The 237558-nt window shown below is 47.5% G+C and overlaps 6 protein-coding genes and 1 pseudogene across 19 annotated transcripts; 3 read left to right on the forward strand and 4 right to left on the reverse strand.

The window, feature by feature from the left end:
- Window positions 1-10235: 10235 nt before the first annotated feature.
- On the reverse strand, window positions 10236-12585 carry LOC113251738 (chymotrypsinogen B2-like; annotated as a pseudogene).
- A 12521-nt stretch (window positions 12586-25106) lies between these two features.
- LOC113252497 (chymotrypsinogen 2) lies at window positions 25107-28415 on the forward strand. Of its 2 annotated transcripts, XM_026495241.4 has the most exons (7): window positions 25107-25158; window positions 26169-26272; window positions 26387-26466; window positions 26807-26885; window positions 27205-27385; window positions 27463-27596; window positions 28190-28415. In XM_026495241.4, the coding sequence occupies exons 1-7, from the start codon at window positions 25107-25109 to the stop codon at window positions 28349-28351; spliced, it is 792 nt and encodes a 263-aa protein (XP_026351026.3). In that variant the 3' UTR covers window positions 28352-28415. The 2 variants fall into 2 exon arrangements, with proteins under 2 accessions (XP_026351026.3, XP_026351027.3); XM_026495242.4 differs by lacking the exon at window positions 27463-27596.
- A 468-nt stretch (window positions 28416-28883) lies between these two features.
- LOC113251739 (chymotrypsinogen B-like) lies at window positions 28884-32422 on the forward strand. Its single transcript, XM_057314212.1, has 8 exons — window positions 28884-28935; window positions 29151-29284; window positions 29683-29919; window positions 30007-30086; window positions 30470-30548; window positions 30978-31158; window positions 31640-31773; window positions 32210-32422. Exons 1-8 carry the CDS (start codon window positions 28884-28886, stop codon window positions 32369-32371), a joined length of 1059 nt encoding a protein of 352 aa, XP_057170195.1. The 3' UTR covers window positions 32372-32422.
- Window positions 32423-33279: 857 nt separating this feature from the next.
- Window positions 33280-84646, reverse strand: BCAR1 (BCAR1 scaffold protein, Cas family member). 6 transcript variants are annotated; one of them, XM_048224017.2, is made up of 9 exons: window positions 83514-84643; window positions 73293-73432; window positions 70211-70392; window positions 46188-46799; window positions 40330-40491; window positions 40043-40159; window positions 38125-39222; window positions 37170-37259; window positions 33280-34243 (listed from the first exon to the last, which is right to left on the reverse strand). In XM_048224017.2, the coding sequence occupies exons 3-9, from the start codon at window positions 70229-70231 to the stop codon at window positions 33731-33733; spliced, it is 2613 nt and encodes an 870-aa protein (XP_048079974.2). In that variant the 5' UTR covers window positions 70232-70392; window positions 73293-73432; window positions 83514-84643; the 3' UTR covers window positions 33280-33730. The 6 variants fall into 6 exon arrangements, with proteins under 6 accessions (XP_048079974.2, XP_048079975.2, XP_048079976.2 ...); XM_048224018.2 differs by lacking the exon at window positions 73293-73432 and adding an exon at window positions 73433-73520; XM_048224019.2 differs by lacking the exon at window positions 37170-37259 and having other exon boundaries at window positions 73293-73520; window positions 83514-84646.
- Window positions 84647-87830: 3184 nt separating this feature from the next.
- On the reverse strand, window positions 87831-212551 carry CFDP1 (craniofacial development protein 1). 3 transcript variants are annotated; one of them, XM_026495244.4, is made up of 7 exons: window positions 212319-212551; window positions 203399-203516; window positions 201713-201932; window positions 201264-201391; window positions 189873-189992; window positions 99772-99930; window positions 87831-90385 (listed from the first exon to the last, which is right to left on the reverse strand). In XM_026495244.4, the coding sequence occupies exons 1-7, from the start codon at window positions 212380-212382 to the stop codon at window positions 90295-90297; spliced, it is 900 nt and encodes a 299-aa protein (XP_026351029.1). In that variant the 5' UTR covers window positions 212383-212551; the 3' UTR covers window positions 87831-90294. The 3 variants fall into 3 exon arrangements, with proteins under 3 accessions (XP_026351029.1, XP_057170234.1, XP_057170233.1); XM_057314251.1 differs by lacking the exon at window positions 99772-99930 and having other exon boundaries at window positions 212319-212523; XM_057314250.1 differs by lacking the exons at window positions 87831-90385; window positions 99772-99930 and adding an exon at window positions 143073-143246 and having other exon boundaries at window positions 212319-212524.
- Window positions 212552-212960: 409 nt separating this feature from the next.
- On the forward strand, window positions 212961-214790 carry LOC113251740 (tigger transposable element-derived protein 1). The gene has a single exon (XM_026493712.3). The coding sequence runs from the start codon at window positions 212961-212963 to the stop codon at window positions 214788-214790; it is 1830 nt and encodes a 609-aa protein (XP_026349497.3).
- A 3496-nt stretch (window positions 214791-218286) lies between these two features.
- TMEM170A (transmembrane protein 170A) lies at window positions 218287-236694 on the reverse strand. Of its 6 annotated transcripts, XM_057314253.1 has the most exons (4): window positions 232660-236019; window positions 229883-230008; window positions 224328-224498; window positions 218287-221775 (listed from the first exon to the last, which is right to left on the reverse strand). In XM_057314253.1, exons 3-4 carry the CDS (start codon window positions 224494-224496, stop codon window positions 221645-221647), a joined length of 300 nt encoding a protein of 99 aa, XP_057170236.1. In that variant the 5' UTR covers window positions 224497-224498; window positions 229883-230008; window positions 232660-236019; the 3' UTR covers window positions 218287-221644. The 6 variants fall into 6 exon arrangements, with proteins under 6 accessions (XP_057170236.1, XP_026351031.1, XP_026351032.1 ...); XM_026495246.4 differs by lacking the exons at window positions 229883-230008; window positions 232660-236019 and adding an exon at window positions 236390-236694; XM_026495247.4 differs by lacking the exons at window positions 229883-230008; window positions 232660-236019 and adding an exon at window positions 236390-236676 and having other exon boundaries at window positions 224397-224498.
- Window positions 236695-237558: the final 864 nt, after the last annotated feature.

Here is a 237558-nt window from a genome sequence, read left to right on the forward strand (position 1 = left end):
GGGCGGCTTTCCCGCAGAGGGCAAGCCCATCGGGTCACCCACATGGGCAGAGGCCCCGGTGCCCATCACCGTTCGTGACACACACGCACCACTCCTCCTAAGGCCACGCTCGGCAATACCTCGGACCCCCCTCTCTGGCCAGCACCCACCCTTCCCGGCTGCTCGCGAAAGGGCCGCACAAGCTCAGGTGGCAGGGGATTTGTGCCCGAAGAACCCGGGCTCAGGCGAGGGACTCCCCCTCCCCACAGCGGCAGCCAAGCTTGGCACAGACTAGGGCATTCTCTGCTCCCCAACCAGACCCTGGACACTATCGGGCTGAGGACACAGCCCCGGGAGACCCACCACACTCCCGCTGGCAGACTGACTTCCGTGGCCCCTGCCGCCCTCTGCTGGGGCCTCCGGATAGGCCAGCGCAACCCCCGATGCCCCCCGGGACCCCTCTCAGGGAACCCTGCCCAGAGCCCCTCCTCAAAGCAGGCCATCTCCTTCCTTGTCAGCCCTGTGCCCTTGGACCACCTGACAGGACAGACTCTGACAGGCTGTCCACGCTGCCTGTCTGGAGACTGAGCAGTGGACTCTCCCAGCACAGTGCTCCTTGCAACTCCTACGCGGGCTCCTTCTGGAGACCCTCTTCAGGCTCCTTTGAGGCAAGTGATCCCTGAGGCGGATCCAAGTCTTGCCCAGACTGTCCTCTTGCTTCTTGCCCCCTGGGCCTTCACACCCCATGTACCCCACACACCAAATGTTATAGCCCCCCACCCCGAGTTCCACTTTTCGTCATCTCTGGCGATCCTCAAGCTTCCACCCCTGGACAGTGTCCTTTTTTACTTTGTCCTGATTCCACCCCTCCCTTCTGGAGGATTTTCCCAGCAGTTCACCGTCCACTTCATACTGGTGAGCTCATTGAGGCCGGCAGCCCAGGGTGAGGCCCCCATCCCTGAATCTCCCCCACCCCCAGTGCTCCAGGGTCAAGTGCCCATGGAGTTCGTGGGAGATCACTTCCTGGGGAGTCCTGACGAGTGAGCCACCTCCCTGCCAGCCGCTCTCCCCACATATGGTGACCATGAGGGCTGGCTCATGAAGCTAAACTCCCTGCTAGTTCCCAGGCAGCAGGAACCCTCTCCCGGGGACCCACCAGAGACATGGTTTGGGTATCCACGAGAGGGAGAGAGAGGCTCTGCCTGGGAGCCACGAGCCACACTCAGGAGTGAGGGCACGGCGTGAAAGCTGCAAGGCATGGCCATCCCCGCTAGAGGAGCTAACGCAGCAGTCAGTCCTCGAACAGGGGCCCGGGAACTGACAGGGCTCACTGAATGCTGCCGCGCTGTGCTCTGGCTGATCTTGGGCTGTGTGTGGCCTGGGGGCAGGGTGACCGGCAGACCCCCGGGCTTCACCATCACGCAGACACAGTGCTGGAGCGGTACCGCTCCGGCTCGAGATTGCACCACAGAATGGAAAAGCCGGGAACGTCTGTGTCCCCCCCCCCCCCCGCCAGTTTCTGCACCGCACATGTGGCTGCGAGCTTACTGGCCCTATGACTGTGTGTCCGAGACCTTGTTGATGGCCCCCGATGTGAAGATAGTCCACAATACTGCCTAAATCTCCGCAGCCATTCCCAGGGCCGCGGAGATCGCCAAGCTACTCTCCTGGCTGGACTGGCAGTTTGGGGCCGTGGCTACGCACTGGGTTTCAGACTCGTGCCTGTGTGATTCTCACAGGACTTGCTACTATAATCTTAATGTGAGCGTACTTTCTCGGTTAAACGTGCTCTGGCTCCCGATGCTGCTCGCGTCCGCTGCAGGGCCTCCCGGGGGCTGAGCGCGGGTTTGCGGTAGGCCAGCGTCTGACGGCTTCTGATCGCCCAGCCGCTTCCAGAACGGTGATCTCAGATAACCCCCCGCCAGCCTCTCTGGATGAGGAGCCAGGCTGCCCCCCACCCCCGACCCCCGGTCTCCTTGGTTTTAGAGATCTCTGGTGGACTTGGAGAGCGGACCCTTCGACCTCACTTCTCCCTTCTGAGGCTTTCCCTCCCGCACTTGTTTTAAATTCACTGATAAAGAGGGAGTCCTTGAAACCCCGGGCCCTGGCGTCACCAGTTCCCCTGGGATGTGGCTGCTGCAGGGGTGAGCTCCCCGCTCTGCGAAGCCAGCCCTGCTCACAGAGGAACAACTGTTGCCCCACCAAGCCCACGATCCAGATGCAACAGGAGAGACCAGTGTGGGACAAGTGCTAACTGCAGGCCATCCCAGGTGCCCCTGGGAGCGCGGAGCAGGGGGCGCACCTGACCCTGCTTGAGGCAAAGGAGGCCTGCTACAAATCTGAGATGCCCAGACGCCAGACTGGGGAGGTGACGTAGCCTGCTGGTCACCGTCCTTGGTTTCTTTTGACTGTACAGACTGAGCAGGGCCCCTGGTAGCGGTCCCTCTATCCCGCCCCGGGGCTGCCAGCTGAAAGAAATGCCCTCCACATGAACGCAGGGCGGGGCAGGACCCCGGAGGCCCCTCCTTATGGTAAGTGCATCCACGTGGCCTGGTCCCTCGGGTCCCAGCAAGTGGCCATCGGCAGCTCAGGTCTGTAGCGGCGCCTGCCACCCCCCACCCTGGCCTGGCACGGGGAGCCCAGGTGAACCTCCGAGCCCTGCTGCGGCCCCTCTCACCGGCACCTGCTCTCCTGCTTTGCTAGGAGGGTGCACCTCCCGAGCCCCTGGGCCTGCTGCCTTCGGTGGTGCATCCCCTCTCCGTGCATTCCCTCTCCCAGGCCCACTTCTGCACCTTCTAACCCTTCCCCCACCCCTCCCCCCCTTGCCTCACCCCTCCCTCACCCCCATGGGCAACTCTGGCGTTTCTGCCTCATGCACTGTGGTGCTGCTTTCCGTGCTTCTGGAACCATCCTGGCAGCAGGGAGGGGCACCATCCCCGGGGGCCTGGCCAGAAGCCTAAATCTGGACCCCGGAAAAACGCTCCCCAATCAGTGAAATCTCCCTCCTCCAGGGCGAGGTTCTGCCCCTCTTGCCCCAGCACCCTACCCCCACCCCCCCACCTGGCGTCCAGCCCCTATCACGTCCACAGGGCCATGCAGCACTAACCCAGCCAGTCCGTCGCGCCTCTGGGGTACAGCTTCCTTCCTCTCTTACCAGTCCGGGCACGGCATCACAGCCAGAAGTGGACGTGGGGCCGAGGCTGGGGGGCCTGCTGTCCTGCAGGGCCTTGACCTCCTGGCAGGCCTGTGTTGGCTGAGGTCAACCTTGCAACCGGGCTGTTCTGTGATTCAGTCCTGGACCCAGCCCTCGGTGTTCTTTGTCAGGCTGATACAGGAGGGGAGCGCCTCTTCCCGAGCTCCCAACAAGGCACGACGGCTTTCACAGTGAGCTTTTAATTGCCTGAGAATCACTCTCAGCCTTTTCTTTTCCCAGAAACTTAATTGGGCTTAGCAACAGCCACGCCATTTCACAGTTCTTAGGGTTTCTGCCTCCCTCCAGGTTTTTCAAACTCCTGATACATGGAACCGCCTGGTGAATTCTCTTCCACCAGAATACCACCCCAACTCATCAGTGGTGAACATTTTAACTTCCTTGTTACCTTGTGCTGGGGCGCAGAGGCCAGGGGTCCGCCCTGCCAGCCAGCAGCCCCTGGTCCAGCTCCAGAACCCCATCCTGCTTCTGCTTCCCGGGGCCCACTCCTAGCTGAGGCTCCACATAAAGAAAGCTTATCAGAGGCCGCTCCCTACCTGGTTCAGGAAGGACTGGACGCAGCACTGGGCAGAGGGAGAAGCTGGGTGAAGAGACTGGGCCTTTACAAACCCGCTGACCAATCAGCGGTGTGGGCTGCCTAGAAAGGAGGCATGGCCTTGCTCTCCATGATTCTCTTCAGCTGAGGAAATCCCCAGAGAGGACTGACCGCTGAGGGCTGCCTGCTGGCAACACTCCCAGCACCTGGGGTGTCCATCATCCCGTTGTAAACCGCCCCAGGCTCCAGCAGGCTATGGGTGCCGATGCTGGCTGATAGGTGGCCAGTGACTAGTGTGACATTGTCCCGATGTGAATGACAACATTCTTGTCTGATCAATTCAGATGTTTCAGTTAGGTAACCTAGGAAGCAAGTTCACCTGTGTCCGGACAGACAGAGGGTGGGGAGCATGCCTTATGTCAAACACGCCTACCTTGGAACAAGAACACGGGGCAGCGATCCCGTCCCCCAGAGGGTCTGCTTGCAGACGGGGACAGACTCCCAGTTCAATATGGAGTGTTTGCTTGACTGCACCTAACTGCAAAATGTATTTTTGGAACGTGGATATGTAAATCAGCCTTTTCAACCGTAATTTTAATGAAACTTAAATGCGGATCAAGTATTCCTTTCGAACATTTAGCATCTTACTTGGGATGCGCTGTAAGTGCAAGTTACACACTGGATTTCAGAGACCACATATGAGAAAAAGAACGTGAAGTTTACCATTAATAATTTTAAAACACTGATTACATGTTGAAATGATAATATGTGCATATACTGGGTTAAATAAAATAGCGTAATAAAAGTAAATCGCCTATTTCTTTTTACTTGTTTAGTAAAGCTTCCAGGTAATACAGAAGCTCTTATTTGGCTTACCTTCTATTTTGCACCCACCGAGTTAGAATGAAGTCAGAGGCAGCCATGCGGTTCTCACACTGGCCACTAGGTGGCAACCTTAACCCAGGACTGCGATTTTCAGACTCCAGGAGGCAGCCTCCCCCAAGATCAATCTTCAGGGAAACCTAGAGGAAAATATGGAGATAGGGAGAAAAATGGGAGAGAGACCAGGGAAGGGAAAGGACACTCTGAACCGCGGGCAGTGTGTGGCCATGGCTGTGACCAATGGTAGGAGGCTGTGGGCTCAGCTCTGGGAGAATAAAATAGAAGTGCATTGTCAGAATTCTGTCTGCTCCTTCCCCAACTCCAGTGCTTTGGGGCAATGGGTACCTGCCCCAGGCCCACCTAGGACAGCTAGTGTAGATGTTCTTGGATAAATGGATCGTGCAGAAACTCTGTGCTGGTAAGGAGCCAAGGAGGACAGAAAGACCACCTCCATGGCCCCACCCCACCTCTTCCAGCCCCCTCTGGGTGCTGCTTCTCCCTGGGGACTGAGCCCCAATGTAGCCCAGAGCAGTCTCCTGGTGGGTTGTGTGCCCGGGGCTCACCCACTGCTTCTGGGTCCTGAGCTCAAAGGCCTGACATCCATCAGGGGCTTTGGCCTCTCTCCGTGTGTTGCTGGACCCAGTACTCCATGCCCCATGGGAATACACATTCCTACACCGAAATAATGAGAATTCTGAGGACCTCAGCTCCTTCAAAAGACATCCACAAACGGGAATAACAGATTCCACTGGAAACAGTTATGAGGGGAGAAAAAATGGACCGAGACTTAAAATAGGCATAAAAACCATACTAAACAAGATAAGATCATTTGCCAGCAATATCAAATTAGAATGAGAAATGAGAAAAAGAAGAGCCAAGTAGAAATGATAGGCAATGAAAACCACAGTGATTGAAGTAAAGAACATAATAGAAGCCTCAACAGTAGAAGTAAGACAGTTGAGAAATTGTGGGGCTCCTGGGTGGCTCAGTCAGTGAAGCACCTGACTCCCGATTTTGGCTCAGGACCTGATCTCAGGGTCAGGAGAGCGAGCTCTGCGTCAGGCTCCTCGCTGGGCATGGAGCCTGCTTAAGATTCTCCCTCTCCCTCTGCCCTTGGCCCCTCCCCCACTGCCTTCCCCCCTTCCTTGCACTCTCTAAATAAATAAAATCTTAATTAAAAAAAAGAAATTCGATGGGTTAGAAGGTAGCTTAAGAAACTCTCAGAAGGAGCCGGAAATGGAAGGAAATAGGGAAGGATAAAAGGGGAAATGCCAGTGCCTAGAAAAAAGGGTCCCAGAAAACGAGAGGAAGAAAAAGCAGAAAAGGATACAACTCTCTGGGAGAAGAAATTATGGAGATAGATTCCTCAGGTCGAAGGAAAGATTAAAAAAAAAAAAACAAAAAACTTAGATTGGAAAAACTCAAGGGTGCAACCGTATGATTCCATTTGTATGAAGTTCCCAAAGGGCAGAGCCAACCCAGTGACTCCGCAGGGGCTGAGGAAGCCCCACACTGGAGGGGGGCTTCGGGGACTCGGTGCTGTTCCCGGCTCTGGGTGCTATGGGAATGTGTGCTCATAAAAACTCATCGAACTGGAGCGCCTTGCTGGCTCAGTCGGAGGAGTGCATGACTTGATCGTGGAGTCACGAGTTTGAGCCCCACGTTGAGGGGTAGATTGTACTTAAAATTTTTTAAAAAGTTCATAAACTATACACGATTTGCGCTTTTCCTTGTATTGTGTCATTTTTCGATAAAAAGCTCACTGGAGCAAGAGAGAACACACTGCCACATAACTCATGAGTTGAAGAAATCATAATGGAAACAGAAAAACTTAGAAGGATATATTATATATCAATATTTATGGGCTGCAATGAAAGCAGTACTTTGAGGAATATTTAAAGTCTGAAATATTTATATTAGGAAAGAGGAAAGGCAGAAAACGAATGAGCCGCGGAGCCAAACTAAGATGTTAGAAAATCACAAATAATAAACGCAAAGAAATTAGGAGGCTAGTGTTAACACTGATACCAAAGCCACATGAAACATTACAAAAAAAGAAAATTGTAGACCAGGATCTCTCATGAGTATAGAAGCAAAAGTCCTCCATAAAATACTAGCAAACCAAATCCACCGGTGTACTAAAAAGATTACACACCGTGGGCAAGTGGGATTTATCCGAAGCTCACACGGGTGGTTGAACGTAAGAACTGGATCAGTAGAATACACCATGTTAACAGAATGCATAAAACCCATACAATGATCTCAACTGATGCAGAAAAAGCCTTTGACCAACATCCTTTCATGATAAATTCAACATCCTTTCATGATAAAAAGCACACAAAACTAAGACTACAAAAGAACTTTCTGGATGCCAAGGGGCATTTATGAAAAACACACACAGGTAACGTTGTATCCAATGGTGAAGGATCGAAAGCTTTCCTCCTAAGATCAGGAGCAAGACAAAGACGCCTGCTTTCACAACTGCTAACAAATATTGTACTGGAAATTATGGCCAGGACAATTTAGACGAGAAAAAAAATTTAATAAAAGTCATTGAACTTGGAAAGGAAAAAGCACATGACATGATCTTACATATAGAAAATCCCGAAGAATCGACAAGCGAGCAATTCAAGCTGGTAACTTCAGGAAAGCTGCAAGGTGCAAGAGCAACAGGCAAACATCAGTTGAGGTTCTGTCTACCTGTACCTGTAATAAACATTCTGAAGAGGAAATTAAGAAAGCTATTCCAGGGGCGCCTGGGTGGCTCAGTCAGTTAAGCAGCCGACTCTTGGTTTTGGCTCAGGTCATGATCTCGGGGGCAGCCCTGCATGGGGCTCACGCTCAGTGTGGGGTCTCCTTGAGAGTCTCTCTCTCCCTCTCCTTCTGCCTCTTACCCTGCTCTTTCTGTCTCAAGTAAATAAATACATTTTTTTAAAAAAAGAAAGCTATCCATTAACAGTAGCATCGAATTAAAGAAATAGTACATATTCAAAGCAATTGCTAGCAAAATAGGGTAAGGGCTTATCATTTTTTTTTTTAAAGGGAAAGTAACTACAGCTGGCAAGGATGGGGAGAAATTGGAACCCTCGTGCATCACTGGTGTGAAAGCAAACGGAGCATCTGGTGTAGAACACGGGCCAGCGTAGCCGGTGTCCATGTGTGGAGAGCTGCAGAAGAGAGACCTCACCTGGAGGACAGGTGTGCGGAGGGCAGGAGCCCAGAGTGCCTGGTGTCCATGCTGGGAGGACTGTGGAGGGTGGTGTGAGGTCGCTGAGGGACCTCCCACATTGGGGGAGCGGCTGGGACAGAGCCCTGTGGACACCCTCACACACACCCCGTACCGACCGATCCTCTAACTTCAGGAACCTTCTTCCAGCAGTGTCCCTCCAGAACCTTCTATGAGCACACATAACATTGTGTTTATTGTGCAACACACATGCTTTCAGGAATTCCATCCACTACGGCAGAGTGGGTGTCCAAGGGCAAATTTAGAGCCGAGAGGCGATAAATCGCTAGCTGAGGGCACAAACCGCCCCGGCCAGGCACGATCTCAGAGACCTTGGATCCCGTGAGCCTTTCCTAATAGGACACCTACTGGAGGACGAGCTTCCCTCACCAGACAGGTTACAAAGACGTGGCCAGAGGGCAGGCGCTGAGCCCCAAACACACAGTCCCTTGAGGCTGAAAGAGGTGACAGCAGGGAAGGGCTCCCTGGAGATATCCAACGACTATTTAAAGCCGGGGACAGCAAAACTCAATTGAACTGTTTTCACTCATTGTATTGTTCTCCTGCAACTGCTGTGTGTGATAGGAGATGGAGCAAAGACGTAATTTTGGAAAATTCTAATTCCATCATGCCCTGTGTCCTTGAGAACGAGGCTTCTTGCCATAGAATAAAAAACATGCCATGTACTCTGTTTACAGGTAAGGAAAAAACCCTCTTGTCTTGAATTTGAAATACCGCTATGTGAACTCATGAGGCATTTCATCTTTCAAAGGATTTACCTTTAAATATTTATCATTAAATATTAATCCTTATAATTATTTTTAAATTATATATATTTAATTATAATAATTAAACATTCTTGCTCTGTCCACTGGAAAGGCCTAGAAATAATACAATACTTTGAGCATTCCCTGCACCCAGACTGTGGTCTTGAAATTCCTTTTCCAACTAAAAGAAACCAGGGAGGTTTTAGACAAAACGCTGACTCCAGGCCCAGGGCATCTTGTCACACCAGACAGTGAGAAGCTCTCAAACCCTACTTGGCATGTCAGTGGGTCCCCAAGCCAAGGGGAGAAGCTCCCACCGGTCACAGAGACACAGTCTCATCTTCAATAGGGACAATAATTACGATGGAGCGAAACCCTCGTATACATTTAAATGCTTATTTATTTTATCTTTTTATTTTTTAGAGGGGCTGGGGAGGTGCAGAGGGGGCGGGAGAATTTTAAGCAGGCGCCGTGTCAGCTCGGTGCCCAACATGGGCCTCGATCCCACGACCCTGAGATCATGACCTGAGCTGAAATCAAGAGTCGGACGCTTAACCGTCTGAGCCACCCTGGCACCCCGACCCTTGTATACATTTACATGCACAGGAATGACCTAATAATTCTAAAACACAAAAACATAATGGACTGGGTCACCTTTGGAGGATGATTGAGAACAAATTCATTATCCTGAAAATCAGTGAAAGAAAATATGTTAAAAATTCTGTAAAGGAGGGGCACCTGGGTGGTGCAGTCGGCGGGGCAACCGACTCTTGATTCGGCTCAGGTCGTGATCTGAGGGTCGTGAGATCAAGCCCGCATCAGGCCCGGGGTCGGCTCCTTGCTCAGTGCGGAGTGTGCTTGGAGTCTCTCCCTCCCTTTCCCCACGTCCCTCCCCAATGAGCGCACTCTCTCACTCTCTCAAATAAATACATAACTCTTTCTTTTTTAAAATCTGCAAAGGAAAAGTTGGTGAACATTTCCCTCCGTGTTCTATAGGACAGCACCGCTGGGCAACTGACTGATAGATTGGGGCATCTCTCTGGAACGATTCCAGATAATACAGGGGAAATAAATGTTAAAATTAAGCTGCCACCATTGTACGAGCCCCAGGAGAACCAGTGAGTCCAGGTGGCAAGCATCAGATTAGCTCACCTCACAAAAAGAGAGGCAGCCAGTCCCCACACTTCCGATGAGGGAAGCCGGCTCCCACCTACAGCCGGGCCAACAGCATCGAACCGGAGTCTGATGGGGCCTCTAGATTCAACTGCTGAATCCCAGAAATTCAGAGGACAAGGAGGGAGCCGAAAGGACAGCAGCGCTAAGCTCTGGTGCTGGAATGGCTCTCCCGAGCTACGCAGGCGTACTGTGTGTCCAGCCTGTGCGGCACTGGCATCCCACGCGGGGAAGGGCAGGGGGCACTGGGTACGGCAGGAGCTAAAGGCAGGTGACGGTGCCTGCAGCCCACAGTGGTGGGAGTAGTCTTGGTGGGTAGGCTATCTTGGTCCCAGTGCCCACCCTTCAGGGCTATGGACTGCAAAGCCTGGCCAAGGACCGCTGCCTTCCGGAAAATTCCTTGGGTAAAGCTAGGTCCAGTAGCAGAACCTCAGTTCTACCGCATGGTGGAGTCCTGAGCAGGGAGGATGAGAAATAGATACAGCTTCCCCAGGAAGGCGGGAATGCCTAAAGAGGGGATGATAACGGCACCCCATGCCGGTGATGGAGATACCTCAGCGCCCCCCACCCCAGTCTCCTAGGACACCCAGACACACAGGTGAACTCGGCGCTTCCCTTTGTATGCTTTTATTGGAAACACACAGGGTTGGGATAGTGGGGGCTATGGGCTCAGTTGGCAGCAAGTGTTTCCTGAACCCAAGGAATGAGCTCGCTGACGCGGGCGTACACGGCAGGAACAGAGGAGGAGCAGATGCTGCTGCCCCAGGACACGATGCCCACCAGGGTCCAGGCTCCATCCTTCTGGCAGACCAGGGTCCACCAGAGTCGCCCTGCAGGAGCAGAAAGGACTTGTTTCCAAGCCTGAAGCGGGGTGCCGGGGCCCCCGTGTGCCCTGACCTGCCCCAACCCGGGTTCTGTGTAAGCAATGACAAGGGTGGGCACAGTCACTGAGCAGGAGACCCTTCGATGCAGGGCCTGGGGCAGGTGGCCGACCCTCTGCCCTGGCCAGTGTCTGTACAATGGGCTGGAAACCTCCGGCTCTCGGGGGCTGGGGTGAGGACGCCATGGCCCCCAGGGGCCCCCAGCACGCCCCGGCCAGAGTGAGCCCTCGGTCAGAGGCACCTGCTTGTGCGGGTCCGGGCCTTGGCTGAGGCAGCTGGCGTGAGCGAGGTGGAGGAGACCCGGCAGAAAGGAGCCACCCTCCCGGCCTGAGCAGGGGCAGGGTGAGGTCGGTGAGGGCGGGCAGGGGTGGCAGAGCTGGGCCATACCATGCAGGAGGAGACGCCATTGGCGCCCGCACAGACCATCACGTCGGTGATCTTGCTGCCCCAGAACTGCTTGCACTCGGCGTTGGACAGGAGGGGCAGGGCCGCCTACTGCAGCTTGTCGCTGGTTTTGTGGGCTGGAGGGACACAGCAGGCCAGGAGGGGTCAGGGAGCCTTCCCCCCGCAGAAGCGCTTAGGACACGGGAGGAGGGGCCGCCGCGGAGGGAGCAGCTGGGGAAGGAGAGACCAGGCCGGACCCCGGGGCCCTGAACCACACCTGGACATCGGACTCCCAGCCCAGACCCCATGGCCCGCTGACCACGCCACCGGCCTCAAGTCTGGAAAGAAAATCTGGCCTGGAAATGGGGCAACGTGACCCGGGTGCAAGCGAGTGAGGCGGCCGCTTACTGGTGCTTTCGTGTTTCTCGGCTCATTAGTCTTCAAGTATAGAGTGCTTATGCTCACATTTTTTTTTTTTTAAAGATTTTATCTATTTGAGAGAGAGAGAACACAAGCAGGGGGAGGGGCAGAGGCAGAAGCAGACTCCCCACTGAGCAGAAAGCCCCATGCAGGACTGGATCCCTAGGACCCCGGGATCCTGACCTGAGCCAAAGGCAGACGTCCAACCGACTGAGCCACCCAGGCATCCCCGAGTTCCTCTCTATTCGTATTTGGTAGGTTTTTCATTAAGAGGGTTTTAAACAAAGAAATGGAAAGATTTATGGCTCTGTTGCAATTTAGACAAGAAAAGAAGGAAAAGCCATAGCGGTGCCCCCTGGCGACTCGTGCTGCTCAGGCCGCTCCGAGCACAGACACATCTCCTGGGTACAAACGTCGGGTCGTGCTCACCATTGTACTTGGTCCTCCCCCAGCCGGTGGTGGCACACACCAAACCAGGGGGGAATTCGTCTGTCGTCTTGGGCAGGCACACGGGGGACACGGTCTGGGAGAAGCGGGCGGGCGTGGCCAACTTCAGCAGGGCGATGTCATTGCGGACGGTCACCATGTTGAACTTGGGGTTCTTGAAAACCTGCAGGGCAAAGCCGGAACAACAGAATTAGGCCCTCGGATTCGTCAGCAATCTGCAGGTTGCAAGGAGGTAAGTTCTTTCTCTAGCAGCCCCGTGTAAGAAACGGACCCACAGGAGCCCTGAACGAGAATTCAGAGGCCAGCCCCATCCACCCTGGGCTCCTGTGTCTCCAGCAGCCTGAGGGTCTTGTCCTTCCTGCTCCTGCCCCCAGCCCCTCGGCTGAGCCTCCCAGGCCAGTTGGACAGGGCTCGGGCGTACCTTGGCAATCTTCAGGACCTGGATGTTCTCCTCATCTGAGCGTTGGTTAAATTCCCCAGCCACGACCAGGTGAGATGTGTTAGAGGAATCACATGGAAGTTAAGGACTGGGGTGGGCCCTGCTCCCTCCTCAGTCCCAAATGTAGCTCTAAGCAGAGTCCTGAGCCTGCCCAGGCCTCACCTGATCCCGCAGTGGGCGGCAGTGACCACCCAGTCCTTGCTGATGAGGGAGCCCCCGCAGAAGTGGAAGCCGGTGTTGTCCTGGAGGAAGATGGGAAGGGTCAGTGCTGGTGGACACCAGCAGCCCCCAGCCTGGCTAAGACCCCAGTGTGTCCCCCACTCACCTGCAGGGACACCTGCCAGGGCCAGGAGCCCGGGACAGCGTCCTCCCCATTGACAATCCTGGACAGGCCATTCAGCACAGGCTCGATGGCAGGGACCCCGCAGTCTGCGGGGGGTGGGGGAGGAGGAGGGGGAAGAAGGCTGAGGCCCAGGGTCAATCTGCAGGACTCCTGGTTTCTTCCAGGCCCACGCAGGACCCCACACCACACTCCTCCACCCCCAAGCAACTTCTGCTGCACTCCTCAACGCTTAGGCACCAGGATCCCCACATGCAGCTTGCTAACCCCACTCATGCTGCCGTGCCCGGGGCCTTCCTAAGGAGCAGAAAACAGGCTGAGAAATCAGTAGGGCTGGACTCCCGGCCTTCTTGCTGTGAGCCCTCAGCATGTCACTGACTCTCCCCTGCTCATTTTCCTCAGTAAACTGGGGAGCAAACAAGGCTCCCCTCTCCAGTCAAAACTCACCTGTTGGCTGGGGGGAGGGAAATTAAAATTGGCTAACCCCAAGTCCACGGGGAATCTGGACCTCGGACGCCTTGCTGAGGCGGGTAGGAAATGGTACAGCCCACCCTGCTGTGCCCACATTGAATGTTCTTTCCCAGAGATTTTAGGAACTATTCATGTATAAAGTTTACGTTTCTCAATTATTTAATAAAACAGCACTTTGGTTCTGCCCTATACAAGGACACGCGGGGAAAACAAAACGAGGGCTTGAATTGTCCCAGACGCTGAGAACGGACACATGTACTTAGTATGTCTGTGAGGACCCGGAGAATTCTCAGCACCTGTCCAAGCGAAGTTAGGCTCGCGCGGCCCCCACTGCCAGGCAGCCCTCGCCCCCGCGGTAACACAGGCCAGCGCCTGCCCTGCTGCCCCCAGGGAACCCAACACAGAGCGCTCTTGCCAAAACACGTCGGCACACTAACCGCTTTCTCCGTAACAGCAAAAACCTTAGAACTCACCCGGGAGGAATTTACACAGCTGACCACTTTAGGGTGATTACAGTGGGGGGCCTCCGCACCAACGGGGATAAATCCAAAACATTACCTGGGCGGGAAGAGGCACTTTACTTATTTATTTTTTAAGTAAGCTCTATGCCCAGCATGGGCTTGAACTCTCCACCCTGAGATCAAGAGTCGCACGCTCCACTGACTGCACCAGCCAGGTGCCCGGGCACGTTTTCAAATTGATGTAGCGTGTGACACTGTTTGTGGAAGTTTGTACACATTTCGTATGGTGTCCATGGATTTCTAAATGTGTAGTAAATTGGTAAAAACCTGCCTGGAAAGGAGGCACGCCGAGCTCGGAATCGGGCTCACATTCCACGAGGGGAGGAGGGGGAGGGCGGCTTGAGCTGAATGTAGTTTATGTTTTAAAAAGAAATCTCTAAAGTCAGTCTGCAAAAAAAGTAATATTTGCAAACCCCTGATGGTAGGTATGTGATTGTCATATTATTTCCTGTATTTTTTACCGCTTCTTCCTTTTTAATGGAAAAGGAAGGACTCCATAAGTGCCTGGGACAATAAATAAAAATCCGAGGAGGGGCACTGAGAGTCTCCTGCGACCACAGCCCTCCTCTGCTCACAGCACCCCTGCCTGAGGCACGCCTGGGGCTACAGGACTCAGCGGGGCCCAGACTGGTTTCTGGCACCCTCCTGCAGGGCTCAGAGTGGAAGCGCTCAGAGAGCCCCAGAAGGACCCCTTGCTCCCCACAGCCTCAGCTTGCCAGTCTGGGAAGAGGCCCCCGGGTGCAGGGAAGGCGGCTCCAAACTCCCTCTTGGCGAGGCCCCAGGGCTCACTCTGGACAGAGCCCGTCGTGCTCCTTCAGTGGGGCTGGCGGCAGGGCCACCTGCTCCAGGCCTGGCAGGCCCACCCCTGGGGTCCCGACACTCACGACCAAAGGCAGCCCCCACAAGGGCGAAGCAGGAGAGAAGCCAGAGAAAGGCCATGTTGCTGCCGTCAGGAAGGTATGGGTCAACCATGCTGGGGGCCCTTTTAAGTCTCCTGGGCCACCCCAAGCCCTGCCCAGCCCCTCTGGCCCTGCCCAGCCAGAGAAGCCTGAGAGCCACCCTCCCTGTTATCCAAGGACCTTGAGCGATAAGTGGGGGTCAAGCCCTTGCACAGACCTGGCTCTCAGCCCAGGACGCCCCAACCCCTGGGAAGAGGGCAGCTGCTGTGATGCACCGTTACCCCTAAGACTTGGCAACGCCTGGCATCCCAAAGGCTCTGTGGGCCGTGCCAGCACTGCAGCCGGGAGCTCAGGCCCTGCAGAGCCCAGCTCTGTGCAGCCTTCAGCCAGTCCCAGACGCAGGGACTCAGCCACTGCCAGGGCAACGGGAAGGAATCCCAGCTCCTAATTATAGGCAATGCCATCACGGGGTTCAAAGAACCCCAGCTATTGTCACTGGGAGGCCTCCGGTACAGGGAACATAGAAGGCAAGTGCTCAGCAAAGCGCATTTTCAGGGCAATCCCATCCCCAAGCATTCTACAGATGTTCGGGGTTATCCAGAGGGGCAGCTTCTGAGTGGGGGTGAGGGCATCGCCCCCACGGAGGCCACTAGCAGGTTCTAGGTAGGCAAACGCGCTGACGGGCTGTCCTGCTTCTAGCCCTGGGCTCAACTCAATCTGTCTGTGGTAACTCACTGCGTAAGGGACTAGTCACTGTGGATAGCTCCGTGTCCTATAAAATGGGGCGTTGGTTCCTTGCCCTTAAATGACACACAGGGAAACAGAACAGAAACGATGCTGATGGTCCCAGAACACCGAGGAAGGGAAGGTGTGGGTAATAGGATGGTGATGCATTTACCAGAAGTCGGGGCCTAGTGGCCTTTCAGCGGACCCTGGTGTAGACACTGGGCGCTCACATGCCCACGGTGCGAGGCACCCCTGTCCTCGTGAGCCTAGTGACAGAGACAGACACTGAAGGGACAGGAATACGATGTCATGAGTCCCATAGTCCAGGCAGGGAAAGGAGAGCACCGAGGTTCCAGAAAGTGCTCTGGGCTTCAGCCCTGAGCCGGTTTGTCGAGGAAGGTGGGGTGGCCAGAGAGTCTCCTCCCGAGGCCTCCGGGCGCTGTGCTCCCCAGGGCCCGCCACGCAGGAGAGACTGGCCAGAGTGAGCGGCACAGGGTCACTGCTCCCGATCGGACCTCCACTGGAGGTTTGGTCTTGATCTGTGTGTGCTCAGCATGGGTTTGTTCAAAATGCTTCCGGGGGGGAGGGGGCGGTGAGCAGGGGCTCTGACCAGTGGGGACAGTGGCCACGGGTGAGGCAGGGTCCCGGAGGAACCCCATATCTCCGGGGCAGGGCTGAGACAGCCACATTTCCAGGGACGCAGAGAGCCAGCGGCCGGGTGCTGACCGGGTTTGGAGCTTTTTGGAATCTCTGGCTGAGTGGCAGCCCCCGGGGGTCCCGGCTGAGTGTCAGCCCAGGCTGTGAGTGCGAGGAGTCCATAGTTAAGGTCCAGGTCAGGGTCAGTTATTGAAACATTTACATTTGCTTGGGTTTTCTTCTCTTTTTTTTCCTTCACTCATTCCAAGCAGGTAGCCAAGCCACTTATATTTTCCTTGCCTCAGGGACTTTTCCAGAGCAGAAAGCAGAAGCAGCCCGAAGTCTCTGGCTCTCCAGGTCTGTTGTGAAAGTAAACTCCTGGTCCACTGGAGCGTAGGAGGAATCTTCTGGAAAGGCAGGGAGAGCATCCCCAGTTGCAGAGGTGAGTGCCGTGAGGTCGTGGGGTGCCTATCCGCTGCTGCGTTTCCTACCTTGTCAACCAGACCCCGAGGTGAGCCCTCCCCAGGAGCAGCGTGGCCTCCGGGTTACCAGCACTGCCGGCCACGGCTGCCGGCCTGAGCCGGTCCCTGCTCTCGTCCACACAGAGGGCTCCCGCGGAGGCTCACCCCCAGCTCTCAGCAGTCGGGGGCAAAGAGGGGTGAGGCGAAGGCGCTTGGGCGCTCTCGTGTGCATGTGGGGCTGGCACCTGGGCCCCCCGCCCGAGACCCTGGTCGGGCTGCGGCCTCCCTGAGCTGCCCGGCACAAGCTGCGGTCGCAAGCTCCGTGTCTCTGCGTGTGTGCCCTCCTGTGAGAGAGCGAACCGCTGTGGCCGAGCCACTGTCTGCCATTGTTTAATGACAAGAAGCATCTGGAGTGATACACAGCAACTATAAGAATGTGCTACGTGCCTTCCATTTTCCCCTCCTCATGCACCTTGCTGGCCTCCAGCTTGCTGACCCTCAGGCACGGGAGCGGGGCCCCGAGATGGGGGGAGAGACCAAAGTCTGGTATTTATTTTTTGGGTTGCCTCCCTGAAGAGCTGCTGTGGGCTGGCTGCCTCCCTCAGGAGGCCCCGTCGGCTCGATTACCCTTTCTGGGTTCCATAACTGCTCCTCCCGGGTCTCCTCAGCTCTAGGTATGGCCTTTGCACCTCCCTAGCCTTTTTTATTTTCCCTAACTCCTGCCCACACCTTTGTAAAGTTCCCTTTATTTAAATTCACCTTAATAGGGACGCCTGGGAGGCTCAGTCGGTTAAGCGCCTGCCTTCTACTCAGGTCGTGATCCCGGGGTCCTGGGATCGAGTCCCGCATCAGGCTCCCTGCTCAGTGGGGACCCTGCTTCTCCCTCTGCCTGCAGCTTCCCCTGCTTGTGCACGGGCTCTCACTCTCTCTCTCTCTCTGACAAATAAATAAATAAAATCTTAAAAAAATAAATTCACCTCAATAACCCAATTTTGAGTGTGCCGCCTGTTTTCCAGCAAGACCGTGACTGATATAGAGGCTGTGTCCCCAGGCCCACTGAGCATGGGATTCTGGGAAAGCAATGCTCAGGGACTGGAGAAGTCCACGGATACCCTTTCTGTCAGGGAAGAGGAGACCCCAGTGGCCCATGGGGTGATCTTGTGGCATCACCAATTAACACTGGCAGGGGCAAAGGCAGACGGGCAGGTGGAAACAGGCCCTGGAGGGCAGGTGGCTGTGGCACCGAGTTCCTACAGGGTCCGCGGGGATCATAAATATTGGGGAGTTGGACCAATGATCCAGGAGTACACGAGAAGATGATGAAAACCACCCGTCATTAGGGAGATGCACATCGAAACCACAGTGAGATACAGCTCATACCCATCAGGAGGACAAACAGAAGCCAAAACCAAAAAAACAGAAAATAAGAATGAGAAAGGATGTGGAGAAATGGGATCCCTTGCACACTGGCAGGTCCTCAAAAACTGAGACAGATTTACCCCACGATCTCATAATTCCACTTCTGCAGGGACACCCAGAATTAAAAGCAGATTCCCAAAGAAGTATTTGTACACCCATGTCTGTAGCAACATTAGTTACAGTATCTAAGACATGGGAGCAACCCACATGTCTATCAATAGATGAACGCAGACAAGTGTGGTCTACGCATAGAAGGGAATATTATTCAGCCTTAAAAAGGAAGGAAATCCCAACACAAGCTACTGCATGGACAGACCTGGAGGACATCATGCCCAGTGACAGAAGCCAGTCACAAAAAGGCAAATACTGTATGATCCCATTTATAGGAGGTCATTAGACAGCAGGTAGAACGATGGTTGCATGGGGCTGGCAGGGGCAGACAACCGAGGGTTATAGTTTCATGGGTGCAGAGTTTCAGTGTAGCAAGATGAAGAGAGTTCTGGACATGTTGGTGGTGGGTGTATAACAATGTGGATGAATTTAAGACCCTAGCTGTACACTCGAAAATGGTTCAGATGGTAGATTTTATGCTATTTGCATTTTACCACAACTTGAAAATTAAGAAAAAACACACACAATGAGATACCGCTTCACACCTACGATGATGGCTATAATTTTTTAAAAGGGAAGTAACAGGTTTTGGCAAGGATGTGGAGAAACTGGAATCCTCGTACATTGCTGGACGGGATGGAAAATGGTGTAGTCTCTGCAGAAAACAGTACGACAGGTCCTCAGAGAGCTAAACATCGAATTATCGCATGACCCAGCAATTCCACTCCCAGGTACATAATCCCCAAAATGTGAGAGCGGGGGTTCGACCAGATACTCGTATACCAGTGTTCACAGCAGCATTATTCACAACAGCTGAAAGGTGGAAACAACCCAAATGTCCATCCGTGGACGAATGGATAAACAAACAGTGGCGCATCCACATGATGGAATATTATTCAGCCACGAAAAAGAAGGTAGTACCGCTATGTCCTACAACACGGATCAACCTTGAAAAGACCACGCTCAAAGACAGAAGCCAGTCACAGTGGCCTGCCTACTGCACGATTCCATTTCCATGAAACATCGGGAACAGGCAAACCCACAGAGACGGATATTAAATTTGAGGTTACCAGGGCTGGGGGAGAGCAAAAGCAGAGTCATCGCTCAACAGACACCGAGTTCCTGCTTGAAGTGATGAAAACGTTTTGGGAATAGTGGGCATGGTTGTGCAACGTCGGGAATGTAATTAATGCCACCCAACTGTACACTTAAAAATGGTGAAAATGGCCAATTTCATGTTATATATATTTTACCACAATTTTTAAAAATTAATGTAATGAACTAAAAGCCATTGATTCACCCACTTTAAACGGGTGAATCGTACGGTACGTGATTTACACCATACGGCCACGGACGAGCCTGGAGCCTGACTCAGGGCTTGGAAACTTCCAGAACCTGACCAACACTCCACCCCACCAGGTAAGGAGCTGGTGGGGAGGGAGTGGGGTACTTTAGGCAGACAGAGCAAGGCTAGAGAACTCTGAACCCCCAAATCTCCATGAACGACCCCACTCCCCCGCCAACACAGGTGCTCCCGTCCCCCGTCGGAGGGAGCCAGTCTCGCTCTGTGTAACAGCTCTGTGCCGAGCTGGGGCTGCCGCCTTCAGAGGCAAAGCCGCTTCTCCGCAGAGCCTACCCGCCAATCCACACCAGCCCCTGGCCCATAGCAAGGTCGATCCTTCCCATTCCCGTGTCCCCACACCTTTCACTCTTAAGCTTTATGTGGAAGGTGAGAGACTGAAGATACAAACGGACAAGAGCCAGACCGTACAGAAGAACGACCTCTGACCCTCCTTCTGCAGCAACCAGCCCAGCAAGCCGGCAGCCGCCGGCCACACAGCCAGGACTAATAACTGACGGCCTCCTTCCTCTTCGCCCCGACTCCCAGCTTGGGACCAGCCAAAGAAAGCAAGTACGCACCCCCAGCCATTCACCTGGGGTGCTCCCCACCCCGTGCCAACAGCCTGCGATCAGGGCACACCTCAAGCCTGCCCTTTCTCCGCGACGCAGCTTTCCCTCGCCCCTGCCGGCCTACGAGCGTGTGCCTGAGGCCAGGGATGCTGCCCGGCCGCCTTGCCCTGGACAGCAAGCTCTGAATGGACAGCCTCCGCCTGTTCCCCTTCGGGCGGTTCACCGTCTTCCCCGAAGGCCACGCTCTGAGGGCAGCCTCCCCGCATGGGACCCTCCAGGGTGCAGCTAACGCCCGCGGGCGTCTCCCCGCTGCTGGGAGCTGGGAGCCCGGCCTCTCCCGCTGGGTCCCCGGGAGCTCGGCCTCTCCCGCTGGGTCCCCGAAGCCACGCCCATACCTCCACGAGCTGCCCTGTTGGGGGGGGGGGTATTTGCTTCCCGCAGGGGTCCCTGCAGATACAGTCAGCCAAAAACGCCATGTAGTCTCAGCCGCACATGCCTGTTCCAAATACAGCTAAAAAGGAGGACATGCTGCCAGGGAAACTACGAACGAATGCTTTCTTATCACTTCAAATTTTCAGTTTCGCTTTATTGAAAAAGGCCTTTTTACATATCAGACACAGACTTTTCACCGCCCGTGGCTGCGGACCACGCGGAACCAAGTGCAAGGAGGGTAAAGGCAGGTGATCCTACGACAGAGTCCCGCTTAGAAGCTGGTTCCTCCAAGGCCTCTCTGTCTGAAAGTCGCCTCTGCTCGTGGTGCTCCACGGGCATCGCTGAGGCCGCGCCTCTCGCCGTGGGGCCTGGCAGGTTTTTCCAAATCGCCAGCATCCATCGTGTGCGGCCGCTCCCTGGGCCTTACACGAGGGGGCCCGCAGGACGCTCAGTGATCGGCTTCCTCTTCCTCGAATGGTCCTCAAGGGGCCTGTGGTTTGAAGGCCGAGAGAGGCCGGATCTGCCTAGCGCGGCTGTCGGGACTAACAACCAGGTCTGTAGAGGCCCTGCTGCTGCCTTGCCCGTAACTGAAAGTGGCCACCACTTATAAGACGATTCCCATTTTCGGAGAAGTTAAAATGTGAACATAATTTGTCTTAGAAATGATCAAATATGTTCAATCAGACGGCCACGTGTTGGGTGAGCCAAAGGAGTGAGTGAGTGGGTGCCGGTCCCTGTCCAGGCCCCCCGCATCAAGCCCCTTGGCTACGTTTGGGGGTTGCCCACCTTGTGGGCTGTCAGCTTGGTGTGGAGTTGGCGCCTGACTGCCGAGCCCCCAGCCCGGTTTTTCAGTTTCCCGTCCTGACAACACTGTGAGCCTCTTAAGAAACTCATTCTCGCCTTAAGTCCACAGAGTCCTCTGTTTTGCTGGTCACCGAGAATCCTGACTTGCACGAAAAGCCAGGGCTTTTGAATCGTGGGACGCCAGGCCATTCCATTTCAAATGCCTAAATCTCGAAGGAGTCAGGCGTAAGATTTGTGTCATTAAAGAAAAGGAAAAAGATGTAAGAATCAGTTTCCATTTTTCCAATCTCAGTTTAGCTGGTGTGGCGGTCAGTGCTGGTAGCTTATCAAAACTTCATCCTCCATTCTTCCAAATTTTGTTTGAGGTAGAGAAGTCTCAGCTAACATGCTTCCTTTCCTGACCCCCTGCAGCTAGAGGTGGCCTGGAGACATGGCTCTGCTGATGAGATGTAAGTACATGTCACTGGATGGGGACTAACCAGAAGATTTTTTTAAAATGGAACAGAGTCTAGTGGTATTGCTTTTTTCCCTTTTCTCTCCCCCTTCTTTTCCTGCCTGAATGCAGCTGTGATGCACGGAGGTTCAGCAGCCATATTGGAGCCATGAGGAAGATGCCACAGGCTTTGAGTTGCCACATCAGCCTTGGACTATCTTCCTTTAGAATTCATGTTAAATGAGGAAAATAAATGTCTACTTTGCTTCAGCTATACTTTTTCAGGTCTCTATATTTCGTAGCTGAACACAATGCCAACATGTACCAGGGCAGTTTGAAATATTTGATAATTTTTCCCCAAAACGATATTAACTTACAGCACCCTGAGAGGAGAAAGGAGTTTTTGGTGTACATCCCTGACAACGGGCTTAAGATCCTGTCCATAGACATCTCCTGTTCCCTACTCTGCCATGGTTTGGGGAAAAGTAGTAGGAAAAAAAGGGAGTTTACGGAGGGTCTTTGTCTGGGGGAGGAGCAACAGCCCAAATGTCCCAGTGGGAGAGTGGTACCTAAATTGTGGTGTGTGTATGAAGTACACCACTCCTGACACAGCCAAGAACACAAGTGAATCACAAAACCATCTGGCTGAGTGAAAGAACAGGCAAACCTAATCTGTGGTGAAAGAAATAGGAACAGCGGTGGCTGGTTACCTCAGAGGAGGGGTAGCTGGAAAGAGGCACGCGGGGACCTTCTGGGGTGATAGCTTGGTTGTGGTGTTTGTTACACTACGGTGGATGTGTGTGTATCTATTCACCCCTCTGTTCACTTTACATTGTCCATCTCATCACGTGTAAATTATGCTTCAATACATCTTAGTTTTAATAAAAAAGGGGATTGGGATTTGACCTCCTGAGATAGGACTTCAGGAAGAGAGGCCTGTTCACTTAAGCAAACTGACATTTGCGTGCCGGCCTCGAGCAATACCAGTCTTAGACTTGCCAGTGGTGGACCCACGCTCTCCCTCCATGCCGGGCAGGACCTGGATCCCCCGACCCCACAACCCCCACCAGAGGCCAAATCCCAGGAAGCAGCTGGGCAGGGACTGGCTCGGGGCCTCCTGTCCCCAGCAAAGCTCTTCCCCCAAACACAGACTGCCTGGGAAGCAGCTGTCCCATGCTGTCTGTTCCCAGTGTGCGCACGGAGCGGGTCACCCTGAGCGACCCCTTTTCCTGGAATCGCTTCAGCACTGCCCGCTAAACATACTAGATGCTACACACCTGCAACGAGGTTGGATTTTCTGAGCTGGCACACAACCCGCACGCAAACAAGGCCATACCTTCTCCCTGGGAGCGTGCAAGAGTAGAGATGGGTGCGCTCCAGGAGCTCAGGAGGCAGGGTTCCAAACCCGACGGTGGGAAGTTAGAAGCTATCAGCGAAAAATGGAAGCCAGGAAAATACTGGATATTGTCAACTTGATTGGCTGAACAATTGGGTCCAGAGATCGGTGGGCTCATCCTGGGACCCCGAGGACTGGCTGCTTGGCCGATGCCTAATCACGCGGGAGCAGAGGAGCCCGGCGTCCTCAAGGAAGGGAAGGGCGCGGGCCAAAGGGTCCTTCCTCTGGGTCAGGGTTCGTGGTGGGGTGGGCTGGAGGGCCCCGGCCCGGCAGGAGTGGGTGCACGTGCGGCCCGCCCCCACCTGCAGCTGCGCGCGTTCCCAGACCTCCGCAGCCCGCGCGCCAGGGGCGCGGGGCGGGCGGGCGGCGCGCTGCCAGCTCCAAGGCCAAGGCCTCCGCCCCGCCCCCACCTGCCCCGCCCCTCCCACCTGGAGTCCCGCCAGCCCTGCGGCCGCTGCCACCTGGCCGCCCGGGGCTGCCACTGCGGCTTCACCGGTGGAACGACGCGCCCGGGGGCCTCAGCGTCAGGGCAGCCGCTCCCGACCGTGTCTCCACCAGGGCCCTCTTCGGTCGCTCCCCTTGGCCTCTCTGCGCTGGCCTCCTGCCTTCTGGGCTCACCAGTGCCCTCTGCCTCCTCCGGGCTGCCTCCTGAGCGTCGCGATTTGCCCTTGCTAATGCCCCGGCCTGGACACAGTCCCGGAGATGTGCTTGGCGCACTCCGCCTGCTCCCCTAACTTAAATGTCCCCTTCTGGGTGAGGCCCTCCTGCCTCGGTGTTAATCACGATAACTCCTTAGCTGGTCCGGTACATTTTACTTTTTTTTTTTTTTTTTTTACTCTTTTCACTAAATTCTCCCACTCCTTTCCCCATGCACGCAGCTTGCTAAAGCAGGAGAAATCTGCGTTTCTTTTCTTTTGTTCCGGCCCGCTATGGGCCTGGTAAGCTGGGCTGGAAAGGATGAATGGGCTTGCAGGGCTAGCATGGTCTCACAGAGGGGGCCACCCTCTGCCTCTTGTTTTGTGTCCTTCGTTCCCACGTGATACAGTGTGGCCACCCCTCACTGTCATTGGACAGGCTTCTAGAATGTGGAAAGGGCACCGATAGGAAATTCAGGAAGGAGTACAGAGAACCAACCAGGACGCATTGTGTGTGAGGCCTGGTCCTTGCTCGGGATGGGTCATGCCTTTTCATAATGTGGGATCTATACTACGAGCAACCCCATTTTACACACTTAGAAACAAAACCAGAGAGGGCGCATAACCCGCCCGAGTCTGCACAGCTGTTTTGTGTGGAGACCTGTACTGGGGAGCATGCTACCATCGTCAGCGTGATGGAAATTAAAAGCAGCCATGAGATACCATTTTCCTTGTGTGTTTTGTGGGGCTCACACTGTGTCTAGCAGGCTCACCCTCAAATATCTCCTTCCCCGGTTTCTCAAGTGCTGAGAAATGGCCCCACTGCCCACCCTGTCGCCCAAGCCAGAAGCAGGCCTTCTTGCCTGCCCCCTCAACCCCATTTCCTGCTTGATCCAGCCTCCACCGGCTCTCACTGGGGCTATGGCCCCAGGAGGCCACATGCTTGATTCCAGCGGCCCATGGCGTCTGGGTGAAGAGACCCAGCGTCGTGTGAACAGGCGGTGGGCACTTGCCCCTCTGAGCCACGCTGCACATAGCCCAAGTGACCACCCTAGATACTGGACGGAACCTTCAGGGAGACTTCTTGGCCATCCCCAAGACGGGGGGTGTACCCCTCAGACCCCTGGCCACCCATGCCTTGGTCCCCACACCTCCTCCCTCCTTGACCACACCGCCCAAGGGTTTCAAATAACAGACTGCCTAAATTACTTGTCCAAAGTTCTCCAGCCCATGAGAGAATAGGCTGGGGCTCAAACCTTGCCCAGGCCTGGCTGCTGTCCAGAAGTCCCTTCCTGGAAGAGGAAGCCCGAGTTTTCTGAGCCCTTCCCCGAGGCCACCTTGTTTGGCCCCACCTTCGCCCTTGACCCAGACCGAAGCTCGACCACGGGCCACAGCTGCTGCCATCCCACGCCGCGATGCCAGCCCTGCTCTGGCACATTCTACCTACTCAGGCACATGCCCAGGAAAGGGACTGTCACCTCAAGGTTTGTAGATTACAGCTTGGTGCACAGGTATATAACGGGGAGCTCCCCAGGCAGACGCCTTACACCTCCCTGACCGCAGCACCATGGCCTTCCTCTGGCTCCTCTCCTGCTGCGCCTTCCTGGGCACAGCCTTCGGTGAGTTCGGGGCAAGCAGAGGCCAGGAGGGATGTCTCTGCTCCCCTTCCACCCCCGGGGGCCAGAAGGGGCAACAGGGTCCAGGGTCCCTGCTCCCTGTTTAGCTGCGCACGGTGGTGTGAGCCTGAGTCAGTCTCCCCCTCTGAGCCTCACCAGCTCCATTGGCACAATGGGGATGCGGGGAGGACTGGACCAGACCAGCCAGTGTGAGGCCTCCAGGAGGGGACGGGCCTTCCTGGGGCGGACTGAGGCCTCACACGCGGTGCAAGGGACAGAGAGGCCAAGTCCAGAGGGAGCGAAAATTCCCTGAACAGCTAGTGGCTCCCAGAACGGCTCAGATGGCAAGCAGGCCGGAGTGGCTTGGCCACCACTAGCCCTTCGGGACCTTGGGCCCGACACTTTCAGACTTGTGTTCACGGAGCGCTTGCTCTGGGCCGGGAACAGAGCAAGTTCCTGCTTCGCCTGCTTGGCCTTCTTGCATCCTTTTGTTTTTTTCTTTTTAAGGATTTATTTATTTATTTACTTGAGAGAGGGAGAGAGAGAGAGAGAGAGAGAGAGGGAGAGTTCGAGCCAGGGGAGGGGCAGAGGGAGAGAGAGAGAGAAGCAGACTACTCTGAGCGTGGGGCCAGACACGGGGCCGATCTCAAGACCTCGAGATCATGACCTGAGCCGAAATCAAGAGTCAGGCATTGAACCGACTGGGCCACCAGGCGCCCCGTCTTCTTGTACCCTTATCCCAACTCTGTGAGGTTAGCAGCTTCATGAGCCCCTCTTTGCAGATGGGAAGACTCTCAGAATGCTAAGGCTAGGCAGTGAGGGGGCTGGGTTCACACCCCCAGAGCCCTGCCTCCAGCCCCTGCTTGGGCCGGCCACCACCTCACAGCCAACCTGTCGGGCTTGTCTGGCCCGAAGCACACGTCAGACTGAGTTGTCCGTGGGGGTTCCTGGACAGAGGGACCTGAGTGGGGAGCCCTTGGCCTCCATCCCTTACCTCATACTCCCACCCCCAGGCTGCGGGGTTCCCACCATCCATCCCGTGCTGTCTGGCCTGTCCAGGATCGTCAATGGGGAGGATGCTGTCCCGGGCTCCTGGCCCTGGCAGGTGTCCCTGCAGGTGAGAGGGGAATTCTGCCCCTGAGTGGGGGACACACTGGAGTATTGGCCCAGCTGGGGCCAGGCTGGGGGCTGCTGGTGTCCAGCCAGCACTGACCTCTCCGTCTTCCTTCAGGACAGCACTGGCTTCCACTTCTGCGGGGGCTCCCTGATCAGCGAGGACTGGGTGGTCACTGCCGCCCACTGTGGGGTCAGGTGAGGACCCAGGGTCCCCAAGAAACCTCTTGGTGGAGGGGGAAACTCTCAGCACTGAGGGCTGGGCTTTTAACTCCTTGTGCCTCAGTTTCTTTGTTTGGGAATGTGTAGAAAACCCAAGTCATGCGGGTCTCCCAAGGGTCAGGGAGAAGGAAGCACTCAGAGGGCTGTAGGTGCAGGTGTTTCGGGGGCGATTACGATATTTTGAGCTCCCTTCTCTGGATCAGCGACTCTGAGCACATGCACAAAGGTACACACGCACATACACAGACCCTGTACCCCCCACACGGCTCCACTGCCTCACAGCAGGATTCCCCCTTCTTTCTCGGGCCCTCTCCAGAACCACCCACCGGGTCGTGGCCGGGGAGTTTGACCAGGGCTCAGATGCTGAGGACATCCAGGTGCTGAAGATTGCCAAGGTATGGTGGCCCTGGAGTCTAGGTGTGACCCTGGGGTGGGGGGGACAGGCCCTCAGGAGTGTCCCGCCCTGGCTAAGACCCGAACACCCCCAGCTGCTCCTGACCACCCCGGCACTCCATCGTGATGGGGCAAAGCAGAAAGCAGGGTGTTCAAGGTCTGCACCTTGGTCCTGGGCCCGGCCTCGGGCTCCTGGTGCCAAGTCGAACAGGCCATTGTGCAGACAGGAGCACTGAGGTGATCTGGGGTGGCCCGGTGCCCTGGTTCAGCCCCGCGTTGGCCTCCTCCCAGACCCCAACTGCAGTCCGCCCCACCCTGCAGGTTTTCAAGAACCCCAAGTTCAACATATTCACCATCAACAACGACATCACGCTGCTGAAGCTGGCCACGCCCGCCCGCTTCTCCCAGACCGTGTCCGCTGTGTGCCTGCCAAATGAGAATGACGACTTCCCTGCCGGGACCCTGTGCGCCACCACCGGCTGGGGCCTGACCAAACACACCAGTGAGTGCCCTCCAGGTGGGTGGGTGGGACGTGGGGGGCCAGACCGTGGCTGCTGACCGCCCACCCTGCCCTTCCAGATGCCAATACCCCCGACAGGCTGCAGCAGGCTGCCCTGCCTCTCCTGTCCAATGCCGAGTGCAAGAAGTTCTGGGGCAACAAGATCACCAATCTCATGGTCTGTGCCGGGGCCAGTGGCGTGTCCTCCTGCATGGTATGGCCCCCTGGACTCAGCCAGCGCCCCTTCCCTCCCAGCCTGGGGTGGGTTCCGGCCAAAGCCCAGGGAAGGGCTTGGCCAGAGACAGGAGCTGGAAGTAACACGCGGGCCTCTTTGGAGGGCCTGACACTCTCTCCCTGCAATTCCTGCTGGAGCAGTTGTAAAAATGCTTAGTTCTCCCGGCCGATCACCAGTGACCTCAATAGAGGCATGTCAGGGCAAGTGGCTGTGGTCTTGAAACGGCCATATTGCAAAATTCCATTGAAATCAGTGCCTGAACGAATGGTGCCCCCCTGCCCCCGGAGCAGTGCAGGATGCAGCTGGGTAATGGACCATGGTGCCCAGAGGGCTCCAGAAGGGCTCGGGCTCCACGGCCGGGCCAGCACCACTCGTGCTTCCTTCCTGTCAATCAAACCTGCTGTATTAGGCCTCTATCATAGGGCCCCAAGTGACGGCCCGGCCTCTCAGGGACACAAACCACACAAGGAGATGCTGAAGCTTCTTTCATAATCCCTCCAATATGCGCGTGCTGGGTGTGGGCTGCCAGGCCACCAGGCTGCAGATCCAAGCCCCCCTCTCTCTCCCTGCAGGGCGACTCTGGTGGCCCCCTGGTCTGCCAGAAGGACGGGGCCTGGACCCTGGTGGGCATCGTGTCCTGGGGCAGCAGCACCTGCTCCACGTCCAGTCCTGGTGTGTACGCCCGCGTCACCGAGCTCATCCCCTGGGTACGGCAGATCCTGGAAGCCAACTGAGTCCCCAGCCCTACCCTGCCGTCCGCCCCTGCTGACCTGCTCCCACAATGCCTCAATAAACCAACAAAAGACACACTGATGATGTGCTTTCCTGTGTTGGGGCCCCTGAGACCTCATTCTGCTCCTGAGCTTGTGGCTTCACTGGGACAAATGGCATCTTGCTCCCAAGAGATGAAGTGGGACCTCGGCCCCCACCCCTGACTCCATGCTCCCACCCCGGGAGGCAGCAGGGTCCCGGGCATCCATGCCCTGCTCAGGGTGCTCAGGGCCCCACCCCAGGGAGTGGACAGGGAGCGGGCAGCGGGGGGGATGAGCCAGCTGCTGGCCGCACACACCTGTGGTTCCAAGGAACCTTCCCAGGAGCAGCCCCCCAGGTTTGCGTCTTTCCCAGGACTGCACAGGGGGCAGGTGCTTCCCAGCCCAAGGACTCAAGATAAGGAAGGGATGGCGAGGCAGGCTGTAATTGGTGGGCTGGGGGAATATAACGGGGGTCCTTCGGGCAGACCCCATCCCACCTCCTGAGCCACACGCCATGGCCTTTCTCTGGGTTGTCCTTGGCTTTCTCCTCTTTGGCAGCAGCTCCGGTAAGCTCAAGGTTCAGGCAGGCCTGGCAGCCCCAGACCAAGCCTCTCCCACCCCTGGCCCCCGCACCCCCAGACCAAGCCTCTCCCACCCCCACCCAAGAAGCTGGGAGGTGGCGGGTCCAATCCTCGCACCTCTCATTACCCGCCCCGGGCTGAGCCCTGCCGCCCGCTGGCTCCCCCTTAGCCTCTCTGGGTGCCTCTCCTGGGCTCCCCAGTCCTCCCCCGCCTAGAGGTCCCTCGGGCCCCTCAGATTCCACTGATCACGCTGGACCTGCCTCGTCTTGGCCTCCTCCTTACGCTCGGACGTGGGGTCGGAAGCGGGGGTCGTCCGGGCTCCTGCAGCACCCATGTCTGTGGTCTGTCGAACCACAGGAATTCCGCCTCCGGCGTCTCCCGTGCTGTCTTTTTTGCCCCGCCCCTTCCGTCCTCCTGACTTGGGCAGCCTCCTGGGTCTGTGCTGCTGGGGGGGGGGGGCGGCGGGGGAGGAACACTCTGACCCTGACCTGCTGCTACTGCAGACTCGGGGGCTCGGAGAGCACCGGGGCCTCAGGCAGGACATCCCGGCACCACGACTCAGGACCCTGGGTTCTGAGCGGGATGGAGGCTCTTCTCGGGGCACACAGTGGGTTAAGGAGCTGGCTACATAGGGAGTCTCTGGGCCCAGTCTTCTAGCTCTGGGCCCCAATTCCAGGTGCCCCCAGCCTCCAGCCTCCACAAGGGCACTGGGGCAGCTGGCGGCTGGGTTAGGAGGGGCTGAATGCCCTGCAGTGGCCAAAGCTCTGGGTGCTAGGTGGCCACAGAGGCCTGGAAGTGCCGGGTCTTCCCCCTTGGCCCCTCGGGGCCCCATCCACTGACCAGCTACCCTGGCCCTGGCCCCCAGGCTGCGGGGTCCCTGCCATCCACCCCAAGCTGAGTGGCCTGTCCCGGATCATCAATGGAGAGGACGCTGTCCCCAGCTCCTGGCCCTGGCAGGTGTCCCTGCAGGTGAGGGGGAAGCTGAGGAGGGGTGGGTGAGACCGGGAGGGGCCAGGCAGGAGAGGGGGGCTGACTATGCCTCACCTCTCTCTCCAGACTGGCTCCGGCCTCCACTTCTGCGGGGGCTCGCTCATCAGCCAGCACTGGGTGGTCACTGCTGCCCACTGCAGGGTCAGGTGAGGCCCGGGCTTGGGCAGTAGGGGCCCCCTGGGTGTCAGGGAACAACCCTCACTCCCTCTCCAACCACACCCCTGGGCACTGCACCTGGCAGGAAGGGTGTGAGGCAGAAGGCAGGTGGGGAAGAGGCTGCTCCTTCCCTCTATCTACAGGCAGAGCAGGAGAAAATCCCCACCCTTGCGCCCCCCACCGCCTCAGAGCCCGGCGTGGTCAGGAGAGCGGCTCTAGTCCTGTGCCTTCACCGTACAGATGGGGAACCAGGCCCCAAGGTCACTGCGGGAGTGAGCGGCTCAGCCAGGGCTCCCCTCACTGGCATGGTTCCTGGGCGCCCCTCGGAGGTGGCCGGAGCCTGAGCACGCTCTGCTACCTCCTGTCTCTCCAGGAAGGGCCACCGTGTGGTGGCCGGGGTGTCTGATCATGGCTCTGATGACGAGGCTGTCCAGGTGCTGAGGATCGAGGAGGTACCCCCAGGCGGGCAGGCTGAGGCGGGTGGGCTGGCGTGGCCGCAGCAGGGCTGCCCCCGCTCCCCGGTGCCGGGGACGAGAGAGCAGCAAGGTGGGCAGGGTGTGTGGACAGACGACCCTGGCCGACCTGCTCGGGCCTCACCCGCTGCACTTGAGTCCAGAGCCTTCTTGCCCAAGGAATAAAGCTCCTTTACAAATACGGAAGGTTTTTTCTGATGATAAAGTTTTGCTCATTGTAGAAAAGCACAAAAATATAAAAACTAAGTATCACCAATGTGTCAAATGCCAGTTTCCAGAGATTTTGTCTGTGCGGCTCCATCTGTGCTTTCTCAACGACCCTCTTCGTCTCCAGGCCTCTATCCCCCCCACTTCAGCCCCCCGAGTCCTCCCTCTGAGCGCTGCCCAGCCCCCACCACGTCTCCCCAGGTTTTCGAACACCCGCTGTGGGACAGGGCTGCAGACACCAACGACATCGCCCTGCTGAAGCTGGCCACACCTGCCCTGCTCTCCACTACCGTGTCCCCCGTGTGCCTGCCCAGCGGCAACGCCAGCTTCCCCGCGGGCTCCATCTGCGCCACCACGGGCTGGGGCAGGACCCAGTACAACTGTGAGTGTCCTTGCAGGGCCTTTTCAAAGGGAGACTCATTCTGGTTTTGGTCTAAATCCCAAAAACATAAATTGCAAGCCATAAATCTTTCTATTTCTTTATTTAAAACCCTTTTAATGATAAAACCTACCAAACATGAATAGAGATGAGCGTAAGCACTCTATACTTGAAGACTAACGAGCCGAGAAACACGAAAGCACCAGCAAGCGTCCGCCTCACTCGCTTGCACCCGGGTCACGTTGCCCCATTTCCAGGCCGGATTTTCTCTCCAGACTTGAGGCCAGTGGCGTGGTCAGCAGGCCATGGGGTCCGGGCTGGGAGTCTGACATCCAGGTGTGGTTCAGGGCCCCGGGGTCCGGCCTGGTCTCTCCTTCCCCAGCTGCTCCCTCCGCGGCGGCCCCACCTCCCATGTCCTAAGTGCTTCTGCGGGGGGGGGGGGGGAAGGGTCCCTGACCCCTCCCGGTCTGCTGTGTCCCTCCAGCCCACAAGACCCCCGACAAGCTGCAGCAGGCGGCCCTGCCCCTCCTGTCCAACGCCGAGTGCAAGCAGTTCTGGGGCAGCAAGATCACCGACGTGATGGTCTGTGCGGGTGCCAACGGCGTCTCCTCCTGCATGGTATGACCCTGCTCTGCCACCCCTGCCCGCCCTCACCGACCTCACCCTGCCCCTGCTCAGGCCGGGAGGGTGGCTCCTTTCTGCCAGGTCTCCACCTCGTTCACGCCAGCTGCCCCAGCCAAGGCCCGGACCCGCACGAGCCGGTGCCTCCGACCAAGGGCTCGCTCTGGCTGGGGCGTGCTGGGGGGGCTCCCGGGGGCCATGGCGTCCTCACCCCAGCCCCCGAGAGCCCAAGGTTTCCGGCCCATTGTAGACACTGGCCGGGGCAGAGGGTCGGCCACCTGCCCCAGGCCCTGCATCGAAGGGTCTCCTGCTCAGTCACTGTGCCAACCCTTGTCATTGCTCTGCACAGAACCCGGGTTGGGGCAGGTCAGAGCACACGGGGGCCCCGGCACCCCGCTTCAGGCTTAGAAACAAGTCCTTTCTCCTCCTGCAGGGCGACTCTGGTGGCCCCCTGGTCTGCCAGAAGGATGGAGCCTGGACCCTGGTGGGCATTGTGTCCTGGGGCAGCAGCCAGTGCAACCCATTCTCACCAGGGGTGTATGCCCGCGTCACCAAGTTCATTCCCTGGCTTCTCGAGGTTCTGGAGGCCAACTGAACCGCTGCCCCACCCCCCACTTTTGCAAAACCCAAATAAACTCCTGCCAGCAACCACACGCCTGTTTACTTCTATGTCCTGGACAGGGTGCTGAAGGTTGGGAGGATGGCTGCCTTCACTGGGGTCCCTGCTGTGGAGCTCAGAGCCGAGCAGGCTGACAGGTCCTGCCCTTTCTTCACAGAGGTAGGGAGACCGAGGCCCAAGTTCACATGCAGAACAGTCACAGCCAGGAGCAGCACTTCCTGAATCCCAGGGCTCTTGCCTCCCCTGGGGTGCTGGACATACCCCAGAGTCTGAGGAGGACACACACTGACTCAGGGCAAGGGCCTCTGGGTCCCCAAACCCCAACTTGGAGGCCAAGTCTCTGTGTAATTCAAAAAGACGCTCTGGAAGAAGTCCCACAAGCTGAAAGTATGAGCTTCTCAGAGCAAAGTTCTGGGTGAGGTCTGCAAAAACAAGTCTGTGTGGTGCCGTCAGCAGGTTCTCTGCCTTGAACGTAGGCCCCAGGAGAGCCCAGTGCGCTTGGAGCTGGGGCTGCTTCGGTCCGTGCTGGCTTGCCGCCGACCTCGCCGCGGGCTGCACCCGTCCCAGCCATGGTGTTCGGGCCCTGCTGTTTGAGGACCGCTCATCTTCTCCCAGCAGCCTTGGCTCCCAAGGTCTTGGGGCCATTGGCAGACCTGCCCCCACCTTGCAGAAGATCCCTGGCCTCAGGTCCCTGGCTTGGCCCTGTGTCCCAGGGCCTCGGTTTTCTCCTGAAGGGATCCACTTTTTCTTCACCCTCCCGAGAAGCCGCCCACAGCCTCACCACAAATCCCCTCAATCCGTGGCTCCTACCCCATGGCTTTTGAGTGAACATCCTGCCCACATCCATGAGCCCTCCTGGCTCTCACACCTCTCACACCAGAGGCTTTTCATTTTTAAAATTTTATTTAAATGTAGACTATTAGTCAAATGATTGGAAAATCAATAATGAAAAATAGTGTTTTAGAGTTTTTCTCCTGGTACAGTGGCGCTTGCGCTGTGGGGGGGGCGAGGAACATGGCACCCATAGGGGGCTAGGATCAGCTCAAGGGGTCCTCTGAGGTCATGGGGGTCGAGCGGGCTCGGGGCCCCAGCCCCTCAGTGTACACAGGGAAGACCACCAGCCCACTTCTCAGCCTTGGCTCCCGGGGGCCCAGCTCCTCTGAGGAGGCACTGTCCCAGATCCTGCCCCATCATAAATTATGTACAAATCCCTGGACAGTCTGGGGCACCAGGCCCGGGCAGAGCTGGGGTGCCTGTCCCCATGCCCGCAACATGGCGACTCTCTTGGGGCAGGCGCCCTCCTCCCCTGACCGCCATCCCTCCGGTCACCTGCTCTCAGGCAGCTGCCAGCTGGCCCAGGACCCGGCGGAACTGCTGGGTGCTGTGGCCCAGCTCCTTGACCCTGTCCACCATGTCCTGGGCAGCGGCGGGCGACGGGTACTGCAGGGCAGCGGCCTTGGTGGTGGCCACGATGCCACGCAGGAGGTCACACAGCAGGTTGCTGTAGTGGGTCACCTGGCTGCGCACGTCGGCCGCCTTGGCCTGCCGCGACAGCGTGTCCCCAATGAACACCAGCTTGTGGGCGCTGAGGATGACGAACTTGCTGTGTGCCACGAAGATCTTGGGTGGCTGGTTGGTGGCCACGGCGGTGAAGAAGGCATCCACCGCGTTGGTCAGGGTGGTCAGGTTGGCCTCACACTGCTCCAGGTAGAAGAGCAGCAGCTGCCGGTCCGAGGGCCCCAGGCCGCCCGTCCGCCCCGGGGCCAGCGGCTGCGCCGGCGTCCAGTTGGCCAGGTCGTGGTCTATGGGCCGGGACACCTCCTGCTCCAGGCGCTCGAACTGCTTCAGCTACGGCAGAAGGAAAGCAGAGTGAAAACCGCAGCCACACTGCACAAAGGGAGAGGAAGGGATGGCTCCCAGCGGCTGCGTGGGACACAAGCCATCCCCAGGCCACAGGCAGAGCACGCGGCCTCCGCGGCCGGTAATTTCTGCCGCGCCAATCTCAGAAGGTAGCATTCCATTTCTATAACATTTTTTGAAATCACAAAATGGTAGAAACGTAGAACAAATGAGCAGCCACGTGGTTCGGGACGCCAGTCTCTGCTTGCTTAGGATGCAATCACTGTGGGAAACTGGGTGAAGGGTACACGGGACTGTTTCCTACTCTCTCTGCAACTTCCTATGAACCTATGCATACTTCAAAATGAATTAAAAAAAACCAACAACACATTTTGTCTTTAACATATACGTTGCAAAAAGATTCAAACAGGGGTGCCTGGGTGGCTCAGTTAAGCATCCGACTCTTGATTTCAGCTCAGGCCATGATCTCAGGGTTGTGGGGTTGAGCCCCAACTAGAGCTCTGAGCTCAGCATGGAGTTGCCCTGGGATTCTCTCTGTCTCTCTGCCCCTCCCCCAACTCGTTCTCTCAATTAATTAATTAATTCTTAAATTTTTTTTTTTTTCAAATACACCAAGCAGAAAACAAGACCACTATCAGCTGGCATCCTAGGTACCCAGAAGTAATCTCTGATGGAACACAATCCTGGTCAATTATCTCTCAGAACCAAACACTGAAGTATTTGCAGATGAAATGATATAACATCTCCAGAATGATCTGTGGGGCAAAGGTGCCAGATAACAGGATTAGCAGTTGTGCTAAGAGGGGTGGAGGGTGGCTGAATGGTACCCAGGGAACTGCCTTCTTTCGTTTTATAACGGTAGTCCATTCCCCATACTAAAAACTTTCAACAAAAGAAACGTAGCGGGGCATGCGTGGCTGGCTTCAGTGGTGGAGCGTGTGACTCTTTATCTTGGAGCTGTGAGTCTGAGTCCCATACTGGGTATAGAGATTACTTAAAATAAAACCTTAAAAAAAAATAAAAAAGAAGAAGAAAGGTCATGGTATTTGTAAAACCCATTACATGTACTAAGTGCTTTCTTACAATACATAATTTTTTCAGTAGTTCTAGGCTACGTGGTTCACCTGCAAGTTTTTTCCAACTGTCTTCGTCTCCAAAATAGTTTTCCAATATATTTATTGGGGAAAAACAAACAAACAAACAGGTGTAAGTGGATCCATGCAGTTCAAACCCGTGTTATTCAAGGGGCAACTGTTTTACAGCTACCCCAGCCCCTAACGATGGGTCACGTGCTTCTCATCAGCCAGTCTGTAAGCTCAGGGGGAGAGGGGAGTCACTACAGGCAGCCCCTGCCTCGGGACTCACGCGTGTGGACTGATGTGTCCTTCCCCAGAGCTGCTTCCCACCAGGGGCCCGAGGGGCTGTGCCCAGCTATGCCCAAGCTCAGGGACAGAGAAGTTCTGCTGTACCCAAGATTCTACGCCTTCATTTAATTAGCAAACCCAACATGGAACTGCCCCCTCCTAACCCCTGAAACGCCTAGACTTTCCTCCCTAGGCAGCAACCTGGGGAGACTCACCATTGGGCTCTCTTATCCAGGGGGAGAGCACGTTTACCTTTAGTCTGAACTCTGGGGGTCGTTTCCATTCTCTGACAATTCTTAATACCTACCTAATATTCTACTGTATTAATGTTTATATTTCATTTATTCAACCAGTATTCTAACAGTAGACACCTGGAGCCGGGGGAGGGGGCGTGTTCCAGATTTTTCACTCGTGTGGAAACGAAGCAACCAACACGCTTGTGCTGGCGCCTCATGTCCCCGGTGAAGAATGCTAGATCTTGACAGAGATTTCGTGTATGTTCCTATCTCTTCTTCCAGCTTCCAGGAATTTATCTAAGTGATCAAGCAGTTATGTGGAGAGATTTATATTCAGTTCAGCAGTGTTTACAGAAGTAATTCTGGGAATAACTGAAAATGCCCCACCAACAGGGGACAGAGAAGATAAAGAGGATAAAGCACATGTCCATTTCTTAAATCAGTGGGGATTCCCCACGTTACAGACGGGACGGATGGATGGAGACACCTCTCGTTACTAACCTTTACCCCTTTACTGAGCATGGTCTGGGGCCAGACACCTCCTCAGTATTACACATTCTTTACTCACTTCATTCTCACAGTGACCCTGACATGGACACAACTATGACCCCTACCTTACTCTGTGAGTGTCATGGAAGAGCCAGAAAGCTCTCCTCACCTCTGCCCTCCTTCCCCCTTCCCTGGGAGGGTGGGGGGAGGCGGAAACCTGACAGGTGATATTTCTGTGCTGATTTTGTGCTAGTCTGTATTTTAATTTTTTTATTACTTCCATAATCAGAATAAAACTACCTCATTTCTTTTAAAAAAAAAAAAAATCCCTTTCCAACCCTCAGGAAATGATCCAAAGTATGAAGAAAATTCTACATCTGCAGATAAGCACAGCAGTACCATTATAATCGGGAAACTGGGTACAGTGTAAACATTCAACAATAAGAGATGTCATGTGGCCTTTAAAAACAATTTAGGAGGAATGTTTAATGCCATAGAACCATCTGGAGATAAAAGCAGATGTAACTACACACAAAGTACCATCTCAAACACATGGAGAGAGACCACTCCGGAGGCAGGAGCAGGGCACCCCCACTACCTCCAGGGCCTTGTTTCCTGCCTTCTTACACTTTTCTCTATGGGTTCCCCAAAATGTCTACCATGATCACTCTGATAGTAACTCACAGAGAAATCCAAGAAACACATGGACACAGGCCTGCGGTTGAGCAGGGAGGGCTGTGGGAGGCCCGGCTCTGGAGGGGTGGCTGGGCTCACCAGCACACCAGTGGCCCACATCCAGAGAGCCGGCGAACCGGGGCATCTCACCTGCTGCAGCTCCAGCTGGCCCTTCCCCTGCCGCATGATGTTGCCCTTTTCCAGCAGCTCCTTCTGGGTCTTCTCAAACTCTTCCTTCCCCTGGAGGCAAGGCACAAGGACTGGGCTGAGCCAGGAGCCTCCGTTGGCCTGGGGGAGCTCAGGGCCTCACAGGCAGCCACCAGGTGGCACTGCAGGCCAAGCCCAGGCTCGCACTGCAGGCACCAGGCCCACAGCCGGGACAGCTTCGGGACAGCTTCCGGGAGGTGACAGCTTCCGAGGCCCCTTTCACCAACTGCCAGCCCAGGGAAGGGCTGGGCACACTCCAGGTGGCCAGGCCATCCTCTCTGCTCCAGTTCCCACAACGGAATCACATTCAAACCCTTCCCCTTGGCATACAGGGCCTGTTCACCCATCCCTGACCACTGGGCCTTGGCACCTGCTGACTCTCAACCTGGAATGCTCCTTACTGGGGCCCTCGGCTGGCACCCGGGTCTCTGCACTCAGAGGCACCCCACCTCCCCATCTGCTGGTTTTATTCCCTTCCCCATGCCTGGAACAATCTTTGTCTTTGCTTATACTTCAAAATCCCTTTGCCCACACAGGAGAAAGCTGCTTCTGCCCTGGTCACGGGAGCAGCCCAGTCCCTGCAGGTGAGGCTCAGGAGCCATCCCTGGCTGGCACTGTAAGACCCCTGATGACACGGCCACATCAGCCCGAAGGCCTGAGTGAGGGGGGTAGAGGAAGGAGTTTGGGCAGGGGGTGCATCTGGCCTGGAAGGTCAGAGAGTGGGCACAGGGCCTCACTGCAGCCTACTGGGGCCCAAATTCTCTTTTGACCATAAGACAGCTCAGTGTGGAGGGGATCAAGGTCCCCAGCACATGGGGTAGCAAAATTAGAGACCTGGGAAGGCCAGCAGGCTTCCCCGGGAGTTCTGCTGGGGAGCCAGGACAAGGCACCCACTTACCTGTAGGTGGACATAGTCGTAATCCTCCATCCAGCCCCCCTCACTGTTCTCGTACTGCCCGTCTGGGGAGTCCTGGGAGGTGAACTTAGGGGGTGAGGGCAGGGGCCGGGACTGGATGCTGCTGGCCTTGTCGATGGGGTTGGGGTGCAGGGGGCCGCCCCCCTCCGGCCCCGGCACGGGGACCTTGGTCCGTCTGAAGAGCAGCGAGGCATTGCCATGTAAGAAGGAGGCCAGCTGCTTGGCGTCCTCGGGCACAGCCCGTGAGCAGGCCACCAGGCGGTCCAGGTCTTCAGGAGTGGCCCCTGGGCCTCCCCGGCCACCGTCGAGGGCCTGACCATGGGCCACCAGCGTCTGGTACACATCCTCCATCTTCTGCAGCTGCCGGCTAAGCTTAGCATGCAGAGTGCGGTCAGAAGTGTGCGCGGCGTTGCCGATGGCGCCACGGGCGAACTCCAGCAGCTCGTGGACGGCGCCCTGGACGGCTGCCACGGCGGCCCGCAAGTCCTGCACCAGGGGTTCCTGAGGCTCGACAGCGCCACGCCAGCCCCCACCCCCGCCGGCGCTGCCCGCCAGGTCCAGGAGCTGGGCTACGGTGGCACTCACGCCCTGCTGCAGCCGTGCCAGGGCCTCCACCGCCACCTCCAGCTCCAGGGGCTCGCGGCCTGGCACCGCGGCCTCCAGGGACGAGGCCGACTGGCTGCTGCGCGTGCTGCCTGTACTGGAGGCCGACAGCCGCTTGGCCTCGGTCGGGGCCTCTCGCTCTGCAGGGGGTGGCACTGCGTACACGTTGTCGTCGGCCACACTGCCGTCGGCCGCCTCAGGAGGAAGAACCCGCTCGCGGGGCACGTCATAGAGGGTGCCAGGGCCGGGCCGTCTCAAGCCAGGGGGCACATCATAGAGGTCAGGCGCAGGGGGAGGCACGTCATACACATCCTCGGCTGGAAGGGAGTCCGGAGGGGGCGCAGCAAGGACCAGCGGGTGGCGGGTCGGGTCAAAGGGCTTGGCCTTGGCAAAGGCGGGGGGCACGTCATAGGTCTCCTCACGCAGCAGCGGGCCATCAGGCACGTCCTTGCTCACTGACGGAGGAACATCATATACCTGGGGGGCAGAGGGAACGGTCAAGGCTGCCTATGCACCCACCCGCGCAAAGCTTCCGGGCAGGACCTGGTCACAAAGACACAGGACAGCCACACACATTTGTCCCAGTTCTTATCCACACAGGTTACAGTTAAGAGCCCAACTCTGGAGCCAGCCCTGAGTTCAAAATCCTGGCTCCACTGCTTATTAGCTGTGTGACTTAAGGCAGGTGACTCAACCTCTCTGTGCCTGTTTGCTCAGCTCTAAGACAGGAGAACTCTCTCAGATTTGTGGTGAGGATTACATGAGTTCATTCACTGTGTAACTACAAACACTTGGTGAGAGGACAGCTGTCATACCACAGCCACCCCACCATCGCCGCTGCTGTCCCCACCCCCATCACCCCTTGTGTATTCCCTACCCGGTGGCAGGAACTTGGCTGATTTGTGTGTTAGATTTAGGGTGAAAACACCCTGGTTCACCCAGGACAGTCCTGGTTTGTGCCTGATGCCCCCTGATAATTACTAGTCCCCTTTCACTCTTACACGCGTCCTGATTTGAAAGATAGAGTCTGTGGTTGCCTTGCTAATATCCTGTGTGATCCTCTCAAGAACCTGCTAAAGGCCCACGAGGGGCCCTTATATAGACAAGAAAGCTGAGGCTCGGAGGAGCACTCGGTTTCCCCTTCTGTAACAGAGTGAGTCGGGGCAGAGCTGGCGCCTGTGGTCAGGTCTCTCTTGCTGCCCCCAGGATGCAGATGTGGGTCCCCACCCGCCACACACACCCCATCACACCCCAACCCTGTATCTCCATCAGGTCCCAGCATCCCCCAGCTGCTCACCGCGTGGTGGTTGGACAACGGCAGGCCCTTCTCCACACTGGGGGGCACGTCATACACATCCAGTGATGGATCCCGGCCATTAGGACCCTTGACAGCCATGGGTGGCGTGTCATAGACCTGAGGCAGAAGAGATGCAGTGACACAGGTGCCAGGGCCACCGGAGGGGATGGGAAGAGCAGAAACCCCACAGCACTGACCCCAGGACAGCCCTGGTCCCGGCAGAGGAAGCTCAGCTCCCTGAGCGGGGTTGGGCCAAGGTCCCCCCAACTCCTAGACCCAGTACCTACCTCTTGGCCATACTGGCTGGGAAGCAGCCCCCGAACAGGGGGCACGTCATAGATGTCCTGGGGCCCCGGGGCTAGCAGGTGGCGTGGGATGTCGTACTCATCCTGCTCCGGCTGGGAGGCCTCGAACACATAGCCTTGGCCCACGCGGGTGGGAACCACCACCTGGAGGCAGAAGGCCAACTGTCACCAACCTGTCACCACCAGCCTGGAAACCAACTTCCAGGACCCACCCTGAGGTCCCCAGGGAGATTCTATACAAGGGGGTTGGTCCCCAAGGGTGGGCTTGGAGGCCAGTGAGAGGCAAGGGTATTCTCATCCCTCTGTGTTCTTCCCCCTTTCCTCAATGGGATACGTGTCTGGGGAGCACGTTCTACCCCAGGGTTTGTTTGGAGCCGTCTGGTTCTGGCCAGGAAATGGCAGTGGTCTACAGCTGGATGACCTGGAAAGTCCCAGAGGAGGGTCCCATGGGACGAAGAGGGTCTGCCCTCGAGTGGGATGGCCCTGCCTTGTCCCTCCTAGCTGTACCCTCCTCAGAAAGGCTGCCCAATAGGGGCTGCCCCAACCGCAAGAGCCAGCAGCCACCTCCCGCCTTTGGGACAGAGATGACAGTGCCAGGCTGTGCCCACCTAGAGGTGGCCTGCAGGAGGTCTCAACAGTTGGGGCCTGGGGCCTCCAGAAGGTGGTGCCTCTGCCCTCCTCCTCCACTGAGCACATCCTGGGGAGACTCCCGAAGGCAGGGCCACCAAAGACTCCCACTCAGGGCCAGGTTCTTGGGCTATGCTGGAAAGTTGGGTGTGGGTGTGAGGGAGTGGCCAAAACTAGAGCCAAGACCCCGCACTCCCCAGTATACCACACCCACAGGGCCGCCGAGACCACCACTAACCCGAAAGGGATAAGACCTTAGTCAGGGGACACCGGCCCAGAGAAGGGACCAATACATTGCCCTCTCTGGTGCCCTTCCCTGGCCTGGCGTGCAGGATAGCAAGCTGCTGAGAGCCCTTCACATCAGCCTCTTCTTTCCGTGGCCCCGAGCGAGGCCCAGCGGGAGGGGCTGGCAGGATCTAACCCAGCTCGGGGCACGCCTCCCCCACAAGGCTCCCTGATCAGCTGATCAGCGCTCTGGGACAGAAAGGCCTTTTGTTCCCTAGTCAAAGGGGATGTCTGGAACAGAGTTGACTCAGGCCCTCCCCACAAACATCCCCAGGGCAGCAGGGCCGGCCCTCAGGCTTGATGTGCCTCGGACCCTGCCTCGGACCCTGCATCCCGGCCTGCGCCGGTCCCCGGGGCACTGACAGCCGGCTCTGCACACCGGTGCGTCCTGTGTATCTGCAGGCGCTGGGTGCTCCAGCCTCTGCCGCTGTCTCCTCTGCCCACCTCCCAGGCAGCACAGCAGACACGGGGCCTCCTCCATGGGGTATTCCCCGCCCAGCACCCCCCACCCCCAGCGTGTCTGGGAGTGGAGCTGGCGGCCCTCCCCAGACTCATCTCCCTCCTTGAGCCCCAGACTTGAGTCTCCTCCAGAGCTATTTTTAGATGCTAGAACCTGCCAACAGGACAGGCGGGGCAGGCGGGGGCTGGCGGGACGTGGCAGGTTGGCAGGGCTTTGAGGCGAGACCCGAGGCGCCTCCAGGCCCTGCGCACTCCAGAAGGCAGGTGGGGAGCCTGCCCCACGAAGAGGGGTGGGGACCCGCTCACTGCGAGCCCCCACAGCGCCTCCCGAAGACAGACTGAGCAGGGAGCAGAGGCGGAAGGGCTCTAGGGCCGGAGCCCAGGCCCAGGCCATCGGCAGCCTGCCACTCCTGCAGCTGAGACGGTGACAGGAAGCCGCTGCACTGGCCAGCAAACGCTCCCCAGTAGAAAGAAACTGTAGGGCCGCCACCAGTGAGGAAATGCTTGTCAGGGAAACCTACTCTCCAGAGAGCTGCTGAGCCCGCTAATCACAGGCTGCCCTGCTCTGCACCTGAGCCCCCTTAGCAGGCCCCCAAGGCCCCGGGGGGTGGGTGACATAGCCAGAGCCTGGGAGGAGACACAGAACCCCTGACCCAAGACCCACATGCTCCTACACATACGCATGTCAACCGTGCAGAGAACACACAATACCACACAGAGACACACAACAGACCCAGGCAGGGCCGGGCCCCAGCAGGGGTGAGCCCAGAGACCCCACTGGGAAAGGCCACCCCCTGCCGCATTCTGCCTGGGCCTGCAGTCACCCTCCAGGCAGTTCAGCTACTGGTCTCCCCCTTCTGCAAAATGGACGTCACCCCATGGGACCCAGACTGGTTCCTTCTCTGGCATGCCCCACGGCCATCGAGAAGCCTTGGCTTCTGTCTCTGGAGCACCGCTGGAGTGCTGTGGGACCAAGGAGGTGGCAATCTGACATCTCACTCAGAGTGAGGGGCATACAGGACACGGGTCCCCTTCCCAGGGCCTAGGCTCCCAGGAGGAACAGGACTGAGCTCAGCTGTGTCTGCCCAGGCGCCTGACCCAGCACCACAGCTGTCTCCTTAGCACAGCTGCGGCCCTGACCCAGAGGCACTCCCTCACAAAAACACCTCCCTCTCTGGGGGCCCCACCTGCTTCTGCCACCAGCGTCCTGCAGCCCCGCCCCAGCCCAGAGGGTGCTAAGGCTGTGGTGCAGCCCTGACCTCTCCCCAGCCATGCAGGCTCCTGGCATCTGACCCTTTCCCTCCTGGCCAGTGGCCTCACCACTCGCCTCTGGCTTCCTGGATAGCAGGGTCCCCCACCCCACCCACAGTCCCGGCAGGGTCCCTCCTCGTTCTACCTGACCTCTCCCCCAAACTAAGAGCCTCCGTTTCCCAGACTTCTGGGGGGGAGCACACGGTTTACGAAAGCGCAACCTTGAAACGTGGGCAAAGAAGCCTGTCTCGAGACGTTTACTACCTCACTGTTTGTAATCCAGACCCGTGCAATCAGAGACCACCTGGAGCCCGCCCCAAGGGTAGGGGGCGACACAACAAAATCTGGGGCACCCATCACAATCACCTTAGGGACCCAAGAAAATGCTTTTGACATCCGTGGGACTTAGTCTCAAAATGCAAAAGTCTGCATACAAATCTGTGCAAGACAGAAGAATACGCGACAGATAAAATGTGCCCAAGTTCCTGGAGATCACTTCCTCTCCAGGCTTTTTCTTTTCATTTTTTTTTTTTTAAGACTTTATTTATTGATTTGAGAGAGAGAAAGAACTAGACAGCAAGCAGAGGGGAGGGGAGAGGGAGAAACAGACTCCTTGCTGAGCAGGGAGCCCATAGTGGGGCTCGATCCCAGGACCCCAGGATCATGACCTGAGCCAAAGGCAGATGCTTAAGCAACTGAGCCACCCAGGTGCCCGTCTCCAGGCTTTTTCACACGTTGTGTTTTCTATGACAAATGAGCACTGCTTTCATAATCACAACATAAAAGCAGGTGCTCCCGAGGCTGCCCAGGCCAGGAGCAAAGAGGCTTCTCAGGGGAGGGCAACTCAGCCCCAGGACACAGGGCCACCCGCCAGGCCAGGGTCCTCAAGGACACAGACTCTGAGCAGCCCTAGCATGGGGCCCAGCCAGTTGAGCTCAGATGTCACCTGAGAGCCAGTCCCTCACCTGGGAGGGACACAGAACCCACAGCCAAAATGTGGGCTCAAGTCCAAAGCCCAGCATGTGGGTCTCGCTGCGGCTTCCTGGCCCATGGGCTTGGAAGGACAAGGGCACCAGGACAAGCTTTTCGGTTAAGATTCAGGGAGGGAAGCAGGAAGGGGAAAGGACATGCCTCCCCGGGCTGTGTGCAAAGTGCCGCTTCTGTGTGTGCGTGTGACTGAGCGTACGGTGGGGGATGGACCATGACTCGTCCCGAGGCTCACCAGCCAGGCACTGCTCCCTGCCACCTCCCCAAGGGCAGGTGCTTCCCCGGCAGGGCTCTGCTGCTCTCCCTAAAGCCACCTTGGGAGAGGCCCATCCGGGCTCCAGTCCAGCTTGGCGTGCTTCTGGCACCGGCTGGGCTCTGGCCTGGCAGCTGAAGGAGCAGGTTGGGCAGGAAGCAGGAGCTTGTGACCCTGGTGGCCAGTGTCCATGGTGCCTCAGCCTCAGCCAGCCTGACCTCTGGCCAGGGCCAAGCCGCACCCGTGGGCAGGGGTGGGGCGACATTAGCGCCTGCTGACTACCGCCCAGCTGGAAGAGGGAAGGACCCCCCCTCAGCGCTGGACAGACCCTGGGGACAGAGGCTCAGGGCCATGGGGGGTTGCCCACTCAGCCACTGTCTCTCTAGACACGGGCAGCTCTAGAGGAGGCACAACACAAGCACAAGGCCTGGCCTGGGTCGCAGGGAACTGATCGCGAGCTCAGCAGCTTCTCCCATGGGCCGCTCCCACCAGGGCTTCAGGGGCATGCTGCCTGCTGTGGTCTCCCCTCTGCAGAGGGGTGAGCTGGGCAGCTGGGGCTGGGCTGGCTTTGAGGGCCCTCCCTGCTGGCATGGGCTGGGTTTCTCAAGGTCCTCCTGGGCAAGCGTAATGGAAGAACAGCCATGCAGGAGACAGGGAGAGCCGGGTGTGGCAACTCTGTCCTCAAAAGTTTGTGGGACACCCCCTCTGCTTCCAGGCTTCCGGAACTCCACTGCCCGAATCTTCAAGGGACTTGGGCATTGAAACACAGGCCAAAGGTGAAAAGAGGCTGCTCTCGACTTGGCCCAGACAGGGTCTCCCTTTTCAGTTTGCCTCCATCCCACAGGCAGATGAACTTGGGGGTATGACACACAGGCAGGCCTGTGGGGAGCTGAGGGTGCCGCCCTCGGGCCCCTGTCCCCCAGCCCAGCATCCCCTGGCAACAGCCCACACACATGGTGACCTCTGAGAAGCGCTCCTCTGGCAATCCCACAGGCAGCATCCTCCCCAGGGTCTAGGCGTCACAAACAGGTCACTCCGCCGGCCCACTCACATGCCCCAGGAGAGAAGGGCTGGGTGTCTGCAGAGCCAGGAATGGCCAGAAGATGTGCTCTGTGGCCATCCAAGGAGCTGACACATACGGGACTCACGGGAGCCCCTGGGCACGAGGTGGCCGGCCTCTCCCCTCTGTGCTCCTCCTCTCCCTGCTAGCCGGGGCGCTGACGTGCTGGCTGGAGCTCACGCAGCAGCCGCCCCGACCCAGGAGATGCAAGCCCCGTGTTAAGGGTGGTGGAGTTCAAAAGACAGACTGAGGTATGGCCCCTGATACTCCATCCCTACACTGCTCATACACAAACCATGACACGTGAGAAAGAGAAGTCTCTTATTCCATCTACTCCTGTGGATTTTCGGCCATTCTTACCTAACTGCTATACTGAGCTCCCTCCTTCCAGCGCTGCCCCCAATGACCCCTCCCTCTCCTGGGTGCCTTGCCCCCCACCCTGCACTCCATGGGCAGAATGACTTCACTAGAACATGGACGGGGCAAGTCACTTCTACTCAAATCCCTCCACCTTCAGCAGGCGTCTGGTCCTTCGGGAGCGCCAGGTCCCCCGATGGGGTTGGTCCCCAGCCTGCTGCCTAGGCGTCAGTTGCCAAGTCCTGCCTGCCCACCCCCTCCAGACTTCCAGGCCTTTGACAGAGACTGCATCCTTTGCTGGGGACACCCTCCCACTGGGGTTTGTCTGCTGAAGGCCACCTCAGGGTCCAAGGCCAGCCTGGATATCTGCTCTGTGGGCTGTCTGTCCATCTTCAGTAGCTGGATAACACCACCCCAAACACCTCCCGCTTGGCCCAGAACAAACATGTGGCTGCTGCTGGAGCCCTGGAGACCCCAAGGGTGCCCGGCTGGGTCCAGAAACCAGCGCCTGGGAAAAACTCCCAGGGGATGGACTGCCCGGTCATGCCAGGGCAGCCTTACCTTTGCCGGTGTCTTCGTCCCCTCCCAGCTGCGTGCGTCCATAGATGGGGGCACCTGGTAGATGTCATGCCCTATTCCAGCAGCAGGTGGCACCTGGTAAATGTCCTGGGCGGGGCTGCCAGGCCCTGGGGGCACCTGGTAAAGGTCTGGGGCTGGGCTGGAAAAAGGGTGATGGGGCATCTGCTTCGAGAATGTAGATGTCTGCTTCGCTGGGGGAGACTGGAACTGTGGGCTGGGCCCAGGGGCTTGGTAGAGGCCTTGCTGAGTCTTGCTGGGGGTGGGCACTAGGTAGACGCTATCAGGCTGGGGCTGGTATGTGGCAGGAAGCATGGGCGTGTACTGGGCAGCCGGGGCGTGCAGGCCAGGCTGGGGCTGGGCCGAGGTGGTGGGTGGGCCGGGTCCAGGTCCTGCTGGCTTCTTGTCGTGCATGCCCACCAGGATCTTAAGGCGGTTCCCAGGCACAATGCCTTGGCGCCCATGCAGTGAGCAGAGCCACCAGCCATCCAGGCCCTGTGTGTCCCGCTCCAGCACAGTCATGATGTCGCCCTTGCGGAAGGAGAGCTCATCCGGAGACTCGGCCACGTTGTCATAGAGGGCTTTGGCCAGCACGTTCTGGGGAGAGAGGACACAGGTGGGCATGAGGATGGGTGTCAGGGGCTTGGCGGGCTGCCCAGCTGCCACCCAAGGCAACTCATCCTGGCCCTGAGAAAGGAAAGGTCTGAGGACATCCTGGGGCCTCTGCCCCTACTCCTTCCGGCAGAGAGGCCCAGCTGATCCTGGCATTTTTCAAATAAGCCTAGACAGTTCCTCAAAATCCTCCCGACCGCAGCCACCACCTACACTCCAGGGATGGCACTCAACATCCTCTTGGAAACCACGCCAAAGTCACACTACAACCCAGACCAACACTGGGGAGGACAGCAATAATGACGAGGATGTCCAGCACGTTCTGGAAGAACATAGGATGCACACCCTCCCTGCTCCGACTCAACGGCCCTGCGGCCCTGCCAACCGAGAGGAAAAAACGAGCGCGTGGGGGGGCCTGCAGGGACAAAGTGGCCACCATCTGCAGACCGCGTGATCGTCTACGGAACAACTCCAACAAACCAGAACCAGCAACTGATGAGAAAGAAACACAGAGAAGCCCAAGCAACAACAAGAAGCTACTGGTTACCCAGGAATTAATCGAGCAAAGACAGCAGGAGACCTCAGAGCAAAAAATGTGTACGTTCTGCCAAAAGGCTCAGGGAAGAACCCGAATAAAAGAGAGCACACCAAGGTCGCGGCGGGATGACGAAGCACTATATAAAAGGCCAATCTGCCCAAGCTTACTTAATAAGTTACCATTATTAACAAAAATGCCAGCAGTTTGTTCATTTAAAGGAATTTGACCAAGGAAAAAGAATCCTTCCAGAACAAATGCAGAAATAGAGGTCCACGAGTAAGCAGGTCAGTTCAATGAAGTGCAAAGGGGCATGCTCTTTTCGGGCTTCGAGGATGATCTAGGACTGTGGACTGGCGAGCGCGCCCAGGACCAGTGCCCCGGGACAGGGCTGGCGGACAGCCCTGCGGCAGGAGCCCCGCGGGCGACATCACGGCAGCCCCCCAGGGCAGTGGGGAAGGCCAGCGCGGCTTCCCCGGTGGTGTGAGGGAACTCCCTCACCGTAGGAAGAAAAATCACTTCGCACGCTCACCTCACATTATATACACAGGACAACTAAAGACCCAAGTGTGAAAGATAAACTCTAGCTCCAACAAAAGAAAAAACTGGGGAGAATATCTTTGTGATCTCAAAGTGGGAAAAATTTATGAAATACAAGTCTAAAAACAAAGACTGCAAAAGCACAAAACATAAGGCTAACACAAGGACAGAGATAAACTCAACCGCACCGAAGTGGAAGGGCTGCCACTGGAGAGGGGGTACCACAAAGAGGACAGAGTAACGGGTCACCAAGTGACAGGGATGAATCTACAATCTGGAGCATTCTACAAATCAGCAGAGCAAAGACGAGACACTAACAGAAAACCAACCCAACACGAATAGTGTGAGGGGAGAACAGTCTGGAGGGGAGAAAGACTGGCCAAGAGCACTACGAAGGCTGCTCAGGGTTCCAGCCAGCACGTGAGGACGCTGTGCGGCCCTGCTCCGTGCCCCAGCAGGTGTCCAGGTATCTGCTGCTCAGGGTTCCAGCCAGCACGTGAGGACGCTGTGCGGCCCTGCTCTGTGCCCCAGCAGGTGTCCAGGTATCTGGTGAGGAAGGCCGGCCACACCCTCCTCAGTTAGAATAACAGGCAGGACGTCTCCTACCCAGAACCCTTCATGTAAACATTATAAATGTCACGAAACAATTCTATGTATTTTCCAGACATCCAAAGACAAACTCTACACACATGACAGTAGCAGGGGTGCTTCTGGAAAAGGGAGGCAGCAGGAATCAACGAGGAAAATACAGCAAAACAAGAAAGGGGTCTCACGCGGACAGTGGACTGCCCAAGAGGAGCAGTAGCCTCCCCCAGCCCCACGTTCTACCCCGTCATTGTCCTGGTAATTCTCCCAGCCACCCAAGAAGCAGGCACTGCTAAGGGGCTCTATTACTCAGCAAACCCTCCCGGAGAGGGACATGAGCTCCACGTGGCCCTGGCATGGAGAGGCCATGCTGCTAAGCACCCTGTGTGCGACCTGGGGAGGGCCTTGGGGGAGACTGGGCTAGAGGCAGGAGGACCCAAGCACTGGCAGACACCAAGCCAGCAGGCCCAGAACCTCGCTGGCCCCTGTGTTCTCAGTCCTCAGTCTCTGCCTGCTGCTTCCCTCGAGCAGCTGCCAGGATCAGGCTGGACCCACAGATATCAGAGAGGGTCCGCAGGAGAGGGCAGGAGCGAAGGAGGTACCTGCTGTGGTCCCCAGGGAGCAGAGGAATGAGGGGGTCCATTTCTCCAGAGCCAATCAGAGCCTCCAGACCCAGAAAGAGTCAGACACTGGGAAGCTGGGAAGTTGGGAAGCAACAGGGGCCAGGTGGGCGGAGAGAAGCCAGCCCAGGCGGGCAGCTCCCAGAGAGCACAGAAGGCAGGTTCACCCCGTACCACCGCGAGCCCTCGGAACTGCTGGCTGCCACAACCCTGCCTACGTCACAACTACGATGCTTATATTCCACCGAGCTTTCATCCTGCATCAAACATAACTTGAACTTAAAAAAAAAAATGGTGAAAGGGTAAGAACAACAGTGTGAATGTTTGGGACAATGGGGGATGCTTTCTCTTCCTGTTTTTCAGAATTTCTCAGTTTGTATTTAATGAGCATTTCTTGGCCTGGGGTTTGAAAAAATACACATCCTGAAAAAGAACAGTGGACTACCTCCTAGGCTTCAAGGCAGGATGGGACAGAGGAGGCTGAAGCAGGTCCAGAGGTCATAGCCCCAGGAGGAGCAGGCAGGGACAGGAGCTGTCCTGCAGCCCATGGGGGCCCATGGGCCCCATCCCCAGGCTGCCTGCAAGAAAAGCAAGTTTCCCAAATATGGTCTGCAGCCTGCCTCAGGGAATCACATCCCGTCAGGAGGCGGGACACCCGGCCTACCCTCCCCCTGTGACCCCAGAACACAGAGCCACCCCACTGGGTCCCCCCAGCCCCTGCCCTGGTGACCACAGGAAGTGCCAGCAGAGTGAGTCACAGGAAAATTCCCCTCCAGCCCAGTCAGAGGGGGCGGGTTGCAGACAGAGGGGACTGCCCCTCAGAGGCCCCTCACCTCTCAGGAGGACAGCCCAGGGAAGGCTGGCAGAGGGGCCTCGGCCAGGCCCTGCCAGCCAGTGCCGGGTGCTCAAGAAAGCTGGGAGGCTCTGCAGAGGGCAAGGTCGGCTGGGGAAGAAGGAAGGCGGGGGAGGGTCTGCCCAGGCCCAGGAGAGCTACTGGGGCCTCCCGCACCCAGGGTGGCCAGCCCCCACCCCCTTGGCGTGTGCTCACTGAGCAGTCAAGGCCAACAACGGCTGCAACTGTATAGTCTGGGGCGGCTGGAGCCAGGCTGGGAAGCACCTCTCGGGCTGGGCATGTGGCACAGAGTGCCTGGCACCAGGAGCTCCCCCATCTGCATCAGCTGGTGCCCCCACCCAGAGCCCCAGAGGCAGCCTCTCCACCGCCCAGCGCCCGAATCCTGGGCACTGCTGGTGCCCAAGTACTCCAGCTGGCCGAGCATCCCAGCTTTGGGCCTCCAAGCCTCCCCAGCTGTTCCTGAGATGCATTCCTCCTTGCTCCTCCTTCCTTCTGAGTCGCTCAGCAGCAGCTAAAACCAGACCTGGGTCTCCCTCCACTGCTGGGGGACTCGGGGCAAGTCCCCGAGCCTCTTTGAATATCCAGATCCCCTGTGCTAAGGCAACAGTCCTGGCTTCATAGGATTGTTCTTTTGTTCCACGAAAGATTTGCCCGGCTCCTGCTCTCTGCCAGGTGCTGGGCCAGGTTCTGCAAGACAGTGCGGGCCTAGCTTGTCCAGACCCCTGTCTGCATGGGGCTTACGTTCCAGGGGAGCAAAGAGCAAACAATTTGTTAGGGCAGGGGGGAAAACTGCGGCACCTAAAATAATGTGGGACAGGACCACTGCACACAGGGTGGTCAGAGATGACCTCCCCAACCAAGGAGGTGACATTTCAGATGACTCCTGAAGAATGGAAACCAGGCACCACGACACCAGCTAGGGAAGAGCACACAGGCAGAGGATGGGCATGAGCCGAGGCCGCCGCGGAGGAAGAGGCTGGAGGGAGACAAGGTTGTGGCCCTGGAGCGGCAGGCAGGCCGGAGCCAGTCACACTGGAGGAGGCTCTGGGACAGTGCATGAGAGCTCAGTAAATGTCATCAAATGGTGGCGCCCCGTGGCAGGTAAGCCCAACCAGGGCAAAGCCTCCATAGAGCACCTGCGCTTTTCTGCTCTGGACACATTCCCCAGGACCTGCTGTCTCGCCCCAACATGCACGAAGGGCCAGCCCCCCAGAGCCTGAGCCAATTAGGTGCTTCCCCCCACCTCATAAGGGGGCACAGCTGTGACCTCTAGAGGAGCGCACCGTCAGTGTGCCATCATGGTCTGGGCAGATGCTGCCAGCCGTCTGTGTCCAAGGGACCACAGAGAGCGCTGCCTGACTTACCCCACGGCTCTGGCCAACCTCATTCCTGCCTCAGGAAACCTTCCACCGTGCCCTGCTTCTCCAGAACATGATCACTCCTCCAGGCACATTCCCAAGCCCCTCCTTGGGCACGTACTCCCCGTTGCCCCCAACTCAAAATCCTGACCAAAACGTCTTGTTACTGCCTTCTTCATGCCCTCTGATGCAGGTGCCCAGGATGGGGGTGGGGGCTGTGTCCAGCATGGACCCCTCAGGTACCCAAGCATGGAGCCTGGCCCTCAATGGGTGGCTTCGGCAGAAGTCCCCTTGCAGAAGACAGTATCCTAGCCTCCCTGGGAGCAGCCAGGAAGGGGGCTCACTCACCCCAGAAGGAGGGGGAGAAGAGAACCCCCAGCCCGATGCCAACACTCCTGAGGCAGCAGCCTGCCAGCCAGGCCTGCTCAGAACAACACCATGGGTGTTGCACACGGGAGCCAACACGGCTGCCCCACAGGCCCTGCCTGGCTCTTAGAATGGCCCTCATTGTGTCCTCGGGTCCTGTGGGCACCAGACCCACCCGGGCTGGGTGGGCTCTCAGAAATGGAGTCTCTGGGCCTCGGCCACAGGTGGGCACAGGTCTGGAGGACCGCCCCAGCCATCTGACGGCTTTGCGGGTCTCTTCCTTGGCTTCGCCAGCTGCTCTGGGGAGCGCTGGATATGCTCTTGGTACCCCCAAACTCTGACTCTGTGGGAAGGCAGGACCTGGCAACTGGGACTGGCGAGGAGACATGAGTGACAGGTTCACAGTAACAGCAATGATGACAGGCTCTGTCGGGAGCAGGCTCTTCTGCGTACTTCAGTCATCCCTTCTAGCCTTATGAGACGCTCCGATTACTTCCCCCTAACAGATAGGGAAACTGAGGTGCAGAGCAGTTACTCAACTCGCTAGGGACACAATCAGGAAGCAGCAGAGGCAGACCTGTGCCCTATGATAACACAGAGCTAGATGGCTCCCGTGGTGATGCTTATGTTTCTGGAAGCCAGGAGTGGAAATCTGACAGGCCTTTTCCTCTCCCCCTGTCCCTCAGCCCCAACACACACACACACACACACACACACACACACAGCCCCAAGCATAGAGCTTCACACACAGTAGTCACTCTGGAAACACTAGTTCCCTTCATACCCAGAACCATCTCACACTTGGGCCAAGATTATTTCTGGGGTATTCTGTTTGCTTGTCCCAAGGAGCCCCCAGTGGCTAATGGATACAGGCCCAATGCATGTGTGTCTGAATGGCAGTCTGCGTCCACAATCCCTACTGTCTGGTGCCCTGGGAAACCCCCTGGAAAGGCAGCAGCCAGGGGCCCACTGGTCAGGGTCCCAACCATCCCCTCCCACTCTGAGGACAGTCTCTTCCCTTCCCAGACGTCCCCACACCCTTGTCCTTGGTGAACTCCGTCCCAGCCAGCCTTATCATCACTCCCCTAATACACCTAGGAGCAACTGAGTAGCCAGGGTTTGGGCTCGAGCCCTCAGTGCTCGACTGTCAAGGAGCAAAACCGTGGGCAGGCCTCTACTTCAGAGCCTTCCCAAGGCGAGCATGGCTCCTGCCCTAGCCACCTCAGGAGTGCCTGTGGCTCACAGGACAGAGCTGGGATGTGCAGGTCCTCAGCCCTCTGACACTCAGCCCCTCGAGGACTAAAAACCCACGTGTACTGGCCACCGCCAGCAGTTCCCTCACACAAACACGGGTCATGGCTGAGCCTTGGCTACAGCGGCAACAGCAGATGCTTCCGTGTCCCGGGCCAGCTCTGGGCTGGAAGCAGGACCCTGCCCCACCCTTGCCAGGGCATCCCAGACACTGTCCCTGGGAGGCTGAGCAGAGAAGGAAAGGCGGCATGGGCAGGGCCCTCCTGCTGGAGGACACAGCATCTGCAGCCCCTGACGCACCAGAGAGGGTGACAACAAGCAAGCTGGAGTCGGAGCACCAAGATGGCAGGGTGGCAGAGCCCTGTACCCTGCAGCCCATTCCAACTGCTAGCAGCTTGGGAACAGTCTCCAACCCCTTTAGAACCCTCACCACTGCCACCCAGCCCAGGGAAGTGAGCCAGACCGGCAGAACCCAGACCTGCGCACTTGACTACCCATTACTCTCCTTCTCTGCTCCTGGGGCCCTGGGGGGAAGACTCAGGATTCTTGAGTGGCTGGCTGGTTCACTACTGGGATTTAGTCTCTCGGAGAGGGCTCGGCATGAGGCAGACCTTTACTTCAGGGAAAACCCCAGCCCCAGGTATGTCATCATGGAGGGGAAGAGGCAGAAGGAATGGCCCTAGCGGAGACAGGAGAGACCACATTCCTTCTAAGACCCCAGTTTCTCTACCTTGACATCTAAAGCCCCCTGCAGCTCTGCCACTCTCCAGTCCTAAATGGTAACTTAATTTGCAGCAACCCTTAAAGCTGCACCAACCACTTCAGCAGGAATAGAGGGGGGCACAATGGTACAAAACTGGGGTTCTCACTCAAATAAAAGTACCAAATCCCTGATTTCTGGGATGCACAGTAGAGATGAGGGTCTGAGACAGGGCCCTGGCACTCCAGGCCAGTACCTCCCTCCTTACTTAGAAGTGGAAGGAATCAGGGCAGCAAGACAGTAGAGTCAGGGGGGCAGAGGGCCCAGCCCCACCCCCTTCCTTGAAGGGAGACCACCCTTCAGCCCCTTATTTGGGGGCCCTGAGGGCCCAGAGAGAGAGAAGCTTGCCCAGTGTCTTTGCTGGAGAATGATCCCTATCACCCCAGCCCTACACCTTGCTCTCCAAGTGCGACTCCAACACTGTCGCTCACCCCTCCGGAAAGCCTCCCAGGGTGCGCACCGGGCCTCTGGTTCTGGCTGCCCCAATTGGCTGTGGGATCCTGAGAGGTGGGGGAGGGAGTTTTCCAGGTCCACCAGAAAAGGGCGATGGGAACTCCTAGAACAATGGATGCCAGGAGGGGACCACAAAAGCGCAGCCCTGGACCAAGAAGGACCCCACCAAGCTGGCAGCCAGTAGAGCACGGCAGCACCCCAAGGCCCAGAGCACTCCCAACCCAGGGGTGGGGGTGGCAGAAGACACGTGAGGCAGAGCAAGGGTCTGTACTGGGAGACTAAGGTCTGAATCCAATCCCCCGAGAACAAGTACCTTCCCTCTCTGTGCCTCAGTCTCCCCATCTGTAGGACAACAGGGAGAGCAGCTGTCTCAGGGGCCTTTCCGGCTCAGGATGCCCTAGTGGTGCTGACCTTACCTCAATCCCCTGTCCAGGCCTGAGGAGATGGTCCTAGCAGCCCACAGCCCTCACACCCTGGCTCAGCACAAACTATAACAGCCAAAGGCTCCAGATCTCCTCCTGGAACCAAGGATGACTGTCCTGGCAGAACCTGGGGCTGCCCTGCCTCCACCCAGTTCCCACGGGGCTCCTTCCTTGCCCAGGGCAAGCATGTAGTGGGTGCTGCTGCCAGAAGGGCATGCCAGCAGCTCCTCCCACACCTAGCCCACACCCGCTCTTGTAGGCCCATCAGTCCTGCCACCCCAGGACCCCACATCATCAGCTCTCCACCCAGGAAAGGAAATGGGGACAGGAAGACATGTCTCTCAGAAAGATGAGGAACATGTCCCAGCCTGGCTGAATATGCAGAAGAATCACGGCAAACCAGGAGAGTGCCTCCAGCCTAGACCCTCATGGTAGGGTAAGAAAAGAGAAGCTCCATGTCCTCAAGACTGACAAGTGAGCTGCTACCCCCAGTGTGGGATCCAAGACCCCAAAATCTTCCCAGGCAATAACTGGCCCATGGACCCCAAGCACCCCAGTCCTCAGCAAGTCTCAACTTCTCTGACTCCTTCAATACTGCTCTGACCTGTGCCTTGCAGCAGTGAGGGGCTGGGCGCTCTGGGGGACGCCGGAGTGTGGCGGCCAGCTCTTCCCCCAGCTCCACGGTGCAGCCCTAGACTCCTGCCGCCAGGACCCGGCTTCAACCTCAGTATTTGCAACCCGGGTAGGTAAAGGCGGAAAAGTGCCTGCCCCCAGGCCTGGAATCCCGCGCAGACAGGCCGGGGATGAATCATTAACAGACCCAGGATAGGCTCTCCAGCAGCACCAACACCTCCTCGCACTTGTTTGCTCAACCCCTAGCCTGGGGGCGGGGAGGGGCAGCTCCTCACTCCAAAACACACAGATGGACCAAGGATGGACCACCAGCCCCCGTCCTGGAAATCCACGCCTCCTGGAAGTTCATGGTCCAAGGAATCTCGGACTTGTCCCTGTAGCTGAGGAAACTGAGGCTCGGAGATGGGTCTCACAGGCCCAAGGTCACCCAACAGGCAGCGGCCGGCAGGGGGAGAGCGGGACTCCGGCCAGCAACTTTCCCGGATCCAGGAACTTTCCTGCCGGCCAGCGGCCCGAGTCCCGCCCTTCTAAACGCCCCGTGGGCACACAGGCTCTGGGATCCTCCGTAGTCCTCGCCTCCGGGCGCCCCGCCACGGCGGGAGAGGGGTTCCAGAACCTCGGACCCCTGCCTGGTCGCGGCCCCGCGGAGGCGCCAGCGGCCAGCGGTTCCCAGGACCCGCAGGTCCGGCAGGAAATGCCACTCATTTAACTCTTTCTCGCTAGGGACCGCCCCGGGCGCGGACTGGGCGGTCACCTCGAAGCCGGTACGCGGACGCCGGTCGGCGCTCGCAGAAGCACGGACCCCGCCCCGCGCTCCCGGACCCGGGCCGCGTCGCCCGGACTCACCAGGTAGTTCATCGTGTCGGGCCGGTCTGGGGCCCCGCCTCCCCGCAGGGGCGCACACCAAGCTGCCCGCCCCGCGCGCTCTCGGGGCCCCGAGAAGGCCGCAGCCGCCCGGGTCCCGGTCTGGCTCCGACCGCTTCAGCCACCACGCTTGCTGCCGCCACCACCGCCCAGAGAAGGTCCCACCTCGCTCCGCCCGCCGCCGCAGCCGTCGCCGCGGCCCGGCCGGCCCAGCCCGGCTCCCAGCATGCCCGGCCGCGCGCGCCCATTGGCCACTGTGGCTCCCCATGCAAATGAGCCGCCGGCCGGCCCTGGGGGCGCGGGCGCGCGCTGCCCAGCGGGACCGCCCCTAACCCCCCCCTCACAGGGCACCCGCCCCACGGCACCCGCCTGCTACCAGGCTTCGAGGCTGACACGGGGGATATCACCTTTTCTCCAAATGCACGTCCCCCCGCCCTCCTTCAAGGGCGAGAACGCGTCCCTCCTCAAGGACTAAGCAAACCCCCCCTCTTCTGGGAAGACTGCCGGGATTACCCCTCCAACATGCGCCGCTGCAGCCCCCATAACGCTAGCCTCAAGTCGACTTCTGCCTTCACCACCCACCAAACCCTGGGGATTCCGCACGTGCCCATGGGGCCCTCCGACTCAGATATGAATCTAGAAATAACACGGAAGGGGCATACCGCAGCTGGCAGAAAAGTAATAAGGACCACCTCACCAACTCTGGTCAGGACTACCCTGAAAGCCCCATGAAATGAAGACTCAAGGCAGGGAAGCTGGGAACTCCAACAGGTCCCATAATCCAAGAGGCACAGAGCCACAGGGCTCATCCTGTTCTACCAGACATGCCTGAGGCTCCAGCCTACCCAGGGTCAAGTGACTCACCATCTCCCACCTTCTCCACTGAATTGAATGGAGCGATAGTGAAGCTTCCCCCCATGGTCTCAGTTCTGCCCTAGGAGCTCTGCTCCCACCCCAATCCCTCAGTCAGTCCTGTCCAGGCCTAACACCATGCCCAACAACATGGGGGGTGGGAGGTTGGCAGGAATGAGAGGGAAGGAAGAACCACCACAGGGAAACTGAGTGGAGAGTGCCTTGGTTCTAGGGAGCCCCCGTCCCCCGGCTGCAGGTCAGCTACCGTCCCCCCACACAGCCAGAGTGTGCCAGAATCCAGGGTTGCACAATGGTCCGCAGCAATGTCTAGGATAGAATCAGCTCCAGACCCAGACAGTACAGGGCCTTATCTCCAGGCTCCTGAGCCGGTTTCCTAGACCACCTGCCGATCTCACCAACCTGTCAGGCAGCTCACAATGCCAGGGAAGCAGTGGGTCCAACCTGTCTTTGCCCTGCAGGGAACCCTCAGGCATGGCCTATAAAATACATACAAGCCCAAGGTGGACCCACAGCTGCCCCTACACCTGAACACATACCTGACACCCAGGGCTCAGCAGACTCAGCCCCTGGGCAGGTAGGCCACCTCAGCCCTCTCCCATCTGTAAAATGAAGGGGTTGGGCTAGGGGCCCCGGGACAGCTTGTTAAAAATGACATTCCTTGGGGCACCTGGCTGGCTCAGTTGGTAGAGCATGCAACTCGATCTCGGGGTTGAGTTTGATCCCCACATTGTGTGTAGAGATTACTTAAAAATAAAATCTTTAAAAAAAAATCAGATTCCTAGTTCTCCTCTCTTCAGAAAAACTGGGTGTGCAGGGACCTAGACATCTGCATTTCCTCAAAACTTCACAGGGACCCACTAGACAGAACTCATGGCCTGGGGGGGAGGGGGAAGTAAGGAGCAGTGGGATTTGTGACCCAGAGTCCTCAAGAAGGAATGGGGCAACTAGCTGCCACCCTATGCCCTCCCCAAGACTGGCCCCCTTATCTGGAATTGCCCACTTACCCACAAGAGGAGCCGGCTGTCAGGGAAACACTACCTAGGGCATCCCCTCCCACCGTTCTCAATGTCTCTGCCCCAAAGTCAGGCATGGAGCTGTGGGCTCAGCCCCTCCTAAACCCTGACCCTGTCCTCAGCCCAGCTAGCACCAGAGGTTCCAAGGAAGCAGATGCGAACCAGCTGGGCCATGCGTGAGAATTTGTGCTGGATGCAGGGGGTCCTTAGGTTTTCCAGGGTCTCCACTCCTGTGGGGAGAGGAGGGGAGACCAGGCCTCACAGCCAGGCAGAACCTTCCAGGCAGGTCTCTGCAGGGGTGGGCGGGGACACAAAAGGCCTGGCCCTCAACGGGCTGGCCCTACTCCATCCTAGCTGGCCTTGGGAGAGAGAAGGCGGCTGGCTGGGACCAAGGGAACAGGAGACCTTCCTGACTCTGGCTCTGGATTAAAGCAGCCCTGGAGGCGGGGTTGCTGGTGTGGGCCGGCAGGCGGGGGAGGGGAACCCCGCTCAGGCGGAGGCATTTCAAAAATTTGCTCCTTTTTCACTTAAACTCCCTCCCACTCCCCAAGCCTGTGCCTCCCAGAATGGCATTTCCGCTTTGTAATCAAGGCCCTAGGATCTGTGCCCTACTGTGATGGAAGAGTGGTAACTGGAAGGGGAGAGAACTGCCCCCTCCCAGGCCTGCAGGTAGATGGCTGGGGGAGGGGCACCCACTGGGCAGGCTCTGGCCGGGGTGTATGGGGAAGCAGACCCTCAGTGCCAAGAAGCTCTGACAGTGATCACAGCCCCCAGGACAGCCTCCACGCTGGCCCTGGACCAAGGGCTCTATGACTATGTGCTCATTTCAGGCCCACAGCAATCCTGCAAAACAGGTTTCATGATTAGCCCCACTTTCCTGATGAAGAGGTTGAGACCCCGTTTACCTCCCCTTGCCCCACCCTACAGGGTCCCACCACAAAAGGATCAGAGCTGGTGGCCAGGGAAGGCACCACGGGGCTGCTAGACAGGCGGGGCTCCGGGACAGGACAGGATGGGAACGAAGGGGCAGGGGCACTAGGGCTCAGAGACCCCAAAGGACAAGCAGCTGAGACGCAAGCACTCCCCCCAAACACAAATGCGTTCAGAAGTTCAGAACCGGGGCCCAGTACCACCTCTCCAACATGGAGTGCAGGGCAGTGGGGGGCCATGAGGATGAGCCTGGAGAAGGGAGAGAAGGTGTTACTGGCTGGAGGCAGCCTGGGATCTCCTGCCTGGAGGCTGGAGGGGGGATATCACCAACCCCTCCCCTGGGGCCCAGAGTAGCGGTCTCTGTAGGCAACATGGTGGGACCAGCGCATGGGGACAACGGTTCCCACCTGTCCATTAAAGTGTCCACTGGGGTGAGTGGGGAGAAGATCTCGGGACCCAGCTCCCACTCTCTGGGCTTTTTGGGTCATCTTCTTCGGGTCAGACCCAGCGCACAAAGAACTGTTCTTGCTTTAGGCCCAACAATGTCTGCTGTAGCACGTGAACAGCAAACAAAGGGGGGGCCTAACTGAAAGGCCCACCTGTAGGGGACTGGCTAGACCACAATGGCCTCTCCATGGAATACTGTGCAGCTCTTAAGGTGGCTACTTTCAAAGGCCGAAATCATGCAAGAAAACGCTTGTGACAATGGGAAGTGACAAGAGCAGGCTACAATGGCTTGCACAGTGTGACTGCAGGCAGCCCCTTTCCCAGCAGCACGAGAGGGTGGCTGCATGGGTCAGCTGATGGCCAGCTCTGGGAGCGGCAGCAGGGAAGGATTTCCTGAGGCCGGAGGTGAGTGCTGCCAGCCCTGGGGACAGGAAGAAATGATGTATCTGGAGGGCCGCGGGGTGTTGACGCCTTCCCCCTGGGCTGGCCACTCACATTGGCAAGCTCAAAACCAGCCTGTGAGCTGAAGCCAGCCTGCGGGTGGCCCAGTAAAGATGTGAGTCCGGCTGCGTCCAGAACCACTGCCACACACAGGCAGACACCCCTGCACCCCGGCTGTCAGAACCAACACTCCCCAGGGGCCCCGAGAGGGGACATGCTGCGCCCAGATCACACCACCAGGAACTGAGCTACAACTGTAGCCTGCCCACCCAATGACCCAGGTGTGTCCCCACGGAAAAGCACCCCAGGTGACCCCAAACGGTGCAGAGCATGTACTCTTAGGGTGATGTTGCAGCTGTCGGACATAAAGAGCTTTCCCATTTTCCTCTGCTCTCTGAGGATGGAGGGACCAGTGACCAATGGGGCAGTTTATCTGTCCGTGATGAGTCTGAATGTGGGAAGCTGGGGGACTCACCAGCCTAGAGCCAAATCTCAACCTGCCATCCTCTTCCACCTCCTCCCAGGCTAGTGCCTGGAGACCTGGGTCCCATGGTGAGGGTGCGGGTGGAACTGCCAGGTGCAGGGACACTGCCAGTGAGGGCAGATGGCTGACTAGCCTCCCAGATCCAGGCCTGGGTCCCAGCGATTGCCATGCCCCCACCTTCTCACAGCTCCCTCCCCTATCTGCCTGCTCCGGCTCTTTCAAGGACTGGGAATTGGAAGGATCTGAATACTCTTCTAATTCTTTTTTCCTCATTTTCTAATTTGAAAATCAAAGAGCAGGAGAGGCACCTGCGGGGGAGATGCCTGCTTCAGAGAGGAGCTCTGCTCACTGCAGGCCCTAGGTTGGCTCACAGCAGGCCCTAGGCTGGAGCTGGTGAACAGTCACTGGGCCCTGGAGCACTTCCCAGAGGCCCTCTGCCACACCCCAGGGCACAGACTCCCGGTGGCCCAAGTCCCTTTCTCCTTTGCACCCCTTCTTCCCCATCTCCTTCTGAGACCACCTCTCCCGATGGGATCCCCCTGGGTGCTGGCAGGTGAGTGGAGGCTGGGACCAACAACCAGGTCCCCCCGTGTGTGTAAGGAAAAGGTTAGGGCCTACGGCCCTACGTGCTGTCTCTGCTGGTGCTGGAACTCCCTGCATCCTCACACACACCCCCAACACTACCTGGGGGTGGAATGCAGAAGAGGCTGCAGAAGAAATGGGGGCAGGGGAAGAGAGGAGCAAGATCCTGGCTGGAGGTGGGGAATGAAAACAAGTCCCTGTGCCCAGAGAAAACGGTTAGCTGCTGGTGGCTGCCCAGCCCTGGCTGACAGCCTGGGCCGGCAGGGACAAGGGTGCGGTCAAGAAGCCACCCCAGCTAGCCATCTGCTCTCGCCTCTCCCCATAGCAACCAGCCCCAGCATATCAGGGCAGTTGGAGGGGGGTGACTTCAAATGCCATCTGCCACCCCCCCAAGCCTACTTCCGCAGGAACACAGGTGCCCACACCCACAGAGACCCAGGAGGGGCAGAACAATGTGGCCTGGCCACTTGGCTGGGGTAGGAGGGCAGGGGGAGGCATGAAGGGGCAGTGGAGTCACAGGAGGGGACCCTGGGGCTCTGGGGGCAACAGGGTGAGAGCACAGGAAGGCGCAACAATACAGAGAAAGCAGAGCTCCGGCAGGCAGTCACCCACTGGGAAGGCACTGCTGGGGCATCCCACCTGCCCCGCTCCAGCCCACAGAGAAAGGCTGCATGGGCCCCAGGACACCCAGACCCCAGTCCTCACCCAGCTGGAACCTACAAGGACAGGGCCACAGACTGTTAATGACTCCAGCTGGCATGGGACCCTCAGCCATCAGAGCCTTGGCTGGCGTGTCTGCTCAGTGTAACAACACCAGCAGTCCTGCCCATCACCAGGCCACGAGACTGCGGTGGACAAAGGCACCCTGGTGTCAGCAGGACACCCATGCACCTGCTGATCACACACCAGCCCCACCCAGCCTGGCACCCCACTAAGCCCTCCCAACTCTCCAAGCCCCTGCTCAGGTGCCCTGAGTTTCCCTGAGCCCCTGATGCACAAGAGGTGTCCTGTGACACCCTTGGGCAAAATCTTTCTGTGAAGCCCTGCTGCCCCTGTATCTACCACCCAAGGCTGGGGGCGCCGGTCGTGCGGGGTCTCTCACTACCCACATTACAGTGTGATGGTCATTTCTTCAGTACCTATCATTACTAGGATATAGCTGCCAGGAAAATGGGTCCGTGTCCTGGGGGGTGAGGGGCACAAACACAAACACAGGAACGTCTGTAGGGACAAGAGCTCTGGAGCAGAATGCAGAGACAGCAGGTGATGGCAGGGGCTATTTTATACAGGGTGCTGGAGGGGCGGGGGTCCTCTCTGAAAAGGTGGCATTTAAGCAGATGTGTGAATCTTCTACCAGGCTCATTATGTAGAAACAAATAACAGTAAAGATTAGTAAAAATAGCACAGGCTCGCCACCCCTCCGTGCGAAGAGCAGAGCAGGACGTGTGCAGTGCCCTGGATGCAGGGAGTGGTTCTCCAGCAACCCCGCCCCCATTCCTTGAGTGGGGGGATGTCCACCAGGCTGGGGCTCCCCAGAGTTAAAGCGGAGCAGCCCCCCCCCCCCCCCCCCGCCAGTGTCTGCCCAGTGGGGTGTCTTGGGACAAAGAGGAGTGAGCCCAGGAATCTGTCCAGACCTGCGAGGGTGGAGGGATGGGGGAGCTCTTAGGTAAGGCACACCCTCTCCTACCTCCTGCTCTCCTGGAGGCATCTCCCTGCCAGGACCTCTGGAATGGACTGGATACACACAGGTGACTCCAAAACCTAAGACACTTCACCTCTTGGGCAACTGAGAAAGAGGAAACACAGGGCGTCTGGGGGGGCTCAGGCATTAAGTGTCTGCCTTTGGCTCAGGTCATGATCCCAGTGTCCTGGGATCGAGCCCTGCATCGGGCTTCCTGCTCCGCTAGGAGCCTGCTTCTTCCTCTCCCACTCCCCCTGCTTGTGTTCCCTCTCTCGCTGGCTGTCTCTCTCTCTGTCAAACAAAGAAATAAAATCTTAAAAAAAAAAAAAAAGAGAGACAGAAAGAGGGAACACAAACCCCAGATCCCCGGGGAGGGCTGAACAGAAAGGTGTATGGTCACCCCACTTCCTGAACAAGCTGTAAATCTGGGGGACCCAGGATCTGGAAGCACAGACTACTCTCGGGTGCCTCAAGGCACACGTGCTTGGATATCGGGTTTTATAAAATATTGAAATGCAGCATTACACCAGCAACAATGCCAGTGTTCCAGTACCTGAAAACACACAGTGTACAAAAACCAGAGACAGATATCCATCAGCAAGAAAAGGGCTAAGTACATAATTTCATGTTCATAAATGGAACATGACTCAACGTAACAGTGAAGAAAGAGCTCTTGATACACAGTGCATGGACGAAAATCTCAAAACTGTTAGGCTGAATGAAAGATGCCAGACCTCGAAGAGCACATCACTACATGCCTCCACTTACAGAAATTCGCTCAAGCACAGGGGCGCCTGGGTGGCTCCGTTGGCAGAGCGTCCGACTCTTGGTTTTCAGTTCAGGTCATGATTTCAGGGTTGCGAGGCCTCTGTGCTCAGCAGAGGGTCTGCTTGGGATTCTCTCTCTCCCTCTGCCCCTCCCCCAACATGCTCGCACTACTGCGTTCTAAGATAAACAAATAAATCTTTCTAAAAAAAGAAAGAAAAAAGAAAGCTCAAGAACAGGCTACACTAAGCCATGATGAAGGAAATCAGAATGCTGGCCACCTTACAGAGGGTTGGAGACAGGTGACTGCAAAGGGGCCACTTTCAAACTTTCTGAGATGATGGAGATGTTAATTATCTTGATTTGATTGATGGTTATATGGGGTCTGCATTAGTCAAAACTCATCTAACATCTGTCCATTTCAATATATGTAAAATATTCTTTAATAAAAAGAGTCTCAACCGGTAAAAATAAAACAAAGCACAGAGGGAAAAAAATACATGGGAATTAGGAATACCAAAAATAGGTACTGCAATCCTAAACCCACTGTGTTACCCTTTTTGCCCTGGCTGTTAGGGAGCTTAAAGTTATGTATGCCTACCTTCCCCATACATTACATAGTTCTGGATCTTTTGACGCTCCCAGACTATTTGGGTTTTTCACTAGAATTTGCTTCAAATCCTTCTTGGAACTTAGAGGGATTTAAATAATAAATTTAGATTAATGAAAAGCCCCCTGCCTCTAATCCCCTTTAGAGAAGGGATTAATTTTAGCGCTGCAACTTGTGACCATCCATCCTGCCAGAGCAGGCGTCCAATGCCACCTCTACCACAGCCCCCACCCTGTTCCCAGACATTTTTCTTTTTCTTGAAGAGAGGGAGAAAATGGCCCGGCAAACAGTAACTAAGACTAAAGCAAAGAAACAATGGGGTTGGACCAGGATGCAATCAAAGCAGGCAGCCATGACAAAGCCTGAGGAGTCAAAGCCTGGGGAGGTGAAGGTGACCCAGTGGGGAAGGTGACCCAGTGACATGGGGAGGGGAGGGGCAGGAGCCCAGGCACCGGTGACCTAGGGAACCTCCAGCCTCATGCCTGGAGGTGGGAAGTGGCGGCTCAGTGGGGGCTGCCCTTGTGGCCCACTTGCCTCACTCATGGGCTTGAGCCCCCCCAAAAGTGCCTCCTTCTTGCAAAGTGGCTATTCCCTTACTGAGTAGGCTGCTGCAGATGAGACCTGAGGACTGACTGCAGGGTCCCAGGGCTTCCACTGCCTGCAGCTCTGTACCCACCCCCGGGGGCACTTAGTGCAGGGCGTGTCCACCTGGCCTGGAGCACGGTGGGCCAGCTGGTGGCCCTCCTGGAGGCCACTGTATGTCGGTGGAGAAAGAACAAGTACCTGCCCACCCAAAGCTCAAGAGGCAGGGGTCCTGTAGGCAAGGTGGGGCAGGCGAGGGTCAAGTGTCATCCCACGCTAAGGCCTTAGCAGGAAACACACCAAGCATCAAGAAAGGGCCCCTGGCGGAAGACTGGGCAGGCCGCGGAGAGCTGATCACCCCTCCCCAAGGGTGATCACTTGGTGCCACTGCACCAGCCAGTGGCAGAGGATAAAGATCATAACCTCAAGCAAGGGAGCTGCTATGACTTCTTAGCCTCTTACTAAGAGCTTTCTGCAACCCTTGCCACGTTCTCACACAACTCCACGAGTGCTGTTATCCTCCTCGTAATACAGATGGGGAGACAGGCTCAGCTTCAGTAACCGCTCAAGGTGTAGACAAGCCAGCACAATTCATTCTAGAGCCCTTGCCCTCAACCCACCAAAAGTCCTCCAGGTCCCGAAGCAGCCTCTCTGGGAACCCCCACTCAGCCCCCAACCCGCCTGCCAGGACAGCAGCTGAGGCGCAGGGCTCTCCGCAGGGGGACCCGGCTGCCTGTCCGAGGGGGCTCCTCTGCACTCCCCATGCCACATCCTCAGCAGACAGCCAGGGCAAGCTAGGGCAATGAGGCAGAGCCAGAGGAGCCAAGCAGGCCTGAGACCTACCCCGAGGAAGCCTTGCCGCCTGGTGAAGGAGCCTGACAGCAACCAAATAGCCCCAATAATTAACACACTATCACAGATGCGAGTCCCAGAGGTCTGCTTTGCAGAAGGGTGCCCTCTGCCTGAGCACTTGAGGGTGAGCAGGAGTGAGCAGGAGGGACCTGGTGAGCAAGGCAGTGGCTGGAGATCCCTTCCTGCAGAGGGAGGGCCAGGCAGAACCAAGGCCAGGTGGGAGGAGGGGCAAGGGAGGTGCTTTGGAGACTGACCAGGGGACTTTGGACGAGGACCGTGCCTCCTCCCACTGTCCTGTTTTGAGCCCGTTCCACCAGGCCTCAGCTGTCCATAGCCTGAAGCAGTGAGCCCAGCAGTGAGCCCAGGGCAGAGTCTCCTGGCTTCCTGGCCAGCTCTCCCATCACAGCGCCAGCTGGCATAGAACCAGCCACCCCTGGTTCCTGGGATCACTAGTGGAGGTTCAACCAGGTGCCACACCTGGTCCACTGTTCTCCACCAACCACAGCTGGGGCCTCACAGGGCTAGACCCACCCTACCGCACAGCCCGGGGCAAGCTGCCCGACCTCGGAGTCCCAGCTGCCTTATCTCCCCAGGGTGCCGAAGGGGTTACACAAACTCATACTTGAAAAGCCACAAGCCGAGGGTCAGGCTCTCAGCAGCCTGGGCCTCTGTGGACAGCTCAACAGGCCGCAGCCCCCACAATTAGAGAGGCCACGCAGGATGACGCTCACTTTCCGGCTCTGCACCCTGCCAGACCGGGCTTCCGCCCCGACTTCGTCTCTCAGTGGCCATGCAACCCTGGCAAGACACAGGTCCTCTGTGAGCCCGTGAAGCCCAGAGCCCTGCTCCTGGCACACACATCAGCACCTTCACTCCTTGAAAGGACCCATCGTCAATCAGTAAAAGAGCAGAGGGAAAGATAGTAATAATTTTAAAAAGGAAAATAAAAAAAAAATTAAATTAAAACGAATAAATAAAATAAATAAATAAAAAGGAGCAGAGAGGCTAGAATGATAGCATCCATTTCACAGACAGGAAACGAGTGGCAGGAACAGTGATCAGGGGACTTCTCCCCAAGCTGGAAGCTGGCCTCTTGCCTGACAGTGCCAGGGGGCAGCCAGCATCTTGTCGCTCCTAAATATGAATCATGCCAATGCCCACCAGGGGTCTCAGGTGGGTGGCACGGCAGTTTTCCTTTCAAATGCTTCCTGCCTGACCAGAGGGAAGAGACAGGCCTGGGGTGCCAGATGGCCATGCCTAAGACGAAGGCCACTGTCAGGGAACAGCCAGGAAGGAAATCTCCAGGTGCTACGTGAGCACTTCCCTCAGCTCAGGGAAGAGGAAGGAGCAACTCAGCAGGGACTCAGGATGACCCTGTGTGCCCTCCTGTCTCTGGGCCCCCGAGCCCATGTGGGTCAAATATCAGAGTGAGACCAGCTAATCCGTGCACAGGCCCCTGCTCTAAGAGTAAGTCGCTCCCGGCTCAACCTCTTCCCATCCCATCCCAACCTCTTCTCTCCCTGCCACCACCTCCCATTCCATTCTGAAGCATCTTGTAATTTCTATGGGCCAAAGTGCCTGCGTCAGCCCCATCCAGGAAAAGACTGCCCAAATGAACGGGTGTGCTTAAAACCCAAACACATCCCTGAGTACCACATGGGCAATCACCATTCTGGGTTCCAAGAGCAGGGCTTAAGGAGGCAGCTCAGCCTGGAAGCCTCAGAGGGGCCTCACCAGTCACAAGCACATGAAATGAACCTCTCCTCCCAGCCCCACCAGCTCATACACTGCCCAAGGACCCAGAAGGGAGCCAGGGTACTCTGACAGCCCAGCCACTAGGGGCAGATGGTGAGACCCTTGCCCACCCCCTCCAGAACCCCCAAGGGCTGTGGCTCTAGGCAGGAGTGCGGGGAGTGACTTGGAGCTGACAGGAGTGTGGACGGACTGGGCAGACCCTGGCTTCAGGTCTTTATAGCAGGTGCCCACAGCAGTGCCTGTCTAAGTCAGACCCACCCCCCTGCCATACCTCTCTCATGACAGATGGGGCCACTGAGGTACAGAGCCCAGGAAGGCTGCCCAAAGTCCCGTAAGGCAAGGGGTCTGGCTGCCACCCTAGATTCTATGTCCAGACCTCTCTTATCACTGTGGACAACCAAACCAAATCAAGTGCAGACCTCCCAAACTGAGACCCATCCAGGCTGTGATGTGGCCTGAGTTACATTCCCCGTTCACTATTGCCCTAAAGCCCCAGGCCCTCAAGCAGGCTCAGACGGTCCACTTCCCCTCCAGCTAGTGCCCACAGGGTCAGGGCAGGTCCCTTGATGCCCTGAGCCAGAAAAGATCCAGGACAGCAGAGCAGGAGGGAAGAAGGGCTTGACAAGCATTTTCTGTCTTCTTTCATTCTAAAGATGAGGCAATTATGTTCTGAACCAGAACGGGGGTGGGGGGGGTGGGGGGGTGGAGTTCACCTCAGCACAGTCTGGAAGCCTTACTTTTTTCATCTGTAACTGCATTACCGCTCTGGAGGCGGCAGGAGCTGGGGTCTCTAGTTCCCTAATAACAATGCTTTGCACTTACACAGCACCTCCCGTAATCTCCACACACCCCATGGTGGTTCCTTAAGAGGCCACTGGCCTGCCAGGAAGCCCCTACTGTCTGCTTCACCCTGAGAAAGGGGTTAAGAGTGAGGAGCAGTGCCAGGAAGGCGGCCAGGTGGGCTGGCACTCTGGCCTACTGCCCCTTCCTGTCAGACGGAAAAGACCCTAAGTCAGCAAAGAAACAATGGCTGAAAGCCACAGCTTTCCAGCCTCCAGAGGGCGTCCCCTCCAGGCAGGACGCAGGCTGTGGGCCCCTACCTCAGTCTGTCCATCTGTAAAGCGGGCTGGGCCTGCACCTGAGGCCTGGTGACTGGGGGTGGCCAGGATCACTTGCCACCCTCAGGAGGCCGCCCGATGCCTCCAGATGCAGGCCTAAGTGTGGAGCCATGATGGCCTGGGAGCTGGCCAAGCCTGCCTGCTGGGCCAGGAAGAGGGGGTGACAGGCGAGAAGAGAAGCCCCCATAGCTAGGACGGAGGAAAAGGCCGGTCCCGGCACCCAGAGGAAAACTTCCCGGGAAAGTGAGTGCATCAGTCTCTCCGAGGGCAGACACAGATCCGCACTCTGCCAAGCAGTCCTGGGGTGGGCTGTCCGGGAGAGATACACACCCGGCCCCAGGCCTGGCCATCCCGGGGCCGTCCCTGGAGCGCAACAGGGCAGCTATCCCAGGTGGTTTCCTGGGGGCAGCACACACCTCCCCCCTTCACCCGGCCCAACCATCCTGGAGCGGGGCTCCCGGCGAGCGACACAGACCTCTCCCCACTAGGCCTGGCCATCCCGGTGGGGGAGGGGGTTCTGCGGGACAGCACGGACTCCTGCCTGGCCCAGCCGTCCCAGGGGTTTCCCGGGGCCAACAAAGGCCCCCGTCAAGCCAGCCGTCCTGGGGGGCTCCCGGAGGGGACAGCACGGAACCCAGACCGAGCCGGTTCCTGGGAGAGGATGCAAAGAAAGGCAGGGGCATAGAGGCCGGCTTGGGGGAGACGCCCCCACGCTAACCCCCACGCCCGGCCCGGGAAGGCCCAGATGGGGTGACCCCCGCCCCCAGCCTGGAGCCCCCGCGGCATTAGGCCTGCAGCAGGCGGCTTCAGGTCTCAGGCCCGGCCGGGGGCAACAGACCCGGGGTCCCGGCCGGCTGTCGGTACTTACCGGAACGGACATCTTGGCCGCCGCTCCCGGGCCCCGGGCGGGCAGCGGCGCCGGCACGCTGGGGGCTCCGGTCCGCCGCGCCGCTCAGAGCCCCCCGCGCCGGGTCCCGGTGCTCTCGGGGTTCCCCGCGGGCTCCTGCGCGCTCCCGGCGGCCGGACTGTCCGGCGGCTCCAGCCCGCGCCGCGCATGCGCCGCCCCGCGCCGCCCCTCCCCCTCCCGTCTCCTCCCCGGGGGCCGCGTTAAAGGCGAGGACCCCGGACCGCGTCATTTTTCTGTCGGCCCAACGCGGTGAGGAGGCTCGGTCTCCACCCCTTATCCAACCTTCAAAGGCCACTTCGAGTCGCACCATCTCCTGTTCTCCCACCCGGTTCTGGAGACCAGACCCCACCCCCCACCCCGCACGTTGCCCAGCCCAGGATGCTGGGCGCCTGCCTTGTGGTCTGGCGGGGCTCCCAGTCCCTGTGTCTGAAGGCGATTGCAGGTCAGCCTCGCAGGGCTCCTAGAAACCCTCCCCGCTCCTCCCGCTGAAAGCCCAGAGACCCGGCACCCCCACGCTGCGCTGCCCAGACCTCCTCCGCCTGCTCTGCCCTTCCCCTCTGCCCATCCCTCAATGGTGGGGAGCTCCCGACTGCCTGGGAACAGCCTAGCGCATCGTCGGGTCATCGGACAGATAGAGCTGACAGATAAAGCTGAACTGGCTTTTAGGGAGGATCCTGTCTCCCGGTAACCCCCATTCAAGGGCCACCCACAGCCAGGCCACCCAGCGCCAAGAGCCAGCCCTCAGACGCTGGAAGAGGGGCCTTCGAGGCCCCAGCCTTTCTTTTCCAAGGTTAAACATCCCCAATTTCTTCAGCTGTTTCACATCTGCCGTGGTGTCCACAGATAGCGGGCCCCTACATGTGCGCCCTAATTTCCCACCCACTGCCAGATGGGCCTTGCTAAACTGAGGCTCTGAGATCCCTCCGTTACCAGAAGGCAGAACCAGGAGTCTGACCACTCTGGGCTGCCATTCATCAGACACAGCCTGTCCCTGCTCCCTTGGGGACCCTTCCTGGGCAAAGCTGAACCCAGAGAAAGGGCTGCTAGGGCCCAGGAGGGATGAGTGAGCACCTAGACTAAGGTTACAGGGCCAGGTCAGTCCAGGGAGATCAGTACCACTGCCCCTGGTCCCTCCATGGAGGAAAAGGTAGAGCTGGTTCCATGAGGCTGGACGGCAGCAGATGTGGCTCATGGCAGGACTTGGGCGACAGAGAGCTCCAGCCCTCTAAGACATTGGTGGGGGCAAGTGCCCAGGGCCACAGGCTCTTTTGTCCGCTCGGTGTGCAGTGCCAGGAGTCCTAAGGTCATTGAACAGAGGGAGGAAGTACAGGTGAGGTGAGTTTCCTCGGAGACTCAGATCTGGCCCCAGCTCCCCAGGCCTCAAAACTCCCCCTTGGCAGGTCATCCATTGGGGTTTAGGAGGATCTCCAGCCTTCTTCTCCAAGAGGTGGGGCTGCCTTGGTCTTTCTCTAGGATGCTCCTGGGGAGAGTCCTAACAGTGGTCCTCAGCAATGGGAGGGGCACTAGATGTGCAAGAAAGGGGGGAAATCCAGGTCTGCTATGAGGCCCAAGTACTGATTCTAGCACTGATGAGCTGGGGTCCCTTCCTGCTCCACCTAAGCAGGGTTGCCCACCCCCTTGAATGGGCATTGTCAATTATGCACCTCAGTTTCCCCAGCCCCAGTGCTTGGTAAGGCATTGTTGGAGGGAGCAGGCAGGGCCACAGCAAACAGAGGGGGTTCTGGGCCGACAGCTGCCACCTCCTCAAAGGGTGCTCTGTGTGTGTGTCTGGCAGGCGGCCCTGCCCGTGCCCACCCGCCCGCGTCCAGCTGGCACTGCCTCTCCTGAGCTGGGAGCAGCAGCTCAGCCTGGCGCCTGGGCTCCCAGCCACATGCGCCCGCTGTCTCAGAGGCCCCCGCTGCCACCCTGGCCCCTCCCTCACTGAGTCCAGGCTCCTCCTCCTTCCTCCTCTCCTACTTTGGCTGGATTCTTTTCACCCACTGTTTCTGTGCCCTCTCCCATCAGCCCCTTCTCTAGGTGCACAGGCCAGAATGGGGCTAGCAGTGGCGAAAGACCCTCCTCCACACCCCTGGGTATAGGGAAATGGAAACCCAGGGAGGGATGCAGCTGGGGTCATGACCTCCAAACTCTGGTCCTTGCCTCCATCTGGCCCCCAACAATGGCTTACAACTGTTTATTCGGGGCTGGGGTCACTAACTCATCTCTTAGCACAGGAAGAAGGATCCCTGGCCAGAGCCTCACTTACTCCAAGGCAGGGGTTCAGCACCTTGGGTAGGGGGTTGTGCCCCCCATTCCCCAGCAGGCAAATGATCCCAGGATGACTCAGTCCTGCAGAGACAGGCTCTGGGGGCCTCACGACTAGCAGTTCACAGCAGAAGCAACAGCTGGGGTGCTTGAGCAGTTGCCAGCACCCCGAGAGGATCCTTGAGGGCTGACCAGGGCCCCAGGGAGACAATGGTTACTGTTGTTCCTGGCACTGGGAGGGAAGGGAGTTTGGACCCGGCCACAGAGTAAATCTGGGCAGAGACAAGCTCCATACTCAGGTCTCTGGATACCCAGGCCTCTGTCCCCTGGGCCTTGCCATGTCTAGAAGGCCGAGGCCTGGAAGGTGGCCCCTTCTCCCCACCCCCACCCAGGGTAACCAGGGACCTCTCCAACAGAGGGACTCCTGGCCCAGGAGAGCGCAGTGAGCCTTTGCAGGCACTTTGTGGGCACCTTGTGATAATCCTACATTAGCATTGTGCTTTTGTCACCTTTGATGGACTGATATTGATACATTCTCATTAGCTAATGTTCACACTCTCTTCAGACTGCCTTAGTTTTCCCCTTACTGTCCTTGTCCTTTTTTGTTCCAAGATCCCATGGAGAATCCCACATTACATTTAGCTGTCATGTCTCCTTAGGCTCTGCTGGGCTGTGACCACTTCTCAGACTTTCCCTGCTTTTGATGACCCTGACAGTTTTGATGAGTACTGGTCAGGGATTTTGTGGAATGTGCCTCAACTGGGATTTGCCTGGTGTTTTTCTCATGGTTAGACTAGGGTTATGGATGTTTAGGAAGACCTCCAAGGTAAAATGTCATTCTCACCACATCATACCAAGGATAGATGCTGTCAACAGGACAACTTATTACTGTTATATTGACCTTGATCACATGGCTGATAACAGTGTCTGTCAGGTTTTCTCTCTGTTTTCTATTCTTTACTCTTTGGAAGGAATGAGGACTTATGCTCCATCTCCTGAGAGCAGAATATCTACATAAAGACATTTGGAATTCTGTGGGAAATTTCTCTCTTCTTCATTTATTTATATCGGTATGAATTTATGGATATTCATTTTATGCCTTGGAATACAATCTAACACCACTTCACTTCCTTGCATGTATTGACCTTGCTTTGCAGTAGGCAGTTCTTTCAGGTGGTACATCAGATTTTTTCAAGAGAATCTAGAAATCCAGATTGTTTTTATAAAATCGCTGGCTTTTGAAACGTTGACTGAGTGAGCCGAACCAAATGCTTCCACGGGCCAACCCCAAGCAGCTCTTGGCTCCAGAGTCAGATTACCTGGTCTGAGTCCTTCTCTGCTTCTTGCACCTGGATCATCTTGTGCATGTGCACAAGTTAATCTGTCTGGGGCTTTGTTTCCTCATCTGTGAAATGGGAGGATAATACTTCCTGGGTGATTGAAAGGATTCGATTGAATGACTCAGGGAAGGTTCGGGGCCCTGGACCTGGCACAGAACCCGTGCTTTGTAAACAGCAGGGACCATCACTGCCACACACGAGCCAGGCATTTAGGTTAAGCAGCTCCCTACGGAGAGCAAGATCTGAGCTTCTTTGAAGGAGACCTAGAAGGAGATTTTAGGGTTGGGGGTGGCCAATGGGATCCTGTGAGCTCTGGAGTGGATGAGAACAGGAACTACCACTCCAAGCCTGGTTTTCAACTTAAGAGTTGAGCTCTACTACTCTGTAGTAACCCCTCATTGACGGGTGGGGGAGGACCCAGACTAGAGGCCCTGTCTTACTCTAAAGCGTGAATGACTGCCTCTCCCAGGGACGCAAGTCAGACTGGCACAGAAAGAGATGCTCAGCTTGGTGAAGTGGATGGGGAACCCACTGACCCACCAGGCGAGACCTTGGGGTTCAGTTTTGGCATCACTTCAGACTTATCCTCTGACCTTACAACAAGTCCAGGTTCCAGTATCCTTGAGGGTAATCCCACAGTCTCATCGAGGGTGGGCCCTAGGGGCTAGGGCAGGGCACTTCCTTGTCTCTCCCCCATTCACAGAACCTTCGGTATGCTCTGCGTGGGAAGCACCTGGTTAGGAGAGGGGGTCATGTTCAGGTCATCAGGCAACTGCGTACAGAGGCAGACCATCATGCCCTAGACAAGGCAGCTTCAGTACCTGGTGGCAGGAGGGAGATAGATGTATTAGTTTCTTATTGACACTGTAACAAATTCCTACACATTTCATGGTTTACAACAATATGAACTTATTATCCTACAGTTTTGGAGGCCAGAAGTCCAAAATGGGCTGTCAGGGCTACATTCTTCTGGAGGCTCTAGGGGATGATAGATTCCCTTGCCTTTTTCAGCTTCTAGAGACTTCCTGCATCCCTTGGCTTGGGCCCCGCATCACTCTGACCTCTGCTTCTGTCATCCCACCTTCTCTGACTCCAGCCCTCCTGAGTCCCTCTTATAAGAACCTTGTGACTACCATGGGTCCATTCAGGTAGCCCAGGGCAACCTTTCCATCTCCAGATCCTTAATTTAATCAGAGCTGCAGAGCTCGTTTTGCCTTGTAATGTAATCTAATCGTAGATTCCAGGGGTTCAGATGTGTACGGAAGGACCCCTGGCCCCCCAAACTGCTCTGGGCCCCATGGCCTGAATACTGGTGATGGCTGAGTTTGGCCAGGGCAGGAATCCTCTTACTCAGCTCAAGTGGCATCACTTGCTGTTTGTGGGAATAACTTTCATAAATAATGTATGGCTCCCGCATACCATCTGGCAAGACAAGGCAAAAAACCCCAACAGGCAGGGACGCTTTGACCCTGAAATTCCAGGAATTCATCTTTAAAAATGCACTCATGAGTAGCCAAAGCTATACATGTCAAGGCCGTCGCTTGCAGCTCTCCTTATTAGCAGGAAAACGTGGGAACAACTTACATATTCAATAACGGGCTCCACTTAAACAAATCGTGGAATATTTACATGATAGAATCCCATCCTGGGCGTCACCACCAATGACAGAGTGACATGGAAATATGTTCACAATCTACTGTTAAGTGAAGAAAAATAGGCTTTGAAATAAGTATGGCCAGATCCTATTTTCATAAAAATTATTGTATTTATATTTATGTCACATATTTGCATTGGGAAAAATGTGGAAGGATAGATAGCACAGTATCAGCTGTGGTTATCTTGGGGTGCGGGCGAGATTTTGTTCACCATGTGTAATATTTAGAGAGGGCCTATTGGGAGGGCGGACTATGCTGGTTAGTAAGTAGGGTTTTATCTGTCTTCGTGGATTAGAATTTCACAGGAGACTGTTTTTGGAGGAGAGAATGGGGTTTTGGTATAACTAAAATTATTTTCTCTATTTTCCAATGTTTTTCAAATGGACATCATTACTTGTGCATTTTTTAACAGTATACACTTTTTTAAAATGGTGGTAAGACATACATAACATGAAGCTTATCTTTTAACTGTTGGGTTTTTTTTAAGTTTATCTATTTAAGTAATCTCTACACCCAACGTGGGGCTCGGACTCACGACCGACCCTGAGATCAAGAGCCACACTCTTTTCCGACTGAGCCAGCCAGGTGCCCCCCATTTTAACTATTGTTAAGTGTACAGTTCAGTGGCGTGAAGTTCATGCAGTGTTGTACAACCATCACTGTTATCCCTGTCTAGAACTTTCTCATCATCCCAAACAGAAACTATGTCTCCATTAAACCATAGCTCCCCTTCTCCTCCTTCCCCAGCCGCTGGCAACCACCATTCTACCTTCTGTCTCTGAGAGTTTGCCTGTTCTCGGGTAATTTTTTTTTAAAGAACAGTGTGTGCGGGGGAAAATGTAATTACCGAGTCCTAGGAAATGCAAGCCACCGTGGATGGGTTCCCACACACATGCTGGGGCCTGACACGCAGGAGATGCAAGCAAACAGCCAGCAGAGTAAGGCCTTGCAGCCAGTCCCACACGGATCCTGCCGCCTAGTAGCTGCCCCCCTTCCCCGCCCCCAGCAGGCAGGAGGCAGAGGGGAAGGGACTTGCCAAGGGCTCCCAGAACGGGACAGCTGAGCTGGGCGGAACCACAGGCTCCCACCTCGGCTAGCTCCGAGGGCCCTGGCTGCTGGCCTCCTGGTCTTCTAGGATGTTTGTAAACACCCAGAGACCAGAGCCCCTTCCAGGAACAGGCCTGTGTTCTCAGTGACCGAGACAAGTGGAATTTCACTGTCCACTGGAAACAATCCCCAGGGCATTGTGTTTCTGAACCCAGGGATGAAGCCGCTCGCCTGAATAGTATACATTCTCTAAATTAGTAAAGAGCCCGAAAGAGCTATTGCCACACTGAGGTCACCAGTGTGAGTCCCCAGAGCAGCGGGTTTGGTTCTCAGAGAGGCAGGGATGCCTGCCGTCCCCCTCCCCCATCAGCTGCTCTGCTGCCTAGAGGCCAAGGGTCTGCCCCAGGGGCGCTGGGAAAGTCTCTCTGTTCCCCGGGACTGAGACTTGCCCTGTGGAAACAGGAAGGGACTCACGGGTAGGGAGTGAGATCTGCCCTTTGGCAAGAACCCCGCCTCCCTGCCACCTTTGGCCTCCAGGGGCAGAGCAGGACAGGGCCTGGGTTCTGGTCCTGCCTTGTGAGCTTCAGCATGGTATTTATACTCAAAGCATGTTTTCATCCCCTCTGTCAAATGGGGCTTAATAAAGCAGCAAACCAGCCCCCAGCTCCAGGGAGCCCCCTCCCTATTTCATTCTTTGTGGAAGCCACACTCCCCCACCTCCCCTGCCGAGAATTGTGCGGTACTGTGGCCCTGGCTCCCACAGTCCTGGAAGGACTGGGATCTATGGCATATAAGGGCCGCTGTGGCACCCAACGCGGAAGCAGCCGTTAAATGCTGCTGTCAGAATCGCTGACTTGTCTCTCCACTCACCAGCTTGCCTTTCCGGGCGCACAGCCTTCTACGTCTCCTGCTCCCCTGCGGCAGGAGCGGCCCCGCCCGTCCTGATGGGGCTGAGAGGAAGGGAGGCTAATACAGATGCTGGAGGCTGGCCCAAGTTTTGGCCTCGAGGGTAACCCCTGGCAAGTTCTTTACACAAGGCCCTTGGGCTCAGCATTTGATGGGAGCAATGTCTGGCAGAAGGTTCTAGAAATACAAGGCTGCATATCACCCGGATGACAGACCTTCTGCGTTGGACGAAGTGATGCTTACTGAGAGGCATTCCTCCAATGCCAGGCTAAGACCTGGAGACAGGGCGACAGACCCAGATGAAGTGGAATTGGGCTCCGCCCTCCTGGCCTGCCTGCAGTGGCAGGGGCTTCCTGAAGGAGGCAGCGCTCAAACAGGAGCTTGTAGGATGAGTAAGAGTTCAGGGGGCCTGTGTGGGCAGCAAAGCCAGTGTGGAGAAGGGCTCCCCTCCAGGGTCCAGCAGCCTGAGACCCACCTATTCCTGGGGAGAGACAAACCAAGGTTTCTGAAAACAGACCCTCAGTGGGGAGGCCTGCATTCAAACCCCGGCTCTGCCATGCTCTAATGCCCCACCTGGGCCAGTCACCCCTCTGGAGATCTCAGTGTCTTCTTCTGGGCAATGGGGCAATTGCATAGGGGGCTCAGAGAGGGTGTTGGGGACACATGGGTCCACCCATTTGGGGAAGTCCACTTCTGTTTCCTTAGAGGGCTGTGTCTTCCTCCCTTGTTTAACGATCTCTCGATCTCTCAGGGTATTGTAAGGCATCAGGCCCAGACTCCTGCTGGGCCCCTGCATCCTGATGGAAACCCGGGGCAGTGGGGGTGGGGGGGTAATGGGGGGGTCCTGGGTGATAGCCACCTATGCAAAAATATTGTGTACCTGATCTGTGCAAGACATCATAGCGGTTGTCATTTCCTAGAAGCAGAGCCTGAGACAGGGATTCTTTGAAAGTAGCTTCTTGAGAAAACGGGAAGGTCCCACTTCAGCCTGGCCCCCGGGGAGCTCTGGAGTGACTTGCACCTCAGAACTGGCCCCACCTCGGGTAGGGGGCCAGCCCGTTAGGCTCCTGGTCAGCTACACACTGACCACTGCCTGGCGCGGTGTGGGGAGTAATTCGGGCCATGAGGTCCCATTTTGCCCGTTAGGCTCCTGGTCAGCTACACACTGACCACTGCCTGGCGCGGTGTGGGGAGTAATTCGGGCCATGAGGTCCCATTTTGCCAAGGATACTTTTCCAAAGACACAGCCACTTCTGCCCGCAGCTGGGGGTCTGGGCCGTTCCACAGAGGACAATGGGTCAACCAGTCTGCAGTCCTACAGGTTCTTTTGTCCTTAAGGAGCCACTAGCTATTGACTTTCCTGTCCTCACCAGCCCGGGCATATTCCGGGAGTTGCTTGCAGAAAGGCCTGAAGTATAAGAAACAGGTGGGGATAGGATTTCCAGGCAACCCTTCCGGTTGTTCTCTCCCCTCACATCCCAGCAGCACCCCACACAGTGTCCCCTTTAGCGTCCCTGGACACTCTGGGGAGGGAAAGGCTCAGCCCCAAACCATGCCCTGACAGGAAGGAGCCCCCAGGAAGAGGAAGGGGCTGCGTCAAAGCACCATGGAGTTGGGGCTAGGACCCAGGTTTGCTGACTTCTAGTTCTTTCCCTGCCAGGGAGAAAGCCCATGTAAGGAGGAGCAGAGTCTCCCTTTTGTGAGGATGAGAGGGGAAAGCTCTCCTAGTGAGCTGAAGCAGGACCTCTTCTTACTCTCTGGCCTCTGGGCACACTGCGTTAGGCTGCTGAATATCCCAGGCCACAGTGACACTAGGGAACAAGGACACAGCAACCCCTGGGCCAGCCGGCAGCCTGAGGGAGACTCATTGCCATGACTCAGCTTGGAAAGAGGCCAGGACAGCTGCCAGAGAGCTCTGTGCATTGTGGGGTATTGTTCTTGCTGCCAGCATCTCAGGCTCTTGAAAGCACTGTGCCTTTGGGTTGATTTAATTTAACTTAATTAATTTGAGAGAGAGAGTGCAGGGTGAGGGGCAGAGGAAGAGGGAGAGAGAGAATCTCAAGCAGACTCCCTGTGGAGCAGGGAGCCCGACTCGGGGCTGGATTCTATGTCTCTGAGATCAGGACCTGAGCCAAAACCAAGAGTGAGATGCCCAAAGGACTGAACCACCCAGGCAACCCTTGGGTTGGTTTTAAATGGTTTAGCCATCTCCAAGGAAGGAGCTTTCAGCACCCCTGAGGCCTGGGGTAGCCTAAGCCCAGCTCATCCTGGGGGGCCTGGGGTCTTCTGCAGTTGGCAGCAAACCAGTTTGCCATCTGCATGCACAGAAGCCCAGGCCAGCTCCGGCTTTCCTGGTGCCCCAGCCTCACTGGCTCCCTCTTGTCCAAGGACGCACTGAACAAGGCAGTTGCCACAGGCCCAGTCTGTGCCGCATCGGAAATGTTGAGGCACCCCCATCTTACAGAGAGCAAAAGTGAGGCTGCCAGAAGTGAGCCCAGCCAAAATTAAAAAAGAAACAATGGTGCCAGAACTGATGCTTGGGGCCCGGTCCCAGGTCAGAGTCAAGGTGGTAGACCTGGAGAACACACAAGGGTGCTGAGAAGAGAAAGGGGGCCAGCAAGCCATTGAAAGGAGGGGGAGGGGCACCTGGCTGGCTCTCTCGGTAGAGCACCGGACTCTTGATCTTGGGTTTGTGTGTTCGAGCCCCACTTTGGGTAGAGATTACTTAAAAATAAAATATATAAAAAAAAAAAAAAAAGGAGAGGAAGCCTTAGTTTGGGAAGATAAAGACAGAGAGGGAGTGAGATTGGAGGCCAAGCAGCTGGGAGTAATAGTTTAAGGCAAATTTGGACTTGTTCACCAGACCTCAGAACTGCTGGGCAAGTGTGAAAGAAGGGTAGTGAAGCCCCACCTCTTATTTTTTTTTAATTAAAAAAAATTTTTTTTAAGCAAGCTCTACACCCAACATGGGACTTTTTTTTTTTTTTTTTTTAAGGTTTTATTTATTTATTTTACAGAGAGAGAGACAGCCAGCGAGAGAGGGAACACAAGCAGGGGGAGTGGGAGAGGAAGGAGCAGGCTCCCAGCGGAGGAGCCTGATGCGCGGCTGGATCCCAGAACCCTGGGATCACGCCCTGAGCCAAAGGCAGACGCTTAATGACTGAGCCACCCAGGAGCCCCAAACTCTACACCCAACATGGGACTTGAAATCCTGACCCTGAGATCCGGAGGCACACGTTCTACTGACTGAGCCATCCAGGCACCCCTTGAAGGCCCATTTCTTAACTGCACAAAAGTCATCTGCCCTGAAAGGTAAGGCTAACTGGATTCAAAAAATGTTTAGAGCAACTCACAGATGAACATGCCACAAAACTAGGTTTGTGATGAATCAGGTTCTGGGACATAGTCCTGCTGCCTTTGGCGGGTTCTGCAGAGAAGCAGAAGCAGTAGGAGACAGGCTGCCAAGTCCCATGGTCAGCCGGCCGTGGGCTGCAGACCCCGTGTGGGAGCTGACGGTGTATGTCCAGCCTAAGTCCGGAGGCTCCCAGAGCCAGGAGCACTGATGGGTGGGAGAAGGATGTCTGTCTGAGCCCAAGGATAGAGCAAAGTTCCCTTCCCCCACCTTTTGTTCTATCCAGGCCCTCAATGGATTGGATGATGTCCACCCACACTGGTGACAAGGATCTTTACTCAGTCTACCTATTCAAATGCTAACCTCTTCCAGAAAAACCCTTACAGACACGTTCTACCAGCAATCTTGGCATCTCTTAGCCCAGTCAAGGTGACATATAAAATTAACCATCGTGCCTGCCTTGTTCAAATGCTCCTTCCAGAGACAGAGCTGGGCTGGGCTGGTACCAAAGAAGGTTTGGCACTTAGGCAGGATCTGGTCCGGTCTTCTCCATGGATGGCCATTCTCCTCCTAATTCCAGCCACATCTCACCCAAAGCACTGGGCTCCATGCTCAGAGACAGGCAAGCAGGGCTACTTTGCTGAATCTTGTCTTCTCAGAGGGTTCAAGTAGGAAGAGAGGCACACAACCACTTTGTTGGAGAGAGGGAGACCTTTCTGGGAGGTAACTGGGCATTATATTTCAAGGCCTTGACGATGTGTGCCTTCCCTGATATGACACCTCCACTTGTAGAAGTGATCTAGAAATAACCAGTGATGCAGATCAAAATCTAAGGAGAAGGCAGTTCATCGAGGCATTATTTATAACAACAGAAAGTGGGTAACCTCAGTGACCAACAGTGGAAGGCAATATAATAAATTATGGTACAACCACGTAATGGCATATTCTACAGCTGTTAAAATTATTTTCTCAAAGAATGTTTGAGGGGTGCCTGGGTGGCTCAGTCGGTTGAGCGCCTGCCTTTGGCTCAGGTCATGACCCCAGGGTCCTGAGATCGAGCCCCACCTCAGGCTCCCGGCTCAGAGGGGGGGAGCCTGCTTCTCCCTCTCTCTGCCCCTCCCCCCTCCTGTCCTTTCTCTCGATCTCTCTCTGGTACATAAATCTTTAAAAATAAATAAAGAAATAGCCATACGTGGTCAGCAGCTTCTGTGTTGAGCTGCACAAATACAAGTATAATTCCAACTGCCTTAAGAAAATTCCGTAAAAACACAGGGAAAAGCCTGAAAGAATCCCGAAATGTAGCAGTTTTCTCTGTTAGTAAGCTGATAAGAGATTTAAATTCTGTTTGATTTTTCTGCTTCCACATTTTCCAACAATGAACAGTTTCCTTCTCTAACGAGAGGAAGGGAGAAGACAGAAGAGAAGCCTGGAGCAGGCAAAGCCCGCCTTGGCAGCAAGGCCCCGGCGCGGGCTGGGCTGGCGGGAGCTGAGGAATCTGCCTCGCACGGGGCTTGTTTTGACAAGAGTGTTGTGCCTCTGGTGGCTTGGGGCTTCTCCAAGCTGCAGGGCAACCTAGCTGACACACTACAAACTCCGTGTAGCGGGTGTGAGCACGTGTGCGTGTGCACACGTGGGGCCGCCATCTGTTGCCAACCTGGCAGCTCGGTGTTGCCTCTTCGGCTGTGTTTGCTGGGACTTGGGTGGATTTTGTCGTCTGAATTTCTTGCTTGCTTCCCCGGGCCTTACTTCAGCTGCTTTTCCCACTGACTGCTAACTTGAAGGGCCTTCCTGCTAAGCTCTCTACTGGGCCTGCAAAGACTTTCAAAGTAGGAGAAAGTTCCTGCAGGTGGGTCTCCGCAGACAGCAGGGAAGGAACCCGGGTGTACTCATTACGGTTTGCTGATGCGTCAGGAATTTAGGAGTTTGAATTATTTGAAGTGGCAAGAATAAAGGAAGATGGAATGTTCCTAAGTACATAGCTGGAGGCTTTTTCATTTTTAATAAGCAGGGAGGCGATGGGCAGTAGTTCTCAGACTTCAGAGTGTGTCAGCATCACCTAGCTGCTTGTGAGAAATGAGATTCCTAGCATTCACTGTCCCCCCACCTCCGGGATTATTTAATCCTTCCCCTTTGCTTTACAGATACAGAAATGGGGGGAAGGGGAGGCAAGGGGCCAAGCCACATGCCCAAGCAGGTCAGTCTGCAGTGAGGGTGTCTCACTAGACCACGCTGCCTCTCGGTCACCTGTGGCAGATGTTTGGTGTTAAGGGAATACGCAAAAGTGGGATCCAACAAATTCTCTGATACCACCCGGAAGTCCAGCAATTCAATTCTGTCACCAAGTACCCAGAGTCAGTGCAGACCCCCAACAGCTGAGAGGCCAGTCCCACAAGACTGCCCCCACTTCACACGCCAGCCGCAAATGGGGTGCTCGGACTGCCCACACTTCTGCTCAGTCCATGACCACCCCCAACAGCTTTGGTAATTTGCTAGAACTCATGGACCCAGGAAAGTGCTCTACTTACGATTACTGTTTGTTATAAAGGATACAAATGAACAGCCAGATGAGGATGGGTCCAGAAGGGTACCCGTGCAAGTCTCTGTGCCTGTGGAATTGGGGTGTGCTACCCTTCTGGCACGTGGATGTGCTCCCCAACTCAGAAGCTCCCCAAACTTTGTTGGTGAGGAGTTTTTATCAAGATCTCATTACACAGGCACAGTTGATGAAATCATTGGCCTGACTGGACTCCATCTCCACCCTCTCCTCCCTCCCAAGGTCCAGGGATGGGACTGAAAGTTTAAACCCTCTAGCTACAGGGGCAGTGTTGCTGGTGACCAGGCCCCATCCTGAAGCGCACAAATCCCAAGGGTTTTAGGAACCCAGAACTGCACAAAAATAAACAAAAACAAAAAAATTTATACCACATAGGCTATTTGCAGTTTTGTGGAAAATGCCACTTGCATTGCAAAGATAAAAGAGGCCTCTGCAACGATTTCCAGCTCCAGTTGTCTGCAGCAGTCTCGCGGGCACACACAGGTCACACCAGACACCGTTCGTGCAGGAGGGCTGGGGGGCGGGTGATTGGGAATGGGCAGGATCCCCTCCCTGTGTCTTGGACCCCAACCTCAAATTCAAAGGTCCCATAATGGAGCTCAGTGCCAGAGTGTAACAGAACTGTGGGGTCTGGCTTGAGACAACAGTAAAGACGGGGCAATCTTGAGGAGGCGACCGGGACACAGAGGGTCGACCCTGCCCCAGATGGCGTTCTCTGGGCCCCAGAGAGCTTCCAGACTTAAAAATGTCAGTCCCGGTGCCTCAAATACAGATGGGCTTAGGTTATAATGCAAAGATGTTAGGGTGGAAGAGGGAAGGCCGAAGAGAGCAGAGCAGCTGGCAGCAACCCTCCACACCCTGAGGACTCTGGCCACCGCTCGCTCTGAGGGCACCCACAGTAGCCCCATGTCACACTGTGGCCCAAGAGCCCTGGGGTCAGCTCGGGCCGCTAGGCATAGTTTGAAGATGGGCAGCTCCATAACTTCCACTAGAAAACCCACACGTTGTAATTCATCTTGGTGTCTTCAAATTTGAAGCTCGTTTATTTGGGTCAGGGACCATTTATTCGCACCTAACAAGTCGAGGCTTGCCACAGCATCTTTCCAACATATGTCCTGTTTGTGTCCTGTCCCTGTGCATCTGTCAAGGCCATGTGGGCAAGGGCAAGGCTGACTCAGCGGTGCTGGAACCACTGGCTGTGCTGGGAGGAGGCACCTGGCCTAGCACAGACCCCTCAGCTTCCCAGCCACTCAACCTGCTTTTCAGAGAAAGGGAAGTTGGGGGGCACCTGGTAGTTTACCTGAGCGAGTCCCTCATCTCCTGGTGAAATGTTCCAGGAGCCGTTTGGGAAGATCATTCTGGAATGCCTGCTAGCTCAGGATGGGATGCAGTGAAGGCTCCCTGAGACCCAGCAAGCTCATCACCATGGCAACCCTGCGCTGCCCATCCCTTGAACATCTCTCTGTAAGACAGACAGGGGAAGTCTAAATGTGAGCTTGTCTTTCTTTTTAAAAAAATTATCTTGAAATACTTTAGAAAATAAAAGCATAATGAATCATGTAAGAAATATCTGTGTCCTCACTTTCCACTTTAAGATATAAAACCACATCTGTAAACGAAGCTCCTTTCTCTGATCATAGAACCTTCCCTATCCCATGAGAGGTTACTGTTATGCTGAGTTGTGTCTATCACCCATTCATTATATATAATCATACACCCTTCCTATATTCTGAACCAAGGTATAATATCTTTTGCAAGTTAAAACATTTTTTCTGAGGTGAGTCTCATAACATAAAACCTACCACCTTCAAGTGTAAAATGCAGTGGCATTTAGCGCATTTGGTGTTGGCCAACCATCACCTCCGTGTTCATGTTTTCGAACTTGTGTAACTGGGATCATACGTTAGGACTTTCGCTGCTTGCTTTATGCATCAACGCTGCTTACGAGGCTCATCAGTGCTGATGCACGCAGCCCTCCTCATCCAGCTCGCCGCTGTCCCGTATGGCACTGTGGGACTACCTCACAATCGGTCCTCTCTCCTGATGGGTACTGGGTGGATTCCAGGTTTTTATGATCACCAATAAGCCTGCCTCCTTGTGCTGCTTCTCCAGGATGTCAGCCCAGGAGTAAAGTTGCTGTGTCATGGGCCGAGAGCAGTTCCAGATTACACATCACCAAGGTGTTCCTCAAAGTTCTAATTTATATTCACGTAAGCCTGGTTGTCTTGGGGAGCTGGGGGCCAGGTGCACAATTTAATTATAGTAACCTAACACTTGGATAGTGTGCCTCATTTAATAAAACGCAGTGAGGCAGGCGGAGCAGGATTGCTAACCATTCTCAGCAACCTTCTGAACAAGGTATCTGAGACTCGGAGGGACTCCAACTGGATCACAGCGGTGTTAGGATTGAAGGTTAGAGGCAAGACCACCCGTGCATCAGACTAGGATGGTGCTCTCCTTAGGCAATGTTAATTTCTCCCCCGCCCCCTCCCCACCCCCTTGTACCTTACTTAAGCATGGGTCACAGTTTACCCCATCAGCTTTCTGAGGTGACAACACAATGAACACTGGCTGGCAGACCATGAAGAGGAGACCCTGAATGAGGGTCTCTGTGGTTTGGGTCATTCCAGGCTGCAGGGAAGCAGGGCAGAAACTTCTGGACTTGCACATTCCATTTTCCTTGCGGTGGTCGACGTGCCTGTGCACAAAGATCACGTCTGATAGTATTTTGGGATCTAAGTTGCCCTAGGACGGCATGAAAAAAAGAAAAGGCTTTACAGCAAAGTCGAGGGAGGAATTGTGAACACACCCAGGGAAGGAGGTACGCTGGGAGAGGCATTTATGAGACCTCAACTCTCCAAGGAACTATCAACCGGGCTCCTGGTCCCTCCTCCCTGCACTCCCTGAAACCAGGTGGCATCCCAAAAGAGGGCGACCCTGTGCACCTTGCTTAGCACAGAAACTTGCTTCTGGAGCAGAGCTTATGCCTGTCTAAACAAGGCCTGGGGGTGTCTCGAGGAGGCACTGCACGCTGCAGAGAACAGCTGGGCTGCTGCCCCAGGGTGCGGACAGAGTTGGAAGCCAAAGGCGTGGGCCCACACCTCTGGTGTCCTTCTGCCACAAAATTTTGGCACTGGGAGCGCCAGCTGCCACTCTTCAACTGCAAGCATCTCCCCACCTTTGGTTCTTCTGTCCCCCCGCACTCATGTCTGTGCATCGGGATCCAGAAGGGGGTGAAAGGCAGTTTAGTTTTGCCTTCCCCGCCCCCATCCGACCCTCCAGTCACAAGATATAGGTGTGATCCCTGGTGGTTTCGCAGTCTGACCTCAGGCAAGTTTCCTCTTGTGAAAAATGAGGAGGATCTGACAGATGGCCCTCGAGGAAGCAGCTGGCTGTGGGACCTCTCCACCACTTGCCTGCCAGGGCTCCCATCCCAGGTCCTCTGCATCGGCTCCCACAGTGCACAGCTCACTCAAGATTTAGTTCACCATGCTGTCCCTTCTTCCCTAGAGACCTTATGCTGAGCTCCTAATTAGAGCACCGTGTTCCTCAGGAAATAGGTGAGCAGAATCACATCAAGGAAGCTTGTTTTATTCTTCGACCTTATGCTGTTTGGGGGCAGTTTTTTCAGCATTGGGAAGATATCAGATGCCCTGAAAATCCGACACACCCATCTGGGACAAGGGGAAGACAAAGACTGATTGCAAAGCAGGGGCAGGGAACAACTTTCAGGGATTCTCTGCCCATGGCCCAGCCAGGTGTCCTTGGGCATCCCACTGTCACTCACGCCAGGCCATGGCCCCAAGGCCCACGATACCCTGCCCAATTGCCTCTTATGCTGACTCAGTTTCTCCACTTCCCCACTCCAGGATAAAGGGAAATCATCTCCTCTGGAGTTGGGCTGAAGAGTTTTCACTTAATGTGGATATGAAGAGCTAGATAAACTACTATCCACTTGTTCTTAAAAACTGTGGGCTAAATGGTGTCTGCCATGGTTCAAACAGGATGGATGGAAAAGGGGATTCTGGATTGAACATGGTAACACCTCTGTTGGCCCCACCACCCCGCCTGGCCTCCGCGGGCCCACCAGGAAAGGCCAGGGATTCCCTGAGGCAGCTCTCAGGCCTTTGAGAACGAGGTGGTAGAGGTGCGGAGAGGTGGCCACGCTGGCTGGGAAGGCAGATCCCACCAAGGGCGTGCGGGGCTTAGGCAGGAGCACAGCCAACCAAGAGGAAGGCCCGACGATGGTCACAGGAGACCTGAGGCCCACTCCACTCGGCAGCCACAGCGCCCAGCATGCTGCTCAAGGTCAGGCAGGGCTGGGAAGACTCCTGTTTCCTGGGGCCTGGTTTACGCTTACGAGAAATAGCCATTCATGCCCCAGCCCCAGCACCGGTCTTGATGGTGGGTTCCTGTCCCTGGGAACTGAGCCACAACAGTAAGCCAACAGAGGGGGCAGAGGTGTCCAGGAGAGGCGAAAACAGGCAATCTGCAAAGACTGGGCTCCAAGTTGTTAAAACCAGCACAGGATCTGGGGGGGGGGGGGGCAGCGGGGGAGCGTCCCTGCCACTACCCACTACATTCCTGGCCGCTGTCAGACCAGCAGGGTGGGGGTGGGGCTCTGGGAGGCCGCCCATCCTGTCCTGAGCAGCCGGCGCACTTCTTAGTCCTTTCCTATACACAGCTCCGTTCTGGCTCTCTGGCACAATGGGAAAAAAAAAACCAGTTCATTATTAAAAACTCAAATTCAAATAGAAGTAGAGAGAATACTGTGAAGGACCTGCTGTCTTCCTACTCAGATTCAACAATTATCAACACATGGCCAATCTCTTCTCATCTCTGAGCCCACCCACTCCTTGGTGACAATTTTAAGGACCAAACGGAGAAAATTACAAAGAATTTTGTGTTCCGGGTACCACTGTTTGGCTGACCTATCACCTATTCCTAATTCCACCCCCACCCCCCCTTTTCATGACAGGTTTTTCCAGCCTCCCCTCCAGCTGGGGGCAGTCAGATGATCCAGCAATGGCCAGTGAGACGTACATGAAAGCCAGCTTTGAAGCTGTTCTTAAAAGTCTCATTGCAGGGGCGCCTGGGTGGCACAGCGGTTAAGCGTCTGCCTTCGGCTCAGGGCGTGATCCCGGAGTTCTGGGATCGAGCCCCACGTCAGGCTCTTCCGCTATGAGCCTGCTTCTTCCTCTCCCACTCCCCCTGCTTGTGTTCCCTCTCTCGCTGGCTGTCTCTCTCTCTGTGTCGAATAAATAAATAAAATCTTTAAAAAAAATAAAAATAAAAAAAAATAAAAGTCTCATTGCAGGATGATACACGTGCGCACATAGACACACCTGCACGTGTATTAGCCAGAGGAGGCGACTTCATCGATTCACGATGAACTCAGTTCAATATGAGTGATTTTTTACGGTGCCTGGGTGGCTCAGTTGGTTAAGTGGCTGCCTTCAGCTCAGGTCATGATTCCAGGCTCCTGGGATCAAGCCCTGCATTGGGCTCCCTACTCAGCGGGGAGCCTGCTTCTCCCTCTCCCCCTACCTGCTGCTTTGCCTACTTGTGCTCTCTCTCAAATAAATAAATAAACAAAATCTTTTAAAAAAATGAGTGATTTTTTTCCTTAAGATTTTTTATTTTCAGTAATCTCTACATCCAACCTGAGGCTCAAACTTAGAACCCCAGATCAAGAGTCATATACTCTATCGACTGAGCCAGCCAGACACCCCAATGCAGGTGGCTTTTAAAGAGGTTCTATGAAGGTGAAGAGCGAGGCAGCTGAAGTCGAGGCAAATGAAACTGTTTTCACTGTGAAAGTCTGGGACCACTGAAGCAAGGACGCACGAGGCTGGGAGGAAAGGCATCTGTAACAAGAACGGTGTAAGAGGCTGTGCATTCCTGGACAAGTGGCCGGATTCTGCCACAAGGGGCTAGGCTTGAGGGGCTTTTTGTTTCACTGGCTGCTTGGAGTTTATTTTCCACTTGGTGCAAGGTGCACGGTTCCAGGGTGTCAGGAAGGCTTGCGTGTGGCTTGGATAGTAAAGAGTGGGGTTCTCTCAACTTCTTTTTTGGTGTTTTGCTATAAAAGAACCCCACTGCTTCTGTCTCTAGCAGTCTGCCTAGTCTACAGGGAGGGGATGGTGGGGCGCTGATGAGCCTGGTGGCCAGTGGTGGCCATGCAGGACTGGGGCCCGGGGCTGGCTTTGCCAGGCTGGCCACCAGGCCGCTTCCTGGGGGCTTTCTAAAAGAGGCAGGCATGTGTAAAAAGTCACTGAGTGGAGCTCAGATGTGTGCAGCAAACCCGCTGGGAAAAGACCCACTGAGTTGAGACAGCAGAAAGGAACCAACATGGTGCAGCTGTAAATTTAATCTAATGCAAGGCCCAGCAGAAAAGCCTGTGGGAGGGCTGGGTGGGGAACAGAAACCGAAGGGCAAATGTGCTATGGTGCTCAATGACTCGTCCGACTTCTCTCCCCACACACTGGAGCAAAGTGAGCAGAGCGAAGCCCCCTGAGAACCCAGCATGCTCTTGCAGCTACTGTCCTAATCTCGGAGACTTCAAAGGTTTGAAGATTTGCTGAAGAAGAAAAACCCTAACTTGCGATGTCCTGCAGGATTATAGATCGTTTCTCACCCCACAGGAGGCGCTGGCTCACGCATCACCGCCACTATACCGGCACGGCGGCGGAGACGAAGCACTGTGTGAGGGAGCGCGTGCTGGAGGCCCGCAGGACTCACAAGGCGAGGGCAGTGAACAGAGGATGAGGCCTAGAGGATGCCCTGCGGCAGGACTGGCACCTCAGTCTCAGCTGTGGCTCCTGCGGGTCTGGATGTCCTTGCCCTAACCAAAGCACTGCCTTGTCTCACCCTACAGGACTTTCCTGTTACTCCTGTATCCCTGTGCAGGACCATTACTGAGGCCTCACAGCCACCTGTCCTGATGCTGGCCTGAAGGGCTCTCTTACCCCTTTTAAAATCCCTTCTCAGAGTGGATGTGAACAACGTGTTCCAATGTAGCCAGTAAACTACCTTTCTGAGTAACAAGGTTCCTGATCCCATAGCCATGTAGTGTTGAGGATCAGGCCTTGGTTGCCATGAGCTTCTGACCACGTATTCAAAAACTAGATGGGGGACCCCAGGTGTGTCAGTAGCTCATCTCAACCCTACGAGGTGGTGGTGTTCCTCATACCATTTACAGACCAGAAAACTGAGGCTCAGAAAGCCCAGCTGTGGTCAAGGCCACAGGGCTGGTACATGTCCAGGCAGAGAGCGGCTCCCAGTCTTCGGAACCCTACCTTCCCCTAAACCTGTCCACGTTCCTCAGGACACCCGGACACACACACCCCAAAAGCAAACTGTGGGGTTTACTGCTTTATTACTATGAAGTTTGGAATTTAAATTTTCCTAAGGGTAAAAAAAGAGTCTTTCAGAGTCTTCCCTGACAGACAAAAAGAATTGAGGTGGGAGCACATCTTAAACTGACTTGAACTCTGGGAAGAGGAAAAAGGCTGAAGGAAAAAAAATCCCTAATTCAGCAATAATACATGCTTATTTTCAGCCTGACCTTATACCAGTAAATAGGAGTCCCGTTCAGGAGAGAGGAGGAGAGCAGGAGAGAAGCACCATCGGAACAAGAACAAATCTGCCAGGGACTTGGCGTTCCACCCACACTTGTGAGCCTCCCTCCCTCAGTCTCTGGGGCAAGGCAGACTTCAGACTGGGCCCCAGAAATTCACCGCCAGGCTGGTCGGCTCTCTTCCCTGGGGCCAGCACGGGCAGGCCGGGACGTGTGGGTCTCGCTGGTGGCCCTCGCAGCAGAATAAAGGGAAGGCCAGTGGTGTCCTCACCTTCACCAGCCTCTCGTAGGACCAACTTTTATTTTTATTTTTTCAAGGACAAACTTTTAAAAGTAAAACGGATGAAACCACGTGAGGTCAAGATACAAAGACAGAAATTCAATGTAGAAAAAAGACCTTGCTGGGAAACATTTGATGAGAAACACCGGAAACATTTCACAGACGCACCAGAAGCTCACATTGTAAACAGGATTAAGCTGCTATTGATTTCCCGCCATAACATCAGGGTTTCATTTTGCTCAGCCTGAGATCTCGCTCGATTTCAAACTGCCTGTGGTCCACCCGGTCTAGGAAAGCCTTCCGTTCAATGTACCTAGAAGAAAATATAAAATGTTTGTCAGCAGACTTATATAGGAGAAAAACACCTCCCCTGCACTGTCCCACCTCCCAGGTGTGACCCAGCGGGGTCCCTGGGTTACAGCAAATACAGAATACCACAGCTGGTGCCCAGAGTGACCACCCACGACTTGCCCAGTAACATCCAAACTACTCGCATTGGGTCTAAACAAGGATGCGTCTGGTTCAGAGGTCACTGAAAGTAAAATGAGAAAGAGAAAGCAACCACTTATCTATCCGGGGCTTGGTGGAAGGAAAACGTGGTTTTGTAATAAGGTTTTAGGGACAGAAGAACACAGGCTGAGTCAAGCACAGGTTCAGTGGGTACCCGTTACACATGAGCTGGGCCACACTGGTCAAGTCAGACTGAGCCACTCTGAGCCTCATTTTTCTCAACAGTGGTGGGCTGAGCTGGTGGGGGAGAGAAAGGTATGCATACTGCCTATCTACAGTGCATCAAACTGGGAAAAAAGGTGCATGTGAAAATGGAAGAAAGAGGATCTTTGTAGAAACTACTTCCTGGGGCTGCCGTGAAGCTCAAGTAGGCACATGAAGTGCTCACTTTAAACGGATTCCACTTCCTTCAGCACCCTCCTCCCCTGCCCTGCTCCTCTCCGGTGTCCTCTGCCCACCTGGGTCCAGAAGAGGCCTCCCTGAAGTTTCTCTAAGGGAATGAGAATAAGAGCAGCCGCCCGCAGTCCACATACAGGGGCCCCTTAAAAGGTTGGTGCTCGGCGCCCTAACGGGGGCCAGGTTCAGCAGACATGGCTTCCCCAGGTCCTCCCAGGTGGGATGGGGAGGAGGCGCAGGGCAGAAGCAGGCAGAGAAGGAGGAGCGGCTGGCAGCTTAATGAGACACAGCTGCATTTTACTGCACCTTCTTGCCAGAAAGTGGGCCAAGGCTCGCCCGGGGGAGGGGATCTCTGCTGCTAATTAATCTACTGAGAGAGCAGAACTGTCATTGAAGATAGGAGACATAATTGAATCTCTGCACTAATTTTTCTTTTGTTGCACCGTGTAAAATGTGCATCTGTCATTACAAGGTCATTATGTTTATGGCGAGAATGTTAGCAGGTTCAGGGGCCTGTATTTCTTTGCTGAGTTCAGGCCCGCTTGCCCTCCTGTGGCACCCTGCGAGCTGCAGCTCAGCCCATCTGCTTGCCAGCCCCAGGCTGTGGGCCCTCGTGCCACGCCTTCCTGCAGAGGCGGAGGGGGCTCTGAGTTCAAACCCTGCCGGCCACTTGCTACCTGTGTGACTCTGGATAAAACACGGAACTTTGCCAATTCTGTTTCCTAATCTGCCAAGAGAAAAAAGAAAAATGGATGATCTTCCCTACTCTGGAGGGCTGCGGTGTGGACTGAATGAAACTGTCCACAAAACGCCTAGCAGAGCAGGTGTGCAAGAAAACGGCAGCTAATGCTGTCACCATCGTTTTGGGAGGCCAGCTTCTGCCAGGGTACCGAGGACAATGGATCCAAGAGGAGAGCAATTAGGTCTCTTGATAGGTATTATCAGTGACTAGGTCAGGGATCAGGAACTAAGCTGCTGCATCTACACCAACCGGAGGCCAGAATGGCTGGAAACAAACAGTAGGGACTGCTCCTAGGTTTGACATAAGCCCTCTGAGTCAGGCCATCAGATTGAGCAAGTGAAACATAGCACGCCTGGCTAAATGTGAATTTCAGATTCCCTGGAAGACAGGAAAGTTACACACACCGTGGACCCCCTTCTGATAAAGAGAGAAGACAAGGCGGATTGTGGTGGGGAAGCAGACACGCGACAGAACACACTCGCCTTCCACCTACCACCAAGGGGCCCGTGATTCTCCGGAGGGGGCCGCTAACCAAAATTGACCAAAGGGCTCTGCCACACTACAGCCACCGTCCTCCCCCACCTTAGTTCACCAGCCCTGGGGGAAAGTCGGGATGGGAAATCAGTATTCTGATAGCCCTAACTGTCCCTTGAAGTTCAGCCGGGAAAAAAGGGGTGCACCCTGCCTAGAGACGTGTTTCAAGAGCCGTGTTTAGGACATGTTTCAAGAGAGCCATTACCCAGTGCTGTCAGAGAGTGTGTGGAGGGAAGGAAGCGAAAGTATGTGGCTTTGAGCATTTGTGGTCTTTCTTCTCGATTTTCCTTTAAAGAGGAAGTGATACTTAAATTAGGATGCTCACCGAGCACGAATGATGGCCTTGCAGGTTCCTAGAAGCGGTGCGGGGTCCAGCTGACTTTGAGACTCTCAAGAGTGAAGCCAGGCTGGGCGCTACACAGGCAGGTGCAGGCAGAGCTCAGGTTAAGGGAAGGGTTCAGGCAGCCAAGAGCAGCGAATGTGCAGAACGCAACTGAATTCTTGAGGGCAACCCAGACAAAGGCCATCCAGGCAGGCCCGGAGACTTCATTCCCCCATTCACAGCCATCTGCAGCTGCCAACAGGATCCAGCCAAGAGCTGGCCAGGAACAAAACTACTGGACATGGACTACCCCCTCCCTGGCGCCCCCAAAGACAGGAAAGGTGCTGAGGATGAGAGTGGCTCTGATATTTACTATTTGTTTGACTTTGGGCAAGATACTTAATTTCCGTGCCTTATTTTTCTTCTCTATAAAATAGGAATAAAAATTACAGTACCCCTCTGACAATGGAGTGAGCCTGTGAGAAGTGCTCTGTAAACAAGGAAACAAAGAACAGCTGAGCATTGAGGGGTTCTTGCTTCCCATTTCTCTGTAGTGACTGTATTACTACAAAGCCTCAGATGTCGGGACAGCTGCAACAGGGGCCAAGAGACCAAATGCTCCAGGAGGAGCGAGGGTTTGTGGGGAAGGCCACCTCCTCCAAGGTGGCCCAGGTAGATGGCCTATTTAAACCGAGCTTCAGGAAGTTTTCAGGCACCTTAAGTGGGTTACAGTCCCAGAACACAACCACCAGCTGACAAGTGCAATGGTGCATTTCTGGCCTGTGCCCAGCATTCCTGGGGACCCAGACTGATCAGGCCCAATCCGCTGGGAAGCTTGGGGGTATGGGGGGGGGCATCATTCCTTCCTGCTACTATTACTCTATGTGGCCCATTTACGAGGAAGCAGCTCTTTACTTTCATTAATAAAACATACTAATAGCATCAAAACCTAAGGGATTTTCTAGCTTTTCCTCTCAGAACCAGGTTAGATACAACAGGTTCTGGCATCTTTTTGATCTTTCAACCCAAATTACTTTTCTGGTACCAAGCGTTTGAGACTCAGGCCAACAAGGAGGGAGGGCAAAATGGAAGAGAAGAGAAGGGTAGAAAATACTTCTAGGGGATATGTTGGTACCTACTCCATAGGTACCCATGCTGCAAATGAAGGATGGCCATCCACCCCCCAAAAAGTCAGAGGTCTTTGAGGGTGGGAGGGCCCAACGGGTGGGCCTGTCCTGGTAATCCACCCACGAGAAGGCCTCCTGCCCTCTGGTCAGGGAAGGAGCACAGGGAGGTGTAGGGACATGTGATGCAGGTACACAACTGAGGACATTTCCAGCTGCGTTATTACTTTGTTCCAAGAGAGCCAGCGTTCAGTTCCCCAAGCAAGCACGCAGGGCCGCACAAACGTGGCAGGGAACGTGGGTCAGCTGCGTGCCCAGCACCAGGAGGCCCCGGGCCGTGGAGGCCATCTGAAGATAGAGCCCTGTGATGGATGTAGTAAGGTAGGCCCTTTTCTGCCCGAGAGAAGCAAGCTGCCCAGTGTCGCACAAGCCTCCCCCGCCACCCATGGAAGAGTATGCGACTTGTCAACCTCTTGAGGCCCAGAGGAAAAGAATGGTGACTTTAATGAAGCTTCTTCCCTGCTTTCCTCCCATCTCACCAGGTTGTGCTGGGGGTCACGGAGGTAGACTGTTTGGAGAAAAAATGATTTTCTCTGGGCTCTCCTTCATGCCTCCCTGCATCACAAACACACCTGGTTTCCAATCATCGCGCTCCCTGACCTTCAATTTGATGGCGACCTGCAGCCAAGCCCAGGCCTGCAGTCCCCCAGGCACTGTGCCCCGATCCCTTCCCCAGGCCTGCTGGCCTCCGCCTCAGTGGACACTGCACGCTATCTCTGTTTCTCTCTCAAATAAATAAATAAAATCTTAAAAAAAAAAGTCCTTTTAGCTACTGTGGGGGAGAATGGAGGGAAGGGGACGGACAGACAGAAGCAGGGAGCATGAAAGATGTCGTGTGGCTTGTACTGGAGTGGCGGCAGTGGGGCTGGGCAGAGGGCATGGACTGAGGTATTTTACAACAGAACTGTCTACTGGACTTTCAGTATGTGAATTGAAAGAGGAAAGGAAGTATGACTCCTAGGTTTTTCTTTTAACAGCTGGGTGGATGGTGATGGTGTCATTTTTCTGATAAGTCTAAGGAAGGAAACTTCATGGAAAGAAAGGCAAGTATTTGGTTTTGCAGGTTAAGTTTTGATGTGTGTTGGACATGTAAATGGAGATGTCAACCCAACAGCTGATATGGGAGTCTGGAGCTCAGTGGAATGGTCGGGCAAGGGAGAGCTTTTCTGGGAGTCATCAGCAGAACGTGGTACCTAAGCCGTGGAACTAGTGAGCTCTCCTGGGTGGCGGTGGGGGCGGGGGGTGGTCTGCAGGGAATGTGAGGACAAACAGTTGCCCAGAGCTCAGCCCTGGGACTTCCCAAGTTTAAAAGCCAGGGGGAAGGCAGAGAGACTAGCCAGGGAGGCTGGGAGGACATGCCCCCAAGCTGTATACGCCACCTTTGTGGAAAGCATTCCTGAAGGGTTGGCAGGAAGGCACCAGGAGGGAATTCAAAGGAATAAGGCACCCAGGTTTCCATTTGCCGTAACGCCCCTGACGGTGTGGTCAGTAATGGGAGATGGGAGAAAGAAGAGTGAACAGAGGACTCACTATATTTATAAACACACCAGACACCTCCTCTACTTATTGAATTCTCATCATAAACAGTACAGTATACTGAAGAGTTTCTACTTTATAGATGAAGACATGGGTTAGAACACATGGCAGGTTGGTAGCAGAGCCAGGATTTAAATTCAACTTCAATTCAGTTTTTTTTTTTTAAAGATTAATTTGAGAGAGAGCACTCGAGCTCGTGGGGGTGGGGAAGGGCAGAGGCGGAGAGAGAATCTCTAGCAGACTCCCCACTGAGCGCAGAGCCCGACACGGGGCTCGATCTCACAACCCCGAGATCGTGACCTGAGCCGAAATCAAGAGTCGGACATCTAACCAAGTGCACCGCCCAGCGCCCCAGTTTCAGTTCGGTTTTGTCATACAATGTAACACACACACAGATTACAGTGTATAAAACGGGCAAGGCAAACGCCTTGTTGTAAGGCAAGGGCTCACATGCCATTGCCAGATCAAGAAGCGGAATGCTGGCAGCCCAGAGGGGCCCCTGCATAACCCTTACGCCAACGCCAGCCCAGCCAGGTGCAAGCTTGCTTGCCTCTGAAGTTTCTGTGCCCTCGACATTATGATCTAGTTGTGCCTAATTTTGAACTTGACATAAATAGACTTATATTGTGAATTCTTCTGTGACTCGCTTCTTTCACAAAATGACTCCACGGATGCACTGCTTTTGCCCCTTTTTGACCTTTATGTAAATGGGATCGTACTGTGTGAATCTCCTTGCATTGCTATGTTATTGAAATTTATCCATGTTCATTCCAATTGCTAAAGAGTACCCCAGTCTGTAAACTGTTAAAAAGAAAACCTGAGGCCCAAAATGGTGTCACTTAGGTTAAAGCCCCAAGTCAGTCAACCCAGACTTAATACCTAATCTCACTGCAGTTACAACCCTCTAGGAATGTAACCTTTAACCGGTCAGTCAGGAATTTTCTGGTCAGCAGCAATAAGGTTATATGTCACATGGGCATTCTTCATCCTCCAAAGGAAGATGAGGTAATCCACTACTAAAACCCTTTTGTCCCCAAATGGAGGTGACCTCACCTGAAATAATCCTTCTTTCTATTTATGACTTCCTTGTCCTGCATTTAAAAACCTTTCCCTTTCTGTAGCCCTCTGGAGCTCCCATCTACTTGGTAGATGGGATGCTGCCTGATTCACGAACCATTTAATAAAGCCAATTCGATCTTCACACTTTGCCTATTGCATTACTGATAGATACTTCGAGTTGTTTCCAGTTTGGGGAGATTATGAAAGGCACTATCACTGAAATCCTCACACCTGTCTTTGGGGAACACGCAACTGAATTTCTGCTGGAAACGCAGCTAGGGTGGGAGTCACAGGGAACAAGTGTGGTCCGGTGGTTAATGCCAAGGGTGACATCAGAGTGTGAGCTGTTTTATCTCCTGGATGCACTGGGTGTTTCCATCATTATGAGGCAACCGCCGCTTCATTTCAGGTCATGCTTTTGTCTAATATCAGCTTTCTTCTGGTTCGTAGCTGCATGTTATCCTGTCGCCCATCTTTTTTATTTTCACCAATTCTGCATCCCGCTGTTTTGATGTGTCTCTTTTAACCGGTATATAGCTGGTTTTTGTTTTCTAATTCAGTGTATCAATCTCTGTCCCTTCACTGGAGCGTTTAGTTTATTGACATTTAATGAAAGTTCTGGTAAATTTTCTGCAAAAAATGCAGACAACGAAGTATCAGATACAGATTTTAGAACAGATCTGGTCCTCTGCCTACGGTTTCTCCAGATACCTCGTCTCCTTATGTGCATATTTTATAAGATGGCAAAATTGCTTTTAAAATAACTGGATAATAATAACCCCATGTTGACCAATCTGGTTCAAATTCTATCAAATCTTTACAAGGGGAAAGATGTGTTAGCATTTATTGAACTGGAGTTACTATCAAAACATAAAAAGCCTGACATAAGCTTTTAATCTCAATCCAATCTTATTTTAATCAGGACTGTGTAACAGGAATATTTTTACCACCATTTATGACTTGAATTCTTATATAAGAGGTCAATTTAAATTTGGTACTTGCGAAAAGGTCTTATATACGGCAGAGGTCAACCAGTACTAACAGGGAGCTCTTCTGAGATGTTATCAAATATGACTTTCCCCTCTTCTTGGTTTCAGCAAAGATCACTTCTATTCCAGGGGGATGCGCCTCAGGATTCTCCACATACTCCCTCAGAGTATCCCCCACCGGATGATGCCTTTGTTGTCGCTGGCATCTGTGTAAGAGGATTTGGGGGCCTGACGTGCTGCTGCCCAAACAGACCTCACAGGTTTGGCTCTTGTGCTTCCTTCCCTCAACACTGTGGCACTGGGCACGCGTCTCAGAAGAAGTCTTCTTGCCCTTCTCCACATTCCTGGTTTTGAACGTGGCTCTCTAGTTGTGTATGTGTTGGAAAGGCTCAGCCAGTGGCTGGCTGTCCTGCTCTGGTCTCTACAGTTCTGATGCTATAGTCTAGTGATTCTCAACCCTGGCTGTGCATCAGAAGCACCCGAGGAGTGAATGAAAGATACAAATGTCCCTGACTCTTGATTCAGCAGCTCTGTATAGGAGTGGCCTTGTCACCTCAACTCTGAACCCCTCCACCCCAGGCGATTCTCACGCTTAGCCACGGTAAGAACCAGAGCTACAGCCTGGCGCCTTTAATCTGCCTGCAAGAGCTAGGAAAGGCAAGTGAGTGGAAGTGTGGGGGCAGGCACAAGAGAGGGAAGGTGAGAAGAGCCAGAGGCAGAGCAAGGAAGTCATCAGATCTGCACTGGAAAAACACAATCAGATCGGTGGAATCATCTGGTCGGGGGAAGAGTCTCAGAGAAGGAGGGGAAAGCAGAACGCTTAAAAGCTGCACGCTATTAGTAGTTCCTGAACCTAGTTACGTGATTTTCCATGGCCTGAAAAGTCCTCGTGGGGCAGATGTCCTAGTCTTGTTTTCTATTCCAGTCTACATTTTATTAGCTCTGCCTTATCTTCAACAGCACCACTCCCTGCTTTTATAAGACCTCTATTAACTTGGGCAGAAGGAACACTGTCCAGCCCATATAATCAAGACTCAGAGGACCTACGGAGTGTCGCACAGACCGGCAGGTACCCTGCTGCCTTAGATCCCCAGGCAAACGTGGGGGAGAGCAATGAGCTATGAGCAACCAGAGCGGAGTCAAAGATGGGGAGTTTGGGGCAAGGGTCAGAGGCCTTGTCTAGATAACGCGACTCCTGCCTGTGCTCTATCCCGCGCCTTCCTCAGAGGACTCTGGCGCTTCCGCCTCTGTCCTGTGGCATTTCCATCTTTCACAGGCCGATTTAGACGTCTGATCGTTAACCAAGTTCATAAAGTCATTTAACAAAATTTTTTTTAAACATACTGATCAGCTTCTAGGTTCATTCAAATAATCTTGAAGCCAAATTTAGAAATGTGACCCAGAAAATAACCCCCTCACCTGTCTGTATTCTAACTTCACTTATATAGAACCTGAATGACTACCACTGAATGTACACTTTTACGTGACAAGTGCTCTGCAAAGCGCTTTATGTACTCCACGCATCCTATGTATGTGTCATACACGTGTCACATGCATTATCTCATGAGATCCTCACACTCACCCCCAGTGTGGTATCATTACCCCAATTCACAGGCAAAGGAGCTGAGCTTCAGAAATGCTCTACGTGCTGCGGGGAGAGCCCTTCCTGGTGAGGGGCAGGGGCGGGGAGGACCCAGACTGTCTGACAGCCACACGACACTTCTTTCACCATTAGGGTTGGGGAGTGATGACCTTGAGCCATGGATCCTGTTCTGCAGTAACTCTGCTTCTTAGCTCCTTCTGAGGTTCCTAAGTACTCACTGAACACTGTCTTTCTTGATATTCTTGAATACAGAGCCTACAGACATCCTCTTCATATTCCAAAGTGAAGAGGAGGGGTGCAAATGACAGCCAGGACTCTGTGTGAGCACTGGCATGTCATACAGGTTGAAGCCCCAGCCTGGGCCACAACGACACGGACAGAAACCATCCACAATTAGGCGACAACATCTAGGCACTCTGTTGGCTCTGCTATGGAAGCACTGGGCTGGCCTGGCTTCTCAGAAGGCCAAATCATTCTGATCAGGCCAAGGCTGACAGAGTGAGCCAGATCTGACCATGTGACGAAATAAGGTGACATACTTTCACGGGAGCTGTCTGTCATTCAGCCAGCTGGGCTTGGCAGAGGTGACTGGCCCTGAGAACAAGGCAGCTCGCATACCGCCCCGCCCCCCCCCCCCACCCCCGGGTCAGCCGCAGGGTTCTTCTCGCCCAGAGGACCGGCTCCACATTAGAACAGAGCTTCACCGACAAGAGGACAAAGTGCGTTTCACCATGAAAAGTGCCTATTTAAGCTGGGCGGCCTGTCTACAATAAGCTATTTCAGTTTTTAGAATTTTCAGAGGAATAGAATCTACTGCTTCTTACCCCTCCTTCCCTCGATTATGGGTGGCTAGTTCTTCACCAATGCCCTCCTCCTCCTTGAAGCTCTCCCAGTCCAATCTGGACTTCTCTAGGGTGCTCATCTTCTGCTTCTTGGCTCCAATTTTCCCCAAAAGGCTGCTCATGCCACTTGATCTTTTTAACCTAGAGAAAGTGAAAAAATGAAACATGTAACATGTAAAAACTATCAACTCTTGAGTCATGCTTTTTATGACTGGCAAGGGGCTCCCTAGATTGGAGCTCTTTATCTTAATGGAAACCATTTTTGTATCTAGGGTACTTGCTGTCTTCTGTGGAGAACACTTTAAGGAGACCAGAATTTGAATGCGCTTTTCCTGCCTAACATGTCTGACTGCTCTAAGGACCTAGGAAAAGGAAATCCTAAAGCCCTCCGTATGCTCTGTAGGCCAGGTCTCTGCTTGCAGACAGGGAGAAACGCAGCATGATTCAGACACGGCTTTGGAATCACATGCCTACGTTCATATTCCAGCTCTAACTGTGTGGCTTTAGGCTACTTAACCACATCTGCCCCGGCTGCCTATCGTCTACCAAGTGAATAGTGACTCAGGGGGCTGCAGTGCATCTTCTATGTAAAGTGCTTTACGATAGCACCTGGCATAGAGTAAAGGTATAATAAATGTCAGCCACACTGAGTCAGTCATCATTTGTGCCCTAAAACCCCAGGGAATGCTTGTTAAGGGAAAGAGAAACAGATCCCAACACGGATGAGCAAGAAGTCACAGTATCTTAAAAGGACTCTAAGATCGGTTTCCTTTTCGACTCCTGTGAGTCAGGACCCTGGATTTTCCCAGGAGGTGGAGAACATTCCTCACCCTGAAAGGAGGGAATATACGGCCTGTGATCTCCTTGCCGGTGACACAATCATGGACTGTGGGAGAAACCCGACATGCCGAAGTTCAAGTCTTGGCAGGTCACATGTTTCCAGTCATTGTTAAGTGCAGGAGAAAAAATCAGGAAAACAGGAGGCAGCTAGTAAGTAAGAAGAAGGTGCGTTAGGGGAAAGAACTACGGAAGGGACATGGCCTTTGGTCTCTTTCTGAAACTAAAATACGTTGTATACCACCATGCAGGAGACTGGAAGTTACTTCCTGTTTTACTGGGAAATGTAAGAGAGTCAAACGTGTACAACTTCTGTGAGCTAACGTCACAAGGCCTCCTGATAACATCAACAGTAATATCTTTCACTTGCCTACAATGCTAATTCTCCAGGTGCTTTACTCACTATTTTCTCATCTTCCTCTCACAGTGGCCTGTGAAGGAGGACCACTGAGTCTCCGAATGGGGCAAGAGCCTTCGAGAGGATCTAGTGTCACACTAACCCTTCTGAAACCCACCTCCCTGCAGCACAGAGCCAGTGAAGGACACTCCGTTCCTGCCCCAGAGCAAGCAGAGAGGCCCATGTCCACACTGAACACAGGACTCCCGGGGCTGAACCATGACCCTCCACACCCTTGTCCTACTCTTGTTGGTTGGGAGGATGTTAGCTTCCCTGTCGCGGTCATTTCCCACCACATGCTGTTTGCTTAACATCAAGTCAGAATAGGCTGGGCAGGCATCATCGTCCTCATTTTGAGTTGGACAAATAAACAGAGTTGAGAGAGGTTAAATGACACAACAAAGGTCAAGCCAATAGAAAATGCAGAACCAGGACAAAGCAAGGTCTTTCTGACTCCCAGATCAGTGTCCTTAAGAATTTTCCACACAGCTCTCTATGAGCTTTCAACTCACATCTAAACATTCTTTTCTAGATAACTCACTCCCTACAACAATCTCTCATCAAAATACACACACACACACACACACACACACACACACACACACACTCAGGCTGTATCTACCAGGAGCAGAGCATGAGTGAGGATATGGAAGCTTAGTATGTGGTCCCAGTTCTCCCCATCACATCCCCCAACCTGGAGAATGGCAGTCTCTTCCCTGGTCTCCCTGCCTTCTGCTCTGTCCCCCTTCACTCACCTGCTCCACCCTGGCATCTATTCCACAAACTGTCATTAGGGTGAATCTTCTAGAACAGAAAGTTCATCATGTCTTTCTGCTTAAATGTCTCTTCCCTGACCCCTTATTGCTCTCATAATGAAGACTATGCTTCTTACACCTTGCAAAGTCCTTCCTGATCCTCCCTCACCACATCTACCCTCGCCACCTAAGCTCCAAACATACAGTCCTGAACCTACAGTTCATCTCCCATTCATCTGGTCTTGTCTCAGCTCAGAGGTCACTTCTTCCAGGAAGCCTTCTCGGACCCTGCCCCAGTCTCTGGACAAGATGCCTCCTGGTGGTGTTTTTAGTGCACCCAGTCCTCCCCTTACAGCATCAATCCTTCCCATTGCAGACACTCAAGGACTCTGATTCCAGCTGCCACCATACTGGTCAATTCTGAGCAAGCTGGCAGTCAGTGCCAACAACATCCACCAAAAACACACACCTCAAGGCTTTCCTTGGCTGCCTGTAGGAGCTCCTCTGACCCTGCCTACATGTCAGAAGCACTGCCTGGCCAGCTGATGGGAGTTCATGCCACTGGGGCCACCCTCATGGAGGACGGGGGCTGTGGCTACACAGCTCAGGCACCTGTCCTCACACAGGCAATTCTAGGAGGTCCTCTGAATGCTTCTCAGAAGTTTTGGTGGCGAGGAAACACCAGAGTCCTGGAAACACACTCTCGTACTGGCTTTCCCTCCTTCCCCATCTCATTTCCTCTACCTCCTCACTCCTACTTCCCGAGGACAGCTTCCCAATGAATATCCTACACTAACAGACTTATCGAAGTTTCTGCTTTGAAGGGAATCTAACGAAGATGCTTAGGAGCAACACAATCTTCCTGTGCGTGCTCTATTTCTCTGACGGTACGGAGCTCCGGGTCCCCAAATCTCTCTATGCCACATGGACTGAGTTCGACAAACAGTAGGCACTCAATAAATGTCACCTGGATCACAGAAACAACTGGAGAGAATCAGATCTCTGTAGCTTAAATGAAGGGTGTTCGAACACTTTTAAATTGGGGGATTCTAAGGGGTGTAATTTCTATTTGCATTCATTTACCAATCAGCTCTTAACAACCCAGAATTTCTGCTTTTACCTGGGCAGCCCTCTAGGCTCTGTACACCATCTCCCACTCTCAGCCTATAGCTCTGATGGTATTCCCAAATTGTACCACCTTTCTAACAAATCACTTTGAGAAGCCTGAGAAAATGATCTTTTGCTGCATAGCAGTGAAGAGAGTTCCAGAAAAGTAAAAAGCCACAATCCCCCTTTGCCTTATTCACTGCTAAACATCAGCAAAATGTCACCAGTGCTAAGATGCTTAAAGGAAAGCTTCCAGGTCTGCCTTCATTGTATCATGAATGTGGTTTCTTTCTTTTTTTTTTTTTTTTTAAAGATTTTATTTATTTATTCGACAGAGATAGAGACAGCCAGCGAGAGAGGGAACACAAGCAGGGGGAGTGGGAGAGGAAGAAGCAGGCTCATAGCGGAGGAGCCCGATGTGGGGCTCGATCCCGTAACGCCGGGATCATGCCCTGAGCCGAAGGCAGACGCTTAACCGCTGTGCCACCCAGGCGCCCCATGAATGTGGTTTCTGACTTCCTAATCTGACAGTCTCAAAAGCAAACTTACCTGTCTTGTATCTGAGGCTAAATCAAAGTGAATGACACATTTAGAGTAGCAGCCAAAACACGCAGAGGCTCATCGTGACTGAGAGCCCTTTCCTCCTGAAACCTGGCACGTGGGGCCCTGCGGTCTTTCAAGTGCTCACACTCACCACCCCCGGCACAATCCTGGCATCACTCCATCACAGCTTTCTGGAGAGCACATTTACCATGACCTTGGCCCTATCTCTGCCATGAAGGTTCATCAATCAGGCAGGCAGGAAAGCCTCAGCTTCTGGGCGCGGGTTGCTGGCTCTCTCTGCTGGGAAAGAGCACTGCTGAGAGCGCCGCAGTGGGGCCAAGAGCTGCCAGTGAGGAGGGACGACATCAGCACTGGCCTCCCGCAGGAGGCCACAGCTGTGGAAAGGAGGAGGTCAAAATTCTCATGGAGGCCACTCTGCTGTCAGCAGGAACTGGCACACGCTCAGGCGTCACATCCACCGCACCACGGATTTCTCTGTTTCCCGGATCCTAAGCCATAAGGAGAAGGTGCTACCAGAGAGCTGGCTTTGATAGACCCCCCCTCCCCCGGCCACGGATCTTCCGGTCTTAGGTCTAAAGTTTGGTGAGCTGTGTCACGAAAGACCTGAGTATTTCATTCAAGAGACTCTTCGTCCACCTGTTACAATGCAAAGTCCAAAGAAACACACCATTCACTTGCCCACTGGCAGATTACGTCCACAATGTTATACGCAGACATGTCCAGCATGCTGCTGCCTAGATGTTTCCAACGTAACAATGGCATTTCAACCACCTCTTCCTGAATGTCGCAGTTCTTTCCGACCTAACTACCGTAAGTTCAATGTAAAGACTAAGCCTGTCCAAGTGGCATGGGTTCTTCTCACCTCTGCTCTAAGCAGCAGGCTTTCACGCCATAAAACAGCATGGCTGAGGACAGTGGGCATGCTGGTGAAAGAGGCTTCTACCAAGCCTTTCTTTCTTTTTCTTTCTTTCTTTGCTTGCTACCTTCCTTCCTTCTTTTTTTTTTTTTAAAGATTTTATTTATTTATTTGACAGAGAGAGAGAGAGAGAGAACACACAAGTAGGGGGAGCAGAGGGAGAGGGAGAAGGAGGCTCCCCGCTGAGCAGGGAGCCCAATGCGGGGCTTGATCCCAGGACCCCGGGATCATGACCTGAGCCGAAGGCAGACACTTAACCAACTGAGCCACCCAGGCACCCCCATGCCTTTCTTTCTTACACATTCTGTCTAGTCGTCCCTCAATAAGCAATTATCTTCAATTCCCTTTCCAAGGCACCCAGCCCAATGTCCTATGCTGACACTAGACACCAGTGAAGACCTCACACACAAAGATTCAGAAACTCAGAAAAGTAAAAGGGACAAAAAAGACAAAATGAAAGCTGTCTTTTTCCTTTCTGATTTCAAAGTTTATGATGGTAATTTGCTAAAACTTCTTCTGCTTCTCTTTAGCACCAGAAATCTAACAAAATTCACTGCAACTAAGTGATAAACTCTATCCTGTGGAGTCTGTCAGAAAGATACTATAGTAACTTGTTTTCTTTGTTCCAGCCCCATAAGCATGGACTTCAGAGTCGCCCAACCAATTCCTTTTGTAGCCACCATCAAGACACTCTGGATCCTGCTATTTACAAGAGGTGCTAGAAAGGAGCTGGGAAAAGAACTTAAGTGGAAAGAGAGAGGATGACAGACACCACAACTGGCTGTGAAGGAAAAGTGGGCACATCTTTCCCCATGATCTTTGAAAATTGGCCTCAGGCACCCAGCTGGCTCACAGAATAGAATTTCAGGATTGGGAGTGCATTTAGAGTCAGTCATTCATTGTACTCCTCCAACAGTTTACTGAGAAATTACTGTATTCCAGACATTGTGCTTGGAAGTAGGGACATACACACACATAAGGAATAATTTTTGGCTTCAAGGAGACAATGTAACAGAGAAGATCATCATACAGGCAAATTATAACTGCAGACTGTAAGGGCACAAGAGAGGGACCATTTGAGAGGCTGTTTAATTCAACCTCCTTATTTTAGAGATGAGTTAACTAAAATCCAAGAACATTAAGAAACCTGCCCAAGTTCCCAGGGGGAGACGTGGGACTAGTACTACTCAGTGCTTCTGACCTTCAGCCTGTCTTTTCCACTTGGCTGAATCTGGAGCTGGGGACAGACAGACTTTGGGGATCGCCTCCATACTTCAACTTCTATCATTGCTAATTTGGCGGGGGGGGGGGGGGGGTTGCATTCTTACTTTCCCTGTTGTCCTGGAGCTCCCTATACACGGGGCCCATGTCTTACTCATTCTTGCTTCACTCACAGTGTGGCACAAAGGCTCACTATACTACATGTTTAATGAACTAAGTCGCCGTGATTTGACAATGGGCTTATCCAAATGATTTTTTTTCTCGTAACAAAGAGAGTTGACACTGCACTTGAACTGACAGGCCAGAAAAGGTAGCTGCAAAAGTAGACCAGCAAGGATAGGTCAACACATGTACAAGGAAGCACTACTGACCTTTACTTAGAACTTCAACACACAGCGCCTGGCTCCACTACGCCTTCCGTCTCGTAACTTGCATAACCACTAAAATGCAAATTATTTGGAACAAAGATTCTTTGGCACAGATACGCAGTTTCCTTAGTATTTGTCATCTGTTTACAAGGCAGGAGTGGATTTTTTTGTAGCTCACACATGGACTATTTTCCAGAGCCATACAAGGGTCTGGAACTGGCATGGTACTCCCTGAGAAATGGGAAGAAAGTTTACGTTGATAATTCTTCGGTGAGAGTTGTCTGCTTGGAACCACTGTTCTCTTTCAGACCTTCTTTGGATTTAGCTTAAGTCTGTAAGAGTGAAAAGTAAAAGCCCCAATCCCTGGGCCAGTTTCACTCCTCACCTGTGCAAATCTCTAAGCAATCTCCCCAAAGCCCAAGACCAGACCACGCAGGGAAACGGCCTGGAGGCCAGCAGTACATTAGGGAGACAGTTTAAATTGTGCTCACTTCCCAACGTTGTGCTGGCAGTATTCTCTGGGACTCAGGAAAGTGGAAAATCAGAATTCACACAAGAAGTTCCAAATGATCTTAAACATTCTGTGGCTGAAAAACCGTCAGTACTCGTGAATCTATTATCATTGATGCAGTGCCAACGCGCTCCCCCCTCAGTAGTATCTCTCAGCAAAAGGTGACATAAAGGGCAGCAAATGGTAGCAGCTTCAGTGTTTATGCAAATAGCAAAGGATCTGCCACTCAATCCTATTGCTCTTACACCAATCCAAGAATGAACTACACTTAAGTCTGTCTGATTTTTAAAAAAATATTTTATTTATTTATTTATAGAGCGAGCAAGGGGAGGGGCAGAGGGAGAGGGAGAGAGAGAATCTTAAGTAGGCTCCATGTCCAGTATGGAGCCTGACTCAGGACTCAATCCCACGACCCTGAGATCATGACCTGAGCCGAAATCAAGAGTCAGATGCTTAACTGACTGAGCCTCCCAGGTGCCCCAAGTCTGTCTGATTTGATTTCAGCTGTGCTACATCTTTGAAACATGTCTCTGAAACAAACCTGATTATTCTGGTGGCAAAGTTCTGGATTTGCAACTCTTCTGAAAAAAATATATTACAGAAAGCCCTTTCCAGCTCTTGCTTCCTTGTCTGTGAAGCACAGAGGTGGCTTGTGCCCTGCTCTGGCCTCTCGGCTGATTCTGGAAGCCCAATCACTCTAGCTGACTTGGTTCTAATGAACGGACAGCTCTTCCTGGAGAGGATGCACATCCATTCACAGTTAAGCCCCGAACTGTTCTCCCAAAGCAGGGCACGACCTCCACCTGCACCGCCTCCTGGCTCTTGTAATCAAGACGACTCATCTTGAGATAAGTAACTGAGGTTAGGCGCTCTACAGTGACAATGAAAAGGACTTTTTTTCTGGGACAAGCTCTTTTTCTGGGATCTGCTGGGCAGTGTTTATTAGCATCACACTCCAAGAGAAAGTTAATGTCCCTTTTCTCTGCGAAGAACAGTCCTCTACTGGTCTATTGTGCTGCTGAAACCAGCCAGCTGAGTGGGCTTGGGAGTCTTGCCACAAAGGGCCCTTGTTTGTTTTTATTAATCTGCCTAGTTCAGACCTTTCAAGGAAGGTCAAAGGTAGATAAGTGTTGGGGAGGAACAGGTCCTTCTCCCCCACCCGTCCTTGGTGCCCGGAGGCATCTACAGTGCTTGGTTCACACGGACAATGCGGAGAGAAACCTGCGGGGGAAATGCACGAGGCCTTGTACTGCCAGCTGGGCGAGCGTGAGCTTGAACGTGAGCGTTCATTCCACTACGGTTTCTGAGGGGTGGGCTATGGCAGCACTGGCACAAGAACTCCGGTGTGGTCTGGCAGAAATTTTCAACTTTCTAGCCTGAAAAATGACACGCTGACAGAAAACTTGAAACAGAGAACAACTATTATCCAAATGCCCTTTGCTTAGATTCACTCATTATTAACATTTTGCCACATTTGCTTTCTCTCTCTCCCCCCCTTGTTTCTCTATTTAAATGTTCTTTTTTGGAGGTGTGAAATCGCTTTTAAGTAAAGTTGCAGACATCCTGCCACTTCACCTCTAAGTACTTGGGCATGTGAGTCCTAATGGCATCCTCCTACTTCAACATGACACCTCACAGTGCACCCGAGAACTGTAACATTGATACAATGGTGTCATCGAAAGTCCCTGTTCACATTCCCCTCACTGCCTCTCCAGATGGCCTTGACAGTCATCCCACGTCTTCCTTCCAGGCACTACATCTGACGTTTCCTTAGCCTCCTTTACTTTTTAATTTAGCACAGTCTCCTGCCTTTTCTTTTGTTTGTCTGAATTTTGGTCTTTGATGCCATTGCCAATTTTTGGGAGTCCAGGTTGGTGGTCTTACGGAATATTGCTTGTTTACGGTTTGTCTGTTTCTTATGCCAAGTAGGCAGGTAGGTGAGGCTGGGTACTGCTTACTACACCACCACACAGTGATGGGCGGAGTGTCGGGTCCGCCCGGGACTCTGACGCTCAGTGTGGTCTGTTGGGGAAGGTGGGGGGACTGCCAGAGCTCTCACTTGTAAAGGTATACCCTCCCCTCTGCAACAAATTTGTAATTAATGTGTAATACGTAGGATAATACTCTCAGGACGTTCAATAAGTTCTGACTCTTACTTATTTCTGGTACCTCACTCTATAAACGCCCTGGCAATGTCTCAGGACAGACTGAGGTGGACGAAGTGAAGGATCCTATCTGAAGGACAAATATGTAGGCAATCTCAAAGCGATCATGAAGCTCTGGCCGTAAGAAAGTCTCTAAAAAGTGAAAGAGCAGTAAATAGAGAAAAGGCCAAGGGTTACAGGATCGTCAGCAGAGTCCTAGATCGGATAGGCCAATGGTGAGTACAGAGGTCTCTGGCCAACAGGGAAGCATTCACTTAGATAACCAGATACTCTCTCAAGGGCCTGGGGGCCTGCTATGCCTAAGGGTTAAGTGACAGAATCAGTGGCAAAAAACTCCCCTTCTGGCCGGCCCACCAGACCTCTAGGAAATGATAGTCCTGAATTTCCCTTCTCCTTTGTTCCACTCCCCTGTGGTTTCATCTCACTCCTTGTGAAGGAGATAATGCCACATCCCTTCCTGCCTCTGCTCCAGCAATTTCCTTCCTTACACTGTTCCCATAATGGGGATCATGGCAGAGCAGGGAAGGGCCTCCATCATTTTAGAGCAGTTGGGGAGTAAAGAAGACCTGGCTCTCCAAAGTGGAAACCTTTAGTTTACTGGGAATGGGGACCATGCTGGGGAGGGGGATGCTTCCCCCTGAGGTGCTGTTGCTTTCATTTGTATGATCGGGCACAGCTGGGAAGAATAATTTATTGCCCAACACAAATAGACCATTTACAGTTCGGAGACAAAATTTTAAAGGAATTATTAAATGCAGCTTCTAATGGAGCCCATAATGACGTTTTTCTTTGTGCAGTTGAGCCTAGGAGCTCAATTGAGGAGGGCACATCTTATTTTCCAGATACTGGTTCCACATGGGTTTCCCCAACCAATTGCAGCCACAGAGGCAAAGAAGAGAAGAGGCAGAATCAGGACCTAGCTGCTAACAGTCAATGCCCTCTCTAAAGGAGAGCCTTGTCGGCTTTCTCCTGTGACGATGCTAAGCCAGTGTGGGTCTGCGGGCCACCTGCCTGGTCTGAGGGCGGGAGCCACACTCACCCGGATCACTCCCACCAGGAAACATAGTTCAGCAAACAGCACATCTCTCAAACCAGCCGCTGTGAGAAGCAAAGCACAGGGCACAGAAGATAAATGTACTTCAATTATGGCTTGTTTGGCTAATTGCTGATTAGGGACTTGGCATGCTTTCTCAAACCGCAGCATTCTGCTGTTTTCTTTGACTTTCAGCTTTCTTTTTCTCCCAGGCAGGTCTCTATCTCCTCAAGAAAATGTCAGGATGTCAATATAAAATAAATGTTAAATTCCTGGGCACCTCCCAGGTTGAGATCAGGTTAAAGTTCCAGGATGTGGGGGTGTCCTCAGACCAGAAATATTCCTTTCGTTTTACATCATGGAGACTTCATGGAATGAGTCACGCCTACGCTCCTTTCTAGACATGGCTAGGCACACGAACCACATGGTTTTAAATGAAACTCATATGCACTGGCTACCATACATCTTACAAAATGACTCTCTCACCGCTCCTAAAGAAGCATGCTACATTCCAAATGAGAGGATATAGAAGTGGGACACAGCTGGGATTCCTGACACCTCAAAGTTCTGTCTGGAGGGGAGCGTGCTTTATGGTCCTTTCACTCAATGAGGCTGAAGTGGTACGAAAGGTCATTTCTCAGCACTTGGCACTCCTGCTTGGGGCCCTGACTTCAAATCTCTCTCACAGTGGTGTCTCACAGTGGTATCTGCATCGCTCACTCACTCTGTAGCCAGGGTATCTTCTGGAGCCTCCTAGAAGCTGCCTGTGATCCTGCTAACCTCAATGGGCACTTCAAAGAGGCTTAGATTCCAACCTCCCCACATCCCCGGGGCTGCTCCCACCTGTCCTCAAAAAGCTGGGGCACACCAGCATCAGCATCAGTGGCTTCCCTGTCACGGCACCCTCCCAATCCAGCATTTAGGAGCCCTTGGGAAGCAATTATCTGCACAGCGCAATCAAAAGAAGGGGGCTGTTCCAGCCTGAGCCCAGGATGTCACTTGGCTAAGGCAGAGCAGTGGATTTCAACAAAGAGAAACGTCCGTTCCCACGGAGTTTGGTAGAGAAAGCAGAAAACTTTCTTTTTACTCACGCAGGAAATGGTTTTCATAGACGCTAACCACAGCTGGGCAATCTGTACAACCACAACATAGTTTCTCTTTAATAAATGGAAGATTTTTACCCATTGCATCACTAACCACCAAAAAGAATTCCCACCCTCCATCTCTAAGGCAAGAGAAAGCGTAAGTCAAATCTCTTTCCTTTATCTGCCAGCCAAGGGGTGCTAAAGCAGCTTTTTCATTCAGAAATGAGGCCTGTTCTACAAGGTTCCTATCACCCAACCTTACAGTGAGTGATATACAAACCCTGAACAAATTCAGTTTCTTCGTGTTCTGGGGTTCCCTCACAGCATGTGCCTTTATGACCACAATCCACCATGGGTCATGGCTAAAAGGTCTGAAAAAGGTGCTTTAGCAACTGCTGGCTAAGAGATGAGGGTCTGCTGAAACAGGACTGGCCAACCCTGCCATTAAGAGATGGTTTGAGGGAATTAAAACAAGACTGCAGCTCTGACCCGTAGCTCCTTGCCCCCAAGCCAGCAGAGCAGCCTGTGAGAGTCTGTGCCCCTCTCCCAGGACGGGGGGTGGGGGGAGTGTGGAGACGGACAGTGGCTTCATGACGCCCTTCCTGTCCCTGTGAGGCTCAGCTGGTCATCAGCAGACTGTGTGAGCGCGTTCAGATGAAGGAAGGAGGCTCAGAGCTGCGAAACACTGACGTTCTCATTTGAATGCTGCAGCTCACACGAAAACAAGGAAGCACAACAAAACAGAACCCCAAAACTACCCAGCTGTACTGGGGAACAGGTTTCCTCAAAGAGGGAAGATAATGTTGACAATAACTCAAATACAGAAGCTACTAAATTTACTTGGATTTTGAAAGAGTGCTAGAAAATCTAATGACCAATCACTTGTTCTCAGCTAATACTTTTTGAGAAACCACTTTACTGAGATATAATTCACATACTAAAGAATTCACCCATTTAAAGTATGCAAGTCAGTGATGCTTAGTATATTCAGTTGTGCAGCCATTACCACAATCTAATTTTAGAACATTCTGTCACGCCCTTATATCCATCAGCAGTCATCCCCATGTCCCCAGCCTTAGGCAACCACGAATCTACTTTCTCTATCGATTTGCCTATTCTTTTAACTACTACTTTTTTTAAAAAGATTTATTCATTTATTTATTCGAGGGGGGAGGGGCAGAGGGAGAGGAAGAGAGCGAATCTCAAGCAGACTCTGAGCTGAGTGTGGAGCCTGACGTGGGGCTCGATCTCACAACCCTGAGATCACCACCTGAGCCAAAACCAAGAATCAGATGCTCAACCGACTGCGCTACCCAGGTGCCCCTCAACTATTACTTTTAAGTCCTAGGTTTAAGACTATCTTAAAGCATTCAGAAGCAACATGTCTTTGAGTTCGTACCTATTACATCTTCCTATAGGAAATGCACTGAAACTCCCAATCTGTCCCCTCTCCTGATGGTCACACAGAAATTTCGTGAGCGGCAGGAAAATCAGAAATCTAGACTTGAGACAAGAACACTGAGATATCTGAGCACTGCTTGGACACCCAAGTCCCGCACATCACCAGTGCTGGTTTGGATCTGTGTATGTAAAACGGTGGGGCACGGTGGCTCGGGACTCAGTGCAGAAACCTGCCCTTACCACTTCATTTTTGTTATTTTTAAATCCCAGGCAAGTCAATTTCTCTGAGCTGCAAGTAACCAATTAGTAAAATGAGGATAATAATAACTGTCTTGAAGGATGATGATTAAATGAGATATTCATCAAGTCAGCCCTTATTTGCTGAGTGCCTCCAGTGTGCCAGACTCTGCTGGCCACTGGAGATACACAGGTTTCTTATCCTCATGTGATTCATTCATGCAAGACAGATACGCAAACAAGTAATTACATTAGGAGAAAACTGCTGCTTAGTGCACTAGGAGCGGGAAGGCTGCGGGGGGGGGGGTGTCTGAAGTCTGAAGGACAAGAAGGAATTTGCTAGGAGGACAAGCTGGGACAGAGAAGTCCAGAAGGAGATTAATAACGCCTGCAGAATACGTGAAAGCACTTAGCACAACGCCTGGCACAGAGCAGATAATCAGGATTTCCTGCCGTCCCCACTCTTCTTCTCAAAAGTCCTTGAAAAGATGCTCTAGAATCCAGAAAGAAATTAAAATCTTGCTGCTGCTAGAGAAAAAAAATTCGTTCTTGAGGACTTGTTTGTTCCATCTTTTTCTGAGGCTAATTCATCTGTGGCAGCAAAGTAGATTTTAAATTTTGACTTCTCCCCCCACACCCAAACTTTTCATTCTGAAAAATTTCAAACCAAGAAAAGCTGATCTCTTTAATTTAGAATAGCCCCCTGTCTGCAGAACAGCCCCCAGTTTGGATCTGTCTGATTGTTAACATCAGCTTCTTTGAAGGCATCAGGGAGTTCTCCGGCACCGATCCCCGGACGGCTCTTCTCCATCGACACTCGCTTCCTGAGTGTCCTCATCCAGGCCCAAGGCTTACAGACCAGTTCTAAGCCTCTACCCACTGTGTCTGTCTTATCCTTGCCCCAGCCCTCTGTCCCTAACTCCGGCCTTCTATACCCACCCACGCAGTGGACCTTGCCTGTGGCAGCTTGCCACACCTTAGCAGAGGGCGACGACACCTGGCCATGCTTACCTCTCAGATCACCTCTCCCAAGACTACCCCCATCATCCTGCCACCTCAGGCATGCACCCACCCTGTGGGACCCTCAAGCCCCTCTGTTTACCCTCAATACCCTCTTCCCTGACAGTGTCTTGGTTCACTTCCTCACCGTTGTCAAGTCTTGGCGCAAGGCTCAATTTCCTAGTGAGCCTTACCCCTGACTGTTCTATTCAATACTTCACCATCACCCCACACTCCTGATCCCCTGCCCTCCTCGGACTTTCCTTCCCTCCATAACACTTAGCATTTTCTGACACACTGTGTAGTTTGTCATGTTTTCTGTCTAGCTCCATGCTGGAACGGAGACTTCACAAAGCTGGAACCAATGTCTGTTTTGTTCACTGATATAACCCAAGCACCTGGCACAGTGCCAAGCACATGGTAGGCACCCAATAAATATTTGTTAAAAGAACGTATGAATATTAAGAAAACATATCAACTTCACACATTATAAATAGATTCCAACAATGATACCTACTAAAGTAACAATTCTCTGTGCTGGCTAAGCTCATAGCTGCTGCCCGCCCTTGGCTCGGTGTTCTATGGAACTAAGTACTTCAGAGCAGGCACAGGAAAAGCATTTGTTCACTGCACCAGATGGCAGACCCCCTTGAATGGCTGTCAGTAGCCTGGAATTTGTCCTAGGCTGGCCTCAGCACCACCCCGAGAGCCTGCAGAATGTTCCATGATCTTGTCATAAATTGCAATCTGGGCTAGCAGGGGCTAAGATACCTTCATTTTTTAAAAAAGATTTTATTAATTTATTTGATAGAGAAAGAGACTGAACAGGAGGAGAGGTGGAGAGAGAGGGAGAAGCAGGGTCCCCACTGAACAGAGCCCGACACAGGGCTCCATCCTAGGCCTCTGAGATCATGACCTGAGCCTAGGGCAGACGCTTAACCAACTGAGCCACCCAGGCGCCCCTAAGATACCTTAATTGAGGGGCGCCCGGGTGGCTCAGTCGTTAAGCGTCTGCCTTCAGCTCAAGGCGTGATCCCAGTGTCCTGGGATCGAGGCCTGCATCAGGCTCCTCTACTGGGAGCCTGCTTCTTCCTCTCCCACTCCCCCTGCTGTGTTCCCTCTCTCTATGGCTGTCTCTCTCTCTGTCAAATAAATAAATAAAATCTTAAAAAAAAAAAAGATACCTTAACTGAAACACAAATAAGGGGCAGAATTGAGGGGAATGCTGAACAAATCTTCTGCCCACCCCCCTTTTTGGATCTCCGTGATAACAGAATTTGCAAACAAAACAAAACAACAACAAAAGTGGTATTTGGATTTATTTTATGCGAAAATGCAGCTCTGGAACAGTTAATCAGGTCAGGACACCTCATCTGCTGTGTGTGGCAAGTGAGTTTTTTTCCCTTGCCACTGGCTACTTTATGCAGGGCTGCTTTTGTTTGCTTGATTTTAGGAGACTAGTTTTAAAAGTCATTTACAGTAGTACGTAATGAGCCAGAAGCAATGCCCGAGTCCAGCTTTGAAGCTAAAACTGACACTGAATAGATGTAATTGGAGCAATTAGCTAACTCAATACTCAGCCAACTGCACAACTTCTTGTCAGAATCTGCCAGAAAGAATTATCCAGGTGTACAGAGCTGCTACAGGCAACAAATTGAGTTGCAGGAAAGATGAGCACTCCCTCCAGTTGTCCCGCCAACCACGTCACAGTGGGAGAATTATGCAGATACTTTCTCTTTTGTTCAGTGAGAATCTGAGCTGGTATACACAATGGAAGAGATAAGATGGTGACAAGAAGCTAGAAAAAGATGCAAAAATGAACTGGTTCCTCTCACTGTGAGATGTCTTGGTACTTGGCCAGAATCCCAGGGATAAAGAGAAGACTCTAAAAACTTCCAAAAGGATGGGAGGGGGGATGAGGTCATATACAAATATTCAAGAAGTCCAAATGGCTTCAGACTTCTAGAAGCCCAATGGAGCAATGTCCTCACAATTTTAAAGACGAATAATTTTCCACCTGCAACATTATAACCAGGAAAACCAGTAATAAAATGTGAAGTTAGAACAAAGTCATTTTCAGAAATGCAAAGTCTCAAAAATATATCCCCATAAACCATTTCCTCAGGATGTTACTGGAGGATGAGTTCTACCAAAATGGGAGAATAAACCTGGAAAGAAGAAGACAAGGGATCCAAGAAACAGAGCAGCTACACAAAGAGGGATAAAACAGCTCAAGAGAAAGCCAAGAGAACAAAGAGCCCCAACTTCAGCAGGAGGGTGGAGGGGTCCAGAAGGGAGGGGCGAGGGGGAGAGGGATGGAAATGACAGATTTTCTGACATAGTCAAGAACAGTACTGAGAGGGATTTTACAGCCCCTTTGAAAGAGTTTGGGTAAAATTTGTGATAGGGACATAGAAAACCAAGCAACTAACAAATATGCAAATATATACATGAGAATATAATGTTAGTCCACATCCTGGCTCTATAGTGAACAACACTACAGTGACGACAGTGTCATTAAACTGGGAGACTGGAAGGAGGACTTGGGATGTTGAGGGGTGGGTGGTACAAGAGGTTATTCTTCCAAAACAGAAGCTGGTGCATCTTAAAAACGGGTTAACAGGAAGTTAATAAAATAATGTCTAAAACTGATAAACCAAGAAATAATGGTACACTAAACACATTTGTTTAAAATATGAACCAAAAAATACCCGAACTAGCTAAAAAGAATTTAAAGCAGTTGCCTCTGGAAAGCAGGACCCAGGACTGAGTCAGGAGACTAAACAGCACATTTGACTTTGCAAACTGTGCACGTGTATGACTTTGACTGGATACCCAATCTCGGTTAATACATCTTAATGCTCCTTGAGCAGAAAAGAAGAGAAAGGGATTTTTCTGTGCAGCCACCGGTATGGCAGTATTAGGCTCTTGGCCCTCCTGAGAGGCAATGTGTCCTCTTTGACCTCTGCTGCTCTTCTCATTTAACACATTGCTTACTGTTTATCCTTAATAAAGATTTTCTACATGTACCTTCCTTCCTGTAACACTGACATACCTGAATTGAGCTGTATTTGAGTGTTCTCTGTATGGGTCACTTGTTCTTTTAAGTAACGTATTTACTCATTCAAAATGTCTTAACACTCCTGCCATATGCTAGGCCGCCATGCTGATGCCAGCAATACAAAGAGAAGGACAGCCTCATTAGGGTTCTGGGGGAGCTACAGCCCCTGGGGACACCTGACAACTTCCAGGGATGAAATCCTCTCCCTGCTCCTCCCTCAAACACCCGGCAGAACATTTTTCAGTGCTTCTCAGTACCGTCCGAGAATCCCCTGTGGTTAATAAAAAGGCGAACTCCAGGGTCCATCCTGCCTCCTGAATCACAACCTCTGGGCACAGGGCCCTGGGAGCTGTACTGTACAAGGAGCATACGACAATTTGAGGGCCATTATTTTAGAGAAAGTTCCTGATGCCTCCCACTGAAGCACATTACCATTTAAGTAATTATCCAAAGTTTATAGTTTGAAGAGAAACCGAATGGGCTGTTTAAACATTTGGGTATGGCTGTGGACTCCATTTGGGTCAGCCGGACCACGTCACTGAGGAGTCACAAAGCTAGTTTTCAAAAATAATGATGGGTATATATAGATTGAGGATTTTTTTATTTCTATTTTTTAAATTTTATTTATTTATTCGACAGAGAGAGAGACAGTAAGAGAGGGAACACAAACAGAGGGAGTGGGCGAGGGAGAAGCAGGCTTCCTGCTGAGCAGGGAACTCGATGTGGGGCTCGATCCCAGGACCCCGGGATCACGACCCGAGCCAAAGGCAGACGCCTAACAACTGAGCCACCCAGGCACCCCAGATTGAGGATTTTTTAAAAAAAGATTTTTATTAATTTGAAAGAGAGAGCGCGTACAAGCTGGGGGAGGAGCAGAGGGCGAGGGAAAGGCAGAGAATCCCAAGCACACTCCGAGCTCAGCCTGATATGGGGCTCAATCCCGCAACCCCAAGATCATGACCCGAACTGAAACCAAGAGTTGGACACGTGACCAACTGAGCCACCCAGGTGCCTGCCCCTCAACTGAGAATTAAGGTGAGGCCAGGAAGAGGGTGGTTCCATCTTCTATACCTGGTTGTGAACTCGCTGGGCAGAATCATGCCACTGGCAAAGCTGGAGAAACAACGTGTTCCCCAGGGAGAGCCAGGGAGTGCACTGCCGAAATGATGAAAGAGATGAAAGCTAGAACATTCTTCCAATGCTTAATATAAAAGGTTTTCCAGAATCACATTTATTTCTCAGTAGATTCTGCATGCTGTTAACTAGCATATGAGGAGCACAAAACTGTTTAGAATTCTCATGAGAATGCCCCTCATTTTATTAACAGTCAAGCTTCACTGTCCATCCCCAAGTACACTGAGTCCAAGTAGCACAATTTTGCTATTATTCTGAAGACTGCTTCTCAGGCAGACAAGCCAGCCCTTATGATGACAAAATGAAGCACATTCCAGTTATTGAAAGCTGAGAAAAACACAAAGTGGGCCTTATTCACCAGGGCTACTTCCAGGGGCAATGGCACTCATTCCACAGCTTCTCGGGATGGGCCTCCTCTGCCGTCAGGCACTGCTCCACCTGCTGTGTGAGCCATCAGGCCCTGAGGGCCACCGACTTAGAAGAAAAAATCAAATTCCACCGTGCCTCAAACTTGCCCCCTGCAAAGGCAGCCAAATGCAGTCAGTCCCCCCACGTCGGCCCCCATGCTGTGCTCAAACATTCCTGCACGGACAGCAGAGCACAAGGAAGAGCGGCCTCTCAGGCTGTCACTTCTGTCTTTTCCAGCAGCACCCACCTGCCCCATTTCTTGGCACTGAAATTTACATAGAGTGAACCACACAGGTTAAGGTTACACTTTATCTGCCAGTTTAGTAAATGCAGACCTCTGTGTAACTCGTGCTCCCAGTCCAAATACAGACTACTTCTATGATCCCAGAAAGCTCCTTCTCAGTCAATTCCTACTCCCTGTTCTGACTTCTATCATCGATGAGTTTTGCCTTGTTCTGAACTTATTCTTTATTTATTCTTTTGCAGCTGGCTCATTCAGATAGCCTGCTTCTAAGGGCCATGCCCGCTGCGGGTATCAGTCCATGCTGTGGGTACCAGTGGTCTGTTCTTGGTTTGCCCCACTTGGTTTAGTCATTCTCCTGTCAAGAGGCCCCCGGGCTGTTTCTAGTTTTGTGCTACTGTGAATAAAACATTCTCGTACAGGTTTTTTTTGTAGACATGACATGTTTTAATTTCTTTTGGATGAAAGCCTAAAAGTAGAACAGTGTGTCACAGAGTAGGTATACATGAAACCTAACAAAATGTGAAACACAGAGCCAAAATTATTAAGCCTCACGGTTTAGGTTCCCACCAGCAACGCATCACCAGTTCCGGCTGCTCCATGTCCTCACCAACACACAGTGGTCTCAGTCTTTTTCATTTCAGCCCTTTCAGGGGGTCTGAGCAGAGATCTACTGTGGTCTGAATTCGCATTCACCTGATGGCTAATGCTGAACACTTTTTTTCATGTGCTTATATCTGTGATCTTTTGTGAAATGTCTGTTGATTTTTTTCCCATTAAAAAACTGGTTGTCTTTTTATTGTCACAGTTACTTTAAGTATATATATCAGATACATATTTTGCAAATATTTTCCTTCAGTCTGTGACTTGCCCATTCACTTAATGGTATCTCTAGATGAGCAGGAGGCGGGCTCCTGAGTCAACATAAAAGGGAAAAAAGTAGTGACATCACAGATTTAAAGAAACAAGTGGATCAGCATTTCTTCTTTAGCAAATGCAGACTCATAATTATTCCACTGTCTAAAAGCAAGCTAAATTTTAGAAGAGACAATCTTTGACGGCCGCCCTTCCGAAAGATGCTGTGCTGCAGAGCCGAGGTAAGTCACAGGAAATGAGTTAAGAGGGAACATGCCTCTACCAAATGAGAACCAGAGAGGGAAGTCCTGAAATGCCACCAACATTGTCATCAAACCAGAAAGCTTTTGTTTTTGTTTTAAAAAGGGGGAGGGAAGTGAAAAAGGCAAGGCGAGGAAGTCTTTAAAGCCTTCATACCACATTCTGGTTATTATATGGCCCATTTCTTTTTTCGCTCTCTCCACAAGCTGATTAAAAAATAAGGAAGGAAGTTATGGTGGTGAGAGCAAGGCGTTAAAACCGTGCGGCTTCTGGACTGCACTCTAATTCATCTGCCGTGTGGGCTGCCCCCACCCTGGAGCAGTCACTCCTTCACAATTTCTACTTCAGTGGCTGAGACACAGAGAGACCAATTTAACTGCGAGAGGCCGTGAGCATTATGAATCATTAATGCTCTGCAAGAGGCTCCATTGCACACAGCTACTGCAGTATTAGTTATCCTGATCCTGTGCAAAGGCCAACAATCACCACCACCCCGCCCCCATTGCCTCCCACTGATCCCTGACCTGCGGCCTCCTTAGGGCACCTGACCTACCTGCAGATGTGGCAAAGTTTGCTTTTTTTTCACTCTCCTGTAATTAATTAATCCGAACAAAACCCTTTAAAACGACAGAAACAGGTGAAAGGGAACAAGAGAAAGGATAAGAATCAGGATAAACTGTTGCAACAATCCCACCTGTCCAGACCATCCTGCCAGCCTGGAATGCTCTGGAGAACATCCGCACTTCTCCTGAGAAAACAGCTGCGGGTCAGCAGCCCTGTCTGGTGCTGCAGAAGCCAAGAGCTGGAGGCGGTGCTGGGGATGGAGGCGGTTTCCATCAGAAGGGAGGGAGAAGGGAAAAAAGGTGGAATCTTTGACTATGCGTGTCAAAACAAGGCTACAAAGGAAATGAAAGGTGGGACACTCCCAGCACAATGTAAACCCTATCAAATTGAAACAAGTCTGGAGACCAAAAAAAAAGCCTCTTCACCAGGTCAATGGATGGGCTGAGAGTACACAAACGGGGGCTGAGAAATGGCTCAGGTGTCCCTAAAATCAGTCTCCCGGTGGGGACAGTCCCTGGATTCAACTAATTCAGTGATGCTTCTGAAGCCGGCCATCTACTTCGTGCCAGCCTTGCCATCTTATAAATGCTCTAATCTGCCCTCCGGTCAGCTTTCAAAAACCCTAGATCTCTTGATTTACAATGAAATGTTGGAGCTATCAGAAAATGAAGTTTGTATCTGCCAGAAGTCTTGACAGTGACTCTCTGCCATTGGTGGGGAGGAGGGTAGACTTAAACCTTTACCTGGATTATGCAACTGGTCAAAATCCAAAATGATCAGAAAGGGACCCAGCGAAAATAACATCTTGCCAGTCCCCTAGTCATCAATTCTTCTTTTTCTGAGGCAACCTCTGCGACTAGATTCTCGTGTCCTTCAGAGTTATTCACTGCATAAGCGAACATTGACAATTCACAGACCACCCCTCAGTAGCTGATTCCCCAGCTTTGTACGTAGAATTTACTTCCTACCTGACCTTTGTGGCAAATCTCCATATATTTTGTTTCGGAGTCCAGAAATAAAGCTCTGCAAATCAATTTTTTAAAATCATGTTTCCTCCTTCCAGAGCCATTTCACGCTTTTCCAAACAATGCATATAGTTGTATATATTCTCTCACTTCTTAATATAAATGATCAGATGCTCCCTACACTATTCCACTCCTTGCTTTTTTCACTTATTTATACATTTCAGAGATTATGACCACTGCGTACATAAAGCATATCCTCATTCCTCTGTTCTATTGTATGGAAGTACCATAATTTATCCGGCAGTCACTCCTGATGAACAAATGATGATCTTTTGCCAGTACAAACACAGAGAGCCAAATGTCTTTGTGAAAACAGACTTCCCCATTAAGGTGGGTGGTAGTTTTTTTAAAGATTTATTTATTTAGAGAGAGAGCACTCCAGGCTTTACTGCTCTTTGTCCCTCCTTACTGGTAACACCTACTAACTTGTCTGGCTACTTCCCTATCACTGACTCTCGGCTTCAGCCCCCTTGCTCGGCGTGTCCTCCCTGTGTCAGGTGACTTCAATATCCACAGATGATCCAAACTTGGCCTCTCAATTTTTTACTTTCTCAGCGCCAAGTAACTTTTTTCTTTTTCTTTGAGAATGATTTATTTATTTTGGGGGAAGGGGCAAAGGGAGAGGGAGAAATAAAATCTCAAGCAGACACCCCACTGTGCAAGGAGCCTGACATGGGGCTCAATCCCACAACCCTGAGGCCATGACCCGAGCCAAAACCAAGAGTCAGACGCTCAACCAACTGAGCCACCCAGGCGCCCCCAAGTAACTTTTCTTTAGCCCAACTCAGCCACCTATCCCCATGGGCATTCTCTGATACCTACAAACCTCCACAACCTTATTTCAAAGGTTCTACTCTGATCATTTCCTCTCACCCTTTGTGGCTTGAATACATTAGTACTTCCACTAACCTCAATGGCAAATCCAGGAAGGAGGAGGAAAGAGAATTTGGGAGCAGTGACAGGGTATGTGGAAGACATTAACTTCACCTTCAGGTCTTGGGAAATGTGAAGCACAGGAGATAAAAACCAGCTTCTGCCTGAGGCTACTCTGTAGGACCACTGCGCCCGGTTTCCCATGAAGGCAGGTCAGGGGTCATTCAGCAAGGAAGCTGAAGCTGTACAGGTTCAGAGTTTGCAACCCCAAAATATGCCACTTTGGCATTGATTATTTTGAATTCAAGGTCCTTGAGAAACGGCCAGTGCCAGAAAGACACCTGGACCCTTCTCCATCCTCCTAAAAGCAGAGGATAAATTTCCCATGTGAAAGGTACCTTCACTGTGCCGGAAGGGTAGAGGGCATCCTTATCACCAGAGATGGGAGAATCAGGGCTAAGAAGGTCACTAACTTACCACCCCCAGCCTTACCCCCTTTGTCTTGTCAACTCCTCACAAATTTGTCTTTTTGCTTAAAGTGTATAAAAGCTTCCTGCTTTGGTCACTTTGTTGAGTCTCGTATTTTTATGGGGCTCCCAAACATACAAAATTAAAATTCTCTCCTGTTAATCTGCTTTATGTCAATTTAATTATTTGATCAGTTGAGGAACCTAGAAGGGAAGAAGGGAAAAAATTTTCCACTCCTACAAAACTAAAGAGACATCACTCAGTCCCAAAGTGCACGTGGGTATCAGAATATAGGGAGAGGAGGGATGGGGACCATTATCTTACAGATGAGTGTAATCTGGAGGCCTGGGCTTCTGGTGACAACCACAGTGGATGTCAGAGCACATGACGGGAGGGGACCTCTGGTCCTCTGGTGTCGGCTTTTGCCTGTGTCTACAGATGCCACTGCTGTCAGGAGTATATAGCTGCTCAAGTTCTAGATTACTGACCTAATCTGTTTCTGGCGTTTTCTCCCCCTCATCAAAGCTTCTTTTGTTGCCTTTTCATTTTTCTGGATAACATCTCTCCCGCAATTCTATAAAATAGGCATCACAAGTGGGAAACTGAGTTTCTAGGGTGCCTGGGTGGCTCAGTCGGTGAGGTGTCTGCCTTCAGCTCAGGTCATGATTGTGGGGTCCTGGGATTGAGCCTCATGTCTGGCTCCCTGCTCAGTAAGGACTGTGCTTCTTCTGCTCTCTCCGCTGCTCCCCCTGCTTGTGCTGTCAAATAAATAAAATCTTCAAAAAAAAAACCAAAAAAAAGAAACTGAGTTTCTGTACACCTGAAAAAGTTCATTTGCCTGTGATACCCAAGGAATAGCTTTCCTGGGTATGGACCTAATCTTAGGCTCTACATTATTTTCTCTCAGGACCATGAATATGTTGTGTGTTTTTTTTTTTTTTTAAGAAAATTTTTTTTTAAAGATTTATTTATTTATTTTAGAGAGAGCGAGAGAGACAGTGAGCAAGTTGGGGGAGGAGCAGAGAGAAGAGAGAGAGAGAGAGAAGCAGACTCCCTGCTGAGCCCAGAGCCCGATGTCGGACCCGATCCCATGACCCTGAGATCATGACTGGAGCCAAAACCAACAGCTAAATACTTAACTGACGGAGTCACTCAGGTGGCCCAGAACCATGAATATGTTTGTCGGGTCATCATCTTCTTGCCATAAGAAGATGCCAATAAGACTCTGATGCCAACCTGATTCTTGCTTCTCTATAGGCTGGACTGTCTGCTCTCTCTGGAAGCTTCTGGGATTTTTCCTTATCTTTCATGTTCTGAGACTTTTGTTATATGTGTTTTTAAAAAACAAAATCCAACAGAGTAAATTTTAAAGATCTAATTGGTTTTATTAATCAATTCATGAATCAGGCAGCAACCATTCTAGCAAGTAGAGGGGAGCTCCTAGGAGATGTACAAGATGGAACATATTTATGAGGAAGTGGGGCAAAAAGTGATTGGCAAAAGAAAAGAAAGGACCCTTTGGGGCTGAGGTTTTATGCAGATTACCTTATCTTCCTTTGAGGGATGGAGAGCGAGAACATGCAGACTACTTCATAGGTACCAACCAGAAATTCCAGATTAACTGTGGTAAAATTCCACTCCAAGTGAGGCTGAATCTGCACTTCGGTCCGCAGGGGCCTGCCTTGGGCCTGGAGTTCTCTTTTTAACAGTGTAAAATGTCCGTCTTCTCATACTGATAAATTCACAGTGGTATTCTGCCGAACCCTGTCACTCTAAGGATTCTTGCTTTTCTTCTGTTTGGGAAATTCTTTTCATCATTTCTTTGGGTGTGTTTCCCTCCATTTTCTCTTCTCTCAGAACTCACTGGATAGACCCCGAACTTCTGAAATGACCCATTATTGTATTCGCTTTTCTGTCACTCTACCTTTTTGTTATTTTATTTCCTAGGAGAATTCTTTGGCTCTTTCCTCCTGCTAATTCCCTTTAGTTGTACCCATTATACTCGGTAGCCCCTATAAAGACGTTCTAGCTAAAGAACCATGTTTTGTTTCCAAGATCTAGGAAATTAACTTCATTCTTTCCCATAAGAGCTTCCTCTTGTTTCATGAATGCAATATTCTCTTTTTTATCCTTTTCAGGGTATAAACATACTTCCTTTAAAGTCTCCTTCTTTATGCAGTGCCTGGGTGGCTCAGTTGGTTAAGCACTGACTCCTGGTTTCAGCTCAGGTCATGATTTCAGGGTCGTGAGATCGAGCCGAGTCAGGCTGCACACTCAGTGAGGAGTCTGCTTGAGATTCTCTGCCTCTCTCTCTCCAGCTGCTCTTCCCCTGCTCTCTCTCTCAAATACATAATTTTTTTAAAAGTCTCCTTCTTTATGTTCTATTTACTTGAACTCTCCCCTGTTATCTTTTCAATTTCTTGAATTTGGAGCTTCTCTTCTGTGACTGACGTTGGTTTTCCTCTGATGTTTGGTGACTCTGAGCTATGTGCTTGCTCTGATGTTTCAGACCCCCAGTATGTAAATCTATTCACCAGAGCCCATATCCAGTAATCACAGGAAGGGACGGGACACACCGGGCTTTTAGACTCTGATTTCTCTTTTAAGAGAATTCCATCTGCCTTCTATACTTCAGGAATTTTTCAAATTTCTAGACTACTCACGACATTTTTTTTTTCACCATTGTTAAAGACATATTTTTCTGCTGTATTTAGGGATTTGGGGCATATGTGTGGTGACATGTGTTCAATTTACCATCTTAAGACATTTTAGCAGTGGCCATATAGCACTGACCAGGTAGAGAGTGTTCTAAGTATGAGCCACTAACACCAAGCACCTGATACATGTCTTAAGAGTAGAGTAAGATTCCTTCCTAGTCTCAAAATGGGCATATATATGAGGTATCTTTAAGATGATGGATCCTTTTTTTTTCTTGCTTACCAAACAAAGCCTCCTGTTACTTTTTATGATTTTCCAGGTGTTGGTTTTAAGATGCCTTAATAGACAAACTCTTTTGATTAGTGAAACAGTAATTGTAAGTTAATAAACATTTTCTTTTTTTCCTTCTATTTTTTAAATAAACGGTTTCTTTTTTTTCCTTTTTAAATATTTTATTTATTTATTTGTCAGAGAGAGAGAGAGAAGGAGAGAAAGGGTACAAGCCAGGGGAACAGCAGGCAGAGGGAGAAGCAGCCCTCCCCCCCTACCCAGGGGGCCTGATGTGGGACTCGATCCCAGGACCCTGGGATCATGACCTGAGCGGAAGCCAGGCACTAAGCAACTGAGCCACCCAGGCATCCCTTAAATAAACATTTTCTAAACCAAATGTAACACTAGCTTTAGGAGTATGGCTGTCATGAATCATTTCACCAGTATCTAATCAACTGATAAGATCACATTTCTCGAATTGCAAAGCTGAGAAATAACCCTGCGACAGAGGTATGCACAACAACCCGAGGGCCCCCTGGGGCCCCCTCTGAATCATGAATATCACCAACAACCAATCACTAAAAGAAAAAATAATTTGGGAGAAGAAAGTATTTCTAAGACTTGTCCAAGATAACCCGATTTGAAGGAGACTGTTTTTTGTCTAGTAAACTGGAGAGGATATGCCTCCTGAAATAAACGCCAGGTTAATAACATACACATAATTAATCACAGAAGTTAAAATTTCTCTTTCCTATCCTGAAATACTCACATAAAACTCAAATACCTATCTCGCTCAATTCAAAGCTGTTTCTTGTCAGAGTAATGGGCAGGGAAATTCTTCAATAAAATGTCATTGCCTTGGGGTAAAAAGCAACATAACACATAGAAGATCAGTTTTATTAAGGTTCTGCAATAAGAAGAAAATATTTTTAAAATTAGATTCCTGCGTGCAAGCGAAGTTGATACTGAAATAAAGAAATGCAGCAACGGAAGCCATCAGTAGGCTCCCCGCTTCTCTGTCACTCGGGTTCTTTACTCCCCAACTGTTTCTCATTTGCTAAGTAAGAAAGAGTTAACTCATAAATTAGATGAATGTTGTTTCAGCTCCACAGCAAGCTTTTAAGAATAGGGTCAACGTAAGGACTAGATTCTTCATTAACTCATTAACAAGACAGGTCACCGTGGCCTCAGGGTTCATTTATCAGCAGGAAAACCTCAGCTGGTAATGGCTGGTTGTTTCCTGCACATCTCAAAATTCAGAATGGAGAAGCAGACTCCATTGTGAGTCCGCTTCCTGGCTTGGAAGGAAAGAAAATATTTTCACGATGACTATTCTTTTCTCAGGCTGCTGTTACACTTGGCCCAAAGGCCCAATGGGCAAACATGGGGCTTCTACTCCCAGAGACGTTCTAATGCTTTTTGTTCCTAGTTAATTACGGTCTAATGATGTTATGTGTAACCTCATTGGGTTTTACGGACAAGGCACTATTTTTAAGCAATTTTTGACGTAAATGTTAATAGCTGTAAATGAGGCAAGTTTCAGCAGTGATTGCCCAACCACGTACCAGCAGCTACCATTCTCCTTGGTGGCTCCTGTTCTGTGACCTACTGTTCACAGTCCAAAATAGATTCAAAGCTATCAATAACCCTATGGAAACCCAACTGGTTTTGTTATAATGCTCAGAAAGTCTTTCTTTTGTAGTGTTGAGCCTGGCATCTACCTAGGGGAGGAAAACCACGAAAGATGGTGCAATCATCGCACTGTCAAAAGACAGGCAATTTCTCTTCAAAATAAGCGACTGGTTGGATTAGCAGAGAGCTTAAAGCAAAACTCCAAAGTAAAACCTCTCAGTGGGGGAATTCTAAGTCACGCTCCTGTGTATTTGGCATTGCTCTGACAATTAAGCCTTGGGAAGGCTTCTCTGGCCTTACTGCAAATAGCAGGTTTCAGCAGCGTATGAGGAAAAAAGACCTGACCCCGCCACCCCCCTTCCCAGCCCTGAACCAGCAGTGCTGACAGAGCTTGCACCTCGCCAAGAAAAGGAAAGGCGGCCACAGCATCTCTGAGGAGGTAGAGGGGTTGTGTTTCCTTCCCACTTCTTGCTTTCGTGACTGTTTCTAAGACTCCTCTTCTGTGCTCAATGTATTGCTCTTCCCCAGCAGCCAGCTGAGGAGCCAGGGAGCTAAAGTGAAAAGAGCTGGCCGCGGGGATGGAGGGGCCTGTCTTTGGACTCTGGTCCTTAGCCTCTCTATGCTCCTTTCCCGTGGTCTCTTTCACTTCTAAAACCCTAGTGGCACTGTCTTAATTCCAAATACTTGTATAGAGGGTGTTTTCCAGGCTAAGCACTTCAAATATGCACCTTAGGTGCCTGAATATCATAGGCCACACCAAGGAAGGATGTTCCCAGTTTCTAGCACACTCCCATGACCAACTTGAGGAGCTGGCCATGCTATAGGGGTTTTCTAATCCTCTGATGATATCATAGCTTACTTTTTACTGTAAGATGTAGGGACCAGGGATACTTTCTTATTACTATTGTTGGGGAAAATCTCCGATTTACTGTTTTGAAAAACTGCCACTCACAAATCCATGTTGACGCTTATATTTTCGCTGGTACCCTCCCCCCGCTCCAGGAAGAACGAGTCAGTAGTGCAACAAGCACTTACGAGTACAAAACATTGCTGTCTCCGCCTCACAATAGCTTTGGCAAAAGAAGAGTATTTTCTTTACCAGCTGACTCATGAACAGAAAGACCACAAAAATGTGCTTAATTAGAAGAAGAAGGGCAGGTACTAAGGAGGTCACACTGCTGGCTCATCACTTCCCATCCCCAGCTGATGCCAAAGCCAAATCCAGGTATAGTTCAGACGGACTCTTACACAGCAGCATACTCGCTGTCTACCTGCACACAAAAGCCGATTAAGAATCCTTTCTCTAGGCTCTTACTTGGGAGAAAAAAAAACCCAAAAAACATTTTGAGGTCAGTGGCTGGGTTAAGAGTCAGGAACCCTCATCTTGCCTTCGTGACAAAGCTTAGGTCAGTAATTCTCAATCTTGGGAGATTTTGTCCCCAGGAACATCTGGCAACCTCTGGAGGCATTTCTGGTTATCCCAACTTGGAGAAGGAAGAGGTATGATGGGCACCCAGGGGACAGAAGCTAGGGCTGCTGCTAACATACTGTAATGCACAGGACAGCTCTCCACAAGAAAGAAGTATCCAGCCCAAAAGTCAGGGGTGCGGAGGTTGAGAGGCCCTGCCTTCGGTGAAATGGCACTCCCTGTGTCCAATGGAGGCCACTCTGCAGAGCTGCTAAAATGAATACAGCAGTCTCCTTGATTTAGCACTCTGAGCTCCTTGGAAGAAAACCAGATTGAAGGTCAGGCCCATCAGTGAACATGCTCCTTGAGTGCGAACTTCTGGTTGTTCTTGGGGAAGATGGAGATGAGCCTGGCTCTTGGGAAAATGGAAAAAAAAAAATCTCTGGGCTAAATGTAAAGATTCTATTGCATGACACTAAGCATTTCTAAATACCATCAGTAAAAATCCTTTCACGTTTCATCTGGTTAGAGAATAAAATGCTGGCGGCACGAGACAGCCAGTTTTCTCTGCACGCACATGTTCTTCTCTCCGGTTTATGGCAGCTCCTTTGTTGAGGAATCCACCTCTGAGCAGCCCTCAAGTGGCCTGGGAAAAGCCTGGTTAGGACTCCCTCACATTAATGTGCTGACTCCATTTTTCTCCAGCAAAAAAGATGCTGGTCTACACAACGTTGATGAGAAACGATCGCTAATGGAATTGTTCCAACATGGGAAGGAATTTGAGAGAAAATATATGTCCATGACAAAACAGCTGGGGCAATTCCCACAGTCTTAAGGGGAGCATGAGGCCCCAGAGCATGTGAAGGAAGCCTGGGAGGGATTTCATGACCCCATCACTAGCCCAACTATTTTAAAAGCTTCAAATAGAAACCAAGCGCTAAGCTTTGGAACTACCTCAGCTAGTAAACTAAGTAGAAAGAACCCTCAAAGGTGGCCTGATGAGCTAAAAGTGATCAATCGCCTAATATTGACTAATCCTATTCTTTCTTGCCATGCCACTGTAAATCAGTCAATCAATGCAAGATCAGCTCATGTAAGGTTGATTTCCTAAGGAGGCAAAGGAAAGGGAGTAATTCAGCAGACGACTGGATAGCTGAGTAGACTGGGTAATGAGTACGCAACATTTTTATGCAGAATTTTTTAAAATTATGAGGACATTTTAAGAATCTCTAGTAAGAAACACTTGTTTCTTACTAGATGTGGGGCATTTGTTTAATTATGAGGACGTTTTAAGAATCTCCAGTAAGAAACAGTTTCCTCCTTATCCCCAAATTAAACCAGCATGAATGATTTTAGAGCTCTTATTTGGTGCAATTATGGTAAGACAATGGGCTTTAATAAACTACAGTTACTTAAAACCCAATGGATCAACTGCTTGGCTGTTGGATGAAACTAACCAACCTCTATCAGTAGTGTACAAATTCTGAAGCAAATGATAAGCTTGCCCTGTCAGCATATACAAAGCTTTGGGGGCCTATACATATTTTTTTCATTTCTATACACAAACATAAAAAAGAATCAGGGTAATGACTGCACAACAGTATGAATGTACTAAATATCACTGAACTATATGCTTTAAATTAATTTTATGTTTTGTGGATCTCACCTCAGTAAGAAAACAAAGGAATCAGGAGTTGAATCAGTTTAATTGCTTTAGAGAACAAAATCATTGGGGCACCTGGTTTGCTCAGTTGGTTAACGTTTGCCTTTGGCTCAGTCAAGCCTTCGGCCTAGGTCATGATCTCAGGGTTCTAGGACTGAGCCCTCAACTGGACTCCCTGTTCAGCAGGGGGTCTGCTTCTCCCCCTCCCTCTCCCTCCTCCCCCCTGCTCATGCTCCGTCTCGCTCTCTCTCAAATAAAATAAGTAAATAAATAAATAAAATCTTTAAAAAAAAACTTGTTTTAAAAAAGAACAAAAAACAAAATCATGAGAAGTAGGCCTTCTCGACAAGTATCTATAAAATAATGGTACAATTCATGACCAAACAACTCTATTACAATAGCTCATGCTCAGATGTTTTATAGAAGTGTATTCACATGGTGCCTGGGTGGCTCAGTCTGTTAAGCATCTGCCTTTGGCTGAGGTCATGATCCCAGGGTCCCAGGATTCCTGCTCAGTGGGGGGTCTGCTTCTCCCTTTGCCTCCTCCCCCTACTGCTTGTGCTCTCTCTCTCTCAAATAAATAAATTAAAAAAAAAAAGTATATTCACATAAGAATAAAAAAAGGAAAGCTGAATGAAGACTACTCAAAATAAATTTTTAGAATGAGAATAATAATCTTTAAGAACAACACAGAAGCAATACCTTTTAGGAAAAATGTCCCCTGAACATGTGAGAGAATGTGGTGAATAGGAGTTTAAGATCATTTGTTTTCCTGTCATGATTGGTTTGAGGTAGGCCAATGTGGAAGCTGGAATATAAGGAATGCAAGTGAACCTTAAGATCTTGAGACGTGTTGATCTTTCTTTCTTCTTTAAAGATTTTTAAAATTAATTAGTTAATTAATTTAGAGAGCCACACAAACAGGGGGAAGGGCAAGAGGGAGACGGAGAGAGAGAATCTCAAGTAGACTCTGCGTTGAGGGCAGAGACTGATGTGGGGCTTGATCTCACGACCCTGAGATCATGACCTGAAATCAAGAGTTGGACGCTTAACCGACTGAGCCCTCTGGGTGCCCCGAGAAATGCTGATTTTTCTGAGACACATGTTATTTGGTCCTAAGTTAGTCCCAGCTGCCACAAGGCCTGCCTGGTCTTGTGGTAGTGACTGTATTCTCAGGCTACACTAGGGAATAATCAAGGTCTTCTTCAGATGAAGTCTGGAAGCTTCCAGGTCTCTAACCAAGGAGAAATCTGCATGTCCATTAAGAGAAAATAAAAGAGGGGCGCCTGGGTGGCTCAGTCAATTAAGCGTCTGCCTTCAGCCTGGATCGTGATAACCAGGTCCAGGGATTGAGCCCCGCTATTGCACTCCTTGCTCAGCGGGGAGCCTGCTTCCCTTCTCCTGGCACCCTGCTCACGCTCTCTGTCAAATGAATAAGTAAAATCTTTTAAAAAATAAAATAAAATAAAATAAAAATAAAATAAAATAAAATAAAATAAAATAAAATAAAATAAAATAAAATAAGGGGCGCCTGGGTGGTGCAGTCGTTGAGCGTCTGCCTTTGGCTCAGGGCGTGATCCCAGCGTTCTGGGATCGAGCCCCACATCGGGCTCCTCCGCTGGGAGCCTGTTTCTTCCTCTCCCACTCCCCCTGCTTGTGTTCCCTCTCTCACTGGCTGTCTCTATCTCTGTCAAATAAATAAATAAAAAATAAAATCTTTAAAAATAAAATAAAATAAAACAAAACAAAACTGGATGGTAGTGTGAACAGCATGAAGTAATGATGGTTCAAATGTAAATGTTCAGTGTTCAAATACAATGCCCACGAGGACTCTCCTCACTTACACTCTGTGTGACACATTCTGTGCTTACTTGTCTAGTGTGAACAGAAAGGAGGTAAGATTATGTCCTAGATTCCCACATAAAAGCTTCTGGTGAAATGTAAATGAAATAGCCCAAGGACCAGGAATGTTAATTTGCCAAAGTTCTTTGGGAGTAACTGCTCTATTGCACATAGTACCGGAAGGACAGGGAGAGTGAAAGAAGCAAGAATAAACTACTACATTTCTAGATATTCTACACCAGGCATACTTTGATTTTCCAAAATAGCTCTAAAAACTTCTACTCAGGAAAAAAACCAAAAGTCAACACCCCCTGCAAAAAAGATTAGAATGCCATCCAAACTCTGGAAATAACCATGCTCCATTCGTCTCCTCTGAGGTAGTATTTTGCTGCTTAACAAAGATTTGGATATCCAGTCAATCGGCAGGACTTCCCTGCCCTGCCCCTGAAAAGTGATTGCGCTTTCCTTGGGAAAATGCAGACGTTCTCATCTAGCCTCTCCCCACAAAATAGCAAGTACGCAAGTACTCGATGCCACAACACACTCTGGGAGCTCAAGCTCAGTAACTAGAGTCAGTGTTCCTTTTTTTTTTTTTTAAAGACTTTATTTATTTGACAGAGTGAGCACAAGCAGGGGGAGCGGCAGGCGGAGGGAGAGGGAGAAGCAGACTCCCCGCTGAGCAAGGAGCCCCATAGGGAGCTCAATCCCAGGACCCTGGGATCTCGACCAGAGCTGAAGGCAGACACTTAACCGACTGAGCCACCCAGCCGCCCTGTGTTCCTTTATTAATATCAAGAAAACACTGACCTAAAGTACCCTGAAAAAATGGAAAAACAGCAATAAAAATTTTCAATTTAAAGGGAAAAACAGTAACTTTATGGTGGAAAAACAGTAACTTTATGGTGGAGAAACCTGGCAGACTCCACCTTAAACAAATAATCAAGGTTAACATCACCACTAATGATGTCGGTCTCGTGTGCAATCTAAAGAACATGACAGCTCTCCGGCAGTCTTCACAAACATCCAAAACCAGTCTTATCACGAGATATCACGAAGCAAACTCAAACGGAGGGACATTTATAAAGCTCCTGACAAGTACTCATCAAAAGTATCAAAGTCATGAAATATCAAGACTGAGAAACGGTCAGATTAGAGGCGACTATGGCGACTTGACAACTAACTGCAAGGTAGAATCCGAGTTTGGATCCTGAACACAAAAAGGACATTAGTAAGAAAACTGGTGAAATGTAAATATAAAGTCTGCAGTTTAGTTAGCAGCATTGCAGCAATATTAATTTCTTAGTTTTGATAAACGTACCAGGGTTATGTAAGACGTTTTAACATTAGAGGAAGATGGATGAAGCGCTCACGGGAACTCTTTGTACTATCTTTACAACTCTTCAGTAAATCCAAAATTATTTCAAAATAAATTAAAAAGTAAGAACAAAAATGAATAAATTTAAGCCCAAAGCCTAAAATTTCTTGGCTTCTGCATTGATGGTCATTGTCTTGTCTTCAATGGGAAAGAAATGTTGATTTAACATGAAAAACTGGAAAACCCCAGTAAAGTGCAAGTTGTTTTTTTCTTTTTGCTTTCCGTTAAACCAAACTAATGAGGTAGTAATTTATTGCAAGCTCTTTTTTCGATAGAGACATATCTGTGCGTCATAAAATGGACTCTTATTTTATTTTATTTTATTTATTTTTTTTAAGATTTTATTTATTTATTTGACAGAGACAGCCAGCGAGAGAGGGAACACAGGAGGGGAGTGGGAGAGGAAGAAGCAGGCTCCTAGCAGAGGAGCCTGATGTGGGGCTCGATCCCAGAACGCTGGGATCACGCCCTGAGCCGAAGGCAGACACTTAACGACTGCGCCGCCCAGGCGCCCCGGACTCTATTTCAAACTGCGCATTTCAGTGGTTATTAGTATAGTCACGAACTTGTATATCCATCACTAGAACATTTCCATTCGCCTTCCTCTTGCCAAAAAAACCCTATGACCAGCCAGCCGCCCCTGTTCCTTACCTTCTCAGCCCCTGACAATTATTAATCTACTTTCTCCATATGGATTTGCTTACTATGGATATTTCATATAAATGGAATCATAATATCTGTGGTCTTCTGGCTTCTTTTACTTAGCATAAGGTTTCCGAGGTTTATCTATGTTGTAGTATGAAATCCGTACCTCATTTTTTGTGGCCAAATAATATTCCATCATATGGATTTTATACATTTTATTTATCCATTTACCAGCTGACAGACATCTGATTGTTTCCACCCTTTGGCTATTATGAATAATGCTACTATGAACATTGTTTGTGTGGACAAGAGATACCCACTTGTCCCAGTACTGTCTGTTGAAAGGACTACACCATACCAACTCCATTTAATTGTCTTGGCATCATGGTCAAAAAATAACTGACCAGGGGTACCTGGGTGGCTTAGTTGGTTAAGCGTCTGCTTTCAGCTCAGGTCATGATCCCAGGGTCCTGGGATTGAGCCCCACGCCAGGCTCTCTGCTCAGTGGGGAGGCTGTTTCTCCCTCTCCCTCCGCCTGCTGCTCCCCCTACTTATGCTCTTTCTGTCAAATAAATAAATAAAATCTTAAAAAAAAAAATTAACTGACCGTAGGGGCACCTGGGTGGCTCAGTTGGTTGAGCATCAGATTCTTGGTTTCGGCTCACGTTATGATCTCAGGGTTGTGAGACAGAGCCCTGCCTCAGGCTCCATGCTCGGCAGGGAGTCTGCCTGAGATTCTCTCTCCTTCCTTTGTTCCAACCCCCACTCGTGTTCTCTCTCTCAAATAAATCATCTTTTAAAAAAAAATTAGAAAAAATCAACTGACCATAGATGTGAGGGTGTACAGTAGCCCCCCCTTATGCACTGAGGGTGCCTGAAACCAAGGATAGTACAGAACCCTATATATATTATATTTTTGCCTATACCTGTATACCTATGATAAAGTTTAATTTATAAATTAGGCACAGTTAAGAGATAACAATAACTAATAATAGTCATATAAGTATGGTGTCTCTATCTCAAAATATCTTATTGTCCTGTATTTACTCTTCTTGTAATGATGTGAGATGATAAAATGCCTACGTGATGGGAGGAAGTGAGGTGAACGATATAAGCACTGTGACTCGGCGTTACACTACCACTGACCTTCTGACCATCCATCAGGAGGATCATCTACTTCCGGACCATGACTGACCACAGGTAACTGAAAGCCTGGAAAACGAAACCACGAATACAAGGGACTACCGTATCTCTGAACTCTCCACTCCACTGCTCTGTGTGTGTTTTCGCCGCCGCACCACACTGTCTTCATTATTGTAGCTCTGCAGTAAGTTCTACAGCAAGCTTTGTAGTAACTCCGGAAATGGGACTCCTCCAACTTTGTTCTTCTTTTTCAAAACTGTTTTGGCTATTCTGAGTTCCTTAAGTTTCCATATGATTTTATTTTAAGATTTTATTTATTTGTCACAGAGAGAGAGAGCACGCACAAGCAGGAGGGGGGGCAGGCAGAAGGAGAAGCAGGCTCCCCACTGAGCAAGGACCCAATCCCAGGACCCTGGGATCATGACCTGAGCCGAACGCAGATGCTTAAATGACCAAGCCACCCAGGCGCCCTTGATTTTATTTTTGAAGTATGTAAGTATGTAATCTCTATACCCAACGTGGGGCTCAAACTCACAACCCTGAGATCAACACTCACATATTTCCAACTGAGCCAGCCAGGAGGCCCTCCATATGATGTTAGAATTAGCTTATCAATTTCTACAAAGAAGCCACCTGGGATTCTGATAGGTACTGCACTGAATCTGTACATCAATTTTGGGAGTACTGACATTTAACCATATTAAGTCTTCCAACCCATGAACATAGATGTCTTTCCATTTATTTAGATTTCTAACATCTTTTGCAGTATTTTAGAGATTTCAATGTAAAAGTGTTAAAGATCTTCTATTAAATTTATTCCCAAGTATATTATTCTTAATGTTTTTGAAGCAGAATTATCTTAACATCATCTTTGGATTGTTCATGACTAGTTTATCAAAACATAATTGATTTTTGCACAATTGATGTGGAGAAAAAAGGCAAAAGAAATGTAGAAAAAAATTAAATCTCCTTACAACTTCCAGCCCACTGACAAGTTCTGAGACAGGCAGGGTGACCTTCCTCCAAAAGCTTAACTGCCTCAATGTTAATACTTTGTTAGAGGCGAAGAGCAACCTTAGCTTGACATTAGCCCGACCTCCAGGATCCTGTTAACTCTTCTTTAACATCTAAAAATCCCTTTGGAAATTTCCTTTATCTCTTCCCTCCACCCCAAGATATATGTTAGCAATCATCCTTCAAACATATGGCCCAGTGATATCCATCTGAAAGGTCTCATGAACCACTTTTTTTTTTTTAAAGATTTGATTTATTTGACAGAGAGAGACACAGCGAGAGAAGGAACACAAGCAGAGGGAGAGGGAGAAGCAGGCTTCCCACTGAGCAGAGAGCCTGACATAGGGCTGGATCCCCACCCTGGGATCGTGACCTGAGCCGAAACCAGACGCTTAACGACTGAGCCACCCAGGCGCCCCTCATGGACCAACCTTAACAACAGCTACTAAGGTCCTGAAAGCCTTGCTTCCAAATTCCATAGAGACTTAATTCCATAGAGACTTCCAAATTCCATAGAGACTCTCTAATTCCCTCACAACCTAAAAGTATATAATCAGTCAGTCATTCCTCACAATCCCAGCACAGCTCTTTCTGCCCACAGGTCCTGTCCCTGTGCTTTAATAAAACCACCTTTTTTTTTTTTTTAACTGAAAACTTCTCAAGAATTCTTTCTTGACCATTTGCTGCCGGACCCCAACATTCCACATCATAATGATCTTGTATCCCCCCTTACTGAACTTGTTTATTAATTCTCATAGTTTTTAGGAGGATCGCTTAGACATTTCTATATGTAAGATCATGTCATCTGTGAATATAGTTTAACTTCTCCCTTTCCAATTTGGAAATTACTTGTGTAATTGCTGTGACCAAAACCTCTAGCACAGTGCTGAAGACAAAGGCATGAGGGGACATCCTTGCCTTGTTCCTATCTTGGGAAAGCATCTAGTGTTTCATGATTTAGTAAGATGCTAGCTGTGAGCTGATTTTTCACAAACTGACCTTAATCAGTTTGAGGAAGTTCTCTTTTATTCCTAGCATGCTGAGTGTACTTCTTTCCTTTTTTTTTTTTTTAACAACTGAATAATATTCTACACTTCTAGTATATGGATGTGGTATAATGAGAAATATATTTGGTCTTTGTCCTCAGTTCCTGGGACCGAGCTCTTAAAACCCTCAGAATTTCCTGCGCATAGGAATGTCTTTTGTTCTTCATACTAAGAGCCCCTTCTGATCACACAGGGAGTTTAATGCTAATGAGGTGACTTAAGGTGGAGCCCCTAGATAGAGCCTCAGGATGGAGGCGGGCCCCAGAAAGACCAAAAATTACAGTGTTGAAACTTTTAGTCTACCCATTGACCTCAGGAAAGGGGAATGGGAGCTGAGATTAGGCTCTATAAAAACCTTAAGACTGAGGGCACCTAGGTGGCTCAGTCAGTTAAGCGTCTGCCTTTAGCTCACATCATGATCTCAGGGTCCTGGGATCAAGTCCTCCATCAGACTCCCTGTTCAATGAGGAGTCTGCTTCTCCCTCTCCCTCTGCTTCTTCCCCTGCTTGTGCTCTTTCAAATAAATAAATAAAATCTTTAAAAAAAAATCTGAAGAATGAGATGTGATGCACTTCTAGGTTAGTAAACACATCCAGGTGCTGGGAGGGTGGTGTACCTGAAGATAGCCTGAAAGCTTGGTACGCACCCTCTGCAACACCTATGCTTGTCTTCCATCTGGCTGTTCCGGGGTTGTATTCTTTATAATGAACTAGTAAACTTACATAAAGTGCCTTCCTGAGTTCTGTTAGCCATACTAGACAATTATAAAATCTTAGGAGGGGACTGTGATTGTAATTTACAGATAATTGGTCAAACGTATGGATGGCCCAGGACTTGTGACTGGTGTCTGAAGTGGGGAACAGTCTTATGGGACTAAGTCCTTGTAGACTTAGTGGGTACATGCTAACTCCAAGTAGTTAGTATCAGAATTGAATTGTTGAACCCCCAGTTGATGTCTGGAGAATCAGAGAAATGGCTATTGGTATTAGAAAACCTTCCAGAATAAATGGACATTTTGTTTATCCGTTCTTCAATTGACAGACATTGGGTTGCTTTAGATTTTTGTTTTTTTAAAGATTTTATTTACTTATTTGAGACAGAGAGAGAGATAGCGAGAGAGAGACAGAGAGCGCACAAGCAGGGGGAGCGGCAGGCAGAGGGAGAAAGAGAGGGAGAAGCTCCCCGCTGAGCAAGGAGCCCGATGTGGGGCTCGAACCCAGGACCGTGGGATCATGACCTGAGCTGAAGACAGACGCTTAACTCACTGAGCCACCCAGGCACACGGGTTGTTTTTAGTTTTTGACTACTATGAATAATGTTTTTATGAACACTTGTGTAAAAGATTTTGTGTGGACATGTGTTTCATTTTTCTTAGGTATATACCTAGGAGTAGAATTTTTGGGTCATATGGTAAATCTGTATTTAATTATTTGAGGAACTGCCAAATTCTTTTCTAAAGCAGTGACACTATTTAACAACCAACCAGCAATATATGAGGGTTTCAATTTTTCTATGCCCTCATCAACACTTGCTATTTTCATCTTTTTATTTTCCTATTTTTAATTTTTTTTTTAAGTAGGCTTCATGCCCAGCATGGAACCCAAGGGGGGCCTGAACCCACAACACTGAGATCAAGACCTGAGATGAGATCAAGAGTTGGGCGCTTAACCAACTGAGCTACCCAGGCGTCCCAGCATCTTTTTGATTATAGTCTTCCTAGTAGGCGTAAAGTGGTACCTCACTGTGGCTTGATTTGCATTTCCCTAATGAATAATTATATATTGCAATCCCTTTTTAATTACATGTTATTTAAAATTATTGCAGACATTTAATTGGACACAGCCTAAGTAAGGATAGCTTTAAATCACATTGAAATTCTGGCCAGAAACCACAAAAACACATAGGCATAAAATTATTCATTTCAGGACTCTTTATAATAATGAAAGACTAGAAACAACCCAAATGTTTATCAAAGAAAGCTAACTGAATAAACTCTGGTACACTTACACAATGAAATAGTTTGCATGTTAAAAGAAATGAATAAGGAATCTCTGAGTATTACTATCAAGTGATCTCCAGAATATATTATTAGGTAGAAAAAACAAGGCAGAGAAAACTATATATAGCATACTATTGTTAAGTCTAAGTCGGGGAGATAAATGTAACTTTTTTTTTTTTAATGGAAGGATAAACCATTAAAAAAAGGTCGCTTATGGTACATAGAGAGAATAGGTAGAAGGAACACAGAAAGAAGCTAAACTTACTTGAAAATGTTTTTATAAATTTTGCATAAGTACAAAATAAAATTTAAGTAGAAACAAAAGCAATCCTTAATAAAAAATAAAGCAAATGAGGGCGCCTAGGTAGTTCAGTCAGTTAAGAGTCCGCCTCTTGGTTTTGGCTCAGATCATGATCTCAAGGTTGTGAGACTGAGCCCCACGAGGGCTCTGTGCTCGGTGTGGAGTCTGCTTGGGATTCTCTCTCCTTCTGCCTCTCTCCCACTTAAAAAAATAAAAACAAAACAAATGAACCTAATGCGTATCCAGCTGGTGGCATTACTATAAAAAGAAAAACTATTAGAAGAGACTTTAACATTTGACCCTACATTTCTAGTGAAATATACCCTGAGGACAAAAAGAACTAAAAAACAAACAATCCAATTTAAGCCATTTATTCTAATCACACTTGGTGACGGTAGTGTTGGTACTGTCATTCTGAGACTTTCATTGTATATTGTGAAATAAAGCAAATGGGTATTTATGTGCTATTCTATCATTCCTTTTGTTTAATCTCAGTTTAGGAAGGTAGAAGCTTCAGGTGTAAGATAACTCAAGAGTCCTAAATTTAACCACCATACTGTTTTCCAGAATTGCTGAGTCACTATACTGTACATCTGAAACTAATATAACACTGTACATTAATTATACCGGAATAAAAAGAAAAAGAGTCCTAAATTTGATTTGGAAGTAGCAGTATTGTCTTTAGAGTAAGGAAATCAAAACAAAATTCTTTGCTCTGTGTACTGAAAAATCCTTGTGACAGTGACCTCCTCAGTGGCAACTAGCAACTCTTCATTCCTAGTGTGTTGAAATAATGGTTCCTACTAAAAGGCCCCAGGATTCCTATGTTAGAGAGAGGATATCAGGTCTGGCGCAGGACAGGTAAAAAATGGGCCTGGGATACTCTGTCATACCAGATAGCATAGAAGCGAGGGTCACTATCAAAAGGACTTATGAACTTACTGAAGAAGTACTTATTGACCAAATACAACAATTTGGGAATTAATAATAAGGACTGCAATGGAATGAAACAGCATCAAATGTTTAACTTCGTAAGTTCATAATAAGAAACACTAATTGGCTACTACTGAAGCATGTTAGTGAACCAATTCATTTTGAAAGCATTTAAATTAAAATTTAAATTAAATTAAAATTTAAATTTAAATTAAAATGAAGAATCAAGCATTTATCCTGTCTTTCCTATATGAACTGGGAACCAAACAGACATAAGAAAATACTTATGGAAGTATTACAGCTATTAAATGAGGAAGGAATGACAGAACTAGACTGTCAATGCTACAGACCGAATGCTCGTGTCTCCCCAAAATTCATGTTGAAATCTAATCACAATGTGATAGTATCTGGAAGTAGGGCCTTTGGGTGGTGTATAGGATATGAGGGTGGAATCCTCATAAATGGGATTAGTATGCTTAAAAAAGAAATCTTAGAAAACTCCCTTGCCTCTTCTGCCATATAAGGACAATGACAGGCCAAGAACCAAGAAGCAGGTTCTCACCAGACATCAATCTTCATCCTGGGCTTTCTAGCATCCAGAACTGTGAGAAATAAATCTCTGTTGTTTAGAAACCACCCAGTCTCTGGTAATCTATTACATCGCTTGAAAAGACTAAGATTGTCACCATTTTGCAACCACAAATGGATCTAGGATCACTAGCTACTAACATTACAAAAAGAGAAAATTAGGAATTACGGCCCCTATATAGCACTCTGATGTAGTTAGGAAAATAAAAATTATACATATAATTGGAACGCAATCAAACCTTTAGATACACATACCAACTTGCAGAAAAAGGACAGGCCAAAGGAACATGTTAAATTCTATTATGGGGATGTAAACAGCAAAATCTAGGATGTGGAGACTCTACAGGACAAACAACCTCGTTTCTCCATCAAATATATTTCAAGTAAAAATAAAAGAGGTGGAATGGAAATTTTAAGATTAAAAGGAACTAAGATATATCAACCAACTGCCAAGCCTGGGCCTTATTGAATCCTGATTCAAACAAACTATAGAAAAATAACCAAATGTGAGACAAATCAGACAATGACTGTATATTTGGCAATATTATGAAAATAATTTTTTTCAGGCATGATATGGTAACTCTGATTATGTTTATTATAAAGAAGAAACACATACTAAAATATTTATAGGTAAATATTTTTCTCTTGGAGATACGTATTAAAATATTTATGAGTAAAATTGTATTCTGGGATCTGCCTCAAAATAATATGGTGGGGTTAGGTGTAAGTATAGATGAAATAGGGGCGCCTGAGTGACTCAGTCGTTAAGCATCTGCCTTCGGCTCAGGGTGTGATCCCAGAGTTCTGGGATCAAGCCCCACGTCAGGCTCTTCTGCTGGGAGCCTGCTTCTTTCTCTCCCACTTCCCCTGCTTGTGTTCTCTCACGCTGGCTGTCTCCCTGTTAAATAAATAAATAAAATCTTAAAAAAAAAAAAGTATAGATGAAATAAGACTGGGCACTAATGCTTAATTATTGGTGGGCAAAGAAAGAAAAAAATAAATGGACGATGATAATAGAGAAGATTAATTAAAAAATTCTTTATCAAAGTTTTTTAACTGCTTTTTTTCAATTTTAAAGCTTTTAATTATTTTACTGAATCTCTGTTCCATGCCCCTCTCTGGGAACAGAAGAAACTATCTGTAATTGAAGCAGAATGCTTATGTTCTCTGCTATAATTACTTTTTGTGTTTAAAAGAAGAATTTCCACAGAAACTACCATAAACATCCATTCTAAGAATCTTAACTATACAATCATGTCTCCAATGAAATAGTTGTTTACCTGATACCAATATTATAAAAGATTTTTTTGCTGCAACATAAAGGAAAAGTTAACAGAAAAATACACTTGCTTGCTTTAATGAACCAAGTGGTTTTCACTGAGAGTATACTTAAATACAAGAAAAGTTAAATGTGAATCACAACCTTTATGTAATTCCTGTTTCTCAAGGAATATTTAAAGTCCAGACAGCATGAAAGCCATTCATTTAGAAAACTGACGGGGTAAATATCCAAAGGGAAAATTACCACTTATATCAGGAATGGCAGATATCTAGCAACCATGTTTTTGCTTCCTGGCTTCCTTTTCCTTGGAAAAGTATCATAAGGAACGCCTGGGTGGCTCAGATGGCTAAACATCTGACTTTTGATTTCAGCTCAGGTCATGATCTCAGGATCCTGAGATTGAGTCCTGCATCAGGCGCTGCATTGGGTGTGAAGCTTGCTTAGGGTTCTCTCTCTCTGAAAGAAGGAAGGAAGGAAGGAAGGAAGGAAGGAAGGAAGGAAGGAAGGAAGGAAGGAAAGAAAGAAAAGAAAGAAAGAAAGAAAGAAAGAAAGAAAGAAAGAAAGAAAGAAAGAAAGAAAGAAAGAAAGAGGGGCGCCTGGGTGGCACAGCGGTTAAGCGTCTGCCTTCGGCTCAGGGCGTGATCCCGGCGTTCTGGGATCGAGCCCCACATCAGGCTCCTCTGCAATGAGCCTGCTTCTTCCTCTCCCACTCCCCCTGCTTGTGTTCCCTCTCTCGCTGGCTGTCTCTGTCAAATAAATAAATAAAATCTTTAAAAAAAAAAAAAAAGAAAGGAAAGAAAGAAAGAAAGAAAGAAAGAAAGAAAGAAAGAAAGGGCATCATAAGAGAGTGGAAGGGCTTTGAGGTTTGTAGTCACAAACCTGGGTGTGAATCTGGATTCTGTCTCTTATTACTTTGAGCAAATTAACAAATGTAGCTAAACCTGTTTATCCGTAAAATTAAATAACTATTACCATCATTCTCTCCTGAGACTTGTTGAAGGAACAGAGTGCCAAGCCATTACTGCTGCCACTACTCAAAGGGTAGCAGAATATCCAGCAGAGTTGTGGGAAAGAAGATACTGGCCCACGAAGAAATACTGGAGTACCTGCCTTCAAGATCCGTGCCTCTGTGAGAAGTAGCATGTGGAAGCCCTGCAGTGAACTGTGGTGATCTGTGAGGAAAGAGCACACAGGGATGTACACAAGCCAAATGATTCTTCTTCTTTTTTTAAATGAGCTTTCTATTTTATTTTTATTATTCTTTTTTTAAGTTAGCTTTACACCCAATGTGGGGCTTGAACTCACAACCCTGAGATCAAGACTCGTGTGCTCTACTGACTTAGCCAGCCACGCACCTCTAGTCAAAAGACTTTTTTTTTTTTTTTTAGATTTTATTAATTTATTTGAGAGAGCGAGAGCATGAGCAAGTGAGCACAAGAAGGGGAGCGGCAGAAGAAGAGAGAGAAGGAGACACGGACCTTGATCCTAAGACCCTGGGATCATGACCTGAGCTGAAGGCAGACACAACCAATGGAGCCGCCAAGGTGCCCCAAGATTCTTTTTTTTTTTTTTTTATATTCACTTATTTGAGAGCACGCATGCGGGGAGCACGTGGCAGGGAGGGGCCAAGGGAGAGCAGGAGTCCTCAAGCAAACTCCTCACTGAGCACAGAGTCCGGACCTGGATCCTGATGTGGGACTCAATCCCAGGACTCTGAGCCGAAATCAAGAGTTGGACCCTAACCAACTGAGCCACCCAGGTGTCCCCAAATGACTCTTTATGTGGGCTAGAGATGACTGCTTCAGATCAACAATTAAGAATGACTTGTTTTAAAGTAAGCTGTAGATATTTCCCTTTCCCACTAGCATTTGAGTCCTTTGAGGACAGAGACTTTTTTCTTTCTTCTCTATATCCCTACACAACACTTTGCCAAAAGTATTCTTCACTGCCAGGCAAAGGAAGAGGGGAGAGAAGGAGGGAGGGAGGAAGGAAGACAACCTCACTTAAGAGCAAAGCAGCAGTTTGCTGGGCACCAGCCCCCAGCACTGCATTTGCCCATCTGGGAGGAGGAAGCTGAGGCTGAGGAAGGTCACACAGAAGGACACAGCTGGGTGGGATGCAAAGCCCTGGTCTGCTGGACTGCAGAGCTCACAGATACGAAGATGCTGAAAAATCTATGACACACCTCGAGGGGAGGTGTCCTCATGAGGATATAAAATCATGGTGGCCTCACAGGTCTCTTAGTTCGGACAAATGCACTGTGGTTAGGCAAGACATTCACATCAAGGGAAGCTGGGTGAAGGGTACATGGCACTCTGTTTTATCTTTGCAACTCTTCTATAAATCTAAAATTTATTTATGTTCTTAAATATGGTAGGGCAAAAAATTAGCTGCCTAGGGCGCCTGTATCGCTCATTCGGTTAAGCGTCTGCCTTAGGCTCAGGTCATGATCCCAGGGTCCCGCATCGGGCTCCCTGCTCAGCAGAGAGCCTGTTTCTCCCTCTCCCTCACTTGTGTTCTCTATCTCTCTCTGCCAAATAAATAAATAAAATATTAAAAAATAAATTAATAAAAGTTAGAGGCCTAAATGCAATGAGGTATTCTGGATTGGATCCTGGAACAGCAAAAGGTCATTTGCAGGAAAACTGAAATAAAGTCTAGAGTTTGGTTAATGGTTCTGTCCCACTGTTTATCTCTTAATTTTGCCAAATGTCCCTTGGTTATAAAAAATGTTAACTTGAGGAGAAGCTGGGTGAAAAGTATATGGGAACTCCACATCATTTTAGTGACTTTTCTGAAATAACAATCTATTCAGATTATTCAATAAAAAAATTATTCTAAAATAACTTCTTTCTTTTTCACAGTAAGCTGTATGCCCAATGTGGGGCTTGAACTCATGACCCTGAGATCAAGAGTCACATGCTCTACCAAATGAGCCAGTCAGGCGCTCCTAAAATAACTTTATTTTTATAAAAAAAGACCAAAGAGTAAAAATTAAGTAAAATAAATATTTTATATACCATATTTAAAATATAATTGTATTTGTAATTAAATAAATACAATTTTATTAAAAATGGGGTTAATTTATTAAATCTTAATTCCTAAATGGGTATCTTTTTAATACTGTTTTACAAAATGGGAAGTAAGCCACTCTTCTGCCTAGTGTGGTAATCTCCAGGAAAAGCATTTGCGCGATTGAGTTGCAAGCTAAATAACCTGCTTTTTCCAGATAAACTACGGTTATTGATACTTAGGTATTTGGCACGCGTTTTCTCATTTCTGAAAAATGAACGAAGCCTGTCACTTCAAGGAGAACAACGACAGTATTTGCTGCCAATGATAAATTTTGAGCTTTCAAATTTTGGAAAACTTCTATCTACCACTGTGAGCTGGACAGCTTCCCAGTACTTAAAGACCTGATGAGACTGGCAGTATATTAATGAATGTGGCTTGTTAATGAAATTAGCCAACATTAGATCCATATAACCCAGGAAGCTAGTATTTTCCAAATGACTAATACACGGTGTTATAAATCCTTCATACTGATAAAAAAAAAATGCATTCTAAGTAAAAGTGAAACCAAAGATTTTGATGTAATAGTACAAAAGTTTATTGATGTGGTTCCAGATCCTATTTTGCAACCAAACTTTAAGAAACTACCACCAATAGGAACACATGGTGGCACAGATGGTTAAGCATCCTGACTCTTGGTTTTGGCTCAGGTTGTGATCTCAGGATTGTGAGATCAAGCCCTGCACTGGGCTCCACACTCAGTGTGGGGTAGGCTTGAGATTCTCTGCCCTACCCCACCACCCACACGTGCTCTCTCAAACAAAAAAAGTAATCTTAAAAAAAAAAAAAAAACTACTACTACTACTACCATTCATATTTTGGTGTAGTATCACAGAGTGATGTCCAAAATTATCTAAACAACTATTAGAATATTCCTTCCAGGGCGCCTGGGTGGCACAGCGGTTAAGCGTCTGCCTTCGGCTCAGGGCGTGATCCCGGTGTTATGGGATCGAGCCCCACATCAGGCTCCTCCGCTATGAGCCTGCTTCTTCCTCTCCCACTCCCCCTGCTTGTGTTCCCTCTCTCGCTGGCTGTCTCTATCTCTGTCGAATAAATAAAATCTTAAAAAAAAAAAAAAGAATATTCCTTCCTTTCCAACTATATACCTGTATAAGGCTAGATTTTTTTCATATAATTCAACCAAAAGAACGTATCAAAATAGACTGAATAGAGAAGCAGATCAGAGATCCATCTATCTTAAGCTTGACACTAAAAAGATAAAATCACAATATGGCAGCCCCTCTGAACCAGTTTTGCTTTCCATGGTTTCAGTTACCCGCAGCCAATCACAGTCCAACAGCAGATTACCCTCCTCCTGCCCCACAGCGAGGTCAATAGCAGCCTGACACTACATCACAACGCCTACATCATTCCGCTCACCTCCTCTCATCACATAGGCATTTTATCATCTCACATCATCACAAGAAGAGGGGAGGAACAGTACAATAAAATATTCTGGGAGAGAAACCACATTCACATAACTTTCATTACGGTATATTGTTATAATTGTTCTATTACTAGTTACTGTTGTTAATCTCTTACTGTGCCTCATTTATAAACTAAACTTTATCGAAGGTATACATGTACAGGAAAAAACACAGTATGTAGAGGGTTTGGTACTATTATCTGGGGTTTCAGGTACCGCTGGGTGTCTTGGAATGTAACCCCCATGGATAAATGGGACTACGGTCTTACTCTCCTCACTAATTTTTCTGGGGAAAATATAGTTATTTATATTATGTTAACATGTAATAGGTTTATTATTATTATTTCAAAATGAATTAATAAATATTATAAACTGCTCTCAGTTTTAGACCCTACCTCATCTGTTTTGACTCTTTTCTTGTTGCAGTTTAAGTGAAAGATTCTGTTTAGTTTCTAGATTCTACCTCGCAGTAATTACATCTTTGTTAACTAAAAACAAAACAAAGCAACAAAAGTTCTCGGTTTTAATTTCTTATGCTATAAATGATAGTTATAACCCACTCAATAATTTTATAGAGTTGCAAAGAGGTCCTGATAACAAAAAGTTTGAGAACAGTTGATGTAGGGTCATGTGCACACAAGCTACTTTTCTGCAGTCAGGGAAAAAAAGGTCAGATTCTTACCAACAGAATAATTCACACCATTGGCTCCAAAATAGCAAAGCTCTGCAGAGGCTGACATGAAGTGAAGTGGATTAAGTTCTGATTTTCAGTTAGTTTGTACACTGATCTTTTTACTCTTAGAGAGAGAGAGAAAAAAAAAAAGAAGACAACAACAAAACCACCAAAATCTTATTCCTTGGGTTTGGCAAACCATTAAGGCAATCTTTCCTAAGCCTCTGTGCCTGTGTGGCCTATAAGCAGCTTCCCGGACTATCGCCACCCCCACCAGGCACTAACCAAGTGCTCATTTTCTATCTGATTTTCCTATCTCCTTCTCCAGGGGTAAGAGCCCAAAGCAAATTTGGAGACATAGTCAGGACCATTAAAAATAATTGGTTTTGGAGGCACTTGGCTGGCTCAGTCAGTGGAGCATGCGACTCTTGATCTCAGGGTCCTGAGTTCAAGCCCCGCACTGGGCATGGAGCCTACTTAAAAACAAAAACAAAAAACTGGTTTGAATTCAGAACAAAAGGATAACCACCTCTGGCCCAAAAGGGATGTGCTTTGCTGTCTACCCGACCAAAGCCACTTCCTGAGCGCCAGTGTTTTTTAAGTACCATCTAAAGTTTTCAATGTTTTGTTTCTTGTGCTATCAAACAAACCTCACATTTGCATTGCTAATGGCTACTCTCCAAAGAAAACTGAAAACAATCTCCTGAGAGACAACTAGTTTCTAGTTGGCTAAATCTTGTATACTTTCTACCTTTTCAAACGTTCATCTCCCAAAAGAGCTTGGAATACCTGTTTTGTGATTTACCCACACATACTTCTTATCACATCAGATAAAAGATGGCTTCTGGAAGGACGTTGTTTCAGAAACTAAATACACAGCTTCATTTCACAGACTTGGGGACTTTGGGGTGGAAGGCAGGGAAGAGCTAGAGGCGTCTCCAAAGAGAATAATGCACGTAATCAGTCTCAACCCCTGACTGGGAGTTGAGTCAGACAGCTGGGTAGTGAATGAAGTTCCTTGCAGCCAAAGTAGTGGGATAAATTCTAAATCCTGGCATTAGATGAATAACAGAAGCCCGAGGGGAAACAGAGCTGAAAAAATTTCTATGGTACTGGCAGATAAAGAAAGCATAAACCATTTTTCTTTTAAGATCAATTTACACATGTAGAATTATACCCACCTACTAACTCTACCAGTAACATGAACAAATTAGGTTGTGTGTAAGTGGAGTCCATGTAATTCTTATCAGTTACCGAGGTGTCACCAAGGCCTCAAGGCTACTGGATTATCCTGTCTATTAACGTTTAAATGAAATTGGTTTGATCTATCATCTTGTATCTAGGGAAAACATGAATCCTCCCAATCTCTTCTGGATATTCTTAGGATCTTTCATTTATTTAGTTGCTTTTCTTTCGATTCTTTTGGTTGTGTGGAATTCATAATCTCCACTCTGTCACTCACCTTTAGCACACACTGTCTATACACACAAAATTCTATCTGTTGGGGCCCCATGATGGATACCAACTTAATTCTGCCACCAATGCAAAGCTGTAGGCCATTTCAAACCTTTACAGAAGGTTTCAGGATGGGGAAGTACAGGAGAGTCTGGGTGTGGAGGAGGGGAGAAATCTCAACCAAGCACAGTAAATGACTTTTGTAATAGATAATTAAAACAAATAAAATAAATAATAAATAAATAAATAATAAATAAATAAAATAAAAAACAAATTGCCATAATCTTCTTTTTTTTTTTTTAGAAGATTTTATTTTTAAGTAATCTCTCCACCAACCGTGGGCCTCAAACATTTACTCAAAGATCAAGAGTTGCATGCTCTACCAACTGAGCCAGCCAGGTGCCCCCAAATCACCACAACCTTCTTAGGTTAACATTTAAACATATTCTGTTCCCAGCAAACTCATTCTTAGAGCAATTTTTCAAACTGATTTTTGTATCCCAATGGATCACTAATCAATTTAGTGGGTCACAACCAGTATTTTATTTTAATGAAAGAGAACAGAATAGAACGGTATATTTTTACCTTGCTACAAGCAAGTACTGCATTTTCCCTTATTACACATTAGTAAAATTTTTGTTTCAGTAGCGTGTACATGTGCACTGGGGTCATAATGAAAATGATTTCTTCATATGTGCTCATGGTTAACAACACTTCCCAGAACAGTGACCTGGGCAAGCTCTAACGCGTGTACACAAAGAAACATGTATGGGAATGTTTACAACAATGTTTTTCCAAAAGCAAAAACCCGGAAACAATGTAAAAAAAATAAAAGAATTGTGGCATATTCATAAAATGGAACATAATAAAGCAGTGAATATGAATGAACTAAAGCTACTGCATCAACACGATCTCAAAATAATGTTAAGTGAAAAAAGTGATACATAATACACATATCATAAGACAGAATTTATTTCAAGTTTAAAGACACGGAAAACTAAGTAATGACTGTTTAGGGGCACTCATACAAGTGTTAAAAACTATAAAGAAAAGTAGGAGAATAACAAAAACAAAAATTAAGGTGGTGGTTACTCACCTCTCCGGGATGGAAAGGGGAAGCAACACGGAGTCACAGTCTTTAGTTCAGTAACGGACTCTTTGTTAAGCTGGGTAGTGAGCGTAAAGGTGTGTGTTCTGTGTGTATCTCTTATATGCACTTTACACATATATTTTTTGTAAGACGGGAAGTATCTTGTAATGAACAGGAAAACAAAGCTGTCACTAAAATTAGTTTAATGGCAACAGCTTTCAAGCACTTTTGCTGGTCACCAACACTCATGAGCTCCCTTGAGTCCAGATTTGACCTCTAATATTATTCCCCACTAAAAGGAATCAGGACTCCTGGGATGGGAGGTGACTCCAGGTCTTGTGGCAAGAAAACAATCAAGACTATTCTGGCACCTTCTAGCACTGCCAGAAAGCAAGAATACCTAAGTCCGTCTGAGTTGTACGGGAAGGACAAAGGGGTCGGCTTAAAGACAAAGCCATTAGTCAGACTGCGACAGCTACAGCATCAAAAAGAAAATAACCATGGCTAACTGAAACAAATTTTGTAAAAATAATTTAGCATCACAAATGGGATGTCCAGAGGGTCTAAAATGGGTTTCTGTATATGGCAAGAAAATAGGAGCTCTCTTGCTCCAAAAGGGAGCACAAGATAAAGACAAAAACAGCAGATATGACAATAACTTTTCTACAGCACATTAAAATCCCCTCCCTCCTACTTTTCTATTAGCTGCAAAAAATCAAGATGATTGGAAATTAGCACCAGTTTACCCCCAAGCCAGATAATAATAAGTTGTATATTTTATGTTAAGTTGCTTAGCGTTTAAAAGAAGCCACATTAAATTTTAATTAATGTTTAATATTTAAACATTAATTTTCAGTAAACAAATTAAATATTAAACAAACCACAGAAAAGATAAAAGGTGTATCTACGCGGGTGCCTGGGTGGCTCAGTCAGTTAGGCATCTGACTCTTGATTTCCAGCTCAGGTCTTGATCTCAGGGTCGTGAGACTGGGGCCCTTTGGTGGGTTCCACGTTCAGTGGGGAGTATGCTTGGGATTCTCTCTCTCCCTTTGCCTCTCCCACCACTCATGCGCAATCTCTCTCTCTCAAATAAATAAATCTTTAAAAAAAAAGGTGTATATAAAACTTCTTTTCTTAAAAGCAATAATAAATAGCAGTTCGTTGTCTACATGGTCTCTAGTATTCATACAACTTCTTGAATGTTAAGATATATTTCTGGCTATCTTTCAAACATACCACCCATTCCCCAATTTTCTTCCTATAACCAACCATTTGTTAATTCAACAACTATTTATTGAGTGCCTATTTTTAACATAAACTGTTCTAAGTGCTGCAGACACAGAGGTAAGTAAACAAAGCAGTCTGGCTTCCAAAGCCCTGGGGTTTATGTCCTCATCATATAAATACGGCCCTGGACACATTAACACTACCCAACCACAGCAATGGGAACTTCTGTATGAAATTGTGGGTTTAAGTCACAGATTCAAGTCCCCATAAATGCCTCCTAGAATGATAACGGCTATCAGTGTTACAGAATTTGCTGCTTTGGGACAAGAGGTCCAGCAGGAACTATAATTCTCATTTCAAAATACAATCTTAGGTCTGATATAACAAAAAACTTAGAAAGGAATAATGATATGAAAAGCTCATAGAATGAAAAACCGTTCACAATACACAGTAGAACTGCCAAGGCACCTGTACCCTCCATAAATATACTATAGAAAATAACTGAACACACGGCCACGTTCTCTACTTGTCTGGTTTCTTTCTGAATTTCTCATGCTTGTTTCCTTTTCGGTTCCCTTGGTTTCCTTGTATTTGTTTTCAGAACTTTTGTTATTTCTTTGCTCTCTTCCTTCTCCTATTCTGCAGTGTGTAGCTACGGCAGGGGCTGGAAGTGTGGCCTAAGAAAAACAAGTCAAAGAGCCTGTCTTGACCAATAATTCCCATACCTTCAGGAAGTTATTTGTGTAAGACGAAGAAAGCTCAGAAAAACCAAAGTATTCAAGGAAGTTCTTCTTTCCCAGAGGTGCTTTTACTAGCACTGAAGACTCGCATGTTCCTACAGTGTATGACCTACATAGATTGGGTGAGGAGAGTCACACAGGACAGTCCTGGGTCACTACTGGCTTGTCCTGTTGTCCCTGCAGGCTTCAAGGCAAAAGTGTCCTTCACACCAGAAACCACATCTGCATGCAGACCCATGGTTTGGCCTACAGTCCAAGGGGCAGCACCCTAGTTTGGTGGAGAGGCAGGGCCAGGGTGCAGCTCTAGGAGTGCTGATGTCAACACTGTGTAGTAAGACCAGCAAAGTAGAAATTAAAATACAGCACACTGCTATTTTAAAGAGTCAAACTCTTGTCTTCCTTCCAGACAAGGCAACCCTATCTGCTGGATTCTCCTAGACAGTCTCAACTTTTTAACTTTATACTCTTTAATGTATTAACTTATTTAACATTAACATTTATTAACATTTAACTTGTTTGTTATACCACTGTAATTCCTTTCTGGTATATAAATCTGCTAATAAAAAAAACCCACGGGATCCAGTAATGAAGCTGATCTCAACCTACAACACACGTTGTGAGCTGCAGGACCTTCCATAAGCGTACTCTCTGCTCTTCATTGCTACACTTACAAACAAACTACAGTTCTGCTTACAAGAAGGAAAAGAATTACTTCACTGTGAAACTGCAGTTCACTGTGGGCCCTACTAATGACTATAAACCTTCTGCTCCAAGGGTTGTCTTAAAGAGAATAGACACGAGGGGCGCCTGGGTGGCTCACTGGTTAAGCGTCTGCCTTCGGCTCAGGGCGTGATCCTGGCATTCTGGGATCAAGCCCCACATCAGGCTCCTCCGCTAGGAGCCTGCTTCTTCCTCTCCCACTCCCTCTGCTTGTGTTCCCTCTCTCACTGGATGTCTCTCTCTCTGACAAATAAATAAATAAAATCTTTAAAAAAAAAAAAAAAAAGAGAGAGAGAATAGACACGAAATCTTTTTTTTAAGCCCTGCTGTTACCTGGAGCCAGAGGCCAGGGCAGACCGCGACGAGCTGCCGCGCACGTCTGCTGCTACGGCAGCCACATCTTCGCAGCAGGAAGGGTCTTGGATCCATACAAGCAAACCGCGGGCTCCAAGATCCAGCTGTTTGCCTCTTTGCCTAATGACCCAGCGGTGAATGAGCTGAGAATACTGAACGAACAAACCACCACAAGGAAACAGATGAAACATTTGGCTAACTTCATTCAGACCCAAAATGTTGCTGTTTTTTAAGTTGGTTCCACACCTACTTAGCACAATGTGGGGTTTTGAACTCACGACCCTGAGATCAAGACCTGAGCTGAAATCAAGAGCTGGGCGCTTAACCAACTAAGACACCCCCGGGCACAAAATATTTTGGTGTAATACTCTACCCTGGCACTAGAGTCAGGTTTGGTACAAATCCAAATGGGGTCTTTTTTTTCCTTTTAAAGTTTATTTAGAGAAAGATAACAAAAGAATGAGAAGGAAATCTTTTAAAATAGCAAGATGACTTCATGTATGAGAGTCTGAACACAAAAGAACTATTTTGTGGCCCCCTCTTTTGACACATGCCTTGCCTTATAAACTGCTTATTAACACTCACTGTTCATCTCAGGCAACTGGGGAACTGGAACCAATGCAGGAAGCCTTTCACCCACGCAAAAATGGCGTTTGGGCAGGATATCTGTCTTCTGGCAACTGCCCATAACTGCTCAGCATGGACAAATGGGGAACTGATGTGAGCTCCCCAAAGATTCTCACTCATTGATTTAATGACTATGTCCTGACAAGCTATTATGAACCAAGTGCTAGACTGAGAACGGTATGCAAATGCCCTCAGGGAACTAACAGTCTCATGGGGGAGAACAGAGGTGAAAAAATAAAAAATACATGACAATCCCTGGAATTGAACGTTGACCTAAGTGCCACAGAAGAATCGACAGGAGCTCTGAGAGAGGATGACAGCTGCAACCAAGCAGACTGGAGAGCTTATCTCCTGAGGCTCTTCTCCCCTCTGACTGTACGTACCTAAAGGTAATTTTAAAAATCTACTACTTTAAGCACCTTCCTGCCAGAAGGAACATATGAGCATTACTTAATAATTCACCTTTAAAAACGGTAAATAATGTACAAGACAAATTCCAAAAGGTATTTGAAAATAAGCTCCCTGCTCTCCTCTGTCTTCCAGCTACCAAATTCCCCCTTCCCTGAGACAAATACTGTTCTTACTCACTTGAGTATCTTTCTGGAGATGCACTAAAACTGCAGGTCCCAAAATGTGGCCCAGGGATGCCTGTGATTTTACAGGCAGTTGAAAGGGTTAGAAGTAATTTCATGGCATCACTAAGATATTACTTGCCTTTTTCTCTTGCATTCTTTCACAGCATCCACTGGAGTTGTCCAGAGGTTACATGATAGGCAATGGTATCAGCACTGACAGCTAATGGAACGTATGAAGCAGGTATGAAAATGTGGCTATCTTCTATTAAGACATATTAAAGAAATTTGTAAAAATGTAAAACAATGCCACCCTTCTCAGTGAATTCCTTTTTGTTTTGGAAAATATATTTATATTTCACAAAATGCCATTTATACTAATATGTGATGAATTTATTATTACTATTTGCAGTAAGTATTTTCAATTTCTTAGTTTTAATTTCTAATACAGTAAATTCCAATAGATACCAAAAGCTCTTTGAGGTCCTCAATTATCTGTATGAACGTAGAAAAGTCCTAAACCAAATAGCTTGAGAACCATTCATGTAAACATTTATAAATGCTTGTCAGTCGTTCATTTTTAACCCTCGAAAACACTGGTCATCTTTTGCATCATTCCAGTGGATGTCTTGAGTGTGTTTTAAGCGGTCAGGTGTTGAAAAGGCAACCAATTACTTCTCTGTGTCTGTAATGTATTTTTGGTTATTTGTCCCCCAACACTACACAAATTTCACCATGGTGAAAGGCTAATTGTTTTTCCACATCATTTTAAATACCTGGTGTATTAATTTGCAGAGTTACTCTAAGCCCATAAAGAGCTTACAAACTAGAAAGTAATTATAAAGTACATGTGATATCTGATGTTGAATGGCAAGGTTAAATGCATACCTGTGGTGGAAGAGTAGAGAAAGAAGCTTTTTTTTTTTTTAACTAAAGATTTTATTTATTTATTTGACACAGAGACAGCCAGTGAGAGAGGTAGCCAGTGAGAGAGAGAGAGACAAGCAGGGGAGTGGGAGAGGAAGAAGCAGGCTCATAGCGGAGGAGCCTGATGTGGGGCTCGATCCCAGAACGCTGGGATCACGCCCTGAGCCGAAGGCAGACGCTTAACCAGTGAGCCACCCAGGCGCCCCAAGAAGCTATTTTTATATGGAATAACACAGTAATGGTGGAGCAGCTTTTCTGGACTAACCCTCCCACAGACAGATAACAATTAAAAACTCTGAACAAAACATAAAAACAGTTACGTGAAGGACTAGAGAGCAACCAATACCAGACAAGAAGAAGAAGGGAACCAACTGTGAGAACTAAGTGACAGCGTGCCGCCTGTAGGCACTCGCCCGTCCCTGTGACATGGCGCGGGGATGTAGCAGAGTGCAGTCAAAGGGAGAACAACTTGGCAACTTCTTTAAACAGACTGAGCATACCACCCAGCAATTACACTCCTCGGTATCAACCCAAGAGATATGACAACACATGTCCACACAAAGACTTGTAACACGAATGTTAACTGGAGCCTAATAGCCAAAAAGTGAAAATGATCCAAATGAAGAAAAACAAAATGTTTATACATATAAAAGAATGTTATTTAGCTATAAAAAGAATGAACTACTGCTATATCCTATACCATGGATGAACCTCAAAAACATACTAAGTAAAAGAAGGCAGACATTAAAAACTACATTAAAGACATGAAAAATTGACTCTAGTACAGGAAATTTCTAGAAAAGGCAAATCTACAGGGACAGAGAGCTGACCAGTGTTGCCTGGGACTAAGGCTGGAGCAGGAACCAACTATAAACGGGCAGGAGGGAGCTTTTCAGGAGATGAACCTGTCCTAATACTGAATCATGCACGATGAAGGTTACAATTTTTAAAAGTTTACTAAAAATCATTGTAGGGGTGTCTGGGTGGCACAGTAAAGCATCCAATTCTTGGTTTCGGCTCACGTCGTGATCTCAGGGTTGTGAGATCCAGCCCCACTTTGGGCTCTGCACTCAGTGTGTGGAGTCTGCCTGGGTTTCTATCTCCCTCTGCTCCACCCCCTCCCCCATGCTGGCTTGCTCTCTCTCTAAAATAAATAAGTCTTTTAAAAAATCATTAAACTGTATACTTACACTGAGTGAATTTTATGGTACAATAAAAAAAGCTGTTTAAAAAAAACAGAAAAAATTGCTAGGAAACAGGGGGAGGGTAGAGGAGGTCAAATGAGACTTCGAAGACTCATCAGTTAAATTTAATATGTGGACCTGTTTGCACCCTGATTAGAGCAAATCAGCTGTTAAAAATAGAACCCTTATGACACAACTAAGGAAATATGAACACTAAATGAATACTCGAAGATGTCAAGGAACTGGTTTTAATTTTCAGATGTAATAATGGTAATTATGTCTAAAAGAATACTTTTTTTTTTTAATATCTTATTTATTTATTTGACAGAGACAGCCAGCGAGAAAGGGAACACAAGCAGGGCGAGTAGGAGAGGAAGAAGCAGGCTCCTAGCGGAGGAGCCTGATGTGGGGCGTGACCCCGCCGGGATCACGCCCTGAGCCGAAGGCAGACGCTCAACGACTGCGCCACCCAGGCACCCCAAGAATACTTCCTTTTTAGAGATACAAAATGAAGTCTTTATAGATAAAAAGACATAATGTTAAAGTTTTGCTTCAAAACATTCAGTGGGTTTTTGGTGGAATGGGTGGGGTGATCTCAGGTGAAACAGATGAGACCTCTGCTGGTAAGTGTGGAAGCTGGGTGATGTGTCTATCAAGATTCATACACTATTTTCTCCATGGTCTGGATTTTTCCATAGTAATAAATAAACAAACAAACAAACAAACAAACATCTACCTCACAGATATCTGAATATTCAATTTGATAATATATATGAAGGGCTGAACATAAAACATGATTGGCAAAATGTTGGTAACTGCTGAAGTCTGATGATGGGTATAGGGTTTCATTATACTTTCCTCTCTACTTCTGTATATATTTGAAGTTTTCCATAAAAAAGATTTCTTTTTTAAAGGAGTCTGAGATCTAGATGTTTCACTGGCATCAGCACTTCCATTTTTTAATAATTTAAACAAAGTAAGAGTAAAATGCCATAAAATATTCCAATACTTGCACTATCATGTCTTGCTTTACAAAGACCAAGCGACTTATGTGGCCAATCAGCTAATGTATCAAATTTAAGGTTTAAGGTTTGGATAAAATAGGTAGATCAGAAACAGAAGTTAAATATATCTGTATCTATATATACATATATATATGATGTAAATAAATATGAGTTGCTCAAAAGTCAAAAGTAAATATAGTTCTTTATAGTTTTAAAAGTAAAAATGAGGCTGATTTCATTAGGCATAGAGAAATTTATTTTAATTGGGTAAATAATAGTAACAATAATAAAAGAAGCTTAAGGCACGTGTTGCTATGTAGAAGGTTAGCTGGATGTGGGCTTCTGTTTTAACACTCTATACATTTAGACTCACAGCTTTGCAGTGAGTGAGTAGCCTATTATTCTGCAATAATCTAAACACAGACTATTGCTAGAGACATATGTCCCCATACTTGTTTCCTCTGAGGAAATTGGAAAAACAATGATTGCAAACTGTCCACCAGACACAAAGAGGATTAGGAAGGGGAAATAGAACCAGTCTGTTCTCTACGCTAAGGTAATCTATTCTCTATATTCAGAGTCTCAAGAAATGGTTAAGGAGCCAGATCAGAGTTTCGAGACTGGCCTGCTTTTGTTTCACCCACACGTTTTTTTAAAAACAGGAAAAAAATTCACAAACTCACATAAAATGCAGATCCCTAACATCTCTCGAAAAACTGTAAGATCTGGTAACACTGCATGAGGCAACAACTAACTAGTGGATACTGGAGTTTGAGACTCCAGTCCTAGACTGACACAAAGACAGAAACAAGACATGATGTTCCCTGTCCTTGTGTCAACCAGGTAGAATTAATGCAACTGTAATGAATGTGGTGGTGGGGTGTGTGTGTGTCAGAAGTTCCTCTTAAAATTTTATTGTTATTTAAAAAATTTTAAGGACAATCTACTCCCTAATGTGGGGCTCAAACTCACGACCCCCAGTTGAAGAGTCACATGCTTTACTGACTGAGCCAGCCAGCTGTCCCCCCTTAAAAGTTCTGAAACTCTCTTTTTAATGCTATATATTCTGGCATTCAGACATGGCCATCTTATATTTTGGGAGGTTTCATATATTATATGTATCTTTAAATATAAGGGTTATATCAAACACTTCATTTATGTTCCTTAGGAGCCTTTAATTGGCATTAGGCTCAAAAGAAACAGTCCATAAATCTTACTGGACAACATTAAACATCAATTGGTAGAAATCAACTCATTTGCAAAAGGATCTGCCCACAACAAAATTCAAGACAGGACCTGCCTTAGTTTGTTTATTTATTTATCAAATATGTCCTATATATGAGCAGATACTGTGCCAGGTACAGAAAAAGGCACATTTTAGAACTGTAAAAACCAACAGCTAAATATTCACATATGCCTTGCTGTAGTCCTACACAAGGTTTTTCACCCTGGGCACTGATATCTCAAACTGGACAATTCTTTCTTGGCGGGGGGGGGGGGGGGGGGTCCTGTATAACACTGCAGAAGTTTAGCAGCATTCCCGGCTTCTAACCCTTGGACGCCAGTACTACCCTTGCCTCCCCTGCACCCAGCCCAGCTTAAGACAGCCACAAATATTTGCAGATCCTGCCAACTATTCCCTGGGACATGCTACAGATCAAAACATTTTAAATAGTGTCACTAGAAATATATGCAACTTCCTAGTTAGTGACCCCTCTCACTCTGTGTGTATGTGTAAAATGATCAAATATCGGCTAATTAATGATATCCTAAGTAAATGAAACTGAGGACTTAAAAAAATAGTGATACCAAAGCAAACTAAGAAACTTAAAGATTTCTAGAAACTCGAATTTCTTAAAGGCTAATATCTTCATAAATCCTATGGTTAAGTTTCCTCTGTAGCTGAGAAGTTCTTATTCTGCCAACTCAGGCTCTTTTCTGGATACACGTTTATATATTCCAATACACACAAACATTAATATAGCCTAACAGTCACAAGAAGAACCGATTTCTGAGTCTCCCCCCTCAGGTATTTCTTTATACATTGGGATAAGCAGAGGAAAGAACAGTCAGTGAAATTTCAGCCAGAGAGCGTTCTCCTCTAATTCAAAGACTTCACTAGAAGGAAGAGAATGTTAATACTGGTTAAACCTACACAGGTTTTTCATCAGGTTTAAGGTGCATCTATTTGTTAACTCTGTCTCCTATATTTCCTGATCATTTTATAATTTCCTTGTCCAAATATTAACTAGTAAGTGAAGATCAACCTTTTTACTTAAGAAGGGGTAAAAGGGATCAAGAACTAATTTTTATTGAGCCCTTCTGTGCCAGCAACTGTATCAAGATACTTTATCTCATTTCATTCTCAAAACGGCTCTATAAGGTAGGAATTATGATCCCTATTTTATAGCTTAAAGAATTATGTGGCAGGACTGTCCAAGTCAAAAGCACATATAATTATACTCTACCTACTTCCAAAGAAGGAACCAAGAGTAACATTAGTGACAGCATTCTCTTCCCTTTACTGTAAAATACCAGAGGCTCAAAATAATAGTTACAATAAGAAGGGCTTTAATCTGAAGAGCCTGACAAAGAGCTAAGAATCTCTAAATAAATAAAAATAATGTATAAGGTTTTTGTATCTGTTCGCAAATAACAACACTGGGCAGCAGGAACACACCCACGATTTCAAGACTCCAGCTGGGAGTGCTGAGTCAATAAAATGTCAACTTTTGCCAAAAGATCCAGATCAGTGAAACTTTCCAGTTCTCCAGGAAGCAATACATAGTTGCCTGCAAAAATGGTTCTAAAACCCAGTCAGAACTAGAAATGTTTAAAAACTCAAGACCAGGCACACAGCACCAATATCTTCTTCATGAAAAAATCAACAGAAAACCTAAGACGGGTACGCTAGTTATGCCTTAACCCAGGGTTAAAGTCTAGAGGTCAGTCTACTTTTTCAACAGCTCTTGAAGTTCATTCAACTTTTTCTTCCAGGTTTTGTTTCATGAGGAAAAATAAAGCCACTACTTTTCTTTCTTTTTACATGAGAGAGTGCTAACTTCTCATCCTGCCACCAGTCTCCCACATATTTAAAAGAACACACACACACACACACACACACACACACATGCATGCACGCACACATCCACATGTAGGCTTCCAATTCCTGGTTGAATCCTAAATAAATCAGAACACACGTGTCAGGAGAGGAAAATAAAAGCCTCACCAAGGAAACACTATAGTTCCAAAATTCTAAAGGCAAATTGCTAACTATAAAGGGAAATTAATTTTATCAACTGTAAGATAAAGAAAAAAGTTCCTGACCTCGTTGTTTTAAAGGAATTCACAGGCATGAAATCAGATCACAGACTTAATTCCCAGTTTAGGAACGGAAACCACTCTGGTCTGGGGGTAAAACAGCGACTATGTGCTTGACACACCTCTGCTGGAGCAGCTGCTTCCAGCTGTCCACTCTCCTCCCTTCCTTGAACACTGCTTCAACGTCTGGATTTATCAGTTCCATGTGCTAACTGAAAAGAAGGCATATCTCCCAGGCCAACTAATTTATGGAAATTAGATGATGACCCATTTCAGCACTCACAAACAGATGTTAAATGGGCCTAAGTATATTTAAATCATCTCATCTCACTCATTCTTGCTAATGCTTACAGATTTGTTCTTTTCTGGGTCTTTCTTCCCACAAAACGACTGTTCACACAAAGTTTTATAAATATTAGGAAGGTTGCTTTACTCTGGGGGGGGGGGAAGAAGTGGAAAAGAAGGAAGCTTTTCAAAAGAATTTTCACAGGGCAAACACTAAAACTCCCCTAACGGGGTGCCCTGGTGGCTCAGTCTGTTGAGTGTCCAACTCTTGGTTTTAGCTTAGGTCATGGTCTCATGGGTAGGAGGATGGAACTCCGCACTCAGTGGGGAGACTACTTGAGATTCTCTCCCTCTGTCACTCCCCAACCCATTCTTTTTTTTTTTTTTTTAAGATTTTATTTATTTATTCGACAGAGATAGAGACAGCCAGCGAGAGAGGGAACACAAGCAGGGGGAGTGGGAGAGGAAGAAGCAGGCTCATAGCAGAGGAGCCTGGTGTGGGGCTCGATCCCATAACGCCGGGATCACTCCCTGAGCCGAAGGCAGATGCTTAACCTCTGTGCCACCCAGGCGCCCCTCCCCAACCCATTCTTGAACTCCCTCTCTCTCTAGAATAAATCTTAAAAAAAAAAAAAAAAAAAACCAAAAAACAAAAAAAAACTCCCCTAAGCTGTTGGTTGAACGTCCACTCTTGGTTTCTGCTCAAATCATGATCTCAGGATCAAGAAATTGAGCCCCATGCTGGGCTCTGCGCTTAGCATGAAGTCAGCTTGGGATTCTCTCTCTCTCTCTCTCTCCCTGTCCCTCCTGCTTGTGCTCTCTAAAATAAATAAATAAATCTTTTAAAAAACAAAACACAAACCCTCCCCCACAAAATCCCGAAAGCTGAGACACAGAACGCTGGGTTCTTTTCCTTTGTGACCCTCTATCCTGCCTAAACTCACTGAACAAGAGAGGCACAGTCTGAACTCCAGCAGGACAAATACACTACATTGTATTTTCTCCCTTAAGATTGTTCTGATTTTAGCTAGGAAGCTATTCTGTCCTTTACAAGGGAAGCCTTGACCTCCTCTATACAATTTACCCATCCTAGCAGCAGGAATAACCATTTCTATTTGAGAAGAAAATTCTAATGAGTTTTTTTGCCTTTCTAAATATGAAACCGTCTCTACAAACACATTGTTTATCAGAGAGCAAAACAGTAAATAATCTAAATGTCTTTATAGGGAAATGGCTTTAAAAGTTACAGAACATTTAAAACAGAACACTATGCAGCCATTAATAAGAATATCAGATAAATCTACACGCGCTAACATGAAATATATTAGTGTATGTATATATTTTGTATTTTTAAGCAAAAATGACAAGTTTTGGGAAAATAGGCTTAGATGATACTATTTATATAAATAAAAACAATTTTATATGTGGGGGGAAAATCCCATACATAGATATATATACACAGATACTAAATGCTTAGGGAAAGCTATAGAACACAGCTGTCCAACTGAAATATACTGAAAACCACAAATGGGAACCACATATAGAATTTAAAACTTTACACAAAGCACATTAAAGAATGTAAAGGTAAAATGAATTTTAATCATTGCTTCTATTTAAGCAACATGTTACCACTTCAATAGAGAAACTGACATAAAAATTACTGAGATAGTTTGCTAATGCTTTTCTTACTAAGTCTTTAAAACTTAGTGTGTATTTTACACCAACCATGCAGCTGAAGCTGGACTGCCCACGTTTCAGGGGCTCAACAGCTACGTGCGGCTATGGCCTCTGTACTGGACAAAGGAGGCCGAGAAAGAGAAATGCCAAACTATTAACTTTCATTCCATCTTCTTCATCTTTTAGCATAATTTGAATTTCTTAAATAGCCAGCTAATACGTTTACGACACTTCTAAAAAAAACCTAAAATGTGTCCATATATAAAAATTAACGCAGTATAGCACAAATCTAAATTTTAGCCATGAACCATAAGGTTTCTAAAAAAAAAGAGAGAGACAGAGAGAAATCTTCTCAGTCTTAAGACAGGCAGATTTCTTAGGACACAAAAAGCACTAACCATAAAAGGAAAAAAACGGATAAACTGAACTTCATCAAAATTTTAAATTTCTGCTCATCAAAAAGAAAAAGGTGAACAGGCAAAACAAAGACTGGGAAAAATACTCAGTAACATTTATATCTGACAATGTACCCATATCCAGAATATATAAAGAACTTCTACAAATCAACAAGAGACTGATGAACAACCCAATACAAAATGAGCCTGGAAGAGACACTTCACAAAAGAGATGCAAATAGCCAATAAGCACACAAAAAGATGTCATCATTATTGGTCTTCAGAACAATGCAATTTAAAACCGCAAGAGATAGCATTTCACACCCACTAAAATAAAAAAGACTGACAACACCAAATGAGGGCGAGGAAATGGACCAAGCGGAACCCTCATACACTGGTGGCAGGGACATACAATAGTACAATCATTCAGGAGAATTGTCTGGCAGTTTGTTATAATATTAAACACACATCTACCTGTGCCCTAGAAATCCCATTTGTAGGTATCTGCTTACCTAAGAGAAATAAAAACATAGGTCTTTAAAAAAAAAAAAAAAAAAAAACCTGGAAACAACCCAAATGTCCATCACTAGGATGGATGGATAAACTGGTATATTCTTACACACTGGAAATAAAAATGACTGAACTACTGGCAGACACAGCAACACGGACGAGTCCCAGAATCACTATGCTGAGTGAACGAAGGCAGGCACAGAAGAGTTACACAACAGATGATATGATTTATATGAAGTTCTGGTACAGGCAAACCTAATCCATCATAAAAAAAAAAGAGCGGCTGCCTGAGGCAGAGGGTGTTGAGGGGGTGGGAAAAGAGAACCAACTGGAAGGCACACGAGGGAACTTTCTGGGGTGATGGAATCATACCAGATCTTATTTTGGGTGGTGGCTACATGGATGTGTACAACTGTCGAAACTCTGAACTGAATACTGAAGGCTCCTTTGAAAACTAAGCTGTCTCCTGCCATGAGGGTCGAATGCTATGGGGAACTCAAAGGCACTATTTAATGGACACCATCTAATACATCTTTAGAACAGACGAAGATTGAGAAAATAATGAAGCTGGGGATACGGAGAATTGTCACTAAAATGCTCTCTATCACCTTTTCCATTACACTGATGTGAGTCATCACAAATCTCTTCAATGTACTTTCTATAGGTTTGTAATTTATAAATGAGTTGAAGGAATACTAATCACAACTAAAATGATCTTTATCTCTCTGAAATTTTGATTTATATCTCACCCCTTTCTTGAATATTTTCAATGAACGTCCATTTAACAAAGCATCTAGATGAAATTACAACAACAAAGAAAGAGAGAGGCGGGAGGAGGGGAGGAGGAGGAGAAAGAAGAAAGAAAGAAACAAGAAAGAAGGAAGAAGAGGAAGAAAAAGAAGGAAGAAGAAAGAAGAAAGAGAGAAGGAAGGAAGAAGAAAGAGGGAGGGAAGGAAGGAAGGAGGAAGGGAAGGAAGGAAGGAAGGAAGGAAGGAAGGAAGGAAGGAAGGAAGGAAGGAAAATGGTGGCAAAAAAGATAAGAAACCAAGTATGAGAGAAGATCTAGAAAGAACTTCCCATGTTCAAGAGCAATCTAGTCAATTTAGTTTCAAAGGAGGAAAAACGTGAAGCCACTAACCATGTTCATAAATTAAAGTTAGGGAAGTCACTCAAAAAATCCAACAGTTTATTTCCCCACGGCCCCTCCCCACAGGTTTACTCAGTTCTATTTTTTCTTGCAGTAAAAGCCATAAGAAAATCCCCCAAAGCAACAAAGAGGCAGTCACTCCAAAGTTCCCTAGCAATAAAAAGGATAACATGCCAAGTGGCAGAATATTGAGCTCACATCCCCGTCATGTCTCCTACATCTATCCCATCTATTCCACACAGCAATTTTACCAGTAGCCACCGGTCACAGCCTGAACACTTTAATAATGGGACACCTTCTAGTTCAGAATCCCTCAGACACATTTTAACCTGGTACCTATGCTAAATGGGAGAAAACAACTGAAAAGGTTATCCGTAAGGAAACCCAAAGTTAAGTGCAGGAAAGTCTGAGGGAATGCCACGTGCTTCCTGACTGGGAAACAAGGCTTCCAGGCACGCATCAAAGCTTTTGCTCACTCTGACAAGAATGTGCACTGTGAAATGCACTGCTGTGGCAACAACAGTTCTACAAGAGGACAAGTCAACCTGAAATAAAGGAAACAGTAGGAGTTGTAAAATAAGTCTTGTGGAATGAGTAAGGAACTTCCCACATGTCTATGCTTGAACTATGGTATGATTAAGCTGAAATAAAATGTCATTCCAAACATAAAATAGATATTACAGTCTGTTTCCGGGGTCAGTTACTTGCTGAACACAGCTGTGGAACCAAAAGCACTCTACTTTCAAGATGAAGACTGATAGAATAGACAGAACCAAAAAAGATAAGGATGAAATCTCCATAGATCAAAGTCTACCCAAGGCTTTTAAAAAATGTTGATCATTAATAACAGCTATTCATTCATTCATTCATTCATTCATTCATTCATTCAACAAAGACCTATAAATTATTTACTGTGTATCAGACTGGACATACAAAAAAAGATACAAGGTTTATGCCCTCAAGCTCACAGTGCAGTGGTAGAGACAAATACGTAAACTGAGTGAGTACAGTAGGTGCTAAAATAAAGGCTATTAACAAATGCAGCCTGAGAGGGGTACTGAGATTTTTAGATGAGGACAAAGACACTGACTCTGGCTAATTTAGACAGAAAAGGAATTTATTTAAAAGATATTAAGATATTGAGAGGGGGGTACCTGGGTGGTGCAGTCAGTTGAGCATATGACTCCTGGTTTTGGCTCAGGTCATGATCTCAGAGTCATGAGATCAAGCCCCACGTTGGGGTCTGCGCTCAGTGCCAAGTCTCTCCCTCTCCTTTCCTACCTCCCGCTAAATAATAAATAAAAGTTAAAAAAAAAAAAAGATATTGAGAGAAAAAAAGGAATATTGGGCTTTGCAAGTATCCCCAAAATATATACCAAGACAGACCATAAAACTAATGGCAACAAATTTAGAAGTCAGTGATCATAAAGAGAACGCTCTCCAACAACAATGCAAATGCAATATGTAAAGCAAGCAGAAGTAAGGAAATAATAATAAGCGGAAGTCAATGAAATCAGAGAAAAACCAATGAAACAAAAAGCTAGTTCTTTGAAAGTAATCAATAAAACTGAAAATTTTCTAGCAAGACTGACATAAAAAGAGAAGACACAAATTACGGTATCAGGAATGAAATGAGTTATCACTACAAACCTCACAGACATCAAAAGGATCATAAGAGAATGCTACAGAATCCTACTTACATAAACAATTCAGATAAAATGGGCCAATTCCTCAAAAAACACAAACTACCATAACACATCTACTATGAAATAATCTGATGAGTCCTGTAACTAATAAGGAAAGAGAATTTATAACTTAAAAACTATCAAAAAGGAAATCTCCAGGCCCAGATGGTTTCACTGGAGAATCTATCAATTTTGTATAATTTCTTCCAGAAAACAGAAGAGGAGGGGACACTGTCTGATACCAAAACCAGACAAAGACAATACAAAAACAAAACAAGACAAAATAAAGAAAAAAAAAAACTAATACCGACATCTCTCATAAAAACATACATAATCCTTAAAATACTAGAATTTTAACAATAACAATTCAACAATAATAAAAAGAATTAAACAACATGACCAAGTGAGTTTTATTCCAGAGATGAAAGGCTGGTTCAGTATTTGAAAATTAATCAATGTTTACTGGCATAAAGATAGACATAGAGATCAAAGGATAGAGCTGAGAGTCAAAAAATAAACCTAATTAAAGTCAACTGACTCTTGGGGCGCCTAGGTGGCTCATTCGTTAAGCGTTTGCCTTCGGCTCAGGTCATGACCCTGGCGTTCTGGGATCGAGCCCCACATTGGGCTCCCTGCTCAGCAGGGAGTCTGCTTCTCCCTCTGCCTGCCGCTCCCCCTGCTTGTGCTCTCCTTCTATCAAATAAATAAATAAAATCTTAAAAAAAAAAAAAGTCAACTGACTTTTAACGAAGGTATCAAATTCAATGGGGAAATAATATATTTTTTTCAAAAATGGTACTGGGACAACTGGATAGCCACATGCAAAAGAAGGAAGCTGGACTCCTATATCACACTACATACAAAAATTAACTCAAAATGATTAAGAACTAAATGCAAGCACTTAAACTACAAAATTCTTGGAAGAAAACATAAAGGTTAATATGATCATAGGTTAGGCAATAATCTCTTAGATATGCCACCAAAATCACAAGTGACCAAAAAAAAAAAAAAAAGATTCATTGGATTTCATCAAAATAAAAAAATTTGTGCTGCAAGGGACACGATGAAGTGAAAAGATAACCCACATGAGAAGTATTTACAAATCATCTACCTGATAAGAACTTGCATTTAGAATATATAAAGAACTCTTACGACTCAGTAATAAAAAGACAAATAACCCAATCAAAAATGGAGAAAGGATGTGAAAATAGATAATTCTCCAAAGAAGATATACAAATGGCTAATAAGCACATGAAAAGATCAACATCATAAGCCACCAGGAATATGCAAATCAAAACTACAATAAGATAGCACTTCACACCCCCTAGGATGGCTATGATCAAAAAGAGGGATAATGACAAGTGTTGATGAGAATGCAGAGAAACTAGAACCCTAATACATTGCTTGTAGGAATGTAAAACAGTGCAGCCACTGTCTGCCACAGTCTGGCATTTCCTCAGTTGAACAGCAATCCTCCCATCCGAAAAAATGAAAAAGGTATCCAAAGTAAAACTTACATAAAAATGTTCATAGCATTATCTATAATAGCCAAAAAGTGGAAACAATATGAATGCTCATCAAATGAAAAATGGTTATCCATACGATGGACTATTATTTGACAATAAAAAGAAATAAGGTACGGGGGCACCTGGGTGGTACAGTAGGTTAAGCATCTGACTTTTGGTTTCAGCTCAGGTTATGATCTCAGGGTCATGAGACTGAGCCCTGCACTGGGTTCTGTGCTCAGTGGGGAGTCCATTTGAGATTCTCTCTCCCTCTACCCCTCCCCTCCACGCACGTGCTCTGTCTCTCTCTAAAATAAATCAATCTTAAAAAAAAAAGAAATAAAGTACTGAAATATACTACAACATGGATGAGCCTTGTAAACATTATGCTAATTGAGAAAAGTGACACACAAAGCCACGTATTGTATAGTCCATTTACATGAAACATCCAGAATAGAAAGAAGGCCATATAAAGAGAAAGACTAGTGGTTGCCAAGGCTGGGAGTAGGAAGAATGGGAAGAAATGGAAGACAGACAGCTAAATGGGGGAGTGACAGCTAATAGGTGCAGGATTTCTTTTTAGGGTGATGAAAATGGTCTGAAATTAACTACGGTGATATTTGCAAAACTCTGGAAATATATAAAAACCAATGAAATGTACATTTTAAATGGGTGAATTGCAGTGTATGTAAATTACACCTTCAACAAAGCTGTTATAAAAAAAAATCAGCCAATATAATTCACCACATTAACAGGCTAATGAAAAAAAATCACATGACTTTATTTATACAGAAAAAACACTTGACAAAATTTAACACCCATTCATGATAAGAACTCTGAAATTAAGAATAGAGGGGAACTTACTCAACTTAATTAAAAAGCACCTACGAAAAACCTAAAGCTAACCGAAAAACTGAATGCTTCGCCCTAAGTTGGGAACACGCAAGGATGTTGGCTCTCACTGTTTTTATTCAACACAGCGCCAGAATTCTGAGGCAGTGCAATAGCGGACAAAAAGGAAAAAGCAATAGTGATTACCTATGCAGAAAATCCCGAGGAGTGTACTAAAAACTCCTAGTACTAATATGTAAGTTCAGCAAGGTTGCAGGATATAAGATAAACATACAAAAATCTATTATATTTCCACATACCAGCAGTAAACCACCAGCCACTGAAATTTTAAATATAGTACTATTTATAATCACTGAAAAGAAAAATATTATGTAGAAGTCTACCAAAACTTGTACAGGACTTGTAGGTTGAAAACCACAAGATGTTGATAAAAGAAATGAAAGATCGGCAGTGGAGGAGATAATGCTAAGTGAAATAAGTCAAGCAGAGAAAGACAATTATCATATGATTTCTCTCATCTATGGAACATAAGAACTAGGATGATCGGTAGGAGAAGAAAGGGATAAAGAAGGGGGGTAATCAAAAGGGGGAATGAAGCATGAGAGACTATGGACTCAGAAACAAACTGAGGGCTTTAGAGGAGAGGGAGGTGGGGGAATGGGATAGGCTGGTGATGGGTAGTAAGGAGGGCATGTATTGCATGGTACACTGGGTGTTATACGCAACTAATGAATCATCAAACTTTACGTCAAAAACCAGGGATGTACTGTATGGTGACTAACATACTATAATAAAAAAATACTAAAAAAAATGTTATTCCAGAATGTGAAAAGGCATAGTAAAAAAATAAAACCGAATAGATATGGAAAAAAAAAAAAAGAAATGAAAGATAATCTAAATGAATGGAAGGACATGGACATACCATGTTTATGGGCTCGAAGACTCAGCATAGTAAAGATAATCAATTCCCTTCAGATTGATATATAGGTCTGTATAGTCTGCTTGGGCTGCCATGACAGAGTACCATATACTAGGTGGCTTAAATAACAGAAATTTATTTTCTCACAGTTCTGAAGGCTGGAAGTCCAAGATCAAGGTATCTGGTGAGACCTCTCTTTCTGGCTTACAGATAGCTGTCTTCTTGTGTCTTCACATAGCCTCTTCTCTACATGTGCTCGGAGAGAGAGATCTCTGATGTCTCTTCCTCTTTTTTTTTTTTTTTTAAAGATTTTATTATTTATTTGAGAGAGAGAGATAATGAGCAGGAGCGGCAAAAGAAAAGGGAGAATCTCAAGCTGACTCCACACCAAGCTCAGAGCCTGACGCAGGGCTTGATCTCACAACCCTGAGGATCACAACCTGAGACAAAACCAAGAGTCAGACACTTAACCAATTGTGCCACCCAGGTCTCCCCTTCCTCTTTTTATTCAGACACCAGTCCTAATAAATTAAGACCTTACCCTTATGACCTCATTTAACACTAAATACCTCCTTAAGGCTCTGTCTCAAAATATACTCACATTGGGGTTAAGGCTTCAACCCATGAATTTGGGGAAGGGACAGACAATTCAGTCCCTAACAAAGTTTAATGCAATTCCTACCAAATTTCCAGGATTTGTGAAGATAGAGATAAAATATTTCTAAAATATATATGAAAAGGCAGGGGCGACAGGTGGCTCAGTCAGCTGAGCAGCCAACTCTTGGTTTCGGCTTAGGTCATGATCTTGGGGTTATGGGATGAGGCCCCACAACAGGTTCTGTGCTCAAGGCAGAGTCTACTTGTCCCTCTCCCCCCTCCCCACTTGGGTGCGCACACACATGCTCTCTCAAATAAATAAAATCTTGAAAAAAAATTTAAAATATATATGAAAAGGCAAAGGAAATAGAACAGTTAATTTTGAAAAGAATAGAGTGGGAGGACTCAATCTACCACATTTTAAGACTTATTATATAGGTTAGTAATCATGATTGCACTGGCAGAACGATAGATACATGTAAATGGAAAGAACAAGAGTACAGAAATAGAGGCACATAAATATGCCCGGCTAATTTTTTTTACAACAGTACGAAAACAATTTAATGACAAAGGTGCAAAACCAATTCAAAGATGGTCTTTTCAACAAATGATGCCGGGAAATGGACAGACAGCATAGGCAAAAAGATTAACCTTGACCTAAACCTCCTAACTTATATAAAAATTAACTCAAAAATGCATCATGGGTTTAAATGTTAAACATAAAATTATAAAACTTTTTAAAAAAGCAAAGGAGAAAATCTGGGATCTAGGACTAGGCAAAGAATTCTTAGACTTGACACCAAAAGTGCAATCCATAAAAGGAAAAACTGGTAAACTGGACCTTCATCAAAATTAAAAACATTTGCTCTGTAAAAGATCCTCTTAAAAGGAAGAGAAGACAAGCTACATACTGGAAGGAAGTACTTGCAAGCCACATATATCTAATAAAGGACTGATATCTAGAATATATAAAGAACTCTTAAAACCCAACAGTAAAAACCTAAACAATCCAATTAGAAAATGGGCAAAAGACGTGAAGAGACATTTCACCAAAGATATCTAGGTGGCGACAGTACCTGAAAACATGTTTAACACCATTAGCCATTAGGGAAATGTAAATTAAAATCAAAACGAAACATTACTACATACCCATCAGAATGGCTAAAATGAAAAATGGTCACAACACTACATGTTGATGAGTATGTGGAGAAACTGGATCTCTTATACACTGCTGGTGGAAATGTAAAATGGTACAGCCTTTCTGGAAAGGTTTGGCAGTTTCTTATAAAAACTAAACATGCAGTGCGCCTGGCTGGCTCAGTCAGCAGAGCATGCAACTCTTGGTCCTTGGGTTTGAGTTCAAGCCCCACATGTGGAGTTTACTTAAAATTTAAAATTAAAAAAAAAAAAAAAACCACAAAAACCTAAACATGCAACCACCATATGACCCAGCAACTGCACCACTCTCAGAGCATTTATCTCTGAGAAATGAAATTTTAAAAGGGCTACCATAAATGTCCACACCCTTTCCCCTCTACCGGCAAAATCTGTGAATCAGTTACCATATACAGCAAAAGGGATGTGATTAAGAGTATGGACCTTGGGTTGGGGGAGATTTATCCTAGGTTATCTGTGTGAGCCCAATTTAATCAGTGGAGTCCTTTCCCAACTGGGTCAGAGAGATGAGACGGATGGAAGCAGGAGTCAAGATTCACAGCTCGAGAGGGAAATCAACCAAATTGTTGCTGGCTTTGAAAACAGAAGAAGGGGGCCATGAACCAAGAATGGGGATGGTCTCCAGCAGGTGGGAATGGGTCATAGCTGACAAGACCCCAGAGAAAATGAGAACCTAAGTCCTACATTCATAAGAAACACAAACCTGCTTTGAATTTAGTACACTGAGACTCATCTTAGACTTCTGTCTACAAAATTAAAGGAGATTGAACTTCTGCTGTGTAAGCAGCTAAATTTGTGGTAATTTGTCAGAGTAGCAATAGGAAATTCATGTTAACAAAAAAACCTGTGCATGAATATTTACAGCACTTTATCTATAATAGCCCGAAACTGGAAAAACCCAGATATCCTTCAGTGGAAGAACATGAAACAACCAACCACAGCACAGAATCCTAGTCAACAATAAAAGCAAATGAACTACTGATGTACACCACAACCTGAATGCATCTGCAGAGTGAAAAAGGCCAGTTTCAAAGCTTTTATACTATATGCTTTCATTCCTGAAATGACAAAATTATAGAAATGGAGAACAAATTAGCAGTTGCCAGAGGGGGCAGCAGGAAATTGGGTGTGGTTATAACCAACTGAGCCACCCAGGCACCCCGACAATGTTTTCTATCTTGACTGTATCAACGTCATTATTCTGGTTGTGACATTATAAGATGCTACCATAAGGGGAAACGGAGTCAATTGTTCAAGGAATCTTCCTGTATTATTTTGACAACTGTATATAAATCTACAATCTCTTGAAATACAAGGTTTAATAACAACAATAATAAAAAGGTATTGGGTTACTCACAAAATCCAGGAGGACTCAAAAACCACATTCAGAGGCCAGAAACAATGCCCCCAAATCACACGACAGTCTACACTGGTGAAGACACAGCTGTCATAGCTGCTACGCAGCTGGTACCCCTGCAAGAGGGCCTGGATTTGCAGTGCTCCTTGCCTCTCGGCCTCACCAGCCCTGGATTCATACCTTGGGCAGATGTCTGATTCATGAAGCCAAAGTTCCTAACTAAAAACTAGAAGCAAAGGAGGGTGGGAAATCAAGGGTTTTGAACTTTCAGCTTCCTGCCTCCCACAAAGGGTGGCATCTACAAGTCTGAGGGGGTCACACACTCCACAGACAAAAAGAAGGTCCACAGTGATGAAGGATAATGATTTTCAAAACAGTAAGATGCGGCTGAAAGGGGGGTTACAAATACAAAATACAAACTGATAAGGATATAAGAGACTTTCACACAAGAAAATTCATGGATGTTTTAGAGATTATTACAGAAAGTAATCCCAGATATTTAGTTTCTAAAAATAAGGAAACCCAACAAACAGAACAATTCAAATAGCTCAACAGAGAAAAAAGGCTTGAACATTTAAGAGCTACAGTATTTTAATGATGAAAATGAACAGGTCTTGGGTAGGAGAAGCAGCAACTCATAACTAATATGAAATTCAAGACACCATATGTATTTTAAAAGGTATTGGCTATTTTTCTTTATGCTCAGAATAGTCCAAATGTTTCCTTTAAGTCATTTCAAATTCATCAAATGGAAAGGACGACTTTGTACTAGTTGCAGGGAAATGTGAAAACAAGCACTGTAGGGTATTAGCCCTTAAACAGCTCACAACAAACTTCTTAATTCAGGCAAAATGGACGCTTAATATAACCCAAACGTTTCCAGATAAAGACCTAGAAATGCCAGATAAAAGATACCCCAAATTATTTTAAATGTATAGCTAAACTGACAAGTGAGAAAGGGAAACCCCGGAGCGCCAGGATCAAAGCAGGAAATGCAAACCACAGCAGTAGCACATCAGCAGACAGTGGCTACAGGCCAGCACCCGGGGAGGGGGTGAAGTTTCAATAACTTCCACTGGGTTTTGTTATACCCACATAACGGGACTGGTCTTGGGCTTACAGAAGGTGGAGAATTAGAACTAAAAATCCTAAATAGAGTGGAAACTCTATGCATGCTCAGGGAAAGGACAGATCAGGAAAAAATCCCCTATCAGCCTGGGGAGCCGACAAAAAAGCCTCTCAGCCTGGCGGTAGGGCATAGGGAGAAAGGATTTTTTTTTTTTTTTTTAAAGGTATGTAACTCCTTTCTTATCTTTTTTTTTTTTAAGATTTTAGTTATTTACTTGACAGAGAGACAGCCAGCTAGAGAGGGAACACAAGCAGAGGGAGTGGGAGAGGAAGAAGCAGGCTCCCAGAGGAGGAGCCCGATGTGGGGCTCGATCCCAGAATGCCGGGATCACGCCCTGAGCCGAAGGCAGATGCTCAACGACTGTGCCACCCAGGCACCCCGAGAAAGAATTTTCTGAGAACTGAAAACCTGGGCCTGGAGTCATATGGATTTGAGGGGCACAATTCTAATTTCAATTATAATGTCCGAATGTTCCAGGAGCTGGGGAGCAAGAAATTAACATAAAAATTAGCCCAAGCCAGGGCACAGAAGAAACAAATTCACCCCTACTTTTGAGAAATACAACTTCATCCCAGGCCATATGCTATCACCTCATAGACAAAACCTTGCTAAAGATGAATAAAAAATACTAAACACTAAAGAAAATAATCCATGGTAAAAGGGCCAACAAATAAAGATAACTCTAGAATTCTAAGAACTTCTCATAAAAAACCTATCACACAGGAACTATAAATAAGTATACACTTAAAATGATTACAAATATAAAAGCCTCAAAATCAAGATCCTATGGAAAAAGAACAGCAGATTTGAAAACAAACCAAACAGGGGCACCTGGGTGGCTCAGTCGGTTGGGCATCTGCCTTTGGCTCAGGTCATGATCCCAGAGTCCTGGGATAGTGCCCCATGCTGGGCTCCCTGCTCAGCGGAGAGTCTGCTTCTCCCTCTGCCCCTCACTCCATTCTCTCACTCTCTCTGTCTCTCTCTCAAATAAATAAAATATTTTTAAAAAATTAAAAATGTTTTTCAAAAAATAAAGTGCTCAGCCACTGAAATTAAACCCAATGGACAAATTAAAAGAGATGAGTGAGACACAGGTGAAGAAAAAGCAAACCACTGGAAAACAGGAAGTAACTGGAAGGCCACTCAGACAAATAATGAGATTAAAAACACCAAAGAGAAATGAAATAACATGGAGACTGCAAAGATCTGACATACACGTAAGAGAAGTTGTAGAAGGAAACAGTAGAATGCAAAAGAGGCAATATTCAAAGAGACAATGCTTGAGAATTTTTCAGAATTTTCAAAAGCCATGAATCCACATTGTATTAAAACTGCAGAAACCCAAAGTCAAAGAGAAGAGCTTAAAAGAGCCTTTACTCTTTGTAGGGCACAAATAAGAAAGAATGAAAGAACTATACTTCATGGTCAAACATTTAAGGGGCCATTAGTGGAACAGGACTACAAGGAGGGCGTGTATCAGGGAAGAGTGTGGGAAGGCAGAGATGGGGCTTGAAAAACAGGCAGGATTCCAACTGATGGGGGGAGATGAGGGCACCTAGGGGAGAGGAGAGAACCTCTGAACAAAGCTGAGGGGGGAGAAGATGGGCAAAGGGAAGGACTCCTTTATGGCTGTGAAACAGTAATTCACAGAACAAGGTATGGTTGGCTACAGCTACAGTACGGCGTTTGCTAACATCAGGCCACTAAAGAATGTGAACTTAACTACAGATGAGTATCAAGTTTTTGAGCAAGTGTCATAATCTAAACTGAATCTCTGCCAAACTATTCCAGCAGTGGCATGCAGGAAAGATGCAGGAAGAGGGACTGCAGGCTTTAAGTAAACTCAGGAAACGATTACAATAGTCCAAACCTTTAGAAAATATTCCAATGACACAGAGCTAGATGCTTAAGACCCAGAAAAAAGGCAAGTGGGAATGCAGATGAAATACAAAGAGAAAGAGGGGAGAGGAGGGAGCAAAAGAATAGGAATGAGCATTTACAGACATTGTGAAAGTAGAATTAAAAGCACTGAATGGATTGATTGGGCAGTTGGGGAGGCAAGGAAAAGAAAGGGAAATAATTGAACACACCATGAGTGACTGGGGGAACAACGGTGGCACATTTTTTCCTCCAGAGACAGAAAGGCAGCTTGGCCCCGCAGATGACCACGCAGGACTGGAAAGAAGCCTTCAATTCTAGTCCAGGCCCTCTCTCCTGGACAAGCTACTAACTTCACATGCTCCATCTCTTCAGCTCTGTAAAACGGGAGGACTCAGAGAAAAGAAAACGAGTTGAATGTTGGACCAGTGTGGTGTCAAGGAAATTCAGAAAAAATTTCTAGCAAGCAGTAAGAAATATGTTCCTGGAGCTAAGGAGAAAGGCAGTACTGGAAATGCAGAGCAGAGAATCACCAACATTAAAGAGATGGGTAAAGCTTTAGAGTAGACAAATGGATTATTAAGTGCACAAGAGAAGAGGCCTGTGAATCTTGAGAAAACCTTAAACAAATATGGCAAAGGTGGCAGTAGCAAGCCAGAGGCGTACCAGTCTTATCAGGAAGGAGTGGCCTGAGACAGTGTATCATAGGGAGAAAGGCGTTGTGTTTCATTTTCCATTGCCAACCAATTTCGTCAGCAACTGATAAAATATAAGGAAAACAAACATCTTTATCACAGACTCTCCCTACCATGCCTAAAAAACATCAATGCTTTGCTTTCATCATGGTGTTAACCAAAGTCCTACTTCAAAGGAGTTTAAAATAAAATATAACTCAAATTTCATAAAGACAGATACTTTAAAATCTAACCCTTCATGCAGCTGGAATTCCGCCTGGCAACTTCTTATACGATACTGTCAAATACACAGCTGACCTAAGTTAAGTTAGCCCAATAGGAAAGCTGGCTTCACCACATCAAAACTGAGAAATTGAGGTTCAGACTGGTCCAACAAAAGCTAAATCGGAATGACTTTCTGAAATGGTATAAAAAACTTGGAATTACTTCACCCACAGTACAACACAGAAACATGGCTGGGAAACAGACATGATGCTTGTGGTCACTGTTCTAAAGGAAACTCCTCCTCAAATCTTTTTTTAAAGCTCGCTACATTAGACAAGAGACCAAGATCAAGAGTGCTCTGCACATGGTTATCCTTGGATCTGATTCTCATTTCTGGTCCCAACAAGTCACACTCCCTCTGACTGTAGAGATGGTTTCTCCCTCTTACAGCTCACCATCTATCTCACAAGCAACTGGGCTAAAAGATCCCAGTTTAAAGCAGAAGCAAACACATGGGTTTTTCCTGTCCATTCTCACACCAGCAGCTACTGAAACTGTACCACATTTCAAATTCAAGAAGATGCTAATAATCAAAAGGCTGTGACTTTTTTATTGTCTAATGCACCCAGAATTACTAGATCTAAAGATTAATGCTTGTTCAGAAACTTCCATTTTCTCAGTGATACAGAAATATTAGCCTAGTTGAGAAGTTTTAAGTGATTTCAGCTTATACTTATCATAGGGTTCCCTTGGGTAACAGTTTTGGCAAGAATCCAGGGCTAAACAACTGAATATAGTAAGTGCTAGACTTCAGATCAGACTGATTTTCAACCCCTGACCAAAATAATTAGAACACAGCTGCCCGGCCTCTCCCATAAGAAAAATTCCCTGATCCAAATTAAAATATTTACCTAGTATGAATCTTTCTGTGTAATCATAATCTTCCATGAAATGGCAGCAAGATGCCTTTTATCAAAACCTGATCAGAAAACATGAATCACTGATTGCTATGCTTAGGAGAAGTAACATTCTTCACTGACTTTAAACATTCACTTAACTTCCAACATTAAGAACCTAAAAAAGAAACAGCACAGAGCACTTCAATGGACCTATAAAATATAATTCCTAAATTGGCTCACAATTTCTCTCAGTGTTTATAAAACTCAGATTTTTACCTGAACTCTTAGATGACTGAGAATTAGCCAAAAAGGTTTTCAGAGAGGAAACACAAATGAAATCAGCAGGTTAAGAAAATCCAGTTAATGCCACAGCTATGGAGAAAACGCTGCCAGAAAGGAGCAATGGTGTGCGGAAAGGGCCCTCTCACTTAACACCAGACACACTCCAAATTGGAATTGCCTATTCGGCCGCATCTGTTAGGATTTAAGGATTATATATCTGATGACCCAGCAATGCCATTTCTAAGAATCTGTTCCCCAGAAATAACAGTGTGAGAACATAAAAATGCCTGCGCAAGGATCATTATAGAATTATTCATAACTGCAAAATTTGGAAACTAAATGCTCATCAGTAAGGGAATGGTTACTCAAACTATAGAATATTTATGCAATGAAGTACAATGTAGGTATAAAAAATATATACAGGTTTATACTGAACCTGAAAAGATGCCCACAATAGACTAAGTAAAAATACACACTGCAGCTCACGAGTCCATTTTTGTTTTAATGGGTTTGAACTGCAGAGGTTCACTTATACGTGTTTTTGTTGTTGTTTTGTTTTGTTTTTAAGTAGGCTCCACGCCCAGAGTGAAGCCCAGTGTGGGGCCTGAACTCACAACCTTGAGATCAAGAGCTGCAATCAAGAGTCAGATGCTTAACTGACTGAGCGACCCAGGCACCCCATACTAGGTTTGGTTTTGTTTTTTTTTTACAGTACAGTACTATAAATGCATTTTCTTTCTCTTATGATTTTCTTGTCTCTAGCTTATTTTATTGTAAGAATGTAGTATCTAATACATGTAACATTTTAAATACGTGTTAAACAACTGTTTATGTTATCAGTAAGGCTTCTGGTCAACAAGAGGCTATTAGTGGTTAAGTTTCTGGGGAGTCAAAAGTTATACACAGATTTTTGACTGCTTGGGGAGAGGGGATCAGCAACCATAAACCCATGTTGTTTAAAGGTCAACTGTATTAGCCTCTGGGGTTGGGAATGAAGAACAGGCAGGTGGCAAGGAAATTTCACTGTTCTTTTCTGAAAAAATTTAAGTGGTGGAACTATGGGTCATATTTACTTTCTTATTTGTAATAAAAAAGCAAACAACAATGAAAGCTTTTGCATCTCCAAGAAAAAAATGAGAGAAGAAAAACCATCTTTCACTTTCTAAGCACAACAGTAGAGCTGAAAACAAATTTTAATTAAAGAAAAATGTAGAAACAGTATAGCACACAGAAATCTCATGCCAAGAGACGAATCTAATTAGGCAAAGAAAAATGTATAGCGCTCCTGTACCAAATGTAGGAAAGCTCCAAGTTCCTCGTATCCTGCCAGAGAAGTATCTTCGGGGGGGATTCTGCCCTCTAGCGTACCACGAAAGAAGCTAAAGCACATCAGACAATCAACTTAGCAAATCAGCACGTTATTAGTTAACCAAAATAGTTTCACTTCATTCCTAGAGCATCACAATTCTCTCCTTAAAGGAAGGTTCCACAACCTTGTTTCCAAGTCCGTTTCCTACGATCATACTAAGTAAACTCTGTGAACGTCATAATTTCAGCTATCTTTCTATTCTTCCCTACAGTCCCAGCAAAGCACCCAAAGCACTTTCCTGACTCGAATTTCACACCAAGAGAAATCTGGCACAACCAAGGGTAGAGTATTATAGCAAAATAAAGTTTTAAAAGTTTATAACACATATAGCCACCCAGCTGTTAAACTCATAGATTTTTGAAACTTGTTCAAACTATAACTCAATGATAAGAGCAAAAGGAAGAAGGCTGTTCTGTGTAATAAAGTTCAAATCCCCTAAGGATTTTCTAAGAACACTAGAATTTGTTCCACTCTGGGCAACCTTGAAAACCACTAGGGACACTTCCTAGGTTTATAGTATTTGTTGTGGGTATTCAATGCAAACTGACAGAGGTTACCCCATCCTGGTGACCACAAATGAAAAATGTTCTTGCTCTGAAAGCTTTTCTATGTTTGAGACCTCATTTAGATGCTCACATTGGCTGGCACTTCACTACTTGACCCAAATGGTCAAATTTTCTACCAAATTTTCTTTCCTAGCTTAGCCTGGAACAATCTCTTCAAATCAAGAATGTGAATGAGATAACCTTTAATAAATTCAAAATATTTCAACTATCCATGGGGAAATCTTTAGAGAATTAATTTTAATTTCAAACTCATTTACTCTGTACCTGCAATACCTACAGAAGTATATTTAAAAAGCAAGTTAAGAATAAGTTAAAACTGGGGAGCCTGGGTGGCTCAGTCGGTTAAGCGTCTGCCTTCAGCTCAGGTCATGATCCCAGGGTCCTGGGATTGAGCCTGCATCGGACTCCCTGCTCAGTGGGGAGCCTGCTTCTCCCTCTCCCACTCCCCCGCTGGTGTTCCCTCTCTCGCTATGTCTCTCTCTGTCAAATAAATAAATAAAATCTTTTTTAAAATTTTTTAATAATATTTTTTATAATGATTTTTTATTATATTATGTTAGTCACCATACAGTACATCCCTAGTTTTTGATGTAAATAAATAAAATCTTAAAAAAAAAAAGTTACACCTGAATGAAGCTGAATATTTAACATCCACTGAAGAACATGAAGGTGAAAGTCCAGTACAGAGTTTACAAAACACATCATCCTGGAGCTGACAAGTAAAATAATGGCAGGACCACCAACACTGCCAGAACCAATCATTTCCATTGTCATAGTAGGTCCTTGAAAAATGATCTTGGGGCACCTGGGTGGCACAGTCAGTTAAGCATCAGACTTGGTTTTGGCTCAAGTCATGATCTCAGGGTCCTGAGATCGAGCCCCGTGTTGGGCTCTGCACTTAGCAGGGAGTCTGCTTGAGATTCTCTCTCTCCCCCACTCTGTCCCTCCCGCTCATGCTTGCTCGCTTTCTCTCAATAAAGAAACCTTAAAAAAAAAAAAAGGTAATTATCTTCTTAAAAGCTATTTCTAGCTAGTCCTACCCTGGAACAAATGACTGCCAGAAGAAACGCACTAAACGCAACTGGGCAAGGATTATCTCCTACCTGGCTCTCCTGGCAACACCCTCACACAAGCTGCCTACAACGTAGGACTCAGACCTCAGTAGGAGCCAATTACCAGACAGAAGCAGGAGTAACATCACTGCTCTTACCCCCAGTTGACTGATTACATGTTGTGCACAGTTTCATTACTGACTGCTGACAGATTATCAATGTACAAACACACCTGGAACTCATTTTTTAAAATGTGCTACCTCTTCAATTTCATGAGAGAGTAATGGGACTGATATCCAGTACAGGAAACCTGGATTAGCTGTGGTTAATGGGGAAAAAGCCTACAAAGGAAAAGGGAGGGAACGTTCATCTCATTTCCCTAAAAAAACAAAAAAATTCAAAATAGCTTTCAAAGAGTTCCTCATCAGTTATAAAGCTAAAGAGATACTTCTTACCCAAAAAAGGCCAATTAGGTGGGTAAGAAAGAACGGTGTAGGACATAGTGGCTGAGAGTTCAGCCTCTGGTCTCAAACGGATCTGGACTGGAATCCTGCCTCCACCATCAACCACAGAATCTTGACCAGTTAACGGCACCTCCCTGAACCTCAGATTCCTGGTCTGTGCAATGGGTACAAAGTTAGCACCTACCTCTTAAAGTATTTAGTAGATTTAAAAAAATAATACATGTGAAACACCTAGCACTGTGCCTTAAATTTGGCAATCTGTCAATAGGACCTATTTTTCCCTTTGAAAAAGGTAAAGAACACTTAACATGCAGTATGACAAGATGATATGTCTGATATTTAAAGGACAAACTGGTCCCAAATGAAACTGACCTGGTCATTGAAGGGAAACATGTCATCCCAGTGTTAAAAACACCTGACTACGGGAACCCAGCAGGTAACAGAAGGAGGGAAGCAGCTGAGTTGGGGCCAGGAAAGGGCAAGCCCCATCTACTCTGCTCCAGCTCACCACTGCTCTAAGGAAAGACAGAGGGCAACGGCACAACTTGTCGTTTCTAAAGAAAAGCCAGTAAACCAGACTTTTATGTCAACCCTCCTGATTTTTAAATACTGGCCAAATAAAAACATCTAAGGACAGGCTTGTCCATGAACTGCCAGTTTGTGAAAGCCTGCCCTAGAGTACAGTCTCAAACCAGAAACTGAAGAAAAGCCCAGTGGTTATATAACTGAGGGACTCCAGCTCCCTAAAACTGTGCTCTAAGGGGATTTTGGAAAAGAAAATTCTTCTCTGTACAAACTGTCCTAAGCAATGCAGATATTTAGTATGCCTGAACTCCACCCACTAAGTACCAGTGGTCTCCTCAAGTCTTGTGATGACCAAAATATCTCACCACACATTTCTGAACACCTCCTACTGACAGTACCACAACCACTAAGAATAACAAAGTTAAATCCAAAAGTTAGTGGGAAGGTCAAGAACATCTATTTACAAACAGCAGTAAAATAAGAACAGGGCCAGCCCTGAGTCAACTAAACTAAAATCCCAAATTATCATCAAACAGGAAATCTCACTAAGTAGAAAGCTAAAAACTGGTTGTGGGAACAAATCAAAAGACTTAAATCCCTCTCCATACTTCTAGAATTAATTAAGATGGAAGGAAACTGCCTTATCTTTTTTCTAGCCATTGCTTTAATAGTGTTACTGAACACCATAGTTTTCCACCCCTCTTTTTTCCTACAGCCGGAGCTTACATACAGAACTGTACATGCTTCAGAGAAATCACAGTGGAAACAAATCTAGGCACCCAAGGCACCCACCCTTTGTAACGTTCCTGGATTTTTCTCTTATGGCTCATTCTCCTATTCAAGAGCATGTCCAGGTTACCAAACGACCGAGCAATTCCACACCCAGGTACATACCCAAGTGAAATGAAAACACATGTTCACATAAAAACCTGCACATGAATGTTCACAAACATATTATCGGTAATAGCCAAGAAGTGGAAACAATTCTATGTCTATTGACTAATGAATGAATAAACACATGTGGTATATTCATACAGTGGAGTACTATGTGGCCATAAAAAGGAATGCAGTACAGAAACACAAATGAATCTTGAAAACATTATGCTAAGTCAAAGAAGCCAGACAGAAAAGGATAAATATTGTATGATGCCAATTACGTAAAATGTCCAAAGAGGCAAACCTAGACACAAAAGTTCGATTAGTGGTTGCCTGAGAGTGTGCGAGATAGGTAGCGATGGAGAAGGACTGCATTTCTTTTTTGGGGTGATGGAAATTATTGTGGTTCATAGCTTTATGAACACACAACGCTGCAAATATGCTAAAAACCAATGAACTGTGTAATTTAAATTGGTGAATAAATAAAAACAGCTTAATAAAGCTGTTTCTAAAAAGAAAAAAAACATATCCAATTTTAAATCATTAAATCTGGGATACCTGGGTGGCTCAGTCAGTTAAGCGTCTGCCTTCAGCTCAGCTCATGATCCCAGGGCCTCGGGATGGAGTCCCACATCGGGCTCCTTGCTCAGCAGGGAGCCTGCCTCTCTCTGCCTCCTACTCTCCCTGCTTGTGCTCTCTCTCTGACAAATAAATAAATTCTCTAAAAAAACATTTTTAAAAAATCATTAAATTGACCAATACCATTTGTTCTCTTAAAGACTATATGACAGGTCATAACTGCTGGAACACCCACTTTCTTCCAATCATCTTAGTTATTATAATAATTACCAATAAGCCCTTGATCATGATATTTACTCTTAAAACAAGCTGATTTTCCGCTTCTTGGAGTGGCCAATCTCGAGGCATTAAAAGTAACCTCACTGTGTCTCTTCACCAGGAACAGGGGCACACGCCAACTGACCAGGCATTTCGCAAGGGCATCACCAGGAGAAAAAAGTCTGATTTCTGGGGTAGCCTGTCTTTTTTGTTGTTGATATGAATACATTTATTGTGGATAACATGGAGGTCCTTTCTTCTCTGTTAGTAAAGATACTTGAAATATAATTAGATCTAGTTTTTTTAAGGATTGATTAGGATAGGGATATAAGGAACATAATAATATGTCATATTTACGAAGAGAATATCAGATTTTCTAATGAGTTGTTTTTAAGTTCATCTATTGATTTCTTCTTGGAAACAATGCATTCTCCCATGGAAAAAATGTTTAGGTTTTTTCTGTTTTGTTTTAAGATTTTATCTATTTATTTGAGAGCGAGACAGAGCACAAACAGGGGGAGGGGCAGAGGGAGAGAGAAGCAGTGACCAGGGAGCTCGACGTGAGGCTCAATCTCAGGACCCTAGGATTATGACCTGAGTTGAAGGCAGATGCTTAATTGACTGAGCCACCCAGGCACCCCTAGATCTAGCTTTTAAATGTTCTTCTCAACGAAAAGCAACTCCTTGAAAAGGGCTTAAAAAAAGATCAACATAGATCAGAGCTCTGACTGATCATCATAACAAGAGATCCTGATAAAAAATTAGAAACGTTTCCACCTAATATTGCGGCTATGCCTAATTCTTGTTTTAAGTGAAATGTTCAATGCTCTCTATCAGAAGACTGTATATTGAAATATGTAAAATCTTAAAAGCCAATAAGGTCTTGTTAACACCTGTCCAAGGAGGGTGAGAGGGATGAGGTTACCTGCTCAGGCACAAAGAATGTTCCATAGATAAAAGGCTCCTAGGGGCCCACTGGTCAAACACACTGAGCACAGACAAAGCATAGCAACAGTTGGGGGCTGGGAGGAGGGAGGGCGCCTGGGTGGCTCAGTTTAAGCATCTGCCTTCAGCTCAGGTCATGATCCCAGGGTCCTGGGATCAAGCCCCGCATCAGGCTCCCTGCTCAGCGGGAAGCCTGCTTCTCCCTCTTCCACTTCCCTTGCTTGTGTTGTGTCTCTCTCTGTCAAATAAATAAAATCTTTTAAAAAAATTAAAATTAAAAAAAAAAAAGAAATAGTCGGGGGCTACTGTCTTCGCAGGTCTTTAGTCTGGGTCTTCCACCTTCAGCAGGACACTGTGGAATTCTGACTTTTCTATCTGGGAAGCAAACATTGCTAACCTGACACCACCCACGACATTGTGTTGAGACTCAACAATAAGGTCTTTGTTTTTTTCTGTCTCTTCTCTCAGTAGACCAAGAAGACAAGACAAAACCACATGGGAAAATGATGTTTTTCACTTAATCTTAAATTTTATTGCTTCAGGTCATTCCCAGTCTCTAAGGAGGCAACTAAATAGTAAGCCCTTAGTTTAACAAGTTGATGCCTGCAGCTAGGATTATAAATTTCACCAAGTTTAATAGTAGCCTACTGCTGGAACAGGTGAGTAATAAATGGGGGGGTGAAAGCTGACCTAGTCAAATACCCGCGAAAGCTGGATTCAAATGGCCACTGGTGTTGGAGTGAGGACTGGGGCAGAGGACTGACAGGGCAGCAGGAGGGATGGAGGGCAGGAAATGGATCAATGGATCAATAGATTAGAGCAACAGAACTGCAGGAATTCAGACACATCAAGTGAGTACTGTACTTTCTATCGTCTGTGATTCCTGCCTCTAATTAAAATTGGGTGTTTGGTTTACTTCATTCCCAAAGCATAAACTTTGGCTTTTTATAGCCCAAGCAGTGTGCTATTTTAAACATGAAGAGGAAATGCATTTTCAATTACAAACATTTGCTCCTGTGAATCTGTTCTTATTTGCTAGCAAAGGATGTGGGACAGGATGTTTTACCCTCCTGCTCTGGTTTTCCTGTATTGCTTAAATCTGTTTAGAGAGAAGGAAAATAAACAAATAAAGTGTTTCTGCTGGACAATTTCTGTAAACTGAACCAACTCCAAAAATGAAAATGAAAAACATCTGTGGAAAAGTATTACAATAAGTTTATTTTAATAAATTGGATTATTCCTATAGATTCTTCCCCCGAAAAGACTTCCCATGCCAGGCACATGCAGCCTGCAGCAGATACTAACATTCGCAATAAAATGTGCCCATTTGGACACCCTAGATCAGACGCATTCCTCTTGACCCTGTCTTTTCCCTCAATTGGAGAAGCTGAGACGCATTTCAGAAAAATGATCTTGCCAACATTGAAGGTCACCTTCTGGATTTACTCAGAAATTTTCATGTACAACTCTGAGCGCTTTTTTTACTCAGGCAGACATATCCTTAAGATCTGTTACATTCTGTTACATCTGTTACAATACTACTGCATTTTAGAAGAAATTGGGGTGCCTGGGTGGCTCAGTCGGTTAAGCATCCGACTCTTGGTTTCAGCTCACTCAGATCATGATCTGAGAGTCATGAGATCAAGCTCCGTGTTGGGATCCATGCTAGGATAGAGCCTGCTTAAGATTCTCTCCCTGTCCCCCTCCCAAGCACTATATATAAATAAATAAATAAATAAATAAATAAATAAATAAATAAATAAACAAACAAATAAATAAATAAATAAATAAAATCTTTAGACAAAACTGATTTTAATCAAGAAATTGATTTTAATCAAATTTTCCTTGACCTTTTTATAAGGGAGTCAGTGGTCCATCCATCTACTGAAAGGTATTTTACCAGTTGGCCCCTGCAGATTCCATCTGTCCTTCTGCTCTCTGTCCCAGGTGCGGTCCTGCATGAACAGCCTGAGAAAGACACTCTTCTTCATCAAACTTTAGTCCAGCTCCTTTGAGCCCTCTTCTCAGCTAGGCCTCAATCTTGGCCTCCATCCTTGCTGGGCATGCATTTTAGCAATTTAGCCCAATTTTAGCAAGAATCTTCCTAGGTCAGTTTTAAGAGAATCCTCCACTCTTGATATCTGATTAAGTTCCTCATTCCCCACCCTTGATGTGTAAGCAAGTACTTAGCCTTCCTTCAGCAAGAATCCTATTAAGTCTGTGTTTAGCAAGACTCTCCCTACCCCTGGTGTCTCTGAGCAATGTTCCATCCTCAGACACCCTCCCGGCTGCCCTAGATCTGCTCCTTGGCCGTAAATCCTCAGCTGTCTATGCTGTACTGAGAGTTGAGCCCAATCTCTCACCCTTACTGTGATAGTCTTGCCACCTACTGCAATAATCCCAAATAAGTCCTCCTTACCATTTTAGTAAGCGTCAGAATGGAGTGTCCTGGCAAGAGATGGGAGAAGAGGAAGAAGGGGAAATCTGGGTATTCATGTCCCTGGCTTCCCCCTGGAGAGCCCACTGTTCAAGTGAAGGTCTCAGCTCCTGTCAGGAAGTCCTCCCTGTCTTCCATGCCAAAACGGTTCCCCCTCTTGCCCCTTCAGGTCTAGGGGAGGTAATGCGGCCTCCTATTACTAGCCCCGAGCACATCACAATATTCTATCTCTGTGGTTTTTCATTACTTTGTGAGTTATCAAACTCTCCTCAAAGTATCCTAATTTTGAGGATGCCATCTGTTGCCTGCTGGGTCTCCCTAATACAGATATCATGTCAGCAATTTACCCTTGAGAGCTATTCATTCTTTCTAAGAAAGGAAGGCACGGATCCAGAACACAGTGAGGCTTCCACGAGTTACTCAGTGACTGAAGCAAGCTGACCTTGTCAAGCTGCCACCTCTCCCTCCTCTAGTTATCTCCATCAGTATAGCAACACAATGTTTTCTGAAACACACATGGTTTCCGAGTAGAATCTCTAAGCATCAATAGGGGATTATTTCAAGAAATACCCAAGGAGACTAGAAGTAAAAACTGTGCTAGCTGAAATGAACTATGCTTGAACCCTAAGGTACAAGAAACTTTGCCTTTATTTCTATCTGGTACTTAATCCAGAGTTAATTTTTACAGTAAGACTTTGAATAGATGTAAGAGACACTCTGTAATAATACCACATATATGCCTATGTGGTAACCCAAGTAAAACCTGCAGAAGACGATTTGTCAAATTCAGATTGTAGTAGATTACGAAATCAATTCAGTGGCCCATGACCTTTTTTTAAATGACACATACTACACACAACCATGTAAAACAGAAAATCAGAAGTCATCGTACGTACTAAAGGTAAATATTTCACCAAATTTTACTTCACTTTTTACATTCCTCTATGGGCGTACTAGGGCATACTATAAAATGCATTCCTTACTGTGAGTCAATCAAGTCTGAAAGCTACTGGTCTGAAGAGAATCCCTTTCAAACAATTTAACAATTATAAGGCTAAAAACATGCTGCTTCAGCCTACAACCTCATATTTTTTAATCTCAACCCTCACTAAAAATAGGTTATTTTGTCACTCAGTATAAAAATTTTATGAAATAATACTTACCATATAGTATAGTATGCTATTTTTTAAAAGATTTTATTTATTTATTTGTTTGACACAGACAGAGAGCGTGCACACAAGCAGGCAGAGTGTCAGGCAGGCAGAGGGAGAAGCAGGCTCCCCGCTAAGCAGAGAGCCCAACATGGCGCTCGATCCCAGGATCCTGGGATCATGACCTGAGCTGAAGGCAGACACTTAACCGACTGAGCCACCCAGCCACCCCTAGGTATGCTATTGTTTTTATTCCATTTTATTTCTTTTCTTTATTTATTTTTAAAGATTTTATTTATTTGAGAGAGAGAGAATGAGCATGGGCAGGGGCAGAGGGAGAGAGAGAGAAAAGCAGACACCCCACTGAGCACGGAGCCCAACGCAGAGCTCAATCCCAGGCCCTGGAGATCATGACCTGAGCTGAAGGCAGACACTTAACTGGCTGAGAAACCCAGGCACCCCCGATTTTATTTCTTTTAAATGATGATTATAAATCACAGCTTGAAAACTACTGGCCCAAAATACGAACAGGGCCAGTGCAGAGAGCCCTGTTCACATTACTCTGTTCCTCCCACGGCTGTCCTCTTTGGTGTTTACATCGTTTCCCCTGTGGTAGCAAGCTCTCAAATCCTTTTCCTTCTTATGTCTCTATTTAACTGCTCCGTGACTTCTGCCACCTGCTCACTCCGGTGGGAGCGAAAGCCTTGGGGTAAGGAGTAATGAAGAGTATGAGGCAGATGTGGACATGGCCCGGCCTTGCCTTGCACTCACCAGCACGGCACACGCGCGAGTGCGGCCTCTTACCGCAAGCACCTGCCGCTCACAGCCTGAGGACTGAGGGCATATGGGAGCGGTCCTGAGCCAGTGACAGATGGGAACTGGAGGAGAACTATTCCAGTGTCCTTGCCCTCGCCGTGTTCTTCACCACCTCTCTGAGATACCTAGCAGAACCGAGTGAGCACCAGCCGCCACTGGCAGTAAACTGCCAGAATCCACTTCCTACCTGGGCTTCCTTCCCAGCCTTTTCCACTTCCCTGCTGGGGCTTCCTGGAATCACCTCCCACACTAATGACTTGAACTCAAATCTCTGTCTCAGGGTTGCTTCTGGGTAAACACAACCTAGATGAGCACACAAACTTACACAGCCTTGTTTGGAGCCAGGGCTACAAAGATGAGAAAGGTCTGCTCATAATCTGATAGGAAAACCAATGATTTATTTTTATTTTTTCATGTAAAAGGCAAAACAGAATTTTACTGCTCGTAGCAACAAGAGGGAAGGAAGAAGTGACAAGCTATGTGAGTGAAGGGTCAGAGAAGCCCGTGGAGGTGACCTGTTCCACCCCAAACCGTCTAGGATGCAGCCCTCCCCACAGGAGTCAGCGGCTGATGGGTGCTGCTGATGGGCCGTGGTCCACGTCCCGGCAGGCTAGCGCCCTGGCTTCTCATATTTACTGTGATGCTTTACAACACAGGTTATAAAGAACGGAATTTTTATTTTCCCCAAAGGAAAGCTATCTAGTCTTCAGCTAAAAATAACTCAAGTAATATGGAAAATACGAAGAGAGAAAACTATGAAGTCCCCGAGCAATGTGTTAACAGAATTACTTGTAAATCAGCTCTAACCTTCCAAGGCTCCTTTGAGGTCCTTGGGGGATGGGACTGAGTGCTCAACCTAATCTCCACTATAAGTTCTAATAAACTGTTGACATTTTCATTCAAAAATTATTTTTAAGTGTAAAATCTCCTACACGCTCGGCTCTGTGGTCAACATTGTAAATCAGCACTTTCTTTAGGCTGGAACCGAATAAGAAAGCTAAGGCTCATTTTCTTTGCACCTTCCATTTTGGTTAATATTTCAGCAAAGGCAAAGCAGCAGCATAATTCCTGCTCTCAGAAAACAAGTCACGCCAGCTACAGTGAAGTAGGTGCTTGTACTGAAAACAGCTTCTCCAACGTGCCAGGCATACCGGAGCCTGAGCCCAGAACACTCACCCAGAGCCAGCAGGCAGCGACGGCAGAGCGGCAGGGACAGCAGCCTGTGGCTTTTCCTTCTCGTTTTGCTTGAAGAAAGATTTGGCTTCTTTAGATGTAGCATCCACTTCCTTAGTCACCCTGTGCCAAGGAGGGAAACATCAAATTTGTAAGAAGAACAAAAAGAGAGAAATAAAATCTAAGAAAAGGGAGTAAGTGACAACAAGGAAAACACCCAATGGGCTTCCAGTGAGTTCTGGCTGCTGGGGTTTCTGATTCAGGTCCACTACCACAGCTCTGAATCAAGGCATCTTCCCTTACCAAAGGAACAACAGCGTATGTACCTGATCTCCCTAAAATCACCTCCATTACTTGTGTCAGCTTGCCACACACACCAGTGGTCACTGCTGAGCCACAGCCCGTGAGCTGCCGGTGGCAAGGCTGAGAAGGCTCTCCCACCGCACCTCACACATAGATGAGGACTCCCAGTTAAAGGTCTGGGGAGGAATGGGGAGATGGAATATTTGGGAGAAAAACACTAACATTATTTCGAGAAGAAGAGCAACAGTAAAAACAACTGGAAATATTTTACAGAATGCTCCTGTTTCACAGCTAAAATAACCCAAAGATGAAACAAAATGCCTTCAAACTGGCTAAACAACACTCATTTGGGAGTGGAAAAAAAAACTACAGGATTGAGAATCCTGTCCAATTTCAAATCTGGAAAAATGGTCCTCAATAAAACTGAGTCCTAAAGGATCAAATAAGGTTACTTCGAGTGTCTGAGATTTCAGCTAAAGAGAGGACAAGTGTTTAATGCCTGCTTAGTCTTGCCAAGTCAACAAAAACATAGAGGAATTTTGTTTAAATTCCAATCTATCCGTAGGAGGATGCAAGATTAAGGTCATTGTACTGTGAGCGTTCGGCCAGGTCCTCCCAAATAAACTGGGCAAGAACAATGGCAGGTGAATCGGATAAATTCCACCTTTGCAGGGATGTAAGCCTCTGTCTCTTCTCTCCTTCCAACTAGGCTTCTGGGGAGCAGAAGCAAGTTTTCTTATTGAAAGCCATCTCACTCCTGCACTGTGTCACCTACTCAGGGGGCACAGAATAAGAGTTTGCGAGTTCTGTATTGAGAATCTTCACTAGGAAACACTGGCAAGTTAATCTTGAGGGGTGACTTAAAACAACACCACATTCTGTTACTCCCCTGTCCATGGTCTTGGAATGGCTGGTATTACTCAGAGGATCAAACGGAAATTGTGGAACCTCTAAAACCTGGTCCTACTCTTCACTAGGCTTAACTTGTGTGTCTCTCCACTCTCCCCAGTGAACTTCTGAGTAATGAGCCAAGAGTAGAAACTAAGAGGGAGAATTTATACCACAGATTAGACCATCACTCAGCAAATATACATTCCTTGTCTAATCCACTGATGCTGAGCTTGGGTGCATGCTTCGATGGTCAAGGAGATGTTAGCTGATCTGACAGGAAAAGCAGCTTCAAGGTTGGTGCTGTTTCACTTGCCCCTTGAGTTCTACCCCTTTGCCCCGTAAGAAGAATACGCCTCAAGTACCAGCTAGTCCCAGATGGCTGAAGGACACACACTGAGATCTGAATCCAGCAAGCAGCTTGGAGCCCAACCCAGACTGGCTGAACCCCAGCCACATGGAAACACATGGGCAACAAACAAATGCTTACTGTTGTATACCACTGAGGTTTGGAATGGCTTGTCACATAGCATTTCTGTAGCAACGGCTGACACATCCATGTTTCATGAACAAAAAATCAGAAATCTAAGTTACTTTGCCAAGACTATGCAGAGATTTAGTAGCAATGCTAGAGAGAACCCCGTAGTAGACTCAATTTCCAAAGATGGTTGCCACAACCCATTCTACATGCTCTTCCAAAACCTGACATCATCCCAGTGAGAGGGGAGGTATATGTCATCACCCACCACTCCCCGCCCCGCTTAAAACCGGGTGGGCCTTTGTGGCTGCCAATCCCCAGAGTTTAGTGGGAGTGGCACTACATGACTTCTGAGGCCAGTGATAAAAGGTAACGGAGCTCTCTCCTGCTGCTCCCTCAAGAATGCAACTGTGAAACCTCAAGTTACCATACACGAAGCCTGGCTACTCTGGACCCACCGTGCTACGCAGAACACCCGGCAAGACCACAGGGAGAGATGCCTGAGGAGCCTGTTCCAGTCCAGGCCCGAGACATGGGAGCAAGGAAGCCTTCGAGATGGCTCCACACCCAGCCGCTAACTCCAACTGCATGAGAGACCCTGAGTAAGAGCTGCTGGAGCCCAGCTACCCTCCACAACTATGGGAATGACAAGAACACGACTGTTTTAAGCCACTCAACTTTGGAGTAATTCCTTACACTGCTATACAGACGACCAAAATAAACCCACATCCAAACCTAAAGCTTAATGCAGAGTCCCAGGGTACTGGACTAGAAAGAGGTGCTTTCAATCTCCTTGCCCTGGGTAGAATCTGGGGCAGATCTTAGATGGCTCATGAAAAACAAGTAGACACTTGCACTTAGAAATGACAGTTTGAACACAGGTTTTATTCTCCACTCCCTACCAAAACCCTACTAAATAGTGGTAAATAAATTTACAAAGGCAAAACTACATAAGGATATGGAGAAGAGATATAACAGAGAAAAGATGCCAATCCAGTTTTCTGAAGGTAGAAAGTAAATAGACAAGCAGAACTTGGCTCTGGTTTTTGTTTTCTCTGATCTAAGCCTCTAGACGTAAAGAATGGCCAATAAAAAGTCAATCTATACTACGGTATTTTACAAAGGCTCAGTAAATTGAGATACCAGGAACCTCTGAAGGGAGAGGACAGGAGTAGGGCTAAAATCAGTTTATCTTAGGAGCAACTAGGTCCAGATCCCCTTCTCGAACCTCATACCATAGGCTACTGTCCCCCACCCAACCCACCAAAACCCATTACTCCTTGGAGAAATAAAAACCACAGAAGTTCCGAACTCAAAGGGCAGGGCTGAAGTCTCATTCTGAAAACAAGGTAATTAAATGACAGTCTATTTATTCGCTCTTCCTTTTCCACAACAACCTGGAAAGCTATGTGTTCCAGATGGCTGAGTTAGTTACAAGATGGAGTGCTGCCCAACCTGTGTAGGACTTTGCATCAATAAGAAATAAATACGTAGAGTTGACCCTTGAACAATGCAGGGGTTAGGGGCACCGACTCTCCACACAGCTGAAAATCCGCATATAAGTTCTGACTTCCCAAAAACTTAACTACTAACAGCCTTTAGCGCACCAACTCCCTACACGGTTGAAAACCCGCATATAAGTTTTGACTTCCCCAAAACTTAACTACTAACAGCCTACTATTGACAGAAAACCTTACCAGTAACATAGACAAATGATTTAACACATATTGTGCATATGTATTATGTACTATTCTTACAGTAAAGTTAAAAAAAATGTGAGAAAATCATACAAGAGAAAATACATTTACAGTACTGCAAAAAAATCCACATATAAGTGGACCCATGCAGTTCAAACCCATGCTGTTCAAGGGTCAACTGTACTGTATTATGCTACTGAGTTTCTGGATTTTTTACCACAGCATGGCCTATCATAACTTTACTATTACATCTATTTAATAGGAATTTCAGAAAAAGAGAAAATATGGAAGAGGTTGTCCACAAAAAAGAAAATTCCCTAGAAGGATGATTTTTCACAAGAAGAGCCACAGAGTACCTGATGTGGCAAGTTTTAAGATCCACCATAATATCATTGTAAAATCTTAGAATGTTTGTGATAAAAGATGAAGATGAAGTGGTTCAAGGTATAGGGAAAGTAAAAGAAGCCTTTATGCAAGGCACGTTTTATTTTGTTTACCTGTTTTACCACAGGACTGACAAAGCTCCTGTAGCAGCCACCTAATGCAATTTGGTGAACATTTTCTGAAAAGCACCCTACATCCAGGCACTGTGTTAGATGTGGAACTTACAAATAAAAATATATGCATGGTCCCTGCCCTTCTGGGGCTCACAGTCCATCAGGACAGCTAACCATGAAATAAGTTATGACAACACATAATATACAGTAAGTACCACAAAGAAAGCATGAAATGAGTATAGCTACGAGAGTATCTCTGTTAACTTATTAACGCCAAAGTCCTATCCACAGTCACAAAAAAATGACATCCATAAACTGTTGTTTCTCTCGGGGACTTTGGGAATCAATACAAAGCAACATAAGCAGACTTTTACTCTTCATTAATAGTATGTCTGGAAGAACTCGATTTTTAACAAGCAATAAGAAGAGATTCAGCTCTCAAAATATCTTCAAGGAGGGGAATAGTTCAATTATAGACCAATTTTAATATATAAGAGGGAACTCTGATTGGAAAGGCCCACTATTAGCAATAGTCAATTCAAGTGTTATCAGCAGAAATGTCATTTTAACTTCATTTCACTTACTTAGAACTTCCTGAAAAGTCTTTATTTAGGCAGAAACTTTCCATGACTGGCTTTTTCCAAAAGGTGAATCACTCAGGAAAGTCTGAGCTAACTGGCTCAGCTGGTTATGTGATACAGAGGGTAAAAAATACTATTTTTCCTCATTCCTGAAGGTTAACAAGCTACATATTTTTCAAGGGGGAAGAAAACAAAACAAAAAGATAAAAATCCAAAGCTTAACAATTAAAACATAATTAGAAAAAACTAAAAGACTAACTTGGTGCTAACACTACCTTATGCTTATACTTACAAATTCTTCCCAGTCATCACTAGCTCTTTCTCACATTTCTTAAAGATGTAGTAATGCTCTTAACTTGATACAAAGGAAAAAAGAAAAAGCAGAATAATGACATCAAGAGATTAAAAGATATACTCAAATCCATATATCAAGTTTGCATCTGGCTGTCAATTAAAATTCAGGCCTCCCAAGTTCCTATGTGAGGGTTCCTAATAACACCTAAATTTTAAGTATAAGCAATTTAAGTTAAAAAAAAAAAATTCTGCCAATATGCCAATCAACAGGGTTTTATTTTCTTTAGGAGGAAGGAGTTCTAGAGAACATTTGCTTACCATGTTATTTATCTCAGCAATGAACGTTTTTATAAGTAATAAGCTTGTATTTCTTTTGAATAGAAAATATATATGTGTGAGAATGTGTATAAAGGTGCTTCCCTAAGCATATTTCTTTGGTTTTTTTTTTTAATAGACATGGTGCTGCCCCCTCATGACAAATGACGGAAATAGCAGGCTCCCAAATACCCATCCAGTACTTAAAATTACCATCCATTTGCTTTATAAAATGAAATAGGAAATTTGTGTCATTAATATAAATATTAATACATCCAAAAAATTTATCTGATCAGGAAATTTGATGATTTCTCATAACAGTTATTCACCAGCTTTTCTTACTCTCTGTCACGCCGATGGTAACATTATAATAGATCTTTCTTGGATATCCTATATGACACATGGGAAGTAATACAAGCCAAGAAAGATTTCTAAAAACTTTTAAATATATATTCCTAATGGCATATCACACACTTTCTGCATTACTTTGTAGGATTTCCAAACTATTAAAGGCTTTCTGTCAGTGTTCTGCTACCCTCTACTGGACAACTCAATAGTTCCAGTGTGATTTCTGGCAGCAAAATAACTACTAATCCACAACATCAAGAATTACCTAATGGATCCCCAAAATGACTGATTATCAAGGAAATGGGTGTCTTTACAATGGAGAATTCTGACAGGTATTGCCTAAGTGGTCTAACTTATCACCACCAATACTGAGTGCTATTGATGTGATGTACTGGGGAAGATAAAACATCGCCAACATAGCATATTTGTCTAGGTGACTAATCTGAAGTTAATCATGAGGAAACTATGCAAAATTCCAAACTGAGGACCATCCTACAAAACAAATGACTCTAAAAAACATATACCTGACCCTTGAAAAAGCAGCAGTTAGGGGCGCTGCCACCCATGCACCCCACAGCCGAAAATCCACGTGTAACTTTGACTCTCCCAAAACTTAACTACTAATAGCCTACTGTTACCGATAACATAGACAGTCAATTAACACATGTACCACATGCTATGTTCTTATAATAAAGTGAGCTATATTAAAAGAAAATGTGATTAAGAAAGTTATAAGAAAAATACATTTTTTCAATACAGTACTGTATTGAAAAAACTCTACGTATAAGTGGACTTGTGCAGTTCAAACGGGTGTTGGTCAAGGGTTAACTGTATATGTCAGTGTCATAAAAGGCTTTAAAAAAGGAACTTAACAAGAAAAGACTAAAAAGACTAAATGCAGAGTGTAACCTTGGACTGGATGTTGGACTGAACAAGAAATACAGCTACACAAGGAATATTACTGGTATAACTATTTAAAAATTTAAGTGGAATCATACCTAAAGCTACTTAAAATATGGGCTACAAAACTACCTGTTATTGGTCCAGAACAAGATGGGTACAGAAAATGTAAGTAAGTATTCAGAAGTTTGTTTAGCAATTTGACAATGTCACAATAGTCAAGACATGACAGGTGGGCTCACTGTATTAACCAGAATATAGACCAATTCAGGTACTATGATAAAATGTAAGCATTTATTTTTATAAATTATTTTTACAATCATTTTAATTGTTAACCAAATGTGACTTTTTAAATTCATATTAACTGTTAACCAAGTGTGACTTTTTAAAATTTATAGTTTAAATTTAAGTTAAGAAAGTAAAATTGGTATTATTTTCTTAAACCTAATTTACAGATGGCAAAACGAGCCTCACTGTATATTTCTGTAAAGAAAGCACATCTTTTTCTGAATGAGGCAGTAGTAGCAAACCACATGATAATGGAAGTGATTCCAAAGAAGCAAAGGCCAACTGAGGTCAAATTGCTTTTACTTCATGAGCCACGGAGTTTGGATGCTGATCATGCAGCTAAAATCATAGTGAGTTAACAAGTTCCTTGCAAATGTTTTGGCTAATGAAGTAGCGAATTCATCAAAACTTCAGTGGCGCTTATATATAAAACATAAAGAGGGGCGCCTGGGTGGCACAGCGGTTAAGCGTCTGCCTTCGGCTCAGGGCGTGATCCCAGCGTTGTGGGATCGAGCCCCACGTCAGGCTCCTCCACTATGAGCCTGCTTCTTCCTCTCCCACTCCCCCTGCTTGTGTTCCCTCTCTCGCTGGCTGTCTCTATCCTGTCGAATAAATAAATAAAATCTTTAAAAAAAAAAATAGGGGCGCCTAGGTGGCGCAGTCGTTAAGCGTCTGCCTTCGGCTCAGGGCGTGATCCCGGCATTATGGGATCGAGCCCCACATCAGGCTCCTCCGCTATGAGCCTGCTTCTTCCTCTCCCACTCCCCCTGCTGTGTTCCCTCTCTCGCTGGCTGTCTCTCTCTCTGTCAAATAAATAAATATAAAAATAAAATAAAATAAAATAAAAATAAAAATAAAAATAAATAAAAAATAAAAAAAAAAATAAAGAAAGAAAGAAATTCAAAATCAAAAGAATTCTTTGAAGGAAAGCGTACTGATTTAAAAAGCCCAACAGAAAGAGAAACAAAATTCCATACATTAACATTAGTGCATTGCAGTCTTCTGAGAAAGAAGCACTTTTGGTTGCTAACTAAAAAGAGTAAACCACTGCCAAGATATTAGTAAAAGACTGTATCAAAGATGTCTGCTTGGAAAGCTTGGTGAATCTGTGACAAAGAAGGTGATTCAAGTCAACGTTCCAGTGACAACATAGTTTGAAGTCCCCAGAATCTGGCTTATGATAGTGAGAATGATAATCAAATTAGCAAAATGTTTTCTAAATGCAATTTGAAGAACGCCAGATTATTACTAACATAAAAACTATCATGATATATGTGTGATTTATTTATTTTTTAAAAGTTTTTTTTTTAATTTATTTGACAGAGAGAGAAACAGCCAGAGAGAGAGGGAACACAAGCAGGGGGAGTGGGAGAGGAAGAAGCAGGCTCCCAGTGGAGGAGCCCGATGCGGGGCTCGATCCCATAATGCTGGGATCACGCCCTGAGCCGAAGGCAGACGCTTAATGACTGAGCCACCCAGGCGCCCCTATATATGTGATTAAAACATGACGGTGATACGAAGGATTCTTTTATCAGTTTCTGGCTGACAAACATAACTGACACTGATCTGTAAAATAAAACTAGAATTACATTGTCAACAAATGGGATTTGAAGTTTAAGTGTATGCAAGAGTATGTTCTAACAGCACAGGTGCAAGACAAGAAATCAGATTAGATTAAGGAGCTGGTGCTACGCGGCGCCTGGGTGGCTCAGTCGTTAAGCGTCTGCCTTCAGCTCAGGAGCTGGTGCTAGAACATAAAATTAACACACTACTTCCTTATCAAGAAAAATCTTGCTACCAAAACAAACAACCCCACTACTACTATTCTTAGTACAGTAGTAAAAACTGTAAATTATATAAGACTAATGCATTACATTTTTCAATGACTGTCATTACATGTGATAAGCTGAAAGCTGACCATAAATGTGCACACGTTACATTGCTCGCCGAGGTACCATGGCTACACAAGGGAAAAATGCTGTTAAGAATGATGAGCTTTGGAATAAACTTAGTGTCCTTAAAAGAAAAGGGTCACCAATTTTGAAGGTCTTAATTAGACAGTAAAATTTGGCTTATTCGTCTGATCTTTGGTATTTTTAATACTCTTAGAGTACCTGCATGCAAGGAAATGATTCAACATGTTTTTCAGTAGCAAATAAATTACCAGGGTAAAAATGAAAGCTCGAAGCCTGGAGGAACAGAGTTTCTACAGATTAACATGTTTCACTGAATGCTTTGAATTCCGTTTCCTATTAAAAGAATATCCCCACACAGGGAATTCATGCACGCAGAATTCCTTGTTTCCACTGAAATAGAACTTAACTACAAATTGACAGGATAAATTGTTGGACCTGGCTACTGATGAAGCACTGAAAACGAACTATGAAAATACGGTATACTGGCTTCATTTTGTATAAAAGTAAAAATAAAAATCTTGAACTTCCTGAAACAGCTTTAAAATCTTTATTTCCATCCTCACGAAAATACCTCTTGAGATGGGTTTATGATAAATGTTATTTAAAAAAAACAACAAAAACAAAACCAACACAGAAATAATTTACACGTACATCACCCTCCAGCAGTGCTGTATCTAACATAGATGCAATAAGTGAACAAGGAAGAAATGAGTTGTTTTGTCACATTAAAAACGAAAACTAACATACACAGATTTATTTGAAGTGTGCATCTAGATGTTAAAGTACTGAGAATTGATATTTTACTCTTAGTTTGTTTCAATTATAGAATGTAAAGGTATAAATATAACACTGATTTCCTATACTAATTATCTATACGCACACTCAATAAACAGCATGTATAGCTACACAAATCTTTCCTATTCCTATTTGATGTTCATTTTGACTGTATTTATTGAAAAGTAAGTTTATGTCTGTTGAATCTCATTAAAAATTTGGGCTTGTATTTTCTACATCCTTTAAATTTATTTTTCTAGAAATTCCTTTTTATTGTGTCTTTTTTTTTTTAAGATTTTATTTATTTATTCATGAGAGACAGAGAGAGAGAGAGGCAGGGGCAGAGGGAGAAGCAGGGTCCCCGCGGAGCAGGGAGCCCAATGTGGGGCTCGATCCCAGGAACCTGGGATCATGACCTGAGCCAAAGGCAGACGCTTAATCGACTGAGCCACCCAGGCGCTTTTTATTGTGTCTTACAGAAGTACTGGTCTGCAACAGGTTGAAATTTTAAAATAAGCACCCTTGGGGCGCCTGGGTGGCTCAATTGTTAAGCGTCTGCCTTTGGCTCATGATGTGATCCTGGCGTTATGGGATCGAGCCCCACATCAGGCTCCTCCGCTGGGAGCCTGCTTCTTCCTCTCCCACTCCCCCTGCTGTGTTCCCTCTCTCTCTGGCTGTTTCTCTCTCTGTCAAATAAATAAATAAAATCTTTAAAAAAATAAAATAAAATAAGCATCCTTCAGCACAGATGTACATAATAATCTACATTAATGTGAAATTTACTGGATGTGACAACTGCACTGTATCATGAAGGAGAATGCCCTCTGTTCTTAGGAAACTGCTGAAGTATTTAAGAGTGAGGTGTCATGATGTCTACAAGCAATTCTCAAATGGTTCAGGCAAGACAAAAAGAGAAATACAGATCTAAATGGTGGAGAGAGAGGCAAAACATTAACCACCAGTGAACGTGTGTAATAAATACATGGGTGTTCACTGTAAAACTAACTCTGGCAACATTTCTGGGTGAAGTCTTTCAGAAGAAAAGGTTGGGGAGAAAAATTTTTTAAAAAATAAAAAGTTTTGCTCCACACCCTTTATAAAACTAATAATGCGAAATTCTTTATTTCAACAGCTATTTTTATTAGATGAAATAACTGAAATTGGAAACTAGACACTATTTTTAAAAATATAAATTTGGGGGCAAATTATATTTTCAGAGAGCATGCAGGTCTACTTAATTACTGCCAAGGAAAATAAATGTGACCATTTATAAAATTATTGACTGGCACCTTATCTGCTCCTATTTAGCTCTAAATTATAGATCTGCTGTTTCCAAGTAATAAAATAAAAAAATGGGGAAGAGGAAATTCTAGGCATGTGGCTCTTACCTAGAACAGCCAGGAGGTTATTAAGCCCCTACTGTTTTTTAAAAATGATAACGAACCTATCAATCAATTAAAAAAATAATACTAAGATCAGGAAATAATATAGGAACCAAATTTCTCTCCTAGTACTTTCAATTTTTACCTGATTTCAGGGGCCTCAGTGGGACTCAGACTTCACAGCTAAGAAAAGTAATAAAGGGGGGCGCCTGGGTGGCTCAGTAGTCAAGCATCTGCCTTCGGCTCAGGTCACGATCCCAGCGTTCTGGGATCGAGCCCCACACCGGGCTCCCTGCTCAGTGGGAAGCCTGCTTCTCCCTCTCCCACTCCCCCTGCTTGTGTTCTCTTTGTCGCTGCCTCTCTCTCTGTCAAATAAATAAATAAAATCTTAAAAAAAAAAAAAAAAGAAGAAGAAGAGCAATAAAGGAAGAAATGACTCAGCCAAAGTCACAAAGCATGACAACAAGCAGAAGTGAATACTTAACTCTTCCATTTTCTTGTTTCTGTTCAGCCAAACACTTCATGATACCCACAACTACATCACTGTATATGAAAGCACCTCTCCTCCCATGTTCCCTGATAATTCATGGAGCCACCGTTTCCCTGAGTAAAAAAGAGAACTCTTCCAAAATACTATGATGATAGGGTGGAATGAGGACAGATGTCCAAAACCATTTAGAAAGATGCTCATTTTTAAAAGAATTAGTTTTGAAGTTTGTAAAGGTCACCTTACCTGACTTCTTCACCAGCAAAATCAAACACCTTGGTGATTTTAACTTTTTCAGTTTCTTTCGGTTTCTCAAGCTCTTCTGCTCTGATGAACAATTTACTCGAACTCATCTCTTCAGTTTTCTCTCCTCTCTATGAAATAGGTAAGAAATGCAATCAGTTTCACACAAGAATGAAACCTAAGAGAACCATCCCAACATTCTGTTTACGGCTATTCTTAGATGTTTCATCTCTAAACAATTAAACACCTATCAGAAATTTATTTGATTAGAAAGGCTTACGTCTCCTACCATAGGAAATGCTTTGCTTTTCACTTGAAAGAGTTATTATTAAAAGGCATCTAGTTTGATTTCTGCTATAAACATCAAATCTCATTTTGGAAACAAAAATGTCTATCTGGGGAACTTAGGGTATTTCTGGGGAAGCCTACATCTCATTTGGCTATCAACTTACGTTAACTTGCGTCTTTGGGGGCACTTTTGGTTTTGGTCCTACATCATTGAGGAAGCTGGCCCACAGCTCATCCTCCTTCTTCTTCCTTGCATCCTCTGCCCCGACGCCTTTTTCCTGCTCTGCAGCTGCATCTTCCTCCGCGCTGCTACTTCCCTCGGATTCCTCAGTGGCATCCTCCTCCTCCTCTTCTTCTAATGAGAGGCCACCTTGTTTTCTCTTCCTAATCACCAACAGTCACAAGAAAAAGGAGAGACAAGACAGATAATGCAAAATGATTTCAGCTATCCCTTCCTCAATTCCGAACACAATGTTGCAAACCTGAGAGAACTTTAAAATCCGGGGACTACTGATTAACACCCACCCTAGGGGGCAGCAGGGGAGGTAAGCTGAGATTCTGTGGAAGAAAACAAGAACTGAGCTCTTACAGTTAGCAATTTCCCCCAAACACTTAGAATCAAAATATAGTGTTCTACTTCTAAGTCAGGACCAGCTATTTTCACCAAGAAAACACCCAAAAATCACCTCGCAGAATCAATCTATCCAAAAGTGTGTTCCAAGAATATACATTCCAATCAGAGAACATGTTCCATTGAGGAGAGCCTCAAATTTATTTGCACTGTTTCTTCCTAGAGTTCTCAGGTGAGTGGGGGGAATCCATGTTTTATCCCCACTTTCTGAAAATTTGAAAGCTGGAATACAGAAAAACTCAAGGACAAAAGAACTGGGCCCATGACCTAAGAGAAAATTGTTTCTTAGTCTATTTGGACTTCGTGTGAATCATCTAATACCTAAAATTCTTTTTTCCCTTTTTATAAACTATAACCTGCTTTTTTGCTTCAATGCCCAAAAAGACAGAAACACCAATCAGAGAGAGTTTATAAAAGACCTCTATGGAAGCTTTCCTTATCTGAGCTAAATAACCTGTCAGAATTTTCATAATTTGGGGGGGTGGGGGCGGGAGTGTAATTCAGTACCAGGTCTATGGAAGGTAATTTGCTAATATTTATGAAAAATTTTTTTACTGCAGATAACTCTGGATCAAACAATTCTACTTCTATAATCTGATTTACAGATATACTTGTACCTGTATACAAAGGCATAACAAAGAATATTCACTGCAATCTTGTTTGTGGTAGTAAAGACAGGTATAATCTAAATGTCCCTCAATACGGGAATACTTAAATAATGCAAGGTGTAACCATATAATGTAACATTATGCAGTCACTGAAGAGAGTAAGGTATAGCTAAATGTACTGTCATGGTACACATCTCCAAGGTGTGAAACAATGAAAATGAGAAACTATAAGCCTAGAATGCCACTCTTTGTTTTGGGGGGAGTCTGTTTGTTTTTTTAAAGAGTAGGAAATATATACCTACATACATACACCAACTATCTCTGGCAACATAGTTCTTCTGAACAAAGCTACAAGGGATATCGAGAGTACACATTTTTGCTGTAACTGAGTTTTTAATTTTTACCAAGTGTACATGATACCTATTAATTTTTTTTTAATTAAAGCTCAAAAACTTTTAAAGCTTGCCCAAGACTGAGAATTTAATCCTAAAACGTCACCAAATGTTTCCCTTGAATAGACAAAGGTAGGAAGAACTCATGAGACCAATCCCAGCCATCTGGATACTATGACAATAGCCCCTGACTTCTAAGGGCCGTGAGGGCAGCATCACCTGGCCGGAATGCTCTGAGCCTTTCTTTTTTTCCCTTTGGTTTTCTGTGTCTGCTCTTCACCATCCACTTCATCTTCCTTCACTAATTCATTTACATCATCTTCACTATACTCTCCACCTGAAATCACATAATAGAGTGATCAGACATACAGGAATAAAGGTTTTCACATCAAGACAATACATTTTCATTAAAAATAAAGTCTAGTACTTTCCTCTATTCTTTGTCTGACTAAAATATCATTTCCTTAGGGAAGTCTCCCCATCCCTGAAGATTAGGCTAAGTTCCCCTATTCTAGGCTTCCATGACAGTCCTTATTTCCTCCTATAAATGTACCCACTTATATTTAATGTTTGCAATTTCCTTTTTTTTTTAAGATTTTATTTATTTATTAGAGAGAGAGAGAATAAGCTGGGGGAAGAGGCAGAGGCAGAGGGAGAACAGGCTCCCCGCTGAGCAAGGAGCCCGATGCGGGACTCGATCCCAGGACCCCAGGATCATGACCTGAGCCGAAGGCAGTCACTTAACTGACTGAGCCACCCAGGCATCCCATAATGTTTGCAATTTCTGCTATGCTGTACATATCATGAGGACATAGATCTTGTTTGTTAAGTATGTGCTGAATGAATGAATGAATGAATGAAAAGAAATTCTAATTCCACTACTATACTGTTCAAAGAAGAAATTAATGTTGCCATTGTATCTTGGGTATCTTTCAAAAGTAATCAAAAGAGACCTTAACAAAAAAGAGACCTAGAGACTTCCAGTTAGACACAGCAAAAAGAACAAACATGTCTAGCTCTCATCTTCAGACACTAACATTCAGAGGTCCCCAACAAGAGGGTGTTACCTGGACGCCCAGGATAACTACACTCTGTGGGCACCAGTCAATAAATCCTGTGTACATGGAGATTCAACTAGCTTTTTTCTTTTTTACTTCATGTAAACTTTTATTTGAAGTATAACACACACTGAAGAACACACAAGTCTACCATACAGCTCAATGATATTACACAAAGTGAACACACTTCTATAATCGGGCCCAGCTGAAGAGCTAGAACATGAACCAGCATCCCAGAAGGCCCCTCATGCCCCATTCCAGGCATCAGCCACCACCCCCATCCAAGAGCCATCCTGACTCCAAATACTAAAGATGAGGTTTGCTTCTCTTTGGCCCTTAAACAAACAGAAGCCTACAATATGCACTCTCAAGTGTCTGGCTTTTTTCACTCAACATTCTGTGTTGGTCACCCAGACTGTTCACTGTAGCTCTAGGTTACTCACTCTCATTCCGAAATAGTGTTTCATTGCGTGACTGTACCACAATGTATTTATCCATTCTTCTGCTGATGAACATTTAGGTTGTTTCCAGTTCAGAGCTATTACAAATAGTACTGTTCTGAATATTCTTGTACATCCAATCAGCTTCTAAATATTTCACTCACAATGAACCAAGGGCCACCAAACACTTGAGGAAAGCCTCCAATACAAAAGGTAAGACTGGAAACAAGAAAGGAATTCAGAGGAAACAGAATTTAAAAAAAAAAACAACAAAACCCTTTAAAATTAATATCCTCAAAGAGATAAGAGAAGGTATGGTATTCGTGAAACAGTGACTTAAACACTTTTCAAAAAACTTTAAAATTTTTCTAAAAACTCTTGAAAACTACAAATATGATGGCAGAGATTAAAAAAAGAACAAAGCCGATGAGAAGGAGCCAGTCATATGAAAATATGCAGAATACACATTGAAGGCTGAATACCACACACCAAGTGATAAGTGTTTCCGGAACAAAAGACTGAGTTCCAGGCTAAGAGAGCAGTCTGAAGACACAAATGTCATTTTGCTTCCCCTGAAACCCCAGTAAAATCACTACAGCAAAGACTTTTAAAAAACACAAACCTACAAGCTAAGTAGGCATGTAGTTGCGTTGTATTTGTTTATATTTGCAAAAAGCAACACTGGAAGGATAAACAAAATCCTAATGAAAATAGGCACCTTATCAGGGTCAGAGTAGAACAGAGTGGGATAGTCAGGGGTAGAAGCAAGAATTCTGTTTATCTTTCTGAAGACTTTTGAAAAGCCCTTAAATTAAGAACAGTTTGAATAAACAAATACTTGTTTGAATAATTAACTGCATACCCAAACAATAACAAAACTCACAAAGAAAGGATTTATTCCAAGGACTTCAGAAACAGTATTTTGACTATATACCCTTCACAAGACCCACTATAAAAACAAAAAAAAAAAACAAAAAACAAACAAGAAACAACTCTATTCTGTGTAGTAATGTTGGTATTTTGAAATATATTTCCTTTATATAATAGGTTTTTTTGTTTTTTTTTTAAGATTTTATTTATTTATTTATTTGAGAGAAAGAGAGCAAGAGCGAGAGCACAGCAGGAGGAGCAGCAGAGGGAGAGGGAGAAGCAGGCTCCCCGCTGAGCAGGGAGTCCGAGGCAAGCCTCAATCCCAGGACTCTGGTATCAGAAACTGAGCCAAAGGGGCGCCTGGGTGGCACAGCGGTTAAGCGTCTGCCTTCGGCTCAGGGCGTGATCCCAGCGTTATGGGATCGAGCCCCACATCAGGCTCCTCTGCTATGAGCCTGCTTCTTCCTCTCCCACTCCCCCTGCTTGTGTTCCCTCTCTCGCTGGCTGTCTCTGTCCTGTCGAATAAATAAATTAAATCTTAAAAAAAAAAAAAAAAACTGAGCCAAATGCAGCCGCTTAACCAACTGAGCCACCCAGTTGCCCCTATATAATAGGTTAAAGCAAGCAAGTAAGTATGTTAATCATGGCAGGAATCCAGATCTTCAGAGTAAGAGAAATAACACACGATTATGAAAATCAAAGAAATTAGATGAAAATTCAAATGTTAAAACTGAACTAAAAGTATCAATATGAGGGGCGCCTGACTGGCTCAGTAGGGAGAGCATGCAACTCCTGACCTTAGGGTTTTAAATTCCAGCCCCATGTTGGATGTAAACATTACTTAAAAATCAAATCTCAAAAAAAAAAAAAAAAAAAGTATCAATATGAACGCTTTTTTTAAGATAAATATTTTCTAGTTCTGTTCACTGAAATGGTACAGAAACAATGCCACTTTGGTAGCAATGAGCATCTCTTCAGAGTCCAGCTTATATGCTTTGATATGATTGCTCATGAAAAGGGCTCCCAGCTAATTTCAGGTCTAAGGGAAGGAAAGCACCAGGTGAAAATGGGACATCTTGCTGTGTCAGAAAGCAGGAAAGTTATTTAAGAATAATGGGCCACATTAAAAGGATGTAAGATCCAGCCTGAAAGAACTCCTAGTGGCCAAAAGTGACGACTTGAGAATTAAAAGGAGTAACTGTTGGTTGACTAAGACACATTGCATCAATAAAAATCTGTAAGCCCTTTATGAGGTTTTAAAAACAGACAAAAAATAATTTGTACTGGGGCATCTGGCTGGCTCAGTTGGTTGAGCGTCTGCCTTCTGCTCAGGTCATGATCCCAGGGTCCCAGGATTGAGCCCTGCCTCTGGCTCCATGCTGAACGGTGAGTCTGCTTCTCCCTCTCCCTCTGCTGCTCCCCCTGCTTGTGGTCTCTCTCTCTAACAAATAAATAAATAATAAAAAAAATCTTTTAGAAAATAATAATTTATATTCCTTAAAGCTACTATTAAAATTATTCCCTATTTTGAAAGTTAATAATTAAAGAAAATGAGTCAAACATTTATCCTGTCCCAATTGATGAAGGAAGGCAATATTTTACAGAAGAACATCAACTAATAAATTAGAAAAATATCACTTTCACACTATTAGTAATTTAGGCAAGGATTATCAAGTAATGTTTTCAAAAAATGAAGCTTTAACCATTAAGTATATTACAACACAGAATACTTCAGTCCCAAGGGAAGAAACAATTACACAACAGAGGGATCAGACTCATCCCCTGAATCCAGTAGGCACAACTATGGGAACCAACCCAGGATTGTGTGTCTTTTGATGTGATGCATTATGAAATACACAGTCATCTATAAGGTATTCTAGCCAAAAAGATTTCATCTGAACCCATCAAGCATTTAGATCTAACTTTCAGAAATTTCAGAACTTCAGAATTCCAGTAATTTCAGAATTCCAGAAAATTCAAAGGACAAAGGAACAACCTAAAATACCGGGAGGGAGCGATCAGACAAATCCAGAAGGTGAGACACTCTGTAGGATTTACTGCCTGATCTCTTAAGCAAATCACTGTCATTACAGATCATGCTAGATCAAAACAAATTTACAGGATGGGACAACTAGATGATACGGGCAGTCCTGAACCTAACTGTGATTTGAATAAACAATCTATAGTCTATTCTGGGTCAAGTGGGAAAATCTGAATAAGGTCTGTATATAAGACGAGTCCAAAGTTTACTGAAATGAACAGGGAGAGACTGTTCACTGAAAAGAGAAAGTTACAAAGTAACATGAAAAAGTATGATTTCAGATTGGGGTTAAAATACAAATATCTATACCTGGGTGCAGAAAAAGATCAGAGTTCACTAAAGGATTAATACTGATAATCTATGGGTGGTGGCAATGATTCTATTTTTTATGCTTAACTGTCTGAATTTTCTAATTTTCTACAAAGCTCACACACTACTTTTGTAGTAATGTAAGGTTATTTTTTATCATAAAAAATGGGTAAATGTTGCAAACAGTTCAGACAAGGAGAAAAATATGGCTCTGGATCTTACATAAATAAAAAATGCTCAAGTCCATTGATAAGAGATAAGCAAATTTTAAATTATACATATGCACAAAATGATCAAATTCCATGCAATTACTATGACAAAAAAAGAGTAAGAAGAATAACATCCCTGTAGATAACAACGAACAAAATGAACATATCTTGTCCGAAGACTCAGAGCTTCCAATCACCTTTTTAGTCCCCATGCTTAAAAATGAGCCAAACAACTAAGAATCACTTAAAATGTGAGAAAGTATCTAATAAAACCAAAATACACAGGGTGAATAAAAATCACCTTAGAGAAATGTTTCCTCATACTATGAGGCTAAGATTATCTGATATTAAAACAAGACAAGGAAATTACAAGACAACTACAGACCAACATCCTTCATAAACATGTAAAAACTCTTAACAAAATACTAGCAAACAAAATTCAGAAATGTATAAAAAAAATTTATTTATTTATTTTTTGGGGGGGGAGAGCGGGCAAGCAGTGGAAGGAGCAGAGAGGGAGGGAGAAGAAGGGGGAGGGGGAAAGAATCTCAAGCAGACTCCATGCTGACTGTGGAGCCCAATGCGGGGCTGGATCTCACAACCCTGAGATCATGACCTGTGCAGAGATCGTGACCTGAGCCGAAATCAAGAGTTGGACACTTAAACAATTAAGCCACCCAGGCACCCCAGCAGTGTATAAAAAGAATAATACATCATGACCAAATGAGTTTAACCCAAAAATAAAAGGCTGTTCAAAATTCAAAAATCAGTGTTTAATTTATCAAAATTTAAAAATCCTAATCACTATAATTCACCATATTAACAGGAAGAAAAATCACACATAATCCTATCAATAGACGGAGGAAAAGCATTTGACAAAATTTGCCTCTCAACTAATCAGGAGTAGAGGGAACTTCTTTAATCTGATAAAATGCATCAGTGAGGAGGAGTATACGCAGACTGCCAGGGTTCAAATCCCAGCTCAGCTACACTGTAGCTAAATGACTTTGTGTAATTTGCTTAAATTCTCTGTGCCTCAATTTTCTTGTCTACAAAATGGGGAGAACAGCACATACACGGTAGTGTTACGTGAGTGAGCTAGTAACGTGTTAGTCAATGTAAAGGACTTAAAACATGCACACACAGAATGCATCTGTAACCCACAGCTAACATACTAAATAGTGAAACACTGATAATTTCCTCTTAAAATTGGGAATAAGGCAAGGATGTCCGCTCTCACCACTCCTATTCAACATCATACTAGAAGTCTTATAATCAAGAGCCGTAAAGTGAGCAAAAGAAACAAAAGGCATACAAAAAAGAAGAAATAAAACTGTTTCTATTCAGACATCATGGTGTATATTTTATTTGGGGGGGTGGCCTTGGAACTGTCAGTTTTGGTGATGGTCACTAAGCATTTATCAAAACTGATAGAACAGTACACTGTAAAGAATAAATTTTACTGTGCATAAGTTAAACATTAAAAATTTAAATTAGTATTAATATTCATAGAGCAATAAGATACTTCACTATGAAATGAGAACATGATGCTATAAAAATGACGAGGGAACAAAAAAGTTACTCAAATTTAAAAACATGAAAGGAGGAAAAGACACAAGTGTTTAAGATATTGAGAATTTTCCACTGAGTGGAAAAAAGTCAAGAATTAGAAAATAGAAGGATAAAATTAGAGGGTCAGTCAAGAAGATCTAACACAAGATTCAACATCTGAATAATGAGATTTCCAGAAAAATAACAGAAAATGAAGAAAGGAAATTACCTCTCCCCAAAAAATTCCAGAAGCCCAGCACAATGGATGAAAACAGACTCATACCACAGTATATCATTGTGAAATATCAGAAAAATCAGGCATAAAGAGAAGATTCTATCAGCTTCCAAAGACAAGCAGATCTTATATAACTGAACAGAAATCAGCAAAACAGACTTCTTAATAGAAACACTGGAAGCTAGCAAGTAATAAAACAACACCCTTACCATTCTGATGGAAAGCTATCATTACCATTACCGTATCATTATAACGCCTAGAATTATTACAAAACACAGAATTCTATACCAGACAAAATATCAATTATGCTCTGGGGTCACGCACTTTTAGAAATACTGTTTTGAGAGGCGCCTGGGTGGCTCAGTCGTTAAGCGTCTGCCTTCAGCTCAGGGCCTGATACCAGGGTCCTGGGATCGAGCCCCACATCAGGCTCCCTGTTCCACTGGGAGCCAGCTTCTTCCTCTCCCACTCCCCCTGCTTGTGTTCCCTCTCTCGCTGGCTGTCTCTCTCTGTGAAATAAATAAGTAAAATCTTAAAAAAAAAAAGAAATACTGTTTTGACACCTTGAATGTCCATTATACATCATCTGTCCTCAAGTAGTTGAGAATTTATTCTCATTTTGGTGGAACACGCCAAGAAAAAAAGATAACACAGGACCCAAGAAATGGAATCCAACAGAAAAAGGAGATAAATGGAACACCCAGAGTGGTGATGGTGATGGTGACAAAAGATCCTAGATTTAGAAGTAATAAAATCAAGGAAAACAGGTCAGAAGGCAAAGACGGACTTCAACATGAAACTAAACGATTCTTTAATGAATCTGATTGCCTTGGGAGATGACTTACACAATTCTGAGAGTTTAGGGTCAAATTAATAGTAAGGACTAGACAACTAAGCAACGACAAAATGGCAACTATTAATTCCACACAAAACAAGTAGTGTAGGAAAACAATCACAGTATATACCACATGGTTCAGACCTGAATGTCTGATGTGTTCACCGTCATTACAAAAAGGTAAACATGGAATACTGATCTAACCAAAATTGGACATAGTAACAATGGCAGGCTGGGAAGTTGGGGAGGGCCTGAGGGTGAAAGGGTGTGTGTGTTGGGAATGATCAGGATGACCTAAGAGGGTATTAAAATGAGACTACCGAGCATGAGTTTAGTCAACATAAAAGGAAAACACCAAATTAAAAGGTGGAAAGCAGTTTCTCCTGGGGAGGAATGAACAGGGATACAGGGTGATGGGAACTGGGGTTTTCAAAACAAGGCTTTTAGAAATATTTGACTTTTTAAAAAATATTCATTTTAGAGATGGAGGGAGCGGCAGAATCATAAGCAGGCTCCACCCCTAGCAAGGAGCCCAACGCTGGCTCAATCTCACCACCGTGAGATCACGACCTGAGCCAAAACCGAGTCCCACTCTTAACGGACTGAGTCACCGAGGCGCCCCTATATTTAAGTATGCGTACGCACAACTTTGATTAAAATGAAAACCAGTTTTCAAATAACCACTCTGGCCATTACCATAAGACCAATGTTGGTGGACATGAATGGAAACGGAATCAGGGAAACCAGTTGGGAAGCTATGGCTAATCCTAGTGAAGAATAACGGCAGTTCAGTAACAAAGATTGGCGAGGAAGCGGTCAGAAACCAGTTTCCCGCGTAGACACAACAGAACTTACTGACTGCTTGAACCAAAAGAGAGAAAAAAAGGATGAATGATTCCAAGAGTTGTTTTTTTTTTTTCCCCCGAGCGACTGTATGGATAAGATACTTCAAATGAGATGGGAAGTCTGGGGAAGGCGCAGGATAGGGAAGGAGTACGTTTGAGTGATAAGATTTATTTTGGCCCCCTCTAGTTTGAGAAGCCTATACCAAAGAGAGAGAGAGAGAGCCTGAAAAAAGAGAAAGAGGTATACATCGCAAAGAGACAAAATGCATCATCAGATGAACTTTCTAATAACCATTGGAGGGCATACAGTGGCTAGATTTATCTTGGACGTGGTGCTAGCTAGCAAGTCCCTCGGGACAGAAGGTCAGACGATAACGTCCAACGCTCACACTGCCTTTCAGAAGACTTGAGCGCTGGTGCGGTGGGTTCGGGCACCGACCGACCCGCCGGCATCCCCAGAGCAGGGAGGTGTTCACGTGCGGGTTCCCGCGCTCCGAGAGGGGGCGGCGGCCCGAGCCAGGCCGCGGGCGTCGGCTGCGCGAGATTCCCCAGCGCACAGGTCCGGCCCGGGGCGCCGCGCGAACGGAGCAGGCGGGCGAGAAACCCGGGCTTGCGCAGCGTGGTCGCTCGAGACCCGCGCCCCCGGGGCCACCGGGGGCACTGGGCCACGCACGCCGGGCCAAGCGCGCCTCACGTGAAGCACGGGGCGGGGCAAGCCTCCTCTCGCCTCAGGCCGAATCGCTCACCCGACGGCACGTAGTCTTCGTCCTCCTCCGAAGTGGAGAAGTCTTCAGAGTCGAATTCCTCCATGTCGCTGCCGCGCGGGGCGGGCGGAGCCACAGGACCTCAGCAGCTGCCCCAAACGGCAAAGCTCTAGGGAGAGACCATAGAGCTGCAGCGGGGGCGGTGGCGGCTGGGGCGGGCCCCCCCCCGCCGCAAGATGTGCGCATGCGCAGAGAGGGCTACGTCGTCTAAACGCGACTCTTCCGGGCCAATGTCCCGCGCCTGACGGTACTGTAGTGGTTGAGAGCACGGGCTCCGCGCTGCAACGGTGCATGCTGGAACTTGTAGTCTTCAGCGCTGTCTGGTCGCTCTGATTTAATAAATGTGCTTAAACAGAATTCCAAGTCATTGGGGATACAGTTGGCCTTCGTTATTCACAGGTTGGTATTTTCGAATTCGCTTACTTGTTTAAACTTACTGTAACCCCAAAAATCAATATTCGCGGTGCTTTCTGGGGTTATTCGCGGACATGCGCAGAGGGTGAAACTTGAGTCAACCAGTGGTGTGGTGTAATTACTGAGGTTGAACAAGGCAGACACAATGGGCTTTCTTGCTTCATCTCTCATGCTCTAAATAATTGTCCTTCTCGCAGTTTATTTAGGGGCATGTTTTTTGCATTTTTGCGCTTTTTGGTGGTGATTTCGCTGTTTAAAATGACCCCCAAGCGTAGCGGTGAAGTGTTGCCTAGTGCTCCTAAGCGCAAGAAGGCTGTGATGTGCCTTATGGAGAAAATACGTGTGTTAGACAAACTTCGTTCAGGCATGAGTTGTAGTGCTGTTGGCCGTGAGTTCAATGTTAATGAATCAACAATCCGGTACATCAAAAAAAAGGAAAAGGAAATTCGCCGATCTGTACGTGAGGCTGCTCCGGAAAGTGCTAAAGTAACGTCTATAGTGCGTGAGGAAGCAATGGAAAAGATGGAAAAGCGGCTGAATTTATGGATTCATGAGATGACCACCGATAAAAAAGGTGTGGTGGACAGCATTGTCGTGAGGCTGAAAGCCAAAGAAATTTATGGTCATGTTACCCAGGGCCAGAAATATGTTAAACCTTTCTCCGCTAGCGCTGGCTGGCTTGCACGTTTCAAAAGGCGGTATGGTGTGAACAATGTTAAACTTGCGGGTGAGGCAAATTCTGCAGATCAGGACGCTGCGGAAGGATTTAAAAAATACTTGCTGAATGTTATACAGGAGAAAGGATATGTGGAAGAGCAGGTTTTCAACGCTGATGAGACTGGCTTATTTTACAAGGACGTTGGCAAAAGAACCTATATAACGCGAATGGCCTGCAAAGCCCCTGGCTTTAAATCATTCCAAGACTATGCAACCTTGCTATTGTGTACCAATGCCAAGGGCGACTTCAAGTGCAAACCCCTAATGGTATACAGAGCCCAGAATCCACCAGCACTTACAGGGAAAAGCGTGAACCATATGCCGGTCCATTGGAGGTGGAACAAAAAAGCGTGGATGACATCCGATTGGTTCCACAACTGCTTCATACCGGAAGTCGAGTGCTACCTCCAGGGCAGAAACCTTGCCTTCAAGGTTTTATTAATTTTGGATAATGCCCCAGTCCATTGCTGTGAAGAACTCAAAAATGGCCACCCCAACGTAGAAGTTCTTTTCATGCCCCCAAACACTACGTCTCTCATCCAGCCCCTGGATCAGGGTATAATAAAAGCTTTCAAGGCACACTACACCAGGGAGCTTTATAGCAAGGCCTTTGAGGCTCTCAAGTCCAACACGGAGACTACCATGTTGGACTATTGGAAGTCAGTCACTCTACGCAACGTTATTGATTATGTTGGGACAGCCTGGGACAGCATCAAACAAGCTACTATCAATAGCTGTTGGAAAAATGTTTGGCCAGACTGTGTGCAAGATTTCGAAGGCTTTGAAGATGTTACAGAAACTATAAAGGACAGTGTCAAAAACATAATGCATATTGCACATCAAATAACTGGAGAAGGATTTGATGACATGAAGGAGGAAGACGTGGAGGAAATTCTGACAGAGAAGGCAGTAGAACCCACCAACGAAGACCTGGATGAGATGGCAAAACAAGGCACTGGAGTCGGCAATGACGAGGACGGTGATGAAAGCCAGCCTAAGACTTCAAGAATTGACCCTCTTACAGTGACTAAAATATCAGAATGGAATTCTGCCTTGGAAAGAATTTTCAGTGACATGGAAGAGTGTGACCCTATGCTTGATCGCAGCCTCAAATTTAAGCGCCTCACCTCCACGGCATTTGCTCCTTATGCCAAGATGCTTAAAAATTTGAGGCAAAAAGCCAAGCAGACAAGGCTGACCCAACTTTTTGAGCCAATTTGGGAGGGAGAGTTGCCGACTCCGTCAACAAGTCATGAGAGGCAAACTCCTGAGGTTGAACTGCCAAATGTGGACATGCTGCCCTCTTCCTCTTCTGCAAAATAAATTCCACCTGCCTCTTCCTTGGTTTTCATGGGGCAAGCCAAGGTCAAGAGGTTTAACCACACTGTGTGCTGCACCATCACACATTCCGCCATTCCATCAACAGTAAGATTCTAGTTAACCTTTTCATGAAATCTCTGGTTTTTTCAGGACTCTATTTGCATTGCTGTGCAGTATACAGTATGTGTTCACAGTACTCTGTGTTTAGGTAAATATCGTATGTTATACTATGTGTTTGCTACATGTACTATATACACGTGTGTACTGCATGTGTGCATATGACTGAGGGAAGGAGTTAAGTAATACAGTCGCAGTATTGCGGAGGACATTACACAAAAATGCTGTAATTGAAATATCATTTTATTATAAAGAAATATTGCACATAACTATTGTAAGGAAGATATATTAAATAAGGTGTCTTTGAACAGAAACAGACATAAAACAAGATTATGTGTTGATCAGTTGACAGAAATGTTGTGATCAGAGACTCGCACGAACCCAACCCTGTGTTTCCCCCAATAGTGGTTCGGTATTCGTTGAGTGTGCACGGTGACTTTAGAGACGTTCCTGTCAACAGGAATCGACTGCATTCTAGAATTCAGACATTATCCACACGAATCCTTCAAGTGAATCCATTTGGAAGAACAGCCACATACGATCTTCATAATTTTACCAGACTAAAATTTTAAAAATTATAATCCAATTATGGGAGGCAGTAATCAGACACAAATGCAGATGAGACATCAACAGTTAACATCCTCATTGTTCAGGTTTACGTTTTTTACAGCTGAAAGTCTGACTCACCCAGTCCACAGTTATCTAATGAAGAAATAGATGAACACACATTTGTGATTAAAAGGACATTACAGTGGCAGTATGCCAGGCAACTTTTTAAAAAACAGCCTAATTGAAAAATAGTTCACATAAAATGTACCCATTGAAAGTACACAATTCAATAGTTCTGGTAAATTCACAGACTTATGCAACCATCATACCAAAAATGAGCCCCTCACCCATTTCTCCCCAGTCCCCAGCCTCAGGCTTCATCTTTCTGTCTCTATAGTTTGCCTATTCTGGACTTTTCCTACAAATGGTATTATATACGTGGTCTTTTGGGATTGTCTTCTCTCACTTAGCACATCTTTAGAGTTAACTTCTCTTAGATATATACCCATGGAGTTGCTTGATCATATAGTAATTCTGTGCTTTACCTTTCAAGGAAAACTGCCAGATTGTTTCCCAAAGCAGCTGTGCCATTTTACATCCTCAGCAGCAATGTATGAAGGTTCCAGTTTCTGCACGCCTTGCCAATACTCCTGTCTCTTTGATTAAAGCCATCCTACTGGGTGTGAAGCCACATTTCATCGTATTTTCGATTTGCACTTCCCTGTTCGGTAATGATGTTAGGCATCTTTTCGTGTCTTTATTGGCCGTGGTGTATGTTCTTCGGAGAATGTCTATCCAGATCCTTTGTCCATTTTAAAATCTGGTCATTTTTCTTTTCATGGTTGAGTTGTAAGGGTTCTTTATATACTCTGAATACCAGTCTCATAAAACAAAGGCCTTGAAAATATTTCCTCCTGTTGTGTGCCATCACTCTCTTGATAGCATCCTTTGAAGCATAAAATTTCTCATTTTGATAAAGTCCAATATATGTTTTTCTCTTGTCCCTGGTACTTTTGGGCTTCTATCTAAGAATGCTTTGCCTAACTCAGTATCACGAAATTTAACGCCTGTTTTAAGTTTTATAGTTTTAGTTTGTGCATTTAGGTCTACGATCCATTTCAGTCGATCTACCTTATGGGAGAATAGAAAAACAGATGTGAAATTAGGACCCAATATTTGTAAGCTTAACGTGCTCAGCCTTTTCCCTTGGACAGGGTAGGTGGAACGTGCAGTGACAAACTGGGACATAGCTTTTTTCCCCATCGCTGGGGTCCAAGTCTGGGGGAAAGGATGTGTTGGGGTTCTTTAGCAGACTTTTTCCTCCAGCATCATCTCGTTTCTCCCAGTCTTTTTACAGCTCACTAGCACTCCATACATTTGTTCAAATTCACAAAGTTTCTAACCACTTTAAGGATAACCAGGGTAGGCGCTATTTTCCATTGTTTCAAATAATTTAATGAAGAGGCCAACTCCGGCTCAAAGGCACGTGTTGTTTCACCTGAAAAGCATTTTACATGGATTCAAATTTGTTGTAAGCACTTAAAAATGGAGATTTCAGATAATCTACATTTCCAGCTTCGCTTGAAAAACTGGAAAATGGCTATTTTGGGCTCAAAGTCCCACCAAGTGGAAATAGGCTGGAACCAAGCAATGGTTGGCCCCTTTAGACAGGGCTCTCCAGTTGGCCAGAGTGCAGATTCCCTCAACTCTCTCTTAGATTCCTGGTTCATTATTACAGTGTCGTAATAATGTTGCACTGGTTTATGGGGTCCGCGCTACCATACTCAGCACCTTTGACCCCTCATCTTACACAGTCTCTTTCTGTTGTCCAATCTTGGGTTATCGCCTTTTGAAAATTGAAGAAAAGTTCCTCTTGCCTTGGGTCCTGGATACATACAATCTAAGGGGCTTCTGGCCCAACTCTGCATGTGGGGTTCTCCTGGGGTGTTAGAAATTGTTCTGTAGCTTGTTGTGAGTGGTAGCTACATAAACGTATGAATATGTAAAAATTCATCACGCTGTACCTTTAAGATGTGTGCACTTTACTGTATATTGTACCTCAATAAAAAATAAAGAGAATGGATGGGCAGTCTCCTGCCAGACATTGTGTTTGTCTACAACGCCTAGAACTACATGGGTCATCTATCTTGTGACCATGATGTAAGACACCGAAACTGGACAATTTGCTGAAAATGGCAGAGCAGAACAAGACTTCTGTGGAGTCACCGAGAGTGCTAAACCAACATCAGAGCTGCTCTTCATGTGAACCCACTGTTGAAAAAATTTTTTTCATATACTGTATCAGCTTTCAGCTATCCCAGTGTGGAATCAGACAAAAAGCTTCTTGATGGCATGATACAGCCCAAAAAGTGCAGTTAGTAGGACTCAAGTTCATACGTGCATACAGTTTGATCACATCTTTGAACAAGAACTTTACCATAAATTATTTAAGAAGTTGGATGTAAAAGAAACAGTTAAACATATGGTAAGTACGAAGTTATTTAAAAATCCAAAAGTCTAAGTCAGACAACTTTATTGTGAAAGATTAAATTCACTGACCACTGGGGCGCCTGGGTGGCTCAGTCGTTAAACGTCTGCCTTCGGCTCAGGGCGTGATCCCGGAGTTCTGGGATCGAGCCCCATATCGGGCTCCTCTGCTGGGAGCCTGCTTCTTCCTCTCCCACTCCCCCTGCTTGTGTTCCCTCTCTCGCTGGCTGTGTCCCTCTCTGTCAAATAAATAAATAAAATCTTTAAAAAAAAAATAAATAAATAAATAAATAAATAAATAAATAAATTCACTGACCACTGAAAAAAAAAATAACCATTCCAGTTCACAGAATTGAAATTAATTCTTTATTGATAAACATTTATACCAGCATTAGAAATGTCAGTAGAAAAATAAAATTTAAATAATTTTCTATTGTACAAAGTGTTGATCATTTTGACGATAGCAGTTAGTGGAATAATCTAATACAAAAGTTAAGCTGATTTGAGTCACAACCAGCCTAACAGTGCAAGAAAAAGAAATGCACGTACACAAAACATTCTGCATGTGGACAGCTAATGGCACAAGGGCTTCACATTCCAGGAACTGGTGTCTTAGGGAAGGATGGTATGCAATGCAGTTGTAATGAGAACTTAATTCAAACCATAGCAGTTAGAAAGGACACTGAAATCAAAAGCCAACATACAATTTAAAATGTAAAAAACATAAGGAGTGGTTTACTTGCATCAACTTTTTCTCACTTGTTTAAACATTTCCTAAGAAGTAATGTTTTGCCGAAAAATTAAAAAAATGAGTTGAGAGCAGAGAGAGACATCCTTCTCTTGAGATATTCATTAAATATTTTATATGGACTTGTCTTCATAAAATGCCTTCATCCCCAAACACCCATATTAAAGAACGGAGCTTTTATGGTTGGGAGCTGCCTCCCTCCCCTGCATTAAAAAAAAAAAAAAAAAAAAAAAAACGGGAAAAAAAAGAAAAGAAAAGTGGATGTCCAGCTGGGAAAGGGGGGGTTGCATAGGCCCTAAGAAAGCCAGTTAGCCGTTGGCAAAAATTCTTAAAACCATATATAGTAAAATAAAATGTTCAACACATATGCCAATATTTTTCCATCTGAGTGACCGCCCCCAAATAATTGTGTATTTGAGAAATTAAAAAAAAAAAAAAAAACCCAAGGTGGACTAGACCTATTCTTTATCATTCAAATAGTTTCTCCTTAAAAACCTTTCAAGCTACAATTCTCAATGTATATAAAGGTCTATATAAATTTATTCACAGGAGAATGTTCACATACTGGGATGGATGAAATATTCAATAATTTAAAGACACATTCTTATATTTGAAGTTTTTAAAAAGAGTGGATAATCAAAGTATAGCAAAGAAACAGATGGAAACAAAAACACCTTTCAAAATGCATTAAGTTTTCTGTCTTGGCTCTAATAACCAAATATTTAAATCATCGATCAATATGTTCAAAAATTAGTATTCAGGGGGAGGTGCCTAACAACCATAGAACCATATGTTCAATTTGTAAAATTCTATCCAAAAGAATGTTTTAGATGGGAATTCTAATAAGAGGCATACTTCAAGAGAAATGATTAAAATAATTTTCTGTAACAAAGGATATAATGTCCCAAATTTCTTAAACTGAAGGGATACTTTGCAAAATCACAAGTCCTTGAACTGAAAAATGGAGTCTCATTTAAAGACTTAGAGGTGCCTGGCTGGCTCAGCCAGTGGAGCATGTGACGCTTGATATTGGGGTTGTGAGTTTGAGCCCCACGCTGGGTACAGAGATAACTTAAAATCGTGGGGCAACTGAATGGTTCAGTTGGTTAAGTGTCTGCCTTCGGCTCAGGACCTGATCTCAGGGTCCTGGGATCATGTCCCATGTCGTTGTGGGTGAGCTCCCTGCTCAGTAGGGAGTCTGCTTTTCCCTCTGCCCCTCCCCCTGCTCCTGCTGTCAATCTCTCTCTCTCTGAAATAAATAAAATCTTTAAAAAAAAAAATCTTAAAAGAAAAGACTTAAAATTTGCTAGAAAGATTTGCACATCGGAGAGAAACTCGTTGGGGAATTTGTAAAAACATTTGCCAGCATTCCAAGTCTACTTGTAATTTTCCACCTAGTCTGAGCGTATGTCACTGTAATTTTGGTACGTGGTCTAATGGCCTGTTAGTTAAAAGAAAATGGCCAATTAATTTCTGTGATCTCTTTTTAATTCCTCCTCTTTAACTTTCCCTGGTAAGTTGGTCCTTTTGGCTATTTTTAATCAGAAGCCAGAGGACATATTGCTTTAAAAGGAATAGATACGCTTGTGTGTAGATAACCCCACAGGCTGTTAGCCTTACTGCCACAATGAAAACTTTCCTTTAAAAACATCAGATTTAATGATCAGAAACTATTCTGAACACAGAGCAATGGCTACATTCCATTCAACACAGCTGAAGTGGTAAGGATCAAGCTAGACACTTAATTTTTGCAGTCCTTTCTCTTTTGAAGGTCACAGTTTTTAGGCCTTTTAATGAAAAAGGCAGTAGAAGGAAAATTAAGATAGCTAAAAGTGGGTTTAAAAAACTCAATGTTTAATTCTCTGGAAGGATATATACATTCTCTTGAAGGGAAATATAAATGTGGAAGCATATGTGAAAATAAACTTTAGGCACTTTCTGGGAGTGGCACCCAATACTGTAAGAGTGGTGACCACATTAAGACTAAGAAACAAATAACCACCAACTCTACTTTAAGCCGCATTTCTACAATTTTAACCAAAGTCACTAAGGAAAACTATAACAGAACGTTAAAAAAAAATTTTTTTTTTTGGTACCTCAATGTCCAAAGAGCATCCTAACCAATCTGGCTTAAAATTTTGAACTCAAGCTATTTAATAGGGTATGTTTCCAATTAAACTTAACAAAATTGATAGAATGAAAGTGATGGGGAAAAGGGATATAGGAATTCTGGGAGGAAAAATGTCTCAATGAGCTAGCTTATTTTGCTAAAATGTACACAACAACAAATTGACAACTCTTATAATATTATTAAGTAATCAGAGGTCAAGACAGTTATCCAGAAAATGTCACATCTTCTTTTTCTTTCAACAGTGGAACTGAAGCCACTACTTGGGTTGTAGGACTTTTTTCCCTATTACATTTCAACAAATTTGTTCTCAAAGCTCTACTCAACCAAAACCTACTTGGCACTTATTGTCACGAGGATGTAGTAACAGAAGAGTCTGCCAAATTGTAATCAAGATTAGATTAGATAAGATTTTAGTACAGTATGCTCAGAAAAAAAACCAGTATTTTTCATAGTTTCTCTGAAATATGCAACACTGCATTTTCTCACAGAACACTGTAGATTTCAGTGTGAAGGACATCAACCCAGAAGCCCTGTTGACCTAGCGTGGGTAAAGGTACACCTGTAAAACTGCTTAAATTAAATCCAAAAAAAAAAAAAAAGACACTAAGATTTGATTTGTTTTGGTTGAGAACAATAGGAGTCCAGAAAGATCTTTAATTCCTGGAGCTTCAAACTGAAGAAAGGCCTGAGAGGTCATTTTTCCCATACTTCTTCACCCAAGTCTCTTCCATTTGAAGAATTAAGAAAACACTACGTTCCATAATGCATTCTTTTTGTGAGGAGCCTGTAAAGCTTAGGTTCAACCTCCTGGCATAAGGGTATGTGCTATAGGGTAGCTAAAATCCGTAAAAAGGAGACCACCACTACACAAAATGTCTGTCCGGTGCCCAAGGTCAGGGCTTCAAATGGTATCATTTCCTTTCCTGCCGCTCGGTATACTCCAGCAATTGCAGCACCTGCTCAAAAAAAAAAAGTGTTTAAGAAAAAAAAAATCAGGGTTAATATAATCAGGAAAATACACCACTTAAAATCCTACTGTATGTAAAATGTTCTAGATTTTTTACATTAAAATTTAAATACTGTAGAAATGTTTTGTTTTCCCTATACTTTTTTGCTGCCTCTTCTAGGTTTTAAGTATTCCCCATGTGACTTACAAATCAATGATTAATGCTTTTAGATGTTGAAAAGTGAGTCCTTAAAACTAAGTCTCCTAGATTTACTGAATAAAATAATCTGGAAGTTATAACCCCAATCATGAGAATATAGCAATTTCCACATGACCTGATCACAAACTCAAAAACATCTCTTATTTGCCATGCTTAGCATTTAACAGGTACCTAAAAAAATCTTGGCAATGAACACCAACAAAACTTCTGTGTGAGACTAAGCAAGAAATATTTCAGAAGCCACAGGGAATCCCCCCTCCACCTTCCACGATACTCAGAGCTCCCCTCCCTAAGTGGCCAGAGGAGGGAGCAGAGGAATGGAAAAGGAGAGGAGGGCTCTACGCTTATGAAGTTGTTATTAATTCAAAGGGCAGGAGGGGAGAGATCCTAAGGGGATCCTTTCTGTTCCCCATATCATTAATCGTTTTTATTAGTCACCACAACTTCCTAGAAACTGAGTAAACCAAACAAACACAAACATCTTAATCTCCCTAGGAACCCATATGAATTGCTACAGGGACTCAGCATTGTACCGAGAAAGCCAAGATTTTGTTAGCCAGACAAGAATAGATCCAAAGTCCCCAGATGACCCTCCTCTCAAAAACTGTTCCAAACAGAATCCTCTTTGGTCAGTGTGTTCATTCATGCAAATATTTGTTTACCTCTATGTCTGATAAGGTATGATCCCCATTCTCATTAATGCTCAGAATCAAGCTGAGACACAGAAAGCATAAGCATGAAACAGATTTTGAATAATACAAGACAATATACAGCATCTCAATCAAATGTCTATACATTTTATACATGGGATATGAAAGCATATTAACATATTTTAAGAAGAAGAAGAAAGAGCAAATGAACCAGTTTCTGTATTGGTTGCCTGGAACACCTGTGGCTTTGAAATGCCCATCTCCAGTGGCCACGCATACATACTGTGTTACTAACACCTGGAAGGCACCTGTTTCATTGGGCCCCTTCATAATTTAGCCCCCAAAAAAGTGGGTTGGGTAGAAAGAAACGTAAGAAACTTGAAGTAGGCCCTAAAATGGGGTTTGGATGATGAGACAGGGAAGAAAGGGAAAAGCAGACTAGGAGAGCAGCAAAATGGGAAATAGGCTCTATTCATACCGGGGTCTTAAAACTAGAACGGACACACTTATTGCACAGTTCCCAAGCCTTAGGTATTATGTTAAGTTCTTTAATAAACATTGCCTTTTATCATCACACAGCCTCCAAGGTGGGTAGCACTATCCTTATTTTACTGATGAGGAATCTGAGACAGGTCCTAGGGACCAGGAATCCAATAAGGAAACTGGAGCAGAAGGTCTCCAAGGAGCAACAGTAGGTGATACAGTTAAAAATACTATATAAAGCCAGTTACAGAAACACCTTAATGCAGACAGGAGAAAACTGGCTGCCTCCTCTTATTACCACAAACGTTTCATCACCTACAGAACACATAGAAATGAGGCCACTCTGTCCCCAAAAAAAACTCAAGTCAAAGAAAAGACAGAGGGACAGTTCTGCTTAGAGCTCAAGGCTTAAATTCACACACACACAAGATACAAATTAATAGGAATGTTATGTTTCTGTTTTTTAAGCATATATCTATGTTGACACTTATACCTAGAAAAAAGTCTGAAAGCACATACCAAAATGCAAATTGCGGTTTTCACTTAGGGATGTGATAATGGAGTGTTTTTAGTTTTGCTTTCTTTTAATTTTTTTATTTCTATAAAACAGAGATGATATTTATACTTAATCATGAGCTTAAAAATGATTTAAACTCATTCTCATCGTTGTGACATGAGCAAGAGCCAAAACATAAAAGAAAAAAGAAGTAAAAATAATTTATAATTTGTTATTCCAGTAACTGAGTGGAGGAAAACATAACCAGAAGACAAATCAGGTACTTTTCTGAACAAGAATTCTTGTCATCAGAATCAGTCTTCTGTCCTTAAAGTAACCAGCCCTGAGTGAGGAGCATTAACTCATCAGCAAGGTCGCGAAGCCACCAGACAATGCACAGCAGACAAGAAACAAGCAGTAGCTTCCAAGAAGATCAACGGCTTCTTGTACTGGCGACCTATCTCATAAAACCTCACGTGGCGTATCTGCGAGTTAAGAGAAAATACAACCTAGGAAGTCAAAGCTGTTAGCCAAATAATGGGGGGGGGGGGGGTGAGAGGTCCGAAAAAAACAGTACACTCAAAATGAGGCCCAAGGTTAAAAGTCACTCTTTTTTTTCTTCACTTCACTCAGACATGTTTCTAAAGTGGACCCTGAAAGTAAGTGACGAGTCATATGAAACGCGGTGACTGGTATTTTAATGTCTAACATACTTGTCAAGATTCCAGCAGTAATTGGTCCCACGATGCCCATCAACAGGATGCTTACAGACATGAACCTACCATATTTGTGATGTCTGAGGGTGAAGAGGGCCAGTAATCCAGCAGGGACGTGGAAGAAGAGAGAGGACACCAGTGCCCACAGGAACACACCATACCACATCTCTACAAGGAAAAGCAGAGAGAGGTCACAAGTCGCCGACTTTCCGGGCACAGTGATTACCAGGGACCGGTCATCGAACCCGCACATTTCATTTTCCAAGCCACCCAGGTGCAGTGCAGGCTCCTCAATCAAATATCCAAACAGTGATGGTTCTAGGGGGATCAGCCAACAGCAGCCCGCAGGCCACCAGCTGGTTTTGAGCAGACACTCTTCCCGGGACACGGCCGTGCCCGCTCAGTTAAGTCTTGCCTACGGCAGCTTTCACGCTACAGGAGCACAGCTGACACAGAGAGCACACGGCCCGCAGAGCCTGAAATATTTACTATCTGGCCGCGTTGGTAACAAGTTGGTCAACCTCTAGAATGGCCAATCATGTTAGTCTTCTCCAATGAAAAAGCCATACGATTTTATTCATTCAACAATCACTTTCAAGACAATCCAGTCAGCATCAGCCGTCGCCCCTTAGAATAGCGAAGCTCTTCAAGATATGAAATAAACACCAGAAAATAGAAACGTCTGGCTTCGAGACAAATGGCACGTAAGTGAGGGGGCAGGATGGAGGAGCTGGTTCCTATGGAGAATGTCCAGTTAACTTTTCAGATGACTGCAAATCAGGCAACAGTAAAATATTTGATTACCAACTTTGTCTAAAAACCTATGCATGAGCCCCCTCAGAAAATAGAAGAGAGGAGGAGATACCATCCTGCATCGTGACTTTGCAATCTGGTAAAGAGCATACGTGGCAATTTCCCCCACCGAGCCCAGGCAAGGCTTTAGAATTCTCAAAATAGCCCTTTCGCTCCCCACATGGTTACAATGAAGGTGTCGGGTCAGATCAAATCCGTTGTCCACCCTGCGCTGGAAGCACGTAGGTAACAGGCAATTTCAGAGCTCAGTCAGCAGCTTACCTCAGCACTACTGACATCTGGACCGGTTAACCCTTTGCTGTGGGGGGCTGTCCTGTGCACTGCAGGACATGGAGCAGCAGCCCTGGCCTCTACCCTCTACTATGTCAGTAGCACCCTCTCCTCACTGTCACAACCAAAAATATTTCCAGACTTTGCCAAATGTCCAGGGTGGGGGGAGGGAATCACCCTGATTAAAAACCACTGGTCTGACTGAAGCAGAGGGTCTATAAAACTAAAAGCAGTTCAAACAACAAAGACAGGGGTACCTGATTGGCTCAGTCGGTAGAGCATGAGACTCTTGAGTTCAGGGTTGTGAGTTCAAGCCCCACAGTGGGCATGGAGCCTACTTAAAAAAAAAAAAAAAAAAAAAAAAAAGAAAGGCTACAAAGACAGATGGGGTCAGGTTATGGTGGGTTTGTAAGGACAGACTAAAGACTTCAATGTGAAAACCCTAGAAGCACCATTAAAGGATTTGAGCAGCAAAAGGTTGTCAGGACATTATCTCACAGGTCCCATCTTACACGCCCAGTAGGAATACACACTAGACAACCTTTCTGGAGGGTAATTTAGAAGTGTGTATCCAAGAAAGTCAAGTGTGCATGCCCTCCGCAACGGCGACCTCACTTCCAGGCGTACTCCAGGAACACCACCTACAGGAATACACATGCAGGCAAGGGCAGAGGGCCCAGGGGTTCCAGCAGCACCGTCTGTAAAGGCAAAGACCAGACACCAACCGCGTGTCTGTCAGTGTGGGACTTGTCAAACACATTTTGGTGCACCCACATAATGTAACATTACGCAATCACATAAAACATGGGCTAGATCTCTATATACTGAGGGGATTAAGATGCCCAAGCCACCTTGGAAGTTAAAAAAAAAAAAAAGCAAGGTGCAGAACAGTATATAGAAGAAACACAAACGAATGTGTGTGTAAATATTTCTATGCACTTGGAGAAGCGTCTGGACACAGTTGTATTTAATAAATATTTATGACACGCACAGGCGCTGTTCTAAGTGGTTTACAGATCTCAACCCATGCAATTTTCTAAACGCAGCTCTACGAGGCACAGATCATGACTACCCCTGGCTCCTGGATGAGGAAACAGAGGCAGAGGGAGGGAAGGAACTTGCTGGAGCCCACACTGCTGGTAAGCCCACAGGGCTGGCAGGAGGCAGAGCCTGGTTGGAGTCCAGTTGGAGCGTGACACCCGAGGCCATGCCGTCATCCTGTATGCTGCAGAGCAAGCAACAGAAAGCAATAGGAAAGTGTTATTTCTGGGGAGTAGGACAGGTTGGGGGAGGGCTGATGACCACTCACTTTTTACTCTGATTTTTTCCCTCTTTTTTTAAGTAGGCTCCATGCCCAAAGGGGGGCTTGAACTCACAACCTTGAGATCAAGACCTGAGCCAAAAGAGTGGACGCTTAACCACCCAGGAGCCACCCAGGAGCCCCTACTTTTTTTTTTTTTTAAAGCTTTTCTAGCTGCTTATTGGCTTTTATGAAATTATTATAAAAAGAAACTAGAAAAAGAAAAAAGAGCCTTTGTTCTCCTTCTAAAAGAGCAGTTCAGGAAGGCTGATCTGATTGGAATGAACAATTAGAGAAACAAAGGGGAGCACCAGTCGGCTTGGGGACAGTGGAGAGTGGGAGGGGAGGGGAAGGGGCTTTTCTCAAAGCTGTCTCTGAAGCTGTACTTGAAGCCCTTGCGAGAACCACTGCTCTGCCTGTTTTCTTTCCAGATGCATTTCTGAACTGTTAGGGGTGGGAGATTAGGAGTGGAGGCCAAATCCCTCCAAGCCACCCTTGGCATTGTCACTGATGACTGTTCTAATTCTTTGCTCATTTGACTCAAAGTTTCAATTAATACCATATTCTACACATACCTAAATCAGGACACCTAGTTCAAGCCTGGGATGACAGGCTGTGAATGAAAGTATCAGGCGTGCCCCATCCTGGGCTCAAGGCTTATTAAAAACAACAAATGAGGGGCGCCTGGGTGGCTCAGTCGTTAAGCGTCTGCCTTCAGCTCAGGGCGTGATCCTGGCGTTCTGGGATCGAGCCCCACGTCAGGCTCTTCCGCTGGGAGCCTGCTTCTTCCTCTCCCACTCCCCCTGCTTGTGTTCCCTCTCTCGCTGGCTGTCTCTCTGTCGAATGAATAAAATCTTTAAAAAAACAAAACAAAACAAAACAAATGACTAGGGGCGCCTGGATGGCTCAGTAGGTTGACTGTACAGGTCATGATCCCAGGGTCCGGGGATCGAGCCCTGAGCCCCTCCTTGGGTTCCATGCTCAGCTCAGTGGGGAGCCTGCTTCTCCCTCTCCCGCTGTCCCCACCCACCACCCATGCTCTCTCTCAAATAAATTAAACCTTAAAAAAAAAAAAAACCCAACTGAGGGTGTTTGGGCACTTTTGCTCTGTGAAAAGCTATCAGATAGCTATAAAAAGTTTCAAACCACTTGTGAAACTTTTTTTTTTCTGCTGAATATCTTCAGAACAATTTTATAACACTGTTGAAACTGGTCTGTTTGATGGCATTTGGCAAATTCTGCTAAACCAACTTAGATCATGTAATATGGAGCATAAAGTGATTAAACAGTAAAGTCCCAAGCTTAAAAATTAAATATGTATTACGTAATAACGAGTATGTATAAAATACATAACTATATATATATATATATATATATATATATATATATACACACTAATTAACTACTGTCCCTCCACCACCAAAGAAAAAACCACCTTTCCAGTCAGTATGTTGATCAGAAATTGCAGGCAGGATTCGAATCCTCAGGAAACAAGCCTGTACTACCGCAGCCTCCTTTCCAGCCTCGGGCCCGGAGCCCCTCTTGCTTCCACAGCTAGGAGACTCGCCCTCTCTCCTTGGCAGCAGCCCCCCGAGGCTGCACTGTCTAGTCCCGATACTGCCCCTCCAACAAACACGCACGGTGCCCACAAATCCCTCCCGCCCGCGCAGCCACTGTCGCAGCCTGGCTCAGGGAGGGCAGCCTGGTCTTCCCGGCCTGAGCCGCCTCCTACACCACCCACCGCCGGCTTGACCCCAGGCGACAGCACAGCAGCACGCTTCCCTTCCAAAGCAGTAACCCCGTCTTCAGTCCCGCAGCCCTAACTAGCTACCGCCCAGCTCACGCGCAGACTCTGCCCTCCATCCCGCCACCTACTCTGCCAAATGCTATGGTGGCACCAGGAACACCACCGTCCCAGGGGGGCCAACGGGATGCAAACCTCTGAGAACCCAGAGCAGCGGCCATCCTGGCTGCTGGCTGCTACAACTGACCTGACACCACTCCCAGGGCCTGCTGGAGCTCCCCAAGTTTTAGAGGTGAGCGTTGCTTTCCGTAGCGACCCCGGGCTCTGCTGGAGCCCAGGTTTGCCCTGGAGGCCAGAGAACCAAGGACAGTGAACTGGGAGGTAAGACACACCAACTTGACAACTTCCATGAAAGTGGGTCCCGTAGGACTGAGGCCTTATAAGAAGAGGACAGATCTCAATCTCTATCTCTCTCTCCCCGCCATGTGAGGACATAGCGAGAATGTGGCCCAAGAGGGCCACTGCTACAACACGGCCATGCCAGCACCCTGGTCTTGGACTTCCGGACTCCAGAACTGTGAGAAAGTTTCTGTTATGTGAACCACTCAACCTAGGGCACTTGGTTATAGCCGCCCAAGCAGACTAAGACACCAACGCTCACTTATTCCCAATTGCTCCTGCCCCCAGGAGGACTGCTGGGCTACCAGCCTACATCTTCATTTTCCTAAAAGCTGAAAGGCCTATTTGTAAACAAGAGCTGGCACAGCGGGTCAGCACTTCCTTGAGCTTCTGAGAAGGGGACGCACACTGCACCCTCCTACAACCTTGAGCTGCATCCATTAGCGACCTCGGGGCCTACATGCTTTATATAGCGTCTCTCAAGTCACATTAAGTAGGAAAAAAAAGGCTTTATTATGTTAGATTAGTATACTTTATAAAACACTTTTCAGATGGATGAGATTATTACAGCACTCTTAATAGCAAAGGCAAACCCTGATCAATAAAACACTTAAAAGAAAACTAAGTGATTTCCCCTTAACCTACTGCACCTTAATTTGCTATCTATTTAGTAGCTATTTATTGATCATCGTATAGCACTTTTCATTTCTCTGGTTCAATACACGGTGAAAAATCTGTGCCTCCATATCTTACAGCGTTTCTTTGTTCACTGTTTCAAATCAAGTGCATTATCTTCAGCTTTGCCTACTCCGACGGCTAAAGTCACGCCACTTCCCGCTGTTGAAGTATAAATCAGATAATTTATTTGTAAAAAAAAAAAAATTATAAGGGGAAATCAGATGAAGCAATGGTGTCCACACACTTATCCCCAGAGCCTGTGAATAGGTGGCAAGGGCAGTTTGTGGGTGTGATTAGATTAGGGGTCTGGAGACAGGCGAGTGGCCTCGCTTCTCCAGGTGGGCCTACCGTAATCACAAGGCTGCTTGCAGGAGGGAGGCAGGCTGGTCAGAGAGATCTGAAGATGCTATGCTGCTGGCTTGAGAGATGAGGGGGAGGGGCCGTGAGCCAAGGAATGCAGGCAACTTCCAGAAGCTAGAAGAGGGAAGAAAACGAATTCTTCCTAGAGCCCTCAGAAGGAAGGCAGCATTGCTGACTTATTTTGGATTTCTGACCTCCAGAACTCTAAGATGATAAATCTGTGTTGTTTTAAACCACTAACTTGTGGCAAGAGCCAACCACTGCAAGCACTGAGAGTTCACTCACTCAACAATCAAGTATTTATTGAGCTCCGTGCATAGGTCAGGCGCTTCAGGGAAACAAGACAAAACAAGACAAGACACAAGACGCTGCCCACAAGGAGCTTATTATCTTACAGAATCTGTTTTCCAGACAGACACTGCAGTTAGAGAAATAAGCCATGTGGATTGCAGATTCCTCTAGGTGAGTTCTGTACTAACAAAAGGCTGGCTCCCTGGCCCTCTAACTTCCACAACTGAGTCATCCATTTCCAAGCAAGCCCTCAAGACCAACCTGGCCCCAGTTAGCAGGAGTGGAAGAAGCCTAAGCCAAGGGGGCAGGGTGAGGCTCAGCACTTAGCTGTCCTCTAGGCTGGCCCCACGCCACCTTATGTTCCAGGTCAAACCACCATGTGAACAGTCAGCAACTCTGAAGCCGGGGTCCTAAGTAGACCACGCCAGTCCTCCTGGGAACTGGAGTCCTACCTGGTCCTGCAACTCCATGCTCAACTGCCTTGATACTAACTGCCCATCAGCCTCCATCTCTCCACACTGCCCACTGGGAGACCCCTCCCTTACTGAACCCCACCTACCTACCAGGGGGTCCATGTGTTCCCCTGGTTCCTGACACAGAGCTCCTAAAACCCTTAAAATAGTGGTGCTGGAGGGCACCTGGGCAGCTCAGCCAGTTAAGCATCAGGTCATGATCTCAGGGTTGTGAGACTGAGCCCCACAAGAGGCTCCATGCTCAGCGGGGAGTCTGCTTAAGATTCTCTCTCTCCAGGGCGCCTGGGTAGCGCAGTCGTTAAGCATCTGCCTCTGGCTCAGGGCGTGATCCCAGAGCTCTGGGATTGAGCCCCGCATCAGGCTCCTCCACTGAGAGCCTGCTTCTTCCTCTCCCACTCCCCCTGCTTGTGTTCCCTCTCTCCCTGGCTGTCTCTCTCTCTGTCAAATAAATAAATAAATAAATAAATAAATAAATAAAATCTTAAAAAAAAAAAAAGGTTCTCTCTCTCCTTCTGCCCCTCCCCCCACTTGCACACATGCTCGCTCTCTCTCTAAAATAAATCTTTAGGAAAATCTTTTGTTCTACTATTTAGTCTTTGACCCTGGTTTCTGATACAGAACTCCTAAATCCCTTGGCATTTCCAGCACCTCTTTTGTTCTCATGAGGGAACTCTTGGTGGGCTCCAGGATGGGGGCTGGTCACCAGAAAGCCATGATTATAAGCATGGAAATTTCAGGCCCATCCTCCATTCTCTGGAGAGCGAAGAAGAGCTGGAAGTAGAGTTAATAATCAGTCACGCATACGTGATGAAGCCTCCATAACACTTGAAAGCAAGGGGTTCAGAGAGCTTCTGGGTTTGGGGACTACACCTATGTGCTGGGAGGGTGGCAATCCCCCAACTTCACAGGGACAGAAGCTCCTTTGTTCAGAATCCCTTCTGAACCCCACCCTATGTATCTCTTTATCTGGTTTTCATTTGTATCCTTTAATATCCTGCGTAATAAACTGGTGATCTAGTCGGTAAACCATTTTCCTGAATTCTGTGAGCTGCTCTAGAAATTAACTGAACTGAGAAAGGGGGTCACAGTAATCGCCAACTTAGAGCCAGCTGGTCAGAAGCACACACGACAACCTGGACTTTTGACTGGCATCTGGAGTGGGGAAACTGAGCCCTTAACCTGTGGGATCTGGTGCTAACTCCAGGGAGACAGTGTAGGAACCGAACCGAAAGGCAGGACACCCAAATGGTGTCAGAGAATCACTCGATGTGTAGAAAACCCATCCAACTGCTGTCAGAGAACTGTGAACGTGGGAAGAGTATGAGACTACAGGGAAGCAGGGAATTTCTTCTAGACACCCTTCTACTCCTCCCTAACAAGGATGACCTGCCCACCGGGACCAGCCACTCTGGGCTGCCACCTCTCTCCTAACACTACTGCCTGACTGCTGGCTCGTCCCTGGCTTCTGAGTGTCTGGCCTGCCTCACCCCAGCGGTCTCTCAGGCCCCTGGCCTGGCTGGATCTTGTCTGTCCTGATCTGGCCTTCTCCATACAAAGCCAGAAAGTCTGTGCTCATGAGTGTGAGGGTTCTTGTTGGTGACAAAATATTCTAAAGTTGCTTGTGGTGATGGCTGCAAACTCTGCGGATGCTAAAAAATCCCTGAATTGTATACTTAAAAGAAAAAGTCCATCAGATCATCCTTCCTCTGCTCAAAACCCTCCAATACTACCCTCTGGGATCTGACCTCACCTCCTCCTCCCCGCTATGCCTACACTGTCCCATCCTCCTTGCTGGCCTTCTTTATGTCTCCTAAGCAAGCTCCTGTGCCAGGGCTCTGAACCTGCTGTGTCTTTGCCCAGAATGTTCTTCTCCCAATAGCTGTGTGTCTCGTTCCTCTCGTACTTTAGATTTCAGTTCCAATGGCATCATCATAAAGAGCTTCCTTGTGACCTTAAGTAAAACAGCATTCCCCCCCCCGACACACAAGACCCACCACTTACCCACCCTACCGTCTTACACACGATCAGCTGTTCCTTTCCATACTTTTAATTTTATTTTCTCTCTATCCCCATCAAAATGAAAGCTCCTTTATTTTGTTCCCTACCACATCTTTACTTGGTACCTAGAAAACAAAAGGCAAGCAAAAGACACTGAGTAAATATTTGTAGAGTGAATGAATAAATAACTGGTCCAATTGCAACACATTCCTTTTTTGTTTTTTTAAACTGTTGACCCATTCTTGACTCTAGCAACGGCACAACCAAAACATAAGTAGGTTTCACTCTTACACACATACTTTAACACTGATATTAATAAAACTCATACTTCAGAGAGTTAATTTCATTCCTGATAAAGAAAATATCTGCCTTCCTTGGCATTCAGATTTGCCAAAAAATGCTGACAACAACAAAAGAAATCTGAACAACTTGGAATAAGGAGGGTTAGGCAGAACTGTAAATGGCTAAATTGCAAATGCAGGTTAAAAAAAAAAAATCAATTCTAAGCTCCCTGAAAGTGACAGACCACAGAGGATTTTAGAGCGGTCATTTGGCCATACTGACTTAGCATAAAGTGCAAGTAACCTTTCCTGTGAGGCAAAATAGGAACAATTCCAGATTCGGGTCAATGAATGGACCTCACTGTAAGCAGGCTTTGGTGCCTCAAAAAGGAGAAACTCCATGTGCCCATAACATCCATTGGTGCAGTTAAAGATGAGACACAGCAGGGAGACTGTGTGTTTACCCAACACATTCTGATCAACTTGCGGTCAAGGACTCAATCTCACGCATGTTTATACCCCCAGCCCAGAGCCTACACTGGGCCAAATGTATACTAGCTGAATGAATACCTTTGAGTGATCAGCACCCCCAAATTATATATCCATTGAAGCACCCATACACTCATGTACATAAGGCACTTTCCTATTTTCAGAATAATTTCTGAAAGCAAAATAATTCTTGTCATAGCTACTATAACATAATGCTAAAACTACTGTCCCAAATCCACTTATCTCAGTCTTAAAAAGGCAACTGAAAGCCAGACAGACTGAAGAGAACATTCAGTTTTAAAGTATCACCTGGCATATGACTTATCACAAAACGCTTAAGGTACCCTTCAGTGGAGAGCTGATAAACACCACACTCACCAAATGAGCGTGACCAATAAAGGCACACACTGATGTTAAATATCTCCTGATGTAATGCACTGGGAAGTGGACATCACCCATGTAGGTAAAAAAAAAAAAATTTTAAGATTTATTTATTTTAGAGGGGGGAGGGGCAGAGGGAGAGGAAGAAAGAGCATCTCAAGCAGGACCCCTCCATCCCCGTTGAGCACAGAGCCAGCAGGGCGCTCAAACTCAGGACCCCAAGACTATGACCTGAGCCAAAATCAACAATCACAGGCTTAACTGACTGAGCGACTCAGTCACCCCCCATAGGTAGTATTCTAAATAAAAATGTTTAATCTGAATGTAATCATGAAAAAGCAATCAGATAAACTTAGATTATCGGACAGTGAAATTAGCAAGGACTCTTCAAAGACATCAATCTTAAGAAACAAAGATGGAGTAACTGTTCTAGATTCAAGGAGACTAAAGAGACATGATAATTAAATGCAATGTGTGGGGATGCCTGTGTGGCTCAGCCAGTTAAGCATCTGCCTTCAGCTCAGGTCATGACCCTGGGGTCCTGGGATCCAGCCCCACATCAGGCTCCCTGCTTCTCCCTCTCCCTCCACCTGCAGTTCTCCCTGCTTGTGCTCTTTCTCTCTGTCAAATACATAAATAAAATCTTTAGAAAAAAAAAATAAATGCAATGTGTGATCCTTGATTAGATCTGGGGTTTTTTCCTTAAAGAAAAAAAGCTATAAAAGACATTATTCAGACAATTAGGAAATTTAAATAAGGCCTGTATGTTAGACAGCATTATTCTTTTTTTTTTTTTTTTTTTTTTTTTACTTGTAAGTAGGCTCCACAACCAACATGGGGCTTGAACTCACAACCTTTAGACTAAGAGTCACATGCTCTACTGACTGGGCCAGCCAGGTGCCCCTAGACACCATTATTCTACTGTTAAATTTCTTGGGTCTGATAAGGGTTTTTTGACTATGACAGAAAGTGGACTCGTTTTAAAAGATACATGCTGAACTATTAGGCGTCAGGTGCCATCACTTCAATAACTTCCTTTCAAATGGCTCTGCAGAAAGTAAAAATGTTATGTATATATATATATGTACACATATAATACATACACGTATATATGCATATACATGCACAGAGATGCAAAAGTAAAAATATTAATAACGAGTCTAAGTAAAGGATATATATTCATTACAACAGTACTTCAATTTTTCAGTATGTTTAAAAATTTCAAAATAAAGAGTTGGGGGGAAAATAAGGAAACAAAAACAGACTAATCTGGTCCAGTAGTACCTCCAGACTACCTGAACATTTCATTTTTTAAACAGTGTCTCCAGAATGCCAAATATTTCTGTTGTCACTGTCAAATGTGATCTCAGTACCTTTTGAAACAAAAGGGAATTGCCAGATTACCGTTTTAAGTATAGTTACAAACTAATGTCTGCATCTGCCCCAACATGGTTATTATCAGCTGTCCGGGGAAAATACTAGGCAGGTAATACACAGCAAGTCCCGGGTGTCCACTGAATGGCGCCTGGCAGTCGCTTCCCAGTGGATGAGAAATCACAGGTGCCTTGTTTATGACTGCAGTCAGTAATCCAATCGTCCCTCCTTTGCAGGTCTCAGGCCCACTTCTCGAATTGTTTACCAGGTCAAGATACCAGTCCTCTTTGCTGGACAGCTCAACCTCACCCTTCAATCGCCACTGTTGTGTCTTCTTGTCTTTAAAGATCCAACACAGAACTGTGCCCTCCTCTCAAAGCCTTTATTAGCCTTCCCAAGTAATTTCTCCTCCTCCCAGGTGAGCACGCAGAGCTTTCTACCTTGTATTATAATTTTGAAAAACCCTTACACCAGGACCAGGAGAAGCTCCAGTGGGCGTAAGAAGAGTGAAAAGGAATCTGAGTCAAAGATCTCGAACGCACGAGTGGGGAACTCGGCAACAGGTCTCAGAAAGTGATTCCTAGAAAGAGAAGCTGCTGGAGTGGGTGCATTTGGACCGAGGTGCGAGCGAACGGCAGACAACCTGGGCGGGGGGGGGAAGGAGCGATACTAGACCCCAAAGGAGCGGGACCGCAAGCGCTGCGTTCGGCCCCTCAGCCCACCCGGGACGGTGCGGGGTCCGAGCCGCGAGAGCCGCGCGAGGCCGGCGCGGACCTCAGAGGCCAGGCGCATCGCGCCCCAAACAAGGAGGGGCGACCGCTTCCGGGACTCCTTCGGGTCCCAGTCTGACCTGGAGGTATCTGGAAACTCCAAAAGCAAGATAGTCCTACTGGTGGCCGAGCTCCCTCCACTGACCCGTCCACTCGCGGCCGCTCCCTCGGCTCTGGCCCCCAGTGCGGGGTCGCAGTGACTGACCCGAAGTGCCGGCGAGGAAGCAACGGGGGAAGGTTTATATCCCCCAGCATCCCGCCGAGGGAGCGGGAACCTCCTTCCAGGGGGAAAACAGCCCCGGGAAGGTGGGACCGGCGGGCGCAGAAAGAGCCCCCTTTCAGTCTGCCCACCAGCCGGCTGGGGAAGGGGCGCCCCCCTGCCGGGCGGCTGCGCCAAAGCGCGCAGTGCGCAAGCGCGGCACGGGGCGGGGCCGGTACCTGGGAAGGAGCAGAGAGAAGTGGAGTTGGGGCACAGGGTCCCGTTGCCCACCCGCGGCACGAGCTTCAGGCTGAGGATCTGCTGTAGGAGCCCGGCCGACCCCCCGCTGCCGCCGCTCCCCTCGTGCTCCATCTCGCCGCCATTCACCGCAGAGAGATGGGAAGAGTTTCCGAAGTGCTGCCGAGGCTCGCTCGCACTCACGGACCGAATGGCTTTCCGCACCTCCGCAGCCTCAGCGTCACTCGCGGATGAGGCCCTCTTCCTTCCACCCCAACGGCGCGGCCAAGTGATGGGCCCTTCCTCCAATCACAGAGCGCGGCACATGGTAGGGGCGGGGCGAGAGTTGTTCCCGCCCCTGACGTTGCGTACGGGCTCTAGACCGGGCACGAACGGGCTACGCCCCCTACTGGACAAGTCTCCCCTATCCAGGAGGATACGCGCTCTGCTCTGCCCTCCTCTGCAGCGCCACCTATAAGAAAGTGGGGGAATTGCATACCCACCCCAGACCTGACGCGTAGATTTAAAAGGGACCTAGCAAAGAGAACCAGGTGAAGGAGACTGAAAGACAGTGCGGCAATACCTTCAACATTTGGAGGGAAAGTGATTTTTTTGAAAGCTTAACTTACTTTAAATTAAACATTGCGTGCAAAATTCATAGTATTTTACGTAATATTAATTCAAGAACATTAGCAAGATCGTTTATTGGAGTTTCCTCTTGAAGACTGAGAGCTAATGCCCACGCCTCAACACTGCAACTGCGATTTTGCATCAACCAAGAAACATATCTAAAGTAGCAATAGTAAGCATAAAAAAGTCATGAAATATTTAATAATACTATCTTTTGGTACATTTCCCAGACCACCAGACTCTGTAAGAAGTGGAAGAAACCACTTACTTTAGGGTTATATAACGATCAATTCTGTACCACATTAGGAAACATTATTTTGAATTTACAGTTCTTTCCCCAAATTCTGAGTTGAGAGGTTAAAAAAAAAGACATTTAGGGCGCCTGAGTGGCTTAGTCGGTTAAGCATCTGCCTTTGGCTCAGGTAATGGTCCCAGGGTCCTGGGATGGAGCCCTGTGTCGGAGTCCCTGCTCAGTGGAGAGCCTGCTTCTCCCTCTCTCTCTGCCACTCTCCCTGCTTGTGCTCTCTCTCTCTCCCTGTCA

This window comes from Ursus arctos, unplaced genomic scaffold (assembly GCF_023065955.2).
Source record: "Ursus arctos isolate Adak ecotype North America unplaced genomic scaffold, UrsArc2.0 scaffold_19, whole genome shotgun sequence".
NCBI classification, from domain to species: Eukaryota; Metazoa; Chordata; class Mammalia; order Carnivora; family Ursidae; genus Ursus; species Ursus arctos.

Bases quoted from the DNA above. Each gene is read 5' to 3' on its own strand.
- LOC113252497 (XM_026495241.4), top strand. From the start codon at position 25,107: ATGGCCTTCCTCTGGCTCCTCTCCTGCTGCGCCTTCCTGGGCACAGCC. The intron at 26,886-27,204 runs GTATGGTGGCCC...CCCACCCTGCAG, and splicing joins AGGTGCTGAAGATTGCCAAG to GTTTTCAAGAACCCCAAGTT. The intron at 27,386-27,462 runs GTGAGTGCCCTC...CTGCCCTTCCAG, and splicing joins GGGCCTGACCAAACACACCA to ATGCCAATACCCCCGACAGG.
- LOC113251739 (XM_057314212.1), top strand. From the start codon at position 28,884: ATGGCCTTTCTCTGGGTTGTCCTTGGCTTTCTCCTCTTTGGCAGCAGC. The intron at 31,159-31,639 runs GTGAGTGTCCTT...GTGTCCCTCCAG, and splicing joins GGGCAGGACCCAGTACAACT to CCCACAAGACCCCCGACAAG. The intron at 31,774-32,209 runs GTATGACCCTGC...CTCCTCCTGCAG, and splicing joins ACGGCGTCTCCTCCTGCATG to GGCGACTCTGGTGGCCCCCT.
- BCAR1 (XM_048224017.2), bottom strand. From the start codon at position 70,231: ATGGAGGGACCAGGGGCAGTG. The intron at 40,492-46,187 runs GTAAGGCTGCCC...TTCTGCCTCCAG, and splicing joins GGACGAAGACACCGGCAAAG to GTGGTGGTTCCCACCCGCGT. The intron at 37,260-38,124 runs GTAAGTGGGTGC...CCTTGCCTCCAG, and splicing joins ACGACTATGTCCACCTACAG to GGGAAGGAAGAGTTTGAGAA.
- CFDP1 (XM_026495244.4), bottom strand. From the start codon at position 212,382: ATGGAGGAATTCGACTCTGAAGACTTCTCCACTTCGGAGGAGGACGAA. The intron at 201,392-201,712 runs GTAAGTTGATAG...CCTATTTCATAG, and splicing joins CCCCAAAGACGCAAGTTAAC to AGAGGAGAGAAAACTGAAGA. The intron at 99,931-189,872 runs GTGAGTGTTCTG...CACTTTCTCTAG, and splicing joins TCGCTGCCTGCTGGCTCTGG to GTTAAAAAGATCAAGTGGCA.
- LOC113251740 (XM_026493712.3), top strand. From the start codon at position 212,961: ATGTTTTTTGCATTTTTGCGCTTTTTGGTGGTGATTTCGCTGTTTAAA.
- TMEM170A (XM_026495249.4), bottom strand. From the start codon at position 236,206: ATGCTGGGGGATATAAACCTTCCCCCGTTGCTTCCTCGCCGGCACTTC. The intron at 224,499-236,031 runs GTCAGACTGGGA...TTTTCCTTGTAG, and splicing joins GAGTTTCCAGATACCTCCAG to AGATGTGGTATGGTGTGTTC. The intron at 221,776-224,327 runs GTATGTTAGACA...TTTTTTGAGCAG, and splicing joins TACTGCTGGAATCTTGACAA to GTGCTGCAATTGCTGGAGTA.